Here is a 288,358-nt window from a genome sequence, read left to right as displayed (position 1 = left end):
AGGTGGTTCACCACCACTTTCTCAATGGCAGTTAGGCAGGGGCAATAAATACTGGCCTAGCCCGCATACTGTGAATTACTAAATATAAATAGTGGCTGACCTCTGTCTTTTAACTGCATCCACCTGCTTTGAGTTCACGAGCATTCATACCCTTGCACACCACAGTCTATCAGCCTCTTGTCTGAAATTTTCTATTGGACCCCAGCCTCAAAAGCTCTTTGGGGGGGGGGGGGGGGGGGAGTTGCAGATTTTCACTCTCCCTTGTGTAAGTGGCGTCAAAGTCAGAAAGGAACATAAACAGGACTGGCAGGAATGTATTGTGGGGGGGGGGGGGGGGGAGATAAAGAGACTGTCTCTAAAATATATTTATTACAATAATCAGAAGATAAAATGACTGTCGTGTCAAGGGAAGAAGGAAATAAGAGAGGAAGGATGTCGGTAAAAGCCTAGCTAATGATCAATAGGTCAGTGCTGAGGGGACGGTAATATGATACCAAATCCAGCAAACACTTGCACTGTACAGACTCGGCCAGACGTAAGTGGGACTATGCAAAGCCAACCTCTCTAAGCAGCCCTCCCTCTCTCTCTCTCTCTCTGTGTAATTCAGACTGGCTGACAGACAGAGGGATACTGTACCCAGAGGCTGCACATTCTTCCCAATGGACACGTGGATGGTGCTGAATTCTGTTCGGGTGGTGTAGATTAATGTTTTGACCCTCTATAACTTTTTTTTTGCTTTTGTTTGATTCTCCCCCCGATAAAGGGGACCATGGACAACAGCCTGCGCCGTCTGAAGCAAGAGTTGGTAAGGTGAACTCAGTTTACTTGGAAGTTTTGTGTATGTGTGTGTGAGTGTGTGTGTGTGTGTGTGGGGGGGGGGGGGGGGGGGGCATGGGTATGTGTGAGTGGGTGTGTGTGTGTGCATGGGTGTGTGTGTGTATGGGTGGGTGGGTGTGTGTATGGGTGTGTGTGGGTGTGTGTGGGTGGGTGGGTGTGGGGGTGAGTGTGTGTGTGTGTGTATAGATGGGTGTGTGTGTATGGGTGGGTGTGTGTATGTATGGGTGTGTGGGTGTGTATGGGTGTGTGTGTGTGGATGTGTGTATGGGTTGGTGTGGGTGTGTATTTGTATGGGTGTGTGTGTGTAGGTAGGTGGGTGGATGTGTGTGTGTGTATGGGTGGGTGTGTGTGTGTGTGTGTATGGGTGTGTGTATGGGTTGGTGTGGGTTTGTATTTGCATGTGTGTGTGTGTATGGGTGGATGTATGTGTGTGTGTGTGAGTATGGGTGGGTGTGTGTGTGTCTGGGTGTATGGGTGTGTGTGTGAGTATGGGTGGGTGTGTGTGTGTATGGGTGTGTGTGTGGGTGTGTGTGTGTATGGGTTGGTGTGAGTGTGTATTTGTATGGGTGTGTGTGTGTGTCTGGGTGGGTGGGTGTGTGTGTGTCTGGGTGTGTGTGTGTGTGTCTGTGTGTGTGTGTGTGTGTGTGTCTGGGTGTGTGTGCGTGCGTGTGGGTGGGTGTACGTGTGTGTCTGGGTGGGTGGGTGCTGTTCTTGTCTCTCACAAGAGTGGGACGATTCATGTGAAGTTACCCCAGGCTTGTACGCGTTCACAAAGCGAGCCGTTTTTGTATATCAAATATTTAACTATTGTCTCCATCGAGTTCCTAATTCAATTCAACCATTTAGGGAATAATAGATTGTGAAGGTGTTGGAATGTTGAAATTTCAGCATTTCCATCTGCCCCTGCAGTAAAGTGCAACCGAATAATGCTGAAGTCAACTACAATTCTGTAAATATAATTCATTTCCCAGATTGGGTCAGATGGAAATCAGTGCATTCAGCTCATTATTACTTGCCCTTTTCTTTGGCGGGGGGGGGGGGGGGGGGGGAGAGCTGAATTCCTTGTGTATAAATTAACACCTTCTAGGATTTCGTGTCACTTTTGTTATGTGTGTGTTGTGTTTTATTAGTGTGGTGGAGGGGGTTCTAACACAGGACCCTCCCATCCAGCCATTCTCCCCATCCCAGTGCCCTCAATTACAGAGAGGTTAGAGAGGCTTCTCGCCTCTGGAAGGGGGTCGCCCTCAATATGTAGGGACACAAGTAGAATGACTCCTACTCTATTGAGGGGAAAGGAAGCTTCATTTGCAAATAAATCCCTCCTGACAAGACTGGAGTCACTCACTGGCTGCATCACACTCAGTAGAAATCTGATTTTTTTTTTAAGATTGCATGGGACTCCGGAATTATTAACAATCCGAAATTGTGCCCATTTTTCCTTCAGCAAAATTAAACTGCCCCGTTGAACATGATTCATACGATTCCCAAACGCACGCATTCTGCCGAAAAAACACTCGGATTGAAAGCATTGGTGTGGAAAACATTTTAATATCCTTCCGTCTCCTCGGTTTTCATTCACCGCTGCTGACTGTGAGCAGCACTCCGTTCAAATGCAGCCAGCAAAAAGACACAAAAACACACTCACAGACACAGACATTCGCACAGAGAGACACACACATAGACACACTCACAGACACAGACATTCGCACAGAGAGACACACACATAGACACACACAGACACAGACATTCACACAGAGAGGCACACACAGAGAGACACACACACACAGAGAGACACACACATAGAGACACACAGACAGACATTCACACATAGAGACACACATAGAGACACACACAGACACAGACATTCACACAGAGAGACACACACATAGAGACACACAGACAGACATTCACACAGAGAGACACACACATAGACACACACAGACACAGACATTCACACAGAGAGACACACACATAGAGACACACAGACACAGACATTCACACAGAGACACACATAGAGACACACAGACACAGACATTCGCACAGAGAGACACACACATAGAGACACACATTCACACAGAGAGACACACATAGAGACACACAGACACAGACATTCACACAGAGAGACACACACATAGAGACATACACAGACACAGACAGTCACACAGAGAGACACACATAGAGACACACAGACACAGACATTCACACAGACACAGACATTCACACAGAGAGATACACACATAGAGACACTCACAGACACAGACAGTCACACAGAGAGACACACATAGAGACACACAGACACAGACATTCACACAGACACAGACATTCACACAGAGAGATACACACATAGAGACACTCACAGACACAGACATTCACACAGAGAGACACACACATAGAGACACACAGACACAGACATTCACACAGAGAGACACACAGAGACACACAGAGACACAATTAGAGACACACAGACACAGACATTCACACAGAGAAACACACATAGAGACACACAGACACATAGAGACACACAGACACAGACATTCACACATAGAAACACACATAGAGACACACAGACACAGACAGTCACACAGAGAGACACACACATAGAGACACACACAGACACAGACATTCACACAGAGAGACACACACAGATACACACACAGAGACACACACATAGAGACACACACAGACACAGACATTCACACAGAGAGACACACACATAGAGACACACACAGACACAGACATTCACACAGAGAGACACACACATAGAGACACACACAGGCACAGACATTCACACAGAGAGACATACACATAGAGACACACACAGACACAGACATTCACACAGAGAGACACACATAGAGACACACACAGACACAGACATTCACACAGAGAGACACACACATAGAGACACACACAGACACAGACATTCACACAGAGAGACATACACATAGAGACACACACAGACACAGACATTCACACATAGAGACACACACAGGCACAGACATTCACACAGAGAGACACACACATAGAGACACACACAGACACAGACATTCACAGACACAGACATAGAGACACACACACAGACACACACAGACACAGACAGTCACACAGAGAGACATACACATAGAGATACACACACAGACACAGACATTCACACAGAGAGACACACACATAGAGACACACACAGACACAGACATTCACACAGAGAGACACACACACACAGACATTCACACAGAGACACACACAGACATTCACACAGAGAGACACACACACACAGACATTCACACAGAGACACACAGACACAGACATTCACACAGAGAGACACACATAGAGACACACACACACAGACATTCACAAAGAGACACACACACAGACAGATATTCACACATAGAGGCACACACAGCGACACATACACACACAGACATTCACGCAGAGAGACACACACACAGACATTCACGCAGAGAGACACACACACACACACACAGACATTCACACAGAGAGACACACACACATAGACATTCACACAGAGAGACACACACACACAGACATTCACACAGAAACACACACACAGATATTCACACAGAGAGACACACACACACAGACATTCACACAGAGAGACACACACACAGACATTCACACAGAGACACACACAGACAGACATTCACACAGAGAGACACACACACACAGACATTCACACAGAGAGACACACACACACAGACATTCACACAGAGAGACACACACACAGACATTCACACAGAGAGACACACACACACACACAGACATTCACGCAGAGAGACACACACACACAGACATTCACACAGAGAGACACACACACACAGACATTCACACAGAGAGACACACACACAGACATTCACACAGAGAGACACACACAGACACAGACATTCACACAGAGAGACACACACACAGACATTCACACAAAGACACACACAGAGGGGCAGCACGGTGGCAGAGTGGTTAGCATTGTTGCCTTACGGCGCCGAGGTCGCAGGTTCGATCTTGGCTCTGGGCCACTGTCCGAGTAGACTTTGCACATTCTCCCCGTCTTTGCGTGGGTTTCACTCTCACAACCCAAAGATGTGCAGGGTAGGTGGATTGAACATGCTAAATTGCCCCTTAATTGGAAAAAATGAATTGGTTACTCTAAATTCATTTAAAAAAAAGAGAGACACATACAGACATTCACACACAGACACGTGCACACACAGACATTCACACAGAGAAACACACTCACAAACATTCACACAGAGAGACACACACACAGACACACACAAAACACACATTCACACAGAGAGACACACAAAACTCACATATTCACAGAGAGAGACACACAGGCACCATACAGAAGCACACATTCACACAGAGAGACACACAAAGAGACGCACACAGACAAACATACACACAAAAAAACAGGCACACAATTAGACAAAAACATACAGACACACAAAACCATACATTCACAGAGAGAGACACACGCACACACAGACACACAAAAAACACAGAAAAAACACCAACTCACAAAAACACACACACACAACAGCCGATGCCTGAATTAAAACAATAAAAGTTCATATCTAACTCTGATTATGTGTTCTTATGTTGAATCCACCCATTAAAGTAACCAGACAAAATATACCAGAGCAGTTCCTTCAGACTTATCAGCAGCAGACAAAGCTTTCAGACAGATTTTAATAAACATTTTATTTGATTGATATAGAACCCGACTGACCTCCGTGAAATATTAATGCTTATTAAAGCCTTGTCACTTGTCATGATATTTCGGGTGTAAGAAAAATATTTGAAGCGCACCTTGGGGTGATGATTAACTGGATCAACCAAGCGACACCCATCTAGCATATGGCCAACGTTTGATGGTCTTGTATTTGTCACCAGATTCCTTGTCAATCAACATTAATAAAACACAGCTCCTTTGAAAGGGGCTTTATTCATCACACTCAGTGATGGGACAGTGCTTGTGCAGGAAGAAAATGATGTCTTAGACCAGATATGCTATTGTCAATTAAACAAGAGGTTAAGATTAGAAAGTTACAGTAGATCATAAAAAGGTTCCTGTCCTGCTGTTCAACAGCAAAGTGAATCTATGAACAAAATAACCAAACTCCCACTGGTGTCGACTGTATGGAAGAATATATATATATATATATATAAAATATATCCTTAATTATGTATATATATATATGGCTATGTATATTAGCGAGAGGAACATTTAAAATATTTTCAGTAGGATTCATTTACAAATCTTTAACTTAATCCCACATTAAGCCTTTATTTCTGATGTCGATGGAATTGTTTTATTAAAAACTGATTTGTTGACACGTCTGGGGAATACTTTTCGTCCTGGGACTTGCATCAAGTTTTGGGGCATTTCTACAGGGAAAATTAGTTGGCAAAGCTCGCTGACGTTGTAGATATCCCTTGACAGCTCAATTGCGATTAAACCACTCGAGGGAGACTTAAAGCAGAAGCCAGATCACAAACACAGATCCCTTCCTGGAAAAAGACCCTAAAAGTTCAATTTTTCATCCCTATATTCTACCTTTCCCTCAATATCTTGTTAGAATGTTTTGAAAATCATATGAGCTTGGGAAACTGCTTTGGTGCATGTTATATTTGTATTCAGTGATTTGACACTGTGCAGGGGATCATTTAGAGTTATTTAATAAGGGCTTTGTTAGTCCCTGTAGATGGTCAGGCAAATAGAAAATTATTATTCGTCTTTTATATAAATGCTCTGGGAAGAGGAGGGGAGGGACAATGTTGCGAATTGGTGAGCAAGCAAGTGGATGCCTTGTGCAGATGATGTTTGTTAGTAGATGGAAATAACATAGAGATGCTTTCAATGTATTCTGCTAATGTAATGCTGCAGTGCTAATTGTGTACAATGTGCATTGACAGCAATCTATGAAGGAGGCTGGAGATGGGTTGCAGGACCAGATGAATTCTATGATGGGCGCCCTCCAGGAGCTGAAACTTCTCCAAGTGCAGACAGCTTTGGAACAGTTGGAGATCTCAGGGCGCCAGAGTCAAGCTTCATCCATCACTAGCAGCCAGCAACGATTGAGGAACGGGAAGGACGAACCCAAGAGCATTGAGGGCTGGCCAGGCTCCAAGATAGAGAGGAAAATCTCCAAACCCAACAGCAGCAAACTACGTGCATCGAGCCTCTCAAATTTCCCAGGGCAGCCTGAAAAACCCATGGACTGGTGGCTAGGGGAATATCTAAAGGAGGCTCCTTGTGAAGAAATGCAGTCATCAGCATTATTATCGAAGCCTCTTGATCACCTGAAGGATGCCCCATCATCAGCTTTATCCAGACTGGACCTCGACAAGCAGATCCAGGCTGTTGCCCCGCCAGAGGTCCACAGGCTCCCTACAGCAAGCAAATCGGGCAGTAAGACAAGACAAGACTGCAACGCCTCAGATGACTGGACCTCCTCTCTGCTCTCCCAAAGTAGAAATAGACAACCCCTCATTTTGGGGGACAACGTCTTTGCTGACTTGGTGGGCAATTGGTTGGACTTGCCTGAGTTGGAGAAGAAGCCCCATTCTGCCTCCTTGGATGGGAGAGGTCGACATGACCACGTCCCCATGCTCAGCAGATCTCAGGAATTCCAGAAAAAATTGAACCTCACCGCCAATATCTTCAAGAAGCTGCTGAGAAGCGTCCGGCCTGATAAAAGCAAGCGGGCAAAGGAGAAGTGCAGCCAGGTGCCAGCGAGTAACCCAGGAGATGCCATCACCAAGAGGTCCACCAAGGGATCCAAGCAGAAGGTGACTTTTTACTTTGCGCTGCGAGGGAGCAACAATCAGAACAGCAAGGTTCAGGATGGATGTGGGAGCTGTTGTACCACATTATTGGATGAAAGGAATATGAAATCCAACAATTGCACGAATAAACTGGTCCAGGCAGTGGCTGAGAAACAGTCTCAGTTTGACTATAACACTGTAGTTTGGGTGTGATTTCAAATGTGAAAATTTTGAAAGAAAATGAATTGCACTTAATTTCCTTTGCACCCTTGAGTGGCCCCAGAGACAGCGGGATCAATATTGTTTACAGTACCTTTTGTTCTTCTTTTTGAATATTTGAATGTCAAGAGTGAAATATGTCGTGACTAGTTGTCAGATGAAACATATTCAAGCTACTTTTCTCTCTGTTTGCTACATTTTACATTAAGACAAGCGTAGCTGAAGTGCATCGCCCTGCAAGTTGTCTGCAACGTCACCATGATCCAAATGGGATAGCTTCATCTCGCCTGCGCTCCCTTTTCAGAAAGTGAGGACTCCCATTGTTCCCTTGCTCACCTCCTGAAGGAGCTGACCTTTTCTGGGCTACCGTTCCTGGAGGCCCTCCAGCTTCCGATCCATTTTATTCTTAACGTGCCAGGCTTCCACTGAGTCAGCTGGACATTTGACACCAGAACTTGGTTTTTGCCGTGTCCTGATCCTGTTTTCTGCTGATGGCTCCCCAGCCGGGAGCACCTGGATAATGATCGGGTGACACCAACTGATTGTTGCCTTTCTTAGATATACTGAAGGGAACCGGAATGCCCCACCTAATGCCCCAACTGGCATCAGCTGAGTGGATCATCCTGGGGTGTGTTATTCAATACCACAAACAGCGGTACATTCAATAACTGAGTCATAAATGGGGTCACGCACCCCTCAAACCTCTTGTCACTATTTGCCTGTGCTTAAGAAGATTATTTTCTTTCTTAGCCTGTAAGCTCTAATCGACACCTCAAACCTATATTTGTAATCACAAGATGAGTGGCCATTTTCCTCATACTATAACGATGGTAGGACAGCTTCATTAGATGAATGTGAATATTATGTGGTTTGTGAATGAGTGAGGTGAAACATTAAGATTTTGTTTGTATTTAGTATCTGATTTGGTTGTTAATTCTGCGATGTGGTAGAATAGGGAGATATTATAGATGCTTCTCATGGCCAATATAGATAGGGACACACAGCTGGGAGATTTAATAAATGTTGACAGTGTCTACATTGAAACAAGGCTGGCTGATTTTTAATACTTTGTTATGAATCTTGAGGATAATGTGATTCTTCGCTGACATGTTATTTTTAGACACATTTTCTTCCCTGTGCTCAATGATCTATATTGGCTCCCAGCCCAGTGGCACCTTGATTATGTTTTTAATTCTCACCCTCATGTTCAATTCGCTTGATGGCCTCTCACTTGTCTGTGAGAGCCCTACAACTAACTTTCCCAGATCTCTGCAGTCAGCTAATTCTGCACTAATCCTCGACTTTCATTATTTTCCTATCAGAGGTCTTCATCTGCCTAAGCTCTGGAATTCCCTCCCTATTCCTTGCCGTTGTTCCTCTTGTGAGACATTCATTATATTTGATCTCTTTGACCAAGTCTTTTTTCCCGTTCTAACATCTCCTTCTATCGCTCAGTGTCAACTTTTGCCTGAGTATATTCTTGGGACATTTTGCTATGTTACAGGCAAGTTGTTGTCCCATCAGAAATTCAGGATGATCCTGATACATATGACCTTGCACGCTGCCCTGTGCTTGAAACAGCAGTACGCAAAAATCTACCCCAAGATCAACCCACAGACTATAAATACGTTGTAAACTCATGTTCCAGGAGATGGAACTGACTCTGAAATCCTTTCTGCAACTAAAATATTACTGATCACAAGGGACCTGCGAGAGAAAATGAAGGAGAGTGGGAGGAGAGAAAGATTTAGCGGTTAAGTGAGGCAAATCCAAGCATGAGAGGGAGAAGCTGGGAACATTTTCCTCAGAACAGAGAAGGCTAAGGGGGGGATTAAATTGAAAACTACAAACGGTTTTGGAAACGTCGCTGGAAGAAACTGTTCACACAATCAGCAGCATCGACAACCCAAGGTTAGTCGTAGCTTTCAAAGGGAATATGCATTTGAAATGAAATTTGCAGGACGACAGAACAGGATAAGTAGGACTATTGGGATTGCTTTTTCAAAGGGCCGGCACAGGTATGATGGGTTGAATGGCCTCCTCGTGTGCTATATGATTCTCCCTCCAATTTTGGCAAAATTATTCATTGTTCATTGGCTAGTTGAGCATTTTGGAAAATATATGACAAAGGCATGAAATAAGAATAATTCCGTAAAGGGATTGAATTGTTGGGGGTGGGGTTGGGGAATGGTGGTGGGGCAAACAGTGACATTGGTTCATAGCCATAAGGACCTATAGGCCTGGGAAAGAGACAGTTTTTTTCATGGCTTACGTTGGCCTAATCTAATTTATATGGGCCTGGAGTTTTAGAAAGGGCTGTTCTTCACGTTGCTACTGCCATGGATGACGCCTCAATCAGGACACTAAAGATCTGTTGCCATTGGCAACACGAGAGAAATGCCAAATGTTAACTTTATATGAATGAGGTCCTCATTGCCCACTCTGATTGGATACTCCTGGAGATTGCATCACATGACTTCCCGCCTCACCCCCACATCCTGCCATTGGCCCATTCCCAGGGTATCTCTCTATTTCCACTCCCAGTTAGAAAGTGGGTGAAATCTTTGTTACCCCAATGGGATTAAGAGTCATAGAATGATAGAGCACAGAAGGAGACCATTCAGCCTCTTGTGCCTGAGCTACCTCTCTGGCAAAGCCATCCAATTAATCCCAATGCTCCTTGATCTTTCCCCATGGCCCCTGAAATTTTCTTTTCCCTCCTGACTCTTTTTTACTCTGTTAGTGAAAGTTTTTGTTCCTCTACCTCCATTATTTTTTAAACTGCCTTCTCAAGGGAAATTAGGGATGGACAATAAATGCTGACCTTACCAACAATGCCCACGTCACGTGAAAAAATATTTTAAAAATTAAAGGGCAGCACGGTGGCACAGTGGTTAGCACTGCTGTCTCACAGCACCAGGGACCCACGTTCGATTCCGATCTTCAATGACTGCGTGGAGTTTTCACGTTCTCCCCGTGTCTGCGTGGGTTCCCACCGGGTGCTCCAGTTTCCTCTCACAGTCCAAAGATGTGTAGGTTACGTGGATTGGCCAATGCTAAATTGGCCCTTAGTGTCCAAAGATGTGCAGGCTAGGCGGAGCCACGGGGATAGGGCTGAGGGATGGGCCTTGAGCGGGTGCTCTTTCAGAGGGTTGGTGCAGACTCGATGGGCCAAATGGCCTCCTTCCGCACTGTAGGGTTTCTATGGATCTATGAAAAACAGTCCAGCAGAATGAAAATGGAAAAAGAGCACAGAGTTCTGTTTAACGCTACTGTGCTATTTCTACCAGAGTTGCTCGTATCAGTGTCTGAACATTAACCTCGATTTCAGGAGACTCCAGGGTCCTGGAGGAGTGGAAACTCGATATGAGGGTCATCGCTTGGTCTATAAGGCTCCATTAATGTAAAAGCTTTGGTTACTTGGCGGTATAAACCTTTGCAACACTTGCAGAAAACTGAAAAATAGATGGCTGGTTGCCTGAAGCAACGTTGCATTTGGAAAGAGCGCGTGCAAATCCAGATTCCAGCAGCCTGTCTCAATGCATTATATCAACCGCCAGAGCACAGCTGTTGAAATAATTCAAGCCATTGGTGAACTGAATCTCTCACACACTCACCAGCTGGCCCTCGACTTCACAGCAATGTTAAAACTGTGCGACTAAATCTGCAACCATTGGGTGTGGGGGTGAGAATGAACTCAAACTGACTCCCGTAGGATGTGCTCCTGATCTTTCACCTGGTCATAGAGTGTTCCCCCCACCCACACACACAACTCCCTCATCTCCCTCTTCTCCTCCATCTCCATTATTTTATGTTTGTAAGATAAAAACATTTTCGATGAAAATAACGATTATTTTAATGCCTCCTGCCCATCAATTTCTTCTCTTGGATTTTGCCCACCTCACCAACCCGGAGATCAATTTTATTCCTGGAGCCTCCAGGGTTTCCCTGGAGGATTGGAAACCCGCGTTGTGTGCAGATGGAGTGCAGTGAGTGGCGAGGGTGTTCGGGTGTTGCCTTTTGTGGTCCTGGCTATGAATGTGACCTGAGCCAGGGAGATTTCTCCCCACCCATTGTGATCCACGGGGTGAGCCCCAAGAGCCAGATTAAGGATTCCTGGAGCCTTGGGAAACAGGAAACATCAGAGGTGTGGGGAGGGGGGGGGGGGTCGGTCCCAATTTACCTTCCCACCACCCCCTCCCCTCCCCCGACACCCTTTATCCCCAGCACCATTAAAATACAACCTTGACGGGCAGCACGGTGACGCAGTGGTTAGCACTGCTGCCTCACGGCACCGAGGTCCCAGGTTCGATCGCGGCTCTGGGTCACTGTCCGTGTGGAGTTTCCACATTTGCCCCGTGTTTGCCTGGGTTACGCCCCCGCAACCCAAAGATGTGCAGGCTAGGTGGATTAGCCACATTAAATTGCCCCATAACTGGATAAAATGAATTGGGTAGAACATAGAACATAGACCAGTACAGCACAGAACAGGCCCTTCGGCCCTCGATGTTGTGCCGAGCATTGTCCGAAACCAAGATCAAGCTATCCCACTCCCTGTACCTTGTCAAAGGCTTTGCTGAAATCCATGTAAACTACATCAACTGCACTACCCTCATCTACACACCTGGTCACATATAAATTTCATCAAATCCCGTGGTGGGATTCGAACGCAGGTCCCCAGGTCTTTATCCTGGGTCTCTGAATGACTAGTCCAGCGACAATACCACTGTGCCACCAACCCCCCCCGAAAATAAAAAAAAAAATAAATACAAACTTGTAGTGAAGTGCATGAAGAAGTAGGCCCGTAGAGTATTTAAACACCGCTTTAATAAGGAAACAAATTATTGCAAAATACAATTGTAGGTGTTAAATGTTGGTCATGGATGCCCCTGGGCTTTGGGTCAGAAAGCCATGGGGCCAAAGTGTTTCCCAATGCCTGAAGTACGTCTTGAAGTGTGGTCACTGTTATAGTGCAAGTAATACAGCAACCAATTCTCACAAACAGCGATGTGATACTGAGAAGCCTATCTGTTTTTCATTGATTTTAGCCGAAGGGTAAAAATTGGCCAGGAGACCAGAAATAACTCCTCTACTCTTCAAAATAGCGTTCTGAGATTGTCATGTTCAAATTCACATCTGAAAGACAACACTCCTGACGATGCAGCACTCCCCCAGTACTCCTGCTGGGAGTGTCGGCCTGCATCATGTGCTCAAACCTCTAGAGTGGGACTTAAAACCTGCCCTTCAGATGCAGAGGTGCATGGACTTTCCACTGACATTCAAAATGCTATCTGTGCAACGTTGACAGGCAGAATTAGGGAGTAAGTAACCCTGTACACTGATGGTATATAAAACTTTAGTAAGTCAGCTGTGCGGGCTGAAACAGCCCTTTCCCTGGTAGGCTCTATGCTTCAGTAGTTGGTAAGTTGATCTGAACACGGCCTGTGGGCCTCTCCAATTCCAGAGGCCCAGCTGTCTCAACGGCTCGCATTCCACTTTTGAAGAAGTTCAGGCAGGGAAACCAACCGGGATCTTCCCGTGGGAACCCAATCCCTGGGAGCAGGAACGCCGGCAGCTGGCTGACACTGTAGCCACAACCCTCATTTCCGAGAATGTCCAGTGTTGCCGCGCCCTCCCAGCTCATACCTCATTCAGTATCGCTAAATATCACTTCATCCAAGAACAATTACATTGCTGTTCGCGGGAACTTCCTGCGTGCAAATTGGCTGTCGCTGTTCCTAAATTGCAACTTCAAAAAGAAGTTCAGTGGCTGTAAAACACTTTGGGGCATCCTGCGGTCGGGACAGACGCTATATAAACGAAGTCCGTATTTCTTTCCCACCAGAGAATAAAACTGCAGTCTTGTCAAGCAAAATGACTAGAATTTCATGTCAACGCTTTCCAAATCGTGAGCAAGCACACACTGTGACTATCTATCACCATGGAAACAAGAGCAGTATGGTGGTGGTGGGCGAGGAGGGGGGGGGGGGGTGAAATTGTTGGTGCTGCAAGAGACAAATGAATGGCGATTTTAGTTTTCCCGAGAGGGTGGAACGGGCAGAGCAACCTATATCAGGTTATGTTTTCTTCCGTGCATCACTGAGGGACTGCTGCATTGTCCGGGGGTGCTATCTTTCAGCCGAGTCATTACATCCCTCTCAGGTGGACCTGAAAGATTCCAAAGCAGTTATTTTGAGGAAGAGGTGTTCTCAGTGTCCTAATAAATATTTATCTGGTCAATCATCTCATTGGTGTATGCGGGAGCTTGCTGTGTGCAAGTTGACAGCTGCTGCTGCATTTCATTGCAATTGTCAGCACACTGCGTGCTCATTGGCTATGAAGCGCTTTGGGAAGTTATCATCTTCCTTGTGGAAGTCCAAGATGATGTTTCCAGTATCAACATGTGTGTGTCATTCTCTTGGTATTGGATGAAGGAAGATAACGTTAATTGTTCTTCAATTTCCTATTGCAGAATGACAACATTGCAGGATGACAGAATGGTCCCTGTGCTTCTGGCCAGACCTTAGCTCAAGAGGACCCAAACTGGGGCAACAATGCTCCTAAAGTCTTCCCACCTTCTGCAAACCTTTGCCGCCCCATTTCCTGACTTGTACCAAGCCCCCGATCACCCATCACCCTCGTTGACCTACACTGGCTCAGTCCGATATTTAAAATTCTCATCCTTGTGTCCAGATTTCTCCATGGCCTCACCCCACCCCGTCTTTGTTACATCCTCCAGCCCTACGACCTTCTGAGATCTCTGCTCTGCTCCAATTCCGGCCTCTTGGCCATCCCTGGTTTCCTCCCCTCCACCACTGGCCTCTGTGTCTTCAGCTGTCTTTGCCATTCGCACTGGAATTCTCTCCCTAAACTGCTCTACCTCTCTACTGCTGTCTCCTTGAAGATGCTCATCCAAACCGAGCTCCATGACCAGGCTTTTGGTCATCTGTCTTCACATCACCTTACAGGGCTCAATGGCAGTTTTATTTTGATAATTTTTCTGTGAAGTACCCGTGGGATGTTTTACTATATTAAAGGCACTATATAAATGTAAGTTGTTGGTTAATGCCTGTCGTCTTATAAAACATGAGCATCCCACATTCAATTCCTGCTCCCTGTAAGGAAAGTCAATTAGCATCAGTGTCTTTGGGAGGAATCTTGTGTAAGGGAATTGGGGGGTGCGATCGACCCATGAGCTGTGATGAGGGTCTCCATAGACCAATGAATTGCCAAATCTTTGGTTTAGAGTACCCAATTCATTTTTTCCAATTAAGAGGCAATTTAACGTGGCCAATCCACCTACCATGCACATCTTTGGGTTGTGGGGGTGAAACCCACGCAAACACGGGGAGAATGTGCAAACTCCACACGGACAGTGACCCGGGGTCAGGATCGAACCCGGGCCCTCAGCGCCGTGAGGCAGCAGTGCGCCACCGTGCGTCCCTAATAAATTGCCAAATCTCATTGTCTCTGCGGTTATCAGGTTGTACCAAAGTGTCGTCTTCGCGAATATCCCGAAATGACGAACAGGGAAAGATCAGATTGTTCATCAAGACTCTTCCCACAAACCATGGTGGCAGGTGTATCATGATAAACCTTCTCCCCCCACCTCCTCTATCCTCACAGCCCCGTTATCTGTACGGCACAGTGGTTAGCACTGTTGCTTCAGAGCGTCAGGGTCCCAGGTTCGATTCCCGGCTTGGGTCACTGCCTGTGCGGAGTCTGCTCGTTCTCCCTGTGTCTGCGTGGGTTTCCTCCGGGTGCTTCGGTTTCCTCCCACAAGTCCTGAAAGACGTGCTTGTTCGGTGAATTGGCCATTCTGAATTCTCCCTCTGTGTACCCAAACAGTGTGGCGACTAGGGGCTTTCACAGTAACTTCATTGCAGTGTTAATGTAAGCCTACTTGTGACAATAAAGATTATTTTTTAAAATCCTCTGGTACAGGCAAAAAAAAAATTACCCGAGGACCAGAGCAGGGAGAGAAATTAAATCATAGAAGGTTGGTGAGTAGCGGAAGGAAAAGTGGATTTAATTACAATTATAATAATAATAATTGCTTATTGTCACAAGTAGGCTTCAGTGAAGTTACTGTGAAAAGCCCCTTTTCACCTTTTTATAGTGAATTGACCTTTTTATCGTGAATAGCACATCGAGATATGTAACAAAAGTCTAAATCACAACACACTTCAGTCAAGAATCACTGCATTCGAAAGATCTGATAGTGCAATCCTTTACAAGCACTGAGTTATGTCTGTGGCCTCAAACCTGTGCACCTAAATAGGAGACGGATCTTAAAAAAAACACTCCACAACCGTATAAATCAAGTGTGCATAAAAGTTATTTTCATCAGATGTCTGTTTTGATCTCTATGGAATAATGCATATTTATCAGAAATCTTTACTGTGCACTCGGAGCTGATCTTCTGCATTTCTGCTTCAGTAACTGCAGGAAGCAAATTTAATCAGCAGAGCATTTGTTACAAAGGAGAGTTGGAGTTCCTTATACTCCCTGCCTTATAATTCGAAGCTGTCAGAGCCCAGTCATTAACCAGCCAATTAATATTACAGTGACACCATGGTAATTATTTGCTTTTAATGGAATGAGTGGCAGAATCAGAAGGGGGTTTCCCAAGAGGGCAGTAGCCTGGGCAATATCAATGCAGCTAAAGGGATAGACAGGCTGCTGATTAAAGGGACCTCACGTCAAACCTTGTTAAAACACTGAGCTTTGAACTCGTGTTTCTCGGGATTATTGAAACAAAAGCAGCAACATTTATTTCTCACCTACCCGACATGCAGACAGACACACCCACACACACAAACACACCCACAGACACATGCCCAAGCCCATACATTCGCACAGACACACCACACCCACCACCCACACATACAGACTCTCCCGTACCTACACCCACACATATACACACACAAACACACATGCCCACAAACGCACACAGACAGGCACACGCAAGCGCCACACACAGATACATATGCACAGGCATACACACACTCGCACATACACAAAGCATTATCCCAAAGATCATTCTCCAATAAGTCAAATTTTCTATTTACGATTTGGAAGCCAGGGATTTTTGCTACTGTTTTAGGGATTACTTGTAAGCACTGTATTTTTTTAATCTGTGAAAACTGAATGCAGTGGCATTTATCATATTGAGAATGGTTGTGCTGCTGGACTAGTAATCCAGAGGCCCGCACATATAGTCGGGACTAATAATTGCTCAAATCCCTCTGAAGCCACTGGGGAATTTAAATTTAGTTAATTAAATTCATCTGAAATAAGAAGTTAGTATCAGCAACGCTACCCATCGAACTACTGGATTGCTGTAAAAACCCATCATTGTTCAACAATGCCTTTTGGGGAAGGAAATTTCTCATCCTTACACGATCTGGCCTACACGTGACTCCACATCCACCGCAATCTGGTTGACTTGTAACCGCCATTTGCAATGGTCTAGAAAGCCAATCAGATTTATTCAAGAAGCTGTTTAACCATCATCTCCTCAAGGACAATTAGGTATGGGCAATAAATGCTGACATTCTCAGAGGCGCCCAGGTCCCATGCATGATGAAAAATAAACTTACTGATATGATATTCCACTGTACCAAGTATATATGGGCGGCATGGTAGCACAGTAGTTAGTACTGTTGCTTCACAGCGCCAGGGTCCCAGGTTTGATTCCCGGCTTGGGTCACTGACTGTGCGGAGTCTGCACGTTCTCCCCGTGTCTGTGTGGGCTTCCTCCGGGTGCTCCGGTTTGCTCCCACAAGTCCCGAAAGACGTGGATAGAGCTGTGAAGAAGGCCTATGGTGTGCTAGCGTTCATTAGCAGAGGGATTGAATTTAAGAGCCGTGAGGTGATGATGCAGCTGTACAAAACCTTGGTCAGGCCACATTTGGAGTACTGTGTGCAGTTCTGGTCACCTCATTTTAGGAAGGATGTGGAAGCTTTGGAAAAGGTGCAAAGGAAATTTACCAGGATGTTGCCTGGAATGGAGAGTAGGTCATACGAGGAAAGATTGAGGGTGCTAGGCCTTTTCTCACTAGAACGGAGAAGGATGAGGGGCGACTTGATAGAGGTTTATAAGATGATCAGGGGAATAGATAGAGTAGACAGTCAGAGACTTTTTCCCCGGGTGGAACACACCATTACAAGGGGACATAAATTTAAGATAAATGGTGGAAGATATAGAGGGGATGTCAGAGGTAGGTTCTTTACCCAGAGAGTAGTGGGGGCATGGAATGCACTGCCTGTGGTAGTAGTTGAGTCGGAAAATTTATGGACCTTCAAGCGGCTATTGGATAGGTACTTGGATTAGGGTAGAATAAGGGAGTGTAGGTTAACTTCTTAAGGGCAGCACGGTAGCATTGTGGATAGCACAATTGCTTCACAGCTCCAGGGTCCCAAGTTCGATTTCGACTTGGGTCACTGTCTGTGTGGAGTCTGCACATCCTCCCCGTGACTGCGTGGGTTTCCTCCGGGTACTCCGGTTTCCTCCCACAGTCCAAAGATGTGCAGGTTGGGTGGATTGGCCATGACAAATTGTCCAAAATTCTATGATTAACCTAGGACAAAAGTTCGGCGCAACATCGTGGGCTGAAGGGCCTGTTCTGTGCTGTATTTCTCTAAAGGTGGATTGGACGTTCTGAATTCTCCTTCAGTGTACTCAAACAGGTGCCAGAGTGTGGCAACATAGGGGATGTTCACAGTAACTCCATTGCAGTGTTAATGTAAGCCTATTTGTGACACTAATAAAGATTATTATTATTACCAACAACAGAGGCAATCTCCAAACTTGTCACTGCCATTTTCAGTTGTGGCAATTGAGAGGACAACATTGTCCAGAAAGAGTGACATGATTTTGCAATGCAAAATGACCAGAATTTCATGCCAATACTTCCTAAATAGTGGACAAGTACACAGCAGTTACAGCATCAAAATGCTGTTATTATGACCAGTCCCCAGGCAAGATCCCCCAATTTGTTATGATTCCCGGACGGGATACCCCCAACTTGTCAAGCTCTCAGGTGAGGAGAGATGTACTGGCTCTCCTTCTTTATTCAGCCTCCTGAGTTTTTTTAAAATAAATTTAGAGTACCCAATTATTTTTTCCAATGAAGGGGTAATTTAGCGTGGCCAATCCACCTATCCTGCACATCTTTTGGGTTGTGGGGGTGAAACCCACGCAGACACGGGGAGAATGTGCAAACTCCTCACGGACAGTGACCCAGAGCCGGGATTCGAACCCGGGTCCTCAGCGCCGTCGGCAGCAATGCTAACCACTGTGCCACTGTGCCACCGTGCTGCCCTTCGGCCTCCTGAGTTAAAGAAAGAGTGAATTTATTAGCTACTAAAATTCAAGAAGAAAATAATGAAACGCAAAATACACACACACAAAACAAAAGTTATAAAGAGACACAAGTCAGTCTTTGGCTTCTCCGTGAGGAGTAGATGGTGAAATGTTGCGGCTGTTAAGCTGGCTGATTCTGTTAACTGGCTTTCAGATATCATCCATTTTGTCATCCTGCAATATTGCCATTCTGTAACCTGGCAACAGGAAACTGTATGAGGACAACTAACTCATCTTCCTTCATCTCGTATGTAAAGACGTAAACAAGTTTATATTTGGAGATATCATTCTGGTATCATTTTGAGGGCAATGGTGATTCAGAGAGCTGGTATGATACTGACCCAAAGAGGCAGATTCACTACAGATTACATAAAGAGGAAAGAAAGGAATTGCATTTATATGACGACTTTCAAAACCTCAGGATGTTCAACTGAATACTTGAGGATTGCTGAAAGTAGAGATATTCCGCCAAAACTTTTAAATCTTGTATGCACCGGACCAGAATTCGCAAGAATACTTAATTTCAAATAGAACAACAATTTATACTGCAGGAGAAGGTACTGCTGATTGGCTGGCAAGTGGACTCTGATTGGTAGAGGCATTGCTATGGAGAATGCATTAGGGAACAGTTAACTGCAAAACAGAAGGAGCATATCTATGCATTGGACCTATTTCAACTAAACAAGAGCTTGGTCACTGGGGCGAACTCCCGTGCTCGTCGTTATGATCTTTCATGTCCACGTAAACAGGCAGACAGGGCCTTAGCTTGGCACCTTATCTGAAAGGTCAGGTAAGATTGTTGGGCAAGTTTATCTATGTCTCTCAGGGTAAATATACACCATTAATTGAAAAAGAACTGTCTGTCACACACAGATTAATATCTTGACTCAAAATGCCTGAGAAAATATTCCTCTTTGATTCATTAAAATAATTTATTTGCTGTTTAAATTATGTAGGTTTAATGTAGGAAGGAAAAGCTTTATTTTACTTTTAACAATAAGCTGCCCACGGGCGGTATATCCACAATCACAGTCCCCACTGGGACAACCAACACTTCCGCCCCTGCTAGGGCCAGCTTTAATCCCCGGTTCTAATGAGTCCCAGCTTGGAACCCTGCCCCTACCTGGGAAGCTCCCTGAACTCTACGGGGAGATCGATAATGGTGTCGCCAACGGCTTCATGGAGGTTATGATACTCCTTTGCTGTCATCGGACCTTCTGTGCCCCTTTACCCACCGGCTGGTCGACTGCCTTTTTCAGACCGACCTCCGGAGAGCTATCACCGGAACTTTGAGCCCAGGACGGATTGTCCATCTGGGCGGATGCCTCCGTTATCATATTTTTATTTTTTGATTCGTTCATGGGGCGTGGGCGTCGCAGGCTGTGCCGGCATTTATTGCCCATCCCTAATTGCCCTTGAAAGGGCAGTTAAGAGTCAACCACTTTGCTGTGGGTCTGGAGTCACATGTAGGCCAGATCAGGTAAGGACGGAAGATTTCCTTCCCTAAAGGACATTAGTGAACCAGATGGGTTTTACGACAATCGACAACGGTTTCATGGTCATTAGACTTTTAATTCCAGATTTTTATTGAATTCAGATTTCACCATCTGCCATGGTGGGATTTGAACCTGGGACCCCAGAGCAGTACTCTGGGTCTCTGGATTACTAGTTCAGTGACAATACCACTATCTTCCTCCTGCTGACCCCATCGCTGGGTCATGGCTGGTTGGATACCCTGGCCGAGGAGCTCTTCATGGCACAGTGGAGGCATTAACGTCTTTGATTGGGTGTTGTCTAGCGCAGGCCCCCGCTTCTTATGGTTATCCATATGTCTTTGTTCGATTTTCCCTTGGACCTTGATTTTATAGGAGACCGACCCTGTCGTCTCGATCACGACTCCAGGGAGCCTGCATGCCCTGTCCCCCAAAGTTGCGGGTGTGGACTGATTGGAATTTTCACTCTGATGTCCGGTGGTCATGTGTTTCTTGCTGCACTCCCACATCCCCACCCAGGTTCAGGAAAGTCAGGCTTAACCGGGTCCTGAGCCTGTGCCCCATCGGCAATCCTGCTGGTGCTACCCCCTGTTGTCCGCTTCTGATGTGCCGGATGCCGTTCAGTTCAGTGAATGTGGCAAACTCCTCACTCGTGAACGGCGTTGCGTTGTCATCACCGGGATCTCATGGGTACTGAACGAGCACCTCAGCTTCTCGACAATAGCCCTTGGCATCATCGAGGCCATTTTGTAAATGCCAAGCCATTTTGAGTGGCCGTTCATGATAATGAGAAATGTGGACCCCATGAAAGAGCCTGCGGAGTGGGTGTGTCCTGGCCATTCTCAGGGATGTAGGCAGGCCACTGGGAGGAGCTTTTGGCGCTCCTGACACACTGGGCAACTGCGTATGACTCACTCTGTGTCACCATTGATGCCAGGCCACCAGACGTAGCTCCTAGCCAGCATTTTAACTTTTAAGGCTCCCGGGTGACCCCCATGTAAGATCCTTCAGGGAGGACCTCTGACCCTGCGGTGGGATGGCCACACAAGCACCCCACAGTGTGATACCACCCTCTACACTTAGCTCTTGGGATTTCTGGGCATAGGGCTGTAAGACAGCTGGAGGGGGCGGAGGGGTCCCTTGCAATCAGCTTTTAATAGCACGTGGCAGAGGTTCGCTAGCTTCGGATCTCATTGAGTCCATGTTCGAACCTGAACAGCCATCAACGGCAGAGTATCCATAATATTCAGGGTCGCCACTACTTCATCCACCACTGGTGGGGACGGGGGACCCATGGGGAATGTGAGATGACTAAGGGTGTCAGCGTGGGCTATCTGTGTTGCAGGACGGTGTTGGAATGAGTACTGTACTCATATGCAGCGAGCAGAGGTTCCCAACGCTGAATCTGGGCCGATGCAATAGGGGGGATCCCTTTGTCCACCTTAAAGAGGCCCAGGAGAGGCTTGTGGTCAGTCACAATGGAGAAGTGCTGCCCGTTGATGTACTGATGGAATTTCCTGACTCCACGTGTCACCACCAAACCTTCCTTCTCTAATTGAACACAGTTCAACACCTGCCAAGGTCCTCGAAGCAAAAGCAGTATGCCTACTCCGTGCCGTCGTCCCATCTGTGGGCCAGCACCGGCCCAATGCCATCGGGGGAGGCATTGCGGTGCCAGGACTAGTGGCCATACTGTGTCATAATGAGTGAGGAGCTGTGAGGATGATAGAAGCTTCTTCACCCCAGCGAATTCTTCTTCTTGTAAGGCACCCCAAACCATTTCTGGTACTTCTTTAGCAGTATGTGGCGGGGTGACAAGAGGGCGACCAAGTTTTAGATGATCTTCTCATAATAATTCACCAGGCTCAAAAATTACCAGAGCTCTGTGGCGTTCCCCGTGACTTGGGAAACCCCATGAGGTATAAGACCATAAGACATAGGAGCGGAAGTAAGGCCATTCGGCCCATCGAGTCAACTCCACCATTCAATCATGGTTGATTTCAACTCCATTTACCCGCTCTCTCCCCATAGCCCTTAATTCCTCGAGAAATCAAGAATTTATCAATTTCTGTCTTAAAGACACTCAATGTCCCGGCCTCCACCGCCCTCTGTGGCAATGAATTCCACAGACCTACCACTCTCTGGCTGAAGAAATTTCTCCTCATCTCTGTTCTAAAGTGACTCCCTTTTATTCTAAGGCTGTGCCCCCGCGTCCTAGTCTCCCCTGCTAATGGAAACAACTTCCCTACGTCCATCCTATCCAAGCCATTCATTATAGGTATGACCTGAACTTTCGCCTCCAAGGGTGTAGACCATCCCTGTCCACCCTGTACCCCAAGTATATTACCACCATTGTTCTGAACATGTATTTGCCACCAATTTGGGAGGACTGCCTGAGCACTTCCTCCATGTTGTCTATATGCTCCTGGTCCGTGGCACCTGTGATGAGCCCGTCATGTAAATATACAGCCACCTTTGACAGACCATGAAGGATACCTTCCATCACTCATTGGGAGATTGCCGACCCTAAACGGGAGGTGGGTGTATTCAAATAAACCTCTATGGGTGTTTATAGTTGTTTATTTCCTGGATGCGGATCCTGGCTCCACCAGCAAATAGGCATGGCTCATATTGAGCTTTGTAAAGAAAGATCCGACAGCCAGTTTTGGTTATAAATCTTCCACGTAGGCATTAGGTAAAGGTCGAGGTGCAAACCCCTGTTCAGCATGAGCTTGTAATCTCCGCAGATCCAGACAGATTTGTCTGGCTTCATAACCAGTACCATGGTGGGGACCACTCTGCAAACTATACAAGACATATGATTCCCAGATACTTTAGGCGTTGTAGGTCTGTATCAACATTGGCGGGTAAGGTGCAGGGAACAGGCCTTGCCCAAAAATGTCTGGGTTGAGCCTCTAGGTCTGCGTAAATTGGCCCCCTTTATCCTGCCCAGATCCTCTGGAATACTTCAGGGTATTTGCCCAGGACGTCATATGTTTCCAGTGCCCATCTAGAAAATTTGTTGCCTGTCAAAACGGAGGACAATACCAGTCATGCCCCAACAGATTGGGTCCCGGTCCTTGTACCACCACCAAGGGAAGCCTGATCGATTGCTGTTCATGTGTCACTGGAGTCAGAGTGGTACCCACCATGCTCAGTGGTTCGCCAGTGTAGGTTAGCAACCTCACCCTGGTGTCCCGCCGTGTTAGTGGTAAGATCCCTGCATGAAGCCAGCGAAAGAGACAGCAGCTCCCGTGAACATCTCCATCATCAAAGGATGCCCCCTCACTTGCAATGTGACCCGGATCGGCGCCACCTTCGGGGCCATGATGCAGTTCAGCTGCATCATACTGTCTTCTTCGAGAGGGGCCACGCCCAAGGCCGTGGCTCATGGTGAGCTTGGTGGCTGCCCTGGGTGGTGTTCTCTTCACCGGTTCTGATAGCTCTGACCACCAGGTTCTCTCCGTCCCCACATCCGGCAATGTGGTCGGCCCTCCCCTTCATCTTCAGGGGAGGTGACCCACAGGTCTGCAGTGGCTCCTGAGCACAGGGCCCGATTGCGGAATTTCACCTTGGGTTGCCTCTTGGGAGAGGATCTGGCCAGTCCAGCACTGCCCCGTGATGCTGTGGGAGTCAGATACGGACCCCATAGTCCATGGACCCCTGAAGCTCCTACACCCCTTTCTATGCATTTTAGAGGGACAGTGACAATGCTTCATGTCTAATGTGGGCTCTGCCAACAGTTTCCATTGTGTGGCCATGTTAGTTATTCCACAAATAACTAACACGGCAGCATGGTAGCACAAGTGGCTAGCATTGTGGCTTCACAGCGCCAGGGTCCCAGGTTCGATTCCCCGCTGGGTCACTGTCTGTGCGGAGTCTGCACCTTCTCCCCGTGTCTGCGTGGGTTTCCTCCGGGTGCTCCGGTTTCCTCCCACAGTCCAAAGACATGCAGTTTAGGTGGATTGGCCATGCTAAATTGCCCTTAGTGTCCAAAATGGTTAGGAGGGGTTATTGGGTTGTGGGGATAGGGTGGAAGTGAGGGCATAAGTGGGTCGGTGCAGACTCGATGGGCCGAATGGCCTCCTTCTACACTGCATGTTACTATGTATGTTAAATGAGCCTATCCTTCAACATCTCCGAGAGGCACGGCCCTGCAGTGCTCCTCCAGCTGCCTAATGCGGGTCAAAAATGCTGACTCACTCAGAGACTGCACGGCCATGTCAGGAAGATCGCTTTTTGACGGTCTTCCGCAAGATACCATTGGGCGGAAAGAAGTACCGCATATGTTCTGCGTATTGGCTCCAATCTTCCAAGACCGTGTTGAAGACCTCTAGCTTAGCAAACAGTGGCATTTTCAAACTTTGTGTTGTCCAGGGCGGTTGAGCATTTTAAAAAACGAGTGTAGAGTCTCCATTTTCCTCGTCGGCCAAGGAAGCCAGCGGTAGGAAGAAAAAGTTTTATTTTGCTTTTAACAATAACCTGTCGACAATCACAGTTCCCGTTGGGACAGCCAACATGCCGATCCCTGCTCGGGCTGGCCTTTATGCTCGATTCTAACGAGCCGCAGCTGGGTGGGCTCGTACTCCATGAGCCCCGCAGGGAGATCGATAATGGTTTCCCTGTGGGCCTCATGGGGTTATGAGCTTGTCTTATAGGAAGACTGATGAGAGCCTCAATTGCAGGGCGTGCTGTACAGCCTCCTGGCCCCTTCCTTTATCATCTGAAAGAAGGGTTTCACATCATTTAGGGGAGGTGGTGGCTGAATGGTAATGTCGCTGGTTTCGCCCTCCAGAGACCCAGGGTAATATTTTGGGGACTGGGATCAAAACCCACCAGGCAGATGGTGAAATTGAAAATTCAATAAAAATCTGGAATTAAAAGTCTAACGATGACCATGAAACCATTGTCGGTTGTCATAAAAATCCATCACTAATGTCCTTTGGAGAAGGAAATCTGCCATCCTTACCTGGTTTGGCCTACATGTGATTCTAGACCCACAGCAACGTGGTTGCCTCTTAACTGCCACTTAGTTCAAAGGCAATAAGACATGGGCAACAAATGCTGGCGATGCTGACATCTCACGAAAGAAGGAGAAACACATTCTGTGTTCACACCGCAGAAGGCAGAGTGATGTACCGTCAATTACCACGAGACGCGAATAGTGAAACAATCGAGGCTTTATTGAACAAGATGTTGTGCCTCCTGTAGCTGGAACCATACATGGGCAGTACCGTAATACATGCAATGAGGTTACTAGTGGTGTTTACCACACAGACCATCTTCGATACTCACCTGTCCCCTCTTGAGAAGCCACCCTGAGCTAGTGAGAAATGCATTTGCTTCCCCAATTGCAGTCAGTTTGAGGGAGTAGATTTCTGTGTAAGTAGATGGATCCCCAGAAAGAGAAGGAGTGATCTCAGAGTGTGGGTGGGGGCGCATTCCGGCATGCGAGTGATCATGTGGATCCCAGTTCAACTCAGTGGATCCCAGAGTGTGCAAGTGGATCTACAAGTCTAAATGTGTGGAAACAAGAGGAAAATTGTTCAAATCTGCTGCGAATAAAGTTTGTTGTGGGAGGCAGCTTTAACCATTACACTGCTGGCAGTGTTTTGCCCGGATTGGCTGCCATTCCTTTTTAATTTTGGAGTGCCCAATTCATTTCTGTCCAATTAAGGGGCAATTTAGTGTGGCCAATCCACCTATCCTGCACATTTTTGGGTTGTGGGGGCGAAACCCACGCAAACACGGGGAGAATGTGCAAATTCCACACGGACAGTGACCCAGAGCCAGGATCGAACCTGGGAACTTGGCGACGTGAGGCCGCAGTGCTGACCCACTGCGCCATCGTGCTGCCCGGCTGACTTTTAACAAGGTTTCAAATCCAACCGCAGGATGCATTCAGCTTCAAGCTGGGTTTGTGGATCTAAGTACAATTCGTCTGAGTACCATCGTGCTCGTGAGGGGCAGGGGGAGAAATCAGAGTACCTCATCCTTGCGGAGTCTGTATGTTCTCCCCATGTCTGTGCGGGCTTCCTCCGACAAGTCCTGAAAGACGTGCTTGTTAAGTGAATTGGACATTCTGAATTCTCCCTCTGTGTACCTGATCAGGCGGCAGAATGTGGCGACTAGGGGATTTTCACAGTAACTTCAGTGCAGTGTTAATGTAAGCTTACTTGTGACAATAATAAAGATTATTATTATTATTGCGAGGCTGTTGGGAGTTTCTCAGACACAGTGATGAGATAAGAACCTGGTCGCAGTGTCTCCGTATTCAAACAGCCTCGAAAGCTCTCTTTCTGGGAGTGTGGCCTTGACTGTGATTCTTCTGCAGTTCAAAAGCCGCTCCTTCTGCCACGGCGTCTTCGTGGAGAACGTGCATCTGACCGAGGGACTGTCAGCACCTTGTGATGCCATAATCCCAACAACGGAGGGAGAGAAGGTTGAGAAAGGAAAACGAAAACTGAAGTGGGAAAGGGGTGCGGATTGTGTGGGATCCATGTTCAGGAGGAAAAGGGGTAGAGAAAGATGAAACTGGTGTCCTAAGTGAAGCAGGCTGTTGACAGCGGGCGATGAATTTAATATGCTGACAGGAGATGGGAGTTGCAGCTGCTCACGTTTGGCTCCGTTGATCCCGAAAGCTTTTCCAGCACAACCATCCTTTCTCCAGAGCAGCTGCAATATAATTGACTCTTTGATATTACCCAGGGCATGGTGCCAAGCTATCCCCCGATGCGTTGCGGCCTCAGCAATTGCTGGGCTTTTAAAAGAAGGACTGAAAATGACTCATTTCCCCATGAACTAAATGTATTTCAATGTTATTTTGCTCCCATGCAGCACCCCCAAAATAAAACATCTTCCCTCAACTCATTTGTGTGTTAAACCTTTCTAGCTTTTGCACAGAATTACACAGAGTTTACAGTACAGAAACAGGCCATTCAGCCCAACTGCTCTGTGCTGGCATTGATGCTCCACCCCAGCCTCCTCAGACCCCATCAATATACCATTCTGTTCATTTCACTCTTGTGTGTTAATCTATCATCATTCCCTTCACTCGATCGCTTAATGGTTCCCATTTCCACCAAAGAAAAGAAAGGCTTGCATTTGCATAGCACCTGTCACCACCATCAGATGTCGCAAAGGCCTCTACAGCCAATGAAGTACTTTGGAAGTGTAGTCGCTGTTATAATGGAGGAAGACTGGTGTCCAATTTGCCTACAGCTGACTCCGACAGAGAGGTCCCCGTTTCCAGTAGGCAAGAAAGCCTGAAGGGGCGGAGTATCCAACGGGATCCCCAAAATGGTGGGCTGGATTCTCCGATGCCTGAAATTACGTTCGGCGAGGGGGCGGGCAATCCCCGATGTTGCCAAAATCAGGGGTGGCGCCGCTTTCACGACGCTCCGTCCCCTGAAAAGTGGCGTACTCTAGGAGTGCGCCGCTCTCTGTATCGACGGCCTCAGACCATTGTCTGTGGTCCGCCCAGCGACGTTCTGTTCCCGACCAGCTGAGTTCCCGATGGTGTGGGACACGTGTGGTCTCACCCATCAAAAACTCAGTGTGGCGGCTGCGGACTCAGTCCGGCACCGGCACAGTCGGGGGAGGCCCGATCCGTGGGCAAGGGGGGATTTTTTAGTGGCGGGGGGCACTGTGGGGGGGATGGTCCGGGGTGAGCGAGCAGCCGAAGGGGGGGTCCATGTCCGCGGGCTGCATCTGCCGTGAAGCACAGCGCGGCCGCTGTAGGGCGTCGCCATGAAGCACAGCGCGGCCGCTGCAGGCTGTTGCCATGCACATGCGCAGCCACGGACCCCAGGCCGTATCGGTTGCTCGAGCTGGGAGCTCTACACTGCCTCCCTGCTAGCCCCCCCCAGGATAGGGAATCGGTGGCTGTTTTGCGTCTCTTTTCCTGGCGTAAAAGATCACCGTTTTCACGCTTGGGTTTGGACGTAGTCTCCCAAACGGAGAATCCAGCCCGGCAAGTATGCCGGCGGAATTTGCCATTAAGATAGACCCTGCCCCTGCCCCCTCGCTAGTATCAGGCGTCCACTGGGGATGCTCGAGGTGGAGAAGGTTCCAAAGGGGTGGGTTCCCTGAGAAGGGGTCCCATCCCCATGAGGGGGATCCTTCTTTTATTTGTATCTTTTTTAGATCAGCGTTCCCCCTGTCAGGGACCAAGGTTGCGAGCGGGGCAGGATCATTGAGCCCGCCCTGCAGCATGATGTTGTGGGACCCGCGTCCAGATTTCCTTTGCGTTCTCTGTCAAAAAATATTGGAAATAGTCAACAGCGAGGTTGGCAGGCTACAACACGAATCGGAACACCTCGACTTGAAAGCTCCCATCCAACCTACTCAACATCCTGACCTGCAATTGTATAAAATCATTTCTTTGGGATGCCACAGTGTTTAGCACTGCTGCCTCACAGCGCCAGGGACCAGGGTTCAATTCCGGCCTTGGGTGTCTGTGCGGAGTCTGCACGTTCTCCCCGTGTCTACGTGGATTTCCGCCGGGTGCTCCAGTTTCCTCCTACAATCCAAAGATGTGCAGGTTAGGTGGATTGGCCATATTAAATTGCCCCTTAATGTCCAAAGGTTAGGTGGGGTTACTGGGATTGGGCCTAGGTAGGGAGCTTATTCGGAGGGCCAGTGCAGATCGATGAACTGATTGGCCTCCTTCTGCACTGTCGGGATTCTATAATTAGGTCACTATGTCAAAATCCTGGATTTCCCTCCCTAACAGCACTGTGGGTTTACTTATATCACATGGACTGCAGAGGTTCAAGAAGTTAGCTCATCACCATCTTGTCAAGGGCAATTAGGGATGGGCAATAAATGCTGGCCTGGCTACAGATCCAACGAACAAATAAAAAATATTCTTGTTGGTGTTTTAGTAGCCATCTTACATTTAAACTTTGATGCCCCTGAGTGGAAATGTTGCCTTTGCATCCATCAAATCGTTTCATAACCAGGGTCTCCCAGCTTTCTTGTTTCCAGAGTAAATGTGTGGAGAGAGAAACAGAGTTAAAGGTCGGGATTCTCCGATCCAAGTTTGCTTTGCCACTGTTGCCAGCGAGAACGGAGAATTTGGCACTCAGCCAAAACTCCAATCACTGAAGCGGAGCCGGAGATTCCTGTTGGCGAGAACAGACGGAGAATCCCGTTGGCGCGAACGGATGGAAAATCCCACCGGGGCGAATGGAGGGAGAATCCCTTCGGACTGAACGGACGGAGAATCCCGGTGGAGTGAACAGTCGAGAATCCCGGCCAATGTTCCAGGTCGGTGACTGTCCCTCAGGAGCGGAAAATGTCGATGATGAGCAGAAGTTTGCTGGCACTTTGTACAAATAGACAATAGATAGGCAGGGCAAACAACTGTGTTAAACGTATTGATGGGATGTAGACTCCGCTGGCAAGGCCAGCATGTGTTGCCCATCCCTAATGAAAGCAGCAAAGAGTCAACCACATTGTGTCTGCAGTCACATGTAGGCCACACCAGGCAGATTTCCTTTCCTGGAGGATATTAGTGAACCAGGATGTTTTTATTTACAACAATCAATGCTAGTTTCATGGTCACCATTACTGGGGCTAACTTTCAATTCCAAATTGATCAATTTAGTTTGAATTCCACCAGCTGCCACAGTGCGATTTGAACCCATGTCTCCAGGACATTAGCCTGGGCCTCTGGATTACGAGTCCAGTGAGGTTACCATGGCCCCACCATTTACTCAGACCCTTTCAGAAAGGTCCAGTGCCTCTGGGATTTTCACTGTGAGTGTGGGAATTTGTAGGGTGGAGGCTTCCCTGGATCAGTGGGTCCCATTGCTCAGGCAAAGTGTGAAACTTTCATATCTCAGACTGTCAGCTCTGTCCCTCCAGGACGTGTAGCGCGGCACAGAGGTATAAAGAGAGATTGTAGATTATTGGTATTGAAGATTAAAGTGCGGAAAAGAAAAGAAGCAAAAAAGATTGTGCATTTCAAACGTTGGCAGAGGTGAGGCCTTTTGGATGAGCGATGAAAATGAGGCCCTGTCGACCCTTTTGGCTAGAAGTGCAAGATCGCATGGTGCTGTTTTGTAAAAGATCAAGGGAGTTCTCTCTTTGGCCTGGTCAATATTCGTTCCCCATTCAACATCAACAAAGACAAGTTTTCTGGCCACTTACCTCGTTGCTGTCTGTATGTAAAATGGCTGTGAGACTACACTTGAGCTTCCATTAGCTTCCAGGTGATGTGCTATTGTGCTTAGACATGCAAGTAGCCTTTTTAATAAATGCAAGTAGCCTTTTTCTTGACTATATGCTTGAGCAAGGGTGATTTGTGTACCACCTTTCATGACCCCCGACCTTCCATCAGGAACACAGTTGCATCGAAGTTGCCACCGGGCATCACTTGAATTTCACGCCCCCTTTCGTCTGGTTTCCACTGTGTGGTGGAGCCCAAAGATCCCCCTATAGAGGTGCTACACTTTAATTTATTGGAGAATGCAGAAAGGCGTGTTGTGTAGCAATGCAGGCTAGGAAAGCCGGAAACTGTGTTCCAGTAGCCAGAACAGCCTTGAAACGGCCGGGAAGGGACAGGACAGGAGACCATTGACCCATTGCTGTGAGCCGAGAGGCATTTCGAACATCCCCTAGCCCCTTCGGACACAGGGAGCTTCCGTCCTTTTGTCCCCGACTGGAGCCAGCAGCCAGTTCCTTGAGAGGACAGCAATCTACTCGTCAGGCAAAACTGTCTGGGTGGGGAGCTGGAAGGGAGGAGGGCAGGTCACAGCAGGAGGTGGAGAGGAAACAAGACAGTCTGTGAAAGGTAGGAGGGGACAGAATAATTGTCTCAGCAGTGAATCAGCGGAGCTAGTGATTTAGAAAGACATTTGTTGCAAGGGCTTCTGACAGTTCGAAAAACATAATTAAAAACCCATAGAAAATAAACCAGAGGAATATATCACCATAGCGAGAATGGGATTAGAATTGTTCGCATTGGGGAACAAAAACTGACTCGGGCATTAAACACGAGCTCTCACGTTCCAAATCCTTTCTCCAGTTATGTTGCAGTGATATAAAGGCCTGATCAGATCCCCATTTAGAGTAACTGCTTTTGGCTCCAGGCATCTGATCATAGGAAGGATATATTGGCCGAGGAGGGGGTGGTCACCAGAATGATACTGGGGCTAAAAGGGTTGTAAGGGCAACAGAAGGCAGCTTCATCAGTAATGTATCTGTTGTGTCTCTGTTTGGTCCACTTCATGAGGGTGAACTGAAAATTCTGGAATTTGAAGCTTTTCCCCCCCCTCACAGATGGTGGCGACGTATTTTCTCCGCCAGGTGCACGGCCTGAACTATGATGTGCAGCTCCTGTTCATAGACCTGAAGGGTCTTCATTACTCCTTACAGGCACTGCTCGTCTTTTCCCAGGACCTACTTAAAGACTGGGGCATGGTTGCCTCGCGCCGTTGGAGCCCGCCATCAGAGAGCTACTACTCAGGAATTCGCACCTCCACCAAAACCATTCCCAGTGGCTGGCGAAGGGACGGACTGTAGCTGGGGGAGTTACCAGGATCAGGGACATACTAGATGATGGAGGAGTGGGCTGGATGACAGCTCATGAGTTGGCGCATCACATGGCAGTTGATGCCCAGCTCACAGCCAATGCCATCCGTGACCTCAAAACGGTCATACTCGGACTCGATGACACTCATGGTCACATGGGCAGCACGGTGGCCTAGTGGTTAGCACAACCGCCTCACGGCGCTGAGGTCCCAGGTTCGATCCCGGCTCTGGGTCACTGTCCGTGTGGAGTTTGCACATTCTCCCCGTGTCTGCGTGGGTTTCGCCCCCACAACCCAAAAATGTGCAGAGTAGGTGGATTGGCCATGCTAAATTGCCCCTTAATTGGAAAAAATAATTGGGTAATCTAAATTTAAAAAAAAAAGACACTCATGGTCACGAGGGGGGCGCAGGAGTACGGTGAACCCCCATCTCAGCGCACCATATCTTGGACAGAATATTTCATTTGCCCCAAGCCCCAAACCCTCCCTCGGGAGCTGGAGCCCCCAGGTTGAGCTGCCTCGCGGAAATGTCCTCATTGCCCTTTCGCACTGCAGGGAGGGGTTTCCAGTATGGCCTGCTGCTGCACACACTTCACGCCCCTGCCCTCACCTATCGCCTGGACATGCCTTGTTGCCATCTGGTGGTAGAGGTCCCCAGTGGAGTTCCCTCTACAAAGGAATCCACCCCCTTAGGGAGGAAGATGTTGCACGCAGCAGTCCCATACAACCTTAGGTTGCATCAGTTCATGGACTCCCCAGATGCCTGCCCTTTTTACGGCCTTGTGGAGTCCCTGGACCATGCTGATATAGGTGGCTTTACACTTTAGTCATCCAAACTCAAAACGTTAGCTCCCTTCTCTCTCCACAGATGCTGTCAGACCTGCTGAGATTGTCCAGCATTTTCTGTTGCTGTTCCTTTAAGGGACCGTCCCTTTAATTTGCCTCTCAGTTTGCTTGATTTAGTTTCTTGGTCATTTGATAATCCAAAACAGTTGAAGACAAGGAAGAAATGCAGTGGTGGAAGATACTGTCTAAAAAGACATTTTAAGATACTTAAATCTTAAAGCGTTCTCAGGAAGCTTAAAATATCTTAATGTGCGAAGGCACATGAAAACCTAATGATCTGTTAGAATCATAGATTCCCTACAGTGCAGAAGGAGGTCATTCGGCCCATCGAATTTGCACCGACCCACTGAAAGAACATCCCACCCAGGCTCACTCCCCAGTCCTATCCCCGTAACCCCACCTAACCGTTGGACACTGAGGGGCTGGTTTAGCTCGCTGAGCTAAATCGCTGGCTTTTAAAGCAGACCAAGCAGGCCAGCAGCACGGTTCGATTCCCGTACCAGCCTCCCCGGACAGGCGCCGGAATGTGGCGACTAGGGGCTTTTCACAGTAACTTCATTGAAGCCTACTCGTGACAATAAGCGATTTTCATTTCATTCATTTCATGAGGGCAATTTAATGTGGCCAATCCACCTAACCTGCACACCTTTGGACCGTGGGAGGAAGCCGGAGCACCCGGAGGAAACCCACGCAGGCACAGGGGAGAACGTTCAGACTCCGAACAGACAGTCACCCAAGGCCGGAATTGAACCCGAGTCCCTGGCGTCGTGAGGCAGCAGTGCTAACCACTGTGCCGCCCCACGGTTCCGATTTTTCACTTGAGGTTTTTCTCCAGAAAAGATTAATCTTCAAATCCTGGCACCTCCGGGAGAATCCTGGAATATTGGCAGCCCTGGTCAACACCCAGAGAGCAGCAGCAGGAGGAAGGTGCAGCCATGGATTGGAAAGAGCCCTGGGTGGGGTGGGGTGTTGGGTGGGGTGGGTTGGCGAGGACACAGTTACACCAGAGCATGGATGTTGAAATTCACACCTGTTTGTTTCAGTTGGAAATCCGGGTATTATTTAGTAACATTACGTGGCGCCTTCTTAATGAAGCTTAATTAAAGAGCATAAGCACATTCATTAGCAGATGCTCAGGCTGGCAGACGGAATCTGAGGCGCTCCTTCTTACTGACTGCACAGCAGCCTCTGGGAGCTGTCTGGTGTCTGTCACCATACCCTGCCAGATGGCTGGTACTTTCTGCCTGTTCAGGGGGTCTGTTTCTTATAACCATTTCTTTCTGCACGCCTTGCTCCGATTTGTCAGATCGGGCCGTCATTATTTTAATTTCATTTTCAAGAGGAATGTTTTTGAACACAGATGTATTTTCTGCCGCCTTCGACCTCTGCTGTTGACTAATTTATCAGCTCATTTGCCTTGTTTTTCATTCCCCGCTTCGTCTCCTCCCCCAGTGGAGCCGACATTTGCTAGTGTTTCGCCTGAGAGGTCGGAATCTAAACACTGAATCGATTGCATATTGGACCATCCGGAAATCATCTTGAACAGTGACTGCACCCACACATACACACACACACACACACATCCTTGGTTCCATCTACCCATTTTGTCTGTGTCCGAGAGTCATCTTAAAAGAACATGAGCTGAAATTTTACTACAGCACTTGGGGGGGGGGGGGGGGGGAGTGCATGACGTGGAAGGAACTATTTAACCCATTGTGCTGGAACAATCCAAAATAAATTCCATTGCTCTCAATCTCCCTCTACTTCAAAGATTTGTCTAATTTTGCCTTAAAAGGTACAGCAACCTCCACCTCAACCAATGTGGTTGACTCTTAACTGCCCCCTCAAGGGCAATTAGGGATGGGCATAAATGCTGGCACAGCCTGTGACATCCCGATCCCATGAACAAATTTTTGAAAACTCCTTGTGACAAAACCATCCAGGCTCTTCGTGGCCATTTGAAATTGATGAGGCCCCAATTCGGATTGTTTTTTCTTTAATCACTCCCGTCCAAACCTTTAATATCTTCAATTAAAAGGAAACTTTTTAAATCTCCTCTTAGCCTTCTCTGGCAATGGTCCCAGCACCTGAAGCCTCTCCTCACATTGGACAAGTCAATAGATTCAAGCCTCCTATCCTCCCCCACCTGGGAACCCAGGTGGCACCCAGCAGTGCCAAGTCACCACCTTTTCCAAAGGGCATGCAGCTGGAGGCCTCCAATCCCCTGGGAGACTCCCACGAGTGCCATTCCATCTGGTCCCCCTTTGTGGGGGCCAGCACCAAACAGCGCTCACCAAAGTCCCCACGGTGAAGGGGTTGAATCTCAAAGCCTCAGGCACCTCGGGAAGCTGCACATTAGGGTGAGGCTAGCTGCCTCGCTCTAATATGGCGATTTGCCAAAAAGTGATCCCCCCAATTGTGGGCGAGATTCACATTGCAACGTCTCGCCAGATCGCGTTGAATCTCGCGCGGTCTCCCGGCTTTCAACGGCCACGCTGCTCCGTAGCGAGCAGCTTTTCAGGAGCAGCATGGCCGTTGGATCATGTCCATTTTCTGAAAGGGTGATAGAGACAATATGCCTGTCCCCAGATTTTAAAAGGAGTTGGACGGCTATACTTGAAGAGATGTGACCTGCAGGACTACAGACCGAGTGGAGGAGGTGGAATATCATCAATTAGTACAGTCACCATGGACCGAATGGCCTCCTTTTGAGTTGATTTCTGTTTCTATGACTTTTGTGACTCGGGTGACGAGGAAGAGGTATGGGTAGTACTCTTGATTATTTCAAACTATCAAAATTCATTCATTTCATTTTCATTTCAAGGTAGTTTAACTAACATTTTTTGGTCATTCATAGGATGTGGGCATTATTGGCTGGGCCAGCATTCATTGCCCATCTCTGATTTCCCTTAAGAAGCTGGTGGTGAGCTGCCTTTTTGAACCTCTCAGTCCTGACAGCGCTATTAAATCCTGTTAATGTTTGTGGGATCTTACTGTGCAAGCAAAATGATTGCTTTTGCAGGCCAGAGTCTCCTTTCCAAACCAGTCTGCTGCATGGGTTGAAGTGAGATATCAACAGGAATCTATTTGTCCTTGGCTAGAGAGTGTAACACGAGTCGACAGTCTAAATAAAGGAATTGTTGTCATTCCTTGGTGAGCATAAAGATTGTTTTTTCTCTTCTTGGCAATGCTTTCTCCTGCAGCCGTTGTAATTCCAGGAATCAAACCTTTCTATCCAACGCGCGTCCAGCTGGAGCTGGCGATGGTGTGCTGTAGGGTGGGGTGGGGAGGGGGTTGTGTAAAGCAAGAGTAAACATGGAAATAGATGACAGACCTGGTTTTAAGCCGTGCGAGGGAGAGATGAAGAGTGCTTGGAAATGCCCCGGGAGAAATGATGGATGTTGAGAAGGTTTTGAAAAGTGAAAGGAGAAATGGGGTTGAGGGTGGATTAAGGATATAAAAGGAGACGGGAGTAAATCAAAGGTTCTGTCCCTTCTACTAGAAACAATACCCTGAACACAGCATTGACAACCAATTAGACCATGAATAAAAGATTATTCCTTGTTAGTCACCCTCATGTTGGGATTTATAGGCGCTTCCTAATTTAACATTTCGTCACATTGGTAGAGAGCAGAACTGACTACTTATGACCAGGTGACCACTGCAAGGTACTATTGTAAAGGCCCTTCATTTTGATTCCCTTATTTCCAATTTCTTTTATTCTGCTGTTATCATTTTTGATCCATTAATGTTTAATGGACATTTATCTTTTCGTCAAGCAGATGAAGTGAGGATCTCAAGAGTTACGGCATAGAGTTAGCTTTGAACAGCTGAACAGCAGAACTCAGACTTTTTGGCACCCGAGAGAGCTCGGTGGGGCTCATTTTGATTGGTTGGTTGGTGGCCAATGAGGTGGCCAAAAGGTCGTGTTCTGCCCGCTAACAGGCGGCGATTGGATCATACCCCAGTGGGATGATTTTTCAGAGAACTAAGGAAAGCACAATGGTGTCCTGGACACTCAGAGGGAAGGAGCTCGCTCTCTTTCTCTCTCTCTGCACAGCTGCTAAATTTCTAAAACTGCAGAGTTGGGTGAATCTACAGTGACAATCATTGCAGACCGAAAGCTGAAACTTCGAACTGAAAGCCTGGATTGAAGGAGGACAGCCACCTGAAACAAGGCCTCTTGGGCTGGATTCTCCGATTTGAAGACTATGTCCCCCACGCCGGTGTGGGAAGGGCAGGAAAACTGCCGCAAAACGGCCACCGATTTCCCATTTTGCTGGGGGCTAGCAAGAAGGTAGCGTCGAGCACCAGGCTCTAGCTGCCGATACAGCCTGGAGAATTGCCGGGTCCGTGGCCACGCATGCGCACAGTGGAGGCCTGCAGCGGCCGCGCTGTACTTCATGGCGGATGCCATTCACGGGCCCGGCCCGCAAAATAGTCCCCCCCTTCGGCTGGCTCGCACGCCCCGGACCACCCCGCCACAGTGCCCCCACTCCCGAATAATGTCCCCCCTACCCACGGATCGGCCCTCCCCCGACTGTGGCGGTATTGGACTGAGTACGCAGCCGCCACGCCGAGTCCCCGACGGGTGAGACCACGAGAGACCCACGCCGTCAGGAACTCGGCCGGTCGGGGGCGTAGCATCAGGGGGCTGGCCTCAGGCAATGACAGAGTACGCCACTTTGGAAGGGGTGGAGCATCGCTGAAGCGGTGCCGTCCCCGATTCTGTCGGGAATGTGGATTCTCCGGCCCGTTGCCGAACACAATTTCGGCATCGGTGACCGGAGAATCCAATCCCTCATTATTTTACTTATTATTTTTACATCCCCCTTTTCCCCTCTGTGTTTGTTTGTCTGTTTTGCGTGTGCGTGTGCGTGTGTGTGTGTGTGCGCGTGTGTGCGTGTGTAGCAGGAGGGAGGGTTAAGAACTAGATAATAGTTAACCTGTTATATTTTCTACATATTTGATTATAGTTATTGTTATTAATAAAATTAATTGTGTTTAAATTTACGAACCACTGACTGTAGCTAATCGGCAGGAAAGGGCCATTGACTTCAGGTGTTTTGTCTGAGAATTATTTGTTAATTTCAATTGTGTTGCAACTCCAGGTCAGGTGGGGCTGGAATTGATGGCGCGGTAGCCCAGAGGGTCGTAGCATTATATTACCACAAACCCGAGTCAAATTTAATCAGAACCTGCACAGTTGTTTAAACCTCAAACTATGACCATCCTTCAGTTCCAATGAAGAGTCACATTGGACTCAAAATGTTTCTCTCTCCACAGATTGCTGGCAGACCGGCTGTGTTTTTCCAGCACTTTCTGTTTTTATTTCAAAGAAAATAACTTGTGCTTATATAGCGCTTTTCACAACTTCAGGACATCGCAAAGCATTTTACAGACAACGAGATACTTTTGAAGTGTCGTCACTTTTGAAAGTGTCGTTACTTTTGAAGCGTAGGGAACGTGGCAGGATTTTGATCCAGTGACAGTGAAGGAATGGCCGATATATTTCAAGGTCAGGATGATGAGTGGTTTGGAGGGGAACTTACAGGGGGTGGTTTTCCCATTTATCTGCTGCCCTTGTACTTCTAGATGGTAGAGGTCCTGTGTTTGGAACATGCTGCCTCAGGATAAGTGGCGAGTTCCTGTAGTGCATCTTGGAACATAGAAACATAGAAAATAGGAGCAGGAATATGCCATTCGATCCTTCAAGCCTGCTCCACCATTCATTGTGATCATGGCTAATCATCCAACTGCCATGGGAGTGTCCCTTTAAGAAATGCTTTTGTCTTATCACATGGCTTCAGTGATATCTTTGTGTGGGTCGAGCTGGGCTGTGGCACTGTGGGTTTTACTTTCACTTTGAGTTTGGACCGGTTTTGAACAGCACAGGTTGAAAAGTGTTTCTCTATCTACATTTTAAAAGCTGTTTCCAGACTTAACTTGGCAACTTAAAAGAACCTGCTGTTTGGAGAAGGGAACAGAGTATCACTAACAAGTCTTATACCAGTAAGAAGGCTGTGTGCTGGGCCACACCTTTAACAAAGGGGCTTCTGGCTTCACTTGGATCTTGTTATTGAATTAGAACTGTTAAGGGGGAATTCATTAAGGGTTATACATAGGTTACTGTAGCTGTATGGGGGTCTTTCTGTTTGTAGTTGCTAGAAATTCTTACTGTGTGTGTTTATACAAATGTTAACTAAATTTGTAGGAAAAAAATGTTTTTTTTGATTAAAAGCACAAATAACTCTGAAAGACAGGCTCTTGTGCTCGTCGTAACCAAAACCAATAAACAGTTGCAGGTCAGGTAAACTCCATGATATACTTTGGAGTTTTCTAAACCCTGGCCCATAACACAATTCAATAGCCTGTTCCTGCCTTCCCCCAATATCCTGCAGAAATTAAATGCTGCTACTGTGCATCAGTGGTGGGGGCATTTAAGGGTATTTAAGAGTCACACATATTGCTGTAGGTCTGGAGTCACATGTAGGGCAGACCAGGTAAGTATGTATGGCATATTTCCTTCCCTAAAGGGCATTAGTGAACTAGACGGGTTTTTACGACAAATGGTCATCATTAGTCTTTTAATTCCAGATTTCTTTTATTGGATTCAAATTTCACCATCTGCCGTGGTTGGGTTTGAACCCAGGTCCCCAGAGCATTACCCTGGGTCTCTGGTTTACTAATCCAGTGACAATACCGCTACACCACCACCATGTGCAACTGGCTGCCACATTTCCGACATAACAGCAATAAATAAGCTCAAAAGCACTTCATTTGCGATGTCTTAAGGATGCGAAAAGGAGCAACAGAAATGCTTAACTTCTTTCCTTCCCAAATCTGCTTTGTGCCTGATCCTTCCCTATGGCTGAACGCTCAAGCCTGGAAACCCTCTTTAATCAATCAATCTCTGTGTGCTGCAGTGTTCTACTCCTCCAGCATCCAATGCTTGCAACATGAGTCATTAGGACAACTGATCTTTTACATCCCGGCCTAACGTATGCAGAGAGAGAACAGTGCCATTTATTATTTATGGGGCTGCAGATTTATGGCTGTTTCTGCAAAGCTTTGTGTTCCGACGCCGACGCGCACACGATTCTTGGCGCCATCCTACTTAAAGCCATGTGATTCTGCATTGCCAAACACCAGCAGCCTCCTGACACCAGAGAGAAGGAACCTACTAATCATTCCTCATAAAACTCAATCGCTTGCCATGCTGTGGGAGTGCTGCACTGCCAGATATGCAGCCTTTTGGATAAGGTGCCAAACTTAGGCCTGCAATGCCAATGAAACACGTTGGGACTTTCTGAGGATATGAAAGATGTTATATGAATGCAAGACTTTTCTCTGATTCATTCAGGGGATTGAGAGCGTTGTTGGCAAGGCCAGAATTAAATTTAAAGTCCTCAGCTGCACGGTGGGATTTCAACTCATGCACGAGAGCATCTGGCTAGGCCCCTAGATTACTGGTTCAAAATAATGACCGTTACGCAACCTCACACCCATCCTGGTATACACATCACCTACACGATGAAGCGCGGTAGCACATTGATTAGCACAGTTGCTTCACAGCTACAGGGTCCCAGGTTCAATTCCCAGTCAGTATTTACCCCTCAACCAAAATGAGTAAAACATAATTTCTGATCTTTTGGATCGTAACTTCTGAGCTCCCTAGGGCCTTATGGAGGAGGTGGGTGTACCCCAAAGGTGAACTAGAGAACCTCCTTTGGAAGTTCCCATGTACGGATGATTCGGCAATTGCACAGAAGTGAAAACGTCTGCTGGGCAATCGCCCTGCACTGGGAACCATCCAAAAATTTGATTTAACTCACAAACTTTGACCACACCACCAGTTAGGTACAATGACCACACCACCAGTTAGTTAGTTCAAAAGATGGTTTATTTGCATACACAAAAGTTATCTCAACATGCAAACACAATATCTACTACGAGTTAAACTACACCTATCAGCTACAATAACCTATACTTAACTACAGGGCTACCGGCACTGTGCAAATGGATAAGGCCTTTATCTGGATTTCACTTGGCTGGTTCAAAGAAAGTGGCTCTGTCTCTGCGAGGCTCACCTGTCAGGTAGCGATCGTTGGTCTTGGAACTTTGCTGGCTGTTCCTGCTCCAATTGGGTTGGCACAGGCTGGATCAAAAAGAGACAGACCAAATGGCTGTGTCCTCTTTTATCCCTCTGGGATTTCACACTCTTTGGGGTGGTCCTTAACCTTGGACCCAATAGTTCGACAGGGCTCTGATCACTGTCTTCGAATTTTGCCAATAAAGGGGCGAGTGCCTTGGTAGGTGGGCGAGTCCTTAGCGGTCATTGACCTTGGCAGTTGTGCTTCCTGAGTAAAGGGAGTGACGCCGATCAGTCTGTGGCTGTACCGGTTGCTTGATCGGAGTTCTATTGTCCTGATTTATTCAGTTCTAATTTATCCTACGTGAAGAGTTTGGGATACTTCTTTTTTTTTTAAATATAATTTTTATTGGAATTTTTTACAGAAAATATAAAACATAACGACAAACAATGAAATGCAACAAAATAACCCATAATAACCGTACCACCCCCAGACCGTATCGACGCATGTATCACATCCCCCCACCCCCCCCAACCCCAATGAACAACAAAAGAACTTCAAAATAAATTTAAATTAAATAAACAAACATAGTCATCGTCCGCCCCCCTCCCCTTTTCCCTCCCCCTTCCCCCCCCCCCCGGGTTGCTGCTGCTACTGTCCCCGTACCCTATCGTTGAGCCAGAAAGTCGAGAAAAGGTTGCCACCGCCTAAAGAACCCTTGTACCGACCCTCTCAGGGCGAATTTGACCTTCTCTAGCTTAATGAAACCCGCCATGTCATTGATCCAGGTCTCCACGCTTGGGGGCCTCGCATCCTTCCATTGTAGCAAGATCCTTCGCCGGGCTACTAGGGACGCAAAGGCCAGCACACCGACCTCTTTCGCCTCCTGCACTCCCGGCTCCACCCCAACCCCAAAAATCGCGAGTCCCCATCCTGGCTTGACCCTGGATCCCACCACCCTCGACACTGTCCTCGCCACCCCCTTCCAGAACTCCTCCAGCGCCGGGCATGCCCAGAACATATGGGCATGGTTCGCTGGACTCCCCGAGCACCTGACACACCTGTCTTCACCCCCAAAGAACCTACTCATCCTTGTCCCAGTCATGTGGGCCCGGTGCAGCACCTTGAATTGGATGAGGCTAAGCCGCGCACACGAGGAGGAAGAATTAACCCTCTCCAGGGCATCAGCCCATGTCCCGTCTTCGATCTGTTCCCCCAGTTCCCCCTCCCACTTAGCTTTCAGCTCCTCTAGAGTTTGGGATACTTCTGATAAACACAAGAAGATGCTGTCTATGTTATTTCGTCGAGAGGTAAGCAGCAAGGAACATTTTAAAGAGCGGGACATTAATATTTGAGCACAGGTTCAAGAGGCTTGACATGTTTATTTTGGAAAAGAGACTTTGAAGTAACGTGCTTGAAATGTTCAAAATCATGAAGGAAACATATTGAATTAATCCGAGCAAATTGGTTACCGTAGTGACCAGTTAAAATTCTATGGAATACAAAATACAAATTCGGCAGTAAGATAGGAATTTGAGTGGAAATATTTCAACTAAAAGATAATAAAGTGGGTGGGACAATAACAACTTGCAGGGGCTAGCACTGCTGCCTCACAGCGCCAAGGTCCCAGGTTCGATCCCGGCTCTGGGTCACTGTTTGTCTGGAGTTTGCACATTCTCCCCGTGTCTGTGTGGGTTTCGCCCCCACAACCCAAAGATGTGCTGGACAGGTGGATTGGCCACGCTAAATTGCCCCTTAATTGGAAAAAATGAATTGGATACTCTAAAAAAAAAATTAAAAACAATAATAACTTGCATTTGTACAGCACCTTTAATGTAGTAAAGCATTCCAAGGTGCTTCATAAGAAATCTATCAAACAAAATTTGACACTGAGACACGTGGGGAGGTGTTAGGGCAGGCGTCCAAACGTTTGACCAAAGAGGTAGGTTTTAAACAGGAGAAGGAGAAGAGAGAAAGGTAGAGAGGAGGAGAGGTTTAGGGAGGGGATTCCACAGTTTAGGGCATTGGCAGCTGTAGGATCTCTTATTTTCCAATAAGAGACGAGGTCCGGTGGTAGTTTGAGATTGAGTTTAGTGCAAAACTTGATTAGTACACTTCCAAATACAAAAAAAAAAACAAAAGCCCAGCAGGGCAGAAGAAGGAGACGATGGAAAGAGAAGAAAGAAGAGAGAGAGCGCCACGCGTACCAAGAGTGTTTTACCTGTACGTTCTGGTACCACCCCCCTCTCTGCTCCTAATTGGCTTACAAGTTTTGAATTGTGACTTCTGAGTGGAGCTTCAGACCAGCACTCACACTGGCTGTGCACATCTGCAGTCTGGATCCTAAAAGGCTGGTGTAACATTTCACTTTCATCACCGCCAAACTGCAAATGTATAATCTGACCTGGACTCAGAACAATACAAGCTTGTATTTCATCTGCAACCCAACTAATTCTTTATTTGACTTTCCTCACAGTTACAATACTTTCAAAACTTGGTTCTAATATTTCTCCACAGCAGTTGAAGGTGTGGCCACTGATGGTGAAACTAGTATAACTGAGGATATGCCCGGTGGACAGAATTAGTGGAATGTAGAGATTCCAGGGGTTGTAGGACTGAAAGAGATGACAAAGAAAGGGAGGGGTGGCGGAGAGGTTTGAAAACAAGAGTGAGAATTCTAACATCGCCGTAATCCAGTCATGGAGCATAGAACCCCTACAGTGCAGAAGGAGACCATTCGGCCCATCGAGTTTGGACTGACTTTTCGAAAGACCACCCAGCCCAGGCCCAATTCCCCACCCTATTCCTGCAACCCCACCCTAAGGGGCAATTTAGCATGGCCAATCCATCTAACTTGCACGTCTTTGGACTGTGGGAGGAGACTGGAGCACCCGGAGGAAACCCATGCGGACACGAGGAGAACGTGCCAACTCCGTACAGACAGTCATCCGAGGCCAGAATTGAACCTGGAGCTGTGAGGCAGCAGTGCTAACCACTGTGCCACCGTGCCACGTCCTGCAGCCTAAGAAGATCCTATGATACGGGAAAGAATTTTCAGGCCTAGACCTTTGTTCATAATTTCCTCAAATTTATACAATTCCTATTTCCACCACAGTTTAAGTTTCAAAATGGGCAGCGTTGAGCCAAATCTCCTTTCTCAGATGCGCAAACCAAAGCGGTTCATGCATCAAAAGAGGGTTGTTGATAGACCGCTGAATCCATCTCGTTATTGACAACACCACAATGATGTCATTGAGAAACCTCAATGTTTCATAGAAGTCAGCTCGGTATAAAAACATTCAAACCCCATTGAGTGGGGACAAAAGACTTCAATAATTGAACAAGCAGAGTGTGACAACGTCCGACTCGAAAATACAACAAAGAATTAGTGTCTAACAGTTCAATGATAGTCAAACTTGTGATGCTCAGCCATGGTTCAAGGGCCGCACCCTCACCTCTGTGTGAAGAGCTCGAGGGTTTCAGCCCTGAATCACATCAGGAAGTTTGTAAATGAATGGCAAGTTCTTTCTTTCCTGGCAAGTTGATAGCTCAGACGGCCCTTTTAATTCATTCAGGGGATGTGGGCCTCGCTGGCTGGGCCAGCATTTATTGCCCATCCCTAATTGTCCTTGAACGGAGGGCTTGCGAGGACACTTCAGAGACCATGTCAGAGCCAACCACATTCCTGTGGGTCCGGAGTCACATGTAGGCCAGACCAGGGAAGGACGGGTAAGCAGATTACCTTCCCGAAAGGGCATTAGCAAACCAGATAGGTTTTTACAACATTCGACAATGGGTCAGCGTTAGACTTTTAACTCCAGATTTTTATTTAATTCAGATTTCACCATCTGCCAGAGTGTTACCCTGGGCCTCTGGATTACTAGTCCAGTGAAAATATCACTGTGCCGCTCCCTCTCCTTATTGTCCGAATTGGTGTGGAGTTAGGGAAAGGGAGATTTGAGTTTCTGTAGCACCTTTCTCCACCACTGAACATCACAAAGTGCACTACAGCCAATGAAGTACATTTGAAGTTTGTCATATAAGGAACAAAGCCTCTAGCTTTGCACAGCAGGATTCCAGGAACAGCAGTGAGGTACTAAATGTTCGTCTGTTCAAAGTGTTGATTACTTCATAAGTATTGGCCCAGAACAGGATGAAGTGGTTCCATGTTTCATTCACCGATTGTGGAGAGGGTGGTTAGGGGGTAAGAGTGGGGGTGGGTAGAGTGGGGGTGGGTAGAGAGGGGGTGGGTAGAGTGAGGGTAGGTAGAGTGGGGGGGTGAAGGGAGTGATGGTATGTAGGGAGTGGTGGTGTGTAGGGAGTGGGGGGTTCCAGGAGTTTGGGGGGGGGGGGGCGGTGTAGAGGCTGATTTAGCACAGTGGGCTAAACAGCTAGCTTGTAATGCAGAACAATGCCAGCAGCGCAGGTTCAATTGCCGTACCGGTCTCCCTGAACAGGAGCCGGAATGTGGCGACTAGCGGCTTTTCACAGTAATTTCATTGAAGCCTACTTGTGACAATAAGCCGTGATTATTATTATTATTAGAGAGTGGGGGGTATAGGGAGTGGGTAGAGTGGGGGGTGTATAGAGTGGAGGTGTGTAGGGAGTGGGGGTGGGGAGAGTGGTGGGGAGAGTGAGGGTGGGCTGGAGAGTGGGGGAGTGTACAGAGTGGAGGTGGGTAGGGAGTGGGGGTGGGGAGAGTGGGGGGTTGGGCTAGAGAGTGGGGGTTGTAGAGCGGAGGTGAGTAGGGAGTGGGGGTGGGGAGAGTGGGGGCTGGGGAGAGTGGAGGGGTGGAGAGATTGGGGTGGGCTAGAGAGTGGTGCGGGTGTACAGAGTGGAGGTGTGTAGGGAGTGGCGGTGGGGAGAGTGGGGGGTGGGGAGAGTGGCGGGTTGGGCTAGAGAGTGGGGGTTGTAGAGCGGAGGTGAGTGAGGGTGGGGAGAGTAGGGGGGTTGGGAGAGTGGGGTAGGCTAGAGAGTGGTGTGGGTGTACAGAGTGGAGGTGTGTAGGGAGTGGGGGTGGGGAGAGTGGGGGGTTGGGCTAGAGAGTGGGGGTTGTAGAGCGGAGGTGAGTAGGGAGTGGGGGTGGGGAGAGTGGGGGCTGGGGAGAGTGGAGGGGTGGAGAGATTGGGGTGGGCTAGAGAGTGGTGCGGGTGTACAGAGTGGAGGTGTGTAGGGAGTGGGGTGGGGAGAGTGGTGGGGAGAGTGAGGGTGGGCTGGAGAGTGGGGGAGTGTACAGAGTGGAGGTGGGTAGGGAGTGGGGGTGGGGAGAGTGGGGGGTTGGGCTAGAGAGTGGGGTTGTAGAGCGGAGGTGAGTAGGGAGTGGGGGTTGGGAGAGTGGGGGCTGGGGAGAGTGGAGGGGTGGAGAGATTGGGGTGGGCTAGAGAGTGGTGCGGGTGTACAGAGTGGAGGTGTGTAGGGAGTGGCGGTGGGGAGAGTGGGGGTGGGATAGAGAGTGGCGGGGGTGTACAGAGTGGAGGTGTGTAGGGAGTGGCGGTGGGGAGAGTGGGGGTGGGCAGAGTGGGGATGGGCTAGAGAGTGGCGGGGGTGTACAGAGTGGTGGTGTGTAGGGAGTGGCGGTGGGGAGAGTGGGGGGTGGGGAGAGTGGCGGGTTGGGCTAGAGAGTGGGGGTTGTAGAGCGGAGGTGAGTGGGGGTGGGGAGAGTAGGGGGGGTGGGGAGAGTGGGGTAGGCTAGAGAGTGGTGTGGGTGTACAGAGTGGAGGTGTGTAGGGAGTGGCGGTGGGGAGAGTGGGGGGTGGGGAGAGTGGGGGGTGGGGAGAGTGGGGGTGGGATAGAGAGTGGCGGGGGTGTACAGAGTGGTGGTGTGTAGGGAGTGGCAGTGGGGAGAGTGAGGTTTTGGGGAAAATAGCATTGGGATTGGCTCTGGTGGTTAGCAGATGACGTCCACTCTTTGAGACGAGGGTGGAGGCAACTGTCTCGCAAAAATCAAAAAACAATGTGACAAAAACTAGCGGGAGAAACAATAAATAGCAGATGCTCGGCTTTTGCGAATTGCTTTGTCCTATTTCACCCCATCTCCTTTCCTCTTCCGAACTTGGAAGATGACCTGAGTACATCACCTTGAATTCTTCTAATGAGACAATCAATCTCATTGGGCTGCAAGGAATCTGATTAACTGGGACAGTTAACTAAATGACATTGCTTATTCATGCACCATTTACCCACTGCACACAGACAAGTGTGGCCAGAGGGAAGAACAAGATGTGACTGTTTATTGATGTGAGTACACGATAGGAGTTTCTTCATCTGTCGCATATTGCCTGCCAGCTCTCGGCTGCCTCTGACACTGCCCCAGAAATCGCCTGCGCTGACTGCCTCGATACTGGATCCCAAACAATGGCAGTCCTAACTGTTTCTCTGAGGTCCACGAGCAAAGTAGAAAAATGGTCAAACTCCAACTCTGATTTCAGTGACTGCTCCACAAAACTCATCGCTGCCAGCCACCTACTGCTTTAAACATTTACATCCTCCATCGCAAGAGTTGCCTGGCGACAGGCAGGTGGACTTGCTGATGGAGGCACTACAGCAACTCACCAAGTCAAAGCTTCAATCCAGCAGGTAATTAGGACCAGCAATCAAAACTGAGGGTGGGGGTCAGTGGAGGCAGGGTGTGAGGGAAGATTAGGGGGAGATGGGGGAGATGGTGGCATTGTGCCAACGTCACTGGACTGGTAATCCAGAGGCCCAGCCTAATGCTCCGGGGTACGGGTTCAAATCCCACCACAGCAGCTGGTGAACTCTAAATTAAGTCAATAAATCTGGATTTGAAAGCTAGTCTCGGTAATGGTGACCATGAACCTATTATCGATTGTTGTAAAAGCCCACCTAGCTCACTAATGCCCTTTCGGGAAGGAAATCTGCCATCCTTGCCTGGTCTGGCCTACATGTGACTCCAGACCCACAGCAATGTGGTTGATTCTGAACTACCCTCTGAAATGAACGAACAAACCCTGAGTTCAACGACGCCCATCTTCTATGAAAGGATAAAAAGATTATGGGGAAGGATCTGCAGGGTGAGGGAAAGATTTGGGGCAGAATTCAATGGAAGGCTGTAACAGAATTGGGGATAAGGTTAGGATCTGACTTACTGGGCAAGGCTTTTAGGGGGAAATATTGGGGACAGAATAGGAAGGAAAGGTTGGATGAAAATTAGTCGGAATGTTTAGGTACAGAATTGGGGATGGGTTTGTGGTTTATTATTAACTATTTCAATGCCGTTGAGTGACAATAATTATCCCGGATATTCTAGTCAGCAGCTAACAGGTTACATTAATTTCCAACTCATTATGCTGACAACTGCTCTGTAAGGCACTGACATTTAATGAGCTTTTGCCTGACAATTAAAAAAAGTTGATTCAGCACAGTGTCCCAAACAGAGGATCTGTGGCTATGTAACCAACGGACCAGCTCTTCAATCAATCAGCTGAAAGAATGCTCACTGTGTAGGGGGTGGGTGGGGAGGGGGGCTGGTGAGGTGGGGTGCACATGCTGCTAATCACTGGAGCCCAGGTCTTTAGGCAGCCCAAGCTTTGGCAGTGTTTTCCACTCTCTCAAGTGGCCATCTCATGCCTCCATGCGCTTGCAAACACGTGCACAGTGCGCACACCACTCTGGGAGAAACCTCACAGTGCTTCAGCTGCAATTGTCCCAGAGTGAGACTCTGAGTTTGTGCGGCCATTTGTTTTGTGACCCAGAGTGTATTCTGGGTGATGTAGTCTGTGCTTGTCTGCATTCTTGCTCCCCTGCGGCCCACGAGAGGACTGAAGGAGTCAAAATGACGGTGCAATCTAAAGAGGCCATGGAGACATGAGTAAGGATGTTATGCACCGGGCAGCATGGTAGCACAGTGGCTAGCACAATTGCTTCACAGCTCCAGGGTCCCAGGTTCGATTCCCGGCTTGGGTCACTGTCTGTGTGGAGTCGGCATGTTCTCCCCGTGTCTGCGTGGGTTTCCTCCGGGTGCTCCGGTTTCCTCCCACAGTCCAAAGATGTGCAGGTTAGGTGGGTTGGCCATGATAAATTGCCCTCAGTGTCCAAAATTGCCCTTAGTGTTGGGTGGGGTTATTGGGCTATGGGGAAAGGGTAGAGGTGTGGGCTTGGGAAGGGTGCTCTTTCCAAGAGCCGGTGCAGACTCAAGGGGCTGAATGGCCTCCTTCTGCACTGTAAATTCTATGATTCTATGCTTCACTTATACAGGATGTGGAGATGCAGGCGTTGCACTGGGGTGAGCACAGTAAGAAGTCTTACAACACCAGGTTAAAGTCCAACAGGTTTGTTTAGACTCATTCACCTGAGGAAGGAGCAGTGCTCCGGAAGCTAGTGTTGGAAACAAACCTGTTGGACTTTAACCTGGTGTTGTAAGACTTCATACTGTGCTCAGTTATCATAGAATTTACAGTGCAGAAGGAGGCCATTCAGCCCATCGAGTCTGCACCGGCTCCTGGAAAGAGCACCCGAATCAAGGTTAACACCTCCACCCTATCCCCATAACCCAGTAACCACACCCAACACTAAGGGCAATTTTGGACACTGAGGGCAATTTAGCATGGCCAATCCACCTAACCTGCACATCTTTGGACTGTGGGAGGAAACCGGAGCACCCGGAGGAAACCCACGCACACACGGGGAGGATGTGCAGACTCCGCACAGACAGTGACCCAAGCCGGAATCGAACCTGGGACCCTGGAGCTGTGAAGCGATTGTGCTATCCACAATGCTACCGTGCCGCCAGTTATACAGGGCATTGGTGAGACTGCGTCTCAAATAGTGGTTGGAATGTTACCAAACTTTGACAAAGTGTCAGGCTCAGATTGAAAACTGGCGTGTAATTCTCCAGTTGCACAGAGCAGTTTTCTCGCCAAATATTGAGCCTCTTGGAGAAAACAAAATGAGCGGGGTGGTTTATGCCGTCGCCCTGGCAGGGGGTGTGGCCTAATAGGGTCGGCAATTGGCTCCACAGAGCTCGATGCGCCATCTTTAAAGGGCGTCCCGGTCAGCACTGCTGCCAAACGGCCCTCGGCGCGGAGGTATCAGGGGCTACCCCCCCCCTCCCCCGACATTCATCGGCGGCATTATACACCACCCTCCAACATTCAGATCCCGGTTCCTTCCCCCACCTATACCACGGAAGTATCGGCAGCACCCTCAGTGTCTGCTCTCCAACCTCCCCCCCCCCCCCCCCCACACATAAATGCAACCCCCCCTCCCCCCCATGGGGCTTCCACTTTGTCTCACCTCTGGCACAGGTTGGTATTGCCAGGTTGGTACTGCCAGGTTGGCAGTGCCGATCTGTGCTGAGGGGGGCATGTCCCTCTCCTCTCCCCTCTCCCGGGGGGCTACAATTACCTCTTCACCCCCAGAGGAATCCCATTGACTGCTTTTTGTTTGGCCAAACATGTTGTAAACCTCGCCGACGTGATATGGATATTTAGCGAGGGAGGATCACGTGACAGCCGACTTGTTAATGTTATTTAATTAAATGAGGTCATGCCCGGAATAAGCAGGTTGCCTTATCAGGATAGGTTGGACAGATTGAGCTTGTTTCCACTGTGTCTTGTTATGCTCTTGGAGACGCATGATGTGCACGCTGACAAAGGAAGGTTCAGACGTGGAGATAACTTCAACACGTTTATTAAACTATTTACAATTCTCTTACTCAGGGTCGCCACTACTGTTAATCCTTCTATAGCTACTCAGACTGACAAACCAGTCCGCTACAATCCACGTGGTGGGTGTGATATTGAATCAACCCTGTGTCTCTACTCACTGACTGTCTCCACTGGAAAGAAGAAGATCATGTGTGTTGTGTCCTTTATATATGGGTTGGTGTAATGCCCCCCTGTTGTAGTGTCACCTCTGTGTGTATCGTGAATGCCCATTCATCATGTCCTATCTTACTGACCTATTGGTTGAGTGTCTGTGTGTCATGTCTCTGGTGCTCCCTCTAGTGTCTAGCTAGTCTACGTGTACTTACATTAACCCCTTGTGTATTTACAGTGATGCATATCACCACACACTGGGGTTTTAAAGAGTGAAGGTTGATTGAAGTAAATAAAATCCTGAACGGTCTTGACAAGGTGGATGTGGAAGGGATGTTTCTTCATCTGGAATGGTTCAGAACTCAGGGGCACTGTTTTAAAATTAGGGGTCATCCTTTTTAGGGCAGAAATTAGGAGAATTATTTTCTCTCAGAGGTTGTGCAACTTTGGGAGTCGCTGCCTCAGAAGGCGGTGGAAGCAGGATCATTGAATAAGGGAGAAGCCGATATATTCTTACTGCGCAAAGGAATTAAAGATTATCGATGTAGAAGGGGGATGCAGAACTCAACACAACCAGATCAGTCATTATCTTATTAAATGGCAGAGCAGGTTCAAAGGGCCAAAAGGCCTACTTCTGCTCCTATAGCGTATGTCCACAAGAGCAGCGGCTGCTGTAGCAGCAGTGTGGCCCAGAGCAGTACTGAGGAGAAGTATATCCTGCCAACTTCACAGCCATCCCAAACCTTTCCTCAGCGGAGTCTGGGGCGAGTGAGTGCTGGTTGTGAAAGACCACAGTGGGACATAAACTCATAGGATATAGAAAGTGTCAGGACTGAAGTAGCTCAACACAGAAAAATTATGAAGTGATAGATTTTGAAAGTAAGAGCAGGGAAAGGAAATACAGGTCCCGGACGTTAAATGGAGCAGAAAAATCTTATTGTGTAGATATACTGGTTATTAAAAAGATGGAGTAAAAGTGCACAGGATCAAAAAATAGACAATTGAATCCTTGATGTGGTACAGAATACCCGGTCCAAAAGAAAAGAGGTAATTTTAGAAATTTGCAGGATCGTAATTAGACTGTACTTGGGAATACTTGAGCATCCTGAAGAAGAAAGGGTACAAAATAATACAAAAGGTGCATAAGGTCATCACTGAAGGACAAGGAAGCAGAGTTACGAAGAGAAATTTGGACTTATTTACTAAAACTGCGAAGAGTGAGTGAGTGCGTGAGAACCCCAAGACTGGAACTTAGCTGCGTGCACATACACAGAGATGGAGGCTGCTTAGTGTGGGGCCAGACACACAGGCTCCCCCTCCTCATCCCTTCCTTATCCCGTAGCCCTAAAAACCTATCCACACATGGGGCTGGGAGAGGAGGAAAACCCAGGCTGAAAATCAACCTGTTTCTGACACCCGCTTACATATCAATTCCGCCCAGGTCAGCTCGAAATGCGCACCACCAGAGATGAACACAAGTCCAGTGTTAGTTAAACCCAACTCCTTCGCTCGACCCCAGCCCCCTCCCCCTTCCCTGATGACCAGGATTTGGGGCCTAGTCTGCCTCTCGCTAGCTCTGCTTCTTATGCAAAAAGGCAAAAAAGGTTTTTATTTTTAATAGTTATTTTTATTAATTATTCATTTTAAAAAATGATCAATTTATTGCTTTGCCGTTGTTCTTTTTTTTTGCTCAGCAAGTTGCTACTGTTTCCTTTGTACCTTAACTTCTTTTTGAAATTCAAATTTAAGTTGTGCCAAGCCAGATCTCAGGCAGCTGCTGCCGGGTTTCTTGCTGAAGGGGAATGAGAGGCTCACGGGAAGTCTGATTGCCTTTTGGAGGGCTGGCAAAAGGAGTTATTTTTACTCCGATAGAAACAGAAAGTGTTGGGAATGCTCAGCATGTCTGGTGGCATCTGTGCAGAGGGAAACAGTGATCAGTGGTCTTTCATCATTTTTTGGCAAGCACATGGATAGGATGGGTATCGAGGGGTACGGCACAAGCAAGTGGTGAGGGTTTTGACAAAGGTTGGTATCATGACCGGTACAGACTTGGAGGGCTGAAGGGCCTGTTCCTGTGCTGTATTGTTCTTTGTTCATCAGAGTACACAAAATGCAGAGGGTACTTAAAAAATAAATTAGGGGAGCAAAGAGGGGGCATGAAAAAACCTAGCGGGCAAAATAAAGGAATGTCCCAAGGTGTTTTATAAGTATATTAAGGGCAAGAGGATAACCAGGGCAAGAGTAGAGCCCATTCGGCACCAAAGTGGCAACCTGTATGTGGCGCTAAAAGGCATTGGTGAGGTATTGAATTAGTATTAGGTGGCACAGTAGCATAGTGGTTAGCACTGTTGCTTCACAGCGCCAGGGTCCCACGTTCGATTCTCGCTTGGGTTACTGTCTGTGCGGAGTCTGCACGTTCTCCCCGTGTCTGCGTGGGTTTCCTCTGGGTGCTCCGGTTTCCTCGCACAAGTCCCGAAAGACATGCTTGTTAGATGAATTGGACATTCTGAATTCTCCCTCCGTGTACCCGAACAGGCGCCGGTGTGTGGCGACTAGGGGATTTTCACAGTAGCTTCATTGAACTGTTAATGTAAGCCTACTTGCGACAATGATAAAGATGATGATTATTATTATTTTGCATCTGAGTTTACTATGGAGAAGGACGATGTATGTATAAAAACCAAGGGAGTGGAGACTGTGATATAACTGAACAGATTAACATTGAAAGGGAGGAGCTGTTAGCGGTTTCAGACAGTTTAAATGTGGATAAATCCCCAGGCCCAGATGAGATGAGATGTATCCTAGGCTACTGTGTGTGGCAAGGGAAGAGATTGCAGGAAAGGTGTGCGAGAACTGGAGGGCAGCTATTCAAGAAGGGAAGTAGGGAAAAAACAGATAAATACAGGCCAGTGAGTCTTAACATCAGTGGCAAGGAAATTATTGGAAAACATTCTGAGGGACAGTATTCATCTCCACTTGGAGAGGCAGGGGTCAATCAAGGATAATCAGCATAGCTTTGTCAGGGGAAGATCATGTCATGATGTAGTCCACATGGACTTCAGTAAGGCTTTTGACAAGGTCTCACATGGGAGACTAACCCAGGACATTTTGGCAAATTGGAACCAAAATTAGCTTTGTGGCAGGTGGCAGAGGGTGATGGTCGAAGGTTGTTTTTGTGACTGGAAGCCAATGTCCACTGGTGTTCTGGAGGGATCGGTGCTGGGTCCCTGGCTGTTTGTAGTGTACATTAATGATCTGGATGGGAATATAAGAGGTATGATCAGAAACGTTCATAGATGACACAAAAATTGGTGGTGTGGTAAATAGCGAGGAGGAAAGCCTTAGATTACAGGCGATATAAACAGGCTGGCCAGATGGCAGAACAGTGGCAAATGGAATTTAATCCTGAACACTGTGATGTACCATCAATTCGACTCAAGACACATTTAGGATCCGAATAGTGGCTTTAATCTGCTAGTTGTTAGCCCGGTGGTCGACTACAGAGAATGGCCGACCGCCCGGAACTCTGGGTACTTATACCCCGCCTCGGAGGCGGGGCCTACTTGCCTCTCGACCAATTGGAGAGCAGTCACATGACTAGTCCCAACCAATCGGACGAGAGGCACATGACCAGCCAGAGCCAATGGGAAGCCAGTGCTCTGCACCAATGGCAGTGCTCATATCCATACCACCACACAGTGTGAGGTGATGAATTTTGGGAGGACTAACAGGGTAAGGGAAGACACATTGAATAGTAGGATGCTAGGAAGTACAGAAGACAAGAAGCACCTTGGGAATTCTTGTCCAAAGATCCCTGAAGGCAGCAGGACAGGTCGATAAGATGGTTCAGAGGGCATATGGGATACTTGCCTTTATTAGCCAAGGCATGGAATATAAAAGCAGGTGATGAAGCTGTATAAAATGCTCGTTAGGCCACAGATCGAGTACTGTGTACAGTTCTGGTCAGCACACTACAGGAAAGATATAGTTGCACCAGAAAGGGTGCAGAGGAGATTCATCAGAATATTGCCTAGGCTGGAGCGTTTCAGCTCTGAAGAGAGGCTGGTTAGACTGGGGTTGTTTGCCTTACAGCAGAGAAGGCTGAGGGGCGACCTGGTTGAGGTGTACAAAATTATGAGGGACATCGATAGGGCAGATAGGAAGAAACCTTTCCTCTTTAGTAGAGGGGCCAATAACCTAGGGGCATAGATTTAAGGTAAGGGGCAGGAGATTTAGAGGAGATTTGAGGGGAAACCTTTTCACTCGGAGAGTGCTGAGAATCTGGAACTTACTGACTGAAAGGGTGGTGGAGGCAGGAACCCTCACAACATTTAAGAAGCATTTAGATGAGTATTTGAAATAGCAGACAAGGATATCGACCAAGTGCTGGAAAATGGGATTAGAATAGATAGATGTTTGATGGCTGGCGCAGACACGAGTGTCCACTCCAGCACTGTCCCTTGGCACAGGTTGGCACTGTCAGGTTGGCAATACCAGGTGGGCACTGCCACATTGGCAGTGCCAACTTGTACCAAGGGCTGTGCTAACCCTGTGCTGGAGGCAATGCCAAACTGCGCTGGTGGGCATGTCCCTCCCTCCCTGGGGGCTGTACTTACCAGTGCGCCCCCGAGGGGAATCCCCTCGACTGATTCAACATCTTTATAAAGCTGTTGTAAACCTCACCGACGTGACGCCATGTGATGTGATTGTTAATTATATTAAAATTTATTTTAAACGTATTACAGTGAGGTTCTCGCCCTTTGTGGGTGGGAACGTCATTACGTCGCCGGCGAGAGATGGGGAAAAGCGGGAAACAAGATCTCGCTCGTTTTCCTGACAGTCTCGAGGGTTTGCACCCACGTTGCCATTTGCGCTCGTATTGGACGTGAGCTCAAATTCGCCCCCCCCCCAATGACTCTCGCACTGGTGAAGATCATGGACCTAAAATGTTGACTTTGTTTCTCCCTCTCAGATGCTGCCTGGCCTGCTGAGGATTCCTGTTATTTTCTGTTTATATTTCAGATTTCCAGCATCTGCTGGACTCAGCACTCCTGTAGTCTGCTCCACTCTGGGCATTTCGAAGTATGGCCAGTTTCAATGAAAATGAGAAAATATTTATCACTCAATGCAAAAGTGTTATTTTTCTGGTTTTTAAAAAAAAAAACACTTGTGTTGATAGAAATATTGCTGATTAATTGGCTGTTGCTAATTTATTGGAACGTGTCACCATTTATAAACTTGGAAGTGAAGTCATGCACCAATAGAATACGTCACTGTTCCTTTTCTTTTTCAGGCCAGGTCGGAACTGGGTAACAGTTTCGTGGAGTGTTTGGGGTGTTTTTTCTCGAACGGTTGACTTTTCTGAATATTTTGAAGGTTTCGAGTTGTTGGGTGTTTCTGTATATTTGTACTGTTGAAATCTCTATTGTGGGTCGTTGGCTTCTTATGGGGTGTTTTTTCCCGTTTCCAATTTCCCTTAGTTATTTACCCCTCTTACCCTTTTTCTTTGGGTGCTTGGGGGGTTTTTTGTTCTTTTTTTTTTCTTTTCGGGTTATGGTTATCTGCGGTTATTTATACTGTTTGATGGAGGGTGATGGTTGGGCACACTGTTAGTTGATAGTTAGTTAATTATTTTGTTATTTAAGTATGTAGTTAAGTATTTATGTATTTAGTTGCCATTGGGTATTTGTATTTATATCGTTAAGTTGGGGAGACGGGACGGGGGGAGCGGGTTGATTATGCGGGTCTTTCTCGGGGGTTTTAAGGGGATCTTTCACGGGCGCAGATGGGGTGAACCGGGAGGAGTCGGAATGTGGCAGGAGCAGCCGGGTCAGCGGAGACCAGCTGACTCTCGGGAGTACGATGTGGGGTACATCGCGGCTAGGAGGGGTCCTAGCCAGGGGGGGGGGGGGGGGGAAGGGGGGGGGGGACACCGGGTTGCTGCTAGAAAGACCAGGGACGAGAAGGGGAGAGCCGGGGGGGGTGGGGGGGGGGGGGGGCCATCGCTATGGGAAGCGGGTCAGAAAAGAAGGGATGACCCGGGGCGAGCAAGGGACAAGACATGGCTAATCGACAGGGAGTAGGGACGGGTCGCTCTGCGACCCGATTGATCACGTGGAACGTAAGGGGGCTGAATGGGCCGGTCAAAAGATCAAGGGTCTTCTCACACCTGAAGGGACTGAAGGCTGATGTAGCAATGCTGCAGGAGACTCATTTGAGGGTAGCAGATCAGGTCCGCCTGAGAAGGGGGTGGGTGGGACAGGTGTTCCACTCAGGCTTGGATATCAAGAACCGGGGGGTGGCGATTTTGGTGGGAAAGAGAGTGTCGTTTGTGGCGGCAGAGGTGGTGGCAGACAAGGAGGGCAGGTACGTGATGGTGAGGGGTAGGCTGCAGGGAGAGAGTGTGGTACTGGTAAATGTGTATGCCCCGAACTGGGACGACGCGGGTTTTATGAGGCGCCTGCTGGGCCTCATCCCGGGACTGGAGGCAGGGGGCCTGATCATGGGAGGGGACTTTAATACGGTGTTAGACCCTGGGCTGGATAGATCGAGTTCCAGGACGAATAGGAGGCCGGCAGCGGCAGAGGTGTTAAGGGGGTTCATGGAGCAGATGGGAGGGGTAGACCCATGGAGATTTGGTAGGCCTAGGGCGAGGGAGTATTCTTTTTTCTCCCACGTCCACAGAGTGTACTCTAGGATCGATTTTTTCGTATTGAACAGGGGGCTGATACCGAGAGTGCAGGACACGGAGTACTCGGCCATTGCGATATCGGACCATGCACCACATTGGGTGGACGTGGACATGGGGGAGGCGCGGGACCAACGCCCGTTGTGGCGCCTGGATGTAGGGCTGTTGGCGGACGAAGAGGTGTGCAGAAGGGTGAGAACGGGCATTGAGAACTATCTGGGTACGAATGACACAGGTGAGGTGCAGGTGGGGACGGTCTGGGAGGCCTTGAAAGCAGTGATTAGAGGAGAGCTGATCTCCATAAGGGCACACAGAGAGAGGAAGGAGAGGCAGGAAAGGGAGAGGCTGGTGGGGGAGCTCCTAGAAGTAGATAGGAAATATGCGGCGGCGCCAGAGGAGGGGCTATTAAGGGAGCGGCGTAGCTTGCAGGCCAGGTTCGACCTACTGACCACTAGGAAGGCGGAAATGCAGTGGAGAAGGGCGCAGGGTGCGGCGTATGAGTACGGGGAAAAGGCGAGCAGGATGCTGGCACACCAGCTTCGTAAGCGAGATGCAGCCAGAGAGATTGGGGGAGTGAGAGAGAGGGGTGGGGAAGTAGTGCAGAAGGGGCAAGAGGTGAATAGGGTCTTTAGGGACTTCTATAGGGAATTGTATAGGTCTGAACCGCCGAAGAGGAGAGGGGGAATGAAGAACTTTCTCGACAAATTGGGGTTCCCAAAGGTACAGGAGGAGCTGGTGGAAGGGTTGGGGGCGCCGATAGAGCTGCAGGAGCTAATTAAAGGGATAGGCCAGATGCAGGCGGGGAAGGCGCCGGGGCCGGATGGGTTCCCGGTGGAGTTTTACAGGAAATTTGTGGACTTGGTGGGTCCAGTGCTGGTGCGAGCCTTCAATGAGGCGCGCGAGGGGGGGGTTCTGCCTCCAACAATGTCGCAGGCCCTGATCTCCTTGATTTTGAAGCGGGACAAGGACCCGGTCCAGTGCGGGTCCTACAGGCCTATCTCCCTCTTAAATGTAGATGCCAAGCTGTTAGCAAAGGTCCTGGCAACCAGGATAGAGGACTGTGTGCCAGGGGTAGTCCATGAAGACCAGACGGGGTTCGTGAAGGGACGCCAACTTAACACAAATGTCCGGAGATTGTTAAATGTGATTATGATGCCAGCAGTGGAAGGGGAGGCGGAGATAGTGGTAGCGCTGGACGCGGAGAAGGCATTTGACAGGGTGGAGTGGGAATACTTGTGGGAGACGTTGGAAAGGTTTGGGTTTGGGGAGGGATTTATCAAGTGGGTAAAACTGCTCTATTCAGCTCCGATGGCAAGTGTGGTAACAAACGGGAGGAGGTCAGAATATTTTGGGCTCCATCGAGGTACTAGGCAGGGATGTCCCCTATCTCCCTTACTCTTTGCATTAGCGATTGAGCCGTTGGCGATGGCACTGAGGGGTTCAGGGGGGTGGAGAGGACTGACAAGGGGAGGGGAGGAACATCGGGTCTCGCTCTATGCGGATGATTTGTTGTTGTATGTGGCAGACCCGGAGGGGGGAATGCCGGAGGTAATGGGGATACTAGCGGAGTTCGGGGACTTTTCGGGATATAAATTAAATCTGGGGAAAAGTGAGGTCTTTGTAATACACCCGGGAGACCAAGGGGAGGGAATTGGGAGGCTCCCCTTCAAAAGAGCAGTTAAAAGTTTTAGGTATTTGGGGGTGCAGGTGGCAAAGAACTGGGGGACCCTCCACAAGCTGAACTTCTCTAGGCTGGTGGAGCAGATGGAGGAGGAGTTTAAGAGGTGGGACATGGTGCCGCTGTCGCTGGCAGGGAGGGTGCAGTCAGTTAAAATGACGGTCCTCCCGAGGTTCTTGTTTTTGTTCCAGTGTCTGCCCATCTTCCTCCCCAGGGCCTTTTTCAAGAAGGTAACGAGTAGTATCATGGGGTATGTGTGGGCACATGGCACCCCGAGAGTTAGAAGGGTCTTTTTGGAGCGGAGTAGGGATAGTGGAGGGCTGGCGTTACCCAACCTTTCAGGATATTACTGGGCGGCAAATGCATCGATGGTACGAAAGTGGATGATGGAAGGGGAGGGGGCAGCCTGGAAGCGCATGGAGAGGGCGTCCTGCGGCAACATAAGCTTAGGGGCACTGGTAACGGCACCATGGCCGCTCCCTCCCACGAGGTATACCACGAGCCCGGTGGTGGCGGCCACCCTCAAGATCTGGGGGCAGTGGAGGCGACACAGGGGGGAAGTGGGAGGTCTGATAGGGGCACCACTAAGAGGGAACCACAGATTTGCGCCGGGAAACACAGGAGGGGGATTCCAGAGCTGGCAGAGGGCGGGTATTAGACAACTGAGGGACTTGTTTATAGAGGGGAGGTTTGCGAGCCTGGGAGAGCTGGAGGAGAAATTTGGGCCCCCCCGGGGAACACGTTCAGGTACCTCCAAGTGAAGGCATTTGCCAGACGACAGGTAGCGGGGTTCCCCGCGCTCCCCGACAGGGGGGTGAGTGATAGGGTGCTATCAGGGGTCTGGGTCGGGGAGGGGAAGATCTCGGACATCTATAAGATTATGCAGGAGGTGGAGGAGGTACCAGTAGAGGAGCTGAAAGATAAGTGGGAGTTAGAGCTGGGGGAACAGATAGAGGACGGGACATGGGCAGACGCCCTGGAGAGGGTCAACTCGTCGTCGTCATGTGCGAGACTAAGTCTCATTCAATTTAAGGTACTGCATAGAGCCCACATGACGGGGACAAGGATGAGTCGGTTTTTCGGGGGTGAAGACAGGTGTATTAGATGTTCGGGAAGCCCTGCGAATCATGCACATATGTTTTGGGCATGTCCGGCACTGGAGGAGTTCTGGAAGGGGGTGGCAGGGACGGTGTCGAGAGTGGTGGGGTCCAGGGTCAAGCCAGGATGGGGACTTGCGATCTTCGGGGTTGGGGTGGAACCGGGGGTACAGGAGGCGAGGGAGGCTGGAATATTAGCCTTTGCGTCCTTGGTGGCTCGGAGGAGGATCCTGATTCAGTGGAAGGACGAAAGGCCTCCGAGTGTTAACACCTGGTTAAACGACATGGCAAACTTCATCCAATTGGAAAGGATCAAATTCGCCCTGAGAGGGTCGGTGCAGGGGTTTTCCAGGCGATGGCAACCCTTCCTAGACCTCTTGGATCAGAGATAGAAACTGAGGCCATGACAGCAGCAACCCGGGAGGGGAGGGGAGGGCGGGAGGGGGGGGAGGGGGGGGGGGGAGGGGGGACAACGACGAAGGAAGTACGGTAGCGGCGGTGGCACGGGCAAGGCCTGCCCGAGGACGCTGCTAGAAATGATAAGTTGGTCTGACTGTCGGTTCGCCGGCGGGGGGGGGGGGGGGATTTTTTTTCTTTTTCTTGTTAAGTAGGGGGGTTTGACTTTGTTTTGTTATAATTGAAATGTAAATGTAGGGGGGGTTAAAATGTTTGTATTTTGAAAAATTCAATAAAAATTATTTAAAAAAAAAAGAATACGTCACTGTTAGTTCCAAATGTTCCTATTTGTAGATGGGATTGTTGTTTGCAGTGATGGGAGGTTCAAATCTCTTTCATGTTGCTGCCCAGATGTTGCACAGGGCCAGGTTCAAAGAAGCGGATGAGGTTGTTCAACATGAATGACTAACGTGTGTGTAATCGCCTGACAAGCCATGGCTGCAAAGTGTATCATACTGAACTCTTAGCTTTCAATGGACTTTATAAATAGAGACATAGAGAACAAACGTCAAGAGGTTTTGCTAAAACTATATGAAACAGTCCACCATGCACCACGTTCCCTCTGTCCTAAAGGTTGTGATGGGGAATGGTTGAGGTGGGTGGGTTTGGGGGGGAAAGGAGGGGTTGGTGGGGGAGGGGGGGAGGATGGGGGATTTGGGTGAGGGGGCATAAAGTGCCTGGAAACCGGAGAACCTCTAGGATCCCTGAATTCTTTCCCTCGCACTGCAGTAAACCACTGGTGTAGTGAAATCCATGGAGAGACAGGGGAAATCAGAGAGCACGTTTGTATGTTGAACAGCATATGTACAGACTCTGGAAGTTGCTGTTTGATTTATTCTTTAAAAATGATGGGTGCTGATAACCTCACTGTCCTTTCAAATACAAAACCCACGTAAATCCAAAGCTGCCCTATTCTGATGCACACCACATGATACAAAAACACGGCATCTCCCGTCACAGCCCTCCCTGTCCTATAGATTTGATTCTCTTACGCCTAAACCCCTGGATATTCATGAGTTTCTGTTTAATCAAATTTGTTTATCAGAATGATTAACCATGTTGTCACACTGAGGCGCATAATTTCAAATCCTGAAATTCACCTGTTACAATGGGGGGAGCGCTATCTGAAATATTTTGGATTTGATTTCAAATGGAATGAAATTAATTGTGGGGCTGACTTCAAAGTTGCTGAAATGATTACATTACAGAACATTGTTTGAGAATTGTCAGTCATGCTATGTGTGTGTGAGGATAGTGAGGGAGTCTAAACAGTGAATAAAAGCAAATTACTGCGGGTGCTGGAATCTGAAACGCAAGAGAAAATGCTGGAAAATCTCAGCAGGTCTGGCAGCATCTACAGGGAGAGAAAAGAGCTAACGTTTCGAGTCCGATCGGTCTCGAAACGTTAGCTCTTTTCTCTCCCTACAAATGCTGCCAGACCTGCTGAGATTTTCCAGAATTTTCTCTTTCGTTCTAAACTAGGGGCTGGTTTAGATCACTGGGCTAAATCGCTGGCTTTTAAAGCAGACCAAGCAGGCCAGCAGCATGGTTCGATTCCTGTACCAGCCTCCCCGAACAGGCGCTGGAATGTGGCGACTAGGGGCTTTTCACAGCAACCTCATTGAAGCCTACTCGTGACAATAAGCGATTTTAATTTTCATTTCATTTCATTTTCATTTTCAACAGTGAATGTTCATTATCTTGTAAGCCGGTTACTGGTTTAGCTCACTGGGCTAAATCGCTGGCTTTTAAAGCAGACCAAGCAGACCAGCAGCACGGTTCGATTCCCGTACCAGCCTCCCCGGACAGGCGCCGGAATGTGGCGACTAGGGGCTTTTCACAGTAACTTCATTGAAGCCTACTCGTGACAATAAGCGATTTTTATTTCATTTCATCAACCATTATCTATAAGGCACAAGTCAGGAGTGTAATGGAACACTCTCCACTTGCCTGGATGAGTGCAGCTCCAGCAACACTCAAGCTCGACACCATCCAGGACAAAGCAGCCCGCTTAATTGGCACCCATCCACCACCATCAACATTCACTCCCAGAGGTACAGTAGCAGCAGTGTATACCATCCACAAGATGCACTGCAACATTCACCAAGGCTCCGTCAACTACACTTTCAAAACACACAACCTCTACCACCTAGAAGGACAAGGTTATCAGGGACACCACCAGCTGAAAGTTCTCCTCCGAGCCACGCGCCAAACTTTGAAAACAATTTAGAGCACCCAATTATTTTTTTCCAAATAAGTGGCAATTTAGCGTGGCCATCTTTTTGGGTTGTGGGGGTGAGACCCACGCAGACACAGGGAGAATGTGCAAACTCCACACGAACAGTGACCCGGGACCAGGATGGAACCCGGGTCATCGGGGCCGTGAGGCAGCAGTGCTAACCACTGTGCTGTTCCCTCGCCACACACCGTCCTGATTTGGAAATATATCGGCGTTCCTTAACAGTTGCTGGGGTCAAAATCCTGGAACTCTCTTCCCTGGGCGGCACGGTAGCACAGTGGTTAGCACTGATGCTTCACAGCACCAAGGCCGCAGGTTTGATGCCCGGCTTGGGTCGCTGTCTGTGCGGAGTCTGCACGTTCTCCCCGTGTCTGCGTGGGTTTCCTCTGGGTGCTCAATGTTGGAGTAGGTGGATTGAGTTACAGACTGATTTTGATGTAAATGTATCAGTTTTGCCTTCTAGCAGTATGTACGCTGCTAGAGCCTTCCATGCGGCATCAATCTTCAGGGAAGTTGTATCTCTAGCACTGTAAAATGTCAATGCTTCTGGTAATGACTGCTTCTGTGCTTCAAAGAGATATTCATTGTCTGCGTGCCACAGGAAAGTCTCACCCTTTTTCAAGATCTCCCTTAGTGATAAAGGTCTTTGAGCAAAACTGAGAATGTATTGGGTCAAGAAATGAAGTTGACCTTGACATCTTTGACGATCATCCTTATCTTGAGGAATAGGCATGGCTTTAATATCCTTTATTTGACTTGGATCGGGACAAATGCCAGCGCTGAAATAAATAGAACCAAAGAAACTGATTTACTGCATGTCAATGGCACTTTCAGACCACCAACCTGTTATTATGTACCTTTTGCATCAATAAGTGCAGATTATGGTCATGTTCTTGCTTTGTTCTTCCCACAACAGCAATGTCATTGGTAATACAGATGCATTCTGGTACGGTGCATCCTGGTACATAAGACCATAAGGCATAGGAGCAGAATTAGGCCACAGGTCCATCATGTCTGCTCTGCCATTCAATCATGGCTGATATGTTTCTCATCCCCATTCTGCAGCCTTTTCCCCATCCCCTTATTAATCAAGAACCTTTCTACTTCTGTCTTAAAGACACTCAGTGATTTGGCCTCCACAGCCTTCTGTGGCAAAGAGTTCCACAGATTCACCATCCACTGGTTGAAGAAATTCCTCTTCATCTCAGTTTTGAAGGATCATTCCTTCAGCCTGACGCTGTGGCCTCGGGTTCTACTTTCTCCCACTAGTGGAAACATCCTCTCCATGTCCACTCTATCCAGGCCTCTCAGTATCCTGTAAGTTTCAATAATATCCCCCCCTCATCCTTCTAAACTCCAACGAGTGCAGACCCAGAGTCCTCAACCGTTCCTCATAAGACAAGCTCTTCATTCCAGGGATCGGTATTTTGAACCTCCTCTGGAACCCTTTCCAAGGCCAGCACATCCTTCCTCAGATATGGGATGCAAAACTGCTCGCAACACTCCAAATAGGGTCTGACCAGAGCCTTATACAGCCTCAGAAGGATGGACCTGTGGCCTAATTCTGTGATTGCAGGATGTGTTTGCTCCTGGATATTGGCGTGATCCAGGCAAATAGATCTGGAGTAAGTGTTAGCGGCTAAAGGAACGTCAGCTCAGAGTTATTGAGCTGGAGGCCGAGCTGCAGACACTGGGGCATGAGGAAGGGGGAAAGTTACTTGGGCACTTTATACCAGGAGACAGTCACACCCCTTAGCGTCTTCTGATTTGGTCACAGGGACAGGGGGATGTCACTCTAAGTGAGGCAGGTAAGGGCACTCAGAGGGCAGGAATGCAGAAGCCTCAGCCTTTGCAATTGTCCAACAGGTTTTATCAGCTTGTTTGGCTGAGAGTGGGGACTGCCGGATGGATGAGATGATTGATCATGGCACCATAGTGCAGGAAGCCATTAAAGCAGCGGGGGTAACAAGGAATGTAGTGGTAGCAGGGGGCAGTATAGTCGGACCAGTTGACACCCCCTCTGCAGGCAACTGTGTTGTCTTCCCATTGACAGGGTTCGGGCCATCTGCTCTGGGATGGAGAGAAACTTGCATTGGAAGGAGGGACCCAATCATCGTGGTCCATGTAGGTATCAACAACATAGGCAGGACAAAGAAGTAGTCAGTATGAAGAGCTTGGCACCAAAATTAAGAAGTAGAATCTCAAGTGTCATAATCTCTGGATTACTGTCTGGGCACAGTGCAAATTGGCATGGGACAAATCAGATTAGGGAAATGGTGAGGGAGAAGTGCATTCCAGTCATGGGGCACTGGCAGTACTGGGGAAAGTGGGATCGCACCATTGGAACAGTGACACCTGGGGGGGCGATTCTCCGATATGGAGCCCAAGTGTTTGCGCCGTCGTGAACGCTGTCGCGTTTCACAACCGCCGCGGGCCGGGTACGAGCGATTCATATTACAGCATCCTCTTTCTTATCAGAGATCCCCCTCCCCCCCTCTCCCCCCCCCCCCCCCCTCGCGCCCCCAAAGAAGTATAACAATTTGGATGAATGCAGAAATTGTTATATATTATATTTCCTATCTGTAGTGGTAGTATTATTAAAAACCTTGGTTTAAAATACATACAGGCAGTCTAGCTACTAATGCTATAATTAAGGAGACATAAAAGGTGAAGTCATTACAAATGGAACGTTGTTTGGATTGCAGATGAGTCTCTGGAGTGTAGATGATCTATGAAGGAATAGTGGTTAGTCCTGGATAAGCCACTGAACTTAGTGGGGTACAGATGGTGTAATTAATACGAGGAGCCAGGTCTGTCTGTAGTTTTGCAGTGTGATATAGGATTTTAAGTTGAACAGCAGTTTTGCCAAATACTGTAAGGTTGAGCAGAAGTGTAATGGATCTGCTCTTGAAAGGAACTCTCCCCAAAAGTCTCTCCACTGATAAGCAAGTAACTTGTATTGTTAACTTTATTTATAAGTGGCATTTGAACTGTATTAGCTTGCTTACTTGGAATTAGTGAAGGTGTAGGGTAAGATGTTGCTTTTGTTTACGAACTGTTTAATTGATAATTGTAAAGTTATTTATTTGATTATAATGTGGTTAATTCTGTGATTAAATTTTCATATAAAAGATACCAATTGGTCAGAGTTATCACCCCTGGGCTGAAGTATCCTTTCCTCACAGTTTTACAAATTGAAAAATTGTTTCGGGCTCTCTCCGAAATCCTCACAAAGGTTGGGGTCTGGCTCAAGATCCTAACACTATTTACAGGACATTTTCATGTTTAGTTACCATTATATAAGTGATGAACTGATGAATCTATGAGTCTCTAATGTGTACATACGAACATATAAACAAGGAGCAGGAGTAGCCATTCAACCCCTCGAATCTGCCCTGCTATTTAAAAAGATCATGGCTGTAGCCTCAAATCTACATCCCACCCACCCCCGATAACCTTGCTTACCAAGAATCTATCTGCCTCAAAAAGAATTTTTTAAATTTAGAGTACCCGATTCATTTTTTCCAATTAAGGGGCAATTTAGCGTGTTCAATCCACCTACTTTGCACATCTTTGGGTTGTGGGGGTGAAACCCACGCAAACACGGGGAGAATGTGCAATCTCCACACGGACAGTGACCCAGGGCCGGGATTGAACCTGGGACCTCAGCGCTGTGAGACTGCAGTGCTAACCACTGCGCCACCGTGCTGCCTCTCATCTGCCTCAAAAATATTCAAAGATTCTGCATCCACGACCTTTTCAAAAAGAGAGTTCCAAAGACTCACGACCCGACCCTCTGAGAGAAATTGCTTTGTCTCATTTCCATTTTAAATGGGTGATTCCCTTATTTTTAAACAGTGACGCCTAATTCTAGATTCTCCCACAAGTGGAAACATCCTCTCCATATCCACCCTGTCAGGATCTGATATGTTTCAATCAAGTCGCCTCTTACTCTTCTAAACTCCAGTGGGTACAAGTCTAGCCTGTCTAACCTTTCCTCATTGGACAACCAACCCATTCCTGGTATTAGTCTGGAAATCCTTCTCTGAACTGCTTCCAGTACATTTACATCCTTCCATAAATAAGGTGACCAAAACTGTACACAATCCTCCAGGTGGAGCCTCACTAGCGCTCTGCATAACTGAACATAACCTTTCTACTTTTGTATTCGATTCCCCTCATAATAAATGCTTTCAGCTTTCCTAATTACTTGCTGTACCTGTATACCAGCCTTTTGTGATTCATGCACTAGGACACCCAGATCCCTCTGCATCTCTGAGCTCTGTAATCTCTCACCATTTAGATGATAAGCTTCTTTTTGATTCTTCCTGCCAAAATGGATGGTTTCATATTTTCCCACATTATGCTCCATTTGACAGATCGTTACCTATCCCTATCACAGCTGGCTTGTAATGCAGAACAAGACCAGCAGCGCAGGTTCAATTCCCGTACTAGCCTCCCCGAACAGGTGTCGGAATGCGGCGACTAGGGGCTTTTCACGGTGACTTAATTGAAGCCTACTTGTGACAAAAAGCGATTATTATTGTTATGATTATCTTTTTGTAGCCTCCTTATGTGTTCTTTACAATTTACTTTCCAACCTATTTTTATCTCATCAGCAAATCTGACAACCATTCTTTCATCTAAGTTATTTATATAATTTGTAAATAGCTGAGGTCCCAGCATTGGTCCCTGTGGTGTACCACTTGTCACATTCTGAAAAAGATCCATTTTGCCTAGCCTATGCTTCCTGTTAGCTAGCCAATCTTCTATCCATGCTAAAATGTTACCCCTTATAAAAATGAACTTTTATTTTCTGCAATGACCTTTGATATGGCACTTTATCAAATACTATCTGAAAACCTAAGTACAGTACATCCACTGGTTCCCCTTTATTCACAGCGCATGTGACTTCCTGAAAGAATTTCAATACATTGGTTGTACATGATTTCCCTTTCACAAAACCATGAAGACTCTACCTGATTATCTTGAGCTAATCCAAGTGCCCTGCTATAGATTATTTAATAATAATAATATCAGGCAGCATGGTAGCACAAGTGGATAGCACTGTGCTTCACAGCGCCAGGGTCCCAGGTTTGATTCCCGGCTTGGGTCGCTGTCTGTGCGGAGTCTGCACGTTCTCCCTATGTCTGGGTGGGTTTCCGCCGGGTGCTCCGGTTTCCTCCCACAGTCCAGAGCCGAGCAGGTTAGGTGGATTGGCTAGGCTAAATTGCCCTTAGTGTCCAAAAAGTTTAGGAGGGATTACTGGGTTACGGGGATAGGGTGGAAGTGGGGGCGGTGCAGACTCGGATGGGCCAAAGGGCCTCCTTCTGCACTGTATGTTCTATGTTCTAATAGCTTCTCACATTTTCACTCTGGAAGATATTACGCTAACTGACCTGTAGTATCCTGTTTTCTGTACCCCTCCCCTTTGAATAATGAAGTTACATTTGCTACCTTCCAACCTAATCAGGACCTTCCCATAATAAACACCTTTGTGCTTTGCCTTGTCTCAACTCTTCGATTTACCATATCTTCCAAAATTTGATCCCTTGTCCCCACTACTTTGTTTGAAACCCTCTCTACTTCCCTAATTATGCGGTTCTAAAGAATACCAGTTCCAGCACAGTTCAGGGGCGCGATTCTCCGAGCCACACGCCGGGCCGGAGAATCGCCGCAACCGCGCCACGACGCCAGCGCGCAATTCTCTGAGGTGCGGTGAATCAGCGCCATTTTCGCCGGCGCGTTTGGCGCGGCGCCGGCCGCTGGAATCGGCAGGGCCAAGCGGCTGCGCCAATACAACAGAGTCCCGCTGGTGCCGTTCATCCCTGGTCGCTGCCAGTGGGAACTTTGCTCGAACGGTCATGGGCGGACTGTGGGGGGAGTAGGGGAGCTCCTTCACTGGGGTGGGCCTCTGATGGGGTCTGGCCCACGATCGGGGCCCACTGATCAGTGGGCCGGCCTCTCCCCCCCCCCGCCCCGGGCCTACTTTCAGGCGCGCCGGCCCCTGAACACCGATGCCATGTTGAGTCGAGGCCGGCGCTAAAGAAGTGCCTCACGCATACACAGGTTGCCGCGATCCAACTGCGCATGCGCGGGTTGGCGCGGCACCCATTTGGTGCCACGAAAGGAGGCTGGAGCAGCATGAACCGAAGGGAAGTGTGCCATGTGATACATCCTGTTTCACTTTGGCCTGTAAGCAGAACACAGCACACACAGCTCTGCTGTATCCAAGCATTCTATTCATGGACTCATTCAGGTGCTCATGTATCTAGTCTCAATAAATGAACCTACAATGTGTTTACCCGATCCCTTCTGAGTAATTGGTACTTTTACATTATTATAAAAATACGTCAACCACCACCTTCACAAGGGCAGTAGGTGGTGAAAGTGATGATGCCACTCGACACTTAATGCAGAGACTCTGGGGACCATGGCAACTGGTGGAATTTAAATTCAAATAATTAATCATTCTGGAATTGAAAACCCATTCAGTAATGGTGGCCATTGTTGTTAAAAAAAAACATCTTGTTCACCAGTCTCCTTTCAGGAAGGAAATCTGCTGCCTACGGCGCTGAGGACCCGGGTTCGAATCCCGGCCCTGGGTCACTGTCTGTGAGGAGTTTGCACATTCTCCCCGTGTCTGCGTGGGTTTCACCCCCACAACCCAAAGATGTGCAGGTTAGGTGGATTGGCCATGTTAAATTGCCCCTTAATTGGAAAAAATGAATTGGATATTCTAAATTTATAAAAAAAAAGGAAGGAAATCTGCTGTCCTTGCCCGGTCTGGCCTACATGTGACTCCAGACCCCACAGCAATCTGGTTGACTCATAACAGTCCTCAAAATGGCCAAGCAAGCCACTGAATTCAAGGGCAACTGGGGATGAAAGAATGATGCACTGCAGCATTGACTGCAGCATAGGTGAGATTTGCAATCATCGAGACATCTGAAAGTACTTCACAGGCAATAAATAACATTAGAAACACAGTCCCTGCTCTGTAGGTAACTGCATCAGTCAGATTGTGCAGAAATGCTTTCATGTTGCAACATTTGGGCCATTTTTAAAATCAGATTTGATTTCTTGCCACCTTCATGCCCACAGGTGTCTGGCTCTGTGGGTAACCATCGCGCCTCTCGGTCAGAGGGTTGAGGGTTCAAATCCCACTTGAGATGTGAACACAAGATGCAGACTGAAACTCCCAGTCCAGTACAGAGGAAATGCTGCACTGTTGAAGGTTCTGCCTTAAACTCAGGTGCTGCCTGCACTCGGGTGGACATGAAAGATCTCACAACCACTGTTCAAAGAAGAACAATGGCACTTTCTCTAGTGGCTGACCAATAATTGTCTCGTGACACAGACCAACAATTAGTTTGTGGAGTCTTACAATGTGTATATTGAACAAAGAACAAAGAACAAAGAAAAGTACAGCACAGGAACAGACCCTTCGGCCCTCCAAGCCTGTGCCGACCATGCTGCCCGACTAAACTACAATCTTCTACACTTCCTGGGTCCATATCCTTCTATTCCCATCCTATTCATGTATTTGTCAAGATGCCCCTTAAATGTCACTATCGTCCCTGCTTCCACCACCTCCTCCGGCAGCGAGTTCCAGGCACCTACTACACTCTGTGTAAAAAAACTTGCCTCGTACATCTCCTCTAAACCTTGCCCCTCGCACCTCAAACCTATGCCCCCTAGTAATTGACCCCTCTACCCTGGGGAAAAGCCTCTGACTATCCACTCTGTCTATGCCCCTCATAATTTTGTAAACCTCCATCAGGTCGCCCCTCAAACTCTGTCGTTCCAGTGAGAACAAACCGCGTTTATTCAACCGCTCCTCAAATTGGTTCCAGTTTTTACCCACATTACAGTAGTACTGAGGTGTCAAAAATACTTTTACTGTGAAGCACTTTAAGATATAAAATTCATAGAATTTACAGTGCAAAAGAAGGCCATTCGGCCCATCATGTGTACCGGCCCTTGGAAAGAGCACCCCACTTAAGCCTAAGCCTCCAACCTATCCCCTTAACCCAGTAACCCCGCCTGACCTTTTGGACACTAACGAGCAATTTAGCACGGCCAATCTACCTAACCTGCACATCTTTGGGCTGTGGGAAGAAACCGGAGCACCTGGAGGAAACCCACGCAGCAAAGTGCAAACTCCCGATGTTTATATAAAGGGTGAGCCAAGGAATGTTTACATATGGGTAAGTGTGCATTTTTAAATTCTCTCACGGGATGTGGGCGTCGCTGACTAGGCCTGCATTTATCGCCCATCCCTAATTGCCCTTGAGGGCTTGTAATGCAGAACAATGCCAGTAGCGTGGGTTCAATTCCCGTACCGGCCTCCCTGAACAGGCGCTGGATTGTGGCGACTAGGGGCTTTTCACAGTAACTTCATTGAAGCCTACTTGTGACAATAAGTGATTATTATTATTATTGGAAGGTGGTGGTGAGCTGTCTTCTTGAGCTGCAGTCCATGTGGTGGAGGTACACCTACTGTGCTGTTCGGGAGGGAGTTCCAGAGTTTTTGACCCAGCACATATGTATGTTTTGTGATTGTGCGTGTGCGTGTAAAACACAGTGGACACAGTTTAAACAGTCACACTAACAAGCTGGGAGAACACGGCGACAAAGCGGGAGTGGGGGTTGTTGGGGGGGGGGGATGGGCAGAAACAAACGTGACTGATTGGACCAACTGGCCCTTTGAATGCAGTTGCTGGCAGTGAGTGTGGTCTCCATTTGTTATCTCAGTCACAATGTTACAATATGTATGAGACACGTCTGCTCAGACTGAAATGTGAAACAGATTAGGATGATGGGGCGTAAACAGTTGACGGTGTCTATTAATCACTGGCACTGCTGAGAAATTTCGAGATGGAAACATTAATTTTGGGCCTTACGGCTATTCAGGTCTGTCACCTCATCATCGTTCGTACATACGTCCCGACAAACGAAACGCTCTTAAAGAAGGAGGCGCCTTATCAGTGGAGCTGCAGCAAGAACCACAAGTGTTAAATCATCAGCGTTGTCAATTTTCAGACCTACCCAAGGAATTCAGTTCCAAGCCTTTCGCGAGACATGTCATGTTTGTCCTTGCTCCCACTTCTTTACAAATTGCCTCTCTTATCCCAAATGTAGCTTGGACCGATGTGTTGGGTCTGATCCAAGCCTTTGCTATTTCTGGAATTGGCCTGTTCCAGTGTTCTACTGGCTGGTGTCCCAGCTTCTACCCTCTGTGAACTTGAGATCTTCCAATCTCTGCCGTCCATGTCCTTTCTCACACCAAGTCCCCACTCACCCATCATCCCTGTGCTCGCTGACGTACATTAGTTTCTGGCAATGCCTCAGTTTTTAAATCCCTCCTCTTGACTAACCCTGATTTTCATCACTTCACTACCTTCAGCTTCCAGATCTTTCAATTCTAGAATTCCTCCTCTGAAGCTAACCCACTCACTAATCTTGTTTTGACACTCTTTGATCAAGCATCCGGCCACCTCCCCTAACATCTCCTGATACGGTTCAGTGTCAAATGTAATCCTCCTGCGAAGCTCCTTCAGATGTTTTCACATGCTGAAGGCACTATATAAACCTGATTTGTTGTTGCTTCTCCAACTCAGGCGTCATGCTAGTTAACCAGTTCCCTGATTCCAAAGGACAGATTTTTATCGATCTCTGTCAGGTAGCTTGTGGAAACACCAAATCTAAAAGTGCATTCGTTTTGTACGAAAGCCCACTGTCATGAGGGTGGGATGCCTTTACTCAAATGAGCTAATTGACCGAGATTGAAAGTGCAGGAGGGAGTGAGAGAACAGAGAGAGAGAGAGAGAGAGAGAGAGAGAGTTCACTGCAAGAGCGGCAGGAAGGAGTGAGAGGGCAGAGGGAGAGAGAGTTCACTGCAAGAGCGGCAGGAAGGAGTGAGAGAGCAGAGGGAGAGAGAGTTCACTGCAAGAGCGGCAGGAAGGAGTGAGAGAGCAGAGGGAGAGAGTTCACTGCAAGAGCGGCAGGAAGGAGTGAGAGAGCAGAGGGAGAGAGAGTTCACTGCAAGAGCGGCAGGAAGGAGTGAGAGGGCAGAGGGAGAGTGAGAGTTTACTGCAAGAGCGGCAGGAAGGAGTGAGAGAGCAGAGGGAGAGAGAGTTCACTGCAAGAGTGGCAGGAAGGAGTGAGAGAGCAGAGGGAGAGAGAGTTCACTGCAAGAGTGGCAGGAAGGAGTGAGAGGGCAGAGGGAGAGTGAGAGTTTACTGTAAGAGTGACAGGAAGGAGTGAGAGGGCAGAGGGAGAGTGAGAGTTTACTGTAAGAGTAGCAGGAACAGAGAGAGAGTTTACTAGGGATGGCAGGAAGGAGTGAGAGAGAGAGAGAGAGAGAATGATAATTCACTGCGCACCAGGAGCCAATCAGAGCTGGCTTTGGGAAAGGAAAATAGAGAAGCTTGTAGGTGATTGGCTGGTGAGTATGTTCTCCTTTCTCTTTATCTTATCTAAACTAATGAATTTTAAGCTAAGTAGAACATAAGTTGAAATAATAAGAATATAAGCCCGTGGAAGGCCTGATGCAGCAATTAAAATTTAATTAATACAATAATTAATTGATTAACTAGTTGTCTAGTAGTTACTTTTATTAATTGAGAAGGGGAGAGGGATACTGGTGTACCTACTGTTTAATTTGATTTTATGGGGTAAGGTTTATTATTGTATTACTTTTTAAAATAAATTTAGATTACCCAATTCATTTTTTCCAATTAAGGGGCAATTTAGCATGGCCAATCCACCTACCCTGCACATCTTTTGGGTTGGGGGGGCGAAAACCCACGCAAACACGGGGAGAATGTGCCAATTCCACACGGACAGTGACCCAGAGCCGGTATCAAACCTGGGGACCTCGGCGCCGTGAGGCAGCAATGCTAACCACTGCGCCAATGTGCTGCCCTTATTGTTGTATTACTAAGGTTTAAGTTAATAAGGTACATGGTGAGGAGGTGAGGCATTAGTCAGGAATGTGATGGACTGCCTTGTAGGCTTTGGGGAGTCAGGAGGTGAGTTATTTGCTGTAGAATCAGTAGAAAACTCTTGAAAATCCAGAAGTGAAGGGAGGGAGGAACTTAAAACAATCACCATCACCAGGGAAAGGTGCTGGGAAAACTATTAGACCTGAAGGCCGACAAGTCTCCAGGACCTGGCAGCCTGTCTCCGAAGATCTTATGGCTGCTGAGATGGTAGAGACATTGATTATAATCTTCCAAATTTCCTTAGATTCTGGAAGGGTCCTAGCGGATTGGAAAATAGCAAATGTGACCTTTATTTAAGGAGGGAGACAGAAAACAGGAAGCTCTCGGCCAGTTAACTTAATGTCTGTCACAGAACTGGCAGAATCCATTACGAAGAAGGTTAGAACAGGACTCTTGGAAATTCATAATGGGATCAGACTGACTCAATATAGTTTTGAGAAAGGGAAATCTTATTTAACTGACTTATTAGAGTTCGGAACAAGAAAGGTGGATAGAATGGAACTGTAGATGTAGATGTGGTGTAAGCCATTTGATAAGCTGCCACACCAAAGGGCAGTAGGCAAAATAAAAGGCCATGGTGTAGGGGGTAATATATTAGAATGGAGAAAACGTGAAGCAGAGAGTAGGGGTAAATATGTCTTATTTGGGATTGTAAGCTGTAACTAATGGTGTGCCACATGGATCTCTGTGCTGGGACCTCAACTATTTGCAATCTATATCAAGACTTTGCTGAAGGGACTGAAGGTACTGTAGCTACATATGGCACCAAGATAGGTAGGTAAGTAAGTGGCCAAGAGGAGATAAGAGGGATACAGACAGGTTAAGCGAGTGGGCAGAAATGTGGCACATGGAGTAAAATGTGGGAAAATCTGAACTTGTCAACTTTGGAAGGAAGAACAGAAAATCAGAACCTCATTTAAATGGAGAAAGATTGCAGAACTCTGAGGTACAGAGAGATCTGGGTGTCCTGTTAGGTGGGTTTTGGTCTCCTTACTTAAGAAAAGGTATAGTTGCTTTAGAAGCAGTTCAGAGAAGGTTCACTTGACTCATTCCTGTATGAGGGGCTTATCTTATGAAGAAAAGTTGACCAGGTTGGGCTCAAGTGCATTGGAGTTTTGAAGCAAGAGAGGTGATCTCACTGAAATATGGAAAATGTTTAGTGGCTTTACAGGGTAGAATGGTTAGGTGGTTGTTTTTCACCAGCGCAGACACAATGGGCTAAAGGGCCTTTTCTGACCTGTACGATTATTTGACTCTAAGGAAAGGAGGGCCATGGATACAAGCGGCCAGAATCTCACAACTAAATCCACTGCAGAGAGCTGCTCAGGAGAATCCACGGCAGGACAAAGCAGTGTTGGTGTGGGCTCCAGGGCCTGTGGTGAAATAACCCATTAAGAAGCATTTGAAATCGGGAGCAAAGCAGCAAAAAGATGATTTCCTGAGGTATGGCTTTGTTAATTGTGCCGATTCAAATCAGGACTCAAAGCCCATGTGTGTTATATGCAGGGAAGTACTGGCAAATTAAAGTTTAAAACACTCAAAAACGTCAAAGGCATTTGAAGACTAAGCATGGCGAATTTCAGGACAAACCTCTTAACGTCTTTCAAAGGATGCAGCTGAGTTTCTGAGCAGAAATGTTACATTGAATGACAAAGTAAGTGATATCATGAGGACCAAGCAGGCTCACCTGTCGCATTAAAGGTAAGTGAAAATGGTGGGTCACGAAGGTCGGCAGGTTGGCAAAAGTGGGTTCCGGGGAAAAAAAGTTGGAAAAGCACTGGTCTAGATCACAGGGTGACAATTTCAGAATAATGGATTGGCAATTTAGGACTGGCTGAAGGAGGAATTTCTTCACTCAAGAGTGTGGTGAATCTTTGGAATTCTCTATCCCAGAGGCCCATGGATGCTCAATCAATGAGTGTGTTCAAGATAGAGAAGTTGATATTGTATTTTTAAAAATAAATTTAGAGTACCCAATTCTTTTTTTATCCAATTAAGGGGCAATTTAGCCTGGCCAATCCACCTTTAGGACTCATCTTTGGGTTGTGGGGGTGTGACCTCCACATGTGCAAACTCCACAGGGACAGTGACCCAGGGCTGGGATCGAACCCAGGTTCTCAGCGCCATGAGGCAGCACTGCACAACCGTGCCGTCCTTTGATAGATTGTTGAATACCAAGGGAATTAAGGTATCTTGGGAAGATGGAATTGAGGTAGTGGATTAGCCATGATCCTATCGAATGACAGAACAGGCTCAAAGGGCCGAATGGCCTTCTCCTGCTCCTGTTTCCTCGCTGCTGAAGGGAAATCAGTATGTTAAAATTAGAATGCAGCCTTTTGGGGGTGACGTCAGGGAGCATTTCTTCAAATGGAAATCTGGAACTCTTCCCCCCTCCCCCCCCGCCCAAATCAGTTGGGTCAATTTATGCTTTCGAGACAGGTTTTGATAGATTTGGTTGGATAGGGGAGCGAGGAGTAGAGAACAAAGGAAGGTAAATGGAGTTGAGACACAGATCGACCGTGATCTGATTGAAAGGCAGAACGCATTCCTAATTTATCTTCCCTCCTCTGGATGTAAACTTAATGCTGACCTGTTCTGTGGGCCTTAGATCATGCATAATGGCTGGTTAATGAGTTAATTTTCCCATCAACCCGAAGGTTGATAGGCAACCAGGGACAATTATCAACTGAGAAAAGCTCTCAAGAGCGTAAAGAACATCCATTGGAAAATAAATCTCCATCTCGTTCAGGGAGTTATTGAAGGGGGAAAAGGGGTCAGAAGTTGGCCAAGTCCCTCAAGCACCTTACTTGCAGGTTATTGCCCCTGCTGGGACCTTGGCCTGTTATAAATCAGCAACGTGCACAGTGAAAGTTACTGTAATGAGATCAGAACAGCCAGCAGAGAGGAACAAAAATACAATGCTCCAGGCATGGGGAATCACGGGTGGCGTTGTGGCAGAGGCCAGGGTTCAACCCACCGTAAAATACAATCAGCTAAAGCTCCTGCATCCATATAGCACCTTTCACAACCTCAGGGTATTCCAAAGGTTTTTGCAGCCAAATGTGCTTTTTGAATGCAGGAAAGGGCAGCCAACCTACACACAGCAATGTGCTAATGACCAGATTATCTGTTTTTAGTGATTTTAGTGAGGGATGGATGGTTGAATTATCACATGCACCGTGTAATCACCACCTGGCCAGTCCTCCTGCTGGTCCCTTGATGTTTCCATCCCTTGCCCAGTATTGTGGCTCAAAGCCCTCCTCTCGCCCTTGCTGCCTGATGGCAGCAGCCAGGAATTCAACGGCTTCAACACACCACTTCAAGTGAATCTTCAACGAGTCCTTATCGAACCTTTGCACTTTCTTCTGCTCACCCAGAGTTCTCCATACAGAGTCTGCTTGATTAACAGTGAAGTTGTCCAAATGTGTGAAACGGCACCCTCCAGTGGCAAAGCCTCAAACTTCAATATCCTCTTGTATAATTCAGTGCTGGCAAATCTGCTTCTCCCTAACCTGGGCTGGGACATTCTCCAACGCTGAGAAATAAAACACCTGCCTGCTCATTACCTCCGTGTCAACTTTGGCTCAGTGAATGGAAGAACCCTCAAGAGTACTGACAGTCAGAGAGATCTAGGTGTACAGGTCCACAGATCACTGAAATGGGCAACACAGGTGGAGAAGGTAGTCAAGAAGACATACGGCACGCTTGCTTTCATTGGCCGGGGCATTGAGTATAAGAATTGGCAAGTTATGTTGCAGCTGTATAGAACTTTAGTTAGGCCACACTTGGTGTATAATGTTCAATTCTGGTCGCCACACTACCAGAAGGATGTGGAGGCTTTAGAGAGGGTGCAGAAAAGATTTACCAGGATGTTGCCTGGTATGCAGGGCATTAGCTATGAGGAGCGGTTGAATAAACTCGGTTTGTTCTCACTGGAACGATGGAGGTTGAGGGGCGACCTGACAGAGGTCTACAAAATTATGAGGGGCATAGACAGAGTGGATAGTCAGAGGCTTTCTCCCAGGATAGAGGGGTCAATTACTAGAGGGCAAAGGTTTGAGGTGCGAGGGACAAAGTTTAGAGGAGATGTACGAGGCAAGTTTTTTTACAGAGGGTAGTGGGTGCCTGAAACTCGCTGCCGGAAGAGGTGGTGGAAGCAGGGACGATAGTGACATTTAAGGGGCATCTTGACAAATACATGACTAGGGTGGGAATAGAGGGATGCGGACCCAGGAAGTGTAGAAGATTTTAGTTTAGACGGGCAGCATCGTCAGCACAGGCTTGGAGGGCCGAAGGGCCTGTTCCTGTGCTGTACTTTTCTTTGTTCTTTGATGGCATTCAAAAGTTGGCAGGTTCAAGTCCCACTGCAGAGACTGGAGCACAAATATTTAGGCCGACTCTCCCGTGCCAGGACTGAAGGAGAGCTGTACTGTCAGAGGCACTGTCTTTTAAAACGAGCTCCTCTCCCCCTCCCCCTCCTGTCTAACATCTTGTTTGCAAAGAAACATGGCACAATTTTGAACAGGAGTAGGGATGTTCTTCCTGGTGTCTAATATCAGAGAGAGATAGATAATCTGGTCAGTATCACCTTGCTGTTTGTGGGATCTTGCTGCGCACAGATTGGCTGCAGTGTTTCTCTGCATCAAAGCAGTGACTAACCTGGATCAGCAATGCTAGTGGAGTAGAAATGTTGGCCAGAAATTGAGGGAGAATTTCCTTATTTTCCATCAAAACTATGCCATAGGATCCACCAGGTCCACCCGAGAAAGCAGACTGGGCCTCCATTTAACTTCTCATCCAACAGATGGCACTTCTGGCATCTCAGCACCTCCCGGGTAATGCTCTGGACCGTCAAGTTGGATCACTTGTCTAGGTCTCGAAGTGGGGATTGGAAAGCATAACCTTCCAGCTCCGGGATGAGAATACTACCTCCTCAACCAAGTCTGGTTTTGAGATCTTGCTGTCCATTTCCTCACCTTCAGAGCTGGCCTACTGTTAACTGTGCACATATACACCACAAAACTCTAGGCGCCCTTGCACTCTGCAACTGGCCCATCGTCGCCCACAAGCGTTGCCAACTTTGGATGGTTATATCCCCGGAGCTTTCATTAGTTGATAGAACATACAGTGCAGAAGGAGGCCATTCGGCCCATCAAGTCTGCACCGACCCACTTAAGCCCTCACTTCCACCCTATCCCAATAACCCCATCTAACCTTTTTGGACACTAAGGGCAATTTAGCACAGCCAATCCACCTAACCCGCACGTCTTTGGACTGTGGGAGGAAACCGGAGCACCCGGAGGAAACCCACGCAGACACGGGGAGAGCGTGCAGACTCCGCACAGACAGTAACCCAGCGGGGAATCGAACCTGGGGACCTGGTGCTGTGAAGCCACAGTACTACAATGCTGCCCAAATCTTGATCTTCCACCTCCATACCTATCCTGGCCAATTTTCTCCCACCTCCAAGTATTTTATATATAATGAACAAAACAGCTCAAAGAAAACGAAAAGAAAGACAGAACTGGTTTAAAATTGCCAAAGAATTCTCAGCATGTCAGGACAATTCTGTAGAGTTTGCATCCAGTAGCCAGTCATCTACTGATACTAATCCTCACCAGGAATAGGATAGCATAGGTTTACCAGAATCATACGTGGACACTGAAGCATCAAAGAGATTAAGCACATATAGGGTTATATTCCCAGAATTTAGACAGCTATCAAGTGAGTTTGAGAAATGGAGGGGTACGGACGAAGTTGATAGAAATAAACTATTTTCATTGGTTGGGAAGTTTCGAACCGCACGTCAGAACCTATACAGGAGAGCCAGACCATTCAGGAGTGAAATTGCAAAACACTTGTGTGTGTGTGTACACAAAGGGTGGTAAATGTTTGGGAGTCACTTCTACAAATATTAATTGTTAAGTTTAAATCGGAGATGGATAGCCAAAGGCACTAAGGGATATGGGGCAAGGTGGGTGTAGAATTAGGTTACACATCAGTTACCATCTCATTGCACGGAAGAACAAGCCAAGAGAAAAATGCTGGGTTTCGCACAGCTCAGTGGGGCCATCGTGTGGGAAGAATGAATCAGGCTCAAAGAGTAAAAGGTTTGAAGAGTCGGTGAGCAGTGAGGCGAGGAAAGGGGAAAGAGAGGGTGGGCTCCTGAAGACGGCACAGGATCATCAGTAAGCCCACCTGTAAGTACTAAGTAATGAAAAGTACAAGATGGTTTAAACTATCAACTCTCTAAATTGGTCAAGAAAATGTCATATTCCAGTAGAGAAGCACGCAATAAACATGTGGAAATATTTAGTTTTTAGTATTAATCTAATTTGAAAATAATTTAACAGGGAAAATTATAAGGGATTGTATAAGAACTTGAAATTTATCAGTGGTTAGCACTGCTGCCTCACAGCGCCAGGGACCCAGATTAGATTCTGACCTCGGGTGACTGTGCAAACTCCACATTCTCCCAGTGTCTGCAGGGGTTTCCTCCGGGTGCTCCAGTTCCTCCTCCCACAGCCCAAAGATGTGCAGGTTAGGTGGATTGGCCAATGCTAATTTTTATTTTCCAATAAAGTGTGTTCAATCCACCTACTGTGCACATCTTTGGGTTCTGGGGGCAGGGGGGGGGGGGGGGGGGGGGCGAAACTCACACAAACACGGGGAGAATGTGCAAACTCCACAGTGTGACCCAGAGCCGGGATCAAACCTGGGACCTCAGCGCCGTGAGGCAGCAGGGCTGACTCACTGCACCACCGTGCTGCCCTGGCCAATGCTAAATTGATAGGGCAAGGATTGGGCCGGTGTGTGGAGGTCTTTCGAATGGTTGGTACAGACTCGATCGGCTGAATGATCTCCTTCTGCACCGTAGGGATCCTATTCTATTACAAGCAGTAAATGGTGGGGCTAGATTCGGCTATAGATTTAGGCAGGGGACACCAGTCTTTACTGGCATAAGCACAGCACCGTTAATATGATTTTATGATGCAGAATGTCCATGTCGCTAGACCATTAAATTAAAAAAAACACCTGCATAGACACTTCAGTAAATGCAACAAATTATTAACTGGAATGCACTCCCTGAAAGGGTGATGGAAGCAAAATCAGCAGGTCCTTTGACGAGAAAATTGTAGAGTTTTTGGGGCAGGAGGGAGGAGAGAGATGGAAGGAAAGAGAAATTACAGGTCCAGAGGGGAAGAGCTGGGAGGGCGAGAGTTACTTATGTAACACTTTGCAAAGACTGTACAGTTACCATGGGGCAACAGCCACCTTGTGTTGTATAGTTCTCCATTTGTGGGGTGCACAAGTCTGACATCTGTAATTGTGGCTGGGTTTCAGAAATAATCCAGCTGAATAACGGAGTTGACCGCCATGGCTCGGTTAGTACCTCTCTTGCCTGAGTCACAAGGTTCCGGGTTCAAGTCCCACTCCAGGGCTTGAATACAACAAAAAAAGATTATGCGTTGAAACTCCAGTGCAGTACTGAGGGAGTGCTGGTCTGTTGGAAGCAAAGGGTGGGATTCAGTAGGAAAATTTCTAGAAGTCCATTTGTGGCGGGTTTAGAGCCGGTAAGTTCCCCACCACTATTCAATGACGCTTAGTGATTTTTTTGAGGGGCCTGGGGATTTTCTCAACCCCCCTCTCCCCATGTTCATGTGGACCAGTACTGACATGATTTCCAGCTGCAGCCTCCCTGGGGAGGCCAGTGGATAGAGGGATCCCAGATGGGCAAGCCTTAACTAGGTTTAAGATGACTTTAGCAAGAGCCGTTAGGTCACGCTCCTTTTGGGCAGAGTTCCGATTCAGATGCCTTGCGGGACTTGGGTATATTCTGCAAGGCCCGGAGGCCGCCAAGAGGCCCGCGAGAGGCTTCACCTGGGATTCACCAGGCGTGCTGTGCTCTTGCTCCAGCACAACGCGGCTACAGGATCCCACCCAAAGTCTTTTAGAGGCCCTAATGCCTGCTCAGATAAATATGAAAGATCCCAGGGTAGTAATTCAAAGCGCAGGGGGTTCGAGCCCATATTTATTCCTCAATTAACACCACACAAAAAAAGATTAACTGATCATAATCACAATGCTGAAGTGCACGTTTGCTGTACACATACTGGCTGCTGTTTCCTGCATTAGAACAATGACTACACTACAAAAAATACTTTGATTGTCCTGACCACTGATGTGTCAAAGAGTTTTATAAATGCGAGCCTTATTCTTTTCAGATTCAGACTGACTTGCATTTGTATAGCACCTTCCACAACCTCCAGACATCCAAAAGCACTTCACAGCCAAGGTGTGGTCATGGCTTTAACATTGGAAGAGAGTATTTGGCTTGCTTTTATTTTTCAAATCACTTCTATTGCAAACCACATCAGTTGATTCAGTATTTCAGCAGACATGAACAGTCTGCAGATCCTGGGGCAAAATAAATCTAGCACCGACATTCACCGCGGTGCAGTACTGGGGGAAGTGTTGCACTGCTGGAGCTATCATCTCTCGGATGGGGCATTACAACAATACCTTGTCTGCCTGTTCGAAGTGCAGGGGAATTTGCCTTAGTGTCCAGGCTAATATTTATCCTTCAAATCAACATCAAAAATAGATGTTCTAGTGGCTAAAATCGCTGGCTTTTAAAGCAGACCCAGGCAGGCCAGCAGCACGGGTTCAATTCCCGTATCAGCCTCCCCGAACAGGCGCTGGAATGTGGCGACTAGAGGCTTTTCACAGTAACTTCATTGAAGCCTACTCGTAACAATAAGCGATTTTCATTTAATTACACTGCAGTTTGGCGAGTGCACGCACCCAAATTGACCACAGTGGCTCCAACATTCCTTCAGAAGTGCCACACGGGATGGAAGAAAAGTTTTAGCACATCCTCAGGTTGTGAAAAGCCCAAGACAGAAACAAATGTATTTCACTCTCTACTGTTACTTCATTTAAAAGATGAGGTGCAACCCCAACATCTCTAACCTCCCTCCACTGAAACCATAAAGCTCAGGACATCAAACGTACGCTAAGAGTATGGACAGATCGGTTTCTGGTTCCTCTGCCCCCCTTACTCACAACGCTTCAACTCGTAAACACCTCTCACCCATCACCCTGGGGAGTATCTGACTACCTCTGGCTAATTAAAAAAACACAGACACGGGCAGCCAAGTCTCGAGACAAAATACAGTTTAGTGATCACCGGCAAAGTTCAACAGTTAGGAATTCTGTCCTACTCTAACACAGATGGCTGGAACTCCTCTCCCACAAACAGTTAGGGCTGAGTCAGGTGTAAAATCTGAGTGAAAGATTTTTGTTCACCAAGCGTAGTAAAGGAATACAAGGGCAGGTGGAGGAGTTAGGTCACAGAGGAGCCATAATCTCATTGAAAATGTAAAACAAGCTGCAGCGGTCCAAGAGCAATTAGGGAGGGGAAATAAATACTGGCCTTTCTGGAAATACTCTCATCGTACCATGACTTTAAAAAACAACAGGCTCATGGGGCTAAATGGCCAACTCCCATGGCATGTTCATTATGCAAGAGAAAGTTGCCCTGATTAGGAAGCCTAATTCATACCAGCTGCTCTGCATGCTCACGTGATGCGAATAGGTATCTAAACAATTCAAATCTGGCCTCATTTCACGGAGTGTTCTCTCCATCTGCAAGCACAAGTACAAACAACATAACATCCAGCTCAGATCAAAAGAGAACACTGCTATCCCACCTCTGGGGTTACACTGTTGAATAGTTAGAGGTTTGGCATTCTCCAGCAATCCAAACGTTCAGACTGTTTATCAGTTAGGAGCCCACACTACCAAGGGGTTATCACAGACAGCACAATGCAGAAACAGGCCATTCGGTCCAACTGGCTTGTGATTTTTATGCTCCACAAAAAACTCCATCCCACCTACTTCATTTAACTCCATCAGCATGTCTTGCTATTCCTTGCTCACTTTCGTATCTACCTTCCCCTCAACGGCTCCACATGGTACAAATGTCTAGGTAAAGCAGTCTCTCCTGAATTACTAATAGGAGTATTGACGACTCTTTCTTCAGGTACCACGTACCGAGACTGTTGGCAACCATGGACTTCCATTGGATTATTTTTGGCAAAGTACTGCAGTGGTTTGCCGTTGCCTTCTGCAGGTTGGCTGACCAGGAAACTCTCCCACTCTTACTCCCACCATCAGGTATATTGGAAGGATTTACAGGCTTATCAACCTGTTTGGCCACCATACAAACACGTTTCCCGTGGCCATCAAGTCCTGATGTGGGCTATGAACCTGCAACTTCTGGCACAGAGGTAGGGGCAGTACCCACTGGTGAGGGGGATTCCCTTATTAATGACTATTTTTTGCATTTATAGCCTTTACTTTTAGGCTTTTCCTGCAAGTGGAAACATCATCTCCATTAAAAACAGAAAATGCTGGAACATTGTAGCTGTCAAGACAGAAATGTGGACATGAGAGCAAGTGAATGGGAGTGACATGCGACAGGAAGATCAGGGTCAAGCTTGCAGACTGAATGAAGATGTTCTGCAAAGATTTGATGCCTCATGAAAACTGGAGGAACAGCACTTCCAGTTTAGATTAGACACTTTACAGCCTTTTGGCACAAAGTTCTACAACTTCATACCATGAACTCTGTCCTCCATTTTCATATCTTGTATTCCGAATTGTCTCCCTCCCCCCCCCCCCCCCCCCCCCCCACACACAGGACCAGTCTGCAACTTGTTAAAAACTTGCTTTCAGAAAGCACTGACACTTTTTGTTCTATTAACACATTGTTAACTGACCTTTATGTCACTATTAACATCTGCGTTAGTCTTTAACCCCATCGTTACCACCCCCTTTGTCTTGTGTCCATGACATCTTTATCAAATCTCTCAAAGTCCTACCAATCCCCGACCTATTTTGCTTAACCTGCTCTCATCAGCAGTATAAAACCCATCACATTTCTACATCTCTTCAGTTCCGAAGTAGTCGTGCGGACTCATGTTAACTTCCTCTTTCCCCACAAATGCAGCCAGTATTTTGCTTTTATTTTAGTCTTCTGCATGCCCGCCCTATCAACACCATCATAATTTATAGGCTATCAAGTGACTCCCACCGTAGAAAGGAGAGTCCCAGTCTCTTTATATAGTTAATACCCCTCAGTTCTGGTATCATTCTTTTGAATCTTTCCCTGCACCTTTTCCAGTACTATAATTTTCAAGGCCAGATCCAAAGCACGTCACACATCAATAGTAATTTGGGTGAAGAGCATAGCGTTCACTTTCAGGGGTGATTTAGACAAAAGAAATCCCACACTAAAGCAATAGTAATTGTGGCAGAGTCACTGAAGGTTTAAAATGGACACACTTGTGTTATCATGAATCCACCTTTGAATGACATGAGAAACCAAAACATTAATCTCAATCTAGATCAGAATCTTTGAGTCTATTTGGAGTCAACATCATAATACATCATTCAGTACAATTATAAAACTTTTAAAAACTTTGAACCAGGCATCCAGTGTGATATTCCACTTAGACGTGGCAGAATGGACCCCAAGCTGCCAAGATTGAACAGTTTTCAATAAAATAGTCAGCCCAGTGGTGATGTTGTGTCACTGGATCATCTCTTATGGAGATAGCAACTCATTTACAATGCATGACAAATAAAGTTCCTTCATCATTTGGACCTTTGCCCAATGCTGATCAGTAAGTTTAACAGGAAGTTTGTACTCAAGTCAAAATAGTTTTCATATCGTGTAATGTCGTTTGTTCATCTTCCACAAATTGCTTCCACCACAAGACCTGCAATCCGTATTGCTACTCCCAAAATACTCTCCCCAGACAACGCAAGCCAAAATGACAACATCTATATCATCACAGGACTTCATCTCATCTGTCCACAAGTTTTTTAAAAAGTAGAAATTTCATACAATGAAAATCTTGGTGCCAGCCTGGCCCAGGATTCTGAAATTAGCACAATGTTGGGTGTAAACATGCCGATGACGCTCGAGGTAAACTTTCAAACTCAAGCCCCTGAACTCAAAAAGCTTGCTGCAGTTCAGGACAGTTTGTAGCTGAGAAATGCCAGCCTATTTAAAAAAAAAATGATTTGTTAATGGGATCTGGGCGTCGCAGGCTGTGTCTGCATTTATTGCCCATCCCTAATTACCCTTAAGCGGACAGAGTCAATCACTTTGCTGCGAGTCTGGAGTGACATGTAGGCCAGACCAGGTAAGGGTGGCAGATTCCCTTCCCTAAAGGACATTAATGTACCAGATGGGTTTTCACGACTATCGACAAGGGTCATGGTCATCCGGAGAATTTTAATTCCAGCTATTTTATGGAGTTTAAATTCCATCACCTGCTGTGGTGGGATTCAAACCGAGGTCCCCAGATCATTGCCATGGGTCTCTGGATTACTAGTCCAGCAACCATACCACTATGCCACTGCCTAACATTGCCTATTGCCTTGGAGGGGGAAAGACACATGTTGCATGCGGCAGACTAGTGCCAGGAGCTGCAAGGGGTCCAGAGCAAAGAATTATATACCCTTCCACACCTGTAATGAAACAGCCTATTCATGATTGCTTTTTAAAAAAATAGAAACCTAGAGGAAATAAAACAGACCCAGGAAACCGGTTTAGAGTTGGTTTAGTATAATATATTTCAGCTTTGAGAGAGACATAGAAATCAGCTTTCCACAGTTTTCCTATAAAAGACCCATTTTTTCCAAAGCATTATGCACAAAACATTTTAATTAGAATACAATTGTATAGTGAAAGTAAGGTGATCTTGTAACTTCCCAATATAAAACGGAGCCACAATGACCAAAAGTAGATGTTAACTGTTGGGATAAGTCCATCAAGGAACAATATGGACTAAAAATGTCAAAAACTATCCTTGAACTATTAGTGCTCGATAGGGAGAAGAGGTGCAATGATAAAAGGCCAATATGTAATCAACTCTTAATTTCACTTGCAACATCTACAACATTGGAAATGTGTCCATGCTTTATTGTATAATCATACAACTAAACTCATCATTAAATCCACATTGGCTATAATCACTATGCAAAAAGGTGAAAATACTGTCTGTTCAAGCGATGCACATGGCAAATTTCAGGAACAGTATGTGCAAACTGTCTTCTGGAGATCTTTTTTTGTTTAAATCGAAGATATAAAAACGGGTGAAGCCTCTTCAGATATGTTAATCTTTTTTTGAAATTGGAATGCTGGCACTTTCCAATTGGGCAACAGTTCTTCATACCTGTAAATATCAAAAACAGCCAGGTTAGTCTCCCAGAACCAGACAGGCCCTCATTGTAAAGTTCAATAGAAAGTGACATTACAGGCACAAAGAAACAAGCACCGCCCATGGCAGTGGATAATTCATCAAATACTTGGGAGTCTGAACACCTAAAGTCTCCAGATTAGGGTGGGTGGGTGGGTTGGGGGGGGGGGGGGGGGGGAAAGAGGAGAGCGAGGCTTCTTTAAAAAGAGAGATTTTAATCATCTCTGGTGTCCAGCAAACATCTGACATTTCAATCCCAGTCGAAAACAGAACTTCATCCATACTTGACAATCAGATTGCAGAGCCAGACTCTCAAAAGGAATTCTTAATCAAATCTCAGTCTACGATAGGGAGTGGGCGAAATCCCAGGCAGATTTGGTTACTGTAACTATAAATTTGGAGACCAACTTGCCAGGTAGTGGGCGGAGAAAATATCGGAGGAGTACATGAGCAAGAGTATGTGAATTTGTGAATTGGACAAGATTACAATATTCCCTTCTGACTCTTACACAGCAACTAATTCAGTGAAGCTCCAGCTTTCCCCAGGGTTCAATATTGGTCACCATATAAATAAACAGAGGCACTGGAAAGAGTGCAAATGGTTTACGAGGATGACACCACAAAGATATACCGACTGGGGAGGGCGACCAAGCTGGGGGGCTTTTTCCTTTGAAAAGAGCTTTTGCAGGAGTAACCTAAAAGAGGTTTTAAAAATGATGGAAGGTTTTGCTAGAGGATAATTCCACTTGTGGGCAAGAGAATAGCTGGAGGCCATAATACAAAACTGTCAACCAATAACAGCACGGTAGCACAGTGGATAGCACTGTGGCTTCACAGCGCCAGGGTCCCAGGTTCAATTCCCCGCTGGGTCACACTGTGCGGAGTCTGCACGTTCTCCCCGTGTCTGAGTGTTTCCCCTCCGGGTTCTCCGGTTTCCTCCCACAGTCCAAAGACGTGTAGGTTAGGTGGTTTGGCCATGCTAAATTACCCTTCCTATCCAAATCTGTTCAGGAGGGGTTATTGGGATAGGGTGAAGGCTTAAGTGGGTTGGTGCAGACTCGATGGGCCGAATGGCCTCCTTCTGCACTGTGTTCTCTATGTAATCTATGTAAACATCAGTCGGGCAATTAAGAAGCTTCTTCCCCCAGAAAACAGAACTATTTGCATAGGGAGTGGTCGAAAATGTTTAAGGGGGAGGCTAGATACACAGGGACGTTGAAGAAAAAATAAATAAAGAGGGTTATGGTCAGTGGTGGATAAGGGAGGTAGTTATTTTGGAGCATAAACACTGGTGGGGTCCAATAGCCTGTTTGTGTGTTATACATCCTATGACACTGCCCTTCCTTTCCAAGGGAAAATATAAAGCTGTAGTAGATGAGAGTTAATTCTAGTGGAGGAGTGACACAAAGAACATTCACTTTGCTCTTCAGAGTGAGACACTCAGGAAATAGTTTGTGTGAGGGTGCTGCTTACACACTGTTTCATGTCAAAACACAGATTTGCCTGATCAGTCACTACAGGTCAAACAAGAGTCAATAAACAGGATAAAACTGGTGAAAAGGCACCTAAAGCACAAGGAAGCAAGAGTTAACTCTGAACCAGCACCAGAATTTCAGGCATCTGGAATTTCATAACACAAAAACCTTCACCGGGATATGGTAGTGTTGAGATGTACGATTCAATTTGTTAAATGATTCTTAGTTACTGAGGTTGTCACAGAGGTCTATAGGAATTTTCAAAAGGCAGAGGGCACTGCACATCACAATATGAACTTCTGCAAAATCAGGGCCCTATCCATCCATTCTGGTGGATCACGTGGTCACTAAAAATCCCACCATCCGAAGGAGAGTAGAGTGCCCTGCCCAACATTCTTCTCTCAACCAACCCTGATAATGAACACATCTCTGGCCACATGATGTCTTATTTTTATTTGTTTACAGGATGTGGGGGCTGGCTAGGCCAGCGTTTATTCCCCATTCCCAATTTCCCTTGAGAACGTGATGGTGAGCTGGTCTTCTTGAACTGCTGCAGTCCATGTGGTTTAATTACATCCACACAGTGTTGTTAGGGAGTTTCAGAATTCTGACCAGCAACAGCGAGGAAAATGTGTTATAGTTCCAAGCCAGGATGGCGATGTGGCTTTGAGGGGACCTTGCAAGTGATGGCGTTTCCATGCATTTGATGCTCTTGTGCTTCTAGGTGGCAGAGGTTGCAGGTTTGGAAGGTGCTGTCGAAGGAGCCTTGCTGAGTTGCTGCAGTATATCTTGTATATGGTACACACTGTTGACACTGCATCAGCAATGGAGAGAGTGAATGTTTAAAGGTGGTGGAAGGGGCTGCTTTGCCTTGCATTGGCAATGCAGTCACCATATTGCAAACAATTCCTTGTATGTTAAACACTTCAAGACTTCTGGGAGGCGTGATAAATTTTATTCAAATAGCAATTTTGAGATTCTATTTTGCCCCAACTTGCCAGTGGGAAAATTGAAGCGGAACTGTATGCCTCCCTTAGACTCTCTCAACTCTCTCAAATGCAGCAGCAAGCAGTAGTGAGCACTGCATTTCTGCGCATGAAACACCACCAAACTCTTCAACAGCCTCTGAATCTCCTTCAGTTTGACAATTAAATATAGAACATCTTGGCAACATACAGCAAGCCAATCAGCATCAAAAAACATGAGGGAATGGCGCTGCCTTCAGTAGAATTAGTTAAGTGCATTTTCAGAAAGCAGAGCTTGTTTTTTTAACCGCACCTGGTGCATGAATGAATTCTGCTCGGTATCGATTCCAACCCTGAGTCCCAAATTCTAGACAGTGGCAAACAGTGGAGAGCCAACCAATTCAAAAGAAAAGTTAAAAAATAAACTTTTAAATTGAAGAGTAATTACAGCCAAGGCTGGAACCCAAAAAGCTGTACTGCCATACTTGATCAGCAGTTGGCAGACCAACAATAAACTCCGCTGTAATGAACAACACTTTCAAGATGTCTTACCTGGCTCAGACCTGCTGCAAAGCAGAAGTTTAAAGCAGCATACATTGGGATTTCTTCTTTTTACTCTTTTCTGCTGGTGCTTTCCTATTGATCTGTCTGACCAGGTCATAAAAGATCTGCCGAAAAAGGAAAAATAATTAGAAACATCGTTTTGAACAAAGGTCACGATGTGGGGGAGGGGCAACATTTCACAGGAAACTCTGACGGGGAAAGTGGTTTCAATATAAACCTGCTGCATAATATGGCTTATGGTACATGCATTTCAGCTGAAAAATAATGGAGTTCTTCCTACATTGATGCAAGGGAGGAAAAATTGTACTTGTTCACTTTAGACTTTAAATTTGTGATGAAGCAAATGAGTGAATGGAAACTTGAATCAAGCCAACTATGCCCAAAGTGGAAACTCTACCCCATTTAATACAGCTACGGTACAAACACGGCAAAATCATTATTTAAGTTATAAAGAATATATTGCCAAGTTAGCAGAGGCCTTTATCCTACAAGGGTAAATAATATTCTGGTCAGACTGAACACCGAATAGCGTTCACCTAGGCAGAAAAAGAAAAAGTTGGTAAGAGCCACCAGGGAATGGAACACTTTCCATTATGCATACCAAATGCCAGCTGTAAGCACTCGCAGGCTGGGTATAGCATGGTTAGATAAAGTGAAACTCCCCTTTTTCTACCTTAAATATGTGCCTCAACCCAACCTGGGCATGAGTGCGACAATTTTCCAATTCTCATCAGCTTTTCTCTGACTGAGGTTACCAATTACCCTGAAAGAAACAGAAAATAAAGGAGTCTGCTCGACTATTCAATATAGTCATGGCAGATCCTCCATCTCAATGCCATACACCCATTCGCTCCCCACACCCTTTGATGCCTTTAGAGTATAGAAACCTATTTCCTTTTTAAATACATTCATGACTTGGCCTCCACAGCCTTTTGTGACAGAGAATTCCACAGTTTCACCACCCTCTGGGAGAAGAAGTTTCTCTTCATCTCAATCCTACATGACGTACCCCGTATCCCGAGACTGTGACCCTTTGTGTTCTCGAGCCCTCAGCTAGAGGAAACATCATCCCTGCATCCAGTCTGTTCAGCCCAGTCAAAATTCTCATTTCTCCTCTCCAGGTCTCATTGACCTAATCTCTCCTCGTATGACAATCCTGCCATCCTAGGAATCAATCTGGTGAACCTTTGCTGCACTCCCTCGATGGCATAGTGTATCCTTTCATAGCACGGAGACCAAAACTGGACACAATACTCTAGGTACGGTCGGACCAAGGCCCTGTACATCTGCAGTGAGACATCCTTGCTCCTATACTGAAGTCCTCTTGGAATGAAGGCTAACATACCATTTGCAAATGGAAGAGCAGTTCTGGACTGTGACCAGCGCAACTAATTTTATGTTCAACCTCAACCCCCAAGTATGAATATTTAGCTTTACCTCATTAACATTGATCTTTGACTTTGCAGAAGACTCTAAAAAGGCACAGTTGTTCCATTGTCTTGCTAGGTTCTGGCCCTGTTCTTTGCCCACTACTCGCTCATCTTCCAAGTCGCATTTATTGCCAACTAGAATCATCGGAACCTGGAGGAAAATAGAAGCAGCAGTGTTAGTGACAAGGCATAGACTCAGACATCCCAAATCAATGAATTTCTACTATTCCACTTTGCCCATCTGCAAAGTGAAAAGCTGAATGTTCTATATTTGTATTGACTGGAACAACATCATTCGCATTTAATTATAGGAATAGAGAGTGGTGTCAGAGAGTCAAAGCTATGGAGGCCGCCTAACTGGTCAGATTCCCAGACACAGCAAGCCCTAGGGTATAAACCACAATGACAAACAGATTTTTCTTTTAAGAGTAGGATGTGAAGATTTGTTTTTTTGTTATTTGTTCATGGAATATGGAGGTCGTTAGCTAGGTCAGCATTCACTGCCCATCACTAATTATCTTCGAGAACGTGGTGGCGAGTTGCCTTATTGAAATGCTATAGTTGATGTGTTGTAGAAACAAACATCCAGTGTTGTTAGGGAGTTCAAGAATTTTGAATCATGCACAGAGAAGGAAAAGCAACATAGTTCCAAGTCAGGACAGCGAGTGGCTTGGAGGCAAATTTGCAGGTGATGTTATTACCATGCATCGGTTGCCCTTGTCCTTCTGGATAGTAGGAGCCAAAGGTTGGAGGGTGCCATCAAAAGAAACTTTGGTGAGTTGCTGCAGTGCATCTTGTAGATGGTACACACTGTAGCCATTTGGAATTGCCACTTCCAGAATACAAAATGGACACTTGCTGGGAACTGTGGACAATGCTAGAAAACAAGCTGGCACAGAGACTGAATGTGTATTTGGGAAACAGCTCCCAGACGGAATTGAAACTATGGATTAATTAGCATATTGATGGCGCATCTCCGGGAACAAAGGAATGATACTCCAGTAACCGATACTATTGCAGACATCCCGGTGCCAGTTCCCCAACCGAAAAGCATAAAGCAAGGCCAACGGCCACCTAAGACACGCCCAGCCATCAAGGCACCCACCCCTTTATTGGACAAGATCGATAACAGTGATCGAGAAATGGCTCAATTAATTGGGACCAAATTTAAGGCCCACCTAAAAGCGCACAAAGCCCCTCCAAGTACAAGAAGGAAACCCCACAAGAGAATCGCTCTCTTGCACTTGGCTCTCAAAGCAGAAAGACCCGTCCACCAGCATCACCACAAGTAAGTTAGTTCAAGGTCAACGCTCGCTACCAGATGGATGACCTTAGGTGTTCTGTATAACTTCGAACCCAACAGCCTCAGATCCGAACAACGGCCATTGTTCCTCTGACTAAGTTAGCACCCGAAGTTAAGTATAGGCATTAGCGTTAGAGATAGTTTAGTTTGTAGTACTGTTGTGCATGACTTGCTCATACTGTGTGTGTAAATAAATAGTATTGATGCAGCATGGAAACGGATGGAGAGGGCGTCCTGTGGAGATACAAGCCTGGGGGCCCTGGTAACGGCGCCGTGGCCGATCTCTCCTACGAGGTATACCACGAGCCCGGTGGTGGCGGCTACCCTCAAGATTTGGGGGCAGTGGAGGCGACATAGGGGAGAAGTGGGAGGCTCGATGGAGGCTCCGTTAAGGGGGAACCATAGGTTCGTCCCGGGGAACATTGATGGGGGATTTCAGGGTTGGCACAGAGCGGGCATCAGACAGCTGAGGAACCTGTTTATTGATGGGAGGTTTGCGAGCCTGGGGGAGTTGGAGGAGAAATTTGGGCTCCCCCGGGGAACATGTTCAGGTATCTGCAGGTAAAGGCATTTGCTAGGCGGCAGGTGGAGGGATTCCCTTCGCTTCCCGCGAGGGGGGTGAGCGACAGGGTGCTTTCGGGGGTCTGGGTCGGAGAGGGGAAGATATCTGATATCTACAAGGTTATGCAGGAGGCGGAGGAGGCATCAGTAGAGGAGCTGAAAGCTAAGTGGGAGCGGGAACTGGGGGAACAGATCGAAGACGGGACATGGGCTGATGCCCTGGAGAGGGTTAATTCTTCCTCCTCGTGTGCGCTCAACGGTAGGGTACTGGGACAGTAGCAGCAGCAACCCGGGGAGGGGGAAGGGGGAGGGAAAGGGCGGGGACAGACGATGACTATGTTTGTTTATTTAATTTTAATTTATTTTTAAGTTCTTTTGTTGTTCATTGGGGTTGGGGGGTGGGGGGGGATGTGATACATGCGTCGATACGGTCTGGGGGTGTTAGTTATTATGGGTTATTTTGTTGCATTTCATTGTTTGTCGTTATGTTTTATATTTTCTGTAAAAAATTCCAATAAAAATATTTTTAAAATAAATAAATAGTATTGACTTTGAACTAACTAACTGGTGTATTGGCTCTTTGATCGGTATTCGGGTTTGAACCTTGTGGCGGTATCTAGCGATACCTGGCGACTCTTAAGTGTAAACATAATTAGGATTAAGAAAGGCAACCATATTGACCGCCATATTTATAACCAGATAAACAGAGCAACAACACAGCTGTCACTGTGCATCAGCGGTGTGGATGTTGAAGGTGGATTCTGTGATTCAATTCTGAGGTTCTGCAAGGGGTGCCAATCAAACCGTCTGTTTTGTACTGGATGGTATCAGGCTGCACACATCTTGGCAAGTCAAGAGTATTCCATCACATTCCTAGCTTGCGCCTTGTAGATGTCAACAGGCTTTGGGTAGTCAGAGAGTTACGTTCTGCAGAATTAACAGCTTCCGACTTTATTTACGTCAACTGAGAATTGAGCACTTCAAATTTTCCAGAACAACCTAGCATCCACATGCCATTTAATAATAGAACCGCCAACTGGGTGGTGGAGTGCATGGGGGGGGGGGGGGGGGGGGGGGGGGGGGGGGGGGAGAGAAGAGGGGAATGGGCCAAAATTCGAGCAAACCATGATAATAAGTGGCCTGCTCCGAAAATGATTGCAGCACATTTGCTGTCTGGTTTCTCCAAAATTGACATCCAGACTCATTTTTCTCAATACCAAAGCATCATTATTGCGACACTTAAGCACCTCAGTTAGAGCACTAATTTGTGTAAGCAAACTTCATTAAGAAAACATCAAGTACCCTGCCTTGTTTACACTTACTCAGAATTGCAATGTAAGATTTGGAGTTTGAACATGTTATACAGCACAACATGAAAACTTTCTTGAATAGATCAGCCCACTGGCTTGAGCTTTGACAAATTCCTATGACTAGCCATGGGCCAGTCAGTGATTTAATAATATCAGAGTATGCACGACCATTGTTGAGAGAATGGGCTTTCTGGATTTATGGCTTTATACAATTGGGATCAAAGCCCTTTGGTACATTTTGCATAATTAATTCTTGGATGTGGCCACGTTTCTCCATCCTTAATTGCCTAGAACTGGGACTTCCCTGTGAACTTGCGATGTTGGTCCCACGATGGCTATTAATAATTTTTTATTACAATTCTGTTTAGTAGCGATTGATTTACAACTGAATAGAAGCTTGCTAGACCACTCTAATAGCTTTAAGTCAACAACACAAGAGCTTTAAGGTCATTTGGCCCTTGGAGCCTGCTTCACCAGTCAATACATTCTTGGCTGACCTTCTATTTCAACTCCACCTCCCCAGGTTATCCCCATATTCAATGACTGAGCACCCACACTTTTCTGGGGTACCGAGTTCCGAAGAATCACAACACTCAAGTGCCAAGAAGTCAGTAAGGCACACAAGGAGGCCATTCAGCCTATCAAGTGTGTGATGATTCAATAGGGTATTCCAATCAGTCCCACTCCAGCCCTGTACGTTTATTTTCCTCAAGAGCTCATAAAATTTCCTTCTGAAATCATTCATCGTCTCCACTCCCACCACCTTTATAAACAGCAAGTACTAGGTCATTACGACTCACTGCAGAAATAACTCTTTCCTTACATCTTTCATTTCTTTCTCAAAACCTTAAATAATAATATATCATAAGTAGGCTTACATTAAGTTACTGTGGAAATCCCCTAGTCGCCACACTCTGGCGCCTGCTCGGGTACACAGAGGGAGAATTCAGAATGTCCAATTCACCTCACAAGCATGTCTTCCAGGACTTTTGGGATGAAACCGGAGCACCCAGAAGAAACCCATGCAGATACGGGGAGAACGTGCAGATAGTGACCCAAGCCAGGAATCGAATCCAGATCCCTGGCGCTGTGAAGCAACAGCACTAACTACTGTGCAGCCCATAATATCTAAGCACTACCTCTTATGTGGGAACAGCTGTTTTTGGCTACCTTACTGAAATCTGTTATTCATGTACATCTCTACCAAATCTCTCAATTTCCTTTGTTTCAATAAAACAATCCCATCTTCTCCAACCTAACCCTATCGCTAAAAACCCTAATCCCTGGAAGCATTCTGATAAGTCTCCTATGTAATTCTCGATTTCCTGCCGCCAGCAGCGAGAATGGCGGTCAGGCAGAGAATAGTGCGCAGGAAAAATTGCATTTGCGCCCGGCACGGATTCAGATGCCATGTTCAGGTCTGGCAGCGTTGGAGATTTAAATCTCATTAGTGGGCTTGTCACTTCATGCTCCAGCGATGCTCCAACCCTCTTGGGTGGAAGTCACGCGGGTGCAAGTATTAACAAGTGGGGACTGAACACCACGGCTGCGGAGGGGGAGTGAGGGGGATAAAGAACTCTAAAAACATCAGGCTTGCTTGGGCGGAGGGGAGGGGGGGGGGGGGGGGGGGGGAAGCAGGAAACAGCTTGGTGCCAAGTCCTTGCACTCAGGGCTTCCTCGTCAGGATCAGGGTGGCCTGGCTCAGAGCGTCACTGCTGCAGTGATTTAAACACACCCCTCTGGTGCTACTTACAGGTTCCTGGCTGCTCTCACTGCTGACTGCTCAGAGTCCTTTGATAAATGTTCAGCCTCTGGGGATGTGGGAGCCCACCCAGGCCGCTCCTCTGGAAATCCTCATACCTCAGTGGTAGCAAAGTGGTATCAAAGGGATGGGCGTAGCCATGCTCAATCACTGGCCCACCAGGCTTTGGCACTTCTTAGAAACTCAGCCGCACTACAGAAGCAGCAAGGGATTAGCAGAGCTCCCCAAAGGATGCCCGTGGTCTTTGGAACCCTCCCTGGCACACTGCCCCTCTCAGGGCCAAAGCTTCAACAGTGACCCACACTCCTCAGGATCACAACAAATCATCTCCTGGTGAGGCTGGCAGCACTGACTGCCTCTGCCACCACTTCTCAGGCACTGTTCAGGAAGGCGGGCTCGAGTTTGCTGTCCACCCTGGAAAGAGGGTGCCCCTCATTTCGTATTGGTAACCAGCAGTGGGTCAGACTCCTGAAACCAGGGGAATGGTCCTTCTCTGAGCCATATTAGCCGCTGCAATTAGTGTGGTGAATGGAGCACTTAAAAGCAGCTCCAGCGCGTCAGGCTTTTTAATGCTAATTCCAGCCCCAGACTTTATGCCACCTGCTGGCAGGGAATTGCTTCAAATTGCCGGCAGAATTTTTTTGACAATCCAGAAAATGTCATGATCATTTCTCTTGGTATTTCTTGGCTAGAACCAAAACATGTTGAATTCAATTTCATCTCTCACCATGATGAACAATGAAGTAATGAACTCTGGGTTACGAGTGCAGAATTCACTGCGCTACCACAAAGCATTGGTCACCTTATAAGAGGTGGATATGAACAAGGAAACATTTTATGATCTGCAATGAGAACTAGGATTAGAACAAACACATGAGCTGGAAAAAGTGTGTACACACTTTGCATAGAGATTTGGCTTTCCACTAATGCCAAATTGTCGTGTAAATGTAGATTGGGGCTTAAACCTGCCTTCAGATTGAACAGAGCGAGACAAAGTCACCGTACACTGATAAACGTTGATACTCAATAGTACAGGCAAATCTAGCAGGTCATCAAACCAAGCACTGGACCATCAAGGTACATTTTAAAGCCTATCTTGCCTCAACTCCCATGTTGAGAACAGGGATTGTCCCTATCCCATCATCTAAACATTTAAATTTCTAGCTGTCAGGAGGCAGCTCTGTGTATTTTGGTTGTCCAGGCAGGAGCATAATAAAAGCCAAGTACTACAGTTGTTGGAAATCTGAAATAGAAACAGAAAAGGCTGAAAAAAACACCGCAGATCATGCAGTATCCGCGAAGAGAGAAACAGGGTAGTGTAGAGTCCAGTCGGACTCTTCGGGGTCAGATTGGACTCAAAAGATTTGGGCTGTCAGATCTGCTGAGCGTTTGGCATTTTCTATTTTTATTTCCCTAAACAGGATGATTAAAATTCCAGTTAAGCAAGAGTTTAGTGTAAATAAGGTTCATCCCGAGTGGAATGAAACCTGAATTGCAGCATCAAGACACCCTAAATATTAAATAAATAAACGCAAGACAAGGGGAATAGGACGACAAGGCAGAAACAGGCATACAGTCCGTTTTAGTAGCTTGCATGCAATTACAGGAACCTCAATTAATGGAGTACATTTTTTCAGCATTACTGCATAACCTGAAAACTTGCATAACAAGTCAGGCAGGGCAAGGGTCTACAGGGTAAGACACAGTTTTAAAACAACATACGACAATATTTCAAGATTTTTCTTTAATCGGTTTTGTCAATACGAAGGAAGATTTAAACTATCGTATCACTTTAAGATACTTAATTTGACCTATAATTCAAACAGAGGCCTGTGATTTGTGCACACGTCATTTTCTACAAAATAAACTCTTCTTCAAAGTCACTGTGATTGACCAAGGGCAGATCTTTAAATCTTGCTTACTTTGTATCATTTAAAAGGACAAATGAACAGGTTGTAGAATCCCTACAGTGCAGAAGGAGGTCATTCAGCCCATCACGTCTGCACCAACCCTCCGAAAGAGCACCCTACCTAGGCCCACTCCTTCCGCCCTATCCCTGTAACCTCACCTAACCTACACATCTTTGGACTGTGGTAGGAAACCCACGCAGACACGGGGAGAAAGTGCAAACTCCACACAGACAGTAACCAAAGGCTGGAATCGAACCCAGATGCGCGGCACTGCGAGATAGCAGTGCTAACTAACCACAGGTTATGGGGATAAAGTTGGATGTAGGAGTAAAGTGCACAGCTCATTTAAAAGGGTCACACAGGAACGTCAAGCTAAGTGGGCTTTTTTTGTACCGGAAGAGCTTTTCCCCAACTTGAGCATTTCTTCCATTTAAAAACCGGTCCTTTACAAAATGGGTTGACAATTTCATTACAGTAGCATTATGGAAATCATCCCTCCGACCATTCCAACAGATGCAGATAGGTATTAAAAGAGAAACTCCTCTTCTTCCTCTTAATGGATACTGCTAATTATGGCTGATGCAGGAATTGAACTCAATTGTCCATCAACAGGGGCGGCACTTGGCACAGTGGTTAGCACTAGGACTACGGCACTGAGGACCTGGGTTCAAATCCCGGCCCTGGGTCACTGTCCGTGTGGAGTTTGCACATTCTACCCGTGTCTGCGTGTGCTTCGACCCACAGTCCAAAGATGTGCAGGTTAGGTGAGGTTACAGGGATAGGGCGGAACGAGTGGGCCTAGGTAGGGTGCTCTTTTGGAGGGTTGGTGCAGACGTGATGGGTCGAATGACCTCCTTCTGCACTGTAGGGATTCTACAACCTGCTAATTTGTCCCTTTAAAACGATACAAAATAACCCAAAGATGTGCTGGTCAGGTGGATTGGCCACGCTAAATTCCCCCTTAATTGGAAAAAAAAACAATTAGGTACTCGAAAAATACAATTGTCCGTCAATGTCTACACATTGTCCAGTCAATTTAACGTCCCCAGTTCACATCAACAAAATCAAACTGCTTTTTGATTTCAATCAGAATCTTTATCATAGATTATACAGTGCAGAAGGAGGCCATTCGGCCCATCGAGTCTGCACCGGCTCTTGGAATGAGCACCCTACCCAAGGTCAACACCTCCACCCTATCCCTATAACCCAGTAACCCCACCCAACACTAAGGGCAATTTTGGACACTAAGGGCAATTTATCATGGCCAATCCACCTAACCTGCACATCTTTGGACTGTGGGAGGAAACCGGAGCACCCGGAGGAAACCCACGCACACACGGGGAGGATGTGTCCGCACAGACAGTGACCCAAGCCGGAATCGAACCTGGGACCCTGGAGCTGTGAAGCAATTGTGCTATCCACAATGCTACCATGCTGCCCAAATCTGAAATGGTAAAAAGGTTTGTCATGTAAAATAAGCTTTGAAAGATGATTATATGCTGAACCAATATATGGACTTCAAGTACCCAGTTAAAACATTAATACTGTTTTAAAAATGAACACTTTGGAAGTAAATGCCAAAGCACAAACTGCACCACATTCATGCAAGAATTTTTACTCCTTTTGAATAACTTGCTTAGTTTGGCAGAAAGTTCTAACTTTCTAATGGGAAGGACACAGGAATTAGGAAGAGTAAGCCATTTGGCCCCCTCGGGTCTGCTTCGTCATTCAATAAGATCATGGCTGATCGGATTGTGGTCTCATCAATCGCGATTTGTGCCCGGCGCCGATTCAGACACCATGCTCCAGTCTGGCAGCATTATCATGCCTCATTGATTACAGTCGGGTAACAAAACAAGTTTGCATAGTCAGGCTCCATTATAGAAGTGGACACTGGAATTTAAAAGGGCAGCTGAATTGCATCTGCAAGCCTGTTGATGGTTAGAGCATGTTCAACCACTCTTTCCATAGTTTATATAAATTTCCCGTATGATACGTTGTTGTTTTCTTTATTCTTTTGTGGGAGGTCGGCATCGCTGGCAAGGCCAACACAAATTGCCCAACCATGAACTGAATGGCTTCTTGCAATTGATGATAGTTGCCATGGCTGCCATTACAGGGACTAGCTTTATATTCCAGATTTATTAATTTAATTTAAATTCTACAAGGGATTTGAGCCCACGTCCCCAGAGATTTAGCCCGAGCCTCCGGATTACTCGTCCACAATACCACAAGCAGTGCCATGCTATAGGAAGGGGTAGCTTGTTGCAAGGGGAAAAAATTGGTTTCACATTTTTAAATAGACAGACAGGCAATTGTGACAACTAATAATGATAATCTTTATTGTCACAGGTTGGCTTACATTAACACTGCAATGAAGTTACTATGAAAAGCTCAATCGCCACATTCCAGCGCCTGTTTGGGTACAGAGGGAGAATTCAGAATGTCCAAATGATCTAATAGCACGTCTTTCGGGACTTGTGGGAAGAAACCAGAGCACCCGGAGGAACCGCACGCAGACACTGGGAGAACGTGCAGACTCCGCACAGGCAGTGACCCAAGCCGGGAATCGAACCTGGGACCCTGGCACTGTGAAGCCACTATGCTACCGTGCTGCCCAATGTGACTATTTGTAGCACTTGCACATACAAATCAGACGGTTGCGGGGTTCAAGTTCAACACTACAGACTTGAGCACAAAATATAGCTTGATACTGACACAAAACTAGGGAAATGTGGCACCTGAGGTGCCTGTCTTTGATGAGCCATTAAACTGAGGCCCCCAACTGCACGCTCAGGTAGCATGTACAAGGGCCGTGTTACACTAGCATGACGTTCTGGCAGGTGCAGGTCTGCTAACGATGGAAGCAATGTGCAATGAATTAAGACCACCCGAAGTGCAAGGTATATTTTAAAGAGCAACAGGGGAGATCGCTGCAGTATCCTTCCCTTTCCCTCACCCAACATTAAAACATATTCCTGCTTGTGGGGTCTTGATGTGTGCAACTACTTACAATAACAACTGTACTTTTATTAAATATCTTGTTGGCTGCAAAACACTTTGGAATGCCCGCAGGTCTTGAAGATCCTTTTGTCAATGCAAGTCTTTCGCTATGGAATATTTAAAAAAACACTACTGAATACATTTGTTTACTACAGTTTAACAAGTGCTACCACCAGATCAAGAGCACTACCACAAAGTTAAATAGTTCATTTTCACTGTTGCGCACAAGTATGCTTCGTAGTCCTGGTCATATTCTACTGCTATGACTGGGTTTATAGTTGACTTGCAGCCCAGTTGCAATTATAGAGCTTCACCGAAGACAGAAGTTTGAGATTGGTCTCAATACTAACCAGTTTGAATGGTATCCACTGTCAGAGGTTGACTCGTTTTCAAGCACAGACCTTGCTTGAAGGCATTCCAGCGTATACTCTCACCCCTGAAGCAGAGGAGCCATGTAATAACCTCTGTAACATAGATTTAACAAAGTGCAGATTCTCCCAACCCAAAATGTTTCTCTTTCCAAACAGTGGTTACTGTGGATACTGCCAAACAGGAGTAGTTCCAGCATAGTGTGCTTTTCTTTGATTCTTCACCATACTCATCTACTTGCGGTATGTACAGTCTCTATATTGGAACATGGGAGAGCAAATACATGCAAATCTGTTCAAAAGCGGTTGTTTGTAGAAAGGGAATTTATCCAGAATAGGATCCACCTGCGAGAGAGATATCCTGATCCATTTCCTTTTTTGGATAATTTCAAAAGCGTGTACAAGGAGGATTCAGAGAAACTGGGGAAGAAGTGAACACATTGCATAGATTAACTCTGCGTCATACCCTGAAGGAAAACACTCCGAACTGGTCACCTTTCTCACATTTGGCAACGAGATCAACTTCTTGTTCAATCTTTTGCTTCAAGGTTTATCAAGATACGAAGGGGAAAATACTGAAAGATATAATTTAACTGCATTGCAACATTAATTATTAAATACAGCTCTGCAGAACTTGAAGAAACTATGACATGCAAGTGTCACGGAATGGGAGGACATAAACCATGTCCCTGATCTCAATGTAGTGAGGATTAGTCACCTCAGACAATTTATACATCGCCCAACAACAGATCATTAGACAGTGGTATTGAAATGAAAATTAAAATCGCTTAGCGTCACGAGTAGGCTTCAATGAAGTTACTGTCACGAGTAGGCTTCAATGAACTCCCAGATTCAATTAAATGGGTTTACACAGAAAAACCAGCATTTCAGCATCCTCTCAATACAAATCTGTTAGACCACTTCACATTGTTCAGTTGAACCAAGTTGATCAACATCAGCTTTGCTAGCAAATTGGTCTGTGAGCACCATCACTAATCATAAAGTGCTCATAAGACCATATCCCATAACCCTTGATTCTCTGGATTAAAAATCTGTATCTCAGCCTTGAACATATTGAACTACCCAGCCTCTACTGCTCTCTGCAGAAAGAATGCCACAGATTCACTACCCTCCAAAAGAGGAGATGCCTCCTAATTTCTGTCTTAAATAGGTGACCCCTTTCACTGAGAGTCCTAGATTCCCACAAGGGGAAACTCCTCCTCAGTGTCCATCCTGTTAAGCCCCCCGAGAATCAGACACATCTCAATAAGGTCACCTCTCATTCTTCTAAACTCCAATGAGTACAGGTCCAACCTACTCAACCTCTCCTCAAAAAGAAAATCCGTCCATACCCAGGATCAAACTAGTGAACTTTCTCTGGACTGCCTCCAATGCCAGTATATTTTTCCTTAGGCAAGGGGACCAAAACCTTTTGGTTTTTCCAGATGTGGTCTAACTAGAGCCTTATATAGCTTTAGCATGGCTCCCAATTTTTATACTCACTTCACTTTGAAATAAAAGGCCAACATTTGCCTTCCCAATTATCTGCTGAACTTGCATGTTAGCTTTGTGACTTATGCACAAGAACCCCCAAATCCCTCTGTCCTGCAGTTTTTCTCCATTTAAATATTCTGCTCCTTTATTCTTCCTATCAAAGAGCATGACTTCACATTTTCCTACATTATATTTCATCTGCCAAGCTTTTGCCCACTCGCAACCTGTCGAGATCCCTCTGCAGATTTTGTGCCATCCTCACCACTTTCTTCCCACCTAATTTTGTGTAATCCATAAATTAGACAATAACACATTCACTTCCCTTGTCAAGAGCATCAATGTATATTGCAAATAATGATGGCGCCAGCAATGATCCCTGTGGCACTCCACTAGTTACAGGTTGCCATCCTGAACATGTCCCTCTTATCCCAACTATCTTTTATTAGTTAGTGAATCCACTATCTATGCTAATATACTAGCTCCAACACCATTGGCTTTTATCTTAAGTAGACTTTTGTGCGGTACCTTATCGAACACTTTTTTGGAAATCCAAGTGTATTTCATTTACTGGTCCCCTACATCACAGAATCGCAGAATAACAGTGAAGAGGCCCTTGGGCCCATCGACTCTGCACCGACCCACAACAAACCTTACATGCTTACCTAATCCCGCTTGCCAGCACTTGGCCCACAGCCTTGATTGTTATGAAGTGCCAAGAACTCCTCCAAATACTTTTCAAAGGATGTGAAGCAATTGCCAATACGAACCTCCCAGACAATGCATTCCAGACCATCACCACCTTCTGGGTAAAAAAGACTTTCCTAAATTCCCCTTAAACCTTCTGCCCTTCATCTTGAACCTGTGTACCCCCGTGACTGACCCTACAACTAAGAGGAACAGCTATCCCCTATCCATCCTGTCCATGCCCCTCAATCTTATCCACCTCGATCAGGTTAGTCCTTAGTCTTCTTTGCTCCAGCAAAAACAACCCAAACCTATCCAACCTCTCTTCATAACTTCAATGTTCCATCCCAGGCAACAACCTGGTGAATCGCCTCTGCACCCGTTCCAGTGCAATCACATCCTTCCTATAATATGGCGACCTGAACTGCACACAGTACTCCAGCTGTGGCCTCACCAAAGTTCTTTACAATTCCAACACGACCTCCCGGCTTTTGTAATCTATACCTCAATTGATAAACAAATGTCCCATCTGCCTTTTTCACAACCTTGTCTACAGAGATCTATGGACACAAGATATCTATCTTGCTTGTTCCCACCTCAGATAATTGTAATAAATTTATCAGGCATGATTTCGCCTTCAGGATGCCTCGTGACTCTGCTTGATTATATTAATGTATTTCTAGATGTTCTATTACATCCTTTATAATGGACATTTTCACAAAGACAGGTGTCAACTGCCTATAGCTACTTGTTTTTTTTTTGTCTCTCTCGCTTATTTTTTTTAAAAGTCCTTAAATTGGCAGTTTTCCAATCCTCCGGGACTTCTCCAGAATTTAAGGATTCTTGGAAGATTACTACCAGTGTCTCTACTATCTCTGCAGCTACTTTCTTTAATATACTAGGAAGCAACCCATCAGGTCCAGGGGACCTATTGGCCTTTAGCCCCATTATAGTCATAATTATTCTACTTATTTCCTCCCCTCATTTTGCTCCTTGATAGTGTCTTCTATCTTGAAAACTGACGAAAAGCAACATTTAACTCCCCTGCCATTTCCTTGTTCCCCATTATTATTATTTTCGCTTTCTCATTCTCAACGAGGCCTAATTCACATTGCTTGAGCAAGAGAGTGAGAGCGAGAGTGAACGAGAGAGAGGGGATATTCAAAGGAAGTTTCCCTTATGGGGAGTCTAGAACTGGGATGCACAGCGTAACTTTTTTTTTTGGTCATCTTCCGTTTGTTTTTAAATATTTGCCAATCTTTTGGCTTTCCACTGATCTTTGCCCCCCCCCCCCCCCCCCAGTTAGATATCCTGGTGTTTATTTAGATAGTCATCAGGAAATTTGATCCATCAGGTAGGTGTTTCTGGTTTTAATGGTTGTGTAAGCATGGCATATCATTGGCAAACTAACTCCACATCACTATGGAGATTCAATATATTTGGTGCGTGTGTGTGCGTGTGTGCGGGGGGTGGAGAGAGTATAGTGAGAGCACGCACAGAGGTTCATTTCTACAGTGTAAACACAGCATCGAACTGGAGCAAAAACTGATCTCTTTTCTGTACATAGATTCTTGCTGCTAGAGTAATGCACTTCCAGGTTCAGCAGACAAGCCTTTTAATTTTGAATTATTGCAACGGTCTGTACACACTGGGCAGCGACGTTACACAAGGACATACATATTAAACTAAAATCTTCTTGCATGCCCGCATATGGTGTTAGACTGTGGAGTCTTACCGTATTTGGAATAAATGTATTGCTACAATGTTAAGAAGCATAGCTCATAAATTGAAGATAAATAGTGCCTGCTTTGCACTCATCAACACTGCAATATGGCACGGTAAAATTAAAAACATGTATATCTGATACTAAAGCGCACATTAGCTCCATAAAATACCTTATATTGACTGAATATAAAAATTGGTGTCTTTTGACTTATTTATAAAACACACATTCAGCAGTACCATTTGAAACTGCCATGGTATGCCACCAACATTTAATCGAGGTTTTCCACATTTATTTTTTGAATGTTATAAATTTTGACATCTTTTGAACTATGACACAAAACCAATTAACCCACCTTCATGAACTTACGATTTTCAACAAGCATGCAAGTAGCTGCAAGTTCCTACAAAAGTGAGATTGCTTATTTTAACAAAACTGAAGAAGTGGTCAACATATTGCATTAAGACACCTGAGCATGATTCTCTGAGCCTCAATTTCATGCAGATTATTTGCAGGGCTACGCCCAGGAAGGGGAGTGGGGCTAACTGAGGATATCTCAAGAGAGCGGGCATGGACAGGATAGGCCTGAACAATCTCCTTTTATGCTGTAACCATTGCATGATTCTATGAAATGACAGGAGTACATCTACTATGCAGTTGAACGGAATGGCATCTGCAAGTCGTTAGATGTTTAAACAAGTCTGATCTCAGCCTTCAGCTGCCTGAAGCCCAAGCCCTGAAATTCCCTCCTTATAACCACACTTTGCTCCTTTAGAATGATCCTTAAAGCCCCTGTCTTTGATCAAGCATTTATTCATTTGACCCAATATGCACTTTTGTGGGCCGATACCAGATTTTGCTTTACAACGTCTATATGAAGGGCCTTGGAACATTAAACGGCACTATGAAAATAATTTTTTGCTGTTGAGCCACACTAACTAGTCACCAATGTTAATGCCAACACCTTCCAAGGCATGTTTCACAATTCTGGTGGTTCTTTTTGAATCTTACTATAATGCTAATACCATGTTAGTTATCATGTGGTTAAGTAGATCAAATCTGGAATGTGCTGCCTGGGAATGCGGCAGAGGTAGGTTCAATCGAGGCTTTCAGGAAGGAATTAGATTATCTGAAAAGGAAGAACGTGCAGGTTCCAGGGAGAAGGCAGAGTATGGCACTCATTCGGAGAGCCAGTGAAGACAACAGGTCAAATGGCCCCCTTCTACGTTGTAACAGTTCTGGGACTCTACATCTTAAGAAACCTTACAACAACAGACAATTGTGCGTCTTTCACTCGTACAGCGCTGTTGGGGTGCCAAAACACTTTGGAAATGGAACAATCAGCACTGCACTCGCTACTGGAAATAATGCAATCGGATGCAAAAACAGGAATATGGAATTTTAGTCAGGTGGAGATGGAAGTTGAATCTTTGTTGATGTTTTTATGCTCTTACAAATGTGACACACATGCAACAGAACACAATCTATACACGCCGGAACAAAAAGGCCTTGAAAGAAATATAGTGCTTTTTATTATGATCAAACATTTTAGAAAATGGCACCTGCACTGGAAACAACCAACACAAGTTCCTGCAGAGAAGCCTACACAATGCCAGCAAATTCAGCTCATAGGGCTCTCCTATCAAAATTATTTTAAGATGCTTTCAAAATCTACTGTCGAGACTAGAAACACCAAATATATCTTGTCCACAATAATAAAGTTTCTACCACCCTCCACACTGAAATGGCATCCAATGGGAGTAGCTCCAGGTTTTAGATCCCAATTCCATGTAGGCTTCAACACATTTTTTAGGTATAAACTCCAGTGTAGTGTTCAGGGGCTGCTGTGTTGCTAGAGTGCTACTCTTAGGACCACCTTTCCCAAAGCTTGCAGCATGATTAGATTCCCACACAAAGACACATTTTACTATTACAGTAACGTGGATTGGTCATTGAATATTCAATAAATGATCCAGCATGGAATGGTGACCAACGAAACTGCATGCAAACAGAAACAGAATTGTCCATAGACCTGCAATTTTATTTTTGCTTTCAAGTATTTATCCAATTCCCTTTTGAATGTCACTGTTGAATCTGCTTCCACCATCCTTTCATGCAGTGCATTCCAGAACAAACCAACCTTCCTGCTACTGGGAATAGCTTTGCCAAATGGAAACCATCAAAATGAACACCTGTACCAAACTCTCCTCTTAACCTTCCTTGCTCTGGTCTTTTAATATAACTGAAGTCTCTCGTCCCAAGATATCTTCTGTACCCTTTTACGGTATTTACATTCCTTCTCAATTGTTACACCCAGAATCTGGTACAATATTCCCAGCTGGCTTCACCCAGACAGCCAGGGAAAAAGTTTGGCAACAGAACCAACAATGCTGCTAGGCAAGTGAACAGCAGGAGCTTATTTAATTTAATGACATCCCACCCTAGCTCCAGTCTATGGATTTGGCCGAACTGGTAAAGAAGTTAGAAATTAATAGGGTGTTGGGCATAGCAAAAGATACACATGAAGGAGCAGAACAAACTGGTATATGGTTACTAACCCATAATGTATCAGTTCAACCCCCTTGCAGTCTAACTTCAAGCCAGTTCTACAGAATACCATTTGCATTGAGAGTTTTGAAACAGTTGAAAGAACAAGCTGAATCAATTTCAAGGAATCGTGGTTAACATCTTAATGGTGAGTGGTTTAAACAAATTGTGTCAGTAAAGTATATCAGTTGGTGGCAATGACAGTTTAAAGGGACAGGTGATAGGGGAAATAGAGTTTTTATTTAAACTCACAGTAATGTTGGCATTCCAGAAGATTAAAAAGCAGAACAGAGCTTGTTCGAGCAGCCCACAAAGGCAGCTGCCAACACAATGGAGTATCAGCATCAAAGCACTATGCAATCACCGAAGGCCTGAGCCCATAGCCACTCCCCCCTCCAGGGCAATTTCCGACAAAGTATTAAAAGAAAAGCCATTTCCTTTGGGACATCCACCTCATCAAATGCTCATCCTGTCCTGTTTAGTATAGGTTTCTCACATGGGATTTTGGTACGAGTCTTTCATAAACATTTTACAGGAACAAAAGTGCAACTCCTAGGGAATTGTCACCCTCCTGCAAATAAAGTTTCAAATGCAGCGTTAAACTCTTGTCAACTTGGTTTTGATTTTCAGTATCCAATTTAAACATCAAAAACCTGCAAGGCAATTCCCCTTTCATCTGAACAGCCTTGCTAAATGAGACTGCAAAATAGATTTTTTTTTAAAGAATGGAATCATCGAGATTCAACCCATTCTAGCAAAAAAAAATAATCCATTCACTCTTCCCACCACAAAATCATTTTTTGAACAAACATTAGCGTCTTGTAATCAAGGTCTCCAGGCAAGCATGAGGTTTATATTTCACAGCATTTAAAAGCAATCTAAAATGGGAAAAGCAGAAAGGAGCATATGGTACATGCTTCTTAGCGTGCCAGCTTCTAAACCATTGTGACATGCAACAATAAGGCATGTGCTTGATCATCAGCATTGCTGCACAGAAATCATTGCAAGGACTTGTGAATTCTTCAGATTCCTCTGGGATTGTTCACAACCCAACATGCCTGCATTTTGTACAACTTGTAAAGTCCCAGTGTTATCTGTCACAGATACACTGATGAGGAAATTCATAGGCCCAAGCATCACAGACGATGTATCCATTCACCTTTCCGAACTGTATCGATCGATGCACACTGACGTTCAAACAAAGCGCTAGCAGAAACACTTTTTCATTTCAAGGTATGAGGTGGGAGGAAGAAAAATAAACTGTCAGACAGGGAATAGTTTTCAACTGTGGTTCAGCAGGTAGCACACTCGTTTCCGAGTCAGAATGTTATGAGTTCAAGGCCCACTCCGGAGACACGAGCATTAAAATCTAGGCTGATATTGGATGAAGTGTTGAAAAAGTGCTGCACTGAGAGTTGGCATGTTTCAGATGCAACATTAAACCAAGGTCCTGTTGGTGTCCAAGGTAGACATAAAAGATCTTGCTGCACAAAGAGCGTTATCCCAACATAGAGACCAATATTGGCCTTTCAATCAACAGCACTTTAAAAAAGACAGGCGATCTAGTCATTAGCAGTTTTCTGTTTGTGGGAGCTTGTTGCTGTGCTGCCAACCTATCATTGGAATGTGCCTTGAAGTGGAAGACTCTAGGTCAGGGGTGGGCAAACTACGGCCCGCGGGCCGCATGCGGCCCGCCAAAGGTATTTCTGCGGCCCACCAAGTCATTAAAAAAAAAAAAAAAAATTTTTTTCTAAAAAAAAAAAATTTTTTTTTTTTTTTTAAATTTTTTTTTTTAAAGGTTAATGGGTGGGGGGGCTGTTGGATTACTTTCTGGCATAGGGTGGATACGTTGACTTGAGTAGGGTGATCATTGCTTGGCACAACGTCGAGGGCCGAAGGGCCTGTTCTGTGCTGTACTGTTCTATATGAGGCGCCCAGAATCATAACCGGGTGAAGTAATTATTTTACTTAATATACTATGCGGCCCTTTGTGAATTGTGAATTTCTGAATGCGGCCCTTGCACGGAAAAGTTTGCCCACCCCTGCTCTAGGTTGAAGCAGCCTGCTCGTCAGGTTTGGTTTTTGGAAAGGAGAAATCAGACTCCTCAGCACAGAGTGGATCTCAGGAATCAGGTTTGGATGAAGTTGGATCAATTGGTTAGCTGGCAACCAGTGGGCTGGCCAGGGACAGTATCCTGCCTGACAACGGTCAGTGATTGGTTTTGGCTTGATGCTTTGAGAGAACTGGGCAGAAGCATTGAGACCTTGGAAGTGAAAGATCTCACACACAGAACACCAGTCTCTGGAAGTAGTATCAAAACGAAAGCTGAACTCCAGGTAGACACTGACTACAAGTCATCCCAGTGTATGGTGGTTGGGAAAAGTGTATAAATAGTTATTAAATTATAAAACTGTACATAATAAAAAGGTTACTCGTGTTAAAGTTACAAACCTGGTGACTGCAGTTTACTGGGATCAAACAAGGGCCTTGTGTATTTCAAATAAAATCTAATTTCAATTGTGTTGCAGCTCTGGGTCAAGTGGGGCTGGAATTGACCTCGCGGTAGCCCATGATACACTGATTAAATTTGAAAAGCACCTCATTGGTTGCAAAGCACTTTGGAATGTCCTGTGCTCAGGAAAGGTACAGTATAAGTGATTTATTGAAATCTGCTTATGTTAAGCAAGCCACAGCACACTGCAGAGTAATTTAGAAGTTAATGAGGCCGAGGGACCGCACGCCAACATTCAAACATGAAACAGAAAACTTTTTTTGGACATCCATAGCTCACGTATTACAAAGACACAAAGTAGCAAATATCAAAAGTGCTTCAGTTAGATGAGTCAACCCCAGAAAACTTCAAATGAAATACAGAAGCTGTGCTAAGAGCTGCACTTCAGAACAATTAATACTTTATTTATTTTCACAGGATGTGGGTGTTGTAAGCAAGACATTTGTTGCCCATCCCTAATTGACCTTTAGAAGATGGCGCTGAGTCAATTCTTAACCACTGCAGTCCACATGGTGCAGATACGCAGCGTTGTGAGGGAGTTCCTGGAACTTGACCCAGCAACAGTTATAGAATCATAGAATTTAAAGTGCAGGAGGCCGCTATTCGGCCCATCGAGTCTGCACCGGTGCCTGTAAAGAGCACCCTACTTAAGCCCACACCTTCACCCCATCCCCGTAACCCAGTAACCCCACAAAACCTTTTTGGACACCAAGGGTAATTTCAGCATGGCCAATCCACCTAACCTGCACATCTTTGGAGTAAAGGAATGGTGATATAGTTCCAAGTCAGGATGTTGCGTGGCTTGGAGGGGAACTTGCAGGTCATGCTCCCATACATCTGCTGCCCTCGGTCCTTCTAGGCAGTAGAGTTCATGAGTTTAGAAGGTACTGTCGAAGAAACCTTGGAGAAATTATGGAGAACCACGGGCAGCACAAGTGGTTAGCACTGTGGCTTCACAGCGCCAGGGTCCCAAGTTCGATACCCTGCTGGGTCACTGTCTGTGCGGAGCCTCCATGTTCTCTCCCTTGTCTGCGAGGGTTTCCTCCGGGTGCTCCGGTTTCCTCCCACAGTCCAAAGATGTGCAGGTTAGGTGGATTGGCCATGATAAATTGCCTTAGTGACCCAAAGAAAAGGTTGGATGTGGTCGTTGGGTTACGGGATAGTGTGGAAGTGGGAGCTTGGGTGGGTCGGTGCAGACTTGATGAGCCGAATGGCCTCCTTCTACACTATGTTCTATGTAATTGCAGCAATGCATTTTTGTAGTACCCATTGCTGCCATTGTGCATCAATAGTGGGAGTGAAGGTTGTGGATGGGTTCCCAATCAAGCAGGCTGAATTGCCATGGGTGATTTAGAGCTAGAGTATTGTTGGGGCCACACATCTCCAGGCAAGTGGAGAGTATTCCATCACAATCCTGACTGGTGCCTTGTAGATGGTGGACAGGCTTTGGGGAGTCTGGTGCTGAGTCATTCCCTTCAGAATTCCCAGCTTCTGAGCTGCTTTTGTAGCCAGTGTTTATATGGGTGGTGTAGGTCAGTTTCTGGTCAATAGAACATAGAACAGTAACCCCTGGTGGGGGATTTCGTTTATGGTAATGCCACAATGTTGAGGGAGATGATTTGATTATCTTTTGGTGATGGTCATTGCCTGGTACCTGTATTCCAGTTACTTGCAATCCACATATTTAAAATAATGATGCTCGTCAATTACAATTTAATTATTATACAAACTTTAGTGATAAATACATTAGAGCAGTTTGCATGATGTTGTTCATCTCCCTCTACACATCAGATACCATAAAGAGCAGGTCTCACCAACAGGCGCTGTAAATTATGCTTCAATTATTTGATAGAATTCCAGCGAGACATTAACTCAAATAGAAGACGAGGGTTAGCTAGTGAATTCATTTGTTGAGAACTTAAAAGAGTACAATTCAGAAAGTTTTACACAAGACTTCTAAAGAAAGTGGAACAAAATATAGCAAATTAGCTCACAGGACTGAGAGTTGCCTTGTCAACTTGTTGAAAGTGATAATGAGCAATTCAATTGCTTGGCTGCTTGCAGCCTGGCGGAAAGCAGTGACCAAATATCCTTGGAAATCTCTTTTCATCATTTGCAACAACAATTAAAAACTGAGAATGCACTTGTATCCAACTTTTATTCATACCATGTGGCGATATATGGGGGTCCAGGTGGCAAGGGATTGGGCGGCTACACAAATTGAGTTTTCCAGGCCTAGCGGGTGCAGTTAAGGCTGACCTGCAATGATGGGACAGCCTCCATTGTCCTTAGCGGGCCAGCTTCAATCCATCAAAATGAATGTTTTACCAAGGTTCTTGCTCGTAGTTCAGTGTCTTCCGGTATTTTTATCCAAGTCGTTTTTTCAGGGGATTGAGGGTTTATATCACGTTTCATATGGGAGGGGAAAACCCCGCAGATTCAGAGAGGAGGGGGATCCTACAGAGGGATAGATAGTCAGGAGAGGGATAGACAGTCAGGAGGCTTGCCCTTCTAAAGTTGATGTTTCACTACTGGGCTTCCAATGCGAAGAACATGTCGGGTGGTGAGGAGACCCGGGTCGTGCAGTAGGTCCAATTTGGGGGTGCTGGTGACAGCCTTTCGCTCCAGCAAAATACTCTTCAAACCCGGTAGTTATCTCTACTTTAAAAATATGGAGGCAACTCGGTCTTATTTCAAGCTGGAGTCAGCATCAAGGCGAGTGCCTATTTGTATGAACCAGTTGTTCGAACTGGCGAACCTGGGTGCCACATTTGGGGGGTGGAAGGGGAAAGGGCTGCAGAGATTGTGAGTCCTATTTCTTGGGGGCGGGGTGGGGGGGCTGCCAGCCTGGAGGAGATGAAAGAGAAAAAAAAAGTCAGGCTCTTGAGCTCGGCACATTTAGGTATCTCCAAGTTTGAAAATTTGCTCGACTTACATTCCCAATATTTCTGGTGGCGCCGCCTTCAACCTTAGTGGATAGGATGCTTTCCTGCTCAGGGTTGGAAGAGGGTAGTTTGTCCGGCATTTACGGACTGATTTTGGGGGAAGATTTGTCCTTGGTGTAGGGGGAGCTAGGACCCATACTGGAGGGGGTCCGCCATACTGGCGGAGTCTGATCCAGCTCAAGGTGTTAAGAGCACACTTCAATGTCAGAGTGAGTCCTTTCTTTGAGGGGGTTGATTGCTGTATGCTTGTGGGGTTCTGGGTCTCTTTCAGTACCATATTGACAATCCTGAATATTGAGCTGGAGCCCTGTCCTTTAGTGGCTATATGTGGGTACCAGATCTGCAGATGGGTGTGGGGCAGATGCCCTGGCATTTGCCTCGCTAGTTCCTTGGACGTGAATCCTCCCGAGTTGGAGACTGGTGACAGCACCTCGGCGTGGCCAAGTGACTTGGAGTTTTTGCACCTTGACAAAGTCAAATATACAGTGAGGGGGTCAACTGAAGAGTTCTACCGTAGATGGAGACTCATTCATTATATTTTATGGAATTGGCAGCTGTTTGGGGGGGGGGGGGGGGGGGGGGGGAATAAAAGAGTAAGGAGGTGAGAGTTTACTTGGTTATTGTTTTTATTATTTGGTTTATTGTTTGTAATCTGTGCACTTCTCGTATGTTTTTGGGGTATAAACTGATTAAAAAATAGTAATAAAAATATTTTCAAAAAATACCACATGGATGAAAAACAGATAGACCGATAAAACATATCGCCAGAACTGATGATACACATACGGACAAGAGACAGCAGGCACGATAAAAGGGTGCTCTTTTGTAAGGGTGGATGTGCTTGCTATCGAGTTTTGAGGTGCCAAGAAACACTTCCTGGACACAAATATTTTGAGTTAAGCTCTGCTGAAAACCTGTTGCTTTTCAGGTTTCAGATTCCGAAGGCTCCATGTTGAGTAATATAACACAAATCCTGACATCTCTTGCACAAAACAATCTCTTGGGACACTGCCAATTAACAGGTCCAATTTGTATCTGAATGTATTCAGTGCTTATGGTTCATCTAGAATTAGCTCAACACATTCAGTGTTACGTTTATAATCTTGATGCAGATTCCACACAGATGCACACAAACGACTACTGTAGGAGTTGCTACAATTGTTAAATGTTTATAAATGTCAAATCAGTTATCCAAGTTACAAGGTGCAATGCAATGCTGATACTCCCATTACTTCAATTTCAGAATATCAGTGCAAAAAAGCTAAATATAGTAACACATAAACCCAGCGCAAAGTCAGCATCAGGTCAATATTTGGGCCTTCAAAAACTGACGGTTGTAACAAAATTGACCATAAACTATTTTTTTCTCCCTGCCTCCTGAAGAGGAGGAACACAGACAAACAAAAAAAAAAGGTATCGAGTCACATTCTATTTCTCCAAAACTTATTCAGTACCAGAACTGACCAAGAACAAGCCAGGGCACCTGTATCCATAATGGACCTTTACTGAAAGAGAACATTAGGTCACCATTCACTTCATGTTACCGCGGTATGGGAGGCATTACAATTCTCGTGTTTTTTTTTGCCATGTTACGAATCTAAGGATGTCCATGGCCAAATATTTTTTAAAATGTTTGGGAGAGTTTGAGTCTACCCTGATCTTCAAATATTCTGATCACTCTGCCTGAACAATACAGAATGGTATGGGGAGAAAAAGCTGGCCAATGTTCCAGCTTTCCTGGGAGAAACACCTTCTATGTTTGGTGCTTAGTTTGTATAGTACTACGCTCAAGACTTCATATTATAATAAAACCACAAATATGTGGAATTAAAAATACTTGGAAAAAAATTTAAATTAGTTTAAAAATGCAATCATTGGTCCAACCGCATCACAGAAAAATGCTGCTGCGGTTTGCACACACCTTATTTTATTGTTTCCCCAGACAACAGAAAGATACAAGTTGAACCATTGCACAAACAAGATCTCCCAGCATCCTGAATGAGTTCTCCCACCCCACACACGAAGACATCTGCCCCAGATAGCAGAACTTCACAAGTATCACAGGTTTATTTTGTAATGCTTTACGATAGGCTCAAACAAGCAGATCTTGCCCCTGCATGTTTTTTCACATATTTGTGTGTCTCTTCTATTGCTCCAATCCACATTCGTTCTGTTGAAGATCCCTGCTGTTTATGCTGACTAAAGGCTGCTTTAAGACTATAAACTTGCAAATATATACAAGATGGAACCGTTTTCCATATCATGGAGAATCAAAGCTATAGCAGAACACCTCACCCAGGTCCACAGTACAAGAAAAAAAAATCAAATCACAATCAGCTCAGAATTCAGTTTAAAGATATATGTGGGGTCATTAATTAAATAGTTGAAATTATTTTCATGGGCAGCACGGTGGCACAGTGGTTAGCATTGCTGCCTACGGCACTGAGGACACGGGTTCGAATCCCAGCCCTGGGTCACTATGTGTGGAGTTTGCACATTCTCCGTGTCTGCGTGGGTTTCACCCGCACAACCCAAAGATGTGCAGGGTGGGTGGATTGGTCACGCTAAATTGCCCCTTAAAATCAGGGGAAAAAATAATTGGGTACTCTAAATTTAAAGGAAAAAGAAAATTATTTTCACCAGTAGTAACAGAATTTGCTTCTTCACTCTGGGTCTAAATAGACCGTAAAACTATCGCTATGTTCAAGCCAAATTTTTCCAAGAATCACACTTGGCCGCAATGGTGCAACATGAACCTGGACATCAGTTTATATTTCATTCTGGTGGGATACAAACAACTCTGGATACCCGCCTACTTTAACCCTACAATATTAACAGGTTTCCAACCCTTTGACTATTTACATCCATTTATAAAGCTGTTCTTGTAGATTAAAGTTGAATTAGAAATGCTGTAACAAAGCAGGCAAAAGGCTATCTATTTGCCTGCAACCCATCAAATGATAATAAAGTACAAAGTTACAAGCTCTGCGCGAACAGTATGTACTGACAATTAGGGAGTAAAGGACCTTGAAAAGAGATAATATGTAGCACTAAGTGAAGAGGATTTCTTTTTGAGAAATGAAAAGTAATGCTTAAAAATGCAATTACAAAATTTACATTCTACAAGTTAAATTATCCCTCCTCAGCTTATTTAATTGGCAAAATGGTGAGCAAAGTTCAGAGGGTCAGTTGGCGAAGATACAGTGTTGAGTATTTACACTCAGCCATACAACGGATTATATATCCGGAGAATGGAGGTTTTGAACCAATCAGGACTGTAGAGTTTGTTTCGAGTGCAAACAAAACAAAAAAAACTTGCTGCAATTTGAGTCGCCTCTACCCCTGAAGGCAGAAACACCTGTGCTGATGGGAGTTCAACCAGCAATGGTCATTCAGGCATGAATCAAGGTGTGGTGCTTGTAGGCCACTAGAACGTATAACAGTCGTCTCTCCGTGAACCAAATCAAAGACCAGCTGTGGATTTCCATCCTCCCCATCTGAGATTTTCTCACACGAAGCAAACCCAAGAATACCATATCTTTTAATATTGCTAAAAAACACATAGATTGAGACACTAGAATTTTGCAGGATACCAATGAGCAGGAATAAAGAAAGCTAAAACTTATCAGGGAAGGACGATCTTGGTGGAGGGGAGTAGTGATACTATCATTCCTATTAACCTCTTCGAATTTGGATCAAAAAATACATTTCTGCTGGCATGGAGATCCCAGCTCAGCACCGTAAATTATGACCACTACTATGAAGTAAATTTGACCAGATGAACAGTCACCAACGACTGAAAGGAGATACGAATTTAGAATTGTAAAGTTCAAATTATTAAACAAGCTCTTGAAGTGATCTGGGTGGCCTGTGCTCACAGTTCCCATGCTTACTTGCCGAGAGTGTGCTAGGGACCATGCGAGGCCTTAGCTTCATCAATTGCTTCAATTCATGAAGATTGGAGAAGTTGGGACAGTTTTCCTTGAAGAGAAGGCTGAGAGGAGATTTGGTAGAGGTGTTCACAAGGTGTCTGGACAGAATAGATAGGGAGGAACTGTTTCCGCTCATGAAAAGATTAGAGAATGAGTGAGGGAATACGGATTTAAGTTAACTGTCAAAAGTGACAGGAGGAAACATTTTATCACACAGCAAGTATGTGGGGTCAGGTTTAACCAAAGCAAAAAGGGAATTTGGCTCATCTGAAAAGGAAGACAATGCAGGGTTACCGGGAGAAGGCTATGGGGAGGAAGCAGGATTAGGCTATTGAGTTGGACGATTAGCCATGATCGTGATAAATGGCAGAGCAGGCTCAAAAGGGCCAAAAGGCCTCCTCCTGCTCCTATCTTCTATGTAACTATGTAGAAAGGTGGCATTAGGTGAACTGCTCAATTGGAGAGTTGGTGCAGACACATTGGGCCGAATGGAAGACTTCTATGTTGTAACAATTCCGCCATATACTTTACATGTTAAATCAGCACCCTACATTTCAAGTTAACTCCTGCTCGTCAATTTTTAAACCGTGTAAATAATCAAAAATGAAATTTGATCGGAAATAAACTTTGAAGCTTTATTTTTTTTAAATATCGAAAGGTCAGAAATTCAAGTAATAACATTCTATTTAGATTTGTCCTGAAATTCTACTGCACCCCCAAGGGGCAAATTAAATCAAGTTTACTTACATCTTCAGTGTCCTTGACTCGTAGGATCTGTTCTCTCAGGTCCTGTAAGTCATTAAACGTTGACTGTGCGGTTATAGAATATACTAGTGCAAACCCCTGGCCGTTCTTCATGTACAGATCTCGCATTGCCGTGAATTGCTCCTGCAATGCACAAGAGGGACATAAAATTTAATTCTTGTTCAGTTATAGAGACCATACAATTATATGTATCATATGTCAATTATAGCATACTAATTTGTCGAGAACAGCAACACCTGTGTGGGAGTCAAAGGATGATGGAAATTTGGAATGTGTAATTTTTCGTCTCTGTGGCTTTGGTTGTTACTGCTGCATCTTCACACTGGCTGCAACCATCTCTATACCAATTTTTATTTCGATAGTGAGTGTTTTATGTGTTTACACAAACCATAAGAAGAAAGGAGAGAGGAAGACATTAATATCCCACTTAACGTCAAATCAGACTTCGACAATACTTTAAAAATTCATTTACGGGTTGTGGGTGTAGCTGGCTAGGCCAGCATTTCTTTCCCATCCCTAGTAGTCCTTGGCAAGGTGGGGGTGAGCTGCCTTGTTGAGCCGCTGCAGTCCCCGAGGTGTAGGTACACCACAGTCCCAGAGGCGTAGATACGCCCATAGTGCCATTGGGGAGGAATTCCAGGGTTTTGACCCAGTGACAGAGAAAGAACGGCAATATATTTTCAAGCCAGGATGGTGAGTGACATGGAGGGAAGCTTCCATGTCAGGGTATTCCAGGTACCTGTGTGAGGTTCAAGCCCTGCTGGGTACTTTTGAAATGTGAGGAGAAACCAAAAGTTTTGAAGATAAATCTAATTGGAATCCTGTACTGCCTGGTCTAACACCAGGGGGAGCACAAGAGCTCTTCTGGACAGAAAACCCAGAGTGTTGGGCACATACATCTTTTGTGAAGCATCAGCAAACTGTAGTATTCTGACAGCAACATGCTCAGTAAGACTGTCCCCTGAATTATCTATAAACTAGATCAGAAGTCAGGGCAGGTTGCATCATTCAACTGCTATGCTGCAACTTTCCAAAAATATAAATTCTAAATTGCACTATATAGAATTTTCTGGAACAAGACAGGTAGGCCACAGCATTTTCTTGCATGCTTTTCCCTGCTAGATATCTGCTTCATTTGGATTTTAACCTTCGGTGACACTCAGCTGTAAGTAATCCAAACATCCATCACCTCTTGGCCACCATTGCCACTACATGATGTAGATAAGGGGACATTGGCCTTTGTATAACTCTTTCAACACCAGAACTTCGAGCGAAGAATTTTAAAGAAAATTTACAAACTAAACATCAAATCCCAAAAGTTTAGGGAATTTGTCACCCAATTGTAACTTCTGGATTTAAACCAAAAAATTAAAAATTCAGAATTATAACTGAAGTATGTGGAAATGCTACACAATGCAGGAAATGATACAAAATGCAGAGGTAAAGCCTGCATTATTCCTGGGCGGCACGGGTGGCACAGTGTTAGCACTGCTGCCTCATGGTGCAGAGGACCCGGGTTTGATCCCGGCCTGTGTGGAGTTTGCACATTCTCCCCGTGTCTGCATGGATCTCACCCCCACAACTCAAAGATGTGCAGGGTAGGTTAATTGACCACACTAAACGGCCCCTTAATTGGAAATCATTTTTAAAAAGAAATAAAGACTGCATTATTCCGACAGAACCATAGAATCCCTACAGAAGTGGACCATTTGGCCCATCGATTCTGCACCATCCCTCTGAAAGAGCCCTCCACCCAAGCCCACCCCATCCTCGCAACCTCATATACTGATCATGGTGAATCACCTAACCTGCACATCTTTGGGCTGTGGGAGGAACATGGAGCGCCCAGCAGAAACCCACACAGACACAGGTAGAATGTGCAAACTCCAGACAGTTTAAAAAAATAAATTTAGAGAACCCAAATCTTTTTTCCCCCCCCCACTTAAGAGGCAATTTAGCATGGCCAATCCACCTACCATGTACATCTTTTTGGGTTGTGGGGGTGAGACCCACGCAGACACAGAGAATGTGCTCGGACAGACAGTTACCCAAGGCCAGAATCAATCCCAGGACCCTCATGCTGGGAGGCAGCAGTGTTAACTACTGTGCCGCCTGTGAACTGGAGTACAAGGGTACTCTGAACTTTAGTGGGGGTTTCAGTGATCACTCGGAAGATATTTTGACTATGGAAGAGGTTATAGAACATAGACATAGAACAGTACAGCACAGAACAGGCCCTTCAGCCCTCGATGTTGTGCCGAGCCATGATCACCCTACTCAAACCCACATATCCACCCTATACCCGTAACCCAACAACAACACCCCCCCCCCCCCCCCCCCCATAAACCTACTTTTTAGGACACTACGGGCAATTTTTAGCATGGCCAATCCACCTAACCCGCACATCTTTGGACTGTGGGAGGAAACCGGAGCACCCGGAGGAAACCCACGCGCGCACACGGGGAGGACGTGCAGACTCCGCACAGACAGTGACCCAGCCGGGAATCGAACCTGGGACCCTGGAGCTGTGAAGCATTTATGCTAACCACCATGCTACCCGTGGTTAAAGGTTAAAGTGACTAGATTTATCACGGAAGGATGAGACATGCTTGGGTGTTTGTTGACCTCTTCATTAAATTGAAGCATGTCAGGATACTATCTGCAATAGAACACATCATAATTCAACTTATGTATACACGGAAACCAACCCTATAGGGTGTACTCTGCATAATTAATAAATGGCCAAAAACCGGGTAGAAGTAGTCACTTGCATTGTTTGGAGGTTATGCAACCACGTGTGCAGCTGCATTCAGGCACTGCAGGACTCCACTGGACAATATTTCACTAACTGGCTGCAAACCTTCACCTGGTGTCAGCTTTTTGCAACTCGTGTCTTTCTGGAGGCTCTCTGAAGTTGGCAAATATGCCTAGATTATTAATATAAAACTACACAGCCTCAGTGTAACAATGCTGACATATTGTTGAAGTATGCTCGTTACTGAGCCAGTCAGCACTTTTATAGCAAAGCTTTTGAGATGGCAGTGAGAGAGACACAGTGGCTCCTCGCCATGTAAGCACGTGCTTTAAATTAGAAAGGTCAGGTATGATAGCAGTTTTGGTACGGGACAAATAAACCACGTCTCGAGTTTGCCATCATGACAAGTTATGAATTGGAATTCAGTAACACTGGCGATTTGAGGGCTGGCATCATCAGATTGTTTCATGAACTCAACGAGCTCATGAGCGTCCTTCAATGATCTTTCACTCCTGCCTTTGTCACTCTTTTTTTAAATATAAATTTTATATAAATTATGGGGCAATTTAGCGTGGCCAATCCACCTAACCTGCACATCTTTGGGTTGTGGGGGTGAAACCCACGCAAACACGGGGAGAATGTGCAAACTCCACACAGACAGTGACCCAGAGCAGGGATCGAGCCTGAGACCGCGGCACTGTGAGGCAGCAGTGCTAACCACTGTGCCATCGTGCTGCCCACTCTGTCATTCTTACCCACATACTACAACTAAAAATTAAATCAAAGCTGAAGGTACAATTGACTGATAAAGATTTTAACCAGGTGTTGACAGATTGTGGGGATATCTTGGGAGAGAGCAAACCTCATTACTGCAAGAGGTGGCTCCACATTCAAAAGGCTGAATCATACTTTGTGGCACTTTTCTGCCTTTATACTATTCCTACTGTTGGTAATGAGCTGCCTGATATTGGAGAGATGAGGGGGCATGTCATGCCAAGGTTGTCACATTGACCAACTTATGCAAAGATGTTTTCAGACTATGCAATACTTTAAACAGAGTATAATAAAAATGGTATTTCATGATTGTCAGCTACTCAAAATGTATGCAATAAAATATTTCTTACTGTTCCTGCTGTGTCGAGGATTTCAAGCATACACTGTTGGCAGTCTACTTCAACTTGCTGGAAAAAAAATAATATATTTTAACCAAACATGCTCCACATTTAAATACTTCAACAATGTGCAATCATAACCAAATCCCTCATTAGCAACGATGGTGGGAAAACAGGAGAAACTATTCTTGCACCTGCTCTGCCAACTTGTGCCTGATGAGTACTTAAACTCCATTTACCCACCTTTTCATCCTTAATTCCTATATCCTTGTCGAACATCTTTTGTTCTCAACCTTAAAATTCAACTCACCTTCAGCATCCAGCCTTTTTGGTTAAAGTGTGCTCCAAATCTCCACTATTGGGTTTCCCGATTTCAATCTTGAACAAAACCTCCGATCTGAAGATTATGCCCCCTTGTTCTGGGATTTCCCCTCACCAGAGCAAAACAAAAAAGGTTGTCTGTATCAGTTCATCACATCCTATTTTAAACCCCTCAATCAGGTCATTTTTTATTTGAATCGGTAATACCCTTTTCAGTGGGCTGCCCAAATTATTTTCTTCAGTCTATTAAAAAAAAATTACTTTCTTTCCTCCTACACTTATTTCAATGCCGTGTGATGGAGCCATTATATACACGTGGAAGTGCTCAAATAAATTAAACGATTCACAAGTTTATGCCACTGAGCGGGCAAGAGCAAATCCTAAACTGATTGAAGACCCATAAACTATACGTAGTGATCCTTTGTTTAGACATAGACATAGAACATACAGTGCAGAAGTAGGCCATTCGGCCAATCGAGTCTGCACCGACCCATTTAAGCCCTCACTCCCACTCTATCCCCGTAACCCAATAACCCCTCCTAACCTTTTTTGGTCACTTAGGTCAATTTAACATGGCCAGTCCACCCAACCTGAATATTAGGTTATCCCACAGTCTTTGGACTGTGGGAGGAAACCGGAGCACCCGGAGGAAACCCACGCAGACACGGTGAGAACGTGCAAACTCCGCACAGACAGTGGCCCAGCGGAGAATTGAACCTGGGACCCTGGTGCTGTGAAGCCACAGTGCTATCCACTTCTGCTACCGTGCTGCCCAAATTAAACCAAATTAAAATTCTCATCTTGCAGGCATTTAAAAATATTTGGATATTCAGTCAAAGCTAGGTCCTGCAATTTAAGGCCTTCGTAGGTTTACACAAGTCACTTCGTATTTGACTAACGAATCAAGATGAATCTTGGTCTCATCTCATCAGCAACTCCTACCTACGCTCCTATGCACAAGGACAGGCAGCAAAATTGTTTGGTACCATTATGTCCTGTTACAGTTTACTTTTCTTGAGAGCATTGAATGCTTATTTGTGAAAGATCTTCAAGAAATATTGTGCCCAAGATGAAAGTGTTTTGGCTCTGGGAAACGGAGCAATTTCCATGTTGGGAATCTGGTATCAGTTTCAAATATTTCGGTCAGGTTAAATCCACATGGTCAGATCAATGTATATAACCTTTGGATGAGTACCCACTGCTGCAATGGTTTTTTTCAGCGGTGTAAATGAAATTGCCAACTGAACTAAATTAGGTTGAGAAATTTAATACGGTGCAGAAATGCCTAGATTATGTACATTATACAACAGCACAGAAACTTCTGAGACTGTTTTAATACTCTGTATCGTGTCACACAGCAACAATATTGCACCGGAATTATTATCCATGGTCTCTAGTTACAATAATTTCCAGATATCACACTCTGAAGACATTTTACTTGAGTTCAGTGTCAGCTGATTATATCTATTATTGGTTTAATCAAAATTTATTCAAACCATTTTCACTTCTGCACAGCGAATCAGAAACGAAAGTAATGTGTCAATCCTAAAATCTACCAGAGGACAACAGAAAATGGGAAGTTTTAACGGTCCAATATACTTGATTTACTTCTCTTTTTAAAATTAAACTCTTTCAATTGAAATTGCAGAGAAGTTAGTATTAACTTCACAAAATTATATAGTGCCAATTATTTCAAATCTAAAATAACTAGTATACCAGAGCTGACAGTATATAAGGTAACCACCATCCCTGTTGCATTTCAGTTTTCAATTTAGCCAGATACAAAAACAACTTCTGCTCTGCTGGCACATGCTACTCTTGGAACCACCATCTTCAGCTGGAATACAATCCCAAGAGGCACTCGTGCATCCAACCTTCTAGCAGTTTGCACGAGTGACGCTTTACACTACTATCAACATCAGATTTTGGGAGGCTTTGGGTCACAGCCCATGCTCACTAAACCTCAAGCAGGTGCCAAATAATAATGAAGAAGAGCGACCAAAATGAGGTCCACAATCAAAAAAAGCAAAATGGATGATTGATTGTTTGCACAACGTAAAACAGAAAAGGTCCTCAGTTGGTTCTTTGTTTATTAAAAATCACCACCAAGCGATCTAATTAAATGATGGGCACAGGAGATCCATTCATGTTTACAAGATTAAAAAGACCCCCAGACCAACAACAAAGGAAGCAATATTTTTCTCCTTTCCCCCACCCACCAATGTAATTGGAACAAATAATGCTTACGTGGCTGTAATTGCGCCCTGTAATACATTTAAAGGAGAAGCTAGTTCAGTACACGAGTGGGAAAGAATTAGAAGGAAACGTTCTTGGGGGTTACAAGATGGGTGGGAGGAAGCTCGGGCACAGCATAAACATCAACATAGACCCGCTGGGCCAAATGGCCTGTTTCTGCTCTAAATTTTGGATCATTTTATTAACTAACAGCGAGATTGAAAATCTGTAGGTCAGGTTTTTCAATCAAGCGGATTCTCAATTGCAATTTTCTGCACTCCCACGTGTTCATTACTAATGACACCGTGGATATATTTAGCTTTATGCTTAAACCCGCACTGTTCAGGCCTCGCTGTCCCAGCCAGTCAGTACTGATCCAATAGAACACAGCATGACAGCAGCCGTGTTGAATTCAAATCAAAGTGCCTTTCAATTAGGCAAACAAAATCATATTCTGGTATTGATATGTTATGGCTGCAGCCTACATAACCTTACCCCACAACAATTAGGGGCAACCCCAGTTCAGAGGCTGAGCTGCTGCTGACCCTGTGGGTCAGAATTCAATTTTGGAATCACTGGATTTCTGGCCGCATCTGCCTGACTGGAACTCTCCTTAAAAATTCTGAGGCTGAGGAGGGGTCCTCATACCCACGTAATTGACCACATTATTTATGGCATCAGCTTCTGCCATCTTTTCAGGTAGAACATTCTAGATCCTGACAACCAAGTGAAAAATGTCTCCTTTTGGATCTTTTGCCAATACTTCTGAATCTACGACCACTAAGTTAATTATCCACTCACGAGGGGAATCAATTTTTCTCTATCTGCTCTATCAAAACCTCTCATTGCTTTGAAAAAACACTTCCACCAACTCTTAATTTGCTCTGTCCCAAGGAAAGCAGTCCTAAACCTTACCAACCTCCTCACATAACTGAAGTTCCTCATCCCTCCAAACATCTTGTAAACTCCCTCAGCATCCTTTGAAATCCTTCACATCTTTCACCTTTATATCTTTTACAAAGTGCTGCCCATAATCGTCTGCAGTACTCATCGGAGGTTTAACTGTGGATTTAAAAATTTCTAGTGATGATCACTTTGCTTTTACAGTCTATTCCTCTATTTAGATACCTTTTTTTAAAAAACAAAACTACCTAATCAACTTGCTTTGCCACCTTTAAAGATCTGTGTACTTGAACACCAATGTCACGCTGCTCATCTACACTTTAAAATCATGCCATATTGTATGCAGTCTTCCCATTAGTCTTCCTAAAGTTTAGCACTGCACGCTTCTCCGTATCGAACGCCACCTGCCACAGCTCTGCCTATTTCACCATTCTGAAGCCTAGAACTATCAGTAGTTACTAGAATCATAGAATCCCTACAGTGCAGGAGGCCAATCAGCCCATCGAGTCTTCACCGACCCTCTGAAAGTGCACCTTCCCTAGGCCCCACTCCCCGCCCTATCCTCGTAACCCCACCCAACCTTTGGACACCAAGGGGAAATTTAGCATGGCCAATCCACCTAACCTGCGCATCTTTGGACTGTGGGAGGAAACCGGACGAAACCCACACGGACACGGGGAGAACATGCAAACTCCACACAATCACCCGAAGTTGGAATCGAACTCGGGTCCCTGGCGTGGTGAGGCAGCAGTGCTAACCACTGTGCCTCCGTGCTACCCCTTCTATTTCATATACTACTATATGAAATTTTCAAATTGAATACAACTTGGCAATGTTGTGTCCTATACCCAAGTCTAGAATTGAAGATAATGGAACAAAGGCAGGTACATGAAAGAAAGATCAACCATAGTCGAATTGAACGAAAGAACAGGCCTGTAGCCTTCCTCTTTTCATCACAAGCAGTTTTTAAATGGATAGAATCTAATATATAGTACAAAAACAGAAAATACTAGAAAAACTCTATGACTTCTTCAGAGCTATGGCAACTGGTTACTCAAGACTGTTTTGCAAACAGGAACTGCATTTAATACAATGGAATTTGTGGGCACTGTATTTTCGAATGCAGCACGCTTTCACATTCGCTTAACTGAAGTTGACAGAAGTATGGACACTGGAAACAATCCAAACCTAAAGAGCAAACTTTGGATGACAGCACTTTTGTAGCATGGAGATCAGGAGACCACACTAGCACAGGGAATATTAAACTTTTTTTCTATTCATTCAGGAGATGGGGGGTGTCACTGGCTGAGCCAGTATTTATTGCCCATCTCTAATTGCCCTTGAACTGAGTGGGTTTGCTGACCACCTCAAGAGTATTTTTAAGAGTGAACCCTGCCCTGTGGGGCTGTCGGCCAGACAAGGTAAGGGTGGCAGATTTCCTTCCCTAAAAGGACATTAATGAACCAGATGATTTTTTTTTTTTAAACATCAATTGATTCATGGTCATTAGACTTTTAATTTCAGATTTCTGAACATTCAGCCCAAGAGGTCCATATCTACACTTGCTTCACACAAGTGTCTTCCCACATTCTTCATTCAGTCTGATTAGTACAGAAGAAGTTTCTTCTATTCCTTTCTGCTTCATGTGCTGAACAAACGTCCCTTGAATTTATTGATGCTATTTGCAGTAATTAATCTTTATGGAACACATTTTACATTCTTTGGGTAAGTAAGTTCCTCCTGAATACTTTATTGGGTTTATTAGCAATTATCTTGTTTCGTGGTTCTACCTTTGGACACTCCAACAAGTGGAAACATTTTATTCAGACTTACCCTCAAAACCCTTAATTATCTTGGAGACTTCTACATCATATCTCTCCAAGCTTTTTCTTCGAGAGAAAAGAGCCCCAGCCCATTTTGTTTTCTATGATAATCAAAACTGCTCAGTTTTAAAATCACCCTTGTTAATCTTTTAGGCTGCAGATAAGCACACTAGAGGGGACTGATGATTTTATACCAAATGACAACATAAATTTAAACAAGCAGATAAATAGCAATAATGTATTAACTCCGCAATTCTGTTAGAACAGAAATTAAAGCATTCTAAGTGATGATTCTTGCTACTTTGTCTCAATTCCAGTCTGTAAAACAATTGCACAAACTGCAGCTTGCTTTTACAAGATAGTATAAAAACGATCACTACCCATAAGCTCAAAAGAAAATCATGAAGGCTTCACGCTTTGCAAATGCTCAGTGGTTTAGACCAGGGTTGCCTTCCCCACATGTGGCCAATTGGGAACTTGGGTGTAGTCAATAATTTTTTTTAAAAAGCATTTGATACACAAGTCATCGGGAAGCTGATCTCAATACTCAATCTGTATGATGCATCAGTTGTAACGGTGCAAGATATAAAGGCCACCTTCCTAATCATTATGCTCATATAAGCTTACAGTTTCCCACCATTCAAAAAGTATGTGCGGCTTTTTGACACCACATCATTTTCATCTCACAAAATAAGGAGATCCCTTTCAAAAGGGTTGTAAATCTTTAGAATTCTCCATACCAGAACATTGTGGATGCTCAGCCATTAAGAATGGTGAAAGCTGAGGTCAATAGGTTTCTGGATTAGATAAGTAATAGAGGGATATTGCAAGTGGGAGTAAAGTGGAGTTGAGGTCAGAAGAGGAGTATATCTTACTGACTGGCAGAAACTAGGTATAATAGCCTACATCTTTTTATCTGTGACTCAGAAGTTTACACCTTGGAGGTTGTCTCTGCAGAAAGTTTATGCACACATACCAACTCCTCACTTCTCTCTCTCACACAGGCCCTCCAACCACACTCAGTGTCTCACCTTTCTGTAGGAGTCTTCTATTGTTGGGTCATATTTTTCAACAAATATTCCCTGGACAAACTGTACAGTCTGAAAGAGGGAGAAACAAAAATCAGTAAATGTGCACTTAAATATACAATACTAATTTGGACATACTTAGAGTTGTGGACACCACTTTAGGAAGGGCATGAAGATTTGAGAAGATATGGAAGAGATTTGCGAGAATAATTCTATGGATGAAGGATTACAATTGTGTGAATAGGGTACCAAAGCTGGAGTTAATCTCAAGGAGGAGGGATTCGATACAGATGTTTAAAAATATGAAGGATTTGGATACAGTAAATTAAGAAAAATTATTTTCAGTCACTGATAACCAGAGGGGCCAGATTTATGATTGATAACAGAACCAAGGATGAAATGGGTAGCTGGGATCTGGAATACTCTCCTGAATAAGGTGGTGAAAACAGATTGAATAGCGAGTTTGGATGACTTTGAAAAAAAAGATTAGATGGATATGGTGGTGGGGGGAGACAGGGGTGCAGGGCTAACTGGATTGCTCTTCAAAAGGGCAGATGCAGACTCAAATGAGTTGAATAGCTTCCTTCTATACTAATCTAGGATTCTAACCACAGCATCTTCTAGGGATCAGATAAAAAATGGGAAGAAAACATACAAGACTGAAAATGTTTAAGCTGCTAGGCTCAGAGTACAAAATGACATGCACGTATACACACTTGGCTTCAGAGGCACACAAAGCATCTTGCCCACTTAGCACCACAGATGAAAAACAAGATATAATAATCACTGCTACATAGTTATAAAAATTAAGCAGTCATAAAACAGCTGAAAACTGTATGTAGCTTATAGGTACTGTATTGCATACACATTAATTCCATTATAGGAGATCTGAAAATTCCAACCAAGGTGTATTTATATATTGTATTATAAAATAGACCTCTGTTGCAGTATCAAGTATCTGATTAGTGAACATTGCCATTTTCTAAATATTGATTTTACTAAGCATAGGAAACAATTTGCCAGGTAGGGGTGAAATGAATAGATTTATACTGGGATGAATAATGGAAGTAGGAAAGCTTCAATAGGCTGTAAAGGGTACACAGTGGCCTGGGTTTCCTAACTATAATGCTGATGGATTAGCTACTGTTAGAAAATCTAAATTGCTAATTACAATTATAAAAATAATGCCAGAGTCCCAGAGGGACGCAGGCTTTGAGAGCTGACTTGTGGTTAGTGATTGGTGATTTAACCCGAGGGTGAAGGTTGAGAAGGCGGGACCTTCATTAATAACCTCAGTCGGTACAGGAATTGATCCTGTGCATTGCCCCCCAATCACAAACCAACCGTCCAGCCAACTGAGCTAACCGACCCCCATAACTGAGGTGGTGACAAAGTGGGATTGTCATTAGACTGGCAATCCAGAGACCCAGGGCACATGGGTTTGAATCACAGCATGGTAGATGGTGTAATTATAGTAGAATATTAATCTGAAATTAAAAGTCTAATGATCACCATGAAACTGTTGTCGACTGTCATTAAAAAAACACATTTGGCTCACAAAACCATTCTTATTTGGTCCAGCCTACACATGGCTGCAGACCCACAACAATATGGTCGACACACCGTTCAATTAGGAATGGGCAATAAATGCTGGACCAACCAGCCTTGCCCACATTCCAATAAAAAAATAAAAATGAATTGCAACTACTGGAGTCACAACACAAAATTCTCACCAATGACAATGAGCTCCTTTTTTAAAAACAAAATTGGTGATTCTCAACTATGTAAACGTTTTTTTTTTTTATAAAGGTCAGCATCTGTGGAGAGAGGTGTAGTTAATCTTTTCAGGTCAAGAACTGGAGCAACCAACTGCTTTGTGTTTTATATAAGGTTCAAATTGATTAAAAATTCAATGCAAATGATTTTTTATTTAACATGAGCCATTCTGTGGTTTAGATAGCAAGGCAGACATTGAATCAATTTAATCTTGGTGGTTCAATGGCAGACTATCTGGGAGATGTATTGTATTGTGTCCACCAAAGCTGAAACACATGGAATAAAAAGTAGCGGCAAATTGGTCAAGTAACAAGAAAAAGCAGTGTTGACATTGGTTCTTTGAACTGGAGGATGATGTACACTGGGGTTCATGTAGGGGCTGGCTTAGCACAGTGGGCTAAACAGCTGGCTTGTAATGCAGAACAAGGCCAGCAGCACAGGTTCAATTCTTGTACCGGCCTCCCTGAACAGGCGCCGGAATGTGGTGACTGGGGGCTTTTCACAGTAACTTCATTGAAGCCTACTTGTGACAATAAGCGATCATTATTATGTCAATACTAGGACCACTGCTTTTCTTGACATGTATGACCATGGAAAATGGAACTAGCTGAATTGCTCTTGCAGCGAGCTGGCACAGACATGGTGGCTGAATAGCCGCCTATACTGCAAGTGCTGTACTGCTGCTCTTTTCTAGGTCACTATCAAGTTGCCCTATTTTGTTTGCACCAGTAAAAATTTTGTAAGCCCTGCACGAGTGACAAAACCAGCACATACAAAATCGAAGCTTCACTGAAACCTGCAAGGGTATACTGCTTCAGATGTCAGACTGCTTCAATGAAAGGCCCCAGCACAGTGCAAACATAAATTATTGCAAAACAAAAAGGAACATTGCTATTTATTCATAGGTTCTGGTATGTTTCAGAAGCCAACAAGGCCTGGAAAATTTAAAAAGCTGACCATATAATGTTAGAGGGGCGACATGGTTGTCAGGTGACACAAAATAAGTGCATTATAGTTTGATTAAATTGTTAGGCACTAAATACAGGAATATTTCATTTAACTCACTTCCATTTCATCAGCAGCAGCACTACAGATAAACTAACCAGTCACAATATTTAGAGTACAGCTGCCAACTAATGTAAAATTGAATGGAATCCGAGCAATTGGATGCTTCAGATGGTTTCACTCTAGAATGCACTGAATAGCTAAACTGCAAGTACTGTGCAACTGTTCGGCAAACCAAGTTGATCTGTAAGAAGGCATAAATCACACCTACTTTCACATTACAACTGTTGATGTTTACACCGGATACATGACCAGCTGTTGATTCAACATGTACAGAACAAAACACTCACTGCACGGACGTTCTCAGCAACCTCGGCTGCAACAGTAACATTCTCCCAAATAATTTTGTTTGAAGCACCCAGGATATATGGCAGATTGTGGGGTGGGTCATGGGGTGAATTATCTTAACTGGGCTCAGTGAAGTTTCAATTTAGTCAGAGGAGTTCTGATATTAAGACATTCTTAAAAATTCTAAATGACAAACCAAACTACTCTGAAAATATGCTTTTGACCAAATCCTATTTGGATCGTACTAGAGTCTTTTACAGACAACCTATGTACCCTTGTTCCCCCAAATCGAGGATACTTGGGGAGAGAAACTATGAAACAGCAACCACACATCAGTCTTTTTAAAAAGTGGAGAAGGGGAAAGAGTACAAGAGAGATTCAGAATTTTAGGGAAACTTTTTAGAGGGACTGAAGGGAGAAAGCTAGAGTGCTTGGACTGGATTATACCTTTAGAAAAAAATGAGTAATAAAACAAAGTACTCAACAGCCAGGTTCTTCAAAGAAAGAAACCAATGTGGATAATAAGACAAATAAGACCTGACTAAGTGCCAAGAAAGCATCAACCTAAGGGAAAGTCAGTGGTGCACTAAGAACGTCAAAAGCTAGTCATTCCCAATGCAGAGGTGGAATTATTAGTTTGAGACAAGGAACCAGTATGAAATTCCAACAAGGTGATAAGAGGCTGTAGTTGGTGAATCACCTGCCCCTGATGGACTGCATACATCAAAGCCATGTCCCCATGTCTGCGTGGGTTTCCTCATGGTGCTCCGGTCTCCCCCTACAGTCCAAAGATATGCAGGTTAGGTGGCTTGGCCCTGATATATTGCCCCTTATTGTCCAAAAGGTTGGGTGAGGTTATGGAGATAAGGAACCCCACGGAATATGTAGCCCAAATGCTAGGTAAATTGGTGGGAAGGGAAAGCTTCCCTAAGCCTCCAGAAGTAGACAGAGCCCCAGGTCGCCCCGGCCAAAGCCCAAGGCTGGGGAACAACCAAGAGCCATCATCGCAAAGCTGCACCGATACCAAGACCAGGAAAGGATCTAAAATTGGACGAGAAACACAAGGTCCTGCAACTGGGAGGGTCACTCGATCCAGGTGTACCAGGACATTGTTGCAGACCTGGCCAAGCACCGGGCAGAATTGAACAAGCCAAGGGGGCCCTTTATAAAAACAATGTGCGATTTGGAATGCCATACCCAGCCAAGCTCTGGGTGACTTTCCAGGGCAGGGAATATTAGTTCACTGCACTGGCAGATGTGGACAGGTATGTCCACAAACAAGGGCTGGCAAGATAAGACAACCAGCAGTGAACCAGATACCACAGCGTATCAAGACAGTGAAAAACTATTGGCATGGCACTGTACCGCCTAGATGTAAATTCTGGACAGAAAATTTCAGAAAGGAAGGGGCGAGAGCAGCAGAGCATAGTCCGTAGCCGGCAATCAGTAGAGCAGGGGGGAGGGGTGCAAAGCACACAAAAAAAGACTAATGACTGCAAGGTACAGGGGACGGGCCGAGAGGGTCAATACACGCTCGGGCCAACTCTGAGGAGTACAGCTGAGGCCATTAAGCCAACTTGCAACCACGGCCACAGAGGGAGGGGAGACAAATACTTACAAGAATATATACCTGCTCTTGTAGCTACAGTATTTGTATTGCTAGTCCAGTGAAGTTTCTATTCAATGGCAAGCCCCAGGATGTTGATGGTGGGGGAATTCAGCGACAGTAATGCCATTGACTGTCATGGGGCGATGATTAGATTCTCTCTTGTTGGAGATGGTCTTTGCCTGGCACTTGTGTAGCATAAAAGTTATTTGACACTCGTCACCCCAAGCCTGGATATAGTCAAAAGTCTTGTTACATTTGGGCATGAACTGATTCAGTAAGTGAAGGCTCACAAACAGCACTGAACACGGCAGTCATGTCAGGGCTCAAAGCCTTTGCAGTATCTAGTGCCTTTAGCAGTTTCTTGATAGAACGTGGAATGAATCAAATTCACTAACGACTGGCATCAGTGATGCTGGGGACCTCCCGAAGGTCGAGATGGATCATCCGCTCGGCACTTCTGGCTGAAGATTGTTGCAAATGGTGGGCACGGATATGCTGGGTTCCTCCACCATAGAGGATGAGCATATTTGTGGAGCCTCCTCCTCCAGCAAGTTGTTTAATTGCCCATCACCATTCACGGCTTGATGTGGCAGGACACGAGAGCTTAGATCTGATCGGTAGGTTAAGGAAATGCTTATCTCGATTGCTTGCTGCTTATGCTGTTTGGCCGCAAGTTTTCCTGTGTTGTAGCTTCATCAGGTTGACTGACACCTTATTTTTAGGTATGCCTGGTATCGGTCCTGGCATACCCTCCTGCACTCTTCATTGAACCAGAGCTGATCCTTTGGCTTTGTGGTTGAGTGGGGGATATGTTGGAACTCAAGTTACAGATTGTGGTAGAGTGCAATTTTGTTGTTGCTGATGGCCCACAGCGCCTAATGGATGTCCAATCTGAAGTTGCTAGATCCATTCAAAGTCTATGTCATTTAAAACGGTGGTAGCACAACACGATGGAGGGTATTCTAAATGTGAAGACAGGACTTCATCCCCACAAGACTGAGTTGAACCATTTCTACCAATACCAATCATGGACAGTTGCATCTGCAGCAGGCAGGTTGATGAAGATGAGGTCAAGTATGTTTTTCCCTCACCACCTGAAGACCCAATCTAGCAACTACCTTCTTTAGTACCTGGTCAGTTCGAGCCACTCTGGTGATGGGACATTTAAGTACCCCACCCAGATACATTCAGCACCCTTGTCACCCTCATTGCCTCCTCCAAGTGGTGTGCAACATGGAGGACGGTACATGGTCATCTGCAGGAAGTTCCTTGCCCACGTTTGACCTGGTATCAAAAGACTTCATGGGGTCCAGAATTGATATTGAGAACTCCCAGGGGCACTCCCTCCCAACTGTATACCATTATGCTGCCACCTCGGCTGGGTCGATCCTGCTGGTGGGGCAGGTCATACCCAGGAATGGCGATGGCGCTGTCTGGGACATTATCTGCAAGATACGCTTCCGCGAGTGAGTACAACAGGCTTTTGTTCAACTTGTCGGAGGGACAGTTCTCCCAATTATAGGATAAGTCCACAGATGTTAATAAGGAGGACTTTGTAGGGTCGACAGGGTTGGGTGTGCCATTGTCATTTCCAGTGGCTAGGCCAATGCTGAGCGTCTGTTGGGTTTCATTCCTTTTTGTTTTCTTTGTAGAGGTTGAACATAAACAATTGGCTTGTTAGGCAAGGTGCTACAGGGCACAAATTTATCTTGGCTGGTGGCATCAGATCAGCTGCTCTTATATTCACTTCTCCTGACTGCATTGGAACGGAATATCAGGTGTATTGCATAGTGGGCAGGCAATCAACACTACCATTCAAGACGAATTTCCACAAGATGCATTTGCTTAGTTCTTTTAACACATTTTTGAGACAATAAAGATTATAATTAACAAGAGACCAGAGAGATCTCAGATGGTTGTAGCGATGCAGAGGGTTACAGATGGGAAGGTGCGAGGTTAAGCTGGTATACAAAACAATAAAAATCGTAGAAATGTGTTGCCGGAACAGGTGCTCATGAGTTCAGCTGGCAACAGGGTGAACGGGACTCCATTCAGGTCATGGATACGGGCAGCAGAATTTTGGTTGAGCTCAAGTTGAGTGTTGAAAGTGGAACAACAAAAGACATGGATGAGGATTCAGCGCACAAATGGGCTGAGGAAGACTACATCATTATGGAGGCTGAAGTAGGCTGGTCTTGGTGATCTCAAAGACATGGTTTGGGAACTTCGGGTCAGGGCTGCAAATGGAAAACCCCAGCTACTGATTCTAAGTTGGTGAACCAAAATTATTAAAGTTTGGCCCGTATCATCTGAACACTGGAAAAGTTGCAACTTTTCCTATGCTCCCATACGTTTTACTCCAGTCCATAGGATAACTGAACTACTGTTAGCACTTTTACTGCTACTTACCAGCGCAGACTTCCCCACACCTCCTGAACCGAGGACGACCAGTTTGTATTCGCGCATCCTGTGACGTTCTTGAACTGCGTCACTATCTGTAAGACAAAGATACAGCCAGTTTAGGAACAAAAAGACACAATCCATAAAGCTTGTATTTTGTGCAGAGCTCAGCAACATCCACATTCACCAACATTACTGGTGAATCAAACTGCTGTATGCACAAAAACTCATAAGGAGGGAAGATGACTTAATTTTAGTCTCCAGCCAAACACTCTACAAAATCAAGCCAGGTTAAGTATAATATGCACACCATATTATTTATAATCTAAAAAAATCCAGGTCAAAGGTTTTCCTCTCCAAAACTTCAACAAACCCTGTACAGGAAGAAATTCAGGCCTCCAGCAACAAGCCCACTACCACCTATGGATATTTTTCTTTGTGCCTCCATTTTGAAAAGTTACAGATTTCCAATATTCACAATGCTGCAATGTCGAAGGGAACAACATGCTAGATAAAACAAGAGACCATCTCACTACAAGTACCCGAGGCTTGAATAGATGAAACTAGCAGTGAAGACAAACTTCCCCAGAACTCAGATCAACTATGCCAGACGTGCTAGGCTGCTGAATCAACCATGCTCACATACCACATTTAACATTCACACTGGTGCGAAATGACTAGCCATCTTAAACAGCCAGCAGACTGTACTCGATATAAGCAACCTGAACTGCATTTTAATTGAATGAAAATCAGGTTTGGGGGCGGCATGGTGAGCGGCTGAAAATTGAAAGGATAATTTTTCAAAAATTCACCCAAATATCCTATCCTTACAGGGATAGTTCAGGCTAACAGCTATAGAACTCTTATATACTTCATACCCTACAGGCAGATCACTTGCTCATCCCACATATTTAAAAGCTAATACATCCAAGAAACAAACATTACCCAAGTTAAAGTTTATGGTCAGCAAAACAATGGAAAGAACATTGAGTTTACCACAACTCTTTCTCATACAGCATTTGCTTATATATAGCAGTGCTATCTCTCCTGGTGCAAATACATCGCACAGTAAAATCTCTTTCCTGTCACCTGACTGCACCCTGATCTTGCGTCCTGTTAAAAACACTCTTCCTGTCCCATCTTATGTAGCCCACATCAATAGCTGGCAGCCATTGTCACCAGTGGCAACTGAATATAAAACCTGCTTTGCACTCAGACTGCTCTGAAAAGAATGTAATCCACCGCTTAAAAGGCTTTAAAATAATAAAACAGTCTTGACGCCACAAATATGCTCCAGGCCTAATGGTGTCATTAGGTTTACGGAGCACATTGGTAACAATCCACTACAGGAAATAAATACTTCGGCAAACACACTGGAGGGGATTTTTCTCTTTAATGCAGCGAATACGCAACCCGAAAAAATGGAATCAGACGCAACAGTAACTTTCAAAAGGGAATGGGATAAATATTTGAAATGGAAATATTTGCATGGCTATGGGGAAAGGATAGAGTGGGTTTAATTGCGTAGCTCTTTCAAAGAGCCAAATGGCCTCATTCTGTCCTTTACAATTCTGCTTGAATGTCACGTAACATTCCGTAGTCCTTAGTGCCACGCAACTCAAAATACTCTAGATAACTAACTGGAAGAATATAAAAAATTATAGCTGCTTTTCTTAAATGTTTTCACTTTCAAATAGAAATGGCAAAGACATCTATCTGACATGCCTGTTATTCTGCGGTGAAACCCCAATAACATCACCAAGGGAACTGTAATCAATGTAGTAAAGATAATGATGTTACAGATCAAAGCCATTAAAGTAGGTCACTTCTCAATCATGTCTTACTTTATAAGGAGAGGCGTCATCACACCATAATTTACTGACCGTCTCAATACACTGATCAGTACCAGATCACACTTTTGAGGCAACCTAATTTTTCATGCTGGTTCACCCATACACAAACAAGACTTGCTTGTTCATCCTTGAAAAGAGCAAGCCCTTTCCATCAGTGAAGGTGGTGGAAAGTGATGCCAGAGCCAAGTGCAGAACAAAAAAGGTGTTGACATGATAATACAAGGCAAAACTTGTATTTAAGGGTGGGAGGGAGTGGGCCTGGGTAACGTGCTCCTTCAGAGGGTTGGTGCAGACTCAATGGGCCGAATGGCCTCCTTCTGCACTGTAGGGATTCTATGTTCTATAATCCCTTTAGCAATAGTAATTTAGCTACCAACAAAAATCTGGAATTGCACATGAACAAATGGCTCACAAATTGATTTACTTGCAATCCAGCAGGTCTGTAAGTATCGGGGGCGGGATTCTCCCATTTGATGGCGGAGTGTTGACGCCCTCGTAAAAACTGGAGAGGTTAACGATGGTGTCATTGGACCACTAAGTTGAGCGATCCTCTGCCCGACAGGAGGCCAGTACGGCACTGGAGCTACCCACGCCGCTCCAGCTGCCAATACTGGCGACAAATGGGCGCATGCGCGCTGCGACCGGCGGGAATGCACACTGCGGCCAGTGCGACTGCGTGGTAGCCCAGGCTGGCTCAACAGATATACATTTAAAAGTTAATCAAGAGACTTGGTAGAAATTATTTTTATTCTAGTGAACTTTGATGAACAAATCTGATCTTTTGAAAGAATCTTCAAGAACGCCATTTCTTTCCCCTCCAGAGTTATGTACAGCAAGGACAATCCTAAAATCAGTCCCTCCAACCCATTCAGTTCATTAAATCCTCAAGACCAACAAGCTAATTTGAAAATCAGCCTCCTTCTGACTTCCTCCATCTACCCCACAACCACTTTGCATCCACAAAATCCATCTTCAGTCCTCCACTCTACTTTAACTCAACTCCTAACTATGATTCACAAGCCCAGTGCCTGTTGACACAAGCAATAGCCTCCACTGATGATCTCCATCTGCAAAAAGCCCATCTTCGAGACATTCCCCTTCCAACTACAATTACATATGTAACCTCCCTTTCCTCCAAATTTCACAAGCATATTCACACCACCAAAATCTATGTCACCTCTTGCGTCACTCCCTGTTTGAATTCCTCAGTCTTGTTCAACGAACAGCATGAAGGCCACCCTGATCAATGTGAAACTGCTGATAAGGTCTCCCTCACCTTGCTGGACTTGTCCATATCTGTCATTATCCACCAGTCTTTCTCAACCACATCTAACTTCATGCTCGTTTTGGTTTTCACAGGATACTGCCTAGACTGGGAGAAAGTTTGGATAGGCTGGGATTGTTTTCTTTGGGACAGAGGAGGGGCTGAGGGATGGCCTATTAAGTGTCTAAAACTGAGACACCTGGAAGAGGGTAGGAAGACCCTATTCCCCTGGTTGAGGGATCCATTACCAGAGGTATATAATTAGGATAAAATGTCAGAGGTTTAAAAAGGGAACTTGAGGGGAATTATTTTGCACGCATAAGATGGAGTTCTCACTCTGCCTGAAAGGATGGTAGAACAATTTTTCAACCCTATCCTAATTAGCGATTTCAATTGAACTCCTAATGGAATCGTTTTTGGTTTACTAGAATACATTTGCACAACTTTATATTTTGTCTTTTGCTAAGAATTGCATGAAGTGACAGCACAATGGCAATCACAATGCAGCACTGCACAATTGTCAAGTCCCACACAAAAGGTAGCATTGCACTTCCACATTAATACTTGCAATTTCACATTAATACTTGCTTGAAGGGCAGTGTTCCTTTCTGGAAACTATTGGAAGTTTTGCTTGCTATTTAAACTTAATAATCTTTATTAGTGTCACAAGTAGGCTTACATCATCACTGTAATGAAGTTACAGTGAAAATCCCCTAGTCGCCATACTCAAGTGCCTGTTTGGGTACACGGAGGGAGAATTCAGAATGTCCAATTCACCCAACAAGTATGTCTTTCAGGACTTGTGGAAGGAAACCAGAACAGCCAGAGGAAACCCATGCTGACACAGGGAGAACGTGCAGACTGCGCGCAGTGACCCAAATGGGGAAATCGAACCCGGGTCCCTGGCGCTGTGAAGCAACTGTGCCGCAGTTGAACAAATGAAGAGAGATCATTTTGTATGTTTATCATTGATTTTGAAATGTTGTTTGTGAATGGGGTGTTTTAAGAAGGCCATTTGCCATGCCAAATCTGGAGCTAAAAATCAGAGTTGTCTTTCATTAAAAGTTGCAAATTTAAAATCAATAAATGGTGAGGGAAAAAATAATTAAGAATGGAATATCTTGTTGGCTATTTACTGATGCGCAGGTGAAAGAAATCCTTAAATCAAAGTAGGATGCTGAGCCAATAGATGACTTTCGCCATCAATTTATTGCCAAATAAAAAAAGTTGGGGGCATGCGCGACTTTTGTTTGACTTCAGTGTTACAGAAATAAATAGTGACTGCAAATTCTGGTGACATTTTATCATTTATAAAAGGAAATTGCAAATTTTACTTTCCAAACAACCACAAAAATGCTTTACACAAAAGTACTTTTTGGCATTTCTCTCAAGAGACACCCAAAAGAGTAAACTGTCCTAAACTGTCTCTCTAGTAAACAAAATTTGAAAGGTTGCTAAACTGGTTAAGCTTCCCACTGCAACATTTGGATTCTCTCCCTGGTCTGCCGTTGCGTTTCCCCTCTCTGCACTGCATTGCAGAACACTTATTAGTTCCGCTTCTGGCCATTTCCTCCCATGCTGCAGATCATTTTTTTTCTCCACCGAAAATATGCCTTTTTATGGAAATGCATCTCCTCCTGACTCAGAATTTCAAGCAGCTAAGAATCCTCCGCAGGGAGTATGTGCAAGATAATTTCTGTGTTTGAAAGTCGCTGGGGGAAAAAACAATTCAGCTGATGATGCAGCTTGGAGTAAACACAGCGAATTGCATGTTTACATTTTACAAGCTGAATCTTGGCTAACCCGATGAACAGATCAGCTCAAAGACAGAATGACATCACTCACCAATTATCTTTTGTACAGCAGCCTCTTAGCAAATCTTCCTCTCCATGTAAGGTCATGAAATACAAAAACTGCATAAATGGCGCAGCCGGGGGTGGGGTGGAATATGATGTTTCCCTACCTTCTTCCAGCAGATAAATCACTTTGCCATCTCTGATCATATGCAAAAACACCTAAAACTACCAACCAATCACCAGGGAATCTCGAGGTGGCAGGGAGAGAGGGATGATTTGACCTGGCAAACACACTTTCGGACCACTTTTTAAAAAAAAAAGCCAGTCCTTGCCATTAGAAATTCCAATGATTACATTTTAAACTGAAGCTATATTGAAGCTATATTAAATCACAAAGATAGATCGGGGGGGGGGGGGGGGGGGGGGGGGGTGGAGAGGAGAGAGAGAGGAGGAGAGAGGAGAGAGAGAGAGAGAGAGAGAGAGAGAGAGAGAGAGAGAGAGAAAGAAAGAAAACAAATCAAGTGGAAAACTCAAGCAGAGTAAACAGAAATGAATTAGGTAGAAAAGATGAAGGGAGGCTGTCGGACAGAAAGTGGGGCTTGGGTGGTAAAGGAAAGTAAGCTGCCTCAGATGGGGTCAGAATGAGATGCAAATAGTTTCCTTCCTTCCTCTCCTCACCCCCTCACCCTGCTAATTCAGATTTTGGTCTCCGAAGGTGAAGGGCCATGGTCAGTTCCTACATTCCTTCCTACAGGCCCAGGAAGGTTCGCCATTTCATCATCCCAGTCAACCTTTGATCACTGTCGCATTACATCCTGGAGGGCCAAAGGGCTTTTTATTTTGGTAAAAAAAATCCTTTTAAAAATTCCTTAAACTGAGGAACAACAAACTATGATTGCATTGACCACAAACTCCAAGTGAAGACCATGGTAGCAGTGGTTAGCACTGGTGCATCACAGCACCAGGGTCTTAGGTTTGATTCCCGGCTTGGGTCACCGTCGCTGGGGAGCCGACACGTCCTCCCAGTGTCTGCGTGGGTTTCCTCCGGTTTCCTCCCACAAGTCCTGAAAGATGCGCTTGTTAGGTGAATTGGACATTCTGAGTTCTCCCTCAGTGTATGTACCCGAACAAGCGCCGGAGTGTGGCGACTAGAGGCTTTTCACAGTAACTTTGTTGCAGTGTGTTAATGCAAGCCTACTTGTGACAATAATAAAGATTCTTTTACAATTATTATATTAAGACACCAATAGTGAATAAGGTGTAGTTGGTATGAGTTTCTCTCATGTCAAGGAAAAGTTGGAAAACAGGTGTACTTTCTTTCAGTAGAGCACTTGGAATTATTAGTGGGACTAAACTGGGTTAATCAAGCCTAAGCAGATGATGGCAGCCAGCAAATAAATAAAATGCACTCGTGGATATGGCCATGTTGAAAAGCTGTCACAAATGGAACTTGATCAAGAATTTTGTAATCAGCTAGATGAATTATTCAGGCATGATAAAGAGCAGCAGATCTCCTTTGAGAATATTAGCTCGCATTTTAGTCTAATCACAGAGCTACTTACAGGTACATATAACTATTGCTGCAGGTAAAATAATAAACAATTTTGATATGGACAGACTGACATTGGAGTTATTACTGAAATGGCATGTTTTAACCTGCTCATCGCTTTGGAATATATTACATATTTAAAAATTAATTAAAAGTGATCAAGATCCTGGCTAATTGTATATCAAATTCCAAAATAATTCTTATTGACTACACTTTATTGTTAACATGTCGCATACAAAATTTGACTGGAATGCACGGCATATTTTCAAACAATGCCAGTAGTAACTAAGCAAGAATGCTACCATTCATCTCTCATGTGGCCCAGCACAGAGGCTTTGCAATGTCTTGGAAACTGATTTTTTTGTTTTACACATTAACTATAACTGGAAGAAAAATTGATTTTTATTTAAAAGGACATCAAGGAATCGAGGAGAGTTTTTTTTCCACTGCATTATTCAAATTATAATCTGTAACATCAAGTGTACAGGTTTGCACAGTTCCTGCAAGTCACTTTTTTTTAAAATTAGAAATTCAAGGTTAAAAAAATAGGAATCCAAGTAGAAGAATATTGGAAGTACTCCAAGTTGAAAAATTTAATTGTTCAGCAGGTCCTGACGTGCAATGCTACATTTAACCTGTTCCTTATGTTATATGTTGGCATTTAGCATTGCAATCAAAGGCACACAGCTAACAACGCAATTACCAGATAATGCTGGGAGAGTGGGTGTTAAGCTTTTGACAAAGGAAGCGTGTATGTTGTTGATCGAGGTATACGGCACAATGCATTTAGAACGTGACAAAACATATCATTGGCTACGCTATCAGTGACCCGAAACAACAGCCCTAACAAAAGTTGATTACATGCTTCCTTAGACATCTATAGCCAATTGCAGTGACCTAATGTAATATTCGCCGCTCCCTGACATTAGAGACCTACAGTGCTGGATTCCACCTCCCCTTCTCCTCCTCCCCCCCCCCCCCCCCCCCCAAACTAAGCCAGCTTCTCCCCGTGGACAACTGCAGGATTTACAGTCACACTGCTAGCTCGGTTTAACTATCCATATAAAGCATGCAGATATGTAAACATGACAGAGTCAATAATAAAGGCACGGGTAACAATGGTGATTTGTCCCAGATGAACTGAAGGTCATGTACAAGTGAAAAGGAAATTAATCACTTCAAAATAGCCAATGTCAAAGCCATAGGAACACAAGAGCTGGCATAGACCATTCGGCCCCTCCAGTCTACTCCACCATTTAACTAGATCATGGTTGATCTTTTATCTCAACGCCGTGTTCCTGCACTATCCCCATATCCCTCATTTAATTGGTATCCAGAAATCTATCAACCTCTGCTTTGAACACACAAATGACTGAACCTCCACAGCCCCTCCGGGGTGGAGAATTCCAAAGATTCACCATCCCCTGACTGAAGAAATTCCTCATCTCGGTCCTCAATGGCTTATGGCTTACCTCTTATTCTGAGACAGTCTGTCTCTCTACCTCTTTCCCCACTCCTCCCCCTGGTTGAAACATCCTTCCTGCATCTACCCTCTTGAACCCTGTATGAATAATGAGGTCACCTAATTATTCTAAACTATGGAAAATACAGTCCGAGTCGCCTCAATCTCTCCGCGGGAATATCCCACCATCCCAGGGATTAGTCCGGTGAACCTTCAATGCACTTCCGCTATGGCCAGTATATCCATCCTTAGACAAGGAGAGCAATACTGCACACAATACTCCAGGTGTGGTCTCACCAAGGCACAAACACAGCAAAGATAAAACTCAGAATCCAGACTCCCTTCTGAAAGGCAAAATCAAAAGCACCTTTGTACAGTCACAACCAAACTAGAACTATACCTTTCCTGCATATAATCATAGAATCCCTACAGTGCAAGAGGCCAAGTACAAGAAGCTATTCAGCCCATCAAGCCTGCACCGACCCTCTTTAAGAGCACCTTACCGAGGACCCAATCCCCCACCCTATCCCAGTAACCCCACCTAGAGGCAATTTAGCACAGGAAATCCACTTAACTTGGATATCTTCGGACTGTGGGAGGAAACCGGAGCACCTGGAAGAAACTCATGCAGACAGGGGAAGAATGTACAAACTTCACACAGACAACCGTTACCAAAGGTCGGAATTGAACCCTGATCTCTGGCTCTGTGAGGCAGCAGTGCCCTACTGTGCCACCGCACTGCCCTCCAGAACAACTTGCTTTCTGCAATATTGCTTATAATACACCATTTCTAAGAGACCAAATCATTCTGTTGCATATTTTTAGACATCAGACGTCTGAAGCATTCGCCAAAATGATCAAATTGGCTGAAATGGTTAGTTCAGATTTTCATAAATGCCTTTGCTTTGCAGGATATGAATCTTGCCCACAAAGAGTGGGATTTTATGGCTGCTAGGTCATTTGGGGAGTCCTAATTCCATGGGGATAAATTAATACAAGGTGAAAATTTTGATTTGACAAATTGATTGATGCTTTAAAAGCCTCGCAAAAAGTTTGTAAACTTGGATGCCTGTCTAACAAGAATAATCTCTCAATGCCTCAAATCCATTTCTGAACTACTAGTGTTTTGGAATTATTCACTAGCCTCAATTTAAATTGGTGGGAAAATACGGCTCATTTCTGAAAAGCCAATAAGTAAGCCAATCATAGCTGTGATCAAGCAGCTCAAAGGATTTTAAAATGAATTCACTAAACTAGAGCAATCGATACAATAGGTAAGCCCAACTGAATCACTTTATGATCAATACTGTCATCCATTATGTATATTTAAAACAATTTTAAAGTCACAAGCCTGTCGCCATTCTTAGAAGTATAATGAAGGGTGTTCACTTGTTTTGCTATTTATGCGTCACATTAAGCCTCATTTTCAAAATAAAGCATACTAAGAAAACCGAGAAAACACGTGCAGGCAGACAAAAATAATAAAATCTTGCTAAAATGCTCAAGCACAGCTGCATACAGGAAAGCTTACTGTGCTGTGTGGTCAGTTTGCACCTGGGAGGAGTCACTCACACTATAAGATGTTTACCATACAGGCAATATGGTGTGGAGTCCCATGCCACTTCACAAATAGCACTCGAGGGGATTAAAAGAATGTAGCATTATTCACTCATGGGGATGCCCCCCCGAAATGCTGAAGTGCAGTTATTTTCAAAAAGCAATTTCAAAACGTCCAGATTAGTGCAATCTATTTTCAACATTTAGCTCCTTATAAAAGCCATTGACAGAGTATATGCAAATCTCAAGTGACTCAGGAGTATGTTGCATTTCAGGCTCCTCTAGCTTATGTAAGTGAATTTATTTGCATTCATTACATTACACGCCAAATGACTGACGCCATTTGCCTGCTTCCTGCTCATGACTCCACAGAACGTCAATTTAGTGACAGAGGGCTAAACACTAAACACGCCAGGATAATTAATGTATTTTTAAAATGGTCCTCAATTGGAAGAAATCAAGTGGTCAAGTTTGATCAAGATTAAGAACTGAGAGATGAAAGTGGTTGGCAAAATGCATCTGCTCACATTAGGAAAAACATTTAAAGTTTCAGTATAACAAAGCCATAAATTACAATTTAAAAACAGTTCAGTTGCTATAAGATTTTAATGAAAATTTGTCAGGCCTGCATTATGCTTTTTCTCTAATCCACTCTCGTCTGTTCATGTCTCATATTCTTTAAGGTCACTTTCTCAAGCAATTAACTAGTTCCCTTTAAGAATTCATTGACTCTGCAGTCTCTCAATGTGAATTTACATTCTAATCACCCTCTGTTAACAATGACCAACTCAAATGATTTCAAATTGTGTCCTCCCATTGGCCAGTGAAAATATTGGTGCAACATAACCATTTTAATCTTGACGGTGGCCTTTCAAGCTGCTGCTCCAACTTCTCTGCAGTAAATGAAGACCAACCCGATTTGGGTCACTTTTCCCAAATGTCATCTCTCATTCTGGAAAACCAACACAGCATCTTTTTTGCTGCTTTTGGTCTTTCTTCGAAAGGGGTTTCCCATTAAAATGGCATAAATAACACACCATCATTTTATGTATCTAGACATAATAGTTTCAAGAACTGTAAATTTCTTGTAGGGTTTACTTTTTAAAAAACCTGCAACATGCCTAAAGCTTAAGAAAGCAGGTGAAGGACAGGACAAGACCAGGAAGGGATACAGGTAAAGGAAGTAGTGGTTGTTGAGTATCAGGCTTGGAATTTAAAAGCATCTGAAAAATATTGCTCCTGGTCTTGCCAAAACTATGCCTGGAGTTCCAGGTTTAGTCTTGGTCTCATTACTGCAGACAAAGAAGTCCAAAGCAGTTCCCCGAATTTAAGGGGCCGAGTTAAGAGACCTGGATCTCAACTCTCATGAGATGAAGACAAATAAATCTTAATAGAAACAATTTTATTTTTTCTAAATCTAGGTATAGAAAAATTAGACCCAGTAAAGTTTGTCTGTAGTGGATTTAATGGAGTGTGCTTAAAATGAGGGCTGCCAAAAGGAAAATATTTTAGACATTTATAAAGGATAATAAAATTACCATTAAAAAAAGGCAGAACAGAAAACTATGCTTCTTTTGAAAGGCTGGGTGCATTTCTGTTGGGAAAATAGACGGCTGAAAAAAGTCAGAGAGAGATTAAATCGACTAATGGTCTTTTTTTTGCACAGCATAATACTAGGCTGCACGAATAAGATGACAAGAATATTTGAGGGGATCTAAGGGGTTGAAAGATTATCTACTCTGGCTGCTCTGCTTTGGTAGCCTCAACCCTCAATATGACTTTCTGGTTAGTTGCTGCCCTCCAAGAACCACATCAATCTTGGTACAAAAACTCTTCAGAAATGAAAAATAGCATAAATAGGCAGAGTTCATCTTTTTAAATACTGAGATTTGAGTGTTGGAAAGAAACCATGATCAGGATATATGGACGTAACTTGAATTGATGGGTAAAGATGTGAACGTTCAATGGACAAAAGATGGAGTGGAAGCAAAAATAAGTTAGATCTAGATAGATAGATCAAGAATTATTTGAAGGAAGTTATACAAGTTTACTGACCCATAGGGCAGCAGTGACATCACTAAGACATCTAGGAAGGGTGTGCTATAAAGTGGTAGCTGTATAGCACAGAGGGATCAGAGGATGAGCCATCAACTACAGATGTTGGAGTGATCATGTAGGACAGTAGATATGCACAAACAGTGCTTTGTTGAGACATAGTAATAGGGTTTGAAGATGTCTGTGCAGAGTCTGCATGTCCTACCAGTGTCTGCATGGGTTTCCTCTGGGTGCTCCGGTTTCCTTCCAAAGTCCAAAGGTGTGTAGGTTAGGTCGATTGGCCATGCTAAATTGCCCTTAGTGTCCAAAAAGGTTGGGTGGGGTTACGGGGATAGGGTGGAGGTGTGGGTTTAAGTAGGGTGCTCTTTCAGAGGGCTGGTGCAGACTCAATGGCCTTCTTCTGCACTTTAAATTCTATGATTCTATATTCAGGGTAATGTCGGATGAAAAGTATTTTAAACAGCAGAACTCGAGATACACATGGTGATCCATTGCTGGAGTGGTCATAGCAAAAGATTTAAAATCATGGAGCAGGCCTGGATTTTCATGATGAAAAACACATTTCAGTGCCAGCAGCAGATTCCATAACTGTGGGAAGTACCAAAACAAGAGCACTTAGGTGGTAGTCAGAAGAGCGAAAAACATCTTTCAGAGAAAAGACAAATATGCATCCATTTCCCAAGGCAGCAGGGGCATGACAAAAAAGGTTACAGCTAAAAAAGCATGTTTAAATTGAAATACTTACCATGCCAAAAATGGGATAAATATAATTTCAGCACAATTCCTCACATTTAATGGAGGGTAGAGCTCAAATGAAGCAATCTGCCATATATTAATAAAGCAGAACATAGGACAAGGCTTTTTCATTAAAACTGCCCTTTTCTCTCATTTCCCTTTCAAGTACAATGCATCAGGCCTGTCACTAAATGGCCTGGAGCAAGAAAATACTTTTAATCTGGATGTTTACAATTGCAATTCCCTGCCAAATTGTTCACTCAATTACCATTGGGCTCAGCAGCTATATTTCTCAGCAAACCAGCATTTCGAATGAAGTTCAGCAAATTAGTTTCGAAAAAATTGATCAAAAAATGTGGTGCTTAGGTGGAATAAAGTTAATTATATTAAGGCTATGAAGTGCAGCTATTTGTTCTGTGGAAGCTTAGCTAAGTATAGGATGCAATCCACTAATTTATTAAACATCGCCATGCATTATTTGATTACAGAAACAATTGTAAATAAGTCGTCAATACATGGAAAAGGAATCTGCAGTCAATGTTCAGGAAGTAGTGAAGCTCTCAGGAATAATTTCAATTGCAATGCTACATCAAGTGTTAAAATACAACTCAGGGGAAAGAACAGAAATTGCCAATGGATTTCTCTAGGCATACTTTGAGCTGATTAGAATGGAAAGGATTTACTTGCAACGGTCACACTGAATATGGCTTTATCTGTTGAAATATTTAATTCAAAAGATTCAACTCTGTACAAGTCTGATGATAGTACATTATACTCAATGATTCCCTCATGTTTTTGTCTGAAAGTTACCAAACTAATTACTGAGGTGTTTATGTTCACCCCTGTACAAATTAAAACCAAAAATGGTACTTTTGAAAACCCAAGGCAGGTTCCTTGGAGTGCAGGAGAGACCATGAACGGTGTTCACTGCTGATCAGCTAACATCGTCTGTGTGACACATGGCTTCAGCCAAATCAAATAAATGAGAAAACGCCTTATACATAATGTAGGCAAATATAGGTCACGTGCATATTTACTTATATAATATTCAACAAGAGGCTCACTTTCCAACGCACCAATCTCTCTCTCTCTGCCATATTTTAATATACCAGATCATAGACGGGATTTCATTAAAGTGCCAAATAATTTCATAACCACAGAAGCACTTTGGTCATCTCAGCACAAAAAAATCAAAATAAACTGGTATGAATCATACAAATTTGCACATTGCAATTAGCTGTCCAATGACATTGTCTAATTTGTTAATCAGAAATGCAATTAGCTACATTTGGATTCCCAACTAGCCATGTGGCAAGAGGCTAATGTATTGGCTAACCGAACATACATATGATTGTAGCGGTAGATGGGTGACGACAAAATATTGTATACAATGCTACATTATCACAACCCCCTCCCTAACAGCACCATGGGTGTACCTACACCACCTGGACTGCGGCTGTTCAAGAAGGCAGCTCATCACCTCTTTCTCAAGAGCAATTAGGGAACGGTAATAAACAGTGGCCTAGCCAACAACACCCACATCATGAATCAAAAAAAATTTGAAAATAACAACTATCAGTCACATAAGATTCATGTATCGAGGTAGCAGCAATAATTTAATCTGGACTCATTTGTGATTTACAGTAATGGCTGTTAAATTTAGCTAACTATATCAGGCAAAAATATTAAAGTAAGCTTAATCAAAGTAAATTGCCCATAGTCTTTTGCCCTGAAAACATCTGTAGCTTGGTTCCTGATCGGTTGGAGTAGTCCAACAACTGGCTTACAAATGTTCTCGACAATTGAAATAAAGCCAGCTGCACACCATTCAATCTACTCAATAAAAACCTTTAATTCAAAATCTAGATTTATTCTGTTAGCACCAACATTCTATGTTACTGTTTCCACACCATTCACCTTTTGCACTAGTTTGGTTACAAAATTCACATTTGGATTTCGAACAACATCCTTGCACTTGCTGAGTATCCAATAATTAATCAACACTCAAAATTTCCAAATAAACTGGAAACACAATTGCATCAGTAGCAAATAATGCTACTAAAATTTCCAATAGCACATATAGGTTTCTGAAGCCTACCATATGGAAAAACCAACTTGCACTTCTATAATGACTTTCCATGACCTCAATTGGGATTTTCAAAGTATATATTGTTACGAAGGCAAGTATGGCAGCCAAACTTTGCACAGTTGTTTTTAATTCATTTGTGGGGTGTGGGCATTGCTGGTTAGGCCATCATCCATCCCTAATTGACCTCGAGAGCTGCTGCCTTGAATTGCTGCAGTCCATGTGCTGTAGGTAAACCCACAGTGCTGTTAGGGAAGGGGTTCAAGGATTTTGACCCAACAATTAAAAAAAAAAATTTAGTGTACCCAATTCATTTTTTTTCCAATTAAGGAGCAATTTAGCGTGGCCAGACCACCTATTATTGTGGGGGCGAAACCCATGCAAACACGGGGAAAATGTGCAAACTCCACATGGTCAATGACCCAGAGCCGGGATCAAACTTGGGACCTCGGCGCCGTGAGGCAGCAATGTTAACCACTGCACCACCGTTGACCCAAAAACAATGAAGGAACAGCGATAGATTTCCAAGTCAGGATGGTGAGTGACTTGGAGGGGAACTTCCAACTGGTGATGTTTCCACATGTCTGCTGCCCTCGTCCTTCTAGATCAGGGGTGGGCAAACTACGGCCCGACAAAGGTTTTTATGCAGCCCGCCAATGAGGTGCCCGCAATCATAACCGGCATTTTTGAAAAGCCGCCGGGGAAAAGCCGCTGAAGTAAATGCACTTATTCAATAAGCGCATTTACTTCAGCGGCTTTTCCCCGGCGGCTTTTCAAAAATGCCGGTTATGATTCCGGGCACCTCATTGGCGGGCCACATAAAAACGCGCGTAGTGGGGTGGATGAGTGGGGCTGTCTCATTGGTCGGTTTAGTTGGGTGTGCAACCAATAGGAGTCCAGGTTACAAACAATAAGCCAAATAGAACTGAAGAAATTGATTCTAAAAGAAAATTGGCAATAGCAGAAGGAAAATTAGGTCTTTTCAAGAAGAAATGGAAAGGAGGAAACTCGAGGTAGAAATGGAAAGATTAGCAATGAAAAGGATAAGGAAAGAGAAAAATTTAACTTTGGAATCTGGCACTTCAAGGAGATCAACTTAAAAGATTAAGAGTTAAAGGCTGAAGTGAAGGAAGGTCTAGAGGAAGAAGTACTCCCTAGTCAAAAGCTTGGTAGAGGCAGATTTAAATATATTCAAGTATTGCCGAGATTTGATGAGGAATATGTGGAAGCCTTTTTCAGGCCTCTCTCAAGCTTCCTCCTTTCCATCTCATTTGAGGAAGAGGTTGAACAATTAAAGCGGCCAAAGACAATGTAGGTAGTGTTGGTTCAAACAAAGTCAAAGTTGGTAGGTAGAGCTAGTGAAGTGTTTGCATCACTCAGAGGAGGTATCTGGGAATTATGATGAGGTAAGGAAACCCATAGAGTGCATATGAACTAGTGCCAGAAGCCTACAGGCAGTAGTTTATGAACCAGGTCAGACATATATAGAATTCAAAATAATTAAACCAACTAATTCTGATCGGTGGATAAGAGCATTAAAAATAGACCAAAAGTATGGCCCTCTTAGGGAAAATAATTATTTTGCAGGAATTTAAAGATTCATTTCCCGCAGTAGTGAGAACTATGTGGAAGAACAAAGAGTTAAAACTGATCGATAGACAGGTCACAGAAATGGCCGATGATTTTGGATTGGTTCACAAGCAAACTTTTATTTTCAACAAGAATTTCAATCTGTGAAGGATAAAAACTAAGGAAATCAGAAATTCACAGGTGGTCAATGCACAGGAGGTTTAGTTAGTGATGTTAAGGAGAGCATGTCTCAGAGTAAAAAGGAAAACTATGATAGTGGTAGAGAGATAAGAAAATTGTTTCCATTATAATGAAGTTGGACATGTGAAGTCGCAGCGTTGGTGGCTTAAGTACTGGGAAGGCAGACTTGGTAACAGGATAAGCCAGTGGGGTTTATTAAAGTGAGAAGAAAAATCATTGTCCCAATGGAAGAGGTGCAAGTGTGTACAGCCTGTTCAGAGGTTGTTGGATGAGTCGGTACAGATCTTCCAAGGATATTATTTGTTACGGGATTGGTTACTCGTGTGTACAAGGTGGAGTAAGTAAGGAGATCAAGATCTTAAGGGATACAGGAGTAAGTCGGGGTGGCGCAATGGCTAGCGCTGCTGCCTCAAAGCACCAGAGACCCAGGTTTGATTCAGACCTCGGGTGATAGTCTGTGTGGAGTTTGCACATTCTTTCCATCTATGCACGGGTCATCTCCGGATGCTCCGGTTTCCTTCCACAGTCCAAAAATGTGCAGGTTAAATGGATTGGCTATGTAAATTGCCCCTTGATGGGGTTACGTGGATAGGGCAGGGAATTGGGCCGAGGCACAGTGCTCTTTCAAAGGGTCGGTGCAGACTCAATGGGCTGAATGGCCTCCTTCTGCACTGTAGGGATTCTATGATTCTAAGTCCATTTTTATTGGTGAGATATAAAGGAGAAATGTAGTTTAGAAGAAGCATTTCCAGAAAAGGTGGGAATGTGTGGAATTAGTGGTAAGAGCAGTCGTGTGCCACCATGGAAGGTAATGTTAAGAGAGTCCGGTGAAAGTGGTGGTAGTAAGAGCAATAGAAAAATTATCTTTTTCAGGAGTACAATTTATCCTAGTTTTGGTATAGCTGGATCACCAGGTGGGAGTGCAGCCTACAGTGGTTGTATAGCCAGTGGAAAGTCAAGCAACTGATATTGCAAGAAGTCTATCCTGATTGCGTGGTAACCAGATCACAAAGCCACAGGTTGAGACAGGAGGAAGAGAACTTGGGAGTGCCGATAGAGAGGCTGAGATTTAGTTAGAAGAAATCAGGTTTGATCAAATGGTTAGTAAAGAACAAGAGCAGGCGTGGATAAACCCGATATCTTTAGTTCAAGCAAGTTGGTTGAATTACAACAGATAGATTCAGAGATAAAGCAGTTGTATCAGAAAGCATAGACAGAAATGTATACCAGAGTGTTATTACATTAAAACTAATGTATTAATACAAAAATGGAGACCTTTTCAAGCAGATGAAAAACGGCCAGAAAGGTTCACCAAGTGGTATTACAGGTGGGTTACAGAAAGGAGTTTTGCAGGTAGCGCATAGCATTCCAGGAGGGGGTCATTTAGGAATCAGGAAAACTGGAGCAAAAATATCAACCTGGACTGTATGAGTGTGTAGTCAAATTTTACTACACGTCACATATGTCAGGTAATGGGGAAACCTCAGGCAGTAATCAAACCACCACTTTTAACACCCATTTCAACATTTGAAGAACCTTTTACTCGGGTCTTAATGATTGCCTGAAACCAAAAGTGGGAAGCAGTATTGGTTGACCATAATGGATGTGTCTACTTGATTTCCAGAGGCAATTCCATTCAGAAACATTACATCCAAGAGCCCGTTCAAACTAATTTTTGGTCTTGAGGTGAGAGGATCACTTAAATTGATCAGAGAGAAATTGGAGAGTCAGCGCTCGAAGACTACATTGTTGAACTGTGTGTTGAACTTGAGGGACAGATTAATAGGGCTGGTGACTTGCCTCGGAAACATTTAAATTGTCACAACATTGTAGTTAGTATTGTTAATGGGAGAAAGTACTAGTATTGCTACCAATAGTAGGCAGACCATTGAAAGCACGATTTAATTTATCAAACTGAAAAGAAATTGAGTGAGACGAGTTATTTCATAAGAATGCCAGACAGAAGGAAAACCGTATGTTAAGATTCTCAAAAAGGCATTTTCATAGAGAAGGAAAGGAGGAGGAAATGTTTGTCGGTGTAACTCAGAGAAGAAATAAATCCAGATGATTCTGAATCTGACATTCCTCAAATTAAATTGAATAATAAGTATTGAAAAATTGGGATAAATTGATACCTTCCAAAGGAAAATCTAAATGACAACAGTCATAGAGCTGAATAGTGAAATAAATTGGCTAGTACAAAAGTAATCATGCATGATGTAGATTTAGGGAATGTTATTTCCATAAACATCCATAAAGGTTCAATCCACTGACGTTAGCACAGGTACAAAAAGGAGATCGACAGCATGCTTAAGGATGATATCAAAGTGAGTTACAGCGATTAGAGCTCACTGATTGGCATGGTACCAAAACTAGATGGAACACAACAATTGTGTGTTGACTATAGAAAGACCAATGCAGTTATGAAGTCAGATTTGCACCCTATTCCTCGTTTGGAAGACCGTTGAAAAGGTGGGACAAGATTATATTACCAAACTTGACTATTTCAAGTATATTGGCAAGTACTTTACCAGACAGCGTGAAGGAGTTTTCGGCTTGTGTTGCCAAATGGTCTGTATAAATTTACGATCATGCCATTTGGAATGATGAATGTGGCAGCATCATTCCAAAGATTAACCAACAAAAACATCTCGGTCTAAATAATTGTGCAATGTCCATTGACGGTTTGGTGATGTTCAGTGAAACAGGGAAGGAGCATTTGGAACATTAAAAAAAAAATTTGATCGATTATAGGATTGGTGGTAAGTTTGACCAAGAGTAAATTTGCAAAAGCTCAAGTCATCTTCTTAGGCCATACCATTGGATACGGTCAGATGGCTCTAGAGTGTGAAGACAGAATCTACTGGAGAATTTCCAATTGCAACAATTAGGAGTGAAGTACGAAGATTTCAGGGCTGAGTGGTTTCTCCCAGAAATTCGTGCCAAATTTCAGCAAATGTGGTTTAAAACAAAAACGCAAAAGCAACTTCGGAATGTCGGAGGCATTCGACAATCTGAAGGCTGTGTTAACCACAGCACCAGTGTTGATGTCACCTAATTATGCAAAACCATTTGCTTTTAAAAAATAAATTTAGAGCACCTGATTCTTTTTGAACTAATTAAGGGGCAATTTTGCATGGTCAATCCACCTACCCTGCACATCTTTGGGTTGTGGAAGTGAGGCTCACACAAACACAGGGAGAGAGTGTGGAAACTCCACACGAAGAGTGACCCAGGGCTGAGAGTGAACCTGGGTCCTCATCGCCGTGAAGCAGCCGTGCTAACCAATGCGCCAACATGCTGCCCTGCTAAACCATTTACACTGACAATTGGTGCAAGGGATTTGGGTGCTGGTGCTGTACTGCTGCAGGAAGACAAAGGAATTGAAAGGCCAATCGGGTATTTTTCTAGGAAACTCAATCTTCACCAAAATTAATTTTTCGGCCATCGAAAAAGAGTGTTTGGTATTGGCATTACAACATTTCTGACAACTGAATATGTGGTCCAAAATCCACTAAAAAACTTGGACAAATTTAAAATGCAAAACTATTCAGATGGAGTTTATTATTAGAACCACTTAATTTACAAAGTCAACACGTGGCATGAAAAGAAAATGTGATTCCTGATGCTTTATCATGATGCTTTGTGACGTGTGATAATAAAACAGACTATAGATTTTTGTATAGATTTTTTATACATCGTATAACCAGGTTTACATTGCTGGTACATTTTTAAGCGGGGGGGGGGTGCGGGGAGAAAGAGAAAGAAGATGTGACGACTAGAAGACTAGCGGAATATTGCATTCTAAGTATTGGGAAATTTAAGGGTTAAAATCCTGGGGGTTAGAGTATTTTTTTAAAAAAAAGAATTGTTTTGCATGGCCAGGGTGTACAATTGTTTTTTTTAAAAGAATTGTTTACAGCGCCTGGGTGCTTTTAGCAGCCTGAAGATGAAATTGACAAAGGAATGCATTTTTTTCAGCCCAGACTAATGGACAATGGTTTGACTGGGAAAGTCTCTGGGGAGTTAATTTGCTTTGCGGCCTGCAGAAATAATTTTTCAGTATGGGAGAGGAGGTTATTGCTGGGTGGAGCCAAGGAATGCAGAGACATATACTCATAGAATTTACAGTGCAGGAGACCATTCGGCCCATCTAGTCTGCACCAGCCCCAGGAAAGAACACCCACATCAAAGCATGCACCTCCACCCAATCACTGTAACCCCCACCTAACCTATTCTTTGGACACTAAGGGCAATTTAGCATGGCCAAACACCCAAGCTGCACATCTTTGGACTGTGGGAGGAAACAGGAGCACCTGGAGGAAACATACACATTCACGGGAGAACATGCTGACTCCGCACAGACTGTGACTCAAGCTGGGATTTGAACCCAGGTCCCTGGCGCTTTGAAGCAACAGTGCTGAAAAGCTTTCGATGGCAGTTTCTGAATGAAGCTTGGGAGAGAGGTGTTGACTTTGGATCTGCCTGATGCCGAGTACACATTTCTCTCACAGCAAGATAGATTGAGCGCTGCATGTTTCTTTACTTGCTGTTTAATGAGAAATTAAGTAATGTTTAAGGGGTAATTGTAAGCTGGTCTTTTCTGGTTTGAAGTTAAAAAGTTTAATATTGTATTTATAATAAAGTTGTGTTTGAGAAATACCAAAGCCCTATTTCTTCATGCAATCACTCCCGGAGCAAATCATTCTTTCCGCATATATCCTGGCCACTGTTGCGGCCTAGACTGGGATTGTAATACTTGTTGGGGATGCCTGGCACTTGTGTGGCATGTTACTTGCCAGCCTGGATACAAGTTGCCCCACAAAACAGCAATAAAGTTGTTTTAATGATGGGTAAAGGGATAAATAATGGGGAGATTTTAACGTTCACCTCAACAGTCAGACACTGCCTCAGTTTAACATTGCATTTGAAAGACTGCATCTTAGACAAACGAATATAACCCTTGGTATTATACGGAAATCTTAGCTTAGCAAGGTTCTCAAACCCTAAAGCTGGAATTTAACGTTTTAAACTCAGAAACAGCGTTGCCACTATAACACTTGCCAGGAGTTGGTAATTCTCAAATTCACAATATTACAGCTGATTAATATTTGCCATTTAGTCTTCTAATATTTACCAGTTAAAGTCTTCTGATGGCCAAGATCTGTTTCCTTAGCTGGTGGTACTCAAGACAAGATCAGGAGCTAATTCATCAGGCAATACATTTATATTACTGGACGACAAGAGCTCAGTGTAACAGCTCAAAAAAAGAAATTGTGCTTGAATTCAAGTTGCACTTTTTTGTATTGCTTAGTAATGAACCCAATGGTTTCCCATATTAATACTCGAGAGATTAGTATTTGAGATTTTTTTCGGAGGTGCCACTCACTCACTGTGGCCTCTCAGGAGTTATGGTACACACAAGTGAACAAACCAGTAAGAGGCAGGGTGATTTAAATTCTCACAGACCACTGATCCTATGTTAGCTTATACTGGACAATGCACATAGCAGCATCCTTGAAATCAGTGGTATGGGGATTGTCAGATACTGGTCCACAAACTGTTAAACCATTTCCAGCAATGGCTTCTGACAAGCTGTCAGTAAGTGTTCAAGTCCTTTTTTTTTAAAAAAAACTACAGCTAATAATGAAGGGAAGAGAAAACCCATTTATAACTGCTACAGATTTCAAATTGTCTCCTTCCATCTGACAAAATTGCAAAGAACGTTTTGATACAGTCACAATTACAGGTTGGGGAAGACAAGTGCAAAAAACCTGTTTATATCTAATGCAATACACAATGTGCAAAATGTTCTTACCCATTGCCCTTCTCCCAATCTGATAAGCAAAGCAAACCGACATTTCTAAGTGAATCATACAGCTTCTGTACTATTGCAATTGCACTGAAATCTAATTGTTACATGCAAATAATTTGGCAGCAATAAAATCCAGAATTTCCCTAGAATGCATTCTCGGACATTATTACTAAAGGGATCATTTCAATGCCCCCCTCCCCCAAATTAGAGCTGACCATACTCCTTAGCTGCCTCACAATTACTATGGTTTTCTCACAGTCACAAAGTTGAATTGACGTTCATTTTTATACCAAACATATACTTTCTTCAAAGGCTATTGCTCAATTTAAAAAAGTTAGGTAATTGTATTTGACAAGAACTGTAGATATCCAAAAGAAACAACAAAGCATGTAATTTTAAAAGGTTTACATGGTAAAACAAAAAACTGACTCAAAAAGCAGCTTTCCTTGGAAATGAGCATATTTGCCATAAACACATTCAAAAATTCATTCAGCCATACATATTTGCAGAGAATAGAATCATTCAGCACAGAAGGCAACAAATCAGGCCATTGAGCCTGGGCTGGCTCCTTGAAAAAGCCATGCAATTAATCCTACTGCCCTTCGAAGCACAGATTTATAACAGTTAAATTCTGCAACGTAATTTAATTAGGCTACAGTAGACTTCTTTCCACTAAGATATCCAATTAGATACTTCAGTTAATTTGGCACATTAAAAACAATCAAGATTGAAATATATATATAGGTCAACTGAAAGAATATGGCCTTAAGAAACAAAAATTGAGTCAAGAAACAAAACACTAATAATCCTATAACATAATGGTTTTCAATGCAGGAAATGCGAAGTATTGTACTTGCCAGCAACTCTACAAAGGGAATAAATAGTTGGGCAACGGTTGGACGGTTAGGCTGGTTAAAAGTTTCTTGCATCGTGAATGGAAGATCAGCAGGCTGCTGCATAAAATGACCAATACAGGAATATTTAATGTCCCTCAGATCTCTGCTACTTTAGGCTCCCGCTATAGGACAGTCAATCTCTCAGCACGTGATCTTAAACTTCAGATCGGTCTCCAAGAATGGATGCATTGTCTGGTTTCAGGGAGAGCAGCCAGGAAATGGAAGACACCAGTTTCAACTGGGCAGCAGCATGCCTAACCAGAACAATGCACAGAGATGCTGTGCAAAGTGGGAGGGGCTCTAGAGAACAGCAGTTCAAGGAAAGGATCGTTGAAATAAAAAATGACTACTCCATGGATTACATTATGAAATTCTTCTGAGTAAACATGCGGGGATGGAGTTGGAGCTAACAGAGGCGACTGCGGGACAAATACTGCACAGAGAAACATTAACCCATTTCATCACAATAGCAAAACAAAAAGTCGAATTTCCGGGATTACGGCCAACCCACTTTATAAAACAGGCTTGGATTTAGGATCCCTAAGGTGCGTCATTGTATATGGCTGCTGTCGCATACTCAATTGGCTGCAGGGGTGCCAACTATCAATTGCTTTAACAAAAAGATCACAAGTATTACACGATAGACAGGATAGAGATAGATTTCCCTATAAACAAACTCCAGGCAATATTATTAAGGAAAACGATAGTTAACAGATAGACCTGTCACAAGCCCAGTCACTCTAGGACGGTTTCACTGAGATTTCTGCAAGTTCAGAAACTTCACCTGCACGACAAATTTTTTAGTCAACCACAGGGTTGCAGGACTGGAGATTAGTGATAGGGAGGGCAAAATTGTAGAAGGATTTGGAAACAAGGATCAGAATTTTTCAAAATCACCGCATTCCGGTGTGGCCACCAGTCGCCCACAAGGTGGCTCCTGCTTGAAGGAGTTGGCTTTGGCTCTTTCTACCCAGTTAATGGGTGATATTTGTGCAAAGTGAATGGAGGGTGTTGGTTTCTCCCCCAAAGTGGAATGTCAGAAGGGAATCACATCCAGCAAAAGTAGGTAAAAGCCCAAGGTCAGGGGTTGGAGGACAAATGTGATGCAGCACCAATGGAGAAAACTGCAGAGCAGGAAGGGTCATCGCCTTCTGCCACACTGCCTGTGGAGCAGTTGATAGATTTTATCAAGGGAGAGGTTGCAGCAACAGCGAAGAGAGATGCAGGAGGACTGGTCCAAGGCTTTTGAGGAAGCAATAGCCCCTCTTTTGCAGGACTCTGGATCGGGTGGAGAAGCACCTGGAGTCACAAGGTGCGACAGTCTGAGGGGTTAAAAAAGGGTGGTGCCGGACCATAGCGACCAGATCGTGCCGTTGAAGGCAGAGATGGTGATGTGGGGTGGGGGTGGGGGGGGGGGGGGGCTGGGGGGGGGGGGCGAGGGGGGGGGGAGAAGGCTAGTTGGCTGCTCACCTTTCAGTGGAGATGACAGGCAGTTGCATGTGACATTGTGCAGGTGAGGGAGGCAGGAGGTGGGCTAATGACGTCAGGAAAACAATCAATGAGGCATTGAAGGCCTTCTACAGGCGCTGTATAGGGGAGAGGATGCAGAGATGTGGCTTTTTTTTTACATGGCTTGGTGTTTCCGGGGGTGGAGAATGGGAAGGGACAGGGATTGATGGCGCCATTGGGGTTGCAGGAGATAATGGCGTGTGTGTGGGGTTGAGGCAATCGGGGCAGGCACCAGGGACAGATTTGTTCTCCGGTAGAATTTTACAAACCGTTTTTGGCAGAGTTGTCACCCCATCTCTTGGGTATGTATAATGAGTTGTTGGCGCAGGGGTAGTTGTTTGATCCCAAAGGATAAGGACTGACAGAGCATGGGCCTAATGGACCGGATAAATTCCACGATATCCTGTGCTGGGATGAGCCAAGGCATTGCATATAACAGGAGCCTGTTCGAGTGGGATTTTCCCCAGAGGTGGAGGATCTATTTGTTGCCAGCGGGTGTGTGCGGGGCGGGGAAGGCTTGGAGAATTGACAAAAACTGCATGCAACTGTATACATATGGTTGCTGCTTGTGCATTTTATAGATTGTGTTTGGAATAAAACATATGTTTAAAAAAAATTAAATCAAGGTGCTGCTTCACTGAGAGCCAACATAGGTCAGCGATTAGGGGGCAATAGGCAAATGGGACTTGGAGCAAATAAAGACACTGGCAGCATCTTTGGATGAACTTGGGTTTACAGAGCGAGTAGAGGGTGTGAGGTTAGCTACGACTGCATATATAGAGGATATCTTGCTTTCAAGCTTTGCTTAAAAGTTTATATCCACTTATTACTGATTGGCTAAACTTTGGTCATTTGCCTGTTACTATTTAAAGTGTGCCTGTTGCAGCAACCTGGCTTAGAGATTTTTGAAAAGAAATTCATCCAGTAGATGACAAAAACATTTAAATATATAATTTAACACTTCTCTACAATATGTGAAAATATAAATACCCAAGAGCTGCAAATTAGTACACCACTGAAACTGAAGTAGCCCAGACTGACTCTGTTCTTCAAAACTGGACAGCAAATAGGTAATTTGTTAATCATTTGTGCTAGAGTTCAAATTCCTGAGCCAGAGTAAAATATTCTCACAACTACATTGATCTGGGCTCATATAAATTGAAGGTAAATATGTAATGAAAGTTGAATGGCCATTTTTCATCTTAAGTTCATTAAATGACCAGCACATGGCAAACTCAACAAAAATGTTGTTTAGTTTGTTCGTGAAATATGAGCATTAAAGGAGAGGCCATCATTAATCACCCATCCCTAATTGCCCTCGAAGCAGTAGTGATGAGCCATATTTTGGAACTGCTGTCATCCATGTGGTGCTGGTCTACCCAATTCTATTAGGAAATAAGTTTGATCCTGCAACAGTCAAGGAACAGCAATTTCCTAGTCAGAGTGTAATTTGGAGAACGCTTCCCAATGCACCTTCTGCCTTGTTCCAGGTGGCAGAGGTAACGAGTTTGTACGGTGCTGTTGAAGAAGTTGTTGTGGTGCATTTTGTAGGTGATACACACTGCCACTGCACTCGTGGTGCAGGGAGTGATAGTTTAAGGTAGAAAATTAGGTGCTTCAAGTGTTGGAGCTGCACAAATACAGGTTACTGGAATATTCAATCATACACTAAACGTGCTTGTAGATAGTGTACAAACTTTTTCCACAGAATTAAGAGTAGCCACAGTATTTGTCGCTTGTCCAGTTAAGTGTCTTGTCAATGGTTTCCTTCAGACTGCTGAGGGTGGGGGATGTATTGCCATTGAATGTCATGGGGAGAAATATCATGAATAGATTCTTTGTTGCAGATGGTCACTGCCTGGCATGTGTAGTATGAATGTTTCTTGCCACTTTAATGCCGAATGCAGTCCAGGTTTTGCTGCATGCAGGCATGGACTGCTTCATATCTATATTTATATGTGGGAACGGGATTCTGTATGTAATGCCCATTGCTGAGCTTAAATCACCAGTTACTGTGGAGAAAACTAAAGACTACAGTGCTGGTGAAGTTTATTAGAATTCAATGCAATTGCATGTTATTCCTTCCAGCTAACCATCACTCCAGCACCTAATACTACAGAAAGTCCAACGCTGCTGTTCCTGAGACACTATAATCTGATGTTGACCATAACGGAACATACATCACAATAGCAGCACCCTCATCTTCTGCCAGTGTACCAGACTTACAAAACAGAAGCACAAAAATAGCTCAATATTTAGGTTCTATTAAATGGAGCTTATAAACACATTTTTGTTTAATTAATATTTGACTGACAATCCCAAATTCAGCAGATCATTCAGTTCACTTCAACTCAGCTTGTATTCATCAACAGCTGAAGAAATGTTCCATTTTGGAATTAATAATAATCTTTATTAGTGACACAAGTAGGCTTACATTAACACTGCAATGAAGTTACTATGAAAAATAACCTAGTCGCCACACTACGGCGCCTGTTCAGAATTAACAAAAGTCTCAACAGTTGGAGGGCTTGATTCACAAGTTAGCATTTGAGTAATTGTACCATTTAGATACAATTGCTGCTCTTGGTTCCCAATGAATATCAATTTCTGGAGTTTGGGCTTTGACTTAACCTCCCTCTTCCTGACATTAGGAAAGGAGGGTATGTGAAGGGAAGAAAGGTGGGTGATAATTATATCAACCTCCTATTCGACAAGTCGAATAGCTTTGATAGGAAATATGATTTACAGTCCTTTAAAGTTATGAAAAACTGACTCAAGGTATTCTACTGCCATGTGAATGACCACACAAAATTCCATTCAAATGCACAGTGCTTACCTTGTCAGATGACAAAGATAATTTAAAATTAAGCCTACTTTAAAGCTGCTCCAATAGCTTTCCCAAGTGAACGCAGAAGCAGCGGACTTCAGTCGTCAGGAAAATGCTTCCTGGCCATACAATTTGTAATTAGGTGTTTAGGTGGATTGGCCATGCTAAATTGTCCTGAATGACAAAAACGGTTAGGAGGGGGTTATTGAGTTACGGGCATAGGGTGGAAGTGATGGCTAAAGTGGGTCGGTGCAAAATCGATGGGCCTAATGGCCTCCTTCTGCACTGTATGTTCTATGTTTATAATCTCAGGATAAGAGGGCTACCCATTTCACGTTGACTGGCAGAATAATTCCTTCACTCAGGAGGCAAATCTTTTTAATTCTACACCCAAGAGAGAATCACTGCAGCAGAGTAGCTCAATGCACAGCAAACGTACACACCAGTTTTGAAGTCACTCAATGGTCACATTTTGGTAAATAAACTTTGCCAGAGAGGGATCAAAATTTTTTATTTTTTTTTTAAAGAAATTTAGATTACCCAATTATTTTTTCCAATTAAGGGGCAATTTAGGGTGTCCAATCCACCTACCCTGCACATCTTTAAGTTGTGGGGGTGAAACCCACGTAAACAAGGGGAAAATGTGCATGCTCCACATGAACAGTGACCCAGAGCTGGGATCAAACCTGAGACCTCGGCACCGAGAGACTGCAGTGCTAACCACTGCGCCACCGTGCTGCCCAAGCGGGATCAAAATTAGCCAGTCATCTTAAGAAGAAGTTCTTGTAGATTTGTTCTGCAACTCTGGCACAGGTTAAATAAAATCACAACATCTATCCAAATGTTTGAAACATCAACTAACAGAACACACTGCAGATAGATATTCTGGATTTCCATAGTCCACATTTAAGTCAACTCATTCAACAAGATTGCTATCAAATTTGTTTCGACTGTTGACAGATTCAGGAAGAAAGGAAAATCGCACCAGTCGCCTACTTACAATACAAATAAGATTAGCTAATTGCATCATACAACAATTGTTTCTCTTCAAAACATTTTTATTGTTGGCATATTGCACAATCTGATTTTGTTGACTTTAAAGTGGTCCTTTTCTTTAAAAAAAACACACGTGGATTCAGCCCACCAAACCCAATACTCTAACTCTTCCATCGTTGCATTTATTTTGAGTATTCCCAAAAATCATTCTAGAACTACCCCGACTGTTGGATTAATTCATGTGTAGGTACCATCTCCTTTCCTGGTCCCTCATCTCTTGCCCAAATTTACTTCAGTAGTTTCCCTTTAGGCCTCCGGGTCGTACTATTCTGTTTCAAATAATTTAGAACAACTTTATAGTTACTGCTGAATATACTTAAATGTAATAACTTGTACAATTACAAGCCAGAAACAGATAAATATACTCTTTCAAATGTATAATCTCCTGGGAATTACATCCATTTGAATTGTTAAAACCAGGCCCGGGGCAACTCAAATTATACAGTGCACAGGATGAGTGCACAGGATGGCAATCAGTCCCATGCTCACCCTGTTCCAAAATTGAACAGAATTTGATTTGTCATGAGTATGGAGGTATAATGAAAAGTATTGTTCTGTGTACAGTCCAGACAGATCGTTCCATACATTAAAAAAAAATAGGACATGCATAAATACACAATATAAATACATAGACACGCATCGGGTGAGCATGCGGAGTGTAGTACTACTCAGTAGAGAATGTGTGAAGAGATCAGTTCAGTCCATAAGAGGATCATTCAAGAGTCTGGTAATAGCGGGGAAGAAGCGGTTTTTGAATCTGTTAGTGTGTGTTCTCAGACTTTTGTATCTCCTGCCCAATAGAAGTTGGAAGAAAGAATAACCCAGGTGGGAGGGTTCTTTGATTATGCTGCCCACTTTCCCAAGGCAGAGTGTCAATGGATAGGATGCATTTTCACATGATGGACTAGCTGTGTCTTAGGGCGAGCAATTGCCATACAGGGCTGTGATGCAGCCAGACAAGATGCTTTCTATCGTGTATCTGTAAAAATTGCTAAGAGTCAATGTGGACATGCTGAATTTCCTTCGTTTCTTCAGGAAGTATAGGCACTGTGGTGCTTTTTTGGTCGTAGCATTGACATGGGTGGACCATGTTGATTGTTGGTGATGTGCACACCTAGGAATTTGAAGTTGTCAACCATCACCACCTTGGCACCATTGATGCAGACAGGGGTGTGTACAGTGCTTTGCTTCCTGAAGTCAATGACCAGCTCTTTAGTTTTGCTGGCGTGGACTGGGGGATTGTTGTCGTTACACCATGCTATTAGCATCTCCATCTCCCTCCTGTACTCAGACTCATCGTTGTTCGAGATACGACCCACTACGGTCGTGCCATCAGCAAACTTGTGGATGGAGTTGGAACCAAATTTTGCCAGTCATGTACAGAAGGCGTATAGTGGGAGGCCAAGTATGCAGCCTTCTGGGCCCCGATATTGAGGTCTATCATGGAGGTGTTGTTGCTTATCCTTACTGATTGTGGTCTATGGGTCAGGAAATCGAGCATCCAATTGCAGAGGGAAGAGCCACGCCCTAGGTTTTGGAGTTTAGGGCTATTCATCTGGGGGATTGGAGCCAGCGTGCTTGCGTATGTAGGAATAAAAATTATATACACTTCTTTAAATTCCCCCATTACAATTTTTACTCAAACTTTTATGCCGATATCAAAATGCACATGCGTAAATATTCTGCATGTACAGGAAAACAATTCTAATCTTTGACAGTTGTTGATGTTGTGGAGGGAGTTTGGTGATGCTGTGGAGCGAGTTTAAGTTCTTTCTGTGATCATCTTGTACAAAAACTTCACTCACCAAGCGATCTTGGAAAATATGTCACCATTACCCGCCTTTATTTTACGTGAAATGTTAATCCACTTCCCTCCCAAAAATTGTGCAATTTACTTCCACGATGTGTTAGTGGGACATTCCATGAATAATCCTCTGCCAAAAACAAATCCAAACTTGTTTTTGTAAACCTTAGGAGGAAAAAAAAGTTGTTGGGTCCCTGTACACAGAGCAACCGTTTCTTTTCTGTGCTGTAAAAGGAATATCCAAAGTAGAAAAGCGGTTTAACACTGCAGTTTTCTTAATAATTGTATTTAAAGGACTGATGAAATATTTTCAGGTTACAACTTTTTAGTTAAGGGAGAAAGAAGGGAATACAGGGTTTGTCTGATGGGGAAGGATGCAGGAAACCTGAATAGAATGTTTAAATACTGGCATGAACTATTGAGCAGATTAGCCTGTTTTTTGCATATTCGATGTACTAATTCTAGATAAATCTACGTTCCTTAGTTGCGAACGAATCACAAACCATTTTCTCCAATTTACCTTTGCAAAAATACACTCAAAATATCTGAAAGGGACATCACAAAATATTTCAAATTGCAACAAAAAGGAGCAACAATACTCATTTTCTCCACAGATCAAGATACACTCGAGGCGCTTAAATTCAGTAACGAGAACATTAAAATTCATAATTTTAAGCATTTATTGGAAAGCACTATTCCTGCCATCCCCGCAGCATTGTGATATTTCCCATTCGAAAATGGGTATGCTCATTCACCACCGCTCACTGTTTAAGTTTAAAGCAATGTCCAAGTGGAAAAATTAATATTCACTGCTACAGTCTCAGGAAAGAGGTCAACCAGTTATGTAGCCAAATGCTGACCAGGCAGGGAGAGTAGTTTGCTCCACAACTGACTAACAAAGAACGTGACAGACAGAATTGCCAATTTGCAACCAAACAATATTTTCAAGTGTTTTAACAAAATCATCGGCTTTGAAAATATACTATTTCCTCCTTCTACGGTTCATGGATTGTGATTATTTAATCAACTATTTCCCTAAAGAGAAATGCACATGTTTTCAGAAGCTACCGTGAATTTAAAATATACAGTTTCAAGTTAATCAACCTGAAAATTGAAATATTGGAAATTGAACATCAAGTCATTTTTATTTTGGGTGGGGTGGGGGAAGATGATAGAAGAGAGATAACCAAATATACTAAAAATGGAAACCAACTTACTCAGGTCACTCTGGATGCAAAGTCCAGCTGAGCACAATACTAACATCCCTTAAAAAGCAAGTTACATCACATCGTGAATGGTATGTTTATGTATTGCTGCTGAACCACCAGTTCAGTGGTGATCCAAAAGAAATGGGGAAAGCAGCCAAGATGGTCATTACTGCGCCTGTATTTCTTTTGGATGGCCAGAGCAAGTGTAATGACATCACTCCACATTCCTCTACAGGGAACCTGGATAGTTGCTTCATCATTGAGGGATTACTTCTACTTGGAATCACACAGACATTGTGCAAGTGTTTTAAAATGTGTCCGATAATGTCGATTATAAAAGCAAAGCAAAGCCTTGGGAATGGAGTGTTTGGATGTATGTTAGGATCTTGGAATTAATAATCATTTGTAACGCAAAATAAGAGTTAGATAACAGCAACCAGGAAAACAACTTAAATCACAATTGACCTCCGGCTGGCTGATAAATGTGTAGAACATTTGAGGTCATGGTAGCAGTTACAGGTACCCCAATACAAAAAGATAGTCATGGGAACAGCATAAATTAACTAATTAATCACCAAGAGTAGCAAACTATAATAATGCAGTGACTCTGCTTACTAGGAGAAATGAGAACTCCTTCAATAAAGAAGTTCAAAATTATAAAGAGTTTTCAAAGAACAAGCGATTTAAGAGTGGCCATTTCCTCCAAGGGGTCACTAATGTAAATACTGCTCGTGAGGGAGTGAGTAGTAGTTTGGATAAATATTTTGCGCCGTTAATTTTTGAAGTTTGGTGTGCTCAGCTACAGGGAATGATTGATGCAGATGATTAACTGGATGAATTTGCAATAACTTTAATATGGTTATGACAAAAGCAGCGTTTTAAAACGTCAACATTTTGGAAATTCTGGAAACACCCCAGCTGGGAGACTATCATGTGGTTCAGCTGCCAGGAGAGCGACACTCAAACAGAAATCAAGTGACATTTTCCATACCTTTCCACTCAAAGTAAGGGGACAGCTGCTTTTGTGAGACACAAGCAGAGAAAGAGGTAGAAGCAGGATGCAAGTAAGAATTTGTTTTCTGTTCAAAAAGGAAGAGAACAGAACAGATGGGACTTCTGAAGATTTAGGAGACAAGGTGTCACCGAGGTGTGCCTTGCTGGTGGAAGTCAGATCAAGGAGACTCAAACAAAGTGGAATGACTTTTAAAAGGTTACGGAAGGTTGCAAACTAGTGTGGCAGTAAGAAGTGAGACTATCGGAGAACCAGGAGTAACATTGGACTTGCTCTTGTAATATTACACATCTACCAGAGATGCAGGGCATAGTAAAATGCGTGAAGACCTATCTTGATTGCACTAGCTGAAGTGAATTTTTATTAAAAAAATAAATTTAGAGTGCCCAATTCATTTTTTTCCAATTCAGGGGTAATTTAGCGTGGCCAATCTACCTACCCTGCACATCTTTGGGTTGTGGGGGCGAAACCCACGCAAACACGGGGAGAATGTGCAAGCTTCACACGGAGAGTGACCCAGAGCCGGCATCAAATCTGGGGCCTCAATACCATGAGGCAGCAGTGCTAACCACTGCGTCACCGTGCTGCCCTAGTTGAAGTGAAAATACTGTTTCCTTGAGGCTTGATGTATTTTAGTGTCTGTTAAATAATATTTGCATTTGTTGATTTTAGTTTGTTTGCTACATTAACTCTTGTCCTTCAGTTATTGTCATTGGCCATTTCGGAAATTCATCTCTTTTTTAAAAAAAAAGAGAAATTGGTCTCTCCCCAAAATGTAACAATGGACTGTGGAGAATGGGGCAGTAAGATGTTTTTCAGCAAAAAGCCAGCACAGCCAGGATGAGCCAAATGGCCTTGTCCTCTACAACAAGATAAATGGTTCAATGGAATTAGCAGAATAGTAGAAAGGTCAGCTGCAACAGTCAAATCATCTGCCAAACTCACTCACATATAAAAGAATGATCGGCTGATCAAGTGTCAAAATACTGACATCCATAGAGCCATACGGCAACAAAAGTGCACCAGGAGAAGAAATAAAGTTGTAATTGTTAAGGATATCATGCTTGCCATGTCTATGCCACATTCACGGTTGTTGCAAATACAAACCACCAAGCAGATTTTATTTTTATTTTTTTAAATTGAGGTTATGGGTGGAGCATAGCCCTGACTTCTTTATTTGTGTGAACACTAACGCCACTGTTTCCTTTAGCTAAAATAAGTAGCACAGGTTTTAACCTTAAATAACAACACTGGACATTAAATAAGCAGTAAATGAAGAAACACATATGCATGGAATAGATTAACACAAAACTTGGTTCAGCTGATTCTCTTTATCCTAAGTTTGCAGGCCTGCTCTTTTTTTTTTACATAAAACAACTACCTATTCTTAATTGTTGGCATGGCTCGATATCATTCACTGAATCCAGAGGGGAAATGGAACATTCCGGGACAAATGGAATGAGCTCCAGAAACCAGAAGGCCTTATGACTTATTTGTGGATAGACTTGCAGAGTAATTAAGCAGAGACAAAAGAAGGAGGACCAAGAAGAATTTGGGAGGACACAAGCACCTACCTGGAACACTGGGCCAAGACTGAAGCATGAATCAGAAACCAATACTCCCCAGAAACAAATTACTTCCTAATATGTGTAACTCAAATTCAACACTGGAATGAGTACTTGAATGTTGTAAATGGTACTTACCTGCATGCACCTTAGAAGGACATGCAGGGTAAAATTTTTACATATACTGAACCTTTCAAACAGTCAAGTTGTAGCAATATGCAACTGTTCACACTTCTAGCAGGCTCTACTTCCCAACTTCTAGGAATACCATGATGTACACAAGCTGTTTTTCAACATAGCCTTTGGTTGATGGGAGTCAAACTTATATATCAACGGGTATTAAAAACACAGGTCTGATGCACACTCACAAATACAATGCGGATATTACACAAGGATATTTGTGAAGAAAAGTACACTGCGAAAAATAAATGTAACATCAATGATGATAAGAGGTGCACATAAACCCCACCCACCACCTGCACCACTCTCGCAGATGATCATTGGTGTGACCACTGCTCTAGGTTGAAATAAAACCCACAAGTATACTTAAGATGCCATCAGAGGATCCTAAAGCATCAAAAGAGAGAGGGAGAAGCATAAGAATACGCAGTTCGAATGTCAAACTTGAAGGAACAACTTTCCCAAAAATGTTCAGACCATTTTCAAATTCTATGCTGCTGCACCATCTAAATAAGGACAGCAAGACCATTTGTTGGCGTCTACTAAAAAGACAGAATGTGAAACATTTCACAGGGCCAGAAACAAGGGCAATAGACTCAAGTGGGAAATTCTAAATTCCCAGACTTGACACAAAGGCTGCTACCAGCAATATCCCAGCAAGCTGTGCAACAATCCAAAAGTCTCCTCATGGGTCGTGCACAAGTTGGACCCCTTTAAATTACTCCAGCGCAAAGAAATTTATATGCCCCAAAGCATAGAGGGAATGCTGGTTACCAGTATTGTATCTGCAGTACCAACACAAGTCACTAATCCAACCGATTCTGCACATCCTGATTTTACTGTGGCAACTAATCAAAACTATTCTGCTGTTCAGGCTCCAGAATACAGCACACACTTTATCTGGGCATAATCCTCAAGTGCAAAACTGCAGTGCATTTGCTGCAAGCAAGGAATTAAATAGGTGAAAGCCAAGTTCAAAGGAGAATACCAAATAAGATTCCTGCAAGGCATGTTTGAGGAAATAATACACTAATGCAGACATTAGTCCAGTACATCTTGCTGGACGAGATGAAGTACAAGGAACTTCAGGCAGAATGTAATTTTATAATAATGTCCCACTTCTGCTGCTTTCAATAGCTAACAAGTGCACAAGAGGAAACCTATTGTGCCTGTATCAGTAACCAACCAGTCTACAAGCCTGAATGTTACAGCTACCCATCAACAATGGACATGATTAAAGTCTGTAAAATCTTTGCTTATTTTGAGTTTAGTTACATACATTTTTAGTTTCAAACGATTGCGTTCAGATGTCAGAAAATTATTTTCTTGGGCAGCACGGTGGCAAGCATTGCTGCCTACGGCGCTGAGGACCCGGGTCACTGTCAGTGTGGAGTTTGCACATTCTCCCCGTGTCTGTGTGGGTTTCACCCCCACAACCCAAAGATGTGCAGGGTAGGTAGACTCTAAATTGCCCCTTAATTGGAAAAAAATAATTGGGTACTCTAAATTTATTTAAAAAAAAGAAAATTATTTTCTTTTAAAACATTTGACATAACTAAATCACAAGAGGAGTGTCAAACTGCACGATATATTGAACTTTCAATGGAATTTACAAATAGGTCTGGGATTTCTCCATCCAATGTACATCATGTGACTTCAAACATTTATAGACCCAGGGCCTAAGAGTCAAAGTCATATAGCACAGAAACAAGCCCTTCAGCCCACAATGTCTATGTCAACCATCAAATACCAATCTGTACTACTGCTATTTACCAGCACTTGGTCCATAGTGTCTATGCCTTGGCAATTTAAGTGCTCGTCCAGATGCTTAAATGTAGCGAGAGTAGCTGCCTCCACCATCCTCTCAGGCAGTACGTTCCATATTTCCACCATCCTCTGGGTGAAAAAACGTTTCATCAGGTCCCCTCTAAACAACTTACCTCATTAATATTTTATACAAGGGATGTGGATTTCACTGGCTACGCCAGCGTTTACTGCCATCCCCAAATGCCCTCGAGTGGAGTTACCTTCTTGAACCACTGCAGTCCCTGCGGTATAGGTACACCCACAGTGCTATTGGGGAGTGAGTTTCAGGATTTTGACCCAGTGACAATGAAGGAACGACGATATATTTCCAAGTAAGGATGCTAAGTGGTTTGAGGGGAACCTCTAGCTGGTGTTCCCAGGTATTTGCTGTTTTCGTCGTTCTAGATGGAGCGACTGTGGGCATGGAAGAAAGCTTGGTGAATTCCCCCAGTGCATCATGTAGGTGGTAACTGTTGCCACTGTGATAGAATGTTTAATGTGATGGATGAGGTGCCAAGTGGGCTACTTTGCCCGGGATGGTGTTGAGCTTGATAAGAGTGTTGCTGAAGGAGCTGCATTCATTCAGGTAACAGGAGTGTATGCCATCACACTCCTGACTTGAGCCTTATAAAACGGAGAATTCTTAGCCTCTGATCGGCTCTTGTAGCCACAATATTTACGTAGTTAGTCACATTAGGTTTCTGGTCAATGGTAATCCCAGGATGCTGATGTGGGGAATTCAATAATGCAATGCTATTGAATAATCGACAGCAATGGTTAGATTCTCTCTGTTAGAGATGGTCACTGCCTGGCACTTTGCCTGGCACTTGCGTGACTTTAATGTAACTGACGACTTGTCAGCCGAAGCCTAGATATTATCCAAGTCTTGTTGCCTTTGGACATGGACTGCTTCAGCACCAGAAGTCAAAATGTTTTTGCTTTTTATTTAATTAATTTACAGGATGTATGCATTGCTGGTTAGGCCAGCATTTATTGCCCATCCCAAGTTGTTTTTCAGAAGGTGGTGAGCTGCCTTCTTGAACCACTGCAGTCCATGTGGTGTCAGTACACCCATAGTGCCATTAAGAGGTTCTAAGGCACTGGATGAACTTCTGCAATGATGTCCAGGACTGAGATGATGCGCCTTCAAAAACCACAAACATCTTCCTGTGTGCTCGGTATGGCTCCAACTAGCCAAGAGCTTTCCCCCCAGATTTCCATTGACTTGTTTTGTTAGGGCTCCTTGATGCCACACTATCAAATGCTGCCTTAATATCAAGGACAGTCACTCTCGCCTCAGCTCTGGTATTCAGCTCTTTTGTCCATGTTTGAACCAAGACTGTAATGAGGTCAGGAGCTTAGTGACCCTGGCGGAATCCAGCATCCATGAGTAGGTTACAACTAAGTACCGTTTGATGGTGCTGTTGATGACCACTTTCATCACTTTATTGATCAAAATGTAGTCGGATAGGGCAGTAATTGGTTGGGTTGGATATGTCCTTTTTTCATACAGGGCATTCCTGGGCAATTTTCCACATTGCTGGGTAGATTCCAGTGTTGTAGCTATACTGGAACAGCTTGGCTATGGGCACAGCAAGTTCTTGAGCACAAGTCTTCAGTATTGTTGCCAGAATATTGTCAAGAAATTGTTGAAGACACTGAGTATTGCAAACCCTGTGGGCCCTGACATCACATGGAATGAATTGACTAAAGACTAGCATGTGATGCTGAGGTCCTCCAGAGGCGGCAGAGAGGGATCCTCCTGGTGTTGCTCCTGGCAGGCACTCTTCATTGAACCAGAATTGATTCTTGGTGGGCAGCACGGTAGCACAGTGGTTAGCACTGTTGCTTCACCGCGCCAGGGACCTGGGTTCGATTCCCAGCTTGGGTCACTGTCAGTGCGGAGTCTGCACATTCTCCCAGTGCCTGTGTGCGTTTCCTCCAGGCGCTCCGGTTTCCTCCCACAAGTCCTGAAAGATGTGCTGGTTAGGTGAATTGGACATTCCGAATTCTCCCTCGGGGTACCCGCAATGTGGCGACTAGGGGGTTTTCACAGTAACTTCATTGCAGTGTTAATGTAAGACTACTTGTGACACTAATAAAAAGATGATAAGAGTGAGGGATATGCCAGACCAAGTTACAGATAGTGGTCGAATACAATTTGTTGGTTGCCCACAGCACTTCAGATGCAGAGTCTTAAATTGCTATATCTGCTTTAATCTATCCCATTTAGCACAGTGGTGGTGCTACACAACGCTGTAACCTCATTATGAAGTTGAGCATCGCCCCAAAACTGTGCGGGTCACTCCTATCAATACCACACAAATCCCCTCACCACCTGTCGCAGACCTTGTCTAGCACCATGTCTGTTAGGCCAGGGTCAGCTTGGTCAAAAGTGGTGCCACTGAGCCACTTGCTATTGGACATGAAGTCCCTCCCTCACCAAGTATATTCTGCACCTTTGCCATCTTCAGCACTCAGCATGAAGGAATACTGATTCATCAGCTGAAGTGCATCACATGGTAATCAGCAGGATGAGACCTTGAGCATCCAAGAACATTCAGCTCCTCCTGCCCCCGCAGACAATGCCTACAGATGGGTGTATCCACATTTAGAAACTCCTATGTTGCATCTTCCTGCCTAGCTGTGAGACTCCAACAGAGTAGTGTCTTCCACTCTGCTCATTCTGAACATAAACCCAATGGGAAGACAATGTGTCAGCCGCACAGCAAGGCACAAAACACACTAACCCACACCCTCCCGAAATATCCCAATGCCAGCCCACACTTTACTCAACTACCAGGCAGGGGCAAACAGTGGTTGACATTTGAGCGCTAGAAGGAGGAAGAGAGAAGAATTATGCCGAGTGTATTTGCATCCATACCATGTAGTGTTCATATTAATTCTGACAAAGATTCTACTGGGCACCAGTGCCCCTTAAGCCCATATGTTAAAGTGCCTCAGTCAAGAAAATTCAATAAGTTATCAACTCCACAATTGCATCACCTAAATTGGAATACATTTCTATACTGCATATTCTGAAACGGATAACCAAGGGTTCCGGGAATGCTTTTAACTCTATAAAAACATGGGGCAACCTTCATGACTTACCCTTCCATCCGAATGGGCGGGTAAATTGAAGGTTAGTACTGTACTTGCCAATCTAATTACTTGCTGAATGGACCATGTGGAAAAAAAAAAAATCAAAAAAAGCACAGAAGTGAATAAACCGGACTTCCAGTGGCGACAATGCGGAGCTCAGCCGCACGTTCGGCAGCTCTCACTTTTTTTGGACTTTCGGGCTCTTTTAAGAGCCTGCTGTTTCGACTTTTCCCCGGGGGGAAACATAGCCAGTGTGCCCAGCGGCCGATGGATGGACTGGACTCGCAGTGGAGTGGTCCAAAAGTCGGTATTACCACAGAGAAAGGCGAGAGGCAGAAAAAGCAAGATGGTGGCAGGCGGGGAAGCAGCAGCAGCGTGCCAGCAGTGGGCGCGGGAGCAGCAGGAGCTGCTTCAGCGCTCCTTCAAGGAGCTCAAAGCCAAGATTTTGGAGCCGTTTAAGGCCTCGCTGGACAAGCTGGTGGCGACTCAGACGGCTCAGGCCGTGGAGATTCGGGAGCTGCAGCACAAGGCTTCGGAGAATGAGGATGAGCTTTTGGGCCTGGCAGTGAAAGTGGATTCGCACGAGGCACTGCACAAGAAATGGCAGGCGAGGATGGAGCAGATGGAGAACCGCTCCCGCTGGAAGAATCTACGTATTTTGGGCCTCTCGCGGAGGGGCTGGAAGGTTCGGATTTGGCGGCCTATGTGGTCCTAATGTTAAACTCGCTGATGGGTGCGGGGTCGTTTCGTGGTCCCCTGGAGCTGGAAGGCGCCCATCGAGTGCTGCAGCAGAAGCCCAGGCCGAACGGACCGCCCAGGGCGGTGCTGGTCCGTTTTCACCGCTTGGTTGACCGGGAGTGCGTGTTGAGGTGGGCGAAGAAGGAGAGGAGCAGCAGGTGGGAGAACACGGAAGTTCAGAACTGGAGCGCGGAGGTGGCGAAGAAAAGAGCTGGCTTCAATCGAGCAAAGGGAGTGCTCCACAGGAAGGGGGTGAAGTTTGGCCTTCTACAGCCGGCTCGCCTCTGGGTCACATACAAGGACCTCCAGCTCTATTTTGACTCTCCGGAGGAGGCCTGGGCTTTGGTCCAGGCTGAGAACTTGGACTCGGACTGAGGGGAAATGTACTTTGTTTGGAGGCTTTGCCCTCTTCGGTATCCTTTCGCCTATATTGGCTGCGTTTGCTGATGGTTGTTTCCTGTTTGTTTTCGCTATTTTAGTTATGGTTATTTGGATTCTTTCGGGTTTTTTTGGGGCTGTTGGTTATTTATTGGGATGCTTTTGTTTTTTCCACGTGGGTTGGGGAGTAGTTTGGGGTCCCGATGGGTCATGTGTCCGTCTTTTTCCCGTGTGTTGGGTCGCGGGGCGGGGCTCGGGTTGGAAGCGCGGGCTTTCTTCCCGCGCCGGAGGAATTGGGGGGCGGGGCCGGCGCTGGTAGGGAGGCTGTGTTGCATCCGGGGGGGTGGGTCGTGGTTATGGCAGGAGTAGCCGGGGTCAGCAGACTCCCGGAAGCATAATGTTGGGGGTAACGCAGCTAGAGGGGGCCCTAGCTTTGGGGGGGGGGGGGGGGGGGGGGGGGGGGAGGAGGGGTGCCGGGTTGTTGCTGCAGGGACTGTGAGGGAACGGATGGTGAAGGGGCCGGCATAGAGGGAAGGGGCCGGCATAGAGGGAAGGGGCCGGCATAGAGGGAAGGGGCCGGCATAGAGGGAAGGGGCCGGCATAGAGGGAAGGGGCCGGCATAGAGGGAAGGGGCCGGCATAGAGGGAAGGGGCCGGCATAGAGGGAAGGGGACGGCATAGAGGGAAGGGGACGGCATAGAGGGAAGGGGACGGCATAGAGGGAAGGGGACGGCATAGAGGGAAGGGGACGGCATAGAGGGAAGGGGACGGCATAGAGGGAAGGGGACGGCATAGAGGGAAGGGGACGGCATAGAGGGAAGGGGACGGCATAGAGGGAAGGGGACGGCCCCTCGGGTTTGGTTGGTCACATGGAACGCGAGGAGGCTGAATGGTCCGGTGAAGCGATCCCGGGTCTTGGCTCACTTGAGGGGGCTGGGAGCGGATGTGGCTATGCTCCAGGAGACACACCTCAGGGTTACAGATCAGGTGAGGCCAAGAAAAAGTTGGGTGGGACAGGTGTTTCACTCGGGGCTTGATGCAAAGAACTGTGGGGTGGCAATTTTGGTGGGTAAGAGCCTGTCGTTCGTCGCGTCCAAAGTGGTGGCGGACAGTGCAGGTCGATATATGATGTTGAGTGGGAGACTTCAGGGCGAGCGGGTGGTCTTGGTTAATGTTTATGCCCCCAACTGGGATGATGCGGGCTTCATGCGGCATATGCTGGGCCTGATCCCGGACCTGGAGACAGGGGGATTGATTCTGGGTGGGGACTTTAACATGGTGCTGGATCCGGCATAGAGGGAAGTCTGGATCGCTCGAAGTCTAGGATGGGCAGGAGGCCGGCAGCAGCCTCGGTGCTGAGTGGGTTCATGGATCAGATGGGAGGAGTGGACTCTTGGAGGTTTTTGGAGCCGGGGGGTAGGGAGTTCTCCTTTTTCTCCCATGTTCATAAGGCGAACTCCCGGATTGACTTTTTCGTGCTTAGCAGGGCGCTGATCCAGAGAGTGGTGGGGGCGGAGTATTCGGCGATAGTCATTTCTGATCATGCTCCACATTTGGTGGACCTGGAGCTGGGGAAGGGGAAGGATCAGCACCCGCTGTGGAGATTGGATGTGGGGCTTTTGGCAGAGAAGGAAGTGTGCGGGCGGATCCGTAGGGGTATAGAGGGGTATCTGGAAACCAATGACAACGGGGCGGTGCAGGTTGGGAAAGCGCTAAAGGCAGTAGTTAGAGGGGAGCTGATATCTATTCGGGCGCACAGGGAGAGGGGGGAAAGAGGGTCGAGAGGGAGAGGCTGGTGGAGGAGATGGTCAGGGTGGATAGGAGATATGCAGACACCCCAGAGGAGGGGCTTCTGAGGAAGCGGCGCAGTCTCCAGGCGGAGTTTGACATTTTAACCACCCGTAAGGCGGAGGCGCAGTGGAGGAGGGCACAGGGGGCAGTATGAGCACGGGGAGAAGGCAAGTCGGATGTTGGCTCACCAGCTCCGGAAGCGTGAGGCAGCTAGAGAAATTGGGGGAGCCACGGATGCAGGTGGGAACTTAGTGCGGGGTGGAAAGGACATCAATGGGGTGTTCAGATCCTTTTATGAGGGGCTGTACCGGGCGGTACCCCCTTGGGAAACAGGCGGAATGGACCGATTTTTGGATAAGCTGGAGTTCCCAAGAGTAGGGGATGAGCGGGTGGAGGGTTTGGGGGTCCCAATTGAGTTGGAGGTGCTGGTGGAGGCATTGGGAAGCATGCAGACAGGGAAAGCGCCGGGGCCTGATGGGTTCCCGGTGGAATATTACAATAAATTTTCAGATTTGCTGGGCCCGCTGCTGATGAGGACCCTGAATGAGGCCAGGGAGGGGGGGCTCTGCCCCCGACGATGTCCAGGGCAATTATCTCTTTGCTCCTGAAGCGGGACATGGACCCCCTTCAGTGTGGGTCTTATAGGCCGATCTCGCTCCTTAACGTAGATGTCAAGTTGTTGGCAATGGTGCCGTCCAGGAGGGTGGAGAATATGGTCCCCACGGTGATTCATGAGGACCAAACGGGGTTTGTAAAGGGGAGACAATTGAATGCCAACGTGCAGAGGCTCCTGAATGTCATGATGATGGCGCCGGTGGCTGGGGAGTCAGAAATAGTGGCGTCCATGGATGCGGAGAAAGCTTTTGATAGGGTGGAGTGGAGTTACCTGTGGGAAGTGTTGCGGAGGTTTGGGTTTGGTGAGGGGTTCATCAGCTGGGTGAGGTTGCTGTACAGCTCCCCGGTGGCAAGTGTGGTGACGAATGGGAGGAGGTCAGAGGACTTTCAGCTTTCCAGAGGGACGAGGCAAGGGTGCCCCTTATCTCCGCTGCTCTTCGCATTAGCAATTGAGCCCCTGGCCATGGAGCTGAGGGACTTCAAGAGTTGGAGGGGGGGGGGCATCGGTTGTCGCTGTCTGCAGATGATCTGCTGCTGTGTGTCGCGGACCCGGCTGAGGGGATGCCAGAGGTGCTGAGGATACTTGGAGTTTGGGGACTTTTCGGGATATAAGCTCAATGTGGGGAAAAGCGAGCTGTTTGTCCTGCACCCGGGGGGTCAGGAGAGGGAGATAGGGGAACTCCCATTGAAGAGGGCTGAGAGAAGCTTTAGGTATCTTGGGGTCCACGTGGCTAGGACCTGGGGGGCTATGCATAGGCTTAACTTTTCGAAGCTGGTGAGGCAGATGGAGGAGGAATTCAGGAGGTGGGATGTGCTGCAGCTCTCGTTGGCGGGCAGGGTCCAGTTGGTTAAAATGACGGTGCTCCCGAGGTTTTTGTTTCTTTTCCAGTGCCTCCCCATATTGATCCCGAAGGCTTTTTTCAGAAGGGTGAATAAGTCGATTCTGGGGTTTGTGTGGGTCCCAAGTGTAAGGAGGGTATTTTTGGAGCGAAGGAGGAAGGTAGGGGGCCTGGCGCTGCCCAACCTGTGTGGATATTATTAGGCGGCAAACATGGCGATGATTTGCAGGTGGGTGACGGAAGGGGGGGGTGACGCATGGAAGAGATTAGAGGTAGTGTCCTGTGTGGGTACGAGTCTGGAGGCTTTGGCGACGGCCCCACTTCCACTCCCCCCGGCAAAGTACTCCACGAGTCCAGTGGTGGTTGCGTCCCTCAAAATCTGAGGACAGTGGAGGCGGCATAGGATGGAAGTGAAGGCCTCAGTTTGGGCCCCGATACGGGACAATCGCCGTTTTGCGCCAGGGAGAACGGGTGGGGGATTTGGGAGTTGGCACAGGGCAGGCATCAGGCAGTTTGGAGACCTCTTCTTGGATGGAAAGTTCGCGACTCTGGAGGAGCTGGTGGAGAAGTGGAACCACCCCCCTGGGAACGCTTTTAGGTATATGCAGGTCAGGGACTTTGTTAAGAGGCAGGTGGCAGAGTTTCCGAGGCTGCCGCCAAGGGGGGTGCAGGACAGGGTGCTTACGGGGACGTGGGTAGGGGAAGGGAAGATCTTGGCTATCTCAGCTGATGCAGGAGGAGGAGGCCTCAGTAGATGAGCTCAAAGCGAAATGGGAGGAAGAGCTAGGGTAAGAGATTGAGGATGGGACTTGGTCGGACGCTCTGGAGAGGGTGAATTCTTCCTCCTCTTGCGCATGGCTCAGCCTAATTCAGCTGAAGGTGCTGCATTGGGCTGACATGACGGGGGCAAGGATGAGCCGGTTTTTCAGAGGGGAAGACAGGTGTGGGAGGTGTTCGGGTGGCCCGGCAAACCACACCTATATGTTTTGGGCATGTCCGGCCCTGGAGGGGTTTTGGAAGGGGGTGGCGGGGATTTTGTCGGAAGTGGTTGGGTCTAGGGTCAGGCCGGGCTGGCGGCTCGCGATCTTTGGGGTAGCTTCGGAGCCGGGAGTGCAGGAGGCAAGAGAGGCCGGCATTCTGGCCTTTGCGTCTCTAGTAGCCCGGTGCAGGATTCTGTTACAGTGGAGGGATACGCGGCCCCAGAGTTCGGAGACCTGGGTCAACGACATGGCTGGGTTCAAGTTGGAGAGGATGGAATTTGCCCTGAGGGGGTCAGTACAGGGTTTTTTTCGGCGGTGGCAGCCCTTTCTAGATTTCCTGGCGAAGGGGTAGAGAGTAGTCGGGGGTTGCTCAGCAGCAACCGGGGGGGGGGGGGGGGGGGGGGGAAGAGTTATTTTCCTGTTTCTGTGTGGAAACACGCCTTGTTTGTTTTAAATTGCGGGGAGAAAATTTGTTATTGTTATTAAAAAAAACTTGAATAAAAATTATTTTTTAAAAAAGTGAATAAACCAAATAAATCCTGCACCTTTAGACAACACGTGGCAACTTTCATCTTTATTCTCTAGCTTCAGGCTAACTGCAATGCCTCTCTACACTATTACACAAATCTCCTGGCATACCGAGTGCCAGTGTTTATTCAGAATCCGAAGATGTCCACCAGCCTGGTGAAAGTGAGGTCACCTGTTACAAACGCACACAGCAAAGCAGAAATGATGGGGAAAAAGGTTCAAAATCACTGGCAACAATTGTAGCAGAAAAGGATCAGCTGAGACTATGATTTTTCAAATATGTTTCAAAAGACAATTGAAATATCTGAAGAGGAATAACTTGCAAGGGAGTGACACGGTAAATTACTCTAGCAAAATGTCTGCACAGACACAATGAGCCGAATAGTCTCTTTTCTGCTGCAACCATTCTATGATTCTAAATTTCAACAGGTATTATATTCAATAGTTCTCTAGTGGGAAAAAGTAGTGACTTGTTTTCAGGAACTACTAATGCAGTTATGGTAAATCATTGGGTTAGGACAGTACAACTCTAAGGATCGATCAGGTAACCAAATTATCAAAACCAATTATTTGTTTGAGCAATATTGCTTACACCAGGCAGATTTCACTATACATCCAATCAAAATTATTTTATTACAATGCATGTTGTCATTTATGTCCAAATGAACTCAAATAACAAAAATGGAGTTTTATCAAAACAAAGTTGAGAGAAGCCAAGACAGACAATTAGTATGGATGCCAACAAATTGTAAAAGTTGCAATGGGGGAGTATTTAAAAGGTTGTTTCAGATCATGCCTGAAACCGATAAGGCCCTGTAACCAATGACAAGAGTGAGACAGGGAAAGGGTTAGGGATTAGGGTGACAGGGAAAGGGTTAGGGTGAGGGCAGCAGGGTAGCATGGTGGTTAGCATAAATGCTTCACAGCTCCAGGGTCCCAGGTTCGATTCCCCGCTGGGTCACTGTCTGTGCGGAGTCTGCACGTCCTCCCCGTGTGCGTGGGTTTCCTCCGGGTGCTCCGGTTTCCTCCCACAGTCCAAAGATGTGCGGGTTAGGTGGATTGGCCATGCTAAATTGCCCGTAGTGTCCTAATAAAAGTAAGGTGGGGGGTTATTGGGTTACGGGTATAGGGTGCATACGTGGGTTTGAGTAGGGTGATCATGGCTCAGCACAACATTGAGGGCCGAAGGGCCTGTTCTGTGCTGTTCTATGATTGTACAGGAGTCCCACAGGGCACAGCGGGATGCAGAGATTTCATGAGGCGAGACAATGGAGAACAAACAGTTTATGAAAGTTAATGAGGGCGGGTTTGATGAAGAATGCGGAAAAGATGTAGGCATTAGCGTTTTGAACAAGTTAAGAGTTCTATATGGAGGAGGCAAGAGAAACAATCTGGAAGTAAAAAAAGGTAGTGAAATTAAATGTTTTAGCAAATTGTTGATGGCTACAATGTGTGGTTTGAAGCAACTCAAAACGTGACGACTCAAGCACATCTAAATTCAAGGAGCCAGGGGAGGGATAGAGTCAAGGAGAAGAGTACAAGTTTTGGATGAGGATGAGAATTGAATAGAATGGTCTCCCGAACAAAAACTCCGACATGTCATGATGTCATATGAGCAATCTGATAGTATACCAACACACTACCATTACACCTGCAGGATGTCTGTGAGCTCTGTGTCAATGGATTATCTTTGAAGTGCAGTATCTTGTTAGGAGGAGGGAAATTCAGCAGTCAAATTATCCATAGATTGCATGCGCAATAATGTCTTGGTGCAAGGTGCAAATGAGGAAAATACGGTCAGGAATAAAACTTTGGGATGCTCGAGGAGGCCTGATTGTACGTGCTCTGCTGCAGTAGCACAAGTACAATCTAAATTTTAAAAGGAGCAAGGGTCAGGAGATTTTGATAAGAACAAGATGGCTGCAGTCTTAGTGTTCAGAGATGACACCAAATTTAGTGCATTGATACCAATATCCTTTGGGGAGAGCAGGGGCTGGAGGGCCCATTGAGTACTACAGAATAAACCATTGTATTTTTAACATACATGTTTTGAATAATATCACTTGAAATAGCTATCACCATCACCAGTTATATCTCCAGCCACCCAAGATTTGACTTTAGTGCAGCATTGTTCACATTCCCTCTAAAGTGACCAGAATTGTGAAAGGACAGAATCCACAATTGTACAGGCATGTGTTTTTCCACTGATCAATAGATCTATCATGCTTTCACTCACATAGCTTTATCGAAAAGTTACACAATCCCTTTTTCCCCAAATTGAGATTGCATATTAAACATGATCCACAGCGAACTCCAAAATTCATATCACAAATTTGTTCCATGCATTTTAAATGCAAGAAATAGAGCAGAAACAGGCCATACGATTTCTCAACCCTGTTCCACAAAAGATCATGACTGAACTTCGACATCAACTTTTTCATCACATCCTTGATTCTCAGTCAAAAACCTGAGCATCTTCAGCTCTCTAAGATAGAGAATTCCAAAAGATCCAGGACCCTGCAGGAGGAAACTAGGCACTGCCCAAGTCCTATATGGTTGACCCCTTATTCTGCGATTAATTACCCAGTTCTGGACATCCCAACGAGACGCAGGAAACAGCCTCACAGCATCTATTCTAACTCCCTTCTACATTTTAATGAAATTACCTCACATTCATTCACCTGAACTGGAGAATAAAGGGCCATTCTACTTGATTGCTTAGAACAGTCCTCTCACGCCAGAAAATCAATTTAATAAGTTTGTCACTTTAGAAATACTGTACTAGAGTGAAAATTATAGGTCAGCTTTTGTACAATGAACTGCTGTTCCATCCTTGCCTTATCATTCAATGTGTAAAGCTTGAAATTCTCTGGAACGTACATTTTGAACTTGGCCAAGTTACAATCACCCACAACCAGTTGCAAGACAAAAAAAAATGAGATATATCATATTTTAACACCTCATGTTGTATGGCTTCGAGTCGATTAAGGCAATTATGGGGATGCTGACAAGAATTCTTTATATCTATCAGTACATTATAGCAAAGAACTCATGCATCAACTGGTGAAAACATGGAGCCGAGACAGCCATATAAATGGCTTAAATCACACGCTTCAGGACAACTGGTCTACTTAAAACCATTTCAGTGAGCCGCAGGTAAAGTTTTGCATTTCAGGGTTCAGAGATAAAAGATTTATGCATTAAATAGTGCAGCACCGATTCATTAAATCCACTGCTACAGGAATCGGAGCTTCATACAACTTATTCCTGAACTTGTCAGCACAAGTGCCATATCAATTCATCTGAACATACAAATTTGAAAGTTCTGAGTGGTATCCCAGTGCATTATTCCCATTTTCACATGTGTTTCAAAGAGAACAAATTTGGATAATTACGGTGCCTTACATAACCTCAAGATGTCCAAAGTACACTTCACAGCCAATGAAGGTTTTAAGGCACAAGATTGTTGTAATGTAGGGGGAAAATGTGTTTTACTGTTAAAGCTGTTCAATTCAACCACACGAGGGCATGGCATACCCGAAACTGACCACCTGCCCTCCTTGCAGGAAAGTCAGACCATTGTGCAGACTGTAAATTCCTTTCTAATGAAATGGTTGAGATCACAAGCCTTCACTCCAGCCACACTCAGGAGCCAGGAACTATGGACCATAGAATGGAATTATGGACCACAGAATGAAAATAAAAGTGACTAAATTTAATACAGAATATTTTTAAGTTAAACACTTGATAAAAAGCCACCTTTCAGAAATTGGGTATGAAATCACATATATAAAGAAATTATGATTTCATTATTCTAAGTACTCCCAGTGAGAAGCAAAAGAACAAATAAACATACATTCCAATGGGCAACCTTTTCTTCTCTTCCCTGCCACACTCCCATTTCTCCATATTCTTGTGTATAATGCACACTGCAATATGATGTAGAACTAAATGTTAAGATTATCCAAACCTCAAGGGCATTTCAACCTTTGCCAAATGCTGGATTTTATCCTTCTGGATGACAAATATGGCCACGCAAAAAAGTAATAATTGCTGCTTCGTGGACATCTCCGTAAGTGTGTTGCTCAATAGGCATTGCTTTTTTGGAGTTCAGTTTAGCATCTTCCATCTCTCATCGTCAAACACAATCTGCTATAGTAATTAGTTTCATTAGTTATTTTTCTGTTAAGATTCATTAAACTGAAGTGGCACTGCTTTTCTGAACTAATATCTATTAACCCCTGTCAATATCTAGCCTTTTGACTCTTACTAATTAGACAAACTGCTCAACCCCAGGAGTGGGAGGAATTCAGCACATACTTAAAAAGCCATGGCAAAGTATACTTTGCTTCTAGTGATGACATTTCAGCAAAACATACCAACATCATAAAACCTCTTCCTTTCACCCCCTCCCTCCCCAGCCAGTACTACAAAAGTCAGATTGCTGAAGAAATCAATCTGGTGGTCACTGGCGCAGGCAGTCAGTAATTCCAACAAACTAGCCAAACTGACTCAAAATATGAAGAGTACATGCTAACTTATAAGATGACATTTCTTGTGTAACTCAGAGCATGATTCACTGAATCATAACAACACCCACCCAGTATTACTCACATATTTAACTGACATTTGAGGATTTCTCTAGAGTCATCTGCAATTTTTTTTTAAATTAAAACTTTCCTTAATTATTCAATTGCACAGTGCACAATTTTCAGCTCAATGCTTCCTGATCATGTTCCACAATTTTTGTTCAATTCTATTAGATAAACCTAGCATCACAAGTGTAGAAGGGAGGGGGAGGAGGGGGAGGGGGAGGGGGAGGGGGAGGGGGGACGCAAACCCAAGGGGACACTGCTTCAGCATTGATCTAGCACATCTTCTGCTGAATCTAGCAATAATTACATGGAAGTACATATACACTTACCACACTGAAATCTAGTTCACCTCAGGAATTCTCAAGATGACAGACAAGATAAGAATTAGGTTTCCTGCTTTTGATAAAATAAGGCCAAAATGCATTTTGGATATTTCAGACAGAACGATACATCTTTAAAAGTTCTGGCAGCTAACATGTACACCTGTTGAAATTCACAGCTTTTGAGATTATGTAATTCACTTTTGTAATCGATGAACTGTCAAATGCCTAACCACAGACAACTTCGCTCATTTTAATAGCCAACCCTCCAAAAGGTTAGCATACAAGTCACCTTGTATGGTAAAAGGCAATATAGACAAAAAGAAAGGTTGCTCGGGAATTGAGGCTACATAGAGTTTGAGGAATCAGTAGTTGCTACTTTCTATGCAAATAGTCACAAAAAAGGTTACAGTATCAGGTCTTTAGCCCAATGCTTCACGCGAGCCATTTCCCATATTTCAAGCATAATCCTTGATGGCTTCCAGATTTGCTTCTCTTTTTAAAAACGTTTACCAAAATTGTTGTCCATTTATTTTCCCCACAAGTTGTATTCTCAGTCCCTCAAAAATCAGTTGACTTCCAATCCATGACTTCGCTCTTTGGCATGCTTATGCCTTTTTCAATTATTACCCCAAACCTCATTATACTGCGGTCACTATTGCCCAGATACTCCCCTAATTTTACTTCCTCTTATTTGAAAGTTCTGAGGAAGGGTCGTCATTAACTAACTTTACTATTTACAGATGCTACTTGTATTTACATTTTGTTTTTAGATCAGATTTTCAGCATCTGCTTAATGCTCTTGAACATAAGAACATAAGAACAAGGAGCAGGAGTAGGCCATCTGGCCCCTCGAGCCTGCTCCGCCATTCAATGAGATCATGGCTGATCTTTTGTGGACTCAGCTCCACTTTCCGGCCCGAACACCATAACCCTTAATCCCTTTATTCTTCAAAAAGGTATCTATCACTACAGGCGGAACTGGGGGCACTATCCACGAGTAGGGCCGTGGAACAGCTGAGGAAGGCAAGGGGCGTGGTGTACGAGCATGGGGAAAAGGCTAGCAGACTGGTAGCGCAGCAACTCAGGAGGAGGGAGGCGGCCAGGGAAATAGGTAGAGTGATGGATGGGGAGGGGCGCAAAGTGGAGGACCCGGCAGGATTGAATAAGGTATTCCGGGACTTCTATCGCAAGCTGTATACTTCGGAGCCGCCAGAAGAACCGGAGGAGATGAAGAGGTTTCTGGACGTATTAACATTCCCAACAGTAGGTTGGGGGGGGGGGGGGGGGGGGGGGAGAGAGAGAAATGAGCTGGGGGCCCCGAATAGAGTGGAGGTGGTGTTGGAGGGCCTAAAGGCCATGCAGTCGGGGAAAGCCCCGGGGCCGGATGGATACCCAGTAGAGTTCTATTAGGAAGTTTTCTGAGCTTGTGGGCCCGGTCTTGGCGAGGGTTTTCAATGAGGCAAGGGACAGAGGGACCATGCCGCCGACAATGTCGCAAGCCACTATATCACTGATATTGAAGCGGGGTAAAGACCCAGAGGCATGCGGGTCCTACAGGCGAATCTCCCCGATTAATGTTGACGCCAAGCTCCTGGCAAAGGTACTGGTGGTTAGAATGGAGCACTGCGTACCGGAGGTGATTGGGGAGGACCAAACTGGTTTCGTGAAAGGTAGGCAGCTGGCGGCCAACCTGAGAAGATTACTTAATGTGATAATGATGCCCCCGGCGGGCAGGGAGGTGGAGGTAGTGGTGGCGATGGACGCCGAGAAGGCCTTTGACTGGGTGGAGTGGAACTATCTATGGGAGGTGCCCGGACGGTTTGGGTTCGGGGGGGGACTGGTGGATTGGATCAAATTATTATATTAGGCCCCGAAGGCCAGCGTCAGGACTAACAGAGAAGTGCCGGAGTACTGTAGGCTGTACAGAGGGACCAGACAGGGCTGCCCGCTCTCTCCGCTGCTGTTTGCGCTGGCCATTGAGCCGCTGGCGATTGCGCCGAGAGCCGCAGGGGAATGGAAGGGGATGGTGAGGGGTGGGGCAGAACATAGGGTCTCTCTTTACACAGACGACCTGCTCCTGTACGTGTTCGACCCAGTGGCCGGGATGGGAAGTATACTGGGAATGTTGAGGAAGTTCGGCCAGTTTTCAGGATACAAATTAAATACGGCCAAGAGTAAAATGTTTGTGGTTCAGGCAAGGGGCCAGGAGAACAGATTAGGAGGGCTACCGTTTAGGCTGGTTGAGGAAAATTTCCAGTATTTGGGAATCCAGGGGGCACGAGACTGGGGCAGGCTGCACAAGTTAAATTTGGCCAGGGTGGTGGAGCAAACGAAGGGAGAGTTTCGGAGATGGGATGAACTCCCGCTGTCGCTGGCAGGGAGGGTGCAGACTGTAAAGATGACAATCCTCCCTAAATTTCTGTTTGTTTTTCAGTGCCTCACGATCTTTGTCCCACAGTTCTTCTTCAAAAGAGTTAACAGGATGATCATGAGCTTTGTCTGGGCGGGAAAATCCTCGCGGGTGAAGGCGGCGATGCTGGCGAGGAACCGCAGCGAGGGAGGGCTGGCTTTGCCGAGTCTGATTAATTATTACTGGGCGGCCAACATCGCTATGATAAGGAAGTGGATGTGGGTACGGGGTCTATCTGGGAGCAGGTGGAGGCGGCTTCGTGCAGGGGCTCCAGCTTGGCAGCCCTGGTCACGGCTCCTCTACCGCTGCCGCCGGCCAGGTACTCCACCAGCCTGGTAGTGGTGGCGACCCGGCAGATATGGGGCCAATGGAGGAGGCATGCAGGGGAGACGGGGGCGTCGGTTTGGGCGCCAATCTGCGACAACCATCGGTTTGCCCCCGGGAGTATGGATGGGGGGTTTCGAGCATGGCGGCGGGCGGGGGTGGGAAGGGTGGCCGATATGTTCCTGGAAGGGAGCTTTGGGAGTTTGAGGAGCTTGGAGGAGAAATTTGGGCTGGTAAGGGGAAATTATTTTAGGTACCTACAGTTGCGGGACTTTGTTCGTAGACAGGTCCCATCTTTCCCACGCCTCCCGCCAATGGGGATAGAAGACAGAATAGTCTCTCGGGGGGAAGAAGGGGAGGGTAGAGTCTCTGATATTTATAAGGTGCTCATGAGGAAGGAAGGATCCCAGACGGAGGAACTGAAACTTAAATGGGAGGAGGAGCTAGGCGGGGAAATGGAGGACGTACTGTGGGCAGAGGCCCCGAGTAGGGTAAATTCGACCGCGACATGTGCCAGGCTCGGGCTGATTCAATTTAAGGTCATTCACCAGGCCCACATGACGATGGCTCGGATGAGAAAATTCTTTGGGATAGAGGACAAATGCGAACCACATAGAACAGTACAGCACAGAACAGGCCCTTCGGCCCTTGATGTTGTGCCGAGCCATGATCACCCCACTCAAACCCATGTATCCACCCTATACCCGTAACCCAACAACCCCCCCCCCCCCCCCCCCCCCCCCCTCCTTAACCTTACTCTTACTTTTTAGGACACTACGGGCAATTTAGCATGGCCAATCCACCTAACCCGCACATCTTTGGACTGTGGGAGGAAACCGGAGCACCCGGAAGAAACCCACGCACACACGGGGAGGACGTGCAGGATCCGCACAGACAGTGACCCAGCCGGGAATCGAACCTGGGACCCTGGAGCTGTGAAGCATTTATGCTAACCACCATGCTACCGTGCTGCCACGTTCACATGTTTTGGGCATGCCCTAAGCTTAGGGGGTACTGGGAGGGATTTGCAGGCGTCATGTCCCGGGTGCTAAAAACAAGGGTGGTGATGGGTCCAGGAGTGGCAATTTTTGGGGTTTCGGAAGACCCGGGGGTCCAGGGGGAGAAAGAGGCCGATGTTTTGGCCTTTGCTTCCCTGATAGCCCGGCGATGAATACTATTGGCGTGGAGGGACTCAAAGCCCCCGAAGACTGAGTTGTGGCTTACGGACATGTTGAGTTTCCTGGGTATGGAAAAAATTAAGTTTGCCTTGAGGGGATCTGTCCAGGGGTTCGCCCGGAGGTGGCAACCATTTATTGGCTTCTTTGCGGGAGAGTGAGCGTTAGCCGGGGGGGTGTGTGTGTGTGTAGGGTACAGTAGAGTAGGAGGGATAAAATGGCGGGTAGTACCAGTGGGAGAGGAGCGGGCTTGTGCAGTATGTTACGATTGAAGTATTGAATGTACGTGGATGCTTGCACTTTTTTGCTTTCTTTCTGTTGATATCTGTATCTGTTTACAAAGCTAAAAACTACCTTAATAAAATTGTTTATTAAAAAAAAGGTACCTATCTTTATCTTAAAAACATGTAATGAAGGAGCCTCAACTGCTTCACTGGGCAAAGAATTTCATAGATTCACAACCCTTTGGGTGAAGAAGTTCCTCCTAAGCTCAGTCCTAAATCTACTTCCCATTATTTTGAGGCTATGCTCTTTAGCTCTGCTTTCACCCGCCAGTGGAAACAACCTGCCCGCATCTATCCTATCTATTCCCTTCTTAATTTTATGTTTCTATAAGATCCCCCCCCCTTATCCTTCGAAATTCAGAGTAGTCCCAGTCTACTCAACCTCTCCTCATAATCCAACCCCTTCAGTTCTGGGATTAACCTAGTGAATCTCCTCTGCACACCCTGCAGAGCCAGTACGTCCTTTCTCAGGTAAGGAGACCAAAACCGAACACAATACTCCAGGTGTGGCCTCACTAACACCTTATACAATTGCAGCATAGCCTCCCTCGTCTTAAACTCCATCCCTCTAGCAATGAAGGACAAAATTCCATTTGCCTTCTTAATCACCTGTTGCCCCTGTAAACCAACTTTTTGCGACTCATGGACTAGCACACCCAGGTCTCTCTGTATAGCAGCATGTTTTAATATTTTATCATTTAAATAATAATCCCTTTTGCTGTTATTCCTAACAAAATGAATTACCTCACATTTGTCAACATTGTATTCCATCTGCCGGACCCTAGCCATTCACTTAACCTATCCAAATCCCTCTGCAGATGTCTGGTATCCTCTGCACTTTTTGCTTTACCACTCATCTTAGTGTAGTCTACAAACTTGGACACATTGCACTTTCCCCCTTACTGCCTTTTGTTTCTGTCCCCGTTTTACTACTTTCCGACTTCCTGCATTGGTTCCCATCCCCCTGCCACATTAGTTTAAACCCTCCCCAAGCAAACACCCCTCCAGGACATCGGTTCCAGTCCTGCCCAGGTGCAGACCGTCCGGTTTGTACTGGTCCCACCTCCCCCAGAACCGGTCCCAATGCCCCAGGAATTTGAATCCCTCCCTCTTGCACCATCTCTCGAGCCACGCATTCATCCTATCTATCCTGACATTCCTACTCTGACTAGCTCGTGGCACAGGTAGCAATCCTGAGATTACTACCTTTGAGGTCCTACTTTTTAGTTTAACACCCCGAATTCAGCTTGTTGGACCTCATTCCGTTATTTACCTATATCATTGGTGCCTATGTGCACCACGACAGCTGGCTGTTCACCCTCACCCCACCCCCACCCCCAAGAATGTCCTGCAGCCGCTCAGAGACATCCTTGACCCTTGCACCAGGGAGGCAACATACCATCCTGGAGTCTCGATTGCGTCCGCAGAACCGCCTGTCTATTCCCCCTACAATTGAGTCCCCTATCACTATAGCCCTGCCATTCGTCCTGCCCTGCTGCGCAGCAGGGCCAGCCACGGTGCAATGAACCTGGCTGCTGCTGCCTTCCCCAGGTGACACATCTCCCTCAACAGTACCCAAAGCGGTATATCTGTTTTGCAGGGAGATGACCGCAGGGGACACCTGCACTGCCTACCTACTCTTGCTCTGTCTTTTGGTCACCCATTTTCTATCTCCCTCAGTAACTTTCACCTGCTATGTGACCAACTCGCTAAACGTGCTATTCACGACGTCCTCAGCATCGCGGATGCTCCAAAGTGAGTCCATCCGCAGCTCCAGAGCAGTCAAGCGAGCTGCAACTTGACACATTTCTTGCACGTGAAGGAGCCAGGGACAGTGGACGTGTCCCTGAGCTTCCATATTGCATGGGAGCATAACACAGGTCTGGGTTCTCCTGCCATGTCTTAAACCTTCGGTTAACTTGTACAACTACAACTCCCAAAAAAAAATTAAATAAAATATACCAATGAAAAGAAAGAAAGAAAAACTACTTACCAGGAATAAAAGGCACCTCCTCCCCCCCAAGCTTTGAATTCCCACCTAGCTTCAAATTCCCAAACTCACTCTTAGCTGTGTCTCACTCTGGCTGTGTCTTCTCTGGCTCACTTGTGTAATAGTGAATTCACCCGGTTTCTTACATACTGGATTAGAAAGGAATTCTCTACACATGAGGAGCTGCATTCCCTTATCTTAATTACCCACCTTCTCCATCCAAGTTAGGATAATTGAAATCCCTTCGGAAGATGAGTGCTACTCATTTCGTCCCTTCTGACAAGTGCTCTGTAGACTATCCCCATTAAGGCGATTGATTATTTTTAATTTGTCTCTACACATTTGGATTCTATCTTGGTCTTACTGATAGCTGTGTTTGTTTTCTTCGGCCATTACAGTTTTCTCCCACTATCCTTTCTAACTATGTTAGACCCTGCAACATTAATGTTTCTTTTGTGGTCATGTCTTAGCAATCCTAACTTTATTTGGCACCTCAAAGCGTATTATGTTCTCCAATTTCCCCTTTCCTGTTATGGGCACTGCATTGTTGCAGAAAAATTAGTTCATTCAGATAGCACTTCCATTTTTTTTTAAAACCATATTTTCTACACTCTGGTCCATAAAGAGCCCGTGCCATGCTCTCCTGTGTTTCGTTCATATTTAAGCTTGTTTGGTTGTTACAGCCTTTGCTACCAACCTATTTATCCTTTCCACCAAAACACTGGTCCCATTCTGGTTCAGGTAGAGTCCCTCCTCTTGGTATAGCTCTTTCTTATCCCAATATCCCACGGAAAATGGGGTGGGAGGAATGGGACTCAGTGCTGTAATTACCAGGTCACTCGAGGAACAAAATTTATTCTCCATAATCATAAACTATCTGATATAATGTAATAGTTAGTTGTAACGATCAGTGTAGTTGTAGGTTCGCCACATTGAAAGATATATGTCCTCAACTGTGCCATTCGAACAGATCAACTGTTACACAAGTGACAAAGGGCTGTTGATGTCCAACATATAATCAACTAAGGATGACTCAGTGGTTGCACCGACCACACTTTAAACAGCCGAGAAGTGCTCTACCCGAATACTCAGCCAGTTTTAAGCATAGGGAAATAAAGTGAACAGACTCTAATATACCAGTCATACTTTTAAGCTGCAGAGAGGAGAACCCGAGAAACTATTCATGGAGAATACCAAGCAACTCTGCTCAGACATCATGGAATCAGGAGCTATGGTCATAGTGGAAGGTACTGCAATAAAAAGTGCTGGTATGATGGCTGTTATGAGGTCAGGATTTTTCAAACGGAGGATCAAACGATGCAGTCTTCCCACCAGAAGCAGCAGCAGGGAGGTCATGCGCCCAGCACATACTCCGATGTCACAGGCCATGTACATCCATGTCTCTACCACAAAATCATGAAGGAGAGATTCCTCTGTTTTCTAGCTGCCAGCAAGCAAGGCAACAGGACTGTGAAGAACTGAAGATGGATCATTTTGTTATAAGGAAGGGGGGGGGGGGGTCAGAGGCACAAAAACAGGCCAGGATCTCACAACAGAATCTGGAGAGTGCTGCTCACGAGTCCCATGGCAGGACAAAGCAGTGCAAGTGTGAGCTGTATACAGAACTCCAGGCCCTCTGGTGAACAACCTATTAAGAAACTGAAATCGAAAACAAAATGATTTCTTGAGGTATGGCTTTATTAATTGTGCCAATGCAAAGCCTATGTTATATGTAGGGAACTACTGGCAAATGAGTGTTGGATGATGACTATGTCTTGTAGAAGTCTTTTCAATCCTAAATGAACTGAACCTCAAATTGGAAGGGAAGATTGATGATCGTTCTCAGCACTGAAAAGATAGATGCTTTCCAAATGTCACTGAAAGTTTGGCAAGTGCGAATACAAAGACAAAATTACTGCATGATCCCCACACTGCTACAACACAAAGAAAACAGTGTTAGTAAGGGAGCTGTCAGTAGACTGGCAAGCCTTATTCAGTTGCATCTGGCTGCACTGATCAAAAGTTGTCACTACTTTCCAGAGAAGTTTCATATTTTGAAAAAGAGGAGGAGGGTGAAAGATCATTTTTGAGTCGAGACCCCAGAGTCCATTATTAACTTGGAGCTGACTCCAAATGAAGAGACTGAACTTGCGCGTCTCACTTGTGACAGCACATTAAAAATATGCCACAGGTCCATGAGGCTATCAGCATTCTGGAGTAGCATCTCATGAGGAGTATCCAGTGCTGAGTAAAACAAGCATCGTTGCTATTGCCCTTCACAACAACCTTCGAGTGTATGGTTGGATTTTCCATCCTCACAAAGATAAAGGTAGCATGAAGGAACGGGCTAAACTTTGCACCCGATATGTGCATTGCCCTCTGCTCTTAACCTGATTGGACCGAGATCCTGAGGACCAAACAGGCTCACTGTCGCATTAAAGGCAAGCAAAAAAAAAATGGTGGGTTGCCGAATTGAAGGTCGGCCAACATAGGTCGGAAAGGTCGGCCTACTGGCAAAAGTTGATCCTGGTAAAAACACCAACATAGAGAATTGTGTAAAATGAGCAGACAGCTCCAACTGGATGTAACAATGCAAGTTAACATAGTAAAATATTCCAAGGCACTTCACAAGCGTGATATCAACCAATTTGACACCGATAATAGGACAGGTGAGCAAAAGCATAATGCTAAATACCTTTTAAAGGAGTGTATTAAAAGGGCAGAGAGTTGGTGGGGTTGAGGGATAAAATTGGAGCTTGCAAACTGGGCAGGTGAGTGAATATTTATGCACCCTATGGGTTCAAATGCTTTTCACATAAGCTGGCCCCAGATGTTGAATTGAAATTCCAGTGGATACGCTGGAGCTCAGAATAGAGATTTGAAGATTTAGTAACATTCACTTAATGGTGTTTGTAATTAGATTTGTCTTTTTATTTGTGACTGGAGGGAATAGTTTTGTATTACACAGACGGATGCATAGTACTATTGATTGCAGGTCTGTTGCCAGCTATGGAAATAATTCTAAATAATCAGTTATTCGTTGCAAACTACAAAGCTTCTTGACGCTCGTGTAACATTAATATGCAAGGCATGACGTAGCTGACAGAATGAAACACTAAAATGGGTATCCTTACGTAGCTGAAATTAATCTGAGGCATATGGCTGATCAAGGTTGAAGCCTTCTACAGGTGATACTCTTTCCCCCCTCTCCTCCGCCCACCCACCCAACCCTCCTCTCAAGTTAATCACTTTTTTTTCTAAAAATGGCCCACAGAAGCTGTACAGTCATTAGTTTAACAACACATTTGAGTCGCAGTCCACCTTCCTTTGTGGGTTTGGACTCGATTATTCAGAAATCCAAGTATTTTCTCAGCATCCATTAAATCAGTGTTTTTCAAACTTTTTATCCTCCGGGACCCACTTGTAAAGGGCAATAGTAACAAAATGCTAGCGTTACTCAGCACTGGATACTCCTTGGAGACACTACTCCATAATGCTGACAACCTCATGGACTTTTTCCATGTTTTTAAATGTGCTGCCACAGGTGAGGCGTAGAAGTTCATTTGGAGTCAGGTGTAAGTTAATAATGGACTGAGGTCTCAAACTCAAAGGATTTTTCACCCACCTCTTCTCTTTCAAAATACAAAACGTCGCTGGAAATTAGTGACAAAAACCTTTGATCAACGCAGCCAAATGCAACTGAATAAGACTCGCCAGTCTATTGACAGTTCCCTACTAACATTGTTTTCTTCGATGTGTCGCAGCAGTGTGGGAAAAACGTAGTAAACTTTGGCTTTTACTCTCCCTTGCCAAACTTTCAATGGTTTTTAGAAAGCATCTACAGTACTGAAAGCAATCATGATCGTCCCCTTGCAATTTGAGGTTCAGTTCATTTAGAATTGAAAAGGTGTCTGCAAGCTGAGATATAGTTATCATCCAACTCTCATTTGCCAGTACTTCCCTGCATATAACAGCCCAGGATTTTGCATCCTGGTTTGCACTGGCACAATTAACGAAGACATACCAACTTTATACTGATTTGTTCTCGATTTCAGTTTCTTCTTAATGGGTTGCTTCTTAATGGGTTGTTCACCAGAAGCTCTGTATACAGCTCCCAACAGCACTGCTTTGTCCTACCGTGGACTCTCCTGCGCAGTTCTCACCAGCAGATTCAGTTGTGTATTCCTGGCCTGTTTGTGCCTCTGACTCGCTCTTCCTCATTACAAATGACCCAGCTTCAGATCTTCATAATCCAGTTGCATGCTTGCTGGCAGCTACAAAATGGAGGAATCTCTCCCCTATGATTCTGCACCCAAAGCACAGGCCACATGATGCCAACGAACATGCCGGAAGCATGACCTGCTCTCTTGTCATTGCATCTGGCGGGAAGACTCCAGCATTTGCATTTAAAGGCCGGTTGCAACCGGCATTAAAGTTAGTCTTGGCTGTTGGGCACTTCTCCCGATAAGGAACGCTGCAAGCAATCGCTCCATGATCCTCCCGACACCCGTGCATTGCGATCCCCAGTTTGAAAAACCCTGCTCTATGGAATGGAATTTTCTATTCACAGAACAGCTAAAATACAAAAAAAAATCCACTTAAAACTTTAAAACTACTTACCCTTCCGGCATCTAATGACAGGAATGGCAATTCCTCTAACAAATACAGCCTCAGCTTCTGAACTTGAGCCAAAAGCTTAATAGCAAAACAAAGCATCTAAACAGTACATCTGAAATGTATTAATGCAATATGCAGTCTCCTTTGCATTTGAAAAGGCCTAGGAACAAAGATCAGGCCTCTGCTATAAACAACAGTATAATGTATTATACAAGATCAGAAATAACCTAAAAATTCCCCTATGACAGATGCAAATCATGCACTTAATTTATTAGTTTGGAAGCATTGCACATTTGAGAGCTCTACTCTCTGCTCCTCCATACATTCCTTGTTGGGCAAAATGTTTCCCTTCTCCAATAATGGCTCAAATAATCTTACGGGCCATAATTTTCATGGTCCATTGTGTACATGCTTAACCTAGTGCCCTTGCATATGTTACAAAACTTGTAATCCGTCCTTGACTCTTTATCACAGTACCATGACTTGGTTATTGAATGAAGAGATCCACTTTTTATTTCCACTTTGTCAATTTGGAATAAAAATTTTATGGAATTAGAAGAACAAGGTTCTTCTAGCTGCCACATGGCCATATGCTTCTCCTCTATTATAAGGAATAATTTTAAAATAGCATTGTAATAGCTTTTGCAACTGACATCTAGTTGGATATTTAGTAATGGAAATCTAGAAAAATATCCTGTATCTGCACCAAACCACCTGATGAGTAATAAACACAAATAAATGGAATATAAAGTATTGTAATGCATATAACCAAGCATGTGTTCCAAAGTCAAATAGTTCAAGCTACTTCAGAGAAATAAATAAAATTAAACACCAAGACATAATGAACTACTAAACTGGAGGAACAACAGACAAGTCGAGTTCATAAGCTATAGACCAATTGCATAGCTGGGCATTTCCCCCACACCCTTCAAACTGTATAATCATTTGACAGGCCTACCATTTAACATTTTAATAATATTGAACAGTAGCAGAGATGAGCATTTTAATTCCAAATTAATTTGTAAAATTACTGGCATTTTTAAATCCACAAAAAGATTCCAAGGTCTATCACACTTAACAGCCTGTTTGCAAGCAAGCAGAAGGTGGTTAAAGGAAGCATTGCATAACTTAGTAACACCGTTTGTTATTGCTCAAGGCTTCACTAACGAGAAACCATCTTGCAGTTGTATTGGCACTGCAACCAGAGGAAACCATATTGTAACCACCTGCAAATATAAATTTGCACCAACTCTCAAGCAGGAAGTGTTGCATGGCAAATCCTGAGAATTAATGCTCAGATAGCCTGAAAAGGAAGTGATTGAATACAAAGTATTATACAAAATACAAACAAGTCTCTGTGAGCAACACACAACTAATAAAAGTTCACCTCAAACGTAGGGCCCCCAAATCAGTGTGCTGCCCTGATCATCTGATATAGCAATCAGAAGGGCAAATTTTGCTCTCAAATGGTCTTTGTACCCAACAACTGTGTTGAGCACTGCAATTAATAGACAATTTAATTCATATATTTTTTAAACATTGAAGTAATCTGAAATTGCTCTTTTAAATGGGACTATTTGAACCCTGATAACCCAGTGCTTCAAATGGACCCTTTCTGTCTCCACGTTTGTGTGCAAAATCGCCAAGCTGCAATATAAAACTACAAGTGCATTTATCCCCTCCAAATTTTGCAAATTCCATCCGTGCATGCATATACTGTACAATAGGGCGGTCTGGAACCGAGCAATTTACCTCCTCCTTCATCCATCTCACTTCCTAGGGAGAATCCCATGGTTTGCTTTCTTTCTGCATGAACAAAGATATTATGCTCAAGTGTGGTATCCAAAATACAGCCTGCAGCCCAGAACATGTAAATTTAATCTGAGCATACATTTCCCTATGCACCAGTTTGAGAGCTTGAAGTCTTGCAAGAGGCTGTCTTCCACTGTTGCAACATTTGATAGAAAACATAGCCAAATTAATATGTACATGTACTAAAAGCTGTATCTGCAGAGGCCTAATCTAATGTCACTGCTCCCCAAGAGGTTTTGCACAGCTAGCTACAAGTGTCAAATTGCCAGGACTCAACAAAAGCCGTCGGCAAAGACGGATTTATCATTTAATTGCTATCACAATCTCCCCTAGTATCAAAGTTAAATAGCCAATTTCTTCCATAAAGCTATGCAATACATACTACAAGACAACTGAACTGCTTCAGAGAAGAGATGTGCAAATGCCTTGGCCAAATTATAGAATCAGAATTGTGGTGCCAAAATTCAGTGTGCTGGCTTTATTAAAATAAAAAGTTTACTTCAAACCAAGAGGTACAATCCATCATTCAACATTTGACATTTTCTAATAATGATTCTGCCAAGTCAATGCCCCTGCAGATAGCAATATCAGATCATGAACTCCTGGAAGGGGAAATTTTCAATGCTATGCATGCAAAGGATTGGACACAAAATAAACTTTTTTTAAATTGGTTCTGGTTATTTTCCTACGCGGCAGTCAGCAATTTATACTGCCACAGGGTCCCTCTGGTACTGTTCCAAGTGGCTATTCTGCATGCAGTCTGAACATGATCCCTACTGAATTTAGCTGATCAAGAATTGAAGCAAAGCACATAATCGGTACGGCTCGGTCCCACAATGGTTTCATCATACAATTAACACCTTTCATTCTGACAAAATTATTTAACAATTATTTGTTGAGCTGTTAAATTGGCTGATCAAAAGAACCGGAGGATATTTACATGATACTGATTTTTTTTTTCAGAACACCGTTATAAGCCCGGTATGATCTACAGAACGGTTTTTTAAAAACTCAATTTTAATATTGTTAAAGACAGCGTGCATAAAAACTATAAGTTACATCCAGCTATTTATGCTATTCTGCATATATGCTATTCTGCATATATGGCAGGTGTCCCAAAATGTTATAGATAAAAATTTATCCAATCGAGGACAAATGCGCTAGGTGCGCGGGAGGACCAGCGAACCACGTTCACATGTTTTGGGCATGCCCTAAGCTGAGGGGGTACTGGGAGGGATTTGCTGGGGTCATGTCCCGGGTGCTAAAAACAAGGGTGGTGATGAGTCCAGGGGTGGCAATTTTTGGGGTTTCGGAAGATCCGGGGGTCCAGGGGGAGAAAGAGGCCGATGTTTTGGCCTTTGCTTCCGATAGCCCGGCGACGAATACTATTGGCGTGGAGGGACTCAAAGCCCCCGAAGACTGAGTGGTGGCTTGCGGACATGTCGAGTTTCCTGGGTATGGAAAAAATTACGTTCGCCTCGAGGGGATCTGTGCAGGGGTTCGCCCGGAGGTGGCAACCATTTATTGACTTCTTTGCGGGAGAGTGAGCGTCAGCAGGGGATGGGGGTAGAGTAGAGTAGGAGGGAAAATATGGCGGGTAGTACCGGTGGGAGAGGAGCGGGCTTGTGCAATATGTTACGATGGAAGTATTGAAAGTACGTGGATGTTTGCACATTTTTGCCTTTTTTGCTTTCTTTCTGATGATGTCTGTAACTGTTTATAAAGCCAAAAACTACCTCAATAAAATTGTTTATTAAAAAAAAATTATCCAATAAATTACTCCTTAAATTAGTAATTTACTCCCATTCAAACTCTTGCCATTACCGTTCTGCATGTATCGCCAATCTTTAAACCAAGAGAGTCTACAGTTAGCTTACTATCAAAACTGAGGCCACTTTAATTGTTAACCCAACTAATTCTTGATATAGTGCTATTTGCTTGGCATTACTGAATCACTATTTCCCGATTATCATCAATCACACCATTTCAGTAATTTGAACATTTGTCCTTCGCCTTGGTCCCTCGGGTTTAAAAATTCCAAATCAACAATGTAATGATGTTCAATATGACACCTAAACCAAAAGGTCACAGCTTAAATTTGTTTAAAACGGTCAATAGTTTCCGCTGAAATGGTGGGGGAAGTTGCCCAAGATTGCCAGTGTTTTCCCACTGGTACACAGAAACAGAAACTGAACATTCTCATTGAAAATTAGTGTCCAGCATATTATATGATTCCCTAGTCACTGGCTACCAATGCGTGGGTCCCAAACAGCAAATCAAATGAGCCAGGTTGTTTCAAAGATTGGCAAAAGGACCTTTAAGTTAAATCATTCCGACTGCATCCAGTCTTTCTGGGCCCAACAGATGCTGCAACACTATCTCTTGTATGATGTTATGCTATCAATTTGACCTGTGCGCACATGCAAAGTACCCTCACAGTCAATCCATGTACATGCAAGAAACTGAGATTTGCTTTGCAGTCTGTTGACAGAGACCAATCACTGTACTTGGAAAAACAATGCAGCACATATTCAGTTGCTTTCCAGAGATTTCAGCAAATCAAAAGCTTCCTTCTGCCCAATCACGATGTCATCTTCTCTATTATAGAATGCTGCCATTCTATATACTGGGTAGAGCCAAAGCCAAGATGTGCAGCAGCTTTCAGAAATACAGTTCTAAAATACAGTTGACACAGGCTGGTGCCTTTATACTTCCACATATAGCCAACAGCAAGAAAAAGCATGCAAGTACTGTTGGCTACACTTCAATAACTTGAAGCGCCTTGCATTTATTACTGGGCAAGACTCCTTTTTATTTGCAAAAGCTCCTGAGCACTTGATGTCCAAGCAAAATCATACTTTCTTCTTACTCTTAAGCTCTACTTACAACGTGACAAGATTGCTAAGATTTGAGGACACAATGACAGCAATTCATGTTATGACACACTGGGAATTTGACTCAATGGTATTAGATTTTTATAACCTGTTATCTGCTTTAAAAAAAAACAAATGTGCTAATAGAAAGGCTACAAGATAATTATATACCACCACACTTTGCTAGATCTGTTCTCGCTTTTCTAACTGTGCTCACTCTACAACTCAAACAAATTTATGGTCCAAGTTCTCTTGCTCCCAACCCCACCAAAAACAAAAGGATTGCCTATTGCTTCTATTTTAACAGAAGAAACCAAACCACTATGTTACATCTTCAGTACAAGGTCATACCTACACAACTGCAGATTGAATGCATAGTCTGGGGCAGAAGTGGGAGTGAAGCAGATTTTCCAGGGCTTTTCAAGGGGAAAAAAATTACATTTCTCATTACTGTCACACACTGATTTCTAGGTTATGCCAGCAGTATCCATAAACAGCACAATAAAGGATTGAGCATCATATAAAAGCTCAAGTGCACACCAGGGGCTGATTCCAGTCAGTGCAATGATATTTAGGTGTATGGTTGCTACCTATTGCAGTGACGTCAATGTGTTATCAATCCTTTTGACTGCATGACTAAACCGAACTTGCATTGGTAGAAAGGCCATCGTGTAAGCAAGGGTTTCCATAAATATATAGAGCCAATTAAAAGTGTGGGAACATATGCAAGTCTATGACAGACAATAAGGATATTATACACTTGTATCTGTTTTCACAGTGGAGGAAGGGGTACAGTCGTTCATGGGAACCTAAAAATAAAACCACAGGAAGGAACCTTACAGATTTATTATAAATTAACAAAACTGTAATGGCGGAAATAATGACACTTAAGATTGGCCATTCTCTGGGCGTAACTGGTATCCAGGGTTATTAAAAGTAAGGTAAAGATTCTTTAAGTGATAACTTTCCTTAGCACTTAGGAACTGTGTTTTTAGATTGGAAACATAATAAAAAGAACAGAGAGCCATTAAAAGGGAGAAACCTGGTAACGACAGACCTATTGGGTGCTTTATCTCTATCTTGAGGGAGAACCGAAACAATTATCAGATCATAGTGAATTAGCATGATTTATGATGGGATGTTCTGACGACTGCAGATGAATTTATTTTGAGGTGGTCACCAGCAAGACGGATGGGGGGCGGGGAGGCATCGATAAATATTCTCAACATCAACGTCCAGGGGCATTATATGATTCTACCCAAGAATGGAAACACGAATACATAGAATTAGAGGTAACTTTGTGACATGGGATGGTAATTAGTTGAAAGTAAAAATAGAAAGGGATAAATAGATCATTCTGATTGGTGGATTCTCCCAAGAAACTCAGCTTTCACCATATATAACCTGGATGAATGAAGAAGAAGAAAATCCAAATTTGTAGAAGATAATTGTAAAAAGTAAATATAAAATGCTTAATAGAATACTTACCTAGATCTCAAGTGGGTTGGAATTCAGTAAGTTTATGTGCGAGAGCAAGAATCAGATCAAAAACAGAGGAAAAGCTTCTAATCCCCATTTATTTGTCAGAAAGGAACCTTCAAACTGGAGATCAAATGAATGAAGGTTGATAAGAGGACAGAAGGATAGAAAACAAGAAAGTAAGAGAAGGTAACTTCTTATTAATCATGATAGATCTGATATACCGAACAAAGCCTTAACTTGCCAGTCAACGTCATGTGCAGTCTAATAGTAGCACAAGTCATTACCTGTCCTCAAATGAGTGAAACCAGCACAAACACTGCAAAGATAGACGGTACTTTCACAAACCAGCATAGATAAGCTTTGTTTCTATTGAAACAAAGTTCGCAGGAGACAAAGATAACCAAAAAACTGTTGCAGGAATGGCTATAAAGAAAAAGAGCAGGGAGAGGGCACAATAATCATCACACATCAGAAATTCTACTCAAACCCAATAATCAAGTAATTCTATACATAGAACAAAGAAAAGTACAGCACAGGAACAGGCCCTTCGGCCCCCCAAGCCTGTGCCGACCATGCTGCCCGCCTAAACTAAAATATCTTCTACACTTCCTGAGTCTGTAACCCTCTATTCCCATCCTATTCATGTATTTGTCAAGATGCCCCTTAAATGTCACGATCGTCCCAACTTCCATCACCTCCTTCAGCAGCGAGTTCCAGGCACCCACTACCTTCTGTGTAAAAAAAACATGCCTCGTACATCTCCTCTAAACCTTGTCCCTCGCACCTTAAACCTATGCCCCCTAGTAATTGACCCCTCTACCATGGGGAAAAGCCTCTGACTATCCACTCTGTCTATGCCCCTCATAATTTTGTAGACCTCTATCTGGTCGCCCCTCAACCCCTGTCGTTCCAGTGAGAACAAACCGAGTTTATTCAACTGCTCCTCATAGCTAATGCCCTCCATACCAGGCAACAACCTGGTAAATCTCTTCTGCACCTTCTCTAAAGCCTCCACATCCTTCTGGTAGTGTGGTGACCAGAACTGAACACTATAAATGGACTATTTCTGTTCCTATGTCTTGTGTGGTCGAAACTTTTTTTTTATTAAACATTTTATTAAGGCATTTATGGTTTTATAATAACAAAAGACACAAGTACAGATATAAACATAGTTCAACTCATAACACACCCCTCCATCTCCCACAATTCTCGCCGAAGCTAGACCGACAGAGTCTAACTCCATCCTCCCAACCACCCCCCTTGCTCCCTGTATTGAATCTGCTGACGGTTCAAATTTCTCCGAAGAAGTCGATAAACAGCTGCCACCTCCGGACGAACCCTAATGATGAACCTCTCAAAGAGAACTTGATTTTCTCAAGCCTGAGAAACCCAGCCACATCACTAACACATACCTCTGTTTTCGGGGGCTTTGAGTCCCTCCACGCTAATAAGATCCGTCTCCAAGCTACCAAGGAGACAAAGGCCAAAACATCAGCCCCTGTCGTCCCCTGGACTCCCGGGTCTTCTGACACTCCAAATATCACCACCTCTTGACTCGGTGACACCCTCACTTTTAACACCCTGGACATGTCATCTGCAAATTCCTGCCTGAATCCCCCGAGCTTCAGGCATGTCCAAAATAGGTAGACATGATTTGCTGGCCCTCCTGCACATCACCCACACCTGTCCTCTACCCAAAAAACCTGCTCTTTCGGGCCTCCGTCATGCGTGCCCGGTGGACCACCTTTTATAAACTTCTAATAGCATATTTTATGAGCCTAGTGCACACCAAAATCCTACCATCTTTTAAATCTTATGGGCATTACAATATTTCTTCCAAATTTCTCAACATCAATGAAGTTCTCTCTACACTTTATGTTCATGCAAATAAAGTTTCTAAATTTCCAACATTAATACTGAAGAGTAACAATGGTTACCATAAGAAATAGGAACCATTCAATAGATCATGGCGATCTGACATTTCTCACGTCCACTTCCCTGCCCTTTCCCCCAACCCTTGATTCCCTTACTGATCAAGATCCATCTCAGCCTTAAATATACACAAGGACTCTGCCCCCATTACTCGGTGGCAAGGAGTTCCAAAAACTCACAACCTCAGAAGGAATTCCTCATCTGTTCAACGGCAACACACTAATGTCAAACTACCTCTGCTGCCTTCCCCACATTAGGATTTGTCGCTTTTCAAAAATGGATTACAAACCATGGTAATTTAACATGCGATAACGCAGAATTGCCGAGCAAAAACTTGTAGCTAAATTCCACACGCATGAGTGCGGCCTCAACCGGGATCTTGGATTCATGTCGCATTACATTCATCCCCCACCATCTGGCCTGGACTTGCAAAATCCTACCAACTGTCCTGGCTTGAGACAATTCACACCTCTTTAACCTGGGGTTACCCCCATCTCTGGATCTGTAATAAATTGATTACCCGCAAATGCTCGCATTCCAAGCATTGTCTGGCATCTCTGACTTTGTCTATATAAATGTTCCTGGAATATACCTCTTCATTCACCAGAGGAAGGAGCAGCTCATGTTTGAAACAAACCTGTTGGACTTTAACCTGGTGTTGTAAGACTTCTTACTATGGTAATTTAAGGTATAGTAACATTCTTAAAAAAGGGGCTCTGCATCGTTGAACAGTTTTGGACATCTGAACAATGGTGTTTATGTAACTCAGTGAGATGCACTGTGCACATTAAAGTTAGAACATGAGAAAAGTTAAACCATAGCATTCCTACAGTCAGAAATGGAAATGTGTAAATATTTTGATCTCAGGTCCTGGTCCCTATCTAGGTTTATGGGAATGTTAGCACAATTTCTTACAGAAGTAACAGATAAGTTTGTTAACATTGTATCAATTTTGCAGCATAAGCCATTTTCCTGCAATATCTTGCCAAAGGCCAGATAATTCAGCTATCAGCAATATTCCATTCTCATTGCATTTCCTGTTTTACCAAGATACTGTTATGTCCAATTACAGTGTATACTTTCACTGCATGTTGGGGAATAAATGCTTCAACTTTGATAAGCTTCACCGTCACAGCAGTCTTGTAGATAATTCCAATAAGACTGCTGCTTTTACTATTTTCAATGTCATTGCTGTCAATTTGATAAGAGTTTGAAGATCAGAGCCCAGTTTTCCTGACGTTCGGGGCTTTAAACAACTTCAGGAAAGATAATGACACAGGCTACATCAGACTATAATAAAAGGGTGTAAACCCTTCACTGCGATGCCTCCCACCCTAGACAGTTATGAAAATACATTCCTGCAATAATAATCCATTCTTAAAGTCTACAATAAAATGGAGACTCCACCCTTTTATCAACTTTGATATTCGAATTTTCAACAATCCCATTGTTAATATTCTGAAAAATATCACATGTTACAGTTGCCAAGAATTATATCTAATAAAAGGTGAATGTTAAAGTACAATCCACTCCCATTTAAAAATCAGTGGTACTTTAACACGGTCCATACAAAAGGTGGCCCATTTAACAAATACCATTTAATTAAACTGCAAGCCTTGAACACGCTGCTCCACGAGTGGGGAGAAAATGTGGCTCAAGGATTTGGCATGCATGCTGGTTTTTTTTTTTTTTAAAATCAAATTGTAGTGAAGTAGGCGGAATTTCAGAAGCTGATTAACGGGATTGGTTTTAAAGACTTATTTTCCTTTTATAGACGTGTTCTGCAATATTTAGTGTAATGTCTGCTGTAACTATTAGCATCCTTCCATCTACACATGGACATGCAACAAATCAAATCTGTTGGAAATGGGAGAGCTTCATTTGGTGCACTTTTCACTGATAGCTGAAGAGACTAGTGAGGCAGGTTCCATCACAAATGTCACACATGAAGTGTTCATCAGGTCCTGTTGGCACCTGTTGCCAAGCTGCTGTAACTCTGGTCATAGCGGCATGTGCAGACCCACAGAAGAGGTTGCCATTTACCACTGTCATCAGCTAGTATCACAAAGTTGTGAAAAATTGACATTTAGGGCCTTGATGTCACTCTTGCAAGTATCTTTGAACCGGAGCTTTGGGCATGCTACTAGTTTTCGGGCTACGGCTACTTCACCATGAAGAAAATGCTTGGGTATGCGCCCCACCTTCCATCCTGCAAACGTGCCCAAGTCGGTGAAGTCACCTCAGCTTGTGGAATGCCAACACACTTGGGGGTTTGCCAAGAGGACTGCCATGTGTTCATGATTTTGCTCTTCCACGAGATGACCAGACTATGCTGCCAACAACATGACAAAAGGTTTTGAGATTCCTATCTTGTCATTAAGGTGTCCATGTTTTGCAACCATTCAATAAAGGTGCTGAAAAAACAGGCACGCAACTTGGTTATCAATAGCAATTTGATATTACAGCAAGGCTGGAGTTAGCCTTGCATGAATAAGACTAGCTCTCAAGTAGATCACAAAAAACAAAAATCACAAATCACAAATCAAATCCAGCCCACGTTCCACTCGTTTAACAAATTAAAACTCTATTTCACTGCGTAATTGCCTTAATAATTCTCTCATCTGCTCCAAATGGATATAGCTCATTTTAGACATTAGTGTTTTTTTAAAGCTTAAATTAATTGCAATCTCTTCCATCAGATTAAATTCTGTTTCTGTTATTCACTTAATATGTTAGCGCTGACTAAAAGTTCCGCTAGGATGGATACTGAGACACGCAAAGCTTTTGAACTGCTTTTCAATGTAGAAATAAATTGACAAGAGACAGAGCAGGCGCTTTTGAGGTGTCCTTTATTAAATAACCACCTTAAAAGCTAAAGACGCTCGCTTTTCAGTTTTATGGATAAAACACTCAAGACTCAGAAACTAGACCTTATGTTGGACAGGCAATTTCAAAAGTCAGACACAAACCAAGAAAGCCACAACACTGCTTAAACTTCCTCAGGAAACAAGGAAATTTGGCATGTCCACATTGGCTCTTACCAACCTTTACAGTGGCATGGTGTAACAACAACACTCTCCCTCAATGTCAGTAAAACTAAGAAGCTAGGTCATTGACTTCAAGAAGCAAAGTGTCGTACACACCCCATCTGCATCAATGGTGTCGAGATGGAGATGGTTGACAGCTTCAAATTCCTAGGTGCACACATCAACAATCTACCTGATCCACCCACATCGACGCTACAATCAAGAAAGCACACCAACGCCTATCCTTCCTCAGAAAACTCAACATGTCCACATTGACTCTTACGAGTTACAGATGCACCACAGAAAGCATCCTATCTGGCTGCATCACAGCCTGGTATGGCAACTGCTCAACCCAAGACCGTAAGAAACTACAGAGAGTCGTGAACACCGCCTAGTCCATCACGCGAACCCACCTTCCATCTATTGACTGTCTACACCTCCCGTTGCCTTGGGAAAGCAAGGCAACATAATCAAAGACCCCTCCCACCCAGGTTATTCTCTCTTCCATCGGACAAAATATACAAAAGTTTGAGAACACACACTAATAGTTTCAAAAACAGCTTCTTCCCCGCTGTTACCATACTCCTTTAATCTTTATTATCACAAGTAGGCATACATTAACACCGCAATGAAGTTACTGTCAAAAATCCCCTAGTCGCCACACTCTGCCTGTTCAGGTACACAGACGGGAGAATTTAAGAATGTCCAATTCACCTGACAGCACGTCTATCAGGACTTGTGGGAGGAAACCGGAGCACGCGGTGGAAACCCACGCAGACACAGGGAGAACGTGCAGACTTCGTACAGTGACCCAAGCAGGAATCGAACCTGGGATCCTGGCGCTGTGAAGCAACAGTGCTAATCACTGTTACCGTGCCACCCATGAATGACTATCTCATGGACTGAACTGATTTCTCCACGCATCTTTACTGTGTAACACTACACTCCGTATACTTCACCCGATGTCTACATCTATGTATTTACATAGTGTATTTATCGTATGTCCCATGTTTTTCATGTAATAATAATCATCTTTATTAGTGTCACAAGTAGGCTTACATTAACACTGCAATGAAGTAACTGTGAAAATCCCCTCGTCGCCACATTCTGGCGTCTGTTCAGGTACACTGAGGGGAAATTCAGAATGTCCAATTTACCCAACAAGCACGTCTTTCGGGACTTGTGGGAGGAACCCGGAGCACCCGGAGGAAACGCATGCAGACACAACGTGCAGACTCCGCAAAGACAGTGACCCAAACCCAGGTCCCTTCTTCTGTGAAGCAACAGTGTTATGAACGATCTGCATGGTCTGTACGCAGAACAATACTTTTCACTGTACCTCAGTACACATGACTATAAATCTAAAATACCATTGAAAGCATTAATAATTGTGGCAAATAAGAATATCTGGTCCTCCATACTTAGATTTGTGTTGAAGTCAACCCTAACTCACCTAAAGCATGATTACTTAAGGTTACGAGTTCAAGTCTCACTTCAAGGTCTGTCCACAGAATCCAAAACAATTCCAATGCAGAACTGGGGGAATACTGAAGTCTTTCAGATGAGACACAAAACGCAAGATCTCTCTGGTGGATTGATTGGTGACACTTCAATTGTGGCTTTCAAACAAAAAAAATAATTTTGCAATGTGATAAATAATAATAATGTTTATTTGTGCCACAAGTAGCTTATATTAACACTGCAATGAAGTTACTGTGAAAATCAATTTGCAGGGCAATTGGAAAAAGGAGAGTGGGATTCACCGAGTTACTCTTGAGGAGTCAGCATGAAGAGAATAGTTTCCCTCTATGTTTTGGCCATTCTATGTTGAGAGAAACCGAGGGCTTGACTTCACTGACTAACTGAACACCAGAGAATGAATTAAACTGCCCTTTCCCAAGTGGTCAAGCCATACTGCAATTTTCTCTATTTGCATAGGAACCTCATTTCATTAAATGTACATCAGGGCAAAAATAGAATATCCCATATCCATATTCAAAGATAAAGATCAGAAAAATTATTCTTCAACCAACATCAAAATAAAATTATCCAGTTATTTCCCAAATTGTCGTCTGTGGAACCATACGTGTAAATTAGTTTCTCTGCCTTTTCTACATTGCAACTATGACTCCACTTCGAAAATACATCACTGGCTATGAAACCCCAAATTGGGGTTACAGAAGCAGCAAATGGGGTCATGATTTCCCCTCTTCACACACCAGCGCAAGGGCCCACCCACCCATATCCTGTCCATTTCTCAGTCTATCTCAGGTCACGAGCCCCTGCCTGAGGCTACTTCACCAAGTTCTTTTCACTGTGAAATATAGAGCTTGGCTGAAATCTCAGTGGCCAAGTTCCATAGCATTCCACTTTGCTCAAAGCCTAGCCCCGAGCCCCAGCCCGAAACCCAGCAGCGTTTCCGCAACCCAGAACCTAACAGCGTAGCCTCTGCTGCTGAACTGAAATCAGAGCTCCAACCTGAGCTCAACCACATCACCCCAACGCTGCAGAATAGTCTGGACTCCTCTGGACTGCGTACCCTGTTTCCTGGCCAAGGTCCATGAGCCAGAGGAGATCAGATACAAGTAATAGTAAAAATGTTATTTGCCAGTCTAAGTACATTAAAAGCACAGAATTCCACATTATTTAATGTTCATATGTATTTTTTGAAATTTAGAATACCCAATTCTTTTTTTTCCCTCCAATTAAGGGGCAGTGCTAACCACTGCACCCACCACCGCGCTGCCCCTAATGTTAATGTGTTGAACTATAACACACAAGCTTTAATTATACACTGATTGTTACTATGCTGTTTTGCTGTTGTCATCTGGGGTTTCATTAACTTTCAAGTGTTAAAATGGGATTGCATTAGAAAATAGCTTGGGAAACACTGATTTAAGATAACCCGCGTTTGCGATTGACTTTTATACATGCAAGCTTTATATTTCAAAACAACAATTCAGTGTTTAGCTTCAGACTTTGATGATCCCGTTTTTCTTCCCAAATTTATATTTAGAACGAATTGTAAGGAATCATCCTTCCTTTATGGGCTATGGGGCTGGTTTAGCACAGTGGGCCAAACAGCTGGCTTGTAATGTAGAACAGCGTGGGTTCAATTCCCAGACCAGCCTCCCCGATCAGGCGCCGGAATCTGGCGACTAGGGGCTTTTCACAGTAACTTCATTGAAGCCTACTTGTGACAATAAGCGATTATTATTATGCACTATGCAAATTATATTACTATGCAAAGAGTGACGGTTGGTATATGACTTCATCTTCTAATGTTCAATTAGTCAGCGATGCCAAGCCCTCCAATTATCAGGGACTGGGATTCTGTTGCCCTCAATGGATACAGACCGAAAGAAGTCACTGCGTCCATGCCAATCTTCGAAAGAACTCAGCTAATCTCACTCCCCCACTTCTCCTGAAAGCCCTGCAAGTCGCTCATTAGACAATTGACCAACTCACTTTTGAAAGGCACAATTTAAGCTCTCTCCAGCCATCACTAACACAGACAGCACATGCCAATGCATAAAAACATTTTCCTCCGAATACCACCCTCAGCTCTTTTGCCCATCACTTTAAAATCCGTGTCCTCTAGCTCTTGAGCCCTCGCTAGTTAGGAACGGTTTCTCCCCGTTTACTTCGTCTACATCAGTCATGGTTTTGATCAACTCCATCAAACCTTCTCTAAAAAAAAGAGCAGAGCTTTGCCAATCTCTCCAAGTAACTGGAGTCTTAAGACCTGGAACCATTCAATGTCAGTTAAATATTTTCATGAATCCATAACCAATAGAAATTTGGTTTAAGTACATACCAACCAGACTAAAATAGTTATGGTGTCAAAAACTTTATAAATTGAAGAAAAAAAAAACTTGGCTCCAGTGGAAACAGCAACCCTATCACAACCCTGCTCTCAAATAGTTTCCCATTCTACCATCATGCTAGTGAATCTACATGGTGACAGAGTCCTTTTCAAGTTGAAAAACCCCTCCACCAACCAAACTGTGGTCCAATCAATGCTTTATTCATTTTCGTTATTATGCTTTCCCACCCCAGATTCCTGCTCTTAAAATCCAACATTTTTTTTTATAAACAGCATTATCCACCTTCTCAAAGTAGACAACCATTATAAAAATTAATCGCACCATCCCTCTTCAACTATCTCACGGCCCAGGTCTCTCCCAGGGTTGGTGCAAGGAGGAAAATACCTGTTACTGCATCAGCCAACACCAACCATCCTTTGCGATAATTGGAAAGGAATCTTCTATTCAAATAAAGCTGGAATAAAGACAATTCTGTGGCGTCAACAGGCAACTGAAGATCAACCTGCCTGGACAGGCATTCATCATTTAAACCAGTTTTCAACTACTAAACAAGTTCAGTACAGCCTCAATTTGCAATATGTACTTTCTTCCCGGAGGCAATAGAAAAAAAGATAGAGTTTCTCATGCACTCAATGACCATTACAAATCTGGTCTCCATTTTTAACAATTGCATGCATCTTTCTGTCTGCAGATTTAACTTATGCTCATGTATTAAGGGGTACACTCCTTAGGACACAGGAAAAATACTTTTAAGAACCCACCTACTCTCCCCTCCTCTGAAACTTCCAAAAAAAGGTGGGTGCAAGGACAGATCTTTCAATTTGAATCCACTTGCCCACAGGCATCATTTTCCTGGAACTGCAAAAAAGTAACTATGCTTAAAAATAACTTACTGCTGGATTTTTAAATAAATCAGATGCCATAAAAGTAGAACTTGTTCTGACTCAAGGCCCTGTAGCACAACTGAGTCAAACAGGAAGGAGGTCACAGTGCTTCAGTTTCCAGCAGGGAGGGAGACCTTTGGGTCAGAGTCAGATCTGCCAACATTTTAATTCCAACTATGAGTGAGGCAGCGCTAAAAAAAATTATCTTGCAGTAAAGTCAAGATAGTTTAAACTATTAGGCTCCAAGGAAAAAACTTAATCAATTTTTTTTAATACCCATGGTTAATACATCTATATAGTTGGCTTATTAATATGTTCAATAAAGATACATAGATATTCATTTTCCCCACAAGGTTACAATTTGCAGGGGATAGAAAATTGGCCCTTCCTATGCAGCCCAACTACAATGCCTCCACCAAATTCAGTTGATCGCAGTCATGGCAAAGTAGTTAAGTCTCAATTCTCCTGCATTGCTCAAAATAAGGCTGCAGTGCTACGAGATGGCAAGTGGCCAGTTGGTAAAAGCCAGCAATCTGCATGCATCATGGAAAGCAATATTCCGATTTCTTAAGTGGCTCGGGGAAGAAACATGCTCTTTTAAGGAGGCAAGAGCAGTAAGCCTTTCCAATGTTACCATACAGTCAATAACTCGGGCCGAATAATAACTCAGATGCACAGTAAAGTTGCTTTTCCACATGGGGAAATTTTGTCATAATCCTATCCAGAGTTATTTACTGAACCATTAAGATTGCAACACAATCAGTACTGTATAGGAGAGAATTTGCACACGTTTCTGCTGAGGTCATGTTATTGTACAGAAAACCGGTATGCCAAAGACAAGGAACTCTTATTTCAAGTTTTCTTCAGCTTGTTTAAAGTGCTGCTCCTGCAATATAATGGAGCTGTCTCAGTGAGAAGGCAGGTATTCCCATATTCTGGCTCCATGCCAACATTGCAGATCAGAGACTAAATACTTCCCCGCTGAAGAGGATAGGGAAACATTGCAGCTAACCCAAACAGGCCTATTAGCAACAGGCTGCATGTTACACTGACGATAACATGTCACCGTTGAACCACAAAATCTTGAAAGTCACCCAAATTATAGAAATAATACTGATCCTCAGGTTGAGCGTTCAGCAGAACTCCTTCAGAAAGGCACACAAATGTAATATTGGATTATATGCCCATATCCTGCCTCAAATTCATAACATTCTCAGTTAAAGGCTGGGATAATAACACTTTTGCCAAGCTGACTTGTTCATATTGGTCAGAGACAAATCAGAGGTGGGAAGGTTCCTACCACAGTGATGTGAAGTATTGTTTTTCAACTTTTCTAAGTGTGCTGAGGATCAAAGCATATTTTTTAATGTAAATTTCACTTTTTGGAAAGATAACAAAGAACTTTTTCATAATTTGAAGGTCACCATTATGAATAGGCAAGGGCCTTCCATATGGTGTGTAAATATTTTGTACAGGAAAGGCACTATTTTTAAAGGGGTGTGGAGCAATTTTATACGCATAGTTCAACTGAAAAGACAGTGCTGATCTAATGCTTCAGCTGAACTTAACATTCCACATGGCGTTTGAGCAAAACCAATGAATAAAGATGACGACTCATTTAAAGCTACATATTCCAAATACAAGCCCACACCACCACTGGTGATATTGCAGTTCTCAGTCCCCAAACTGCTCCAGTTATTGAGTACAACCTTAAAAACTTGACCTTTGAAACAGAGCGCTAGAATCTGTATTAAAATGGAATGGCTACAAATTAAATCATGGTACTAAAAGTGTTGTCTTCCCAACTGCAAGTTGTCTGTCACATGCACAAATGATGCAGTCTTCCTCATCTTGAATGTTCTTTTGGGGCATATCCCTCGAAACAGCAATCAATATTCCTGCTTCTAGGTCAAACATACAGCTAGTCTGCAAGGCATCTCAAAATATGCAACTTTGGGGGAGGGGGAGGATTCTATTTTATCAAAGTTTGTTATTCTCTGCAATGGAAAATAGGCTGAATGATAAGGGGGTGGGGTAGGAAAAACTGTGCACTGCAATTGGATAATTTTCATGAAAAGCAGTTTCAATAGTTCAGTGGCTGATATCAAATTAAGACACTAAGGTACACTGCCTTCATCTTTCCCCTTTCAATTTACAATGTTTGCAAAGCTGATGACCAAATTCCATAAGCAACAGGGCAGGATTCTGAATTTATCCCAATCCCAGTGCCAAGTAGCCATATTTATAGGCTAGTTTTCATTTCCACAAGCAGAACCTCTAGGCTATACAACTTTGGCAGGAGAAAATAAATTACAACAGATTTTCTCTCTCCAACATTTTCAACAAAAATGGGAAGGAAAGAATATGTTTCTTTTAAATTCAGAAATTCTGGCCCACTTCCACTTTTTGTTCACAATCTCTAATATCGAACTGAAGATAGTTGATTCAACACAGACCAGAAATTAAACCTAGGGGCTCCTGATTATTTTTAACATTTCTAAAGGATGTGGAATGTCCTTACAGATATCTGAACAGTGACAGGAAATTGAATTCTGACACTTCACATTAAACAAATATATTTCACATGTAGGAACAAATTATACAAAAACAATGCAACACTTCTGCAAGCCCCGTTTTCCCCTTCCCATTGGGATTTTGGGAAGATGGAAAAGATCAAGGGCCAATGGTTCCAGGCTTGCTGACACTGCATTTGTGTATTCTTCCACTGAACCATGAGGATCTTCTGTTAATAGTCAAAATGTTTCTAAAATCTTCTAACTGAAATGTAAACAACCGTTTAAGAATTAGCACGAACAGGTTAACAGGACTTTGTCACACTTATACTGTGCAAAATCTCCCCAACATTACTGAGAAGTAGGAACTATACAAGAGATATATATTTTTTGGAGAAATGATTTAAAGGCTGGTGAAAGAACAATGCAGACAGTTCAAATAGGAGTGGAGTACAATATGATTGGCAGCCAATGGCACTCTGACGAGTGGGGTGGTAGGAAGGGGAACACATAGGAGACGGGATGGCAGACAAAAGTCACAGAGTTGTGACACACGATTGAAGGATGGATATTCGGGCAAGGCTGTAGAGAAATTTGTAGGCAAGGGCAAGGATTCTGAATTCAATGACATTGAGACCAGCCAGGGACAGTGGGACTTCCACTAAGAAAATGGAATCAGGCAACTTCAGACAAGTCGAAGCGTGCATGTTTGAGCTCAGGAAGAAAGCACAGTAGAAAAAGTATTTTGTTAATGGAAGAGCAAATAAGGGTTTCTTTGACAATGAGGAGGGATGATGAGACAAGGTGGAAGGATGCTGAAAGTGGACAATACTAAAAGGAACAAAACCAGGAAAAAAATGCCAAGGCTTCTATGTACTCCGTACTTCAAGTCCAATTCAATTTTCAAGATGTTCCAATACCACATTCTGTGAACACAATAAAAGCCTCCGTCTAAAAAGAGAAGTGCAGAACAAAGACTATATACAGTAGTATGTTTCTTATTTTAAGGCTCAAATGTTTCATTCCCAGTCATCACGTAGTTACCACAAACACAGGAAGTTTGTACTCTTTTGCAGTTTCAAGACAAAACCCTCTGCCTTGAGCATCTTTTCAGGTTACAATCATGTCCAACAGCCTGCCAGTTTTGTAATACCATTAACCATCAAACATTAGTTTGATTATACAATTACTGTAAAAAAAAAGAGGCATGAACTGTACAATATAATTCTGTCAAAAGATCCTGGAGTTCACCTTGTGCAACTCCTCTTCTGGCAGCAAAATAAGTTAACTAAAACCAATGTCATTCACTCCGTTAAATGCTGCTGTTATGAAATCCTGCCCAACCTTACACAATCCCACAGGGCAGTCAAAGACTGCTAGTTTTTCAAACTTCTTCAGATGATGTAGACATTTCTCAGTACTGCTCTTTCAGTGCAGCAACAGCACATTCCATTCTTTGTCGTGACATCATATCGACCAATATTTTTTCTCGATTTAACCAGAAGGCCTTACAGTTTACACTTGTTGCAGAAGGCAGTGAAGCACCCACAACATCAACCCAGTTTTGTAGAACATGTTCAAATCAACTCAAAAGCATGGTTAATGCATTCACTTTGGATAAAATTGCACTAAGCACTGACAAATGTCACAAAAAGTCGTAACTGCAGGGTGACTTTTTGAGTCTCAAAAGCTGATTAAGCTGCACTATAGACATTTTCAACTTTACAACATATATCCCAATCTAATATTTTGCTCAGACAGCTTTTAAACAGGAGTGTCCAGTTAACATTACAAGCCAACACAAGAGGTGGAATTAATTTAATTTTGTTTGAACACCCAACATTAAAGAAAATATCACTATCACTAGTTAAAGTGCTATTACAAGGTGAAATGTACTGATACAGAAACACTTATGCCAAATATTCAATTTTGTATTGTATTAAATTTTCCAACCACCAGTGCTTCAACCTAATGAGAGAACTCAAAACGCTTCCCGAAGACAACTCAATCTACAACTTACTTCCAGGTATTGCCCAAGTTCAGGTGTGCAGAATATACAGATTTCACACTCAGCATACCACTTAAATGAAATCCTACAACACTGCAACTTACAACCGAAAATTAAAATGGTAAGAGGAGAAACCAGCCATATTTCAAGTTCAAAATTCCACTACTCCACCTCAGGGAGTACTGTCTGACAAAGCACTAAACAGTAGCTCACATCACAAGGGGATCCTTAAATAAACATTACAGAATAAGGAAGGTGAGTCAAGAACCAATCAGCACAAACCTATTACAGGTAGAAGCCAACCGCTTACAAAGGGCCACACCTTTTAAAGAAAAACCTTCACCTGCACTCTGTAACACAACTCTTTACATTAAAAAGAGGTGGTAGGAATAATCAGCTACATAAATCACAAAGTAAATGAAATAGCTTTCAGAAATCAAATAAAAAGGCTGGGAAAAAAACAGGTCAAGTAGGTGTTTGCAGGTCCTGAATTTGTTCCCGAGATTCCAGTATTTTGCTATTGTAGCTTCCAGTCTATTTCCGATTTCCAGACTTTGTTTCTATTTCTTTCCCCATTGCCAGGAAAAACAAATCAAAACCTTCCTTCACATTCACTGGTCAGTTAATAGAAGTTTGGTTACAGGAGTGTAAAATTTAGTCAAGGCCCCCAATTTTCCCTTCATACAAAATAATCACAAAGGTAATTGCAGATCCATACAAATGCATCTGGATTTGTTTCTGCAGCAATGGTAGTTCTTCGCATTCGAACGGTCCATCAAATATAGCAAGGCAGATTAATTAATTAAAACAAGTGCGTCAGATGATTTGAAAGACAGGGGTCTCTAAAAAGCACCATAAAGTACAGCAATAAAACATCTGTCACCTCAAAAACAGAGACTGATATACTCCGCAAACATCATTAAAGGCAGTGAAAAGAATTGGTTCTGGGGAGGAGACGATAAATTTATAGCAATCAGTTCTGACCAACTCCCAAAGCATCGGCTCATCCTCCTCAATTACCTGGGGCATTTCCACCATTTGCTGTCACCAAGTTTACCCAGCACAGAGCCAGCCCCCACTCCAAAAAGGTGCAAATCAAATGTTGTGGCAACTTGAGGCAAGGTGGTTCCACTACCCCCAGGCAGGGTACCCAGAGACCAGCACCCAGGGATAGCCAATGCCACCCCAGCACCACACTAGGCCACCCCACGATTGTGGGGGGGGGGGGGGGGGGGGGGAGAAAGAGAATAAAACTTTTATCAGCCTGTCTGCCACCCAGTTCTGAAAGTGTGGATTTGAGGTAAACAGCAGGGTGGACTTCACCGCTGAAACCTAACCAAACGCCTGGCAGGAGGAGACGAGGCTGAGTTTAAACCCCCCCCCCCCCCCCCCCACCCACCCAACCACCACACCCTACCCCACCGCCCAGGGTTACTCCACCCAGGCAGCCAGCAGCTTCCTAAGGAGGGTTTGCACTTCCCAGTGCGGGCCCGGGCAGGGCCGGGCGGAAAGTTCCGCGGCTCCCTCCACCCTGCCGGCCGCCTCCTCGGACTGAAGCCTCGCTGGGGCACCGCCGCTGCCTGGGCGCAGCTTTTAGTCTCCCCCACCCCACCCCACCCCGGGGCTGAGGCTGCTGTCAGCCTCACTGCCATGGGCCCGGAGCGGAGCCGCCTGTCCCCGGGGCGGCAAAGGGGGAGCAACTCAATCCCCTCCCCTCTCTCCCCCGGGGGACTCCTCCCCGCCGGGCCCGGGAGTGGTGGCTTTGGGCGGGGAGGAAGGCGGCGGCCTCGGCCTCTTCCCCCCACAGCGCCGCCGATCTCCCTCACACCCCGGCCCCTCACAGCCGTCACCGCGCTCGCGCCCCGGGAGCTGCTCCCCCGCGCGGTGCGGGTGTCCCGGTTCTCCCCCCCGGTCCCCGGCCCTCTCCCCCGGTACCTCTCTCTCTCTCACTCACTCGCCGCCGCGTCTCTCTCAGGCTCAACCCGCTCGAGCTCCTCGCACAACGTCACTGGCAGCCTCGCTCTGGCGCCTTAAAGAGGGAAACGCCTCTTAAAGCGGCAACGGCCCCACGAGCGGGCCCCACCGGCTATCCCCCTCAAATACTGAAACACCCTAAATGCTGAAATATTCCACATGCTGATACACTCCAAAATACTGAAACACTACAAATATTATACAGTCCAAAATACTGAAACACTACAAATACTGTACAGCCCAAAATACTGAAACACTACAAATATTATACACCCCAAAATACTAAAACATCACAAATATTATACACCCCAAAATACTGAAACTTCACACCCCAAATACTTAAAAACTCCAAATACTGCTAAACCCCAAAATACTGAAACATCACAGATATTATACCGCCCAGAATACTGAAACATCCCCAAATACTGCACCCCAAAAACTGAAACTTTACAAATATTATATCGCCCAAAATACTGAAGCATCACAAATATTATAGAGCTCAAAATACTGAAACATCACAGATATTATACCGCCCAGAATACTGAATCATCCTCAAATACTGCACCCCAAAAAACTGAAACTTTACAAATATTATACAGCATAAAATACTGAAACATCACAAATATTGTACATCCCAAAATACTGAAACATCACAAATATTGTACATCCTAAAATACTAAAACATCACAAATATTGTACAGCCTAAAATACTGAAACACCCCCAATACTGAAACATTACAGGCGGAATTCTCTATCCAGCAACAATGGACTTGCAAAGGGCAATTGGGCGAGGAATCATGGGCGGGATTCTCCAAGCCGGGCCCCTGGGTTGGAGAATCGTCAGGGACGTGGGAAATTTCTGCCAGGCCGCTCAGACACCAGGCCGCGATTCTCCGGCGACCAGAGAATCGGCGGCAATCGCACCTGCACGGTCGCCATGGCGCCAGACGGGGGGCCGACAATTCTCCACGGGCGACCGGCCGAACTCCCGCCAAGTTCCGTTGAGTCCCACCGACACAGTTCCAACCTGGTACCACCCGGCAGGAGGTCAGACCCGCAGCCGCGGTGGACGTCCTGGTGGGGGGGCGGGGGAATCTGACTCCGGGTTGGGGGGGGGGCTTCCACGGGGTCCAGGCCCGCGTTCAGGTGCTTCCAATTGGTGGGCGCCCGCAATCTGGAGGGGCCTACCTCCTTCCATGCGGGCCCGCAGTTAGGTCTCCAACATTTGCTCCACTCCGGCGCGGAGCCGGCAACCACGCGCATGCGCCGACACGGAGACGTCCACCACGGATGCGCGGACCTGCGCCAGCCATGCAGGGCCGTGCTAGCCCCCTGAAGACCGGTGAATTGCTGGGCCAGGAGACCACTCCGATGTTTACACCAGCGTCAACACTTGGCTGGTGTTTCGGAGAATCCCGGCCCATGTGTGAGCCGAAAATCAAAGCCAGCGCCAGGCACCCAATCGAATGTCATGCTCCGGTGCCTCGAAAGCGGTGTGATTGCATTCTGAGCCGCATGCTGGCATGCGCATGTAAATTGTACAGTAAACGCTGTTGGCATATCATTAAGTGGCCCAACCTGGTATTCTCCGAGTCTCCCACAATGCCCCGCATCTGCCAAGAGGAATTACCGACAGAAGGTTCACTTGTGGTATTTACAATCTGGAAACAGGCACCGTAGATGCTGAGGGTGAGAGAGGAGGTAGGACATGTTCCCAGAGGCACAACCATGGGCTGCCAGTCTGGCAGCTGGCTGGGGGCGATGGGCGTCTGCCAGGGCTGGGGGAAGTAGCAGAGGTGACCAGGGCATGGGCTTTCTCCCCGGGACTGGGGTGTCCAGGCACAGACTGCCATTGCTGCGGCCTGCGAGGCAGATATCCTGCTGCTCACACCACACACCGCCCACCTTAGCATATGATTGTGAGTGACACCGGTCCTATGGGTGCCACTACCACCCATAACCGGACACCACCATGATGGCAGGGAATCACGCAACCCAACCAAGGGATCCTACAGGAGGGAGCCGGCCAGGGGCCGCAGAGCATACTGCGGGCATGGATAGCGCCAGCCACTGGTACCCCTGCTGGTTGGAATGTGTGCCGAGGCCAGAGGCCCTCATGGTGCCAAGTACCGTTGGGGCCAGGGGTGTGAAGCAGAATGGGAGCAGAATGGGAGGATTGAGAGGTGCTGCGGTGTTCCGGCACCCATCCTGCAGGGTCACCAACACGGGTGCCCGATGGTCCTCAGGCCACTGCCTGGGACAGGGGTGCGGCCAGAGTGAACTCCGGGGGCTCTCCAACCACCTGGCACTCCGTCCCAAACGCCACCCGTTCAGTGTTGGCCTAGGTAGCTGGCAAGGTCAGCACCACCTCCTGCCCCAGCTGGTGGTTGAACTCCTCCGACTGTACCTGTAGGCGCTGGATGTTGCTGACACCCCTCATGTAGTCCCCGGCTCTATGGCTGCATCTCCAGCATCGATGGGACCACCATTTCCAGAAGCCCGAGACCCGTCAAGATAACAGGTCTTCAAACGTCTGCCCCATCAGGGGTTCCTACCTCCACCTGATGTACCGCTGCACATATGTGGTGCACACAGAAAGTGCCCCAAGAGTCTCTTCACTATAATGCGTGTGAGCTGGTGGGGTGCTGGAATGGGGTGTGAAGGGGGGGTGGTGCGATGGTTTGGCGGTGCTGGAGAGGTGGTGTGGAAGTGGTGAGGTGGTGAAGGGGTGATGTGGGGCTGGTGAAGGGGTGGCGTGGAGGTGGTGCCACACGTACCATAGGGACACCGCAATTCAGCGAGGGCTCACTTGGTTTCCCGACGCCGACCTCTGCCTTGGCGACTGTCCACGCTCCGGGCCCACTAACCAGGTCCAATGCACGCTGTACTGCAGAGTTGGAGGGCCCGCACCTCCGGTCGGCCCCCTCCAGTCTGCTCTCTCCCCCTGCAGTTGTGCTGATAACCCACCCTGGCTGCCCTGAGGAGGTTGCGCAGCTTTTTAACGGCGCTGCTGGTCAGTCCTGGCGGTGGAGCCCACATCCAGGCCCGGTGTATGCCGGCGCATAGCAGCCTCCTTTCCACGCGGGGAACAGGGTGTCCCGACTCTCCTCCACGGCATCCAGCAGTGTCTCGAAACGCCGTGCTGCTCTTTGGGGTGCCATCGTCTCGGCTGGGATGAGTATGTGTGGGGAGCGGAGTGCTTATGTGCGGCTGCCAGTCGCCAGCCACTCGAACGCCAATCCCGATCCCGGCAAATCGTACACCGTTTTGCATTGGAATTGCACTTGTTCCATGTGGTACCGATGCTAGCCCATTAATGGATCCTGAATACCCCGGGACCAGCGCCGCTTTCAGGATTGTAGAACACCACCGTTTCAATCCCAATTCAGGAGGAGGTGAGGGGGCCCGTGTTGGTGATGGAGAATCAAGCCCAACAAATACTCTCCAGACCCAAATACTGAGCACCCCAAATACCGAAACATTACAAATATTGAACACCACAAAATACTAAAACACCACAAATATTCTCCAGTCAAAAAACTGAAACATCCCAAATGCTGAAGTATCACAAACACTGAAAAACTCCAGAGACTGAGACACTCACAAATACTGAAACACACGTTCAACCAAACAATCAAACACCAAAGCAATCATCTCCCATCACTCAAATACTGTAATATTCAAACACACACACACTCACACAAAACACTCCCAGACATGCACACACTCACACTTCTAGAGATGTGCGATAGAGAGCATCCTATCCGGCTGCATCACAGCTTGGTATGGCAACTGCTCGGCCCAAGATTGCAAGAGCTGAGTGTGGTGAACTCAGCCCAACGCATCACACAAACTTGCCACCCCCACAGTGATTCTGTCTACACCTCCCGCTGCCTCAGTGTCGAGGCTCCCCAGGGGGCGATGTCCTTAGGCCCCCTTGTGTGGGCCGGCGTGGCTGGAAGACACAGCGGGATTTGTCCCAACACTGGTTCCCTGCCCTAGAGGTGCTCTTGGTGCTTCTGCACCATCCCTTCTTGAGTCTTTATTTGGTAAGGTACCAGTTCATTCATTCGGTAAGGTACCTTTTTCCCAGGGTGGAAGAGTCAATTACTAGGGCACAGAGGTGCAAGGGGCAAAGCTTAGAGGAGATATGCGAGGGACGTTGGCAGTGGGTGCCTGGAACTCGCTGCCAGAGGAGGTGGTGGAAGCAGGTACGATAGTGACTTTTAAGGGACGTCTTGACAAATACATGAACAGGGTGGGAAGAGAGGGATACGGACCAAGAAGGTTTTAGGTTAGACGGGCAGCATGGTTGCCACAGGCTTGAAGGGCTGAAGGGCCTCTTCCTGTACTGGACTTTTCTTTGGGTTTTTTTTCCTTTGTTCCAGTCTGTTTCACCACAGTGCCTAGAATCCACCGATAACCGACTCTGAAGTTACGGATGTGTACTGCGTCCCCTGGTCAGAAACCTCTGATCTGTGCCCTGTACTGCCCCTGAAGGTCTTGGCTGCATTCTACTTTCCCTCTAATATCAGGGTACGTTAGGCTTCCACCATCAGCAAAAACTCTGAGCCGTAGAAAAGGTCCGGCTAAATTCACGTGCAGGCGTACCCAAGGCCAGCCCGTCCATTCCCATGGGTGGCATGGTGTGGCTAGCGGGAGCCTCTGCTGCTCCTGGCATGGGGGTGCAATGCTAGGCCAGTCACTCAATCTCGCCATCCTGACCTGGGCAGCACAGGTAGTTTCTGGCTAGCATTTTCATCTTTCACATCCCCTGGATGTCCATTGAGCAGGTCTTGAAGTATGGACTGTCTTCCCTGGATTGGGATCACAATGCGAGCTCTCCACAGCAGGATGCCGTCCTCCATGCTGAGCTCCAGCCATTTGGTCTCAAAAGCTCGCAGCTTCTTGGGCAGTTTCCCTTGCTGGACCTCATGTAAGACGACATGGGTGTAATTTTGACAGACCTGGGTCCTTCAGTGTCCAGTCGCATATCTGATCGGTGGTGACCCGCAAGGTATCCATAAAGTTTAGGGTCGGTATAACCTTGTCAATCCTTGGTGGAGATGGGAGGCTTGTTGGCATCGGGAACTGACTCAGAACGGTCGGATTTGTGATCTGCGTGCTAGGACAATGCTCAAAGACATACTTGTATGGTGCTAGCAATAGGTCCCATCGCTGTATCCGGGGCGACGCTATTGGCGGAATCACCCCGTCTTCTTTAAACAATCCGAGCAATGGCTTGTGATCCATTACATGGTGATTCGATGCCCATACATATACTGGTGAGATTTTTCACCATAAAGACGACAGTCAGCCCTTCTTTCTCAATCTGGGCATAGCTGCGCTTCGCTGCAAACTCTGTGAAACATAGGCTATCGGTCTCTCCCGTCCGTCCTCCATGCCGTGGCGCAATACCGCCCCGATTCCGTATAGTGAGGTGTCGCAAGTGACCAAAAGGGGCTTTGAGAGATCGTTATGGGTCAACAACCCTGATGATGACAGCCACCGCTTTACCCTAGCGGACACTTCTTCTTGTGGTACTCTCCACGTCCATTCTTGAATCTTCTTCAGTAGCAGGCGAGTGGTGCGAGATGGTCACCAGGTTTGGGATGAACTTCCTGTAATAATTCACAAGGTCCAATAATGACTGCAAATCAGTCGAATTCTCTAATATGGGGGCTTGTTTGATTGCTCGCACCTTTTCCTCTAACGGGTGCAGGCGTCTCGGTCAGCTTGATATCCTAAGTACGTGACCTCTTTGGCATAGAAAATGCTATTTCCTCTCTTGAGGTGGACGCCTTTCTCGGAAAACCAGTGGAGGACTTCCACCAGGATGCTCCGGTGCTCCTTCTTAGTGGCTCCGTTGACCAGGACGTCATCCAAGTAGACCGCCATTCATGGCAGTCCTTGGAAGATGACTCTCTGGAAAATGGTAACAGCGAATGGCAACCTTGTGTATGCATAGAGGCCTCTGTGGGTATTAATAGTCACACATTTTTTGGAATCTACGCCAAGATCCAGTTGGAGATACGTGTGACTCATAAGATGCGGTCAAGGCCAAGATGGATGCCCTGTTCTCCCAAGGGTCCTGGAGGCTGAGCCACGGGGCATGGATGATGTGGCAGCAGCCGCCAACTCGGGAAGTCTGACTTGGAGGATTGGCCTTCAGTGTCACATGAAGTTCAGCAGTACCAATGCCCCCCCCCCCCCCCCCCCCCCCCGCCCACTCCGAGACCTTTCCACCCCCACGCGAGCATCCCCCTCCCAACCCTCCATGCGGCTCCCAACCTCCTCTTCACCCCCCCTCTCCCTTTGCTGAGAGGCTCGGCTGCACATCTGATTGGCTGGGGGACGTGACCCAGCAAAAGGTCACCCTTGTGACCCTTGATGAGGTGCTGCGGGACATGTCCCACTCTCAGATGGGCATGGCCGAGGTGCTGCAGAGATTGTCCCAGTCACAGGCGGCCATTGCCAAGGCGCTGCAAAGCATATCCCAGTCACTGAGTAGCATCGCCGAGGGCGTCGACACGATGGCGCAGACATCAGGAGCTGCCAAGGCTTGGCTGAGCCAGATGATGTAGGCGCAGCCAGTGCTCGAACCAGCTGCCCACTTGGGGCATGAAGGCCACGGGACGTAGTAAGCAGCTGGCTGCCTCCACCTCTGATGTGCATCCTGGGGACACACCTAGCCGTAGCTGTAGAGCCAGGAAGGCTAAGTACATTGAGGATCATTGAGGGCAACAGGGGAGGGGGGGGGGGGGAGAGTGCAGAGGGGAGCTATACAAAGGGCTGGGGAGAGTGGGGCAACACCATCGGGAGAGTGGGACATTGTTGGACACCTTTGAAACATTAAAAACCCTTCACCACACCAGTATGACGCCTCTGTCACTTTTTTCCATAATGCGAGCCCGTGCCCCGTCTCTCTAGGCACCTCTCCCGCGCACGATACATGTAGGTGATGGGTGTGAGCGAGCACTCAGCAGACAGGCAGAGGTCAGACTATGGCATAGAGTGAGGAGTGCTAGCACTCAGCTCTCTGCAGGTTATCATCACTCCCCTGCCCTTGACAGTGACCCACTGACAGCACCCACACAGTCCCAGCACCCTGGAGTAAATAGAAGCAAATAGAACGATACAGCGCAGTACAGGCCCTTCGGCCCTCGATGTTGCACCGACATGGAAAATAACTAAAGGCCATCTAACCTACACTATGCCCTTATCATCCATATGCTTATCCAATAAATTTTTTAATGCCCTCAATGTTGGCGAGTTCACTACTGTTGCAGGTAGGGCATTCCACGGCCTCACCACTCTTTGCGTAAAAAACCCACCTCTGACCTCTGTCCTATATCTATTACCCCTCAATTTAAGGCTATGTCCCCTCGTGCTAGCCACCTCCATCCGCGGGAGAAGGCTCTCACTGTCCGCCCTATCTAACCCTCTGATCATTTTGTATGCCTCTATTAAGTCACCTCTTAACCTTCTCTCTAACGAAAACAACCTCAAGTCCATCAGCCTTTCCTCATAAGATTTTCCCTCCATACCAGGCAACATCCTGGTAAATCTCCTCTGCACCCGTTCCAAAGCTTCCACGTCCTTCCTATAATGAGGCGACCAGAACTGTACGCAATACTCCAAATGCGGCCGTACTAGAGTTTTGTACAACTGCAACATGATCTCATGGCTCCGGAACTCAATCCCTCTACCAATAAAGGCCATCACACCATAGGCCTTCTTCACAACCCTATCAACCTGGGTGGCAACTTTCAGGGATCTATGTATATGGACACCGAGATCCCTCTGCTCATCCACACTACCAAGAATTTTACCATTAGCCAAATATTCCTTATTCCTGTTATTCTTTCCAAAGTGAATCACCTCACACTTCTCCACATTAAACTCCATTTGCCACCTCTCAGCCCAGCTCTGCAGCTTATCTATGTCCCTCTGTAACCTGCAACATCCTTCCGCACTGTCTACAACTCCACCGACTTTAGTGTCGTCTGCAAATTTACTCACCCATCCTTCTGCACCCTCCTCTAGGTCATTTATAAAAATGACAAACAGCAACGGCCCCAGAACAGATCCTTGTGGTACGCCACTCGTAACTGAACTCCATTCTGAACATTTCCTATCAACTACCACTCTCTGTCTTCTTTCAACTAGCCAATTTCTGATCCACATCTCTTAATCACCCTCAATCCCCAGCCTCCGTATTTTCTGCAATAGCCGACCGTGGGGAACCTTATCAAACGCTTTACTGAAATCCATATACACCACATCAACTGCTCTACCCTCGTCTACCTGTTCAGTCACCTTCTCAAAGAACTCGATAAGGTTTGTGAGGCATGACCTACCCTTCACAAAACCATGCTGACTATCCCTAATCATATTATTCCTATCTAGATGATTATAAATCGTATCTTTTATAATCCTCTCCAAGACTTTACCCACCACAGACGTTAGGCTCACCGGCCTATAGTTACCGGGGTTATCTCTACTCCCCTTCTTGAACAAAGGGACCACATTTGCTATCCTCCAGTCCTCTGGCACTATTCCTGTAGCCAATGATGACCTAAAAATCAAAGCCAAAGGCTCAGCAATCTCTACCCTGGCTTCCCAGAGAATCCTAGGATAAATCCCATCCGGCCCCGGGGACTTATCTATTTTCACCTTGTCCAGAATTGCCAACACTTCTTCCCTACGCACCTCAATGCCATCTATTCTAATAGCCTGGGTCTCAGCATTCTCCTCCACAATGTGACACATGTCCTGGGAGGGTGGGAAATGGGCAGGGGGGGGGGGGATTGAAGAGGGTGGGGTGGTAGCAATGATGGACCATCCCACGCCCTAGGTGAAGCGGGCGAGGTTGAGGGCCTCCCTGCCCCTCTGGGCTTGTCGGACCCTCGCCGCTGCTGCCTGTCCTGCAGCCTCCGACTGGTCCTCAGGTTCCTTCCTGGGATCGTCCTCCAGCTCCTGCTGGTGGCACCTACTCATTATCCTCATCCTCGGAGATGGCCACATGTTCCTCATCCCCCACCTCCGGCACGTCGCCCCGCTGCTGTGCCAGGTTGTGGAGGACACAGCAGAACACCTCAAAGCGGGCGTCCCTCCGGGCGGTGTACTGCAGGCCACCACTGGAGTAGTCGAGGCATCGGAACCGTATTTTGAGCAGACCGATGCATCGTTCAATGGCAACCCGGGTCGCCACATGGGCCTCGTTGTATCAAGGTCTCCGCTTCGGTCTCTGGCCTCCGAACCGGCATCATTAGACAGGTCTTCAGCGGGTACCCCTTACCCCCAAGAGCCAGCCGCCCATCTTGGGGTAGTCCTCAAAGAGGCTGGGATGTCTGATTGACCCAGGATGTAGTGATGCACACTCCCTGGGAAGCGTATGCACACATGCATAATCTTCATGTGGTGGGGAAACACGAGCTGTATGTTCAGGGAGTGGAAGCCCTTCCTGTTAATGTAGGGCACTCCCAACTGGTCTGGTGCGTGCAAGGCAACATGCATGTAGTCTATCAGCCCCTGGACCTGGGCTGGTTCATCCCGACGATGGCAGAGAATAATAATAATAATAATAACCTTTACTGTCACAGTATGAAGTTACTGTGAAAAGCCCCTAGTCACCACATTCCGGCACCTGTTCGGGTAAGCTGGTACGGGAATTGAACCCGCGCTGTTGGCCTTATTCTGCGTCACAAACCAGCTGAGCTAAACCAGCCCTGTTGCCCAAGCATCTTGTTGGGCTTGGCCCATGTCAAAGTTGATATTGTTTTCCGCCGGGGCAAACAGGGCATCCCTGTGGCCTGTGAGATACCACACAGGTCCTGCTTCAGCCCTGAAATGATCCCGAGGCGTAAACAATCAGGGCTCCGGCGACCTTGACGGCCACCAGCAGCAGGTGCCCGCCTCCTTCACGTGCTGCCAAGTCCACAAGGACAAGGCACAGGTGCCGCACCGTCTCCTTGTTGAGGCGGAGCCTCCTGCGGCACGTGTTGTCCGTCATCTGTTCAAACGACCAGTGAAGCCTGTACACACTGGGCCATTGCGGGCCTTCCCCTCTGGGTCTCACCCTTGCCTGATGGGCGGCCAGGTCCTCAGGGTGTGGGGCAGGGTCTGGCACATGGGCCACCGCCTTGAACCTAAGCAGACACTGCTGCTGCCACTGTCTCCGGCATCTGGCTGCCCGGCCTACCAGCAGCACCACTAAGGCCTGTTCTGCAGGGTCCAAAATACTGTCCATACCTTTCAGTATTTGTAGGGAATTGGGACAGGGTGTTAGACTGATAAACAGCGGAAGCTCCCACCAGGAGACCCTCCATTCCCCCATTGATCTCCCCTCCTTCTCTCTCCCCCCAACTCCCACATCCAACCCGTGCTGCCCACTTACACACGGCCGCAGCGAGCCCCCACCCCCCAACAGATCATACATCCTGAACCCAGTACCCCAGACACCTGCTCATAACTTCATCTGGACCGGGCACTGGTCCCCTCCCCGTAGCCCTCACCCACTCTCCACCGTGGACATGTCCCCGGAGCTGTGTCCACTCACCTGGGTTTTCGGGTGTTGGCAGCTGTGTGTGTGGTACTCCTCCCGCAGTGTTCAGGCATCGCAGTCTGATTGGGATGCTAGGCAATGACACCCATATGCTACACCCATGGGAATCCACTTGGGCTGTGTGAAGTGCTCACTTAATCATGACTGCCAATAAGCAAAAGCCTTCAGCCTCGCGGCCAGAGACCTCGGCAGTCGGTGGGGGTTACGGGTGGTCAGTGGGGCAGACGTCCGGGATATGGGTTGCCGCCGGAACGGGTGCACGCGATCCAAGGGTTAGCATGGTGGTGCCGGGAGTGGTTACCCCCCCCCCCAGAAGGCCCCCCCCCCCCCCCCCCCACAGCAGCCCACCCCAGCAAAGGGTGCCCCCATCTGAAGGTGCTCAACAACCCCTCCACCTCCCACCAAGCACTGGGCGGCAAGCCCCCATCCGACTCTTTGCCTGTGAGCAAAGATGGCTACTCACCTCCTTGACTCCCCTCTGAAGCCCTTCCACCAGGTTCACATTTTTGAAAATGAGTACCAATCGGCGCCAGCGTGACCACTTGCTGGGGAGGCCGCTGAATAACAGGAGCCTGGTCGATATGAGGTGGCTCCCGTTAATTGTATGGAAATAAGGCTTAAGTGGTGTTAATTGGCTTTTTGCCACGCTACGCCTGGATCCCGATTTCACCTACGGGAGCGGGCAGGTTGCATCGCAAATTGTTTGGCACCTGGCGCGGTTTGCAATTTTCGGTCTCTCCTGCTATTCACCGGCCTCGTTTCACTCGAGTGAGACCGCAACGGGGCCGGAGAATTGCGCCCACATGCACACACAACCAAACGCACACACACATTGATGCAACCCAACTCACGCGCACAGTTACCCAAGTTCACACCTGCTCACAAACACAAATGCACCCACACACACCCAGTGGTGCTGCTGACCCCCAGTGTATGAGCCCGCCCAGCTGGCTGATGCACAATCAATGGACACGGAACGTAGGTGAAGTCCGAAACAAAAGGCTTTAATTAGCAAGAAGTGAGCCCGGCAGCAGACGTACAGGAAATGGCCTGGCTGCAGGGGAACACGGGTTCTTATACCCCGCCTCGTAGACGGAGCTACCTTCCTCTTAGCTATAGGGATAAGAGGCACACGATACCTGGGCCAATGGGTAGCGAGCCCTCTGCACCAATGGCAGCTCACACTCGCAGGTACCGTAATACCCCTAGTCATTCTACCACACTGGCAATATAATGAACAGAACCATACTTTTTTATAAAAATCCAGCACTCCTCCCGCAGTTGGTTTACAGGTGCAACAGGTGATTAAGAAGGCAAATGGAATTTTGTCCTTCATTGCTCGAGGGATGGAGTTTAAGACGAGGGAGGCTATGCTGCAATTGTATAAGGTGTTAGTGAGGCCACACCTGGAGTATTGTATTCAGTTTTGGTCTCCTTACCTGAGAAAGGACGTACTGGCTCTGCAGGGTGTGCAGAGGAGATTCACTAGGTTAATCCCAGAGCTGAAGGGGTTGGATTATGAGGAGAGGTTGAGTAGACTGGGACTGTACTCGTTGGAATTTAGAAATATGAGGGGGGATCTTATAGAAACATATAAAATTATGAAGGGAATAGATAGGATAGATGCGGGCAAGTTGTTTCCACTGGCAGGTGAAAGCAGAACTAGGGGGCATAGCCTCAAAGCAAGGGGAAGTAGATTTAGGACTGAGTTTAAGAGGAACTTCTTCACCCAAAGGGTTGTGAATCTATGGAATTCCTTGCCCAGTGAAGCAGTTGAGGCTCCTTCATTACATGTTTTTAAGGTAAAGATAGATAGTTTTTTGAAGAATAAAGGGATTAAGGGTTATGGTGTTCGGGCCGGAAAGTGGAGCCTCTCAAGAGATTACATATCTCTCTGCATGGATGGGATCCCCCATTCCAGGCACAAAGGAAGATGGTTGTGGTGGTTGGAAGTCAATCATCTCAGTCCCAAGACGTCGCTGCAGGAGCTTCGTGGAGGGGGTTCCTCGGCCCAACCATCTTCAGATGCTTCATCAATGAGCTTCCCTCCATCTTAAGGTCAGAAATGGGCAGGTTCACTGATCATTGCACAATGTTCATCACCCTTCATAACTCCTCAGATACTGAAGCAGCCTGTGTCCATACGCAGCAGGACCTGGACAACATGAGCTTGGCTGATAAGCGGCAAGTCACATTTTCACTGCACAAATGCCAGGCAATGACCATCTCCAATTAGAGAATCTAACCATCTCCGCTTGACATTCAATGGCATTACCGTTGCTGAATCCCCCACTATCAACATCCTAAGGGGCTACTATTAAATAGAAACAGAACTGGACAACATGGTAGCACAGTGATTAGCACTGTTGCTTCACAGCTCCAGGGACCTGGGTTTGATTCCTGGCTTGGATCACTGTCTGTGTGGGGTCTACATGTTCTCCTGTTGTCTGCGTGGGTTTCCTCCGGGTGCTCCGGTTTCCTCCCACAAGTCCTGAAAGACATGGGACGGGATTCTCCGACCCCTCGCCAGGTGGAAGAATCGCCGGGGGTCGGCGTGAATCCTGCCGCCGCCGTCCTCCCAGTTCTCCTGCCCCCCAAAAACCGGCCTGGCGTGAGTCGCGCCGCCCGCCTCGGAGAATGGCGGGGTCCGGCGTGTCTCAATGGGCGTCGGGGCCGCCTGAATTCTCCGGCCCGCAATGGGCCAAAGTCCTGTCCTTCTGCAGCCGGTCCCGATGGCGTAAATCAGAGTAGGTCCCTTACCGGCAGGACCTGGCAGCGTGGGCGGCCTCCGGGGTTCCTGCAGGGTCGCAGAGCGATCTGGCCCCAGGAGGTGCCCCCACGGTGGCCTGGCCCGCGGTCGGGGCTCACCGATACGTGGGCGGGCCTGTGCCGTGGGGGCACTCGATTTCTCCGCATCAGCCGCTGTGGTCCTCCGCGATGGCCCATGCGGAGATGAACCCTCCCGCGCATGCGCGGGGTCGACGCCAGCACACGCTGTATGTGCTGACTCGCGCTGACCGGCGGAGGCTCTTCAGCGCCGTTTGGCGTGGCGGCAAGCCCAATCGCGCCGGCCGGCAGGGCGCCAATCACTCCGGGGCAGGCCTAGCCCCTGAAGGTGTGGAGGATTCCGCACCTTTGGGGGCGGCCTGACGCCGGAGTGGTCCACGCCACTCCGTCCCGCCGGGACTCCCCCGCCGGGTACGGGAGAATACAACCCGTGCTGTTAGGTATTTTGGACATTCTGAATTCTCCCTCCGTGTACCCGAACAGGTGCCGGAGTGTGGCAACTAGGGGATTTTCACAGTAACTTCATTGCAGTGTTAATGTACGCCTACTTGTGACACAAAAGATTATTATATTATATTAGATGAGCAGGTTAGGTGGATTGGCCATGCTAAATTCCCCTGAATGTCCAAAGGGGATAATGTGGAGGTGTGTTCCTGGGTAGGATGCTGTTTCCAAGGGCTAGTGCAGACTCAATGGCCGAATGGCCTCCTTCTGCACTGTAGGTTCTATGATTCTATGATATAAATGCTGCAAGAGCAGGTGAGAAGTAGTGAGTAACTCGCCTCTGACTTGCCAAAGCCTGTCCACCGTCTACAAGGTACAGGGTAAGAGTGATGGAATACTCTCCACCTGCCTGGATGAGTGCAGCTCCAACAACATTCAAGAAGCTCAACACCATCTAGCTCAAAGCAGCCCACTTGATTGGCACCTCATCCATCAGCTTAAACATTCACTACCTCTACCACCGATGCAGAGTAGCAGCAATATGCGTCACCTACAAGATGCACTGCAGCAATGCACCAAGTCTTTGACAGCACCTTCTAAACCCACACCCTCTATCACCTAGAAGAACAAGGGCAGCAGATGCATGGGAATACCACCACCTGCAAGTTCCCCATCAAGTCACACATCATCCTGACTGGAACTACAGCACTGTTGCTTCATTGTCACTGGGTCAAAATCCCTCCCTAACAGCATTCTGGGTGTACTTACACCACATGGGCTGGAGTGGTTCAAGAAGGTAGCTCATCACCACCTTCTCACAGGGAATTTAGGGATGGGCAATAAATGCTGGCCTTGCCAATGAGGCTTACATCCCATGAATGAATGTTTTAAAATGAAGAGGGAATCACAACCATATCGGACAAGCCAGATGGACCAGTAGGCCTTTCCTGTCTGCCATTTTCATAGTTTTCCATGTAAACAACAGGCATGAGGGACTGAATGTCCTACTTTTGTTCCTATATTCCTATCCAGTTAGTAGCACTCTTACGTATGAGTCAGAAAGCTGTGGGGTTCTCTGGTCCCCCAGCCACATTGTTCTCGGTGGTGCGGTGTTGGCAGGCGGTGGGATTCTATCTTCCCGCCGGATATCAATGGGATTTTCCATTGTTACCACCCCACGCCGCCGCGAAACCCGCTGGTTGGGGTGTGCTACCAGCGGGAAAAGTGAATCGCAACCATCTGAGAATTCCGGATTCAAATCTAGTTTCAGAAGTTAAGCACAGAAATCAAGTCTGACACTCGAGTGCAATACGGAGGGAGGGCTGCAGTAGGGAGGGAGGGCTGGAAGTGCCAACCTTTGGATCAGATGATGAACTGTGCGCCCCCGTCCCGCCACACTTCTCTCTGATGAATGTAGAAAATCCCGTGGCACCATTTTGATGAAGAACAGGGGCGTTAGCACAGGTTTCCAAGCCAATATCTATTTCCCAATCAACATCAGAAAAACACATTACCACATAGCAGTTTGTCGGAACTTGCTGTGTGTGAATCGGTTGATGTATTTCCTACATTACAACAACGGTTCCGTTTAAACATACCTCACTGGCTATAAAGTGCCTTGGGATGTCCTGTGGTCAAGAAAGGCGCTATACATATGCAAAATTTCTTTACGTACAGATGTTAGATAAGGACAAAGGATTAGCCTCATTTGGTAAAGTTCTCTGTGATGAATAACCCGCCAGGATTCACTGCTCGGACTCACAATATGAGCGGGATTGGGGATTGGTGCGTATCTTGTGTGAAACTATAGCCGAACTCGAGTCGCCGCCTTTAGAAAGTAAGGGGAGAAAATTGGAAGCTAAATGGTGTGTGACTTCTCTCCGACTGAAATGGCTGTGGGTAGTGATCTCTGAATAGGAACATGCAGCTGAAATATCGAATGACAAACATCCCCTTTCATAATGCTAATATTATCTTTCTTTTTATATTTCTATCAAATCAAACAGATGTTCTGGAAAGAATGGAACAGGAGGAAGTTAGCAGAAGTCATCAGCATTAACCAATCTAAGAGGCGGACACAATAACCACAGAGCACATCCCAACAGAGCAGATATCGCATTTTCAGACATACAGACTAACTGTGTCAAAAGGGAATTTAAATTCCACATGTTTGGTGGGGGGGGGTAGGGTGTGGTCAGAGGGAATCAGGCTGGGTGATGCAAAGTTAGGGGCTGGTTTAGCACAGTGGGCTAAGACAGCTGGCTTGTAATGCAGAACAAGACCAGCAGCACGGGTTCAATTCCCGTACCAGCCTCCCCAAACAGGTGCCGGAATGTGGCGACTAGGGGCTATTCACAGTAACTTCATTGAAGCCTACTTGTGACAATAAGCGATTATTATTATTAAGTGTCAGACGCTCATTGTCCCCCTCTAGGATCTGACCTTGAAACAGACTTGATTAATAGGATAAGGCACCTTTTATCCACTGCCCATGATATTCCTTCATCAAATGAGTTTCAGAACTTTTTGCAATGGCCAAAGCATCGCCCACCACCCCCAAACCAAGCACATGACACTCTTTAATTCTTGAAAACCTTACTCAGAAAAAAAAACCCACAGGATGCTGGGGCGGTGGAGTGATTGGAAAAATGATATTCTGATATAGTGCTGGGTGTTCCCCTGTGCTTCTGGCTGAATGCAGTGCAGAGAGGAAGCTTGACTTAGTGTCATACTGTGCCACAACTGGTCCGGGAGTACTCTCTGTGACTCTAGAACCAAAGTGAACTCCAGTGCAAATTTCACAACAAAAAAAACCCCAGATAGAAATCCGCATTAGAGCAGCACGATTCTTGAGTGGGCCAGAAGTTGGCTCCTCCATTTCCTTTGAATCTCCCTTAATTCCTGTTCAGATTCCAACTTCATGATGAAACTTGTGAAATTCTCCTTTGTGCTTTCCCGGTTCCCCACCAAAATGCAAATCTCCAGGTAAGTGCTTTAGATTTGGCTTCCAAATGAGACTGATCCTCTGCCCACATCTGGCGATACACATGGACACATTCAGTAGGAAGAGGGAGGAGGCCATTTATCCCAGTTGAGTGGATGAACGCTCAGCAGCTTTCGTTCGACAAGACATGTCGTCAGTGTGTAGCACCTCTCCGGTGTGATCAGAAAATCTTATAAATTGAATGAGGGCTGTCAAAACAAAGCTTAAAAAAAAGCCACACATTCAATATCAAGGCAGTCCAAATTCCAGAACACTGGAAAACTAAACAAGAGCCATAGTTTGTGCGACCCAGTTTTGACTGGTAAAGTGTCCTCTGAATATAATCAGCAAAGATGACTCATTCAGGGCACTGGAAAAGCACCCCAGGCAAAGTCACAGATGACTTCTGGTCAGTATCATAGGTGGAAGACAGATAATATCTCGCAAATCTTCAGAATAAAAATGTGGTTAATGTCACAAGATCACAAAGTATATGGATGGCAAAGACTCTCTGGTAACGTATCCAATTAGAAAACACCTACAACCTCCTCATCACAGCATTCAGAAGGATTTGGGAGCAGGAGGTGTCTACTTAGTCCCTCAAACCTGTTCTGCCATGCAAAGAGATTGTGTTGATCTGTGACGGGTTTTAGGATGTATCATTTTATTTCTTTAGAGTTTGTAACTGGCTAACCACATTTGGGTGCAGGGTGGGTGTGACCTGTCCATTGTTTTGGAATATGAGTGTAGAATGAAGTTACTTCAAAATAAATAACAGGATTTTAGTTTATGTAGCAACTTCCACATCCTCATGGCAACCCAAAACCACTTCACAACCAGTCTTATGAAAGGAAAATACTGCAGTCGCAGGAAGTCGGAAATGAAAAAGGAAAACACTGGGAATTCTCAGCAGGTCAGGCAGCATCTGTGGCGAGAAACAGAGTTTGCATTTCATCAGGAATTCTGGCACTAAAGGTGGTGCGGTGGTTAGCACTGCTGCCTCACGACGCCGAGGTCCCAGATTCGATCCCGGCTCTGGGTCACTGTCCGTGTGGAGTTTGCACGTTCTCCCCGTGTCTGCGTGGGTCTGACCCCCACAACCCAAAAGATGTGCAGAGCAGGGGAATTGGCCACGCTAAATTGCCCCTTAATTGGAAAATAAATAATTGGATACTCTAATTATTTTTTGAAAAAGGAACTGATATCCTGATGCTTCAGGAGAATGACACCCTAAACTCTGCCAATCGGATCGCAGTTTGCACCAAGAGCCATTCACCCATCACTCTCTACTTTCTAACCTATCTTAGCTCTTGGCCCATCCAGTAACACCTTGAATTGAAAATATTCATGGTTGTATTCAGATTCTTCCTTTGCATTGTCATTCCTTATCTCTGTCAACTCTTCCAGCTGTATAAATCTTCCAAGATCTCTGCACTGCTCCAACTCTGGATTCTTGTCCACTCCAACTCACTTCACTTACCCCATTGCTGGCTGTGCCTTCAGTTCCTGGGCCTTAACCTCTGGATTCCGTCCCTACACTGCCCCACCTCCCCTCTCTTCCTTGAAATGTACATTTTTTGACCACGGATTTGGTCACCTGTCCTATTATCGTCTGAATTTAGGTCTGATAACAGGCCTGTGAAATGCCTTGGGAGGTTTCGTGACATTGAAGGCGCTATGAAAATGCAAACTGTTGAGAGAGGAGCAGATCAGCGGAGGCAGTGAAAAATGAAATTAAATTCTGTAACATTGCTCATTAACACGGGGCTTTGTTGAATGGAAAGTCTGGAGCTGCATATTAGAAGCTAACACACTAGAATTCTTCCCACAGACTTACCATCAAAGACCTTGTAGTGCGTGGTCCTATATTCGCTGAACCAATTAGAGTTACATGCAGGCTGTGCCTGTAGGCGTTTTCCACAGAGACAGCCATTCCCACTGCCTGGGGCTCTGAAGACTGAGATCATCTATTTGGATGTTATTCTATAAACTAACATGTACAGTGTCTTGGAAGGACGAGTAATTAGTCGGACGTGACCTCACACCTCCTGTTGCTTAGTGACCATACGTTACCCCAAAGGGGAAAACATCTTGTTGAAACGCTCAGGTTATTAACCTTCATGTTTGAATCAGCTCAGATCTGTGTGGGATGCATGATTTCTTAACCCTTTGAAGAGCAATTTAGTGGGTTAAACATTACTCTACGTCTTTCCTCTTTTATACTTTTCCTTCCTTTCGTTACCTGAGTACAGCATGGTGGCACTGTGGTTACCACTGTTGCTTCACAGTACCAGTGACCCGGATCGATTCGGTCACTTTCTGTGTGGAGTCTGCACGCACTTCCCGTGTCTCCGTGGGTTTCCTCCGGGTGCTCTGGTTTCCTCGCACAAGTCCCAAAAGACGTGCTTGTTTGGTGAATTGGACATTCCGAATTCTCCCTCAGTGTACCCTAAGAGGCCCTGGAATGTGGTGACTTGGGGATTTTCACAGAAACTTAATTGCAGTGTTAATGTAAGCCTACTTGTGACAATAATAAAGATTATTATAACTAAATTTCTCCTTGGTGTCCAAGTTGGGTAGGGTTGCGGGGGATGAGACGGCGGAGTGGGCCTGGGTAGGGGACTCTTTCGGAGGATTGGTGTAGACTCGATGGGCTGAATGGCCTCCTTCTGCACCGTAGGGATTCTCTGCATTACTGATACAGATCTATGCATAGCTGGTGTTATCAGATATTTGCACAATATGCCCCTTCTTTACATTGTGAGCTGAGATGGTAGTTGCTATTTCACAATGGGAAAGTATCACAGCCAGCTGATAGTAATGGTATTACATTAATAATCCAAAGGTAGTGAGTTTGAAGCTTACCAAGGCAAATTATAAGGTTCAGTTCAACAATTCTGGTGATTTGTGCATTGCTATCAGAAAAATAATCATGAAAACTGTCGTGTTAGGTACACTGGTCTAACACTGGCTGCAACTGGATGCAGCTTAGATCAGAAAGATACTCCAGACCTTGAAGTTAGTTCAATCAGATTTATTGAACTAATAGCACAGTTAGCACAGTTCTCTGTGAGTTCAACTCTCTGCTAACTTAAGTGTGGTTACTCTGTCTGACTGAACCAGACTAGCTCTTAGCCACGTGCTGGAGGTGTGAGATTGTAACAACACCCTTGACTGACTCTCTAGATGTTCATCAGTAGAAAGAGGCGGAGTGTGAGTGCCTCGTGTCTTTTATAGTCAGATCCCACCCCTGAGTGTCCTGCCTGCTTATTGGTCATGTCCTGTCCTCTGTGTCCATTAGCTGCTTGTCTGTATATCATTATGTGTGTGTGTGTCCGCATATCATGACATCTCCCCTTTTTTTATGTTTGGATGACATATGTCAGTGTTCTTCAAACTCGGGGGCGCGACCCACGGGTGGGTCATGGGCGGGTGTCAGGAGGGTCGTGGAGCCGTCCTTTGCGGCGCTCCCGATTGCGCAAATCCCCGCGCAGCAGCTGGCTTTTAATAACGCCGGCTGCAAGCGGCCTTTAAAATGGCCACGAACATGTAAAAAAAATTCTGCCGCATTGCGCATATGCACACGATGATCGGGCATGCATGCGCAGTGCTGCCGCTATTTTTTTAAATGGTCGCAGCTTTTTGTTTTACAAGTTCGACTGGGTTTTATTCATATTATTCATTTATTTTATTCATTTAATTTTTATTTTTTTCATTTATTTTGTTCATTTTATCTTTCTTTTTTACAATTTCAAGGGGGTTTTATTTATAAAATTTTACAGGAAAAAAATGCCGAATTTTGGACAGATGGAGACTCCATACTTTCCGACACCGGAAGGCTTCACCTTCATCCAACACGTTCCATTGGAGGAGCGTGTACGAGGTCCAAAGGGACCCAAAACCATTTCCTCCATTTTTATCAGCAGCAATCAAGGTAAGAGAAAATGGTGGGTCGCGCAGGTCGGACGCCGTGGGTCGCGAAGGTCGGCCGGGTTGGGTCCCGAAGGTTGGCCGGTTGGTAAAAATGGGTCCCCGGAAAAAAAGTTTGAAGAACACTGATGTATGTGAATGTATTTGCAAGAATAGGCCAATATTAACATATATACATGCAGTGGATTTGAACATATGAACATGTGAAAACAGGTGTCTACTGCGAGAACACAGAACATAGCAAACAGAACAAATATTCATAAGCCCAGTCTCTGTGGCTTGCATCTGATCCTGGTCGACCGCCAGAGAGGTGGTGGTGGGGACGACAGCGCCCTGATGGGCGGGATTGAAACCTGACTGGTGGCCTCGTGAGTCGAGGTATCAGGAGGTGGCAAAACAACAAAAGGAAATGGAGAAGAATGTGGTTGCGGGCAGGCAACTTTGCGCAGTGCCCGTCCGCTTCGTCGCACAACAGGACCATCAGCCAGACACACAACATACGAATGGGGGGCAGCCTGTCGAACAACGACATCTGGAGCTGACCAGGCTCCATCAGGGTTCTTGACCCGAACAGTATCTGACGGGGATGACACGGCAAATCGGTGGCATGAGCATCATAGCCCTGTTTTTGCCAGTCTCGGAGTTGCTGCACCTTCTGCAGCACCGGGAGGTGATCCAGGTTGGGCACGTGTATGGTTGAAAGTGTCGTTCGCAGGTCCCTGTTCACCAGGAGTTGAGCCGGCAACATGCCAGTGGACAGTGGGGTCGCCCTGTACGCAAGCAGCGCAAGGTGAATGTCAGACGTAGAATCCACGACCTTGCAGATGAGCTGCTTCACTATGTGCACCCCTTTCTCAACTTTTCCGTTTGACTGCGGATAGTGTGGGCTGGAAGTGATGTGTTTGAACTGATAAGACTGGGCAAACAGACCATTCATGGCTGCTGAAGCACGGGCCATTGTCACTCATGACAGTGAGTGGGATACCATGCCTGGAGAACATCTCCTTGCAGGCCTTGATGATGGTCCGAGATGTGAGGTCTGAGAGCTCAGGGTAATTGATTACTTTTCCAATGATTAACGTGTAATCACGACCATTTGCATGAAAGAGGTCGATGCCAACCTTGGACAACGGAGAGGTTTTGATTTCATGCTGCTGAAGTGTCTCCTTACTCTGCGCTTGTTGGAAGCGTTCTCAGGTCGCACAGTTAAGGACCATGTTTGCGATGTCCTGGCTGATCCCGGGCCAGTAGACTGCCTGCCTGGCTCTGCGTCTGCACTTTCCACACCCAGGTGACCCTCATGGATTTGACGGAGCACCAAGCTCTGGAGACTGTGTGGAATTACAATCCGGTCCAGTTTGAGGAGGTTACCATCAACCACCGTCAGGTCGTCCTTTACATTGAAAAATTGAGGGCACTGCCCTTTTTGCCAGCCATTGGCTAGGTGTTGCATAACACGCTGCAAGAGGGGGTCTTTGGCTCTCTCCTCACGGATACGAACCACCTTCTCATCAGATGCCGGGAGGGTGGTAGCACACAGCTGCACCTGTGACTCAACCTGTGACTCAATTTGCCGGATGACGTTCAGTGGCTCACTCGGCACGATGATGGAGCGGGACATTGTATCGGCAATAATGAGCTCCTTGCCAGGCGTGTAGACCAGGGCAAAGTCGTACCTTCTGAGTTTGAGGAGGATGTGCTGTACCTGAGGCGTGATGTCATTAAGGTCCTTGTGGATAATGTGGACCAGGGGCCTGTGATCCGTCTTAACTGTGAATGGCGGCAGGCCGTAGACATAGTCGTGAAACTTGAGAATGCCAGTGAGAAGGCCCGGGCATTCCTTCTCGATTTGTGCATACCTTTGTTCGGTGGGAGTTATTGCCCTTGATGCGTAGGCAACCGGTGCCCAGGATGAGATGTCATCGCATTGCAGCAGGACCGCACCGATGCCATCCTGGCTCTCATCTGTCGAGATTTTTGTTTCTCTGTCTGGGTCGAAAAATGCCAATACGGGTGCAGTGGTGAGCTTGGCTTTCAGCTCCAACCACTCTGCATGATGGGCCACTCGAAGGCAGTGGACTTCTTCACTAGGTTTTGTAGTGCTGTGGTTTGTGATGCCATGTTTGGGATGAACTTGCCCAGAAAATTGACCATGCTTAGGAAGCGCAATAGCGCCTTCTCGGTTTCCGGGACCTTCATGGCTGCGAGGGCCTTGACCTTGTCTGTGTCTGGGCACACGCCCTGCTGAGAGATCTGGTCACCTAGGAACTTGAGTGTCGACATGCCAAAGCAACATTTGGCCCTGTTCAGGTTCAGGCCATTGGTGCGGACATGGCGGAATACCTGCTGGAGACGGGAAACATGCTCCTCAGGTGTCATGGACCATATGATGACGTCATCCACCTACACACAAACCCTTTCGATGCCCTCCCTCATCTGCTCCATAATGCGATGAAATATCTCCGATGCCGAAACGATGCCGAACGGCATACGGTTATAGCAGTACCTGTCAAACGGTGTGTCGAAGGTGCAGAGCCTTCTGCTGGACTCATCCAGCTGGATTTGCCAGAATCCATGTGATGCATCTAATTTCGTGAAAAACCGTGCATGTGCCATCTCACTGGTGAGTTCCTCCCGCTTTGGGATGGGTAGTGTTATATTTGGGTTGAGATCCTTGGGACCAATGCAGATGCGCAGGTCTCCAGAGGGCTTTTTAACCACCACCATCGAGCTGACCCAGTCAGTCGGTTCGGTTACCATGGAAATGATCCCCTGCTGCTGGAGCTCCTTGAGCTGTTCCTTCAGGCGCTCCTTCAGCGGAGCCGGGACCCGGCGTGGTGCATGGACCACTGGCTTGGCATCAGGTCGCAGTAGGATCTTGTACTGATATGGCAAAGTGCCCATCCCGTCAAACACATCTGGATACTGAGCGAGGATGTCGTCAATGCCAGCTTGAAGATCCACCTTGGAGGATGTCGTTGAATAAACCCGCTGCACCAGGTTTAGCTTTTTGCAGGCATGCGTGCCCAGTAGGGATGCCCTGTCTGGCTTGACAATTTCAAACCTTAGCCGTGCATGGGTACTCCGGTTGGAGACGAGTAGATGGCAGGACCCCAGTGCCGTGATGGCATTACTGTTATAGTCCAGGAGCTGGCAGGCTGCTGGAAGGACCTTGGGGCCTTCTTGATGCGTTTGAAGTCTGCCTGTGAGAGCAGTTGGTAGAAGCACCTGTGTCCAGCTTGAACTGGATGGAGCAGCGGTTGACCTGCATCACCGCACGCCATTCGTCCTCCGAATCCACAGCGAGGATGGACGGAATGTGAGAAGAGTTAGGTGTGGCATGTTCACGTGTGGTAATGATGCCCACTTAACTGGTCAATTTGGGCAGTGTCCCTTTAAGTGGGCATTGCCATAATTCGGGCACGTCAAGACGTCGGCATCGTGATGTGGTGTATGTCGTCGCACACGCGCAGTGCGGTCGGCAGATGTCTGCACCTGCGCAGTGTGGGTGTCGGCCGCTTCGTTATCCCTTTTGCATCGCGCATGCGTGGGGTTCCGGGAAAAGCGGGCGAGATGGCCGCTGTCTTCAATGCTGAGGCACTCGTGGGAGGCAAGTTTCTTATTTTCAGCCGATTTGTATTGGGAATACTGATTTTTTTGCATGCTCATGTACTGTACATGTTTCAATCGCGACTGGCAGGGTCATATGCTTGATCTTTAAGAGCTGCTCTCTCAGAGGATCAGAGTGAACTCCAAACACGATTTGGTCTCTGATCATGGAGTCAGCAATATCACCAAAGTTGCAGTACAGCGCTAGCAGGTGGAGGCTAGTTAAGAAGGCACTGAAAGATTCATCTTTACCTTGAAGATGTTGTTTGAATATGTAGCGCTCAAAGAATTAATTGGTGTTCACTTCACAGTGACTACCGAACTTGTCCAGGGTGGTCTGAAACTTTGTCGTGTCCTGGCCTACGGTGAAATTAAACGATTTGAAGAGTTCGATGGCTTGATCACCCGCTGTTGAGTGGAGAAGCACGATCTTCCTTGCATCAGACACACCCTCGAGGTCTGAGGCTTTGATGTACAGCAGAAAATTTTGCTTGAATATCTGCCAGTTGGCACTGAGATTGCCAGAGGTCCTGAGCTGGTGAGGAGCCTGAATCTTCTCCATGGTGCCGGGATACATTCGCTGGTCATCACGGAACGGACTGAGGTAAGCCACCTTAATTAGTAGTCTCCTGGTATCATGTCGTGCATTGCTATCAGAAAAATAATCATGAAAACTGTCGTGTTAGGTACACTGGTCTAACACTGGCTGCAACTGGACGCAGCTTAGATCAGAAAGATACTCCAGACCTTGAAGTTAGTTCAATCAGATTTATTGAACTAATAGCACAGTTAGCATAGTTCTCTGTGAGTTCAACTCTCTGCTAACTTAAGTGTGGTTACTCTGTCTGACTGAACCAGACTAGCTCTTAGCCACGTGGTGGAGGTGTGAGATTGTAACAACACCCTTGACTGACTCTCTGGTTGTTCATCAGTGGAAAGAGGCAGAGTGTGAGTGCCTCGTGTCTTTTATAGTCAGATCCCACCCCTGAGTGTCCTGCCTGCTTATTGGTCATGTCCTGTTCTCTGTGTCCATTAGCTGCTTGTCTGTATATCATTATGTGTGTGTGTCTGCATATCATGACAAAAACGACCTAATTGTAGTCCAGCTCCAACTTTTTCATTCCTATTCCGTCTGACCTACATCTTGCATCAGTCCAACACTTTGCGGTTGTATCTTAATATCGTCTGAAGGAATCTAATTGCTTTGCACACTTGTTTTATTCAGGCAAGAAGGAGAGATGGAGGTTGGAAATGAGAATCATAGAAATTGCTCGATGACGAAAAACCAAGATCCCCCGAATTTACCTTTTACCCCAACTCCATGATAAACCACTGATGGAGTTGTTGGTTAATCAAGCTCTATCAATGAGCCTTTGACAGGCCCAGATATGAGGTGAAGACCAACTCCAGTAGTGGAGAGCCTTGGAAACAATAGTTCAAACTCACCTGTCCCTCCCGAGCATGTTACATTCGCCACTGGTCATGTCTCAAATTACTCACATACTGGAGTCTGAAATCTTATTTTCTGAAATAAATCTATTTAACTCGCATTTGAATGAATCAATACTAACTGGTTTCATCTTCTCCCTTGGGAACTTAATTGGCCACTTGCCCACTGAAATATTGTTATGCAGGTTAGATTTGAATTTATTCTCTTCCAGTGCAAGCTCTGTCCTCTGCTTCTACTGTCTTAATCAAGGAGAATCATATGATCACAGAACTTGACAGCACAGAAGGAGGCAATTTGCCCATCGTGTCTGTGCCAGGCAACAAAAGGGGTCAGCCATCCAGCCAAATCCCATTTTTCAGCTCTTGTAGCCTTGTAGGTTTCAGCATCTCTCAGGTATATCCAGGTGTTTTTTTTAAAGTGCGATGAGGGTACCTGTCTCTACGGTGAGTTTCAGACCCCCAGCATCATGGAGATAAAAACAATGCCCCTCAGTTTCCCTCTGATCCCTCGACCAATTACTTTAAATCTATGCCTCCTGGTTCTTGACATCTCTGATCAGAGAAGTAGGGCCTTTCTGTCCACCCTATGTATGCCCCTCACCCATACCTCAAATTAAATCTTACCTCAGCCTCGACCGTTCTAAAGACAGCACCTCCAGCCCATCCAATCTTTTCTCACAGTTAAAATTTTCCAGTCCTGACATTTAAAAAAAATAATAATTTACATGATGTGGGCTTTGCTGGCTAGACCAGCACTTATTGCTCACCACTAATTGCCTTTGAGAAGGTGGTGGTGAGCTGCCTTCTTGAACTGCTGCAGTCCTTGTGGTGTAAGTACATGCACTGCGCTGTTAGGGAGGGAGTTCCAGAATTTTGACCCTCATAAATCCTTATGTTCCCTCTCTGGTGTGATCATGTCCTCCCAGTGACCAGTGCTATAAGCGGTATTCTCGTTGTGGCTTAACTAGTATTTTGCACAATTCCCGCATAGCTGCCCCGCTCTTATATTCAATGCCTCAGAAAATATTCCATATGCCTTTCCAGCTATCTTATGGACTGTTCTGCTACCTTCATGGATCTATGGACACAAACATCAAGGTGCTTTTGTTCCTCAACATTTCCCAAATCCCACGACTGATTTGGCATTCCCTTGCCTTGTTTGCCCGCTCCAAAAAATCTTCACCGGCTTGAATTCCATTTGCCAATTTTCTGCCGAACTTTTCCAATCATTGATATTGTTCTGCACTCTTCAGCTTTCTTCCTTGTTATCAACTGCACGGCCAATTTCTGAATCATCTGTAAACATCTTAATCATTTCCTTTGCGTTTAAGTCTAGTTTAGAACGTGTCAGGGTCTACATTATCGAGTCATATCTACCCCTCTGGGGTGGCTGTGCTACTTATCATGTGATCCCTTTCTCCAGTTGTATGTTTGGCCGTACCATACGCACTGAATACTGCAACAGGTGATGGGTTAAGGCACTTTCCAATTCCACCCACAGTCAAGCTGAGATATCTAAGTGCAGGAGCCGTGGCTGAGGTAGCATGAGCGCCAGAGAAGTTGCAAAGGGAAGACTGAGCTATTGAGGAAGTGACGGCTAGATTGTAGGTCATGGTCACAAGGCCCCAATGAGTTTACAGTTTTCAGGTTCTGAAAAAAAATGAGCTGTAAGCCAATGTAATGAATGAATATGGTGAGATGCACGGAGGAGGGATAACATGTAGGGTGATATATTTTTAGCTTCAGAGGAAACAAAAATAGGATTCAGAGGAATGAAATATTGATGGAGGTTGTAAAGGAAAGAGGGAGATTGACTAAAACTTGAAGGTCAAGGCTTACAACTCAACTTCCTGTTTTGGATCTTGATTGACCTACATTTACAGCATTTTCTTGTTTCCTTTACCAATTACATCTCCTCCTCTTAACTGCTCAATGTACAGTTATCCATGTGAATTAATATGCGATCTTTGTAACCTGCACAATGTACAACATTTTGGTGCACTCTTTTTTGTTTCTGATAGGCTTTTTTTTTGGGAGGGGGGAGGTTGGGGGCGTCAGCCTGGGATGGGGGAAGTGCCGACTCCCAACGTCACATTGCTCTGCTTACACAGTCAGAATAGCATAGTTGGAGCTAAGCGCAGTGACAACAACAACAGAGAGAATGGTGGAGGTAGAGGGAGTGTGTCAGGCTGGGGAGTTTAATTAGTTCCATTTCGATAACCTCCTCTAACCCTGCAAACCTCTGATAACTCTGTGTTCCTCCATTTATGGCCTCTTGCATGTCCCCCACTTCTTTCACTTCACAGTTGTGCCTGTTTTCTCGGCTTTAAGCTCTGGATTTCCCTCCCTAAAGCATTTGGTCTCTCGAACATACTCTTCCTTTAAGATACATCAGCAAATCTATGCCTTTGATCAAGCGTTTGGTCACCTGTCCTCATGTCTCCTTTAGCTTAGCATCAATTTTGTTCCAGTGAAGACCCTTGGGATATCTTACTACATTAAAGGTGCTATATAAATATAAGTTCTTGGTGCCTTTGATTTTTTTTTGTTCTATCTGAAGGTTCAGTCTTACGAAGAGCCACAGAAGGCAACACATGAATGTTATAGGGGGTTAGGTCATTCCCGTCTACCCTCCAGTTGATCAGACCCTTGACATCTACTATGGACAATTGCCCAAGATGTACCTCTTTGGTGCCACAGCCAAGCAAACCAAAGGGAACTCCTTCGCTTGACCACTACCTGTTCGAAGGACAAGAGCAGCAGATACCTGGGATCACCACCACCTGGAACTTCCCCTCCAAATCACTCACCATCCTGACTTGGAAATATGTCGCCATTCCTTCACTGTCACTGGGTCAAAATCCTGGAACTCCCTCCCGAACAGCACTGTGGGTATACCTGCACCACATGGACTGCAGCGGATCAAGAAGACAGCGCATCGCCACCTTCTCAAGGGCAATTAGGGATGGGCAGCAAATGCTGGCCTAGCCAGCAAAGGCCACATCCCTTAAATGTGAATTTTTAAAAATAGCAATGTATCCCGAACAGAGGAGCATTAATTCAGCCCTTCTCTTTGCCTATAGGATTTTGCTATCCTCCCTCAGAGAACCATGGCTGAGTTTGGCTGTGGATCTAACCCATTCTGTACCTGCCCGGAGTGAGTGCTTGATATTAACAGGGGGGCACGGAGGTGGTGGTTGAGTGGGGCTAAAATGGTAAGCTCCCTTGTCTCCAGCAAAAACATTCCGCAACTTAATGGGTATTAAAAATAATCATAAACGATGACGAGGTGAGAAATGGTGAACTGACCCTCCTCTATTCGGCCTCCTTGTTGGTCACAGAAGTTTAAATTTCTTTTTCATGAGGATACACCTTTTCCGAACCCAAATGTATTTAACTATTTAAGCAGTGAACAATAAGGAGCCGATTAAACAAGGTTTTATTGAGTTAAAAAAGGACGATAAAAATAATCATAAAAAAGGAACTCAATATTGTGCACAGCAGCACAGTGGCACAGTGATCAGCACTGTTGCCTCACAGCACCAGAGACTTCAGGTGACTGTGTGGAGTTTGCACAATCTCCCCATGTCTGAGTGCGTTTCCTCCGGGTGCTCTGGTTTCTTCCCACAGTCCAAAGATATACAGGTTAGGTGGATTGGCCATGCTAAATTGCCCCTTAAGGTGGGCTTGCAGGAATAGGCCGGGGAATGGGGCCTAGGTGGGGTGGTCTTTTGAAGGGTTGGTGAAGACTTGATGGGCCGAATGGCCGCCTTCTGCACTGAGGGGATTTGATGATGTGATATGACTCCAACTTTACTCACAGCTGGGACTGCCTGTATCTGTGCAGGGTTTTGCAAAGCAGAAAACGGAAGTATTTCCATCCTGTTAAAACTGCACAATAGGATCCCTTTTGAAGAAGTTGCCCCATTTTCTCGACACTTTTATTTCCTCATTTTATCTCCTCCTTTCCTAAGATATGCTGTCTGTTGATGGCACATATTTCCATCAACCCCAACAGCCTTCTCGTACTTTTCTTAAATATATGGTATTCCTGTGTGACCCCAGGCATTGAGACATATTGGGCAATTCGACTGGGGCGGCCTCACATCCAAACTAAATTTAACTTGAGTTGCAATCTGAGCATGCGTGCACTTTCTCACAGGCGTCATTAAATAGCAATCACCAGCCTCAGGCATGGAGGCCAATTTCAATTCCCCAACTGTTTCCCTAGCTGAGACCAGCTGAAGCCACAGGCTGCATATGCCAAGGCCTCTTCAACAACCCTACCCCAACTTACGACACCCAGAAAGACAAAGGCAAGGCAGCAGGTGCACGGGAACGCCTCTAAACTCCATCCGAGTCGTACACCATTTCAACTTGGCAGCGCATCACCCATTCATTCACCTTCACGTTATCAAAATCCCAGAACGCCCTACATAAAATGAAAAATGAAAAATGAAATGAAAATCGCTTATTGTCACGAGTAGGCTTCAATGAAGTTACTGTGAAAAGCCCCTAGTCGCCACATTCCGGCGCCTGTCCGGGGAGGCTGGTACAGGAATCGAACCGTGCTGCTGGCCTGCTTGGTCTGCTTTAAAAGCCAGCGGTTTAGACGCCCTTGGTAAAAGCGTGAGTAACTTCACCATGTGGACGGCAGGGGTTCAGGAAGAAGAGACATCACCATCTCTGTCTCAAGGGTAACTAGAAGTGGGAGGGCAATAAACGCTGGCCCTGCCAGTGACGCCCACTTGCTGATCATGAATTTAAAACATGCAGCGCTGCCATGATGGCGAGTTAATGTCCAGCAGCTGTACAAAACATGAATTAACTGGTCTCAGGCGAAACAGCGATTGCGAAAATGCAATCACCCATAGCATCCTGAGCTGTGGAGGAGAAAGAGATTGCCGCTTTTCCATCCTGATCACTATACAGTGACTGTACCGGGAATGAGCGTGTACAGATGACAGTGCCAGGATAAGGCTCTGCTACGATTCACCCCACAGTCAAATAGCTTTCCACCACTCATTGTCAAAGCTGCCACATGTGAAGTTGCTCTTTAGGCAGCGGGCAGTGAGGGAGTTGAAGTCTTTGCAAGGGCAGGAGAGGAGAACGTTTTACAAAAGGTAACTCAGAACTCGTTATTTCACACCCACATCAATCTGATACTGAAACTGTTTCACATTGACACAAGCTGTGAATAATTGCATAGCATTTTAAGGAAACTGTTGAAATAAATTAAATACAAGGATAAACAGATTGTAATCCAAAACTGTACATTCCCTAAAACCTTCTGAGCGCAGGAATGCACCCCTTTGGGAAACTTAAAATGGAAATGTAGGAAATACTCGAAGGACTCTAAAGGTGGATCTTTCAATTTCAGACCACATTACCATCTCCTGGTGCTGGGTTCATGTTACCTACCATCCAGGTCATAATTATAACCATAGCTTAACTTTCCAATAATTCATTATGTGCATGTTACTACTTTTTAAAAATTGGCAAAAGTTCAAAAGAGTGAAATGTTCAAAGGGAGTTCTCCATGCAGGAAAGGTTTCAGATAATGGCCGGCCCAGAGGAAGGGGGTGGTTATGCCGGCAGGGATTAATGCTGTTATACTATTTCTGGCAAGATATTGAGGTGTTGGCCAACACTAAGAATAACACAGCCATCCGTCCGGTGATGGGAGTGCAGCTGTAGCAACATCAGAGAGTGTAGGGACATCAGAGAGTGTGGGATTGGAGGTTGCTGTACTCAGAACTGTGTGAATGAGAAGGTGCACAGTGGTCAGAGAGAGATCCCGCCTCAATCTGTGAGCAGGCCCTGTCACATTAATCTGCTTCTTCCCACACCAACCATTATGTGACTTTACAGATTAAGTTGGGATTGTTTGTGACACCAAAACAGGCTTCACTCCAAAGTCTGAAATTGGTCTCAGAGCAAATCATCATTTGATTTTCCACCCTACCAGTTCTCAGCTTCCACTGACATGGAAAATATTGCCAAGATCTTTAATTTCACAACGGAAAGCAGCAATGAGACTGGAAACCGAGAATCCAAAATAAGTTTGTACTATCGCTCTGTGAACTTCAATGTCAGAGCGGAGGGACTGACAGTCCGGATCAATACTAACGGTGTTAGCTATCAACACCAATAATGTGAGGTATCATCGCTAACAGGTGTGGGATATCAACACTAACGGTATGGGATATCAACACCAGCGATGTGAGGTATCAACGCTAACTTGTGTGGGATATCAACACTAACGATGTGAGATATCAATACTAACGGTGTAGGGTATCACAGAACATAGACCATACAGTGCAGAAGGAGGCCATTCGGCCCATCAAGTCTGCACCCACCCACTTAAGCACTCACTTCCACCCTATCCCCGTATCCCAATAACCCCTCCTAACCTTTGTTTTGGACACTAAGGGCAATTTAGCATGGCCAATCCACCTAACCTGCACGTCTTTGGATTGTGGGAGGAAACCGGAGGAAACCCACGCAGACACGGGGTGAACGTGCAGACTTCGCACAGACAGTGACCCAGCGGGGAATCGAACCTGGAACCCTGGCGCTGTGAAACCTCAGAGCTATCCACTTGTGCTACCGTGCTAAAAGTTTGGGATATCAATACTAACAGTGTGGGATTTCAATACCAACGGTGTGGGATATCAACACTAATGGTGTGAGATATCAATACTAACGGTGTGGGATATCCATACTAATGGTTGTGAGGTATCAATGCTCATGTTGTGGGATAGAAGAAATAGGGCTTGGTTATTTTAAAATAAAATTTTATGATAACTACAATTTTAAACTTTTTAACTTCAAACCCAAAAAGAACCGCTTACACATACGCCTATTAAAAGTACTATTCAATTTTGCATTAAACAACAAGAAAATAGGCATACAGCTCCCAACTCAGCTTAAATAAGCTAGGCCTAAAGTGATACTTGCATTACAAAGGAGAATCTGGCTCTTCTAAGAACCCCTTTAGACTCTGCCTAAAGTTTTTCAAATGGCTGCTTCAAATGAGTTGTTTCAGATTTTTACTTGTCTCCAGACAAGACTGCTCTGTTTTTAATTATGATCACTTCTAAAGTTATCTCACTGGGAAAGAAAGCTGTCTCTCTGGCTACACAAGAAAAACAAGGGTTGCATGATCATAGCTCAGACTTCACTTCCAAAAGCCTTTCTCCAAACTGCCTCTCTCCACAGCTTCTTAAAATGTCTCCCTCTCTCTCTCTGAGCTTCACCTCAACACTGACCTCATCTCCTCAAGATAAAATAAACTGTATCTCTGCATACTATTAACCCTCAAATTGCTCACTACATTTATAATCCAATTTCCTAAAATCTTCCAATCGTCACAAATCTCTGCTCCCAAAAGCATTCTTTAAAATCTTTCTCATAACTATGCTTTCCCTTAGAGGATTACATTCCGAAATCCAGTACGGCTTTTACGACGCTAGCACATTGGTTAGCACAGTTGCTTCACAGCTCCAGGGTTCCAGGTTCGATTCCCGGCTTGGGTCACTGTCTTTGTGGAGTTTGCACTTTCTCCCCGTGTCTTTGTGGGTTTCCTCCGGGTGCTCCGGTTTCTTCCCACAGTCCAAAGATGTGTGGGTTAGGTGTTGGCCATGCTAAATTGCCCTTAGTGTCCAAAACGTTTGGGTGGGGTTACTGGGTTGCGGGGTGAGGGTAGAGGTGTGGGCTTAAGTGGGGTGCCCTTTCCAAGGGCTGGTGCAGACTCGATGGGCCGAATGGCCTCCTTCTGCACTATAAATTCTATGATTCTATCTTCAACTGCAATCAAATTAACTAAATTAAAACTTAAAAGCTTCAAAACTTACAAGGCCCCAGCTGCTAAGCAACTACTGTTGGTTTATTTATTCTTCAGGTTGCAGCCCTCTCTAAGCACAATAGAAACACAGTTGGATCTTAACCAACCCCCACACATACAAACACCTGTGTCCAGTATGAATCTAACTATAGGTTTTATCCTTGCAGGCAGAGAAACATTAAATTAAATTCAATTAAAACTCTATCTTATTTATAATGTTTAGCAATACAATTATAAATTCCTTTGTTTTCCCAACACACGCTCACAGACACACACTTATACACACATACACACATACTCACACATTCATATATATATATATATATATATACATACATATATACACTCATATATATATCTACCAAGTTAGCTTTTATTGGTAGAGGCATTGAGTTTCGGAGCCATGAGGTCATGTTGCAGCTGTACAAAACTCTGGTGCGGCCGTATTTGGAGTATTGCGTGCAATTCTGCTCACCGCATTATAGGAAGGATGTGGAAGCATTGGAAAGGGTGCAGAGGAGATTTACCAGGATGTTGCCTGGTATGGAGGGAAGATCTTATGAGGGAAGGCTGAGGGACTTGAAGCTGTTTTCGTTAGAGAGAAGAAGGTTAAGAGGTGACTTAATTGAGGCATACAAGATGATCAGGGGATTAGATAGGATGGACAGTGAGAGCGTTTTTCCTCGGATGGTGATGTCTGGCACGAGGGGACATAGCTTTAAATTGAGGGGAGATAGATACAGGACAGATGCCAGAGGTAGGTTCTTTACTCAGAGAGTAGTAAGGGCGTGGAATGCCCTGCCTGCAACAGTAGTGGACTCGCCATCGCATTCAAATGGTCATTGGATAGACATATGAATGATAAGGGAATTGTGTAGATGGACTTTAGAATGGTTTCACATGTCGGCGCAACATCGAGGGCCGAAGGGCCTGTACTGCGCTGGAATGTTCTATGTTCCATATGTCGCACACTCTCACACACACACATGCCCACAGACGCACACATGCACATGTCGGAATTCTCCCATCTAGGGGCTAAGTCCCGTGGCGGGACGGGAACATGGAGTGTTTTCCACTGCAGAGGCCAGCAGGGAATCACACCAAATCTTCTGGCTCTGGCTTCATTAATCATGCAACCAGGCATTTTTCATCATATTCTGTGGCGGGGCAGGCCGGATGGCATGTCATCCGCCATCCAGGGAAAGAGGATGGATCTTCAGGGACATTCTCAGGATGGATCCCATTAGTGGGATGCAAGTGAGTTTCACCGCTGGTCTCCTGCGGGTTTCCCGATTCGCCAGAAGCTGGCTGACCTTTGTCCCTCAACCAATATCTAAAGGAAACTCCGATAATCTAGTTCTTATCATATTGCTCTTCATAGGAGCTTGCTGCATGCAAATTGGCTGCTCTGTTTCCAAAATTACAATTCAAAAGTACAATGTTGGTTGGAAAGATGTTTGGAGCAATGCAAATATTTCTCCCATTTCTTTCTGTGGTAGCCTCCCCGATGTCTCCAAAGGATAGCATGGGAGAGAAAGAATTGCATTTCTTAAGCACCTTCCACATCCTCAAAACACTTTACAGCCAGTGAAGTATTTTCACGTTTGTGATACAAGAAACACCACAGCCAATTTGAGCATAGCAAGCTCCCATAAACAGCAATGTGAAACTGACCAGATCATCTTTTTTAGTAAGAAGTCTCACAGCACCAGGTTAAAGTCCAACATAGAACATGTTTGTTTCAAACACTAGCTTTCGGAGCACTGCTCCTTCCACCTTTCCAAACAACATTCACCTGAGGAAGGAGCAGTGCTCCGAAAGCTCGTGTTTGAAACAAAGATGTTGGACTTTAACCTGGTGTTGTAAGACTTCTTACTGTGCTCACCCCAGTCCAACGCCGGCATCTCCGCATCTTTTTTAGTGATGTTGGTCATGGATAAATATTGAGCAGGACACCGGGGAAAATTTACTTCTCTTCATTGAAAGAGTGCCATGGGAACTTTAACATGCACAGTGAGGGCTGGTTGGGCTTCTGTTTAACATCCCATTCAAAAGGCAGCTCCTCCCTCAGCACTACAATCCATGCCAGCCTGCAATGTGTGCTAAAGAGTAAACCAACCTTTGACTCAGAGGTGAAAGTACAACCCACTGAGCCAAGGCTGATCTCTGCCTGCACTGGCTCAGAGTGTGACTCTCTGCTAAACTTAATGTCACATACTCTACAGGGTAAATTAAATTGATGGGCAATCAGGGCGGCATGTGGCGCTGGTGGTTAGCACTGGGACTGCGGCGCTGAGGACCTGGTGTTCGAATCCCGGCCCTGGGTCACTGCCCGTGTGGAGTTTGCACATTCTCCCCGTGTCTGCGTGGGTTTTACCCCCACAACCCAAAGATGTGCAGGATAGGTAGATTGGCCACGCTAAAATGCCCCTTAATTGGAAAAGAAAAATAATTGGGTACTCTAAATTTATTTTATTTTTTAAAAATTGATGGGCAATCATAGGCAGCTATCCAATATAAACTGATACCCTGGCACATTTAACACCATCCCAGGCCCTGTAACTATAGCATCAGGATAAAGTAAAACTCCCTCACAGAAACGATCCTCTTGTAAATCTAACCAGAATGTAATGAAATTGTGGGAGCAGGGGGGAATATAAATCACTGGTATAAAACCAAATGCCAATCTGAGCACTGATGCAAGGCTTGCAGTAGAAGCTTCTCTGTCCCAGAGGGGCAGTTCAAGGTTTATAATAGCAAGTAAGAAAACACGGTACATCACGCAGGACACAATGGCCACTTAACATCACAGTTGAACTTGATCTCCTTTGGGATTTTTCATTGGATTAAACGTTGCTGATAATTATGGTTCCAGCACAGGAGAAAGCCATTCAGCCTTCCATGTCCACACTGGCTCTCTTGCAGGAGCAAATCAGCTTGTCCCACTGCCCGCAATTGAAAGTAGAAAGATGGCAGCTGAATATTTAAGATCTCTATGGCAGGATGGTACAGGGAGCTGGGTGATTAGGTTTCGGCAAACACCCATCCCTAGGTGGCTGTGGTGCTGCCTATCCTGGTGGGTAAGAAGAAAGATTGCCTTTCACAACCTCAGGACATTCAAAAAACGCTTTGCAGCCAATGAAATATTGTTAAAGTGTAGCCATTATCATAACATAGGAGAGCCGGTCGCCAATTTGTGCGCAGCAAGCTCCCACAAACAGCAATGCGACAACGACCAGAGAATCTGTATTAAGTGAAGTTGGCTGAAGAATAAATACTAAATGGGTCACTAAGAGGACTCGCCTCCTGTTCTTTGAATGATGGCTATGGGGCCTTTTACATCCACCTGCAAAGGCAGCTGGAGCTTTAGTTTAAAGTTTAATCTATAAAACAGTACCTCTGACGCACAGCACTCCTTCAGTATGGCATTGGAGTGTCAGTTTAGATCATATGGTCAAGGACTTGAAGCAGCTTTCGAACCCATAACTTTGAGGCCGGAGATACTGACACCCACATGGGAATGTGTCCATGGAGTGTAGGTCAGAGTTAGTGCTGAGGTGTGATAAATATCTCCATAGCGGATACAGACAGCATGAGTGATCATGGAGATGTTGATCACATCACAGGGCTGACTAATACGTCTAGTGAATGTTACAGTAAGTGCAAATTCTGGAATTTCCCTCACATCTATTAAGGTTAGAAAACTGACAGCTGTTTGCGCAAACAAATTCAGTTTGAGTTCCCTAAAAACATGTCTTTAATTGTCTCTAATAATATTTAATTTAAATTGTCTGTGTGATCTCTTAGGTTCATGCAGTTGCAGGGATGTTAGTATTGGGGAAATGAAACGCTTTTTCATTTCAGGCATATGAACCCAAATTTGAACTCAAGGTACAAACCAGATGGGAGTGCATTGGATGGTGTATAGCTGTAGCTTTAAACCCAGGAGCTGTCATGTTCCCAGTGGGTGGGAGGTTTAAAATCAAGCGTCATGCTGTCAGTAACAAGCACTCCAGTTGAGTTGCAACATGAGCAAGATGAAGAGTAATTGCCTTACTTTCATTTTCACCTCAATAAGGTTGAATTCTCAACAGGTTGGGCGTCGTAGAATCATACAGCACTGAACTGCGAGGTAGCACAGTGGTTAGCACTGTGGCTTCACAGCTCCAGGGTCCCAGATTCGATTCCCGGCTTGGGTCACTGTCTATGCGGAGTCTGCTCTTTCTCCCCGCGTCTGCGTGGGTTTCCTCCGGGTGCTCCGGTTTCCTCCCACAGTCCAAAGGTGCAGGTTATGTGGAAAGCTCTCAGTACTATCACAGGAGAATGATTCAAATCACACTTTTTATATACCCCAGTTTTATGGGCCTGGGTTTAGAGAACCCCAAAGTGTATCATGGAGTTCACCTGACCCATAACTTTTAATAGATTGTGGTTATGAGGAGCACACGGCCCACTCCACAGGCGTGTTACAGCAGAAATGGAAAAGTATTTTTTAAAGCAAGACAACGTTCATTCTATGAACTCAAGTTAACCTTTTTTAAAACATACAGTGAACATCTTAGCAACCATTAATTAAAATACAACCCCCAAAGAATACAACACTAAGTAATCCTTTAAGCTTTCCTTTTTACATCTGTAAGACTGAAAACATCTTTTACCAGAAGCTCATCAGGTTAAAGTCATTACTGTTATTAGTTTTAAATCATCAGGATCGATTTACAGTCTTTAGATTACAGAGAGACTCTAATAGATCTTCTAGCTGTGACTGCAGCTATCCAGCTCTGAAAACAAAACTAAAACACACCCTGCAGCAAACAGCCTAAAACAAAAGTAAAAAGCTGACAGACAGTCCAGCTCCACCCACACTCTGACATCACTGATAAACACCCATTTCTTAAGCACCCATTTCTTAAAGGTACTCTCACATGACACCCAGCAATATCTTTTTTTTTAATATAATTTTTATTGGAATTTTTTACAGAAAATATAAAACATAACGACAAACAATGAAATACAACAAAATAACCCATAATAACTGTAACACCCCCAGGCCGTATCGACGCATATATCCCATCCCCCACCCCCCCAACCCCAATGAACAATAAAAGAACTTAAAAATAAATTTAAATTAAATAAACAAACATAGTCATCGTCCGCCCCCCCTCACCTTTTCCCCCCCCCTCACCTTTTCCCTCCCCCTCCCCCCCTCCCCCCCGGGTTGCTGCTGCTACTGTCCCCGCACCCTATCGTTGAGCCAGAAAGTCGAGAAAAGGTTGCCACCGCCTAAAGAACCCTTGTACCGACCCTCTCAGGGCGAATTTGACCTTCTCCAGCTTAATGAAACCCGCCATGTCATTGATCCAGGTCTCCACGCTTGGGGGCCTCGCATCCTTCCATTGTAGCAAGATCATTCGCCGGGCTACTAGGGACGCAAAGGCCAGCACATCGGCCTCTTTCACCTCCTGCACTCCCACCTCCACCCCAACCCCAAAAATCGTGAGTCCCCATCCTGGCTTGACCCTGGATCCCACCACCCTCGACACCGTCCTCGCCACCCCCTTCCAGAACTCCTCCAGTGCCGGGCATGCGCAGAACATATGGGCATGGTTCGCTGGACTCCCCGAGCACCTGACACACCTGTCTTCACCCCCAAAGAACCTACTCATCCTCGTCCCAGTCATGTGGGCCCGGTGCAGCACCTTGAATTGGATGAGGCTAAGCCGCGCAAACGAGGAGGAAGAATTAACCCTCTCCAGGGCATCAGCCCATGTTCCGTCTTCGATCTGTTCCCCCAGTTCCCCCTCCCACTTAGCTTTCAGCTCCTCTACTGACGCCTCCTCCGCCTCCTGCATAACCTTGTAGATATCAGATATCTTCCCCTCTCCGACCCAGACCTCCGAAAGCACCCTGTCACTCATCCCCCTCGTGGGAAGCGAAGGGAATCCCTCCACCTGCCGCCTAGCAAATGCCTTTACCTGCAGATACCTGAACATGTTCCCCGGGGGGAGCCCAAATTTCTCCTCCAACTCCCCCAGGCTCGCAAACCTCCCATCAATAAACAGGTCCCTCAGCTGTCTGATGCCCGCTCTGTGCCAACCCTGAAATCCCCCATCAATGTTCCCCGGGACGAACCTATGGTTCCCCCTTAACGGAGCCTCCATTGAGCCCCCCACTTCTCCCCTATGTCGCCTCCACTGCCCCCAAATCTTGAGGGTAGCCGCCACCACCGGACTCGTGGTATACCTCGTAGGAGGGAGCGGCCACGGCGCCGTTACCAGGGCCCCCAGGCTTGTATCTCCACAGGACGCCCTCTCCATCCGTTTCCATGCTGCCCCCTCCCCCTCCATTACCCACTTGCGCACCATCGACACATTGGCCGCCCAATAATACCCCGAGAGATTGGGTAAGGCCAGCCCCCCCCCCCCCCCCCCCCCCCCCCATCTCTACCCCGCTCCAAGAAGACCCTCTTCACCCTCGGGGTCCCAAGCGCCCAAACAAAGCTCATGATGCTGCTACTCACCCTCGGGACCTCGGGAGAACTGTCATTTTGACGGACTGCACTCTACCCGCCAACGATAGCGGCACCATGTCCCACCTTTTAAATTCCTCCTCCATCTGTTCCACCAGCCTGGTAAAATTAAGCTTATGGAGAGTCCCCCAACTCCTGGCCACCTGCACCCCCAGGTATCTGAAACTCTTCACTGCCCTCTTAAATGGGAGTCTCCCAATTCCCTCCTCCTGATCACCCGGGTGTACTACAAATACCTCACTCTTGCCTAAATTTAATTTATAGCCCGAGAAGCCCCCAAATTCCGCTAACAGCTCCATCACCCCCGGCATTCCCCCTTCTGGATCCGCCACATACAACAGCAGGTCGTCCGCATACAGCGATACACGATGTTCCTCCCCACCCCGCACCAGACCCCTCCATCTCCCTGACTCCCTCAACGCCATAGCCAAAGGTTCAATCGCCAGTGCAAAGAGCAAGGGGGACAGGGGGCACCCCTGCCTGGTCCCACGGTAGAGCCTAAAGTACTCCGATCTCCTTCCATTGGTAACTACACTTGCCATCGGAGCCGCGTAGAGCAGCCTCACCCATTTGATGAATCCCTCCCCGAATCCGAACCGCTCCAGCACCTCCCACAGGTACTCCCACTCAACTCTATCAAACGCTTTCTCCGCATCCAGCGCCACCACTATCTCCGCCTCCCCCTCCACTGCCGGCATCATAATAACATTTAGCAGTCTCCGCACATTCGTGTTGAGCTGCCGTCCCTTGACAAATCCTGTCTGATCCTCGTGTACAACATTGAGGAGCGAGATAGGCCTGTATGATCCACACTGCAAGGGGTCCTTATCCCGTTTCAGGATCAGAGAGATCAGTGCCCGCGACATCGTCGGGGGCAAAGCCCCCCCCCTCCCATGCCTCATTGAAGGCTCGCACTAACAGGGGGCCCACCAGATCCGCATACTTTTTATAAAATTACACCGGGAACCCGTCCGGCCCCGGCACCTTACCTGACTGCATTTGTCCAATCCCCCTGACCAGCTCCTCCAACTCTATCGGCGCCCCCAGCCCCTCTACCAGCTCCACTTGAACCCTTGGGAACCATAGCCTGTTCATGAAGCTCTCCATTCCCCCTCTCCCCATCGGAGGTTCTGACCGGTACAGTTCCTCGTAGAAGTCCCTAAAGACCCCATTTACTTCTGTCCCCTTCTGCACTACATTCCCACCCCTATCCGTCACTCCACCAATTTCCCTAGCCGCATCTTGCCTGCGGAGCTGATGCGCCAACATCCTGCTCGCCTTCTCCCCATACTCATATACCGTGCCCTGCGACCTCCTCCACTGTGTCAACACCCAGCAATATCTTTACATCAAATTTAGGAAAGGTAAACCATTTACCATATCTATCTTTTACTCCAATATTCAGAGTTAGTACGCTTTACATGTGAATTAAGAGCAAACTGTAGCCAGACACACCACACTCCAAAGTAAATAGCAGATGTGACCCAAGCCTGTTCCATGGATTCCTCAACAGCCCACCCAGATGTTTGTCACACCTAGAACCAACTGGACTCACTGAAACTGTGTTTTTCTCACAAGGGTATCCAATCTCCACGTTTGAAGACGTCACCTTGAAATTCTTTCCAAACATCACTCCTACTTGGACAGCTTCAACAAAATCCACTGCCAGAGATTCAATCTCATTCTCCAAGATTACTTTCCCTTGGATCTGCACATACAATAAATCTTCACCTCGCAAGCACAATTTCAGAAATTCGACCATGCAAAGTAAAACACTACTGATCTAAAAGGCCTGCAGTAAGGAGTCACCAACCTTTGACTGCCTCCTGGGTCTTAAAAGCTTCTCTCAAGCCCTCTTTGCTTCAAATCTGCTCCTGATAGATTTCTTTTTAATTTGGAGTCTGCTCCTTTCTTGCAAGTTGACTTCTAGGACGTCTTTCTGATCCCTGTCTTTGCCTGTACCTGGGACTTTCTCCTGGCACCTACCTCTGTTCCACTCCCTGGTTTGAGATCTTTTCCTTAACTCCCTGGGACACAACCTTTGCCATGGCACTCCGGTTCAGGTCACCTGACTTGTAGTTTTGCATTGTTTCAATTCCTTTCTTCTCTACAGGCCAGTTCCCAGCTGGCACATGCACAGAGATCCCGAAGCCTGCTGGAAATTGGAGCTTCCAGCCTCCAAATCGTGATTTAAACTTAAGGTAAATATCGGAGTTTCCTAACATAGGTCACCCCTCAGCATTCTTTTTGCAAGAGAGAAGAGTGAAGCGACCCAGTCTGTCTCTCCTTTCTTGATATTTATGTCCACTTATTCCCGGTGTCATCCTTGTAAACCTTCGCCATATCCTCTATGCAACATGGCGACTGGGACTACATGCAGCAGTCTCAGTGTGGTCTAACTGAGGTTTGATACAGGTTTAGCACAACTTCGCTACTTTCAATTCTATCCTTTTGGCAATAAAACACAGAGCAGAATTTTCAGTATGGCGATGGCTCGCGCTATAGAGTCGGTGGGGACCGCAGCCTAGAATCATAGAATTCCTACAGTGCAGAAGGAGGCCATTCAGCCCATCAAGTTTGCACAGACCCTGTGAAAGTGCCACCCAAAGCAAGAGCAAGTGAAGTGAGGAACATGCTGATTGTTCACAACATTGACTATGAGAGCTGCGCATGCCCTCTGCGTCCGAAGTATAAAGTTTGGGTGGCACGGTGGCACAGTGATTAGCTCTGCTGTCTCACAGCTCCAGGGTCCCAGGTTCAATTCCGGCTTCGGGTGACTGTGTGGAGTTTGCACTTTCTACCCAGTTTCCTCCGGTTTACTCCCACGGTCCAAAGATGTGCAGCTTAGGTGGATTGGCCATGAAAATGAAATGAAATGAAAATCGCTTATTGTCACGAGTAGGCTTCAATGAAGTTACTGTGAAAAGCCCCCAGTCGCCACATTCCGGCGCCTGCCCGGGTAGACTGGTACAGGAATCGAACCGTGCTGCTGGCCTGCCTTGGTCTGCTTTAAAAGCCAGCGATTTAGCTCAGTGAGCTAAACCAGCCACTTAATGTCAAAAAGGTTAGGTGGGGTTACTGGGTTATGGGAATTGAGTGGAGGCATGAGCTTAAGTAGGGTGCTCTTTCTAAGAGACAGTGCAGACTCAATGGGCTGAATGGCCTCCTTCTGCACTGTAAATTCTGTGGTTCTATTTCTTTTGTTTTTACCATTTGAATTTGGCATTCTGTTAATATAGGAATGATTACATTTCTATAACTCGTTATGAAATATTTGGTGTGTATTAAATGGTTTTGTGAAGGGAGGTTGTGCCTCACTAACTTGATTGAGTTTTTTGAGGAGGTATCATGTGAGAGTACCTTTAAGAAATGGGTGTTTATCAAATAGTGCATGTACCTTTAAGAAATGGTTGTTTATCAGTGATGTCAGAGTGTGGGTGGAGCTGGGCTGTCTGTCAGCTTTTAGTTTCGCTTTGAGGAAAAGCTTGAGTGTGTCTGTTTTTTTGGTTTCGATTTAGTGTTGGAGGTGAAGCCAGCCAAAGAAGGTGTAATTTTGTTCTCTCTGCAATCTAAAGACTATCTCTGGATCATTTGGTGAATTCAGAGTGATAACTGCTTTCAGTAGAGAATTTAAACCTGATGTGCTTCTGCTAAAAGGTTTTGTTGTCTTATGGATGTTAAAAGGAAAGTTTAAATATTAATTAGAGCGTTGTATTCTTTGGGGGGTATATTTGAATTGATGGTTACAAAGATGTTCACTGTATGTTTTAAAAAGGTTAACTGAGTTCATAGAATAGACATTGTTTTGCTTTAAAAATTGCTGTTAGATATCTGCTGCACCACACCTGTAGAGTGGGTCGTGTGCTCAGAGTGGGCCGTGTGCTTCCCATATCACAATCTATTAAAAGTTGTGGGTCAGGTGAACTCCATGATACACTTTGGGGTTCTCTAAACCTCCGTTCATAACAGAGGTGACAAAAATGATTGATGAGGGGAGGGTGGTGGATGTTGTTTTCATGGGCTTCAGTAAAACCTTTGACAAGGTGCCTCGTGGCAGACTGGTACAAAAGGTGAAGTCGCACAGGATTAGAGGTGAGTTGGTAAGATGGATACAGAACCAGCTCGGTCACAGATGGCAAAGGGCAGCAGTAGAAGGGTGTTTTCTGAATGGAAGGTTGTGACGAGTGGTGTTCCACAGGGATCGGTGCTTGGGTCTCTGTTGTTTGTGGTGTATATAAATGATTTGGAGGAAAATGTAGCCTGTCTGATTATAAGTTCGCGGATTACACCAATGTTGGTGGAGTGGCAGATAGTGTTGAGGATTGTCAGAAGATACAGCAGGACATAGATAGTTTGGAGACTTGGGCAGAGAAATGGCAAATGGAGTTTAATCCGGACAAATGTGAAAAGAGTTGGGAGGGTTTATGGAACGTATGGGAATGGATGATCCGCGGAGGTTAAAGAACCTGGGGGAGGGGGGGAGGGAGGTGATGGGCAGGATTCCCAAATAATGGGGCTATGAGCCCACTCCAGCGTCAAAACGCAGGCGTTTCACTCTGGACTTTCCTGAAGAAAGTCCTGAGTGATTGTCCTACCTGAAGGGGGCTAGCAGGGCCCCGGAGTGCTCCTCGCAGCTCTGGCTGCCGATACGGGGCCCTGTACTTCCAGTTGGGAGTCCGGGCATGTGCATGGCGGCAGCCGCCCTGTGGCACATGGCGGACTCACACAATGGACTGGCCACGAAAACATAGGCCCCCCCGAGATCGCGCATGCCCGTGGATCGGTGGCCCCCGATCACTAGCCTGACTGTCCGTGAGGCCTCCCCCCGCCCCCGGTGAAGGAATCCCCCCCCCTCCCCCACCAGCACGGCCACGGACTGACTCCACAGCCGCCACTGGCTGTTCCTGATAGGCAAAGCGTGGTTAGAACCACGCCGTCGGGAACTCGGCCAGTTTTCATCAGAGAATCGCAGTGGTGGCCTCTGTCAAAACCCACTACCCACACAGGGTAGGCCGCTGTGCACAATACGCGGCGATTCTCCGGAGACCGGTGCGGCTTAGCTCGGGACACCCTGCTGACTCCAGCATGCCCAGTGCCATTTCACACTCTCACAAGTGTTGATTGGCAGAAGCCCCCGCCAGTTCAGATTGGCTGGCAGCTCTTCAGTCATCCTGGAACAGTGCTGCAGTGGCCAGAAGAGGCATTGCAGCTAGCTGCCTGTAACTAAGTGCTGGGACTCAGAGGAAAGGTAAGTGGTAGGAGTTAAGGGTGGGTGGGTAGGGAGTAGGGAAGACCTGTGGGGTTGTGAGGGGGGGGGGGGACAATCGGGGTCTCAGAGATAGGTGAGGGAAGGGAGGTCTGGAGGTTATCGGACCCTAAGGGAGGGCCCAGTCAGGACAGGGCTTCTGAAGAAGGTGCCCCCTCTCTCACTCTTTCCCACCCAAAATCAAACTTCTTTCAATTTCAGGTGGCCGCTTGAGGGCCTTAACTCGGGCAAATGCAGATTTTCCCCTTTGAGACCCTGCCCACCCCAACATGACCAGGTTACGGTGGATGGGATGCTGGAAGGGACCCATCCATGCAATTTCACCTCACCCCGCCCCACCTCAGAACATGCTGGGTAGGGACGCGGGGGTGTAAACTTTCAGCTCTCATGTCTGGTGACTAACCTATGGTACAACTTGTAGTGGTTTGATGTATTTGTATATTCTCGCTGCCTTCTTTGATATCAAAGGATCAGTGGCAACTGTGCTGGAGTGTGAACTTTGATCATGTGTGACTTGCATTTGCCCACTGACTCAACTTGTCCAAATCACACTGAAACATCTCTGCATCCTTCTCACAGCTCACCCTCCCACCCAACATTGTGTCATCTGCAAATTTGGAAATATTACATTTAGTTCCCTCATCTAAATCATTAATATATATTGTAAATAGCTGGGGTCCTGGCACAGATCCCTGTGGTCCCCCACTACTCACTGCCTGCCATTCGGAAACCAGTTTTCCAACAATCTCAATACACTACCCCCAGTTCCATGTGATTTAATTTTACACGCTAATTTCTTAGGACTTTGTCAGAAACCTTCTGAAAGTCCAAATAAACCAGGTAATTTCCACAAAACCGTTTCCCTACTAATACTGATTTCCTCGGGTTCATCCCTCTCACTAAACCCGGTGTTCCCCAATATTTCTGGTCCCTGATTTATGTCCTCCTTGTGATGATCGAACCAAAGTGTGCATTTAGTTGGTCAGCCATTTCTTTGTTCCCCATGATAGATTCCCCTTTTTAAAAATAAGTTTAGAATACCCAATTCATTTTTTCCAATTAAGGGACAATTTAGCGTGGCCAATCCACCTACCCTGCACAACTTTTTGGGTTGTGGGGGCGAAACCCACGCAAACACAGGGAGAATGTGCAAACTCCACACGGGCAGTGACCCAGAGCCAGAATCGAACCTGGGACCTTGGCGCCGTGAGGCAGCAGTGCTAACCACTGAGCCACCATGCTAATCCGCCTGCTTCTGACTGTAAGGGACCTACATTTGTCTTCACCAATCTTTTTCTCTTCACATACTGACAGAAGCTTTTACGGTCAGTTTTTTTGGTTCTCCGCAAGGTTACTCTCGTATTCTATCTTCCCCTTCTTAATCAATCCCTTGGCCCTCCTTGCTGAATTCTAAACAGCTCAAAATTCTCAGGTTAATTGGTGAACTGAATAAAGTAAATGAAAGGGGAAGAGATTGAATTGAAACAGCCTTTTACTGTCCATCTCCTGAAGTTCAATAAGAAACAGATACTGAGAAATGCCAACAATCAGCAAGTAGATGTATCACTGCTACAGAATTGCTACATTTGTACTGGGGATTATAGGTTCATGACTAGAGGTGGCAATGTTTTATACATCTCTTGTGTGGGTGCCTACTGATGAGCATGTTGCTTATGAGTTCAAGTTATTTGAATAATTTATTCAGGAGCATGAATAGAAGCTATTTTCTATATTCCAATCAGGTTAATGTTTTAAAAACAACACATCACATTGCCTCATATTAAATTTTTGTCTTCAGGATCCATTGGCAATGCGAATATTAAACATAGTTTAAAAGAATATGCTGTGGGTGTTCCGTGTGCCTGTTTCGGGCAGAGGAAGCTGGGTTTGTGTGAGAATAGCAAGTGGGCAGGTTTCGAATGGATGTCGAGTTCCTGGATGTTTCATATTCTTTGAAGAGTCAGTTGTAGCTCAGTAGTTGCACACTCACTGTCACGCAGGTCATGGACTCAAACCCTAAGCCCAAGTGCTGTTTGCATGATTAAGGGTGCTCCATTTTGGATACACCTAAGGCGGGATTTAGATATTTGGTCGCTCAGGGAATTAAGGAATATGGTGGAGCGGGCAGGAGAATCAGGTTGTGGCCATGATCAGCCAGAATCATATTGAATTATGGAGCAGTCTCAAGGAGCCGTGCGGTCAATTTTTTTCATATGACCTTTATTGTCACAAGTAGGCTTACATTAACACTGCAATGAAGTTACTGTGAATGCCCCTAGTCGCCAAATTCCGGCGCCTGTTCGGGTACACCGAGGGAGAACTCAGAATTCTCAGCTGGTACGGGAATTGTACCCACGCTGCTGGCCTGGTTCTGCATCACAAACCAGCTATCTAGCCCACTGAGCTAGACCAGCCCCTATTTCTGTTCCTACTTCTTGTGCCCTTGTGACCCCTCCACCATTGTGCTGAATTCACAATGTGATGTTAAACTGAGGTTTGCCCTTTGAGGTGGGAGTAAAAGATCCCATTGACGCTATTTGAGGAAGAACATTTTACCACTCAGCGAAATCACTAAAGCGAAACAATTCCAGCGCGGTTTGTGGGATCTTGCTGTTTGTAAAGCAATTTCCTCAACATTGTATCAGGGGCGACATTTCAAAAGTACTTTATTATCTGTGAAATACTATGGAAGGTCTAGAACATATACAAGGCTAACTCGCTGGCTTTGAAAGCAGACCAAGCAGGCCAGCAGCACGGTTCGATTCCCGTACCAGCCTCCCCGAACAGGCGCCGGAATGTGGCGACTAGGGGCTTTTCACAGTAACTTCATTGAAGTCTACTCGTGACAATAAGCGATTTTCATTTCATTTCAAGGTGGAATATAAATTATAGTTCTTCAGTTTTTATATCTATTTTGATAAGAATGAACGCAAGATATGAATTTACGTAATGTATTCCACGGCCAGTTATAACCCTCCATGAGGATGATTATTCTCCCTGTGAGCCTCGCGGATACAAGCTCTCCCGGTTAGAGGCTGAGGCCCATCAGCGGGATAGTTCACTCAGAACATTAATAGTCGGCCCAGGTAGGAGCTGAGCTGCAGTGAGGTCCTGGCTGGGACTGGGACTGTTACTTGCATAGACTTTACTCGGGTAATAAACCATTCATTTTGACTCTCCTTTCCGGACTCCGCTGTGACAACTAAATGGCCACATAGTGTTCCAAAGTGCTTTACTCAAATTAAATACTTCAGATAACTTTATTGTAGCAGATCTGTCAGCCAATTTGCACTCAGGAAAACTTCCACAGACTTCAATGAGTCAGTGAAGAGGTAATCTGTTTCAGTGATTCAGTGAGCGATAAATATCGATCAGGACACTGAGGAGAAGTCCCCTGCTACTCTTTGACAGGTGAAAGGGCATTCACCTGAAGAAGGAGCCGTGCTCCGAAAGCTCGTGTTTGAAACAAACCTGTTGGACTTTAACCTGGTGTTGTAAGACTTCTTACTGTGCTCACCCCAGTCCAACGCCGGCATCTCCACATCATGACTCTTTGATATAGTGCAATGGAATCTTCTATATCCCCCTGTAGCAGCAAGTAGGGCATTGGTTCAACATCACATCTAACATTCAGCACAATAGTGGGGTTCAAAACAAAAGACAACTCTTCCAAAATTGAAGTATATCCTCAGCACTGCACTGTACTAGCCTGTGGTATGTGCTCAAGAACCTGGAGTCAGACTTGAACCCAGGATGATCTGACTCACAGCTGAGTGCTACCTGTGGGGGTGAATCATGGTCTGGGATTTTGCTACACGGGAAGATCCTCCCCCGCCCCCCACCCCCCACCCCCCTTCCCCAGACTCCCGACCTCCTTGGGGACATAAATTGGAAAAATCCATCATCAAATTTCCATCTTTAGATTTAATCACGGATCAGACTTAAAGCTCTTTCCAAAAGGAATAATAATCCGGAGAATTAACAAATGTTCAGGCCGGACCTGCTTCCGTAGTTCTTGGATTGTGTGGGAAAAGTAATGAGGTGGAATATCCATTTGCTGGTCGCTCTCCAGTGGCCACCCACACAGCTGGAACTTGATCAGGATTCTGAAGGAGTATCTAAGCTATGGAATTTCCTCCTGAAAGGCCCTGGCTCGGAGGAGTAGAGTGGAATCATTTTTGAAAGGGTTAGACTGTCTGCATGGATGAGCTGAGAAAGGTTTCTTCTGTATCCCACCAGTCACTCAATGTACATGCAGCTGGGGAGAGAATAGGATAAGGCTCATGTCCAATGTCCTTGGTGGAACAATCTGCCAACATCCACTGATTTGGCTGCCACATATTGAAGGTGACTATAAGGCAATGGAGTATAACCAACATCCCTGCACTAAGATTTAACATGCGTCCGTTTCAAAGAATGAGAGGTGATCTGGTTAAAACTTACAAAACTCTTACAGGGCGTGAGTGGATGGAGGTTTATAGGATGTTTCCCCTGACTGGTGAGTCTTGAAGCAGAGGATACAGTCTCAGAATAAGACACAGGCCATTTTGGACTGAGATGAGGAGGAACTTCCCAGATGGAAATAAAACAGTTCAGGCCAGTATTCTTCTTTCCCCATTTTACTGTTTTTCCCCTCTGGGTTGTTCACTCAGAGTGGGGGTGGGTGAGTGGGGGGTGTATGGAAGGGTTGGGGGAGGGTTGGGGAGGGGGGGTGGGTGAATCTTTGGAATTCTCTACCCCAGAGAGGTGTGGAGACTCAGTTATTGAACATGTCCAAGGCAGAAATCGCAAGATTTCTGATTTCTGGATACTAATGACATCAGGGGATTTGGGGATAGTGAGGATAAATGGCGTTGAGGTAGGTGATCACCCACAATCTGTTTGCATGGCCGAGCAGGCTTGATGGGCAGAGTGGCCTGCTCCTATGCTGCCAGTGTCATCAGTGGGGAAGAACATCTTTCCATGGTTTCAGCTCTCCCTATCTCTCTGACCATATTCAGCTCGATAACCATCCAAGATCTCTGCACTCCTCCAATTTTTGCACATCCCAATTTTCATCACTCCAACATTGGCGGTACTGCCTCCGGAATTAGGAATTTCTCCCCTAAATTATTCTGCCTCTCCCTCTCCTCCTTTAAATTGCTCCTTAAAATCGACCTCTCTGAGAGAGATTTTGGCCGGAATTCTCCGGCCGTTGGGATTCGCTGTTCTCGCCAGCAACGCAACCGCGCCCACGGATTTTCCGGCACCGCGGGTTGGCTTCATAGGACAATCCCATTGACAAGGGATGGGTAGAGAGAATCCCACCGCCAGCGAACGGCACTGCTGCGAAACACGGGAGAATCCAGCCCTTTGCTCGCTTGTCCTAATATCTCCTTATTTGGCTGAGTGTCAAATAGTGTTTCATAATGCTCCTGCGAAACACAAGTTGTTGAAGAACAGAAACATCATAGGAATGAAAGTGAACACAAATCCACTCTTAATTTTGCAAAATGAAATAATCCCTTGCCTCAGTTGAGTGAATTGGGCCCAACAGAAACAAATTGATCGGGAGCTCGACCTGTGATTTATTTAGCCTTTCATGATGTAACCTGACCAATTAATAATTCAATTCTTCCAATTAACTTGATGCTAAACTGAAAGGATTCAGAGATCAATGATATATTGTGAAATGGCTTTGCTTCGATGTGCTCTTGAATTATTCCTTTTGCGAATGGGTTCCACATTCCTGATGGCTCAGCATCATGGATATATATTATCTAGACTCGGATGTTTCCAGTCTCACTCTCTCAATTTGCGCTAAATTACCTATTTATCTACTCTGTCAGCTATAATTAGCCTGAGTGCTTTTAAATATAGAGAACCACATGGAAGACAAAAATGGCCATTTGGGCCATCCTTTTCCTGTTAGCCCTTACCTTCCACACAGGCAATTCTCCGCTCTGTTCCCGCAACCCATTAACCCCTAATCCTTCAATCACCTATCAAATCGAATCTTGAGCGTTTGTGTATGTGTAGAGGGATCACTATTGCCCACTTTGCAGGACACTGATGGATGACAGTCGGGTCCTCATTTTGCACCCGTATCCATTTTGCTTCCCATTGACCTCGATCTAACTATTTCGGTCTCAGATGCTTGGCATGGCGGTTTCACTTCCTCTCCTTCTGAACTTTAAATCTTTCCATTCTCAGGCAACAACCATCAAAAGGAAATCAAGGGGTGCACAGATTTACAAGGATGATACAGGGGCTGAGAGGTCATAACTGTCAGGAAAGGCTGACAGGGGTTCTTTTCTTTAGGAAAGGGAGGATTTGAGGGGGCGAGGTCTTTAAGATCATGAAGGGATTTGGCAGGGTCGACGTAGAGAAGGTGTATTCACTCAAGGAAATCACCAATGCCAGGGGCCATAAGAATAAAAATAGTCTCTAATAAATCAAATGGGGAGTTTAGAAGAAACCTCTTTACCGAGAGAGTGGTGAGAAGATGGCTGGAATTCTCTGGCCTTTGGAATTCTCTTTCCCCGCTGGCCACGCGCTCCCGCCCACAAGTTTCCAGATGACATGGGGTGTCTTCAATGGGAAATCCCATTGAACAGCGGCAGGAAGAGAGAATGCCGCCGCCAATGAATGGCGCGCCGCTGAGAAACACGTGGCTGGGCGAGCAGAGAATCCCGCCCTGTGCAACTCGTTACCACAGGGAGTGGGTGACACAAAGGGCAGAGACACATTTTGGGGAGCAAGATAGACAAATGAGGGAGAAAGGAATAGAGGTCAGGGTGAGGTGAAAAGGAGTGGGGCGTGGACGTCACGGGCAAGACCTGCAACTGTTGCCCAACCCTAATTGCCTTTGAATTGAGTGGCTTCTTAGACCCTTCTTAGAGGGTAGTTAAAAGTCAACCACATTACTGAGAAACTGTTGTGCGGAGCATAAGCGCTAGAATGGGCCCGGTTTCTGTGTTGAACATTCTATGCAAAAAGGAATTTATCTGCAGCTGCAAAGACTACAGGAATGCCCTCTCCCTCTTTATTAAGGGCTGGAAATTTTTAAATGACCAGGATATTGCCTGGTCTGAGCTATGAGGGTTGTGAATCTATGGAATTCCTTGCCCAGTGAAGCAGTTGAGGCTCCTTCATTACATGTTTTTAAGGTAAAGATAGATAGTTTTTTGAAGAATAAAGGGATTAAGGGTTATGGTGTTCGGGCCGGAAAGTGGAGCTGAGTCCACAACCAAGGCGTGAACCGGTTGGCATGGCGCCAAGCCCCATTTCCGCCGGCCGGCGAGGTGCAAACCACTCCGGGGCGGGCCTAGACCCTGAAGGTGCGGAGGATTCCACACCTTCGGGGCGGCCCGACGCCGGAGTGGTTCACGCCACTCCGCCCTGCCGGAGTTGCCCACCCTGCTGATTACGGAAGAATCCCGCCCCATATTTCTGTGAAATGGGCTTGTGCGTATATAGGTGTGACTACTTCAATTAAACTAACAACAGTTTGTTTGCAAGGTTAAAACATCAAAAAGGGTTAGGTATGGATGCAAATATTTTGAAGTGGAGATGAGCAGGGCTAAGGTGGGAACAGTGAGCGACATGAATAGAAATTTGCATTATGAAGATAAGTAGGGTGACTTGGGGTTTAACTGTTATAAATGCATAAAGTATTAAGTTTATTGTTCCACAGAAGTAGTAGCCATAAATATAACATGAAAGTTAGTGACAATGTTAGAGCGAGACTGTTGGTTAAGGGTAAAGTGTTGGTTGCGTGACCATTTTATTTTTCAAGTGGCATTGGGATTAATGGGTTGATGATTTTGCCCTGCTTTAAACTGTTTCATCCGGAGAACAGGAGGGTTCTGTCATTCTGGGGCTGAAGATATGGTTACCGTATTGTGCATCTACCTTCATATTTTGCTGTTGCCCCACTGAAGAATATCTGTCTACAGTGCTGAGAATGGTATCACCCAAAATGTCTTCGGAAAGATACCTGGATCGTGGAACCTTGTAAATGTATTTTCTGCATTTAAATGAATTATTTAAGATCAGGACAGCACGGTAGCACGGTGGATATCTCTGTGGCTTCATAGCGCCAGGGTCCCAGGTTCGTTTCCCCATTGGGTCATTGTCTGTGCGGAGTCTGCACGTTCTTTCCGCATCAGCATGTGGGTTTCCTCCGGGTGCTCCGGTTTCCTCCCACAGTCCAAAGATGTGCAGGTTAGGTGGATTGGCCATGCTAAATTGCCCTTAGTGACCAAAATTGCCCTTAGTGTTGGGTGGGGTTACTGGGTTATGGGGATAGGTGGATTGGCCAGGCTAAATTGCCCTTAGTGTCCAAAAAGGTGAGGAGGAGTTATTGGGTTACGAGGATAGGGTGGAAGTGAGGGCTTAACTGGGTCGGTGAAGACTCAATGGGCCGAATGGCCTCCTTCTGCACTGTATGTTTTATGTTCATCTATGTACTCGGGGATAACACAGGCTGCAACTGGATGCAACTTTAACCAAAAAATACTCCAGACCTTGAAATTAGTTCAATCTGAGTTATTGAATCAGTAGCACAGTTAGCACAATTCTCTATGAGTTCGACTCTCTGCTAACCTAAGTGTGGTTACTCTGTCTGACTGAACCAGACTAGCTCTTAGCCACGTGCTGGAGGTGTGATACTGTACATACACCCTGACTCACTCTGTAGATGTTCATCAGTGGAAAGAGGCGGAGTGTGAGTGCTTTGTGCCTTTTCTAGTGAGATACCACCCCTGAGTGTCCTGCCTGTTCATTGGTCATGTCCTGTTCTCTGTGTTCATTCGCTGCCTGTCTGTGCCTGTCTGTATATCATTATCTGCATGTCTGCATATCATGACATATCCTATGTGTTTTCATGTATGGAACGATCTGTGTGGGGGCATAGCCTCAAAATAAGGGGAAGTAGATTTAGGACTGAGTTTAGGAGGAACGTCTTCACCCAAAGGGTTGTGAATCTATTGCCCAGTGAAGTAGTTGAGGCTCTTTCATTAAATGTTTTTAAGATAAAGATAGCTTTTTGAAGAATAAAGGGATTAAGGGTTATGGTGGTCGGGCCAGAAAGCGGAATTTTGTCCTTCATTGCTCGAGGGATGGAGTTTGACTAGGGAGATTATGCTGTAATTGTATACAGTGTTAGTGAGGCCACACCTGGAGTATTGTGTTCAGTTTTGGTCTCCTTACCTGAGAAAGGACGTACTGGCGCTGGAGTGTGTGCAGAGGAGATTCACTAGGTTAATCCCAGAGCTGAAGGGGTTGGATTACGAGGAGAGGTTGAGTAGACTGGGACTGTACTCGTTGGAATTTAGAAGGATGCGGGGGGTTCTTATAGAAACGTATAAAATTATGAAGGGAATAGGTAGGATAGATGCGGGCAGGTTGTTTCCACTGGCGGGTGAAAGCAGAACTAGGGGGCATAGCCTCAAAATAAGGGGAAGTAGATTTAGGACTGAGTTTAGGAGGAACTTCTACACCTAAAGGGTTGTGAATCTATGGAATTCTTTGCCCAGTGAAGCAGTTGAGGCTCCTTCATTTAATGTTTTTAGGGTAAAGATAGATAGTTTTTTGAAGAATAAAGGGATTAAGGGTTATGGTGCTCGGGCCAGAAAGTGGAGCTGAGTCCACAAAAGATCAGCCATGATCTCATTGAATTGCCGAGCAGACTCAAGGGGCTAGATGGCCTACTCCTACTCCTTATGTTCTTAAATTATTAAATTAATGTCTTTACTTCAGCCCTTGAAAGAAAAGCAAGCTCACCCTATCTTTACTTTACTTCATTAGATTTATTTTCCAACCTGCATTATTATGCTTTGCACCAAAGCCACCCATTCATATCTACTCCTGTTATTGCCTTATGTAAACATCTGTTTGAAGTCCCTCCTTGCTCATTATCATATCAAACTCATTTCTTATTGTTGGCTTTCATTGTCACAGTCGGCCTGTCTCTCACTCCAATTACCATACCCACAAGCCCCTGGAAACCTGCCTTCCAGCACATTAGAAATATGACAGTCATATGACCAACAGAAAAATATTACAATTTCTTCGTTCTCTTGACAGATGAGAGAAGTTGTGGGCCTGCGAGGGAGGGAATGGGGAATGTTGGGGAGAACGTGTCTGAACAAGAAAAAGGACAGGGTGGCATTAGAGAAGTTGCAAAAATTGTTTTACAAGAATAATGAGGAAGTAAGAGGTTGTGACTGTCAGGAAAGACTGAACAGGCTGACGCTCCTTTCTGTAAAAAAGGGAAGTAGCAGGAGTGAATTAATAGAAGTGTTCAAAATATTTCAGGAGTTTAATGGGGTCAATGTGGAAAAGATAGGCTGAATTTCACATCCTGAAATTGGGGCTGTTGCCACCCTGTGCATGCCTAAACTCCGGCATCATGATGTCAGGTAACAAACCCAATATCAACAAGCCGCTCCAGCATAAACTAATAGTTGGGCAGGTTCTGAAATCGGCGTCCCACCGCCATTAACATGGGTTTAAGCTTGTTTACAAGTGAAATGACTGTAGTAAACATTGTCCGTGCCTTAATGCAGTGAGGGATTGGAAACACGGTCTGTGGGAGGGTTGTTTCCTCATGAACTGTTGAAAAGACGGACATAAAGACGGTGAGCAGCATAATGACTGTCTTCAGCTGCCGCATCTGGAAGAAATAGCTGGTATTGGTCATTGTGTTTTTCAGAACATTTCAATCTCATTAAGGTCCTTTCTCCACGGAAGGGGACAAAATACTCCAATCAACTGTGATCACTTTACAGATTGTGCCGTAAATCGTTGTCCCTCATGGGAATTGTCCATTCTATTGGAGGGACCTCCTCCAGTGAGGAGAAGGGTCAGAGGGAGATGGACAGTTCACCAGGTATGGGGGCACAGTGAGGTACAGCAAGGTGGGAAACCTGCCGCAGAACAAGGGACTACAGAAGGGAGACAGCAATGTTAGTCAGGCAGAGGTAGGTGAAGGCATTCCCCTGCCAACCCTCCACTGGGTAATGACGTCTTACCAGCAGATGTCGGAACAATAGTGCCTCCAAAGACTCAAGAGAGACAATTACATCCCTCTTTGACATGCTTTCTGGGGACAAAGCCTCCAATTATTGTGGGTGGTCACCCGATGCCTGTGGCTTTATCAATCACTGTGGCATTGAACTTCTTGGCCTCCGGCGTATTCCAGGGACTATGTGGAGATATTAGTAAGATCATCCAACCTGCAGCCCATTAAGGTTTTTACTGATGCCACCTTTAGGCATGCCCACCTGTACATCTCCTTTACCAGCGGCAACGCCAGTCAACTGGAATGAGCCAGAGGATTTGCAGCCATATCTGGATTTCCAAGGCTTCATGGAATAATAGATTACAGCCATGTTGGAATTAAAGCTCCATCTGGACAGGCATTTATAAACAGGGAGGGACAACACTCCATTAATGTACCAATTGTTTACAGTCATAATTAAAGAATAACCCAGGAGTGTGCATATTACCTGGGTAGTAGTCACGGCGCAGACATCCTATTGAGCAGGTGAGTGCGGCACTCATGGCCTGGATGGACTTCTCAGTCCAGGGGGTCAGCATTTTGGTTACTCCCCAGCATTCATGTTGTAATATGCCTCTAAGAGATATTAGCATGACATCACAGGGAGCGTATCATGTGATCCAGTCTTAGCCTCACTTTTGTTTTGAGCAGAGCCCACACAGACAGCTCTGAGCCTCCAAGCTTTAAATCTATAGGCCTGTTCTCATGCCTTAATAAGGGAACTCACAATGCATGTATTGAGCGTTTGGTGCTTTGGGTCTTGTACAGTAGATAAACCCAAGGTATTATATCATTGTCATCCATTAGGTTCCCAGTTATGATTTCCTTGTAACCAAGTCTCTGTAATGGCTATGAGATCATATCCGTTTAACTCAATTTGCACCACCAGTTCATCTATCTCATTCAGAATGCCTCATGCATTAAGATACCAAGTCATTAGGCTTGACTTTACGCCATTTTTAATCGTCCCAACTTTTCTTCTACTGTAGCCTTATTTGCCTCTTGCCCTTAATTATCCTGTCTACCGTTTTTGCATCTTACCGTTCTTCCTTTAATTGATCCACTTTGTCCCCAGCCACCTCTTGCTGTCCTTGTTTCTCTTTCCCTTGACACCCTGCGTTGGTCCCCAAACCCCTGCCATTCTAGTTTAATTCCTCCACAACGACACTTGCAAATACTTGCCCTAGGTCATCAGTCCCAGTTTTCATAGAATTTACAGTGCAGAAGGAGGCCATTCGGCCCATTGAGTCTGCACTGGCTCTTGGAAAGAGCACCCTACCCAAGCCCGTGCCCCCACCCTATCCCCATAACTCACTAACCCCACCCAACACTAAAGGCAATTTTGGACACTAAGGACAATTTATCATGGCCAATCCTCCTAACCTGCACATCTTTGGACTGTGGGAGGAAACTGGAGCACCCGGAGGAAACCCACGCACACACGGGGAGAATGTTCAGACTCCGTACAGACAGTGACCCAAGCCGGGAATCGAACCTGGGACCCTGGAGCTGTGAAGCAATTGTGCTAACCACTATTCTACCGTGCTGCCCAGGTGTACCACATCCAGTTTATACTGGTCCCACCTCCCCCAGAAATGGCCCCAATGTCCCAGGAATCTGAAACCCTCCCCTTTCACCATCTCTTCAGCCACATATTCAGCGTATATATCCTGCTATTTCTACTCTGACTGGCATGTGGCACTGTGTTTACCCTGAGATTACTATTCCCTCACTCCCTACATTTTACTTTTAGGACCTCATCACTTTTTTTTTAAACCTATATTGTTTGTACCAATGTGTATAACGACCACTGGCTGTTCACCCTCCCTCTCCAGAGTGTCTTAAAACTGCTGTAGTGGCCACTGGAGATTCCTGAACTGCCTTGCTAGTCCTTTTCTCTGCGTGGTGGCCACCCATTTCTTTCCTACCTGTTGAGTCTAGGCTGGCAGTGTGACCACCTCTCTGTACTTGCTATCCATGATACTCTCTGCCTCGCAGATGCTCCAATTTGTTCCCAGACACCTCTTCAGCTCCGAAACCCCGGCTTCCAGGAGCTGCAGCTGGAGGCTCTTCCTGCACACATGCTGGCCTTGGACATTGGAAATGTTCCCGGCTTCCTGATGCGTTGGGTATGCTGGGTCTGTGATGACTGTGTTTACCAGAGCAGTAGAAGAGACAGGCTACCAACACTTGTAGAAGTACAACTCTATTTTATTTAATTATGAGCTGTTAAACATACTTGCACTGTGGGTCGACACTATGTTAGGTTGACTGAAGACCTATGGCTAACCTGACCAGACTATACTGCTAGCACATGGTAGATGTTTGTGTTACCGATTACGGGCTCTGGCTGTCTCAGAGGCTGCATCCCGAATGAGCAGGAAAACTAGTGCCCTCTGGCTTTATAGTGACCTTGCCCTGTCTGGTGATTGGCTGCTGTGTTCTGTGTGTTGATTGGTCTTTCAGTGTGTCAGTCAGTGTGTGTCTATGCACCATCATATACTTGTGTGTATATTATGACACTTCCCACATGGAACAAAAGGAGCACACCATGGCTTGCAAATCTCCTGCCGTGACTTACCCCTTTAAATTAAATCCATTAGAAGATGCTTAATATCAAATCAGATGAATTACTCTAGGACCCTTCTTTCCTGGTCCTTACAGCCCTTACAAACTATGAACAACAAAAAACTATAACAATTATATGCAATAAAAGTGCTAAGTACTTAGCCAACCTTATCCACTGCTTACCAATCAGCTCTCTCCCTTTTAACATCTGCTGCTGCAGCAGGGCAAGACTACTACTCTGAAGAGTGAAAAAGTTGGAAAGCAAAAAACACCACTTTCCCCCAGTGCTCCCACAATTCCCACAGTGCTCCACATTCCCGATATCCACACTCTGGCTGTGTCTCATTCAGGATGTGTTTCCACCCACTGCACATAGCTCACTAATTGTGCGCTTCCAATAGTCCTTTTCTTAAATAGAGTTGAGGTGAGCTGCGATGACTCACACGCCAGTTAAGCTTTACTGGTAATCAACACCTATTGTGGCCCTAATCGTTGATTCAGCAGCTGCTCATCCGCCACTCTGAGGTCCATTTACCCGTCCCTGCTTTCTTGTGAGGAACCACAACCTGAATGTGACTCCAGGCTCCTCAGTCCCCGCTCACCCTGGCACTGGGCCCCCCCAGAGCGCAGTGGCAAGGTGATGGAGTGCATGTCAGTATGCATACCCAGTATCTCGTCACTGAGCTGCTGGGTTTGGCGCTGAATGACAGCCGCCAGTCTGTCAATGGAGGCAGCCGTGCATTCTGTTGAGTGGATGCAGCACTCATGGCCTAGGTGGTCTTCTCCAGTGCACGCAACCCCTCTGCAATCTCTGCCAAAACTGCTCGATATTCACACTGCACGTTCAGCAACTGCTGCCTGACGTAAACCTCCAGAGTCTCGTCATCAGCCCGGAGCGCGGCATTTAGGTTTCCCCCAGCATTCCTGTAAGTGCCAAAGACCTACTCTGTTGTAATATTCAGGGATATCAGCATGATTGATTGATTTGATTTATTATCACATGTGCTGAAGTACAGTGAAATGTATTTTTCTGCAGCCGAGGGAATGGACACAGTACGTACATAGTAGACAAAGAGAATAATCAACAGAGAACATTGAGAAATGGTACAGCGACAAACAGTGATTGGTTACAGTGCGGAACATGGGGCCAAACAAAGCAAATAAACGAGCAAGAGCAGCATAGGGCTTCTTGAATAGTTCTTCCAGGGAACAGATCAGTCCGGAGGGAGGGGGGGGGGGGGGGGGGTCGTTGAGGAGTCTTGTAGCTGTGGGGAAGAAGCTGTTCCTCTGTCTGGATGTGCGGGCTTTCGGACTTCTGTTCCTTCTGCCTGATGGAAGGGTCTGGAAGAAGGCAATGCCTGGGTGGGAGGGGTCTCTGATTATGCTGTCTGCCTTCCTGAGGCAGCGGGAGGTGTATACAGATGCCTCACATGCCAGATGATGATATCACTAGAAGGGAAGTGTGTAATGTGATCCAGTCTTAGTTACACTTTTCTTGAGCAGAGCACAACACACACATATACACAGCTCTGATATATTCAAGGTTTATACCTCTGTAGAACTGTTGTGCCCAGTCTTAATAAATGAATGCACAACTTGTTTTTGATTGATTGATGCTGTCTGTTTTGTACAATAATAAATCCAACGGATTATGTCATTACAATAACACAACATGCTCAATCTCAGTCTGGCTGTCATTCCTGCAACTGTGATGTGCAATCACTGGGGGCATGTTCCTTACAATACCCACCGAGGTGCATGTATCTGCGCTGGTGTTAGGTGTCAGGAAAAAGGATGTAATACTGCACCCTGTGAGGCACCCTCCTCCTCAGAGGTTACAATTATTCCCTTGGTCCAAGCGATTACCGCGGAGACACTGTGTCTCCGAAAGTGGCCTGTGGCCTTCACAAATGTAACTTACTTGCTGCTGTAGGCCAGTGTCCTTTGTTTAGCACAGCCTGTTCTTTTCAAAAAGTTCAATAATTATATCTGTAAAGCCAGGAGATGACATTGCAAATAAATATTCCATAAAGCACAGGGGTGGGCAAACTACGGCCCGCGGGCCGCCAAAAGTCTTTATGCGGCCCACCAAGATCAAGTCATAAAAAAAAATTTAAAATTAAAAAAAAAAAAATATTTATTTTTTTATTTTTAAATTTTAAGGTTAATGGGGGGGCTGTTGGGTTACTGGTATAGGGTGGATACGTTGACTTGAGTAGGATGATCATTGCTCGGCACAACATGTGTTTCATGTGAAGTTTCTACTTTAAAATATTAATTAATAAAAATTAATTGCTTTTTTTTCTTTAAACTGAGTTACTTTGTTTTTCAAATAAATGTGTTTCATGTAAAGTTTCTACTTTAAAATATTAATTAATAAAAATTAATTGCTTTTTTTTTCTTTAAAAACCTTTTAATTTGGCTATTTTAAATATTAATTATTTTACTTAATATACTATGCGGCCCTTTAAAATTGTGAATTTCTGAATGTGGCTCTTGCACGGAAAAGTTTGCCCACCCCTGACCCTTCAACCTAGAAGCACACTTTCCTAACTAAATCCTGCAAGCCTCTGAAATCAGACTGTCAATGCTGTATATCCAACACTCTCTCCATAACCAGCCTCTTCAATACTGTTTGCAGAAATTGTAGATTTTTATCTGTAATAATTCCCAGTGATTCCAGGCTAGATGAAAGAATAATAATATAGCCTCAGCTATGACGTACACGGCAAGTGTCCCGGGGACCACAGGGAACTCCGTGGTCCGGGTCAGTATTTAAAGTCCAGCTAGCGAGTCTCTATTGGGCGGGACCCCCGCCCGCTCAGTACTGCACGAAGCCCACGGGGAGATAAATGAGTGATCCGCCGGTGTCTCTGTGGGGGTTATCACATCCTGCACCCTCCCAAAAATCAGTTTCGTCCCCGTCGCTCCCGCAACTATGAGGCCTCTTCTGCCTTTTTAGCGCTCGGCCTCGAGTTCGTGGCAGGTGGAGCCAGTTCGGGGGGGGGGTTCAAAGCAGCCAGGTGACCTTCGCTTCCTCAATGAGTGTCTGAGGGTCACCGATGCCAGTTTGTACTCAGTACCGACCTCCTGAGGCAGATCTGTCTCCTCAGTCACCATATCGGATCCCGAGTCTTTACTGTCGGTGGAGACGATCCTCGGGTCCCCCATGGGCTGGAGGCAGCTGTGATTGGAGGTGAAGATGTGGGGCGGGATTCTCCATTGGCCAACACCGAAATCGGGAAAGGAGATTGGGCGGAGAATCGGTCGTGATGCCAAAATAGTGGTGCCGGCCAGGAATCCATGTTCCGGTGCCTTGACAGCGACGTCAATGCATTCTACTCCGCATGTACGAGAAACAATATTGGCATATCATTAGCGGGCCATGCTCCGTCTCCGCCAGGAGGAATTACTGATGGCGAGGTTCACATGTTGTTTCAAAAACCATGAAACAGGTGCTGTGGCTGCTGAGGGAGAGAGAGGGGGTACGGAAAGTGTCCAACATCGCCGTAGGGTGCAGACAGTTGTGCTGCTGGCCAGGGAGCTTCCTGATTGCTCCAGGAGAGGTGCCAATTTGGCAGTCGTAGAAGTCCACCGGTTCTGTCCTGCCGCCAGCACTTAGCCTCTGGAATGGCGAATCATGCCCATGGTTTCAACTGGAGTAGGCTCCTGGATCCTAAGGTGGTTTCTCGTGTTTTTTTAAGACTTTTTCTTGGACGTTAACTTTATAGGAGACGGGACCTGTCTTTTCCAGTATGGCTCCAGGGATCATACTGGAGCTGTCCCCGGAATTTCGTACGTACACGGCGTCCCCTGTCTTCAATGCTCTCTCATTGGCTGCAATTGGAATGTCTCTTTTTGCCTCTCCTGTTTGGACTCCACCTTCTCCGCCAATTTGGGAACTAGCAGTCTCAGCCTGGTGCAAAGTCATCGTCCCATCAATAATTCCGCCGGGGTGGCTTCTGTCATGATATGTGGCGCGGTTCGGTCGTCGAACAGAATTCGAGCCAACCTTGTGTCCATGGAACCACTCTGCTGTTTCTTCATCCCCTTTCTGAAAGTCCATACAGCCCACTCTGCCAGGTCATTGGATGATGGGTGATATGGGCCATCCAGATGTGCTTGATGCTGTTTGATTTCAAGAACGGCTGAAACTTCCTGCTGTTAAACGCTGTACCATTGTCGGAGTTCAGGACCTCTGGTCGGCCATCAGTACAAAAGCTTTTCTGGAGTTTCTCTATTGTGGCGTGAGAAGTTGGAGGGGTCAGACGGTGCATTTCGATTTATTTAGAATGAGCGTCTATCAAGATGAGGAACATCAATCCTGAGAATCGACCAGCGAAGTCTGCATGTACCCGTACCCATGGTCTTCCTGGCCACAGCCATGGGTATAAGGTGGTAGCCTCTGGTTCGCCTTGCACAAGGAGCAATGCTTCACCAAGTCCCCAATATCCAAACAGAGCCCGGCCACTAGGTCTGGGGCAGGATTCTCCAACAACCCGCCGGGCCGGAGAATCGCCGGGAGGCGGTGTGAATCCCGCCCCGACGTCGGCTGCCGGATTCTCTGGTGCCGGTTTTTCGGCGGGGGGCGGGAATCGCGTCGCGCTGGTTGGGGGCCGTTGGCAGTCCCCCCCCAGCAATTTTCTGCCCCGCGATAGGCCGTGCAGCTGCCCGTTTTCAGTTGTCCCACCGGCGTATATTACACCAGGTCCGTACCGGCAGGACCTGGCTCTGCGGGCGGCCAGCGGAGTCCTTGGAGGGGGGGTTCTGACCCCGGGGGGTGCCCCCACGGTGGCCTGGCCCATAGTCAGGGCCCACCAATCCGCAGGCGGGCCTGTGCTGTGGGGGCACTCTTTCCACACCTTTCGGGCGGCCCGACGCCGGAGTGGTTTACGCCACTCCTCGGCGCTGGTAAGGCCCGCCCCGCTGGTTAGGGGAGAATCACGCCCCGGCTCCTCGGGATTTTGAATCCGTTATGTGACTCCATCAGGATTCGGCACCGACCTGGGCGAGGGAGGACCATCCTGGATCCCTACAAGATAATAATATTCTCAACACTCAGTTCTTCTCTTTTTGTCAGGTAGGGCTTTAGGTCTCCCTCTTGAGGTGTACCCTGCATTAAAAAATTGCCTCCTAGAATATTGCCCCTTTGTGTCCAAAGGTTAGGTGGGGATGGGGCGGGGAAGTGGGCCTGGGTGGGGTGCTCTTTCGGAGAGTCGGTGCAGACCTGATGGGCCGAATGGCCTCCTTCTGCACTGTAGGCATTCTATGAACTCAGGACCTCCTCCAAGTTCGTTAGACGCTTTTGTTCAGTAGCCTCAGTAATTAATATGTGGATGGGATATACTGCCACCCTGGGTAGCCCATGGACAATATTTTCTATGATACACTGAAAGAAGGCCTACGATGACAAGACCCCAAAGTTTCAGGTGTGTATATTCCCTACAGGCCCTCATGGGTGTTCATCGCGACGTACTTTCTGGAAAGGGCATCTAGTTTCAGCTGGAGGTAAGTGTGGCCCTTGTCGAGTTTCCATAGAACTATAGAATTCCTACAGTGCAGAAGGTGGACATTCGGCCCAATGAGTCCACAGGGATCCTCTGAAAGAAACGCCCCAACTAGGCCCACTCCCCTGCCCTATCCCCGTAACCCCATAACCCCACCTAACCTGCAGATTTTTGGACCCTAAGGGGCAATTTAGTCTTGGCCAATCCACCTAACCTGCACATCTTTGGACAGTGGGAGGCCACCGGAGTACCCGGAGGAAACCCACGCAGACACGGGGAGAAAGTGCAAACTCCGCACAGACAGTCACCTAAGGCCAAGGTTTTGTAAAGGTTTGGCCACCTGCCAGTTTGGCATACAAATCCTCTATACGTGTCATCGGGTACCGGCTAGTCGTGAGACATTGTTGACTGTAATCCCTGCAAAGCAGACTGACTTGTCAGGTTTGAGGAAGGGAAATTCAGGTGTAGCTGACTCCACGAACTGTACTGGCCGTGTTACCCCGAGGTTTTACAATTTCTCAATCTCAGTTTCCCCCTTCTTAAGCAGTGAGTATGGGACTGGCCGTGCCCTGAAGTATTTTGGCAGGTCGTCGGGGTAAACATAGATTTTGGCCCTTGCTCGTTTCATTTTACCGAGGCCTTTTCCAAGTATTTACTAATAACCTTGTATAATCCACCAGTCCCCAATTTAAAACATTTACAGCCAGTCCAGTCTGAAAGGGTCGAGAGCTTCAAGTTTTTAGGTGTACAGATCACCAACAGCCTGCCCTGGTCCCCCCCATGCTGACACTATAGTTAAGAAAGCCCACCAACGACTCTACTTTCTCAGAAGACTAAGGAAATTTGGCATGTCAGCTACAACCCTCACCAACTTCTCCAGATGCACCATAGAAAGCATTCTTTCTGGTTGTATCACAGCTTGGTATGGAGCCTGCTCTGCCCAAGACTGCAGGAAACTACGAAAGGTTGTGAATGTAGCCCAGTCCATCACGCAAACCAGCCTCCCATCCACTGACTCTGTCTATAATTCCCGCTGCCTCAGAAAGGCAGCCAGCATAATTAAGGACCCCACGCACCCCGGGCATACTCTCTTCCACCTCCTTCCATCAGGAAAAACATACCAAAGTTTGACGTCACGACTTAAGAACAGCTTCTTCCCTACTGCCATCAGACTTTTGAATGGACCTACCTCGTATTAAGTTGATCTTTTCTCTACACCTTGCTATAACTGTAACATTATATTCTGCAGTCTCTCCTTCCTTCCTTATGTACGGTATGCATTGTTTGTACAGCATGCAAGAAACAATACTTTTCACTGTATACTAATACATGTGATAATAATAATTCAAATCAAATCAAATCAAAAAATAATGTAGATCAACTGCATGTATTCCTCCTCAGAGGGCTGGAATAGTTGTAAAGCATTGGCATGAGGTGGCTTTGGCGGAGTTTGCACATTCTCCCCGTGTCTGCGTGGGTTTCCTCCGGGTGCTCCGGTTGCCTCCCACAGTCCAAAGATGTGCAGGTTAGGTGGTTTGGCCGTGCTAAATTGCCCTTAGTGTCCAAAAAGGTTCGGTGGGGTTACTGGGTTATGGGGATAAGTTGGAAGTGTTGGCTTAAATGGGGTGCTCTTTTCAAGGGCCGGTGCAGATTCAATGGGCCGAATGGCCTCCTTCTGCACTGTAAATGCTATGAACTACAGGGCGTCCTCCTCAATGGGTGTCCATTCTCTTATTAGGTATTTTTTTTAAAACATTTTTTTTAAGGCACAGTTTAACAGGGCCAATCCACCTACCCTGCACATCTTTGGGTTGTGGGGGTGAGGCCCAGGGGAGAATGTGCAAACTCCACAAGGACAGTGACCTAGGGCTGGGATCGAACCCGGATCCACGGCACTGTGGAACAGCAGTGCTTACCCAAAGGGTGTCCATTCTCAAGATGGCTAGGCATGGTATCCCACCTCTGGTCCTGGCCAACTCCCGGCCATTGATCTTCCCCTCCTCTCCTCCTGTAATGATGATGCTACGCTACAATTATTTCCATTTGCATATTCCTAATAAATCTGTTCTGAAGATCCTTTCAGTTGGTGCATTCCAAGCAATTTTGATTTTACCACATGTGAATTAACACGCGTGTTAAAATAGCACAGGGGTGCATCCTGTACCGCCGTACTCAGGCATTATGTCAGGACCTTCGTCCTCGTAGAGTGGAAATTCCACCTCGAGCTGCTTCTGGAAAGAAGGAAACGGCAGCACCCACCCATCGGACAGCAAGCCGGGCAAGAGGTCGTGTGTGGTTAGAAATGGATATCCAAATTTTCTCTCCGAATTCCAGCTCTCCCCTCTCAACTTCAAACAATTGCAACCTGCTGACGGCCTCACCATTGACATGCAGTAAATACCGCGAAAATGCTGTATTTGTGTGGTACATACCAACTAAACTTGCCACATGTAGTTAAATAAGCCTTGACGTATCGATTCTCATTACCTTCTTAACGACACGGTAGGTGGTACAGTGCCACTTGTGAGAAAAGGTAAAGCTAATTGGACAGAAGGGAAAGCAGCAACATAAATACAAAATTAGTTGAGTGACAGCAAATGGAGAGTAGTGGTCAATGGATGTTCTTTGGCCTGGAAGAAGGTTTGTAATGGAGTTCCCCAGCGGTCAGTGTTGGGACCCTTGCTCTTCCTGATATATATCAATGACCACCTTGGTGGGCAGATGACATGAATCTTGGAAGCATTGTAAACATGTGAGGAGGATAATGTGGAACGCCAAAGTGACACAGACAAATCATTGGAATGGGCAGATAGGTGGTGGATGAAGTTGAGTGCGAAGAAATGCAAAGTGATTCATTTTGGTATGAAGGACACGGAGAGACAATGTAAAATAAATGATACAACTCGAGAGGGTTGCAGGAGCAGAGGGACCTGCGTATATATGTGCATAGTTCATAAAAGGTGACAGGTCAGATTGAGAGAACAAATAATAAAGCAAGCAGCATCCTGGGATTAATTAATAGGGGCAAAGAGTACAAGAGGGAGGATGTTGCGTTGAACTTGTTTAAGACATTAGTTCAGTCTCAGCTGGAGTATTGCATCCAGTTCTGGTCATGGCATTTTCGGAAGGATGTGGGGACATTAGAGAGATTAGTTCCAGGGTGAGTGGAGAGAGTGGTATAGTGATATTGCCGCTGTTCTAGTAATCCAGAGATCCAGGGTAATGCTCTGTGAACCTGGGTTTGAATCCCACCATGGCAGATAGTAAAATTTGAATTTGATTAAAAATCTGGAATTATAAGTCTAATGATGACCATTGTCGATTGTCGGAAAAACCCATCTGGTTCACAAATGTCCTTTAGGCTCGGAAATCTGCCGTCCTTATCTGGTCTGACCTACATAATGCTCCAGATCCACAGCAATGGGTTGACTCTTAATTGCCCTCGGGGATGGGCAATAAATGCCGCCTCAGCCAGCGACACCCATATCCCATGAACAAATTTTTAAAAAAGTTTTGGAGAAGTTGGAACAGTTTTCCTTGGAGGAAATAAAGAAGAGATGTGACAAGAGGTTTTCAAAATCCTGAGAGGACTGGACAGAGTAGACAGGGAGAAATTGTTTCCACTTGTGAAAGGATCGAGAATGAGAGGACAGATTTAAAGTAATTGACAAAAGAAGGAAAAGCAACTGGAGGAGAAACATTTTCATGTAGCAACTGGTTAAGAACTGGAATCCTTTAGACTGTGCTGGAAGCAGGTTCCATTGGAATTCAGAAGGGAATTCGACTTACCTAAAAAGGAAGAATTTACAGGATTGGGGAGAGGGCAGCACGGTAGCACAAGTGGATAGCACTGTGGCTTCATAGTGCCAGGGTCCCAGGTTCGATTCCCTGCTGGTTCACTGTCTGTGGGAAGTCTGCACATTCTCCCCATGTCAGCGTGGGTTTCCTCCCACAGTCCAAAGACGTGTAGGTTAGGTGGATTGGCCATGCTAAATTGCCCTTAGTGACCAAAACATTTAGGAGGGGTTATTGGGTTACGGGGATAGGGTGGAAATGAGGCCTTAAGTGGGTTGGTGCAGATTTGATGGGTCAAATGGCCTCCTTCTGCACTGTATGTTCGGTGATTACGGGATAAAGAAGGGAGACTGACTCTAGGTGAATTGCCAATCCAGACACGGTGGCCAAATGGCCTCCTTCTACACTGTAACATTTCTGTGATTCCATGAAGGGTTAGTTACTGTCACTCAACCTATCTAGCCCTGACAATTAAATAATGAAACTGTGAAGTCTCATTTCTTCAAAAATTGTTTTTGGAGATTTAAAACTGTTGAATACTTTTCATCTGCCTCTATTTCTTTATTTTGCTTAATCATATCATTCTTTCCCTTTATTTATCTTTCTGTATCTGATTTAAGATTAAAGCCAGCACCTCACCCCCATGTTCAGTTCTTGTGTTGCCTATTTTCCCATCTGCTTGGTTTGCTTGTCATGTCCACTCAGGTCCCAGGTTCTCCTTTATCCCCTTGCTGTGCTGAGGTTAGCTCACACTTCCACCATCTTTCCAGGTTTTCTGTGACCCTGTAAGTGCTGGCAAGTGGGATTAGGTGGGCAGGTCAGGGCCTTTCATGCGTCGGTGCAGACCCGATGGGCCAAAGGGCCTCTTCTTTACTGTCGTATTCTGTGATTCTGCGAAAACTTTTTTTAATGACACTAAACATGCATGGATAGGCCTAACTACAACAACAACAAATATTTACAAATGCGCCTTTAACATACTGAAATGTCCTTAGGTACTTCACAGGGAAATATTATTTTTTTTCAAAACTTGACAAGGTTTCGAAGGCAACATCAGGAAAGCAGACCAAAAGCTTGATCGAAGAGGTACAATTTTTGGAGCATCTTAAAGGAAGAAAGAGAGGTGAAGAGATTTAGTGAGGAAATTCCAGAGCTTCAAACATGGCCACCAGCGGTGGAGGGGGTAAAACCAGTGGTGTGCAATGTGGTGATATTATCTGCATACTCGTCTGCCATTGGGCCAGAACGTCG

At 45.6% G+C, this 288,358-nt stretch overlaps 2 protein-coding genes across 4 annotated transcripts; one reads left to right on the top strand and one right to left on the bottom strand.

Moving 5' to 3' along the window:
* Positions 1–367: 367 nt before the first annotated feature.
* inka2 (inka box actin regulator 2) lies at positions 368–8,880 on the top strand. 2 transcript variants are annotated; one of them, XM_038820716.1, is made up of 2 exons: positions 368–810; positions 6,766–8,880. In XM_038820716.1, the coding sequence occupies exon 2, from the start codon at positions 6,772–6,774 to the stop codon at positions 7,828–7,830; it is 1,059 nt and encodes a 352-aa protein (XP_038676644.1). In that variant the 5' UTR covers positions 368–810; positions 6,766–6,771; the 3' UTR covers positions 7,831–8,880. The 2 variants fall into 2 exon arrangements, with proteins under 2 accessions (XP_038676644.1, XP_038676643.1); XM_038820715.1 differs by having other exon boundaries at positions 370–805.
* A 77,859-nt stretch (positions 8,881–86,739) lies between these two features.
* rap1aa (RAP1A, member of RAS oncogene family a) lies at positions 86,740–218,796 on the bottom strand. 2 transcript variants are annotated; one of them, XM_038820876.1, is made up of 8 exons: positions 218,745–218,796; positions 135,969–136,054; positions 128,825–128,893; positions 122,524–122,580; positions 118,627–118,767; positions 91,832–91,975; positions 90,383–90,498; positions 86,740–87,366 (listed from the first exon to the last, which is right to left on the bottom strand). In XM_038820876.1, the coding sequence occupies exons 2-7, from the start codon at positions 136,023–136,025 to the stop codon at positions 90,412–90,414; spliced, it is 555 nt and encodes a 184-aa protein (XP_038676804.1). In that variant the 5' UTR covers positions 136,026–136,054; positions 218,745–218,796; the 3' UTR covers positions 86,740–87,366; positions 90,383–90,411. The 2 variants fall into 2 exon arrangements, with proteins under 2 accessions (XP_038676804.1, XP_038676805.1); XM_038820877.1 differs by having other exon boundaries at positions 218,764–218,782.
* Positions 218,797–288,358: the final 69,562 nt, after the last annotated feature.

Source organism: Scyliorhinus canicula, chromosome 15, assembly GCF_902713615.1.
Source record: "Scyliorhinus canicula chromosome 15, sScyCan1.1, whole genome shotgun sequence".
NCBI classification, from domain to species: Eukaryota; Metazoa; Chordata; class Chondrichthyes; order Carcharhiniformes; family Scyliorhinidae; genus Scyliorhinus; species Scyliorhinus canicula.
This window is presented reverse-complemented; position numbering and strand designations above follow the sequence as displayed.

Bases quoted from the DNA above. Each gene is read 5' to 3' on its own strand.
- inka2 (XM_038820715.1), top strand. From the start codon at position 770: ATGGACAACAGCCTGCGCCGTCTGAAGCAAGAGTTG. The intron at 806-6,765 runs GTAAGGTGAACT...GTGCATTGACAG, and splicing joins GCCGTCTGAAGCAAGAGTTG to CAATCTATGAAGGAGGCTGG.
- rap1aa (XM_038820876.1), bottom strand. From the start codon at position 136,025: ATGCGCGAATACAAACTGGTCGTCCTCGGTTCAGGAGGTGTGGGGAAG. The intron at 128,894-135,968 runs GTAAGTAGCAGT...TCCCTCTTTCAG, and splicing joins GTGTGGGGAAGTCTGCGCTG to ACTGTACAGTTTGTCCAGGG. The intron at 91,976-118,626 runs GTAAGTAAACTT...ATTTTCCTCCAG, and splicing joins GAGTCAAGGACACTGAAGAT to GTTCCGATGATTCTAGTTGG.